The following is a 288,358-nucleotide window of genomic DNA, read 5'->3' as shown; positions in this document are numbered from 1 at the left end:
CGTTGTGCCCGCGAGGATGAATATTTGTATATCTTGCAAGAAGCACATATGGGCATAGCAGGAGGACATTTTTCAGGAGACCTGACTGCTAGAAAGGTGCTGCAATCAGGCTGTTGGTGGCCAACTTTATTTAAGGATGCATCACTTTTGACAAAAGGGTGTGATGAGTGCCAACGTTACAAGACCACACAGCGCAAAGACAGAATGCCCTTACATCCTATTAAAGTAACCCAACCATTTGAAAAATGGGGCTTAGACTTTGTAGGTCCAATTAGTCCCGCAGCTCGGAACACTCAATCTCGATATATTCTAGTTGCTACGGACTATGTAACAAAGTAGGCTGAAGCTAAGGCTTCCAAAAATCTGACGCGAGGACAACAGCTAAGTTTCTTTTTGAGAACATTATCACAAGATTTGGTTGCCCTTTTGAAATTGTTAGTGATAATGGTACCCATTTTATAAATGAGGTAATAAGAGATCTTACCACGACCTTTATGATATCCCACCATAAGTCTACACCTTATTACCCGCAAGCTAATGGACAAGCCGAGAGCACCAACAAGACTCTAATCTCTATTTTAACCAAGATGGTAGAAGCTCATCGCACTGATTGGGATTTGAAGTTGACATCTGCTCTATGGGCTTATCGTACTGCTTATAAAGTTGCTATTAATTGTACGCCATTCAAAATGGTATACGGCCAAGAAGCGGTTATGCCTTGGGAGTTTGTCATTCCTAGTCTTAGGGTAGCTTCACAGGAAGGATGGAATGGTAACCCCTTAACCGAGCGTTTGTATATCTTAGAAAAACTAGACGAAGAGAGACAGTTGGCTGTGCAAAATGCTCTTGTGGAAAAGGATAGGAGAAAGAAGTGGTTTGATCGCCATGTGAAGGATAAGGACATCAAAGTTGGTGATACAGTCCTTATGTATGGAGTACGTAAAGAGAAGAAAAAGTTGAAATATGCTGGTAAAGGACCATATAGAGTATGTGAAATTACCCCACAAGGTACCCTTCGTGTGGAAACTCTTGATGGAGTTGAAACCATTGGATTCCTCAATGGGATGATCCTTTAAGCCAAGTGTGCGCTCCTTGCCGCACTGTTGAAGCAAGGGACTTGCGGATACACCGTGTACGAGCCACAAATGGCTCCAAGCACACAACAAGCCTAAACTAGAAAGCTCAAGAGAGCAAAGGGTGTGTCACTCACCGCCTTATGCTCCTGCCGTAGAGGATTCCTCGCCGCGAAGAAGAGGGAGACGCCGCTACGCCGCGCTCAACCGCCTCGCCACCATCGTGCCGCCGCAATGCTCAATCGCACACACACTCTCACTCTCTCTCTCTCTCTCTCTCACACACACACACACACACACGCACACACACAAGGAGATGGTGAAGGAGAAGGTGGAGATGGACAAGAGCAGCTTCTATTGCACAATGAGAGAATGACTCAATTTTAGGTTTAATTGGCTTTTATGTGAGCTCACCCTATTCACACTTGGGCGCCCATGCTTAGCCAACTAACCCTAGCATGTTCGTGTTAGAGTGCGCCTCTCATCGGAGATCACTCTACCTTTCCCTATTGGACTGACAAGCCCGGTGCCTGACTCTACTTAAATAAATAATACGGTTACAGTGTCCGTCGTAGGCGATAGGGTGTCCGTGAGCCACGAGGGTTAACATTGCCCCCCTTCCTGATGTAGATTCCGTCCTCGGAAGCTATTGAGTTGAAGCTTGGTATGTCCATGTTGTAGAGCATCTAGATTTGAATCTGCAAGGCAAAGTCACTGTTTTAGCAAGCAGAATTATATTGCCATAAATCATGAGGGGAATGTAAAGTACATGTGGAAATGAGTAAATGCAAGATTTATGAAATGTTAGACTGCCATTAAGGACAAATAAATTGCACTTTGAGTAAATTAATTAATCAAGAGGTTTGAGCTTATGGGTGGGTCTATCAATTAGTTAGCTATGACTAAGGTTAAAACAACTACTCTAGTACTAGCTAAGCTAAGAAGATTATCTAAATGCAAGATTCCCTAATTATGCTTTTCAGCTTTGATTAGCCAACTCGCTCTCACAACTGCAAACAAAAGCTTGAAATGTTAACTGTAAGCTCAATGGAAGTCTTTTAATTTTTCTTTATTTTTTAAAATTTTTTTTTAATAAATATTTTTTTACTTTGGGTCACAATCATGTGACGTGTGTGCTTATTTTGTATGTCCGGGGTTTTTTGCTTTTCAAGGAAAAGCGCCCACACTGGGAACCTCTAGGGCTCTAGTACCATAGACAATACATGTGAGTGAAGTACCAATTCAAGCCAGGATTTCTCTTCCAGCGTAAGATTTTTTATTTGTGGAGCTTATGTTTTTTTTTTTTTTTTTGCTTCCATTTCCTTGGTATTCGCACTAGTGTTTTTTGTTGTTTGAGTGAGCAAGCCTTTCTGTGCCTAAAACATTCCTAAGGTCTCAAATACTCGGATAATTTTATTAGCTAGGCCTAGTGGTCAAGTAAATGAGTTAACCTAAAGTCACGGTCTCCTAATCTCCAGGCTCATCCATAAGATTAAACTGGAGTTCAATCAACTTAAGCAAAGACAAATTTATACATCTATAATGGCAGATAACAATCATAACTATTGCACTCAAACAAAGAATGAAAAATCATTATTAGCAATTACACATGTCCACCAACATGAATCATGGAAAGTAGTACACCTGGAGGTATGGAGTGGCTCATTTTGTTGAAGCAGATGTCCTCAGCCATGTGGATGGAGATCCATATAAGTCATACCTAACACATCCAAAAACAGGCACTATACCTCTAGGAGGCATGTCAGTGTGAAAAATTAAAATTCCTAAAAAACAAACTCAAAACACAATCTAGACCCCTAACCTACCTATCTGTCACCCCTTTTAGAATCAGGGGAAGAGGATATTATATAAACCGGGTGGCCACCCTAAGGCTAGGCCTCTATCCTCATCATCTAGATAAATAAAATCGTTGTCCGTGAGGCCATAGTCTTCCTCGGTCTCTATTAGTTCCTCTTCATCATCCTCTTGTGCAAGCATGCTAATCAAGAACCTCGCGATGCGTGGATACTCATCTTGTGCAAAAGAATAAGCATGGGCCATTGGAGACACATTCGCTACTGGGTAGGGATCACTAGTTAGCCATAGACGTATCAGCCATTCTAACTCCTCAAAATTTCTCTCACATGCAAGGCTCTCTATCAAATCCCATTCGCAAGAAAGTATAGGGTAGCATACGTAGAACACTTGAGGAAAAGACAAAGGGTACCTTTCATCAAAAAAAGAAGTGCATGCCTCTGGTGAAGTAGCCATTTCTGACAATACAGATAGATTTGGTTAGGCCTTTAAAACATAAGAGTTGTTTTTGTGTGTTGCTGGAATTGACACGGTGAATTTGGAATTATATATAAGATCTGATAGGGTGCTCTCTCGTTGCTAGTCGCTCTTGCTCTTTACTATTTTTGTTTTTTGTGAGTATAATTAAGGCTATATATATACATTCCCTAAGATTGGAATTGAGAGGTCAGGGAGGAAGGTTGAGAGGGGAGCGAGTGAATGATTGATGTTAGCAAACACTCCCCCCTTCCTTGGGTAGATCATACCTTTTGAAATGAGGTCGTCACCTTTTGAAACCAATTGTTCCAAGTTGTTATGGGTGAAGGTTTTAACCAATAGTTTTCGACCGCCCTATGCGTTTCATCTAGTTGCTAGGGTGGTCAGGTACTCTCCCATGATTTTATTTGCAACATTGTTGTAGGTGGTGAACTTACCCCGGGAGGTGCAAACTCTTTCGTGCTTGTATGGATATGTACAGTGGTAGGTGGAGGTTGTGTCGAAGCTTCTATTTGCGTATAGGAACTACATGAAGAGCAAGAAGCTTCATTTGATTTCCCTGTTCCTGAGCTAGGTGGAACAAATCGTTCTTTCTTTGGTACCCAAACTAGCTCTAGAGCGGGTGTGTAACATTCCATGATTTTTTCCTTTTCGCGATTTTCAATTTGTTTTGGAGCCACAGGATTGGGTTTACATGGGCTAGGTGACAGGTAAGAGTACACTTTACGTTTGGGCACCCAGATTTGATCATTTCCTTCATAGTATCCTTGGGCTTCCAATAGTCGTTTAGGAATCCAATGCAACGTTTCTTTACATTTCTTGGAGTGAGTGGGACGGTTCTTACGAGGTTTCCATTTTTTTGCATCAACCATGCTCACTACAGAAGCTTTAGGGACCCACTTGTATGTTTTCTCTGTTATATTAGGATGGTTCTTGTGTGTCTCAAGCTTTCTTTCAACTACATCAGCTGAAGCTCTAGAGAGTTGGGCTATGGGGACGTATGGTTAAGTGTATGTGCACATAGTTTAAGTTAAGATATTTTTAAATTGAGTGTATGTGCATTTTTTTAAGTTAAGATATTTAAGTTGAGTGTATGTGCACATAAGATATTTAACTGTGCACATAGTTTTTACATTTTGTGTGTGTGTGTGTGTGTGTGTGTGTGTATGTGTGCATGACTTAACTTTAAGAATGCTACGTTTTTTATACACACAAACACATACAATCATTTTTTTAAATATATGGTTGTGTGTGTGTGTGTGTAAAAAACATAGTATTTTTTTAGTAAAACTATATATATGAATCCATTTTGTGTATATCTTTGTGTGTGTATATACATATATATATATAAATGAATGTGTGTGTGTGAGCGTTTATACCACAATATCATTTTTGTAATATATGGTGTGTGTGAAAAAAGTAGTAGCTGAGATGAAAGTGGAGTGAAGTTTAAATGGAGTTTTAATCCAGATTGAAGTGGAGTGAAGTGAAAGTGAAGTTTTTCTGTTAAGAAGGAGATGAAAGTGGAGTGAAGAGAAAGTGGAGTTTTGCTGTGAAGAAGAAGGAGTAAGAGAAGACAAGGTACTGTGTGTGTGTAGATTTTCTACTCACGTGTGTGTGTGAGTGTGTGTGTGTGTGTGTGTGCTTACCTGCGCACGCTCGTCCGATCCACCGGAGGAGGTCCATTAGGAGCTTCCCCATGCCTTGAAAGGCATGGTGAGAGGGCACCGCGCGCGCTGCCTTCTCACCATGCCTTTCAAGGCATGGGGGAGCTCCATTGGACCTCCTCCATGCCTTGAAAGGCATGGTCAGAGGGCAGCGCGCGCGCTGCTTTCTCACCATGCCTTTCAAGGCATGGAGGAGCTCCAATGGAGCTTCCATTGGACCTCCTCCGGTGGATCCGGCGAGCGTGTCCAGGTAAGCACACACACTCACACAGTGATACACACACATCAAAACACTTGCACACATAGCACAAACACACACACAGTCATGTATACGCACACACATTACACTTGCATACACACACATACATACATACATACACCCACATATATAAACACTTGCATTCACAACATCAACACACTTGCATACATACACACATACACATATAAACACTTGCATTCACAACATCAACACACTTGCATACATAGCACAAACACACACACAATCATGCATACAGACACACACATATTACACTTACATTCACACACACACACACAATCATGCATACATCCACACACACACACATATAAACACTTGCATTCGCACACATCAACACACTTAGAGTAACAATTACAATGATGTAAGAACAGGTCGTTGTAGAGAAGAGGTATACAAATGTGAAAGTGGATTTGTATTTTTCCTTGCCATGAGCAAGTTGAGAATGGTTTTTTTTGTAATTTGCATTTTACGCCGTTATGCTGCCGAACTTTAGAATTTTATATTTGTATTGTCAAGCATATACACACATACACATATATAAACACTTTTATTCACAACATCAACACACTTGCATACACACACATATTACACTTACATTCACACACACATAATCATGCACACATCCACTTGCATAGACACACATACATACATACATACACCCACATATATAAACACTTGCATTCACAACATCAACACACTTGCCTACATACACACATACACATATATAAACACTTGCATTCACAACATTAACACACTTGCATACATAGCACAAACACATACACAATCATGCATAAAGACACACACATATTACACTTACATTCACACACACAATCATGCATACATCCACACACACACACATATAAACACTTGCATTCACACACTTTAACACACTTGCATACACACTTACAGTAACAATTACAATGATGTAAGAACAGGTCGTTGTAGAGAAGAGGTATACAAATGTCAAAAAAGGATTTGTATTTTTCCTTACCATGAGCAAGTTGAGAATGGTTTTTTTTTTAGTTTGCATTTTACGCCGTTATGCTGCCGAAATTTAAAATTTTATATTTGTATTGTCATTGCTAAGAAGATTTTTGTTGTTTATGGTTAATAGATTATGGCTCGTACACCATCTAAACGTGGCAGGACAGGTATCTCTCAAAGTAAGTTCAAATACATTAAGCTATTTGTTTTCTTTTCTTTTGTCTCATCATACTCACTAAACTATTTGTGTTCTTATTGTTTTTTGCTTGTAGGAGTAGGATACACATTAAGGTCTGGCACTACAGGGCATAGGGCCAATGTACGATCTTCCATTGCTTCTTCCAATGTCCATCGAAAGGAGGATATATTGGGTGATGTGCATGAAGAAGAGGATATATTGAGTGATGTGCATGAAGAAGAGGTGTTCATAGATATTCATGCTACACAAGGTGAATTGGTGGCTCACAGCGTGTCTGAAGCAACAACAATTGTTGCTAAACCTCTCGATCATCCAACAGTATTTGGAAAGGATGTTCATGGTCGAATATTAGAGGAGATTGTAGAGGGTTTTATTGTAAAGAGAGGTGGGGAACCTCCTCGAATTCCTCTTTGTAGATTGATGGAAAATGAAGCCATTAGAGCGATGGGTCCAGGCACTGAGGGCTTGGTGAAAAGATTTGAGATGTCTGGATACAGTGTGCTTGGAGCTCCATTTCTTGTGTCATTTAAGAAGCCAGGCCATGATCAACATTATGTTTCCGACTTAGACAAAGATGAATGGGGGCCTATTTGGCGAGAAATAAGCGATGATTTTGATAATTCCCTTCCCCTTGAGTGGGAAGACTTAAGGGGAAAAAAATTTATCGTTTGGGATGGTAATCACCGTTTGAAAACTTGGATGCGCTTAATAAAAACACATAAGTGATTTCTTTTTTGTTTAATGTAAAGTTGACTTGTATTACTCTATGCTTTCTAATTTTCTTTTTTGTTGTTGTAGAATTTTCAATGATAAAGTGGAGACATTGTTCTGTGAAATGTCAATTTGTCTTTGTTGATAGAAGTGCAGAGGGGGAGCTTATGCTAGCTTTGCGCTCTCAAAATGAGTAAGCACATTTGTTGTTTTGAACGTTATTGATATTACTTTATCGATGTCATTCTACTACCATTTAATTTAAGAAATTGTGGTTTAGGATTGGTAGAACCACTGTGAGCACAAATTTTGGGCAGGAGATCTTCTTGTTCCAAAAACTGGCTGTGGCAAGCAAAGATTCTTTAATGAAAGACTTTCCCTAAGATTGGATTCGATGAATAGAGGTAGAGATTGCTTGTGAGAAGAAGGCATCTAAAGGGAGTTGGTACAACGCTCCTACTCTTTTATTAGCAATGCTCATATGGAAGGTATATTTTTTTGCCTTAAAGTACACTTTTTATGTAATTTCTAAAGCTTGACATTATTTTGTAAAATCTTACTTTTTTTTTTCATTTGCTCTACAAAAGGAAGACTTTGACTTGTCTCTTATCAAAGAGATGCAAGAGATCAATGATCCCTCGATTTCACTGCCAGAAAAGGAAATTGTTGCTCGAGGAAGAGTAGAAAAAATATTCAAAGAAAGAGCTTATAAGGTAAACACTTTCTCTTCTCCCCGTTTATGTTTGAATTTCTACAAAATTGTAAGTTGACATGTCATTTGGATTTGATATATTTGATTGAAAAATTGATTTGATTTGATCTCGTGCTAATGTAACATAGATGTTGGCCATTGCCAACCCCGCCAATGGCCAAGGGTTCTTCTCTTTATTATTTAACTTCAATTGGATAAAAGAAAAGGATCAAGTGGGCCTTACAAGAGACAAAGTCCACTCTTTGGCAACTTCTAAAATATCACCAGAGAGGTAATAATTTTTGGATAAAAAATACACATGAAATCATCAATTGAATCAATGCATTTATGGTTTGTTTATTGTTTGCTCTATAGGAAAAAGGAAATATTGCACTCTTTGATGCATTGCCGTGTAGATGATGTTACTTCTGAGCATTATATTAGTGCAATGAAATTTAGAATGTACTTGCGTAAAGAGTGGTATTGGGGAAGTATCTTGAAGCAATGCTTGAGGATCAAAGGGAAAATGATTGAAGAAATGCCGGAGGGCTTTGAAGCATGGTTTCATCACCAATTGAGGGACCACATTGATAAAGCTTTTGTGGAGCTTTGGAGTAAGCTCAACACAAAAGAGTCGGATGAAAAAATTCCAGAGCTTATGGAATCTTCAAGGAGAGTATTATTCAGGTAATACAATTGATATCTTTATGGTTGTTATTCTATTTTTTACTTAGAGTTTGTATAATAAATAAGTCACTTAGGAAAGGAGCTCAAATAAAGTTAACTGCATTTTATGTCGATAGCTAATTCAGCTTTACGATCAAACTTAATTTGTTGGAGAAGTTGCCAATTGCTGTTGAAAGTTGGAGGGACCTCTCTTGTGAGGAGTGTATGTATCCACTATGGATGAGAGATTATGGTTTGATTGCTTGGGAAATTGAGTATTGCCCTTGGTGGCTAGATTACACTCGAGGCACCTACCCACGTGATGAAGGGAACTTATATAAAGGTTATTTTTGGCATTTATAAAAACTACAAAATTGTTAAAGTGCTCATACTATTTAGATTATGTTTGTGAGAAATATATTTTTGTTTGCTTTAGAGCACGTTCTTGAAAGAAATGAAAATGGTATTGAGAAGATTGGCTCAGCTTCCAAGAAAGCCACCTCTTCGAAAAGAGTAAACAATAGTACAATCTCCTCTATAAAGAAACGATTGGATTTTGTTAGATCCAAGAAGCCCAAGAAGTCTCCCAAAAAGAACCAAAAAGGTGCTCAAGGCTCCACAGGTAAACTTGCTTGTATAGATATCTAGCTGTCACTTTCTTTCTACTCAACAATTCTTGATGAAATATTTTATTTCCTGATTATGCAGTGCCTTCCATAGATTGTGATGTGAACGTTATTGGGAACATACTAGATGTTTACAAAATTTCTCTCGATGATGAGAAATGGTAAACACATGTGAAAAGAAAGACTAACTATGTGTGGTGTGTGTTGTGAATGTTTGAAATACATTTATTTGATCGTATGCAGGATCTTGGATTTTCTTCATTCAGCCCATGTTGATGGGGAAAAGAGCAATGAAGTGGCCTCTCTTTTGTTTGCGGATTTTCCAACAAACTTTAAAGTTGAAAATTTTTCAGAGAACGAGGTATGCATCCTTCAAAAACACAATGGACAGTCTATGATAGTTCTGGAACTTTAATTGAATTAACAATGCGTATTATGCAGGTCCCTCCATGGAATCAATTCTCTCGAAAATTAAGTAAGAAAGTGGCCGTAATAGATTCAAAGTATGTGGCAGACAATGGGTGGTACATCACCCTAAGGTCCACTGATCACTTTGGTATTGTGTCTAGCCATGCCATCGAGATGGGATTCAAAATGATGCACACCATCCTTATTTTGATCCCCGATGGTTATGTGCGAAAGACCATTGAGATTGAGAGAGTAAGTAAATTTATTTGTTGATTGAAAAGCATGCTTGTAGTTTTCTTCAATTAGATCACATTGTAGTTGTAATTTGTAGGTGGAAACACTATTGCTAGGATTGTTTTATCGTAAGGGTCAACGTCCTATCTACGATCGATGAGATGGAGAGAGCGTGGACAACATCTCTTTCGATGCCAAGTCCGGAATACTGGTGGAGCGCGTCGACGGAGAGTACATTGGAGGACACGCTCTTAGAGATGCCGCCGAGCGTAGCCTTGACTTCTTTCGGTAAGAATATATGCTTCCTACTATGCGTTATTGGACTATGTTACATAAAGTAAAAATATGCATATTTTTTGCTTTTTTTAGCTGGCTTGTGCGGACATTTACTGCGGAGCAAACCTACATTGTTGATATGTTTTCTGGATGTGGTGGCTTGGGCAATGTTTGCGTTGAGTTGTCTAGACACTGTCTCTGCATAGATAGTGATCCAGAGGTCTTCCATCAACATCTTTCACGCTTCAAGGCTCCATGTGTACGTGCTATTTCAGTAGTTGATGCAAATAGCGATGAGGAGACTGATTGGCAACAATATGAGCCCGGATCACATTGCCCTTGATCGACATCAACATTGGTATTATCTATCATTTTTTCTAGTTTGTGATTTTTATGGAACGACATGTGACCATGGTGTTTGGGTGCCACTTTTTTGGTATTACTGAAGAAATGTTGTTGGTGTTGATCGTCCTTATCAATTCAACCATGATTTCATATTTATTATACTAGATAGAAGTTTGTTGAGAGCTTTGGATTTACCAAAGTAATATACCAACATATGCTTTTTTGCTTATGTAATTTCTTCTTCCCGTGAGCATTCGCTGCTGCACGGAAGCAAGTATGGAATGGGAATTTTTTTAGTTTGAATTTTCATACCGTTATGCTACTGAAATTTTTTTTGCTTATCAATATCATCATTCTTTTTGTTCATGTTTGAAAACATAATCATGATTTCACGTATACAGAAAAGTTAGTCAAGCTTCACGGAAGCAAGTATGGAATGGAAAAAAAATTTCTTTGTATTTTCGCGCCTTTATGCTGTCGAAAATTTGATTGCTTGTGAATATAATCATGCTTTTTGTTCATGTTTAGAAACATAATCATGGTTTCATGTATACACAAAAGTTAGGCAAGCTTCACGGAAGCAAGTATAGAATAGGAAAGCTTAACAAAAGTTAGGCAAGCTTTCACAGAAGCAAGTATGGAATGGTTTTATTTTTATTTTTCACGTTGTTATGCTGTCAAAATTTCATTTTCTTGTCAGTATTTCTTTACACTGTCGGTCTAAGAATATATATAGTTTTATATATAATATCTTTTTATTTATTTATTTATATGTGTGTGTTTATGTACGTAAGGAGATCTTCAACTCGGTAAAGTGTTTTTAAGTACTTGTTTATACAATATATATAGTTATTTATACGTGTGTGTTTATGTACGTATGCAGTTCTTCAACTCAGTAAAGTGTTCTTAATTACTATTTTATATGCAAAAGTCTATGCGTGTTTCATTACTTTGAGGTCTTCGCCCAAACAAGTACAACCATCAATATTTTTTAGATTCCTAGTTTCAAATTGGCTTATTAGGCATTCATCCTTGTTTGCAACAACACCTACATGGACAGGAAAGTATATTCTACTAAAAGTAGGGTAAATACTAAAGACATGCTCATCTTTTTCTTGCATTATATAAAAAACTCACGTAGATTTTCTTTACATTTTTGGCTTTCAAAAAGCTTGTAGTTACATTTGACGGTTCAGTTTAGCTACAAGATATCAACAATACCCTAAATTATGACATATCTTGAAGATGTGTTAGTAGACCAGGCCGATTAAAAGTATCACAGCTACTTCAATAATAATAAGTCAGACAGAGACATATGAAATATTCTCGCCAAGGCACTAAAGAGTAGAACACCATCATATAGTTAAAATAAGCATCATATAATTAAACTAAGTTGTTTACATGATTACGTAGGGAATCAAACCTGCACACGCACACACACATAGTACAACTTGCATCACACTAGTACAATTTATCATGTGCTAGTGCATATTTATTTAACTATATTATTTAGTGCATAATTATTTAAATCTTGCCTCAATCTTCTACCACATTAGAGCCAGAGATGTCGACCAGGTTGATTGTGAGTTTGCAGACAAGCAAATGGTCAATCTCCGCCTGTAAAGCGGCCCTTCGAGAGCTATCTATGTACCCCCATGTCTCCCACTTGCCCAGAGCTTCTCGCATTGTCTCAAATCCATCATTGAGTTCCTGGTCTCCGGTGTTGCGAGCGCGATTAAGGTGGTTGAACATCCGGATCGCCTTGTTTGTGTCACGCTCTCTTTGTGTAAACGTCTTCTTTTCTTCAAGGGGTGCAGTAGGGGGGAGTTTGTGAAGCTCTTCATGGATTTTTGCAACTACCTCATTACCAGTACTAGCATATCCTATAGGCATTGTATAAGTACAGGGAAAATGAAAAAATCTCTCTTGATTAGCACCTCCGATTTACTTGTGCAGCATATGGTGCTTGCCTTGTAACATTTATATAGGCTAAAGCACCATGCTCTCAAAAAGCATTGAAAGTGATGGAAGAGTGGCATGTGTTAGTGACATGAGGGGTCCCACGCAGCATATGCTAACTGCTAAATTGGAGCGTGCAATAATATATGCATGATTTGTCAATATGAATATTATAATCGTCTACTACTCCACCACTAACTTTTAAAGTGGGGTGTGCAATAAAATATGCATGATTTGTCACTACGATTATTATTCCCCTATAAGATTTATAAGCATCTAAAAGTGCAATGAGTAGACAACACTAACAGCCTCTCTAAGGGCTCGGGAAACACTATGATTATTATTCTTCTATGAATACTATAGGCATATAATAGTGCAATGAGTAACCACCACAAACTGCCTCTCTAAGGGCTCGGAAAACATTATTTGTGGACCCGGATTTGGAACCTTTTCACACGCATATGAATAGGAAAACTCTCTCTGTCTCTCTCTCTCTCTCTCTCTCTCTCTCACACACACACACACACACACACACACACACACACACGTGAGTAGAAAACGTGCACACAACCTCCTTCTTCACAACAAAACTCCACTTTCATCTCAATTAAAATGTGAGATATTTATAAAATATATAAATTAAACCAACACATAAACAATTCTATACCAAGATACTAAATGAAATAATTTGAACCGGCTTGAGAACCTTCTTGCCCAAACTTGAGCATGACATTTTTCATTTTGAACCTATCTTTCCTCTCTCCCCCTCATCTCCCTCTCTCTCTCTCTCTCTCTCTCTCTCTCACTCACACACACACACACACACACACATGTGAGTAGAAAACGTGCACACAACCTCCTTCTTCACAACAAAACTCCACTTTTACTTAACTCCACTTTCATCTCAATTAAAATGTAGGATATTTATAAAATATATACATTAAACCAACACATAAACAATTTTATACCAAGTTACTAAATAAAATAATTTGAACCGGCTTGAGAACCTTCTTGCCCAAAATTTAGCCGGACTTTTTTCATTTTGAACCTATCTTTCCTCTCTCCCCCTCATCTCCCACTCTCAGGCTCTCTCTCTCTCTCTCTCTCTCTCTCTCTCTCGTTGTCGGTACTCTCACACCCTGATCCTATCTCTATTTCACAAGTATGTTTTTCTCTCTCCGTCTAATCCTTCTTCTCTCTCCTTCCCCCGGTACTTACTTAACATACCACAACGCCACCTTAGAGAGCATACATATGAGTGGAATCCATGCTTCTATAAACTCGAAAAAGCATCACCTGTAGCAAAAAAACACGAATTGATTAACTCGCAAATAAAATTAACCCGACTCAATGCATCTGCAACTTTATTTTCTTCTCCACACAAATACTTCAAATCCAAATCATACTCAACCAGCAATTCAATCCATCTTCTTTGTCTGTTATTTAACAATGGCTGAGTGAAAATATACTTCAAGTTTTGATGATCAATACGCAATTCAAATTTTACGCCAAGCAAAAGATGATGCCAATGCTTCAATACATGAACAACAGCAAGCAATTCTACATCATGTGTTGCATAGTTCAATTCATGTCGTCTTAATTTTTTTTAGACTCATATGCAACCACTCTTCCTTCTTGTGTAATAACACAACCTAATTGTTCACCACTAGCGTCGCAGAACACAACAAATGGTTTGCCCATCTGAGGAACTTTTAAAGCACAATTCTCCGCTATTTTAGCCTTCAAGGTCTCAAAAGCAGTCTCACAGCTAGAAGTCCACACAAAACCCTTGTCTTTTTTGGTCAATTCGGTCAAAGAACTTGCTATCTTAGAGAAATATTTAATGTGTGCTCTCTCATATTATGATAGACCCATAAAGCTTCTCACATCCCTTAATGACTTAGGTGTTGGCCACTCCACAATAGACTTAACTTTGTCAAGATCAATGTGAATCCCCTCTTTAGAAATCACTCTTCCCAAATACACAATCTGATCCTTTGCAAAAGAACACTTACTTGCTTTGGCATACAATTTATGTTTACACAAAACCTCAAATGTTTTCTTTAAATGCAATGCATGATCTTCTTCATTCTTAGAATACACAAAAATATCATCCAAGAATACCAGAATGAAGTCATCAAGATACGGGGGAAAAATATTATTCATTAAGCACATGAAAGTTGCTGGTGCATTAGTCAAACCAAAAGCTAGAACTGTAAATTCATAATGCCCATAATGTGTATGAAAAGCAGTCGTTGGAATATCCTCGGCCTTAATGCGGATTTGATGGTAGCCAGGACAAAGGTCAATCTTTAAAAATATTGTGGCACCACTCAATTGGCTAAGCAATTCATCTATGCGAAAAAGAGGATATTTCTTCTTAATGGTCTGTTTGTTTAATCCCCTATAGTCAATGCATAACCTATATGTAATATCCTTTTTCTTTTGGAATAACACAGGACTACCCCAAGGAGATACACTAGGTTTAATGAAACCCTTTTTCAAAAGATAATCAAGTTGTATCTTGATCTCTTTAAGCTCATCAATATTGAACCTGTATGGAGCTCTTGAATAAGGTGTTGCTCTTGGATATAGATCTATGGCATGGTCTACCGCTCTAGGTGGAGGCATACCAGGAAGATCGTCCGGAAACACATCCTTAAATTCATGTAAGAGATCCTCTACAAATTTTGGATTTTTCTCTTTCTGTTTATCCCCAGATTCTTCTTTAATCTCATTAGTAAACACAAGAAACGTCTCACACTCTTATCTAAGTCATCTTATCAATTCTATGGCCAAAACCAGATTTAGAATCTCTTTCTTTCCACGAAGAGTGTAATATATCATCATCAAACGATTAAAGATATATTTTTCTTTCTTAACAATCAATCAAAACGTGATTTTCAATCATCTAATTGATACCAATGATAACATCATGCATATCAATGATTTATGATATAGAAATCATCTTTATGTTTCTGACTCTTCAAAGATAATAAATAAATAAATAAATAAAAGTTCTGCTAACTCTTTCGTGAACTATTATTACCACTGGTTAAGTCCACAAGTTTTTTTTTTTACTTCTTGATTTAATTTCAAGTTTAATTTCTTAATCAATTTAGACGACAAGAAGCAACGAATATTATCCAAATCCATAAAGAAATTCAAGTTTAAATCTGAACTTTTACGCATAAATTCGATCATAGAAGCTTTCAAAGGATGTATCAAAGACATAAAACATCACAAAGAAGAGGTAGATGACTTACCTTTATCGTACGCATCGCCAAAAGTCTCCAATTGAGCCATCTTGGTACGTATTGTCTTATCGGTCACCTTGCTCGAGCACTCGAAAGTCTGGTGGTCGTGTTCTCGATATTGAAAGTATAATCCAAATATTTGAGTTCTATAATCCACGCTACTAAATCTTCCCATATCTTTCTTATGCCATGAAACTCTTTAAGCTTAGCCTTCGTTAAGAATGATTTGCTTGTCGCTTCTCCCATATCGTCATTGTTTCTTTTTCGCATTGACGATCTCTAGGTCCACCACCACCATTCCCACCATCACCACTTCCACCATCACCACCGCCAGGTGCCCGAGCGCCGACACGATGATTATTGTTTCCTGGTGGAATAGCATGGTTTCCTTCTTCATGTTCGCCATGAAGTTCCACATAGATATCAGGGTCTCGTGCTGCTTTGCCCCGTAGAGCCTCGGCACGCTCCCGATTTGAAATTTCCAGATCTTCTCATAGTCACCGAATCAGATCTTCTTGCTCCTTTATCTTCTTCTCGTATCCGTCCATGTCCAGAATCAACCGCTTGCTCTGATACCAATTGTCACAAGAACAGAATAATAGGGATAGACAACAAAAGATAGAGAAAGAGATCTTTGTATTGATGGATTTTTGATACAACAGAGGAGCAATAAAATATATGAGTGCACTCCGTTTTACGGAGCTCGAACCTCCCGACCACCCCCGAGCTTCAGTCCGCTTGCATGCAGCGTCTCACTCGCACTCGCACTCACACTCACACTCGCACGAGCACTCGCCCTCACACACTCACACTCACACTCACACTCACACTCTGTAATTACACTCGCACTCGCACTCGCAGAAGAGGAGATCTGTGAATGATCCCCAAACGCACCACCCATCGTGCTTTTATCTTTCTTTTCCTTGAAAAGCCTGCGACTTCTCAAAATAGTCGCTTTTTAGGCGTTCAATCAATTGGATTTTCACACCAAGCATACTTGCGAGAATAAGATAAGAACGTGATCGCTAAGCGATCCGTAAAGGTTAGATTTTTATCATGACACTTTGCACAGATCCTATTTCACACATTGATTTCTGTATCGCCATGAAGAAACAAATCCACTTCTTGGTTGATAGCAGGGAGAGCTGTATGATGTTGTATGTCTGTCTGTCCCTGTGTATACTACACTGCTGCTGCCTTCTGTTTGTTTTCATCATAACTTTTACAAACAAACTCAGAACAGAGCAATCCAGGTACTCAAAATGACAGGAATAGGTCTGGTCTACAAGGTAGGCGGACAGAATTGTGAAAAAAGTCTTTATTTGGCTGAAAACGCAACTTTTAGGTCGCGACTCATAAAACCTCTATTTTTGGGTCTCCACTACTTTTTCAACTTATTTTAAGCCTACCCATGCATTTTAAGGTAAAACACATAAATATAAAACACTGATATTAATAAAAATCTCAATTTTACTGTTCATAGAGAGACTATCTGTTATTCATTAATCTTTATCAAATACGTCTTTAGTGTATTATTTAAAAAAAAGAATATATGTTCTCTCTTAATATCTCAAACTCATTCATATAAGCTCTATTTAATAGACTATTCAACAATCTTTCAAATCGTGCTAAACAAAAGATATGTCCTATTACATTCTTTTCGACTTTAAGAACTTCAAAAATTAGTCCTATTACAAATATGAAGTTCTTATAAACATTACAAAAGTGGCCGTAATGATTCAAAATGATAATAACGAGATATTCGATGATGTCCGTGAGCTTGTATCTTCACATTACAGTATCCATCTTCATCTTCATCACTTCATCAGCATCTTCATATGAAATCTTTAGAGAATCTCTAAGGAGTCTTCATGGAATCTTTGTGGAAGCGTTGTTGAAAGGTTGACCTGTCAACAATTGACAAAGAAAGCTAGTCATTTGAGAAGTATATGGGGAATGCACATGGGAATTCAGAGGAGGAGAGGGTAGAAAGATGATGGGAGGAGGTTGATGTCATGAAAATGGAAAGGGTGTAACCCAAGCCTCACCTTATGGAAGTACTATTCTCAACCTTGAGAAACAAAGGGGAAGGATTCAACATGAAATTAAAGGACCAAAGTGTTGTAAAGTGGTTCCATTTTTAAAGGCGATGATATGTATATTCATAGAGACTTTAATGATAGGTAAGCACATTGCAAAAAAGAAGATATCTCTATACTTCACTCTATGTTGAAAAGAAAATTTTGGGGCATACAACAACCATATAATTTGGTCAAGAACTCATGGAAGTTTACAAACAAAACACGCTTAATGTTTTGAGATTTTTTAAGGCTGAATAAAATGGGTTTCACCTATCAGATATGCTAGGTTATGGTACTTTGGATTTGGATTTGTGAGCTTGTCATAAACACTTAACCATAGAGTTCATCGTTCCTAGTGTTTCTTGTTTTTTCACATAAAGTGTGGTATTAGCTTTCAGCTAAAGTAAGGACTTCTATAAAAAGAAACATATGACATGAGTATTGTATTGATTGCTTGTCCAACATCTTGGGAGGACACTTTTATGTCCTTTTAGATCATCAAACTAGTGCAAGCTAAAGATGAAAAATCCACAATGAAAATTCCATCAGTATCAACTCTATTTTGGCATAAAGGGCCAGTGGAGTGGATACTAATCCATGTATTGACGCACTAGAGGTGAAGGCATACTTGCATTTGGTAACAAGTTAAAGGATATTGTGGATGTCAAAGAAATACATGGAGACAACACATTTAAGTATGTCCTTGAGCCCATGGAGGGATGTAAAAGAGAAAGTTGCAAGGATGTGAGTCATGGTGCGATCGATCAGAAATAGAAGTCCATCAATGAGGGGAGGAGAGAAGATGGAGTAGTAGCAAGTGAATATTAATTTGATAGTGGACATCAAATCCATGCCACTTCAATGCTTGGCATAGAGAAGTAAGTGCAAGAGAAGAACTGGTAATGCCTTTTTGAAGTCTAGATAAATGGCCATGAAGGATATGGTTATCATAGAGAGAGAGAGAGAGAGCCAGGCGATAAATGGATCGATAGATAGATAGGTAGGTAGATAGATAAATATAGAGGACCTTGCTTGAAGGTCCTAAATGGTCTCCGAGTGCTCCCGTATACTCTACCAATCTAACCTTTTCATTAGAGGAAGAAGGTGTATTCTTGCAAGGCTTGAGCATACCTCTTGATGTGGGACAGCTCAAATATTGACCTCTCGTAGGTCAACATTTGCAAACTATTATAAAGGCTCTCACTCTCTAAGAAAATAGATAAAGTAAGGAGAAATTTAAAAATGGCGTGACCAACACCTGCATCACATCTGTAAAGAAGGGGAGGAGGAGATATAGAGCATTACTAAGGGAGAGATTGGTTTTCATCATAGCCACGCTAGTAAATTTTTTTGGAATGGATAAGTAGAAGCAAGTGAGCAGTGGAAATGCCTTTTGGTAGGCTAGAGATGCAACCATAAAGGAAATGGTTGTCATAGAGAGAGAGAGAGAGAGAGAGCAAAGACATTATGTAGAGGTTTTATTATGAGGTCCAAGTGCTCCCATATATTACACACACCTGGCCTCTTCATACACACACCCTGGAGGAAGAAACCATGTTCTTGCGAGACTCAACATACCTCTTGATTCCTGACACCCTTAATATTAACTTGTGAACTTGGGAAGTGTTTTTTTTTGTCGCTCTGGCTAGCACACAATGGACATTCACCTTGAAAGATAAGCCACGCCATCATTGGCTTGACATTACACACCATGGATATTCATCCTACAGATTGTGAATATCCATCTATCTTCACATAGAAAACCTGCCAACAATGCATCATATTGCACTCACATCACTCTTGTGGATGTGCAAGCAACATGTAGAGTCATACCCTCTACAGGATGGGAGCATGTTCTACATCCCATCCATTAGGGATTGAATAAGGTATACGAGGGCCTCTTTATTTTGCATTTAAAGAGATGATAATCTTCAATTTTAAGAAAACAATCAAAGAACGGGTTTTGAACTCTGATAATAAAAACAAATAGTTTATTTCAATCCCAGCTTCTCCCTGAAAATGCGATGCAATTTATGATCTAGTGGGTAAAATCATATCATGTATAATATCTATAGAAAGAGCTCGATGTTTAGAGTGGAGATTTATTACCTCCTCCAAAACCCAAGATCCTATGTATGTCATGGAATCCCAAAATTCATAAAATTTTCATCCTTTTTTTTTCGGGGCTTGCTTTCCCCAATCTTACACTCTCTTGCACACCCAATATTCTTGCATACAAAACATGAACTTATTTTTTAAAATGTTCACCACCTTCTGAATAGGTACAAGGCCATTAAGAAGTGTAAGACTACTTTGTCTCCCTACTACCTTATTCCTTCTTCACAACTCATCCAAAGACACCTTTCTCACAAGGTCTTCCTAATGATTCCTCCATTGAAGTATAGGAAAATGGTTATCAAAGGCTGGGAGCACCACGTGTGTGGAATACTACTCACAACCCCCCTTTGTCAAAGATGAAGTTGACCTTCTCCTTAAAGGAATTCAATTTCCTTACAAGCATTCTTTGATTCTACTTTGCTGCATAGCTATTTTCACTTGAAAGATACCAAATACCGGTAGTAGAAGTGTTGGTGTAGCCAAAGTTTCTTAGAGCTGAGAAATTACCGCTACCAAAAATTATCATATAGCCATTCCAAATCCAATTTCAAATTGGGATCCAAATGGCCTTCATTTTGTGTACATCGGACATTAACGACGAAGATGATGACATTTTGTGTATGTTGGACATTACAACGAAGATGATGATGGTTTACTCCGACAATTTTAGACTTTTAGTTTCAATCTTTCACTTCACTTAATTTTTTTTTGTACCCAAGCATTGGTTTAGATCCAAAAGGATTGTATTAGTTTGGTCTCAAGGCTATCTAAAAAAAGTTAACTATAACATTTTATTTCATTTCTCTTTCTTTCCCGCACCCCCCCTTCCCCCCCACCCCCCCACCCCCCCCCCCCCCCCCCCCCCCCCCCCCCCCACCCCACAACTCCATATAGAGGTGGACATTAACGAACCTCTTTAGTGATCGGTGTGATACTTTCTTGCACAATGCCCCTTGCTGGGTATCCTCGGGCATTGACAATGATGATAGTGATTTTCATCACGATTTTAGGTTTTTGGTTTTAAACTTTCAATCTTTCATTGTACTTCTTTTTTCTTTTTTTTTTTGGTACCCAGGCATTGGCATAGATACACCAAGGATTGTATCACTTTCCTCTCATACATAATTTTAGCATTTTGTGGAGGGTTATTATAACATCTCATTTCATTTTATCTCTCTCTCTTTCCCCCTTAACGAAACTGCAGGCCCTACTTTTGTATTTGATTGTCCACAACCTCGCAAGTCGATGACTTTTTGGCACCCACACACACACTCACTTGTCAATTCAAATGCTATACATACACATACACACACACACACACACATACACATCGTGAGTGTCTCGTTAATGTGCAAACCGGAATCTCTACTTGATGGCTCCTTCTTCTTTTACTCAAGCTAATTAGACATTTACTTCACCCTAATTTTGAATGGCAGGGCTATACCTCGTGTGATATGCATTATCTAACTTTTAAGGCATTGTTTAGTTTAGTTTAAGTAATTTGTACATGATGCGGACTCCCATACTAACTACTACAAGCTTAAACAAGAAGCTTAAGTATGTGGTTTTGCCAGGCATTCTCTTCATGCACAAAAAACCTAGGTTACCTTACATAATTTTATGTCTAAGTGGAAATGCCTGTCGTAAATGGAGACTTCTAGGAAAGAGCAAATTTGAGTGAGCTATTTTTGTGTTTTTTTGTCTAATATTTATAGTATGACCTTTACACTAGTCAATTCCCTTTAAACAATTAAAAAATAATAATTTAAAAAAATCAAATATATTAAGAATTTTAGAGACACCAGTTTGCAATATCAAGAGAATTGCTTCATTTATTCAAACAAAATAATAAACAAGATATCAATTCCATCTCACTTTGCATTGATCCAAGGCTAATTATAGTAAATATCTGTAAGTAATTAGTGTAATTTTGACTCTTACATTGAACTAGACACTTAAATTGGATCTGCTTCCTATATTTTTTGTTTGTGACTCTACTGAATCTATGCTATTAAGTTCAAATTGTAGAGTTTTTCTTCTCGCTAAGTTGTCTCACATTGCACTTGTCAAGTGAAGGTGCGAACACTGTACTTTCTAAATGTGCAATAAAAAACTTATATCGAATCATATTTTAGATAGACAAGATATTCTTTTATTTCATGGACAATTATTAGCACATACTTGATACATTTTGGATTTTCTAACTATACTTTTGACAATTGTAGCTTTCTCTTACTTGTGCCTCTCTCCACACTCACACATATATTTTCAAATGCATTATACTAGCCAGGTACGTACATCCAATGCCTCCTTGATTTCTTATTTTTTGAGCTATGAACTTAGCCATTTCTCATATGGTGGCTTGAACTCCGTACTAAATGGAGTTTTTACTGAGAACTTTTGACATTTGGCTATGTAGATACTCCCACGAGCTACGATACTTTGATAATTAAAAAACAACTTGTAAGTGATTTGGTATACTTCATAGTGGTGTCAAATGGATAGTAAACATTTTTCTCTTCTATGTCTTGTCTGGTCCATTGGTCACATGGACACAGATTTACCGATTTAGGTAGTGTCATCCTGGTATAGATTCAAAGATTTACGCAACACTATTTGTCCGTACCGATACACTGATTTTGTTAAGTATGGAGCTTGATTTACCCCTTGTAATTTTCTGTGGTAAAAGCGCACATTTGTAAGGCCCCCATTATGAGGAGAAGCCATCGTGCGTGAAGGAAAATCATTCACCGGTCCGTTCGTCGGAATATTCGTTTTCGCCGAAATATTATGTCCGGACGTCGCACGAAAAGTAGTCAGTTGGCCGATGGTCGGAAGAAGTCAATGGCCGGTGGCCAAATTCAAAAGCGGATTTGTCTACACAAGGGCGGCCACACATGGGCGGATTGGAGGGTCCGATTTGGACTTATTCACACAAGGGCGGCTACACATGGTTGCCTCTCATAAGAGAGGGCAGCCCTTTTGGCCTATAAAAGGAGGCCATTTGTACACACATTTCATAGTGTGAAGTTGATGCCACAAGGTGGGTGTGAGGCGGTGAGAGTGAAGCAAGGCAGGAGCTCCAAAAGGGTATAATCCCTTTGTAAACTACTTCTTGTTTTGAAGTACTAAAGCCATTGAGTGGCTGCTTTCCCGTGGACGTAGCCCACATTGGGTGAACCACGTATATCGTGTGTACTCTCTCTCTCTCTCTCTCTCTCTCTCTCTCTCTCTACTCTATAATCTCGTGTATGTAAATCTGTCTCCCTCCATTAAGTAATCTACTCAATTATCTATTTAGCTACGTCTTATTTCCTAACAGATTTAGGCGGTAGGAGTGCAAATTTACCGATTTATGCAACACGTCTTATTGGTGTATATTCACCAATTTAGGCAACATTGATCATAGGATCATGCTGCAGTGGTTGGCCACCACTATCTTTAGTATGATTTTTCTACCCGAGTATATGTATATGTTGGCAATTATTTGGATTTGGAATTGGAATTGATATAGAATAATTTTGTAACCCCACCATAGCCAAATGCTCACTCTCCATCCTCTCGAGCTCTCCCTCCCCTCACCCCTCTATTCTCCACAATGCAGCCCACCATAGCCCAAATCTCATCACTATACCACCATAGCCAAAAGCTCACTCTCCATTCTCTCTATCTCTCCCTTTCTCCCCTTCATTCTCTCTGTACTGTGTAGACCTCACTATCCTTCTCTCCAACCCTCACCCCCCTCCCCCTTCCCAATCTCTCTCTACTGTGTGGCCACCCGACCTCTTCGCAAGAATGTCCACCCATACCACGCATAGAAAACCCAAGTTGGAGATACAAAAGGTTATACTGCACAACACAAACAGCTCGAAGGTGGAATGGATCCCACAGGTATTTAGCAAGGCTCATGGGTCTACATGCAACCGTTCAGTGTTGGTCCTCATGGAGTACAATGTCGAGGCATACAGGAACGCCATTGGAAGTGAAGACTAATGGCTTTCAAAACAAAACCTCGAATGGTGTCCATCACTCAACATGTGTATAGTGTAGCTGAGATCCACGTGCAGAGAGCTTCAAACCAATTTTCACCTCATTGTAAGTCTAATGCTAAGTCATCTTATGGGTATGTCCTCTTTAATTTGCATGTGTTCATAGTTTTTGACAACGGTATTTGTGAACGTATTTTTTTATCCAGCTTACTTGCAAAGCAACCGCTTGAATGCCTCTCAGGTACCTTTATGGTTGTGCATGCTATAGATAAGAACTAATCTATATAACTCAACAATGTATATTAATTTAAACTATAATAGCTAACACCATATTTGTTGTATTACAGAATGTTACTGCAGTGGATGCTTGGGCTCAAATTGGTTTGCTGTCAAGTGGAAAATGCGACTTCTCCAATCAGAAGATCATTATAAACAGTCTTTGTTTGGTGTGTATACTTGTGGATATGGAGGTCCATGGAGTTATCAATGATGAGACAAGCCTTGCTAAGAGCATAGCAATTGCCTCAGTCTATATTACATTCAATGTATTTGATCCAGTACATAACATCCCAAGCTATTATTGTAGCCAAGCTACAAACTTTGTAATGAAACTACTTGAATAGAAAGCACTCTTGTTTCATTACATTTTTGTCCACTCTAGTTAATCTTCAACTATATGATGTTGTGCTTGTGATCAATTTTTGTTTCATCTAATCTTGTATGGGTATTGTGCTTCCTGCCAATTTTTTGGTGCTCATAAGTGAATTGATCAAGTAAATTGATTTTGTGGTAGCAAGTACACCTTTTCAATGTGCCTGCATGTAGATCTAGTAAGTCATCTAATCGCAAAGGTCAGGTTTGATTCATTTTCTGTTGTATAAGCACTTAAAGTTTATCTCAAAATGGTGGCAAGATTTAAATTCTTAGAAGAATCCGATACTCAAGACTAATCTAAGCAAGATAGAGCAATCATATTTCCTTGTGTTGCAGGCATAGACATGAACCTCCTTTGACATTGACAAACATTTAGTTCATGAGCACTTAGAGTTTATCTCAATATATTTGGCAGCCTTCAAATTTTTGAAAGAACACACTCAAACCTAATCCAAGAAAGATACAACAGTCATATTCCCTCATGTTTGCAAGCACACGCATGAATCCCCTCTTGGTATTGTGCAAACACTTCGTTCTACCTTTGCCATGAATAATGCAATGGCATGCTATTATGTTGTATTTGATATAAATTTGTGTAAGTTCAACCATAATCTTGTGTTCTTTGAAATCCCCAAGGAACACAGACTATGAAATCAAAATAAAGAAAAGAGAGCGAACAAACAAGATAGAGATAGGGGATATGCATATATATATTGTACATAGATAGATGGAGGATAAATAGACAAACAGACAAATAGATATAGATAAATGCATTAATAGATAGATAGATGGATAGATAATTTGATAGATAGATACATAAATAGATAGATAGATACACATGTAGATAAAAAACACAAAGATAGATAAATAGATAGATAACTAGGGATAGAGAGAGAGAGAGAGAGAGAGAGAGAGAGAGAGACCCTTTTGGAACTCAAGGGCATTGCCCCTTTATTGAGGATACACTCTTATGATGGATAAATGACATGATACATGGATCAAACCCAAGACAAGTTACTCCTCAAGGATTGCTTGCTAATTGAGTATGCATCCTGTATACTTTGAGCCATCTGTATAGCAGAGAATGAGTAGAGAATGCATCATGCACATGGTGAGCCATCTATATCCATTTGTAGTAGAGGATGAGTTTTCTTTTTCTAGATATATCATATGAGCTATAGTTTTGTAAAATGCTTCTTTGGATGGATGTTCATGGTTATCCTGTAGGCTCAAGGCCACCATGCCCAAAACTAAGCAAGCACAAAGAGTAGGAGGCAAGGCAGGGGGTGCATAGGCCTTGGGAGGCCCAAAAAAAGCCTGCCACAATGGAGCGCATCTGGGCCTTCCATAGACCTATGGAAGGCCCAAATGCGCTCCCTTGTGGTAGGCTGTCTTTGGGCCTCCCAAGGCCTATGCACCCCTTGCCACAAGGGAGCGCATTTGGGCCTTCCATAGACCTATGGAAGGCCCAAATGCGCTCCCTTGTGGCAGGATTTTTTTGGGCCTCCCAAGGCCTATGCATCCCTTGCCTTGCCTTCTATCTGTGCCAGCTTGCTTTGGCATGGTTGACATGGTCCTACAGGATGTTCAAACTTCACTCAACCATGCAATAATAGCTATCTCATACCATGGCGCGTTGCAAGCCCCCCTTTGATTTTCAGGATAGTGCCCCATAGTGTGTATGCTCTAGTTATGGTCTCTAAAGAAAAAGGGGGTGCTTTTCTTGGTTGTACAAGACACTTTTTAGTCTCACAAAGGACTACTAGCAAAAGAGAGCTAAAGCAAATGGCCATAACATGCACAAAAAGGAGAGATACAGAGAGAGATAATTGATTCTGAAAGAAGCTACCCATAAAGGAGCCAATATTCTATTATTATAAAACACTACTCTATAAGTTTATGCAAAAAATAATTGATCATACATGGCTAGCTAGCTGAAAGCAAAGAGATATGGGGGGGAGAGAGAGAGAGAGAGAGAGAGAGAGAGATAATAAAGGTTTTCTAAACCCATCCCATGCCTCTTTTCCATCCAATGCATGAATAGACACCCTTGCCTCCTCTCCTAAACTAACCAACTAGCCCCTACCTTTGAAGCATTGGTTGATATAGTTTTGCAGCCTTAGAAATGCTACCATGATGCAATTACATGGCCCATCTTGATGCAAGCTTATGAGTGATGGGTAATCCTCCCCACTAGCATAATTCTCAACATTGGTTCAACACTTTCTATATTAGTTATGAACCCCTAGTATTCACCAATAATTTACCGTATTCATGTGACACACTTGTATAAGCATCAAACCCCTCAGTAAGAATCAAATCTTCAAAGAAATTTCTACATGGAAACTAATTTGCAAGATCAAAGATTTCATATATTAAAGCCATAGCGCTTGTTGTTACAAAACCATGTCCATTGCAGACCACCTCAAACATGATTTTATGAGATTACAAAGTAAAAGCTATGTCGATATCTTTGGGCATTATGGATACATGATCGGCATGTATATAGTACAGATCTAAATTCTTCAAATGTTTCCTCAAATACACTCAGGTTTGAAACCAGTGCCCTTGTGTAAAGTAACATTGCCATTGCTTGACATACTTGACCTTCCTATGCTTGGGATCCATCTCTGTCTCATGGCTATGGAGTTTCCACCTGTGGTCCAGGGGCACCCTTCTGTGTCCTTCCAACTAGAAAGTTTGTGATGTGACTCCACCTTACATGAAAAATAAATATTCTATTCCATAGCTTGCAAGAAGTTGGGTATGCTAGAGTCTTTTCCATAGCTTGTAGAAGTTGGGTATTAGTGTTGTGGGATGCAATAGAGGCAAAGGTGGATGTGAAGACAACTACATTAGCTTGTAATCAAGGTGGGCTTGGTTGATAGGGGAAGTTGAGTGGGAGGGAAGGGTTAGGGTCAGGGGAGGGGATGTTGACATTAAAATGGAAGATGAAGAGGTAGTTGTTGTAGATCTTGGCTTACGGTAGACTTGGTATTTTTGAGGGAGGACAGTGAACAATGGAAGAGGGTACATGGATAGAAAGAAGAGAGGAGAGAGGAATGTGAGAGTGAGAGGAAGTGTTTAGCAGCTAGACGAAGAGGCAGATCCAGGAGTGTGTGAGAATGAGAGGGAGGGTTTAGCAGGTAGATGGAGAGGGAGATGCAAAATTCTGTAAGAGTGAGAAGGAGGATTTAGCATTTAGATGAAGAGGGAGATGCAACAGGTCCTGGCTATGGTGGGCATGGCTACTTTGAAGAAGGGGAGTGAGAGACAAAGAGGAGACATGGAGAGAGAGAAAGGGATTTTGGAGGCAAAAAATGATTGTTTGATATTAGAATAGGTTTGGGGTCACTTTTTCGGGGGAAATGACTACTTTTGAAAATTTCAATAAATTTCAAATTTTTAGGGTTTATTTTTGGCCGAGTTTTTAGAAAAAAATGAAAGGTGGGTTCTCTTTTTGTACAAGGGTCCCTCTCCCTCTTTATCACACCCCCTTTTCTCTAGGAGATGTTGAAAAGCTAGAGAGAGAACGTAGCCTCCTAGTCACTACTTACCCCACCTTTTCTAGGCTTGAAGGCTAGAAAATGACCTACCAAAATAGCCCCCATCATTTCCTTTGTCTCCCTTAATCACAACATACTTCCTTAAGATTAGGGATTCTTACAAGGCCCATGGAGAGTCCATATTTTTCCTAATGACATCGCTGTGCCAGGTGAAGAGCCTCAGCCTGTCTATATAGCAAATGATTTAGAGCCTGAAGAAGAAGAAAGGCTAACAAAACTTCTCAAGAAGTATAAAAATGTGTTTGAATGGTCCTACAAAGACCTCAGAGGAGTTGATCCATCGATATGCCATACAATTCCTTTGAAATCAGATGCCAAACCTAGCAAACAACATCCTTACACATATATTGACACATTCGCTAAACGAATCAAAGAGGAGATTGACAAGCTGGTGGACGCTGAATTCATCTATGAAATCGAGCATACAAATTGGGTGTCACCCATTGTGGTTGTCCCCAAAAAGAACCCGGAAAGCTACATGTGTGTGTGAACCTCAAAAAAGTGAACGCAGCCACAATAACGGATAATTATCCCTTGCCGATTATAGAACATATGCTTGAGAGGGTGGCTAGAAAACAAGCTTATTCCTTTTTAGATGGGTTTTGGGGGTATAACCAATTGGCAATTACAATAGAGGATCAACACAAAAGAGAATTTACCACGGAGTGGGGAATATATGCGTATAGAGTTATGCGTTTTGGCCTAACCAATACCCCAGCTACCTTCCAAAGGTGAATGACTCATGCATTCAAAGAATACCTGAGAATATTCTTAGAAATATATATGGATGATCTCTGTGTCCACTCTCTTATACGAGAAGAACATATTGACCATTTACAAAAGGTATTTCAGAAGTGCAGAACATATCGAATCTGGCTCAACCTGGAAAAGTGCATTTTTATGGTAAGGCAAGGCCGCATCTTAGGACATAATGTCTCAAGAAATGGCATAACCATGGATCTAGGAAAAATTAGAGTCATAGTAGACTTGCCTAGACCTACTAATGCCAAACAAGTACAATCTTTCATGGGACACTGTGGATACTATCGAAGATTCATATATATGTATGCGGTCATTGCACAACCCCTATATCGCTTATTAGTCAGTTTCGATTGGACTGAGGAGTGTGAAACTTCATTCCAAAAGCTTAAGAAAAACCTCGTATCAGCACCTGTACTTAAAGCACCAGATTGGGAAAAGATATTCCATGTTCACATTGATGCATCTGCATTTGCAATTGGGAGTATTCTCGCTCAACCTGGAGACGGGACAATGGATTTCCCAGTTTGTTATGCGAGCCGACAGCTAAATAGTGCAGAAAAGAACTACACTACCACTGAAAGAGAGAGATTAGGAATGATTTATGTTGTAAAAAAATTTCGGCATTACTTGCTTACAAACAAATTTGCAGATCATCAAGCTCTTTTGTATCTAGTGAATAAACCATGCAATACTGGGAGAATTTTATGCTGGTTTATTATATTGCTAGAGTTTGACTTCACTGTGGCGGATCATCTTTCAAGGCTACAAAGGGAGGAAGCTCCTGAAGGAGTAGATGATGACATACCTCATGCTTATCTTTTCAATATTGAAATGATACCCAAAGGGTCTCAGGAAATTGTTGGCATTCTTTCCTTTGGAGGAAGATTTGATAACAAGGAAGACAGATCCAGATAACAAACATTTTGACAAACAAAAAATTTTCATTTGGTTGCAGGACGACTGTACCATCTAGGCTCGGATCAAATTCTACGATTATGTATAAATACAAAGGAATTCGAGTGTTATCTTGAAGAATCAACATCCAGGATTGTGCATTTCATTGTTCAACAATGAAAACCCACCAAAGATTGAAACACTTAGGAGTTTATTGGCCAACTATGTATGTTGACACACATGCTTATGTTAAAAATTATACTATATGTAGTTCGAAACGACCAATGGATCATGCGACATTGTTTCAAGTAACCATTGCACCTACATGGAGTCAATATATCATTGATTTCTTAACAACAAGGATATTTCTTGAAAACATAACAAAAGAGCGAAAAAGGGTTATAGAGTTCGAGGCTTGAGACTTTAATTTAATTGGAAATAAACTCTACAAGAGAGGAAAGGACAATCAACTTAGAATCTGTGCAAGTGAAAGTGAATGCCTGCTGAGTGGGGGGCATTTTTCAGGCGATAAGATGGTAAAAATTGTCTTAACCACAGGAATATGGTGGCCTACATTGCACATGGATGCTGAGGAGTTTGTAAAGCGTTGTGACGCATGTCAGCGCACTAAGGTGCCGATAAAGAGAGATGAGATGCCACTACGGCCAATGATGGGAGCACAGACATTTGCAAAATGGAAAATTGATTTTGTGAGACCTTTTCACCCCCTGGATATCGCACCCATACCCAATATATCATTGTGGCTACGGACTATCTCACAAAATGGGCGGAAGCCAAAGCAACACAAAAAGCAGACGCAAGAACCACTGCACAATTTTTGTATGAGAATATCTTTGTACGATACGAATTACCAATGGAAATTGTCAGTGATCGAGGAACACATTTTCTTAATGAAGTCATTGAATATCTGCTAGAGGAATTCATGGTCATACATATAAAATATGCTCCATATCATCCACAGGCAAATGGACAAGCCGAGGCCACAAATAAAACACTATGCACTGTTTTGACTAAAATTGTATTAGAGTCAAGGATAGACTAGGACCAGCAATTACACTCAACACTATGGGCATACATGGTAGCTTACAAAACATCAATTGGAACAACACCATACAACATGGTGTTTGGTCTAAACGCTATATTACCCATAGAGTTTTTAGTTCAAACTCTACGAGTAGCGAAACGCTTAGAATGGACAGGGCATGATCTCTCTTCAAGAAAAGATGATCTTGAAAAGCTAGATGAACTTCGGCTGAGAGTGTTGAGAGAGAAGGAGAGAACACAGAAGTAGAACCCCAAAGTGTGTAGAATACACACATGAGATGATGTATATATAGAGGGGACCTGGGTGCCATATATAGAGAAGCCATATATTGAGTAGCTTCACATATAAGCTCAACACCCCTGCTCAAATAAGGGTCCCTAACTGTGGATGAAAAAACCCTTGGGGGATCAAGGGAAAAACCCACAGCTCTATATACACCCACCGTTATATTATAAAAATCATTGAATATACAAATGTTTACGAGGAGCTACATCACTCCGTTTACAATGAATGTTTTATGAGGAGTTACATTACTCCTATAAAATACAATAATGAATACAAAGGTTCAATAAAGAGGTGTAAAAGCTATCGATTAGCTTGTAATCAAAAGTGTCTCAGTGAATCTGTTGTGTAGCTTGTCATCAATATCGCATCACCAAACATGTCTTCATGTTGTCATCAATATGGCATCACCAAACATATCTTCATAAATATTTTATTGTCACCAAGTTTGTCTTCATAAAATCAATTCTTTGATCAATCCTACATAGATCATAGACTCCAAAAAAAAACATGTCATGAAAATTATTAGCATCGTTAATGAAATAATTACGTTCACAATGCCATAAGAGATGGTTCGCGACGCCACTCTTTTGACGACATATATACGCACGAAAACATATGGTACATAAAGTATAAACGTAAAAGTACAAAATGTGTGATTACGTGATACAAATGATATGTGTATATACTACATAAAACAACATTTATCAATGTAGTGATCAATGAATACCATCAAAGTATTAACAAAATATCATCATTATGTCAATAAAAATGAATAAATGATCATGGTATCAACGAAAAGCATCATGATATCACCGAGAATAATCATTGTATCAACGAAACAACATCATGGCATCACCGAGAATAACCATGGTATCAACAAAACATCATCATGGTATCAATAAAAATCACCATGGAATAAACGAAATATCATCATGGAATCACCGAGAATAACCATGGTATCAACGAAATATCATCATGGCACCACCGAGAATAACCATGGTATCAATGACATATCATCATGGTATCAACGAAAATCACCATGACCAAAGTATTAACAAAACATCATCATGGTACCATCAAAATCACTATGGTATCAATGAGAAATTATCAATAAAACGACGTAAACTATATCTCTAAAAGAATAATTATACGAGAATCAATGAACGAGTATATCATATAACAAAAGATCATGTACCAACAGTAACTCGATAGAATTTGGACGATCATCAACGGCTCGACTGAATCGGAACGATGTGTAACTGGCTTCTGCAGCAAAGTTACGTCAGTAACAAATATATGATTGATGAAGAAAAATATAATTGAGAAGTTTTCAATTATGAGAAAAATCAAAAGCAAAAAGTAAAATTTTGATTTTCAAACATATTCGCAGTCCGAGACGATAACCCAAAATTGGTGCAGCATTTAGAGAAACTTTCTTCTGCAAAGTTATAGACCACATCGATTCCAATCCCCATCGCGGGTAGTTTCTTCTGCAAAGTTGTAGAACATATCGATTCTGGTCTCTCACGCAGGTAGTTTCTGCAAAATCGTTTTCAATAAGCAGAAAAATAAAAAACAAAAAACGGAAATTGCTTTTTAGGTATGTACGCAATCCGCGAACGATAACTCGAAATTGGTGCAAAATTTGAAAACACTTTCTTCTGCAAAGTTGTAGACCACATCGATTCCGCTCTTTCCCGCGGGTAGTTTCTGCTAAATCCTTTTCAATAAGCACAAAGTTCAAAAACAAAAAGCAAAAATTGCTTTTCAGGTATGTACGCAGTCCGCGAACGATAACTCAAAATCGGTGCAGAATTTGAAAACACTTCCTTCTGCAAAGTTGTAGACCACATCGATTCCAGTCTCTTCGGTGGGTAGTTTCTGCAAAATCGTTTTCAATTAGCAGGAAAATCAAAAACAAAAAGCGGAAGTTGCTTTTCAGGTATGTACGCAGTCCGCGAACAATAACTCGAAATCAGTGCAGAATTTGAAAACACTTCCTTCTGCAAAGTTGTAGACCACATCGATTCCGGTCTCTTTAGCAGGTAGTTTTTGCAAAATCGTTTCCAATTAGCAGAAAAATCAAAAACAAAAAGCGGAAGCTGTTTTTCAGGTATGTACGCAGTCCGCGAACGATAACTCAAAATCAGTGCAGAATTTGGAAACACTTCCTTCTGCAAAGTTGTAGACCACATCGATTCCAATTAGCAGAAAAATCAGTGCAGAATTTGAAAACACTTCCTTCTGCAAAATCGTTTCCAATTAGCAAAAAAATCAATAAAAACACGCGGAAGCTGTTTTTCAGGTATGTACTCAGTCCGTGAACGATAACTCAAAATCGGTGCAGAATTTGAAGAAACTTCTTTCTGCAAAGCTGTAGACCACATCGATTCCGATCCCTTTGGCCGATAGTTTCTGCAAAATCGATTTTGATCAGGAGAAAAATCGAAAAAAAAAACGTACTTCTCTGATACCATGTTGAGAGAGAAGGAGAGAACACAGAAGTAGAACCCCAAAGTGTGTAGAATACACACATGAGATGATGTATATATAGAGGGGACCTGGGTGCCATATATAGAGAAGCCATATATTGAGTAGCTTCACATATAAGCTCAACAGAGAGCTGTAGCTTCGATCTATGCTAAAAAGAGAAGACAAAAAGAGTTTTTTGACAAGCATGTGCATACGAAGGAGTTCAAAACAGGTGATTATGTACTTGTTTATACTTTGAAGCAACATGCCAAGAAACTTAAAAAGCGAGGGATGGGACCCTTTGTGATTAGTGACTTATCACAAAGTGGACCTATCAAACTTGCTACATTGGCAGGAGAAGAAATGCCAAATTGGATTAGTGGGTGTCGGTTAAAAAAGTATCATTTGCCACTAACATAGGATATGCTTCAACAAATCCATCAAGAAAAACAACGGATGAAGGACAAACAGAGGGTACGAGAAGAAGCACAAGTAGAAGCAAAAGAACGCATTGCAAAAAGAAGGCTTCAACGACAACAACATTAAAGTGGATCACCTTTGCGAATAAATGCTATTCGATTAATGAATTTTGATGAAGACACAAAGGAACCAATAATTGCAGTCAAAGTGGGTAGCAATCAAGTTGAATCGACGGCATTGCTTGATTCCGGAGCTCAAGAAAATCTGATCTCTTACAAACTATATAAACAACTCAAGCTCGAAGATCAACTACATCCTACTCAACAAGTGCTAGAAAGTAGTACATCACATTCATTAAGCACATTGGGCTAGACGATATTGCATGTACAAATACATCAATATATTTATCCCCACAAGTTTTATGTGGTTGAGGATGCGAGCACAGCACCAAATGTTATTGGAACAACCATGGTAGAAAGAATATAATGTACAGATAGATTGGAGTTTGAATACAGTCAAAATTCAGCATGCACAAGACCAATAGGTGGTAGCCTTTGCTCAGACAACCCGGAAGAACCACATGATAGCATTACCATCACTGGATAAAGAACAAAAAGGTTGGGTGCCAATAAAGCACAACATGATACACATGGAGAACAACCAGGGAATTGCCAACCATGTTCACTACAAAAATAAGACAACACAGACTACAATGAATAGATCAAGGTTAGAAACACGCGAAAAACAAGTATGGGTATGGAAGGATAGAGGCAACCTGGCATACAAACCACAATACAACAACAGAAGAACACAGTTAAACCAACAACCAAGGGAAAACAAAAGATATGGATCCCAAAGAGAATACTCAATAACCACTTAAATGCGACTCGCATTTGGATCCCCAAACCAAAGCAACAAGAACTCCCTTCAGTACAAGCAACACCAGCAACCAGACACTCACTACATTTTAAACCGGTAAACCGATCTATGTGGGTGTCGATCAACAGAACAACAATGACGACCAAGGATGAGGCAATAAACCTATAGAAGCCTCCACAACAAAACTCCAAAGGGCAATTAACAGAGAACAGGATTATAGCTACAACATAAATGACACTTCCATCCATGGAAACAACCACGGACATATCGACAGTAGCGGCAAACCAAGCAATTTTTGCAAAAAAGACGATCAAACAAAGAGCTGTAGAGTTACAAGTTTTACTTGCAAAGAAAATCCGCCAACCAAATCAACAACCAACAGAAAACCTCAACGTCGAATGCCAATAAGCATCTTGCTTATTCCCTCCTCTCGCACAACATTAATTTTTCCATGCATTGACCGAGTATGAATCACATAGGGCCACATTACAAGGCCAAGCATTACCACAATTTTTAACCCATGCACTGCACATACCCCGAGGCGATACCTTGTCATCTGGGAGGACTCCGACTAGGAGGGGGGGAGGCATTCTCAATGCCGACCCAATGAAGGTGAAAAGAGCAAAAAAAGGGCATGTTTTTTGACTATTTTGAAGGGTTTTCGTTTGATTGCAAAATTTTCTGCACTAACCTAAGTACATATGCCCTTATACAGCACGAATCTACAAGTATGGGGCCAAATGCCAAATTAGGCCTCTAGGTGTGTGTATATATGTAAAAACATCTATTTTTCGGACAAAATATTGGTAAAACGGAGAAATCCGGCCATAAAAATTGCATGTGAGTGTACATAGTATTTTGCGGTGATTTTTTTGATTTATTGTGTTTTTTGGGGATTTTCTAGGTTTATTTTGCTACTTTATTTTTAATTTTACTAATTATCGACAGAAAAAATTCAAAAATACAAAAAGCAGGTGAAATATGGTCATAATGAAAAACAAAAAATATGAGGATAATCAGTAATTATAGGACAACCTATGGTACAATGGGCGTGCAATTATGTGAATGGAGCGGAAGGCGTGTTTTGGCCAGATTTTGATCGCAACATCAAATTTCGCGGAAACTGGGCAAACGGAGTCCAAATCAAGAACTCTTCGAGCCTAAACCGCATCTCGCAAGAAGCTGGGAGCACATGTCGAATTTCATAAATTTCTACTACTTCCTTCTTGAGAGAGAGCTCTTCCCACCTAGAACGAACCGGACTTCCATCTACTTCTACGATGCGCACAACCACGCGACAGGCTCAAGATATGAGAGGTAGGCTCACCACCTTGAGCTTTTCGCATATTTTGATGTTTTATCGCGAAAACTAGTGTGGGGTTCACACGGGGAACGGGCAGTAGAGACCTACAAGTAGAGGTAGACACCTAACGGCTACCCCAATAGCAATAAGGCTTCATAGGGGGTTTAACCTAGCATAGGAGACCACTCTTGAATGCACAAAGGCGGCAAAAAACCATTGGGAAAAACCCTAACTTCTAGAGCCCTGCAATAGGCCACCAAGTGGTATATCGGTGGAAAGTCGCCCAAATGCTACCAAAACTCATGGGTAGGAGTATCTCGACATGCTCTACAAAGCTATATATCCACATGTCCATAAGGCGACACGAAGCGGGACTAAGCTTCAGAAACGATATCAGACAGACAAAGCATCAACCGGCTCTCACGGCCAAACCGGATGTTCGTTTGCCACCAAACTTCACGAGAGGCTTGCCTAGACCATCAAAAACCAAGTCCTATAGTGGTAGACCACCACAAGTCATCGACGGCATGCAAACGCAACCACGGGCGCTTCTAGAGCGACAAATCACCAAACGGAGCTCTGGTCAAGCCAAAGACAACAAAAACTATATGGCGAGGTTCCCCTAGGAACCATGAAGCTATGGAGACTAACATCAAGAAATTTCATCGTCGAAGAGCACTCCAAGAGCCAAAAAACGACTAAGAGGCTCTGAAAGCCAAAGAGGGAGTTTCTATCTATCTTTTTGACTTTTTTATTGAAATAAGGCTTGAAGGGGACTCAAGGGGCCTGAGGGCATACACTAGTAGCACTTCTCCAAAAGAATTCATAAGGAGACATCCTACGCGTAGGATGTCTCAAGGCCATGTTTGGGCACCAAACTCAATATCTCACCTCATACACAGCTTCTACATAGCTTATACATGCTAGCCATCAAGTTTCATCACATTTGGACAAGAGTTGACCTCATATGCATCAGAAAACGGAAAGTTACAGCATAGAGGCAATAAAGAATCATAGACCTACCAAAACTAGTCCAAATCACATGAAACTTGCACAATATACTTATTAGCACATTGCCAAGCTAACTGTGGAGTCAGATATGAAAAATAGTGATATAGACATCCTACGCGTAGGATGTCTAAATGCCCTATTTGATCTCCAGCTGGTGTTTTTGAGTTCCAGATATCTTTATAACATCTTCACAAGCTCATATATCAAATTTCAAGCCAGACCCCTCACATTTGGCCCCCAAAACCTCAAAGATGCACTTTTCTAAGCCTAAAAACACTACACATGCTCCTAACAACAACAATACTTATCCAAATCAAAATCTAACAACAAGGCCATGCTCTACAAGCTAAGGGCTACCCACATAACCAAAATCAATTCATTCTGAGAAAAGAGACATCCTACCGTAGGATGTCTCCAGGGTCATTGACCTACTGTGCAAGAATTGACATCATGGGAGTCCTTTACATGATATAAGAAGCCTATATATCGAATTTCAATCCAATTGGATATCATTTGCCTATCCATATAGGACATCCTACCCATTTTGTGAGCCAAAAGCCTAAATCTGCTCAAAATTGCACTTTTTGATGTCCAAACCAAATTCCAAGTACATATATTGCCATGTTGTATAGGTCAAGGGCCACAAGCTTGTCAAGTTTCATCAAAATCAAAGAAGGTAGACATCCTGCGCGTAGGATGTCTACATGCTTATTTTTTAGCCAAAAACCTACTATGGGCACATGCATGGCTTCCCTAGTCCCTTTTGAGTTCTTACTTCAATTTTCAAGTCATTTGGGTAGTCAGAACTCAGTTTATCAGCTAATCTATAAAGAGCGCTAACTTTGGACTACTGAGTGCAACAGGATCCATGTACATGTAATATTATTAGCGAAGATTTTATGTGCAATTCCTTTACCATTGAATTGAATTGTGGATGTTTTTCATGTGGCATTTGAACGTTTTTGGATTTTAATGTGTGTTGAGAGTGCCCCTCACTCTCTCAATTCATTGGAGTCGAGGTAGCTCTCTCTCTCTCTCTCTCTCTCTCTCTCTCTCTCTCTCTCTCTCTTCTATAGGCCGTCGTAAATCTTTACCTTGTTTTCTAAAGCCTTTTTTAGCAAAACACAAATGCATCTTTGACAAATGACATTTGAAAGGACGTGATAAAGACATCATGGCATTTTCTTCAAGACTTTTAAAGTTTCTTGAGGGGCACTTGTGTTACAATTACAATTAGAAGTAAACAACCTTCATCCATATGGATACTAAGGTCTTTAGCAAGCCAATAGAGAAATACAAGTGAACAAGTGCGTGTAACAAGACCTTTGGGATTTTGTAATAGAGAAATACAATTGTGGGATAAAGTCAAATTGAAGGCCTCGGTACAACACCTCAAGGTTCACGTTGGCATTCTAAAACATTTAACATAAAAAAATAGTTATGCAGCAATGTAAATCTTTGATAACTATTTACTTCTTAATTTCAAAGTATTTCAAAAGTAACAAAAAGTTATGTCAATTTGAAAGCTAAGACTCGAAAAATATTTCAACGGACACATGGAAAGAAAAGTCCAATAGTTGGCATTTTAAAATGTATATTTATATTATATATACTAGTAAGATGACATCGCTTTCAACGGCGACATGGCCCCTCTTAGCCTCAAGCCCCTTGCTCCTTGAAAATTTCATAAATCAAATCAAGAAAATACTCTCTCTCTCTCTCTCTCTCTCTCTCTCTCTCTCTCTCTCTCTCTCCCCTTTAGATCACAGTGACCTTTTAGAGCCACCAGCTTGCGCGATCCGCGCGCCTACGGCCGGTTCGCTCGCTCTTCCCAACGGCATTGAATGCACAGTCCTATACAGTTTTCAAGCTCACTCATAAGCACACATAGAAGCACTTGCACTATATTTCTCATTTCTCTATTCTTCCTTTTGAATGTCTCTATGTATGCATGCAAAGATGTAGATATGTGTGTATGTATTTTAGAGGGGTGTATGTATGTGTGTGTGTGTTTTTTGCATATGTATGTGCGTGTTTATCTTGATATATCTTCCCATGACACACATCACATTCTTTCTATCTCTCCCTTGTTGTCATCCCTCACCATCTCTCTCTCTCTCTCTCTCTCTCTCTCTCTCTCTCTTTCAGATTCTGGCGACCGTTGTCGTTCCGTGGCACGTACATAGTGTGAAATGAAAACATTCACCTCACTTTTGACACTTCTCAATGCATGGAAAGAAAAACAATAATGTACATATCGTGATATATGCTAAAGCGGCTACTACGGTCGCTATCATCTATATACCTATCCAGGGAGTCGTGGCCCAGGATGTGGCTCATTTGCGTGATTTTTGACTTGATAAGATGCCTAATTTGGTTTGAAAATGTACATAGTACAAGTGTTTCATGGTGGTACACTCATCTTGCCTACAAAGACTGATGCGGGCAAGAACTACCATAAATAGTAGCTAGCAGGTGTCGTTGCAGAATTACATGGAAAGTGACCCAAAATGGTATATTGATGAGAAATGATGCTTATCTATGCCTTTTATGCTTATGCGAGTCATCCCACAAATTTAGGGATTTTCTTGACTCCGTTTTGGATTTTTCGCATCAAAAATGACATTTTTTGGGTCAAAAATGAGCTGAAAATGGCCCAATTTTGGTCCAAAGTGGCAAAATGGGTCAAAAATTGACACATCAGCTCATAATGTGGCAGGGCAGAGAGAGAAAGGGGCTTTTAACAGAAAAAACCAGCAATTTTTCTCTGCTGTGCAATTGCTTCCATGGTTGCTCAATCTATGTGTAGGGCAGTCCCGCCTCTTCGAAATCTTGTATCTGAGCTTGTGAGGGAGTGAATTAGGGTTTCCCCTTATTAAAATGGTGTGTGGGATTCAATTTAGAAGTTCTTAAATCTTTGCAAACTCAGAAAATGGTCGCCGTGAAGGTGGAAGCTTGTGTATTCATTTCAACTGTTTGATGCTAGGACTATGTAATTGGGGGCGAGCCTACATGATACCACCAAAGAGGTTTGGGTTTTGATTGAGAATTGTGCTTGTATGAGCATTGAGGTTTTATGGCTGAACATTTAGTGTTCCTAATTGATATTTTAAAGTAAAATTGGATGTGATTTGATGTTCCTTTCATCATAATGTCGACTACCAAAACAAGCACGTTCCAAGCACAATAGCAAAGAGGGTTTGTGACATTTTTGTCACGAACGCTCTTAGAGTTAAAACCATCTTTAGGAAGAGGGTTGGTGATTATCCATAAATGATTTTTCATAAAGTGTTTGTGACTCCAAGTTAGACCATACATGTCCCGACATTTCTAGTGAACCCGACGCGAAGTTGCTGGGGTGGGAGTTTGTGAATCTATCTACACACTTTGTTAGCCATGGATGAAAATCAAAAGACACATGGGATGTACTTTGATCTTGCAATCATGAAAATGTTTCAAGCATTTTCCATGTACATGCAGCAACAACAAGCAGCGAAAAGAAGCCATATTTTAACCGCAAAAGCACTACAGTCCATTGTGAAGAGAATTGATCAGTTTGATGGCAAGGACATCACAAAGTATCTATGAGCTTATATGAAGGAAATGGAGTTGAACCGAGTGTGTGAGGAAGACATGGTTCGAAGTTTTGAGCTAGTCTGTGTCCCAGAGATCAGAGACCGTATTAGGGCAATTCAAAATGCTCATGGAAGAAATTGGGAGTAATTCAAGCTTGCTCTAAAAGAAAACTACTTAATGGAGGACTTTGAGAGGGTGACCAAAAGAACTTTCTTAGATTGGGTTGCAAATCCTAAAGAAGAAATTTCTGCTACAGAGCTTCTTAGAGAGTTTGAGAGACGATATGCTCAACTATCACAAACTGAACAAGCTTCCTTGGATAGGGAGAAGGTAGAACTTTTCCTACAAGCAGCGGGCAAAGAAATTGAAGAAAAGTTAGAACTTCTCTTGGAAGACAAAGATACAGAGCAAGGTTTGAAGACAAGGTGGAATGATGTACAAGATGCAGTCTCCCTGTTGGCAAAAAGACAACGCAAAAGAGACAAGATGGTGGTGAACAATGGTGCTCCAGTTCCTGCTATTACTGAGAAGCAGCCAAAACCTTCTATTATAGCTTCTAAGGATGAGGTGTCTATGCTTGAAGAACTTGTGAAGGGCATACGTGAGCTGAAATTAAAGCTAGCAAGGCTTGAAGAAAAGGGAAAACATCTGGATAGTCATCAAGTCAAAGACCTCAGAACAGAGAGGGATTTTTAAATAGGTGCATCTGGTGTGATAGCCCAGACCATCCAATAAGGGACTGTGGAAGCTTCAAAGATGCCTTGGGTAAAGATCTTGTCTTCTTCAAAGAAGGGAAGATACACCTTAGTGAAACAGGGAAGCCGTTGGCGACCAACTTTGGCAAAGGAGGGATGAAAAAGCTAGTTGAGGACATGGAAACCATTCACGCTATCTCAATGGTTAAAGCAGTAGCATTTGGCTTAAAGGCTGGTCAAGTCATGCTCAAAGGGTCAAAATCTATTGAAGACGTGAGTGAGGATGGTGAGGATGTCTGGCGATCTGCGATGGAGTTAGCTATGAAGGGAAATTTGACTAAAGAAGTCTTACATGAAGCAGGATATTGTATCCGTCTTGAGACTCGGTGGAATGAACCTGTAGATGCCTTGTCAGTGCATGCCTACATTGCAAAGTGTTGAGAAAACAAGGCACTTGTTGAAGAAAAACGCAAGAGAGAAAATGGGGATGAAGGCCCCTCAAAGAGGGCTACTAGAGGTGGAGGGAGAAAGGATCCGAGTCCCTCTCGAGAGCCCATGGCAAGGGAGCCTCCATCACAAGAAGTACCAATGAGAGATGTTGCACCAAAGGAGAAGCAAGATAAAGAAAAGAGCAAGGGAAAAAGCCCATCATGCAAGCTACAATCAGATATTAAAGCTGCCACAGATTTAAAGAAGGTTTTAGAGGAAAGGATCTTAAATAGCAAGGTGGAGTTTACATTGGGAGAAGTCCTTGGCATTGCAAAAAGAGAGTTCCACGAGGAAATCATTGATATCATAAGAAGGAAGCGACAAGCTTTAACAGAGTCTATCCAATCAGAGGCTCAAGAGAGTGCTTCAAAGACACATGTGATACAAGTACAACAAATAGATGAAGATGAGAATTTTGTAAGCTGATACCAATCTTCGGGCGGCAGAAATAGGCATGTTAAATTTGAAGATGAAGATGAATACGAAGCCACTCATAAGAGCCACTATTCTAGAAGCCATTGGGCAAGGGCTACAACAGAAACCCTGGTTAAGGTGGGAGATCTTGAGGAGCATTATGTGGCCTTGATAGACCATGGTTCAGAGATTAATCTCATGTCCAAGAGTCTCTATATGAAGGGAAAGTGGCCAATTGATACTGACCATGGGTGGATGATTAGGGCTGCAAACAACTCATCCGGGGATCTCTATGGTGCTTGTCCAAATGTTAATGTAACCATAGGAGATGTGAAAGGTGAGCAAAATTTCTTTGTTCAAGAGATGTCAAGATATCCTCTAATCCTTGGACAACCATACATCATCGTAGTCTGAATGGAGACAAAAGTGTTGGATGATGGATCTGCCTATGCCAAGGTCAAAAGCAAATATGGAAAACGAGCTATCCAAATCTTGACAGTTTGCGTTGACCATGAGCGAAATCGTGACAGCTTAAGGGAACGTTCTCGACCAAAACCAAGCAAGGAGCTTCGAGATCAAAGGGAGATGAGGGGTTTTGGCCCAGTACCATTGTAAAGCGGGAGTGCAGTGGTACAGAAAGAAAAAGGTTCTCGCCTGATCCGAAGGGAGATGAAGCTTTTTCTACAGGTGCCCTAGTAGCTAAAGATGGATCAGTATCTTTCAAAATGCTTGGAGATTTAAAGAAAGGACAAAAACAATATGTAAATAGTGTACAGAGAAAATACAAAAACCATAATTTGCTAGATGAAGACGAGTACATTTCAGGTGTTTTTGAGGAGGTTTCTTTTGTAGATACTTTGGGTGATCTCAATGCTATAACAAGTTCTAGTTTTCAACAAGGAAATGACCTGGTAAAAGTAGCTTCTATGGACATGTATAGAATCATTGAGTCTTTCAAAGATGAGGAGTTCTTCAATGTGCAAAAAGATCTAGAAGTGCGAGTGGAGACAAAATACAAAACTATAGCAAAGAAGGTGAAACCAGTGGCATTGCCTTTGCCTAGAGATTGCAAGGAAACGATGGATCAGGATTCTTTGCAACCTAGTCTCCGAGATCCAAAAAGAATTGGACACAAGTTTACGCAAGAGTCATTGAAGATGTTAAAAGTTGGAGGCGATGACTCCTTGACAAATACTGAAAGAAAATGCTTTGAACAGACACTCTCCAAACATGGAAAATCTTTTGCATTCGAGCCGCATGAGATAGGGTGTGTGGATCCATCTATAGTCAAACCAATGGTAATATTCACTATATCTCATGTGCCTTGGAATCTACGACCAATTCCAGTGCCAAAAGCACTCTTGCCAAAGCTTATAGATTTACTCAATGAAAAGATAAAGATGGGGATTTTGGAACCTTCATGTGCCCCCTACTCAAGTAGATGGTTCACAATACCAAAGAAAAATGGAGCTATACGCTTCATTCAAGACATACAGCATGTCAACAAAGTCACAATCAGGAATATGGGTACAAGGCCAATTGTAGATGAGTTTGCAGAAGCATTTGCATGAAGGGCAATATATTCTATGGGGGATTTGTACTCAGGGTATGATCAATTCCAACTAGCAATGGAAAGTAGGGACTTGACTACCATGAGAACACCCTTGGGTTTGGTAAGGATGTGCACCTTACCGCATGGAGCAACCAACTCGGTTGCGCACATGATGAATGGTATGAACCAAGTCCTTTGTGACTTCATACCTCAAATTACAATGCCTTTTCTTGATGACGTTCCAATCAAAGGATGCGACTTAGCTAAAAAAGATGAGGCTCTGGATGCGAGGGGGTGCCGTAAATATGTAGCAAACCACATCAATGATTGTGATAGAATTTGTGAACCTTACATTCTCTAGGCAAAAGTTAGTGTTTGGGGTTGAAGAAATATTGATAGTGGGACATCTTTGTAATCCTCATGGCCGCCGACCTTGTCCAACTAAAGTGGATGCAATACAGAGGATGAAGGAAGTATGCGTAAATATCACGGAGGTGAGAAGGTTTCTAGGTGCATGTGTCATCTATGTCATATGGATTCCACATTATGCACATGTTGCAGATCCTCTTTATCAATTTCTAAGGAAGAATCAAAGGTTTCAATGGAATGATATACATGTAAAAGCTATGAGGAAGTTGAAGCAATTGTTGCTGTCTTCACCAACTTTGAGGAAGATTGACTATGAGTGTGGAAGACCGGTGATTGTGACAATGGACACTAGTCCAACGAGAATTGGATGGTCAATAGGACAAGATGATGAAGAGAAACACAGGTATGTGGTGAGGTTTGGGGCCAAGGTTCTAAGCTCTCGCCAAAGAGCATATCCACAGGTAAAAAGAGAGTTATGGGGGGTGGTTACAGCATTAAAGTGTGACAAAGAGTACTTCATTGGAGCATCTGTAGTTGTGGAGACTGATTGCTTACCACTTCTAGGGATGATTGCAAGTTGCTCTACTCCTGATATTGCTATGCTTAGGTGGATTGCTTATATAAATTCCTTGAACCCAGAATTGAATCACATTGCAGGAAAAGATAATGTAATGGAAGATATGCTTTTAAGGGCAAGGTATGAAGATGAGGATGATATGATTGATGAGGAAGAAGATGTGGGTACAAAATTCTACACAATTTCTCATGCAAAGTGTGATGATATATGCATTGTATCTTCACTTGAATCCTTTTTAGAGGAGTTCTATGAGGATGAATGGCTGCTCATAGGTCCCTACCTGAGTACTTTACAAAAGCAAGATGATTGGAGTGAGTCAGAATTCAAAAGGATCAGAAAGAAAGAATATGGATTCTTCTTGAGGGATGGTTACTTATGGAAACATCCTAAAAGAAGAGATGGGACTCCATTACGAGTAGTATGTGCTAAGCCTACTCAGCTCAAAGTTATCAAAGAGCTTCATGAAAGCCTATATGCTGGACATCGAGGCGTATGGGCTACGTTTTTCAACGTGAAAGAGAGATATTGGTGGAAAGACATGTATAAGGATGTAGCGGATTTTGTGGAGTCTTGTGTCACATGCCAAATGTATTCCAATGTACATCACCATGATGGATTGCATCCTACATACCCATTAGCCATGCACTATAAATGGGCTGTTGATCTAGTCACAATGCCTTTAGGGCTTTGGCAAATGAGATACTTGGTACTTGCACGAGAAGACTTGACAAACCAAGTGGAAGGGCGTGCATTGAGGACAAAAACTACAGAAGCGGTTTGTAAATTTTTGCTTGAAGATGTAATTTTCCGCTATGCATTAGAAAATTTCGGAGGTCATTTGGAGGGCCTTGTAAGAAATTGTATTTCTCTCTCTAGAAACATTTTTTAAAATGCACTTGCACCTTGTGAGTACATCCAAAAGGACAACTAGACACTCTAAAAAGTAGATTTATATTCCTAATCATCCTTGAAAAAGGTCACTTTTTTATTTAATGCGAGCGTCTTTTTCAGGAGGCAGTGCGGCGCATTCAATGCAGCTTACGTCATCACTGAAACTTCAAAAGTCACAAACTGTAAAATAGTGATATATTTTGAGTCTTTTGACACCACCAATGCGTCTGGAACGCCAAAATACCCTAAAAACATATGTCTACTTGTCTCATTCCGACATCCGGAGAGACAAAAAATGGGCTTTTTACTTAATGCGCGCGAGGAGGCATTCTAAAATTCTAGAATGCTCCCCTGCGTGCCGTTAGTACAAAGCTCCTTTTAGTGGTTTTTAGACACTTATTTTTCAAGAAAGCCCCTTTTTAGAGGTTTTTTGACATTTTCCTCTCAAAAAGCTCCCTAAAAAGAGAAAAAAGGGGCTTTTTACTAAGGCATGCGAGGAGACATTCCAAAATTTTGGAATGCCCCCTCACGCGCCGTTAGTAAAATGTTCTTTTAGGGGTTTTTGACATTTTTTGCCTCTTTGGATGTCGGAGCGAGGCAATTGGACATTCATTTCTAGGATATCTGGGTGTTTCGGACGCATTGACAGTATCAAAAGTTTCAAAATCTTCCACCACTTGATACTTTTGTGACTTTTTGAGTTTTAGTGATGACGTAAGCCGTATTAAATGGACCGCATCTACCTTTTGAAAAAGGTGCTCGCATTAAATGAAAGAGAGTGATCGTCTTCAAGGACCACTAGATTATTAAATGAGGAGAGGGACACCTTTTATATTTTTGTTAATATCAATCTATTTTTCTATGTAACGTAGGCTCTTCTCTCATTGGAGGAGCTTATTTTCCTCTCTCTTCCAAAGGGCCCTCCAAAAGACCTCCGAAATCTCCTAATGGCTGTGTGGGAAAGATAGTTGCTGATAGAGGTGAGTTAGACGCAGATGAAGCAAGGGATTTCTTTACAAGGATTGGTATCAAGCTAGCCCTGACTTGTGCTTATAATCCAGAGGGAAATGGGAAAAGTGAAAGAGGACATCCTCCTATTGTCAAAGCTTTGGCTAAGGCATGCAAAGGTAGAATGCGTGAGTGTCCAAGGTTGCTACCATATGCTTTGTGGGCTGATCGTACAACTCATAGCTCAATGACTGGTTACATGACTACCGAATTGATGTATGGTCAGAAGCCAGTCATGCCAATTGAGGATGTAGTTCCTACTTGGAACATGTTACCTTGGGAAGATGGTGTAAGTAGGGAAAATCTACTTGCTTTGCGCATAAGGCAATTGGAAAGAAGACAGGAAGACATAGACATTGCTAAATCTCGATTGAAGGATGCAAGACTAAAGAATAAAGATAGGTTTGATAAAAGACATAGGCTTCGACCAAAGCCTATTGAAGAGGGTGATTGGGTCCTAATGTACGACAGTAGCCTTGACAACCAACACACCACACAAAGAAAACTTGCAAAAAGGTGGTTTGGTCCCTATGTTCTCAAACATGTGCATGGAAATGCTACATATACTTTGAGGGAGCTCGATGGAACAGAGCTTAAAATTCCCATAGCAGGCAAAAGAATCAAGGTGTTCAAGAAGAGACATGATAATGATCCTTTTGATTCACAACAAGATGATGATGAAGATCCTAATGACATTGCTATAGATGAGGATGAAGAAGCAGAGGATGATTTTCCAGACTTTGAAGAAGATGAAAATGACATACAAATATTTGTGGATCTTAATGAAGATTAAACCTATATAGGGAAAAAGTTGGCACATGGCGGAGGATGTGCAGGATTAGAGGGATGGATGTTGTGCCGTGGCACGTACATAGTGTGAAATAAAAACATTCACCTCACTTTTGAATCTTCTCGATACATGGAAAGAAAAACAATAATGTACATATCGTGATATATGCTAAAGCCGCTACTGCGGTCGCCATCATCTACATACCTATCCGGGGAGTCGTGGCCCTGGATGTGGCTCATTTGCGTGCTTAATAACTTGATAAGATGCCTAATTTGGTTTGACAATGTACATAGTCCAAGTGTTTCATGGTGGCACACTCATCTCGCCTACAAAGACTGATGCGGGCAAAAACTGCCATAAATAGCAGCTAATAGGCGCCGTTGTAGAATTGCATGGAAAGTGACCCAAAATGGTATATTGATGAAAAATGATGCTTATCTATGCTTTTTATGCTTATGAAAGTGATCCCACAAATTTAGGGATTTTCCTGATTCCGTTTGGGATTTTTCACATTAAAAATGATATTTTTTGGGTAAAAATGAGTTGAAAATGGCCTAGTTTTGGTCCAAAGTGGCAAAATGAGCCAAAAATTGACACATCAGCTCATAATTCCGTGGGGAAGAGAGAGAAGGGGGCTTTTTACAGAAAAAACCAGCAATTTTTCTCTACTGTGCAATTGCTTCCATGGTTGCTCAATCTATGTGTAGGGCAGTCCCGCCTCTTCGAAATCTTGTATATGAGCTTGTGAGGGAGTGAATTAGGGTTTACCCTTATTAAAATGGTGTGTGGGCTTCAATTTATAAGCTCTTAAATCTCTGAAAACTCAGCAAATGGTCGCCGTGAAGGTGGAAGCTTGTGTATTCATTTCAACTGTTTGATGCTAGGACTATGTAATTGGGGGCGAGGCTAAATGATACCACCAAAGAGGTTTGGGTTTTGATTGAGAATTGTTCTTGTATTAGCATTGAGGTTTTATGGCTGAACATTTAGTGTTCCTAATTGATCTTTTAAAGTTAAATTGGATGTGATTTGATGTTCCTTTCATCATAATGTCGACTACCAAAACAAGCACGTTCCAAGCACAATAGCAAAGAGGGTTTGTGACATTTTTGTCACGAACGCTCTTAGAGTTAAAACCATATTTAGGAAGAGGTTTTGTGATTATACATAAATGCTTTTTCATAATGTTTTTGTGACTCTCATCACGAACTTTCACAGCCATAGGTTCTGCACCTTTTAGGCTAGACCGCACACGTCCCGACACTGCAGCTAAAGCACTTGCTGCAACAAAAAAGCAAACTTCCGACACTCAGTGTGTCAAGGATTTCCTGGAAGAGCTCAAGAGTGTTGGGTGGGTCCTCTGCACACCCCACCCATCGTGACCTCTGCACACCTCACCCGCTCTCCGTACGACGCCAATCCTCTTCATATCGCCATCAGGGGCCGCCTCAACCTTAGCCCACTTTACTTGAATCTTGTAACCCTTATTCAAATCCACTTGCCAAAGGGTTTGATCCCAAGGAATCCCGATCTACCCTTGTGACTGGAAAGATTATTTGGATACCTTATTCAAAGCACTTCTACCTGCTCGACCTACCTTCGAGAATGCATACTCCAAATTTCACCGCAAGGGGCCGACCAATCTCGCAGCAGGCGTAGCAGCCCTGAGCAAGCTTACAAAGATTGGAAAGTTCTAAGCAGTCCTTGATCGGGTTACGGAGGAGAATCGCAACCTCAAAGCTCGCCTTAACAATCTTGAGGCATGCTTTGACTCCATGGTCCAGCTCCTCACCAGCAAAGTAAAAGAAGTTGAATCAAAGGTCACCCAAGACCGATCGGTCGCCTTTGTTGGAATTAGGGTTGCAGGAAGCTCAAGGCACACAATAGAGATCATATTACTTAGTGTGCAATGAAAACATCGATTGCCCTAGAGTGATGGGCGTATATACAATGCACAAGGGAAAAAACTTCCTAAAGAGGTAAAAAGTGCCCCGACGGTCCTAGTGTGACCACACACATCACTACCACATGTACGTGGTAACAAATCCACCTTGAAGTAATGCGATGAACAAGAGCTGGAACATGAGTAAAGAGAAGTGCCATGCCCTGAGGACATGATCAGTCCACAAAGGGGATTAAGCCCAAAGCTTTGCAGAAAGCTTTGAGTTTTTCACGAGACAATGCCTTTCTGAACAGATCTGCAAGGTTAACTTGTGTTGGCACAAAAGCCAAGCTGGTCTCTCCTACTGAGAGCCTCTCCTTGACATAGTGGTAATGCACCTCGATGTTCTTTGTGCGAGCATGAAAAATTGGATTCCTCGCAACCACCAATGCGCTCTGACTGTCAGTGTAGATAGTGTTGGCAGTGTCCTATCCAACACCCAAATCAGCCATAAGGCGTTTGAGCAATTCACACTCAACCGTAGCTGTGAAAATTGCCTTGTTCTCAGCCTCACAACTAGAAGTGGCCAGAGTAGGTTGCTTCTTGCTCAACCATGATATACATGAACTTCCAAGCATGGAACAAAAACCACTTGTAAACACTCGTGTGTCAAAACAACCAGCCCAATTTGAGTCCAAAAAAGCATGTAAGTCTGGTGGCAATAATCCCCCTTGGGATAAAACAAGCCAAGATGTAAAGTGCCACTAAGGTAGCAAAAAATACTCTTGACACCCTACCAATGCTTAGACCCTGGGCTTTGCATAAATTTGTTGACCTGTGAGACTGCAAATTGAATATCTGGCCTCGTGTTGCATACATAAATGAATCATCCATCAGCAATTTGGTAAAAAGTGACATTTGTAGGATCACCAACATCATGAAGACTCAGTTTCAAACCTGTTTCGATGGGAGTGGCAATAGGTTCGCAATCCTCAAGCCCAAACTTACATAGCAATGTCTCTATGTAACTTTTCTAACACAAGGTAGTACCACCATCACACTGCTTCAACTGTATCCCCAAATAATGATGCAACAATCCCAAATCTTTCATCTTGAAAGCAGCATTCAAAACAGCCTTAAATTCAGCAACATGTCTCTCATTTGGTCCAGTGATCAACAAATAATCGACATAAAGAGCCACAATGAGAAGCACATCACCCTCACACTTTACATACAATGTGCTTTCTGTTAGACTGTTATGAAAGCCTTGTTTGACCAAATGAGTGTTAGCTTTCTCATACCAAGCAAGAGGAGATTGCTTCAACCCATACAAAGCCTTCTTACATATGCACACTTTGTCCTCTTGTCCTTTCTTGACAAAACTGCGAGGCTGCGTTACATAAACTTCCTCAATATGTCACCATTCAAGAAAGCACTAACAATGTTTGACTGATGTACATCCCAACCAAAATGAGCTGCCAATGCACATAGAAAATGCAGAGTATCTTCATAATCTATGCCTTTTTGCTATGCATCACCCTTTTCAACAAGTCGAGCCTTATGGCGAGCGATCTCACCATATGGCTTGTGTTTCAACTTGTAAAACCACTTTGTACCGATGGCCTTTTTGCTAGGAGGCAAATCACATAAAGTCCATGTGTCATTTTCTATAAGTGCATCATATTCTAATTGCATAGCAGCCATCCAATTTTTTGAATTCTGTGCTTCATCAAAAGACAGAGGTTCCTCAACATCATGTAAGCTAGACACAGCCAAAGCATAACAATCTGATGCATAAGATGCATGGTGAGAGCCTGAACGAGTACGACTAGACAAAGATGCATCCAATTTATTGTCACACAATGTACGCACCAGTCATTTTGGCATACCTCTAGCTTGCTAATTTTCAACTCTTTCGTCATCAAGTACATCATGTACATATGCATTAGTAATAGGCTGATCTGTAACATTCTTGGAAACCCCCATAAGCTGTACATTTTCCTCATTGGAATTTACATTCGAACTTCCACCACTGAGAAGAGGCAACAAAGTGTCATAAATGTCCTGTGAGCTTACATTATTGTCTCTAGTACATGACAGCAAGGGCTGAACAGAATGTTCCACAAACACTACATCCCGTGAAACCAAAATATGCTTTGTCTACGGATGATACAGCATGTAACCTTTTCTTTTAGCACTATAACCAACAAAAATACATTTGACAACCTTATCATCCAAGTTTTTGTGTTGTGTTTGTGGCACCAAAGCATATGCCGAAAAACCAAAAACATGCATGTGCTCAATACAAGGCTTTCTATCATGCCATGCTTCATATGGATTAGTAGACTGCAAAGCTTTCGTAGGACACCTGTTAAGTGCATAAGTGGCACACATGATGGCCTCAAGACAAAAAGAATGCGACAAAGCTTGACTTTTGACCATACATCGTGTCATTTCTGTAAGTGACCTATTTTTTCTCTCAGCAATACCATTTTGTTGAGGTGTATAAGGAATTGTACATTGGTGTTTTATCCCATGACTAGCCAGAAATGCATTAAATTCATGAGACATATACTCCCCCCCTCGATCGGAATGGGCGGTACCCATAGTACATTTTGATGCATTTTTAGCCATAGCTAGAAATTGTTTGAAGCACATAAAAACTTCGGACTTTGCGTTAAGCAGAAATACCCATACATACCTGGAGTAATCATCAATGAAAGTCACGAAGTAAAGGTAATTTCCCAAGGACGGAGTTTGCATGGACCCACAAAACATCACTATGCACAAGCTGCAACCTGCATGTGGCCCTAACTGAACCATCCTTTGGAAACTTAGAACGCTGCAGTTTACCCAAAATACAGTCTTCACAAACATGTTTGACAAGTGCTTCAAGAGCCGGCAAAGAAGTGAAAGAACTACCATTTGCAACAATAAAAACAATCTTTCCAACTCCTTGAACCGGATAAGGGGCATTGTTGGCACAAGTGACAGAATTCCCATGAGGGACATACTCGAGAGAGGTGAATAATTCACAATGTAAGGTAATGTGCTTTGTAGTACCACTGTCGAAATACCACACATGTGAATCTGCAGCAACTGACATGCATGTATCATGGACAACAGGATTGTAAGTCCACTCTGCACTAAAAGCCCATTCCGAATCAACATGAGTATCACAGTCTCCTTTCACACAAGACTCAACAATGGCTGCATTTGTAGTGGAACCAGCATTTGCAGTGGAACCACCCTCTTTCTTCTTAGCCTCTTTTGCCTTCAACTTAGGACACTACTTGATCAAGTGATCATTAGCTTTACAATAATGGCAATGCAACATCTTTTTGCCCTTATCACCAGAATTTCCACACGAATTATTGCCAGCAAAAGCATTAGGAACAGAATTTTTGCCACTCGCAGTAGAACCATAAGAAGTGGTTGCATTGTTGTTACCACCCTTTCTTTGAGAAGCAATAAAATCATGTTCAACTACACGACGCTACCTAGTCCTATTTTTTTTGGAAAGTGACTCTTGCAACAGCAATGTGCATAATGCATAAAACTTGAAAACTTCAGGATTTCCTTGGGTCATAAGCCCGAAGGACTAGTTAAAGTCTAGTGAGAATCTGGTGAGGCATCAAGAACAGTCTGCACAAGGGAGCTGTTTGAAATGACTTCACCTACAAAAATAAGTTTCTCATTGATATCCTTGACACTAGAAAGGAAAGTGTCCAAATCATCTTCCTCATGCATAATCTTCGATTCCAGCTCTTTACGCAGCAAAGTAATTTTAGCCTCATTGCGACTTACATAAGACGAGCCAGAATATCCCAAGCCTGTTTTGCAGATTTTGCTGAACGAATGTGAGGAGTAATGGTGCACTTCATAGACAACACAATCAATGCATGAGCGTGCGCATCCTTTACATCTCAACGAGCTTGTTCTGTCATAGGCAAAACAACTCTAATAGAAGCAATCCTTGCAGCAAGACCTGCAACATCCTCAACATCGCCTACATCCTGAGAACCATGATGTACATCAATGCCCTACACAATAATCTAGATGCCTTTTGACACAAGAGCATGTTGCATCATATAAGCCCACATAGGGTAGCTGTCCCCATTGAACATGTCTCAACAACAAACATCATGAACACATCTTTGTTGTTGTCAAAAATGGTAAATGATGCACTTGATGTGAAAACTACCCAAAAAAGGGAGAAACAAAGCGGGAACAACACGTGCTATATAGCACAAACCATAGAAGACTGTAAGGCACCTGTTATGTAGAAAACGACACTGACAAAAATTTTGCACAAAATGACGAAATTGCCCGTGTAGACCTGCATGTAGTGTAAACGAAGGCCGAAATGAGCCTGAATCAGAAATCTGAGTAGATTAGGCTCTACGAGCTTCCCCAAAAAAATTTGTCGACCTGCGAACACTCGCCAAACCTTACTAAAATTGGAGAAAGTTAGGAAGCGTGTGCTGGAATTGCGCGCTGGCAACTAAGCCCGGGAGGATGCAACCTACTCTGATACCAATTGTTGGAATTAGGGTTGCAGGAAAACATACACAGCTTGGAGAAGGTGAAGGAAGCTCAAGGCACACAATAGAGAGTATATTACTTAGCGTGCAATGGAAAGATCGATAGCCCTAGAGTGATGGACGTATATACAATGCACATGGGAAAAAACCTCCTAAAGAGGGAAAAAAGGCCCTGGCGGTCCTAGTTTGTTCACACACATCACTACCACATGCATATGGTAATAGCCTTCGCCAAAGTGCAGACTTGTGTGACAACAGAGTTTTGCAAACAAACATTCCAAGAAGACAACGCCCTCAAGGTTCACATTGGTGGGCTCCCTTCGCCTTGGTGCATCATTGAGGACACTCTTCAAGAAGCGATCACTAAGCTCACTGACATCTTTCAACTAGTTAGCATCAAACCTGAAAAGGTTTCTTGGATCAACGATACACATAGGGAAGTGCCACGTGAACATTGTCTTCTCACTTTCAAAGACAAAGAGGATAAGATGCAGATGCACGTCAAGCCCAACTCCTCAAAGGTAGAAAGATTTGGATCAACGAGGAGCTTACGACAAATCCACTGAAGGTAAAAAAGAGCGAGCTCAAGAAGATGCACGAAGCCCGCAAGCAAGGTAAACGGGCAGTCTACCGAGGTGGTAAAGCCATCATCCAAGAGTTTCAAGCCCCTAAAAAGACTCTACCCCATCCTCCTTAGATCTTTTTTCTTTTTGTCCTTTTCTTGATTGGACCCTCAGTCCTTAACTGATATGTATTCAATGGCTTCACTTAGAATAAACAAGCTGTTGTAATGTTTTTATGATGGTCCCATGGGTCATATCTAACCTTTTTGGATGATAAATTAATCTCTCTCTATCTCTCTCTCTCTCTCTCTCTCTCCTCTCTCTCTCTCTCTCTCTCTCTCTCTCTCTCCCCCTTCCTTCTTGCATAGGTCATGTTGGCTTCTAAAAAAGGGTAATATGAATTTGTGTGTGTGTGTGTATGTGGGGGGGGGGGGGGGGGGGGGGGGGGGGGGGGGGGGGTTATATGCGAGACGCTATATATAGGTTTTTAGAATGTGGTAATCAAACAGGTTTCTAAGGAGGCCTATATTAGAGAATTAAATCATTTGAAGTGTCTAACACAACTAATATAACTCCTAGAGACATAAGGACCTTACATAGGTATGGAATCAACCTTAACCATACCTCTTTGACACCCCCCCCCGAGGGGCGGGTATATGCGAGATGTTATGTATAGGTTTTTAGAATGTGGTAATCAGACGGGTTTTTGAGGAGGCCTATTTTAGAGAATTAGAATCATTTGAAGTGTCTAACACAACTAATATAAATCCTAGAGACATAGGGACCTTACATAGGTATGGAATCAACCTTAACCATACCTCCCCCCCCCCCCCCCCCCCCTCCCTTGTCTCAAACACAACTCTTCAGTTGTTGAGAGCTGCTCTTGCATGTGATGGGAACAATTGGAGACACCGTAAGGTATGGAGTTATTGGCATGGAATGAACTTGCGAGGATGTGCTGCAGTGAATCTTGGAAGCAACAGCGTCATAGTGGTAGAAAGGCACAACAATGCCCACGAGCTAGTGCATGCACTATTGTCACTCGTAACTACCACTACTTCATGCTCAATGTGTGACACCTTGTTTGTTTTTGGGTGTTAAGATCGAGCATTTAAGGGGATCATTTTTTACGGGGTTTTAAGTGGTGGAAGTTTCCCAGGTGGATGGCACAAGAGGGGTGCGCTACTTGGAGAGAAAGAGCAAGGCAAGGTGAACCATATAATAGCAAACCTGGAACGGCAATGCATGCCAGAGCCCATTTCTCTTTGGAGGTTAACTCTCCTCTAATGGATGCAAATAGCATTTTTGAAAACATTACTATCTAAGTTAGTGTGCCTATTATTGAAACCTAAGAAGTCATTCCCAAGTGTATAGACTCCATGCACACTAAACCATTGACGATTTATGTTTCTCGCATGTACTTTGTCTCATCCTTTGGAGAAAATAAGAAGGGAACTATACCAGAGCTAGCATCTGTCTCTCTCTCTCTCTCTCTCTCTCTCTCTCTCTCTCTCTCTCTCTCTCTCTCTCTCTCTCTCTCTCTCTCTCTCTCTCTCTCTCTCTCTCTCTCTCTCTCTCTCTCTCTCTCTCTCTCTCTCTCTCTCTGCGTTGAGCGCATTGCCCCTTTAAGCCCCCTTATCTCCTCACCACGGCTTCAAAATACCCGTAGAGCATTACCTTGGCCTCACCTTGCACGCGTGTTGCCTTCATGCGCACGTGGGTGTTACAAAAGACTTTCCTTGCATGCTTTTTTGCACAATGGCCACACTCTGTAAGCACACTAGCTCGCTCATGTTCCCCTCATGTTATAGGACACAAAGTGTCAAGTCAAGCTCGACTGTTTGGCCATTGATCTCAAGGCTGCTACACTTATTTATCTAATCTACTCTACTCTAATGCGGGGAACACAAATTGTTAATGGTTTTGTGTGCATGGAGTTTATGCCCTTGGGAATGACTTCTTAGCTTTCGATACTAGGCACACTATCTTAGATAGTATCATTTTCAAAAAAATTATTTGAATATATTAGAGGAGAGCTAACCTCCAAAAAGAAAGAGTCTCTAGGATGCATTGTTGCTCTAGGTTTGCTATTATTTCGTCCACTTGCCTAGCTTGTGCTCTCCAAGTATCACACTACTATCTAAGCCATCCACCTAGGCAACTTCCACCACTAGAAAACCTGTAAAATCCCTTACGATCTTTCTCTCTCTAGGATATGTGATGTGAACAGTTCATCTTCCACTCTCTCAACTCTATATTTCACTCCCCCTAGGCCACTTGTTACATGTCCACCTCCCACTTGATAGTCCGTCTCGCATGCACGTCGACGGTACTCGTGCTAAAAAATTTCTTCGATTTTTGTTAAAGCCATGTGGTGTGTCCGAAAAGGGCTTACCATTGTAGGCTCAAACAGAATATAGTTGCATGCATATGATTTTGTGTGGGATGTCCATGAGGGAATTGTTGGTTAAGGTGCTCGACATATTTCTTGTTTTCCATTAATATTGTCAAGTTCTTGCACTATGCACCAAGTCTTTAAAATGCAAGCATAGGTGATGATTGTATTTGGAGAGCAATCCTAGCTTGCAATTGCTAGAAACAACCTACTTTCTCGCATTGCCATGTATATGTTGCATTATAACTTACATGCCCTCACCTTGATATACCATCTGCAATGTCATTGGCTACTAGTATTACCCCACTTAGTGAGACTTTGTATCTCTCTCTCTCTCTCTCTCTCTCTCTATTTGTCTATCTCTCTCTCTATTTATTTTTTTATAGCAAGCAAGTTTTTGCCTACTCAATGCCCATCTTTTTACTTCAATGGAAAGAAATTGATGGGGAAGAAAAGATATAAGATAAACAATTTTGTTTCACAATGACACTTCATATGAATTGTGACAAATGAGTTATAAGATAGTTGGCACCAATCGTGTCCAAATCTGAGCAAAAGTCATGGCTCTTAACATTTAGGAAAACTTGGGCATTTTCACATAAAGCACCCAGAAGCCTATGCCACTGACGACCTCAACATGTGATCATGAGACCTATCCAGTAGGCCGGAGGCGTCCATCGGCACATGCCTAGTTCCATATTTGAGAACCTGGAATAGATGCAACCTTGCCACTATCAACTTGGATTTGAGCAGCAAGGTGTGATAGATATCATACTCATTAACTTCATATGTTGCTCTAGCGTGTCTTTCTCTGCCTCTAACCTTTGCTTGTCATATTGAAGCTTGGCCTTTTCTGTCTTCAATTTTTTATAGATTCTTGAAGCTTTTCATTCGACTCATTCAACTACTGAGCTTCAGCCATTTGCTAATTTAGTGTACAAAGTAATCACAAGACCATATTAGGTAAAGTGGGAAAATCCCAATTCCCAGGTTGGAAAACTTTCAATATATCATGTATAAAATATAGAGATTTTGTCAAAAATTTGAGTTATCTTAAGGTCTCATTCCACTTTATGCACATACAATACACAATGAAAACAACTAAAATATCATGGTTTCAATCAATTGGATTATTAGGAGAGGAGTATATTGCATCCATTATCGTTGTCTATGTTCTACTGTCCTACCTACAACTTATCTCAACATGGAGAGCTTGGTTTCTAGGTCCACCACTTGTCCAAGTTAATATAAAAGTGACTCAAGGTTCACAACTTGTGAAAGCAAGGATCCATTGAGGAATACAATCCACTTGGCTATTTTTCCTTAATTTATTGCATGTGACATTTAAGCAAGGTCCACTTCTAATCTATAACTTCTTAATTTGAGGCATGGGGCATACATAAAATATGTAGCATATGCTCTATTGCCTCATAGGAAGGTTGGTTTCAAGGTGCACTTATCCATGCTAGCCTATCTTGGAGAAATGATGGAGCTTGCTTCTCTCCTTGTTTCAATGGAGACTAGCTTGGACAAGTGGTGGACCTTTGCTTCTCTCTATGTTTCAATAGAGTTAGCTTGGACAAGTGGTGATCTTGGAACAAAACCCCCATGTAAAACATATCATGGGTATTCCAAGTGATTAGAAAGATTACCATTTAAGATATAACCTTATAGGTTGGACAACTACATCTTGGCTTGGAGAAATGGTGGACCTTTGATTCTCTCCATGTTTCAATGGAGTCTATCTTGGAGAAATGGTGGAGCTTGCTTCTGTCCATGTTTCAATGGAGCCTAGCTTGAACAATTGGTGGACCTTTGCTTCTCTCTATGTTTCAATAGAGTTAGCTTAGATACGTGGTGAATCTTCAAAATAAACCAACTACTATCAATGTTGCCTAGCTTGGACAAGTGGTGGAGTGTTTCTCTACTCCATGTTTCAATGGATCTTAGCTTGGACAAGTGTTGGACCTTAAAACAAAAACCCCATGTACAACACAGAATGGATTTTCTAGATTTCAATGGAGTCTAGCTTTAACAAATGGTGGAGCTTGTCTTCATCCATGTTTCAATGAAACTAGCTTGGACAAGTGGTGGACCTTGTAACAAACCCCCCCATGTACAACATATGATTGGTTTTCTAAGTGATGGGAAGGAATACCATTCAAGATATAAACTTATAGCTTGGATAAGTAGTTGACTTTAAAACCAAATTCATCATAATACAATGAAATACAGGTCAGCCAATTCCTAAATCTTGAGACCAAACCTCCCATGCTATTAGAGATAATATATTGGATAAGTGGTGGACCTTCTATTATTTTCCCATGCCTAGTTTAGACAACCGGTACACTTCGCAGCTATAAAGGTTGGACGAGTTGTGGAGCCTTGTTTCTATCCATGTTTTAATGGATCCTAGCTTGGACAAGTGGTGGACCTTGGAAAAAAGCTTCCATGTACAACATATATGAGGTTTTCCATGTTTTAATGGAACCTATCTTGGACAAATGGTGAAGCTTGCTTCTCTCCATGTTGATTTTGGAACTACCTTAGACAAGTGGTGGAGCTTTTCTTTTCTACTCTTCATAATACAATGAAGTATATGTTGGTTACATGGTGAATCTTAAGGCCAAACCTCCCATTTTACTAGAGATGATAGGTTGGACAAGTGGATCAACCTTCTATCATTTCTCCATGACTATATTGGACAATTAGTAGACATAACATCTCTCTATGTTGTCTAGAGATGAGCTTGGACAAGTGATGGACCCTGCTTCTCTTCCCTTGGTTTACTAGTTTGAAGACTCAGTATATATACTTTCTTAGATCTAGCTTGAACAAGTGGTGGACCTTGCATCCACAATCTTAATTCAGTACAAAAAAGTATATGAAAAAATAACATAGGAATCTTGGTTTGAAGGTCAAGCAATTAGGTTCCAAATGCACATAATAATATATTTTCCACCCATATTAAAAGAAAGTTAAATATGTTATTACCAAATTGAAAAGGTAACGTCCAAGAATTATATCTTTCCATCTTGTCAGATCTAAATCTTCATCAAGGCGACATGCATGTATACATCAACTTTCAAGCCATTCAAGAATACATGCACTTAGATTCCATAGTTTTGTTTTCAAAGTCTTTTAGGTTCTAAAACTCTTTCACATAAAGTATGTAATGACAAAATTCTTGAAGCAAACATTTGTGCCCAAGAAAAAGATCCCTCTCACATATTTAAAGTCCATGAATTCTCTGATCCACACTTACAAGTTTTATTTTGACATCAAACATCAATTCTTTCATAGTTCCAAATAAATGCAACCTCGATATGAATTGACAAAAAATGAATTTCTTTTACTATATGACCCAACATAGGCCCCAATCAAATAAAAAATGAGTCCCCAAAAATTTGGGTGCACTCTAGCAATACATCAGAGTCCCCTTACAATAGGATGCACTCCAATAGTACATTGAAGTCCCCTTAGAGTAGGGTGCACTCCATTCAAGTGTTCATAAAATTGACACACCTTTAAAAAAAAAAAAAAGACTATATCAAATTATACAAATGTTGAAAGATACACACTAGAATAAAAAAAGCATCTTATAGCCATATTTATTCAATGCTTTCGTGTTGACAAGTACACACCAAGGACATAATTTGTCTCAGAATCACTATACTGATTTACAATTGTGTTGTATGTATAGACTCTCTTATCTCTTGCATACAACCATCCTACCAACCATGGAATTATGGTTCTCTGCAAGAAGTTTTGAAGTTGCTCGGAAGTTTGCCTCCACATCTTTGGAAATATAAGATATGTCCCTGGCATGTTCCACATCACCCTATATGGAGTGTCATCAAAAATTAAGGTATTGTTTGCATCCAAATCCTCAAATATCACTCAGATTTTTGTGATAAACCCTTGTAAATCCTAACATGATATTTGGATTTTGGCAATTTTTGTTACTCATAAACACCTTGAACTTGGTATACTGCTCAGGAAAACATTTTTGTGTGATGCGTTGCACCCTTGTTAAGTTATAGCAACTCCATATCCATAGCTCAAAGTATTCAGCACAAAAATCCAAAAAACTTTGTGCGTCTGGTCGCACCACATGATAAACTTCATCTTTGTCCTCCACAAGTCGCATGTGTTGAGCCCAAGATGGCATAGAATCTCCATGTTTCATTTCAACTGTCTTGAGAAGTAACCCCTCTAGATCCAAGATAAGTACTCTTTTGATGTCCTTGAAAGCAAGTGGTAGGTGATAAGGAGGTGATTCATTCCTTGGACAAGGTCTTGGAGGAGGTTGGATGGGTAATTCAATAGTTTTCTTCAATTTATGCCAGCATATAGCCAATCCATTTTTCTGTAATGGTTCTGAAATTAAAGAACAAGAACACTTAATGCAAACACAACAATAGACATGAGTTTTACATTGTCTACCCTAAGGTTTTATTAGATACCAAAATCCATCTATGATCTACTCATTAATAGAAAGAAAGTCAAATTAAAATCCTGACTCTTTTTTATGCTACACTCTCTCTTAGTCTCAATACCATGGAGTTCAACTAGACTTAAGTCAACTAATAACTACTACTTGTTGTTAAAGGTATGCTTGAAGTGTATAAGGCTTAACCAATGCTCTAGTGTAGAATGGGTATTTAGGTCTCAAGGTCTACCACTTATCCAAGCAAAGATCCATTTAGATATGGAAACCCAATTTTTCTTAATATAATGATATAGAGTGGACAAGTGGTGAATCCTGAGACCAAGCCACTCATGCTACTAGGGATAATAGGTTGGACAAGTGGTGGACCTTGAATGTAAACCCCCATGTACAAAGTATCAGGGGTTTTGGGTATTTCAATGGACTCTAGCATCTTGGAAACATGGTGGAGCTTACTTCTCTCCATGTTTCAATGGAGTCTATCTTGGATAAATGGTGGAGCATCATTCTCTCCATGTTTCAATGGAGCCTAGCTTGGACAAGTGGTGCACGTTTGTTTCTCTCTATGTTTGAACAGATTTAGCTTGGACAAGTGGTGGACCTTGGAACAAAATCCCCATGTAAAACATATCATGGACATTACAAGTGGTGAGAAAAAATACCATTCAATATATAACCTTATAGGTTGGAAAAGTGGTGGACCTTAACACCCAATTATTATTAATATAATGACATAGAGTGGACAAGTGGTGAATCTTGCGACCAAACCTACTAGGAAAAGTACGTTGGACAAGTGGTGGACCTTGAATGCAAACCCCCCATGTACAAAATATTACTCATGCTACTAGGAATAATTTGGTATTAAGGTCCATGTTTCAATGGAGCCTAGCTTGGAAAAGTGGTGGACCTTTGTTTCTCTCTATGTTTCAATAGAATTTGCTTGGACAAGTGGTGAACCTTGGAACAAAACCCCCATGTAAAGCATGTCATGGGCATTACAAGTGGTGAGAAAAAATACCATTCAAGGTATAACCTTATAGGCTGGACAAGTGGTGGACCTTAGCACCCAATTCCTCTTATTATAATGACATATAGTGGAAAAGTGGTGAATTGTGAGACCAAACCTACTAGGGATAATAGGTTGGAGAAATGGTTGACCTTGAATGTAAATCACCCATGTACAAAATATCATGGGTTTTGCGTATTTCAATGGAGCCTAGCATCTTGGAGACATGGTGGAACTTACTTCTCTCCATGTTTTAATGGAGCCTATCTAGGAGAAATGGTGGAGGTTCCTTCTCTCCATGTTTCAATGGAGCCTAGCTTGGACAAGTCGTGGACCTTTGTTTCTCTCTATGTTTGAATATGGTTAGCTTGGACAAGTGGTGGATCTTGGAATGAAACTCCCATGTAAAACATATCATGGGCATTTCAAGTGGCGAGAAAGGATACCATTTAAGATATAACCTTATAGGTTGGACAAGTGGTGGACCTTGGAACAATATAATGACATAGAGTGTACAAGTGGTGAATCTTGAAACCAAACCACTCATGCTACTAGGGATAATAGGTTAAACAAGTGGTGGGCCTTGAAATAAAACCCCCTAGAGTGTTTCAATGGAGCCTAGCTTGGAAACATGGTAAAGCTTGCTTCTCTCCATGTTTCAATGCAGCCTATCTTGGATAAATGGTGCAGCATCATTCTCTCCATGTTTCAATGGAGCCTAGCTTGGACAAGTGGTGGACCTTTGTTTCTCTCTATGTTTGAATAGAGTTATCTTGGAAAAGTGGTGGACCTTGGAACAAAAACCCCATGTAAAACATATCATGGGCATTACAAGTGGTGAGAAAAAATACCATTCAATATATAACCTTATAGGTTGGACAAGTGGTGGACCTTAACACCCAATTATTCTTAATATAATGACATAGAGTGGATAAGTGGTGAAATTGGGACCAAACCTACTAGGGAAATAGGTTGGACAAGTGGTGGACCTTGAATGTAAACGCCCCATGTACAAAATATCACTCATGCTACTAGAAATAATTTGGTATTAAGGTCCATGTTTCAATGCAGCCTAGCTTGGAAAAGTGGTGGACCTTTGTTTCTCTCTATGTTTCAATAGATTTATCTTGGACAAGTGGTGTACCTTGGAACAAAACCCCCATGTAAATCATGTTATGGGCATTACAAGTGGTGAGAAAAAATACCATTCAAGCTATAACATTATAGGTTGGACAAGTGGTGGACCTTAACACCTAATTCCTCTTAATATAATGACATAGAGTGGACAAGTGGTGAATCATGAGACCAAACCTACTAGGGATAATAGGTTGGACAAGTGGTGAACCTTGAATGTAAACCCCCCATGTACAAAAAATTATGGGTATTGGGTATTTCAATGGAGCCTAGCAACTTGGAGACATGGTGGAGCTTATTTCTCTCCATGTTTCAATGGAGCCTATCTAGGAGAAACAGTGGAGGTTCCTTCTCTCCATGTTTCAATGAGCCTAGCTTGGACAAGTGGTGGACCTTTCTTTCTCTATATGTTTTAATAGAGTTAGCTTGGACAAGTGGTGGACCTTGGAATGAAACCCCCATGTAAAACATATCATGGGCATTTCAAGTGGTGAGAAAGGATACTATTTAAAATATAACCTTATAGGCTGGACAAGTGGTGGACCTTAACACATATTTCTTCTTAATATAATGACATAGAGTGTACAAGTGGTGAATCTTGAGACCAAACCACTCTTGCTACTAGGGATAATAGGTTGGACAAGTGGTGGACCTTGAATGTAAACCCCTCATGTACAAAATTATGGGTTTAGGGTATTTCAATGGAGCCTAGCTTGGAGACATGGTGGAGATTGCTTCTCTCAATGTTTCAATGGAACCTATCTTGGAGAAATGGTGGATCATCCTTCTCTCCATGTTTCAATGGAGCCTATCTTGGACAAGTGGTGGACCTTTGCTTCTGTCTATGTTTTAATGGAGTTAGCTTGGACAAGTGGTGGGTCTTGGAACAAAACCCCTTGTAAAACATAGCATGGACATTACAAGTGATGAGGAAAAATATCATTCAAGATATAACCTTATAGGTTGGAAAAGTGGTGATGGACCTTGACAAGTGGTGAAGGATACCATTTAAGATATACCCTTATAGGTTGGACAAGTGGTGGACCTTAACACCCAGTTATTCTTAATATAATGACATAGAGTGGATAAGTGGTGAATCTTAAGACCAAATCACTCATGCTACTAGGTATAATACGTTAGAGAAGTGGTAGACCTTGAATGTAAACACCCCATGTACAAAATATCATGGTTTTAGGGTGTTTCAATGGAGCCTAGAATCTCGGAGACATGGTAGATCTTGATTCTTTCCATGTTTGAATGGCACCTATCTTGGAAAAATGATGGAGGTTACTTCTCTCCATACTTCAACGGAGCCTAGCTTTGACAAGTGGTGAACCTTTGCTTCTCTCTATGTTTGAATAGAGTTAGCTTGGACAAGTGGTGGACCTTTGCTTCTCTCTATGTTTGAATAGAGTTAGCTTGGACAAGTGGTGGACCTTGGAATGAAACCCCCGTGTAAAACATATCATGGGCATTTCAAGTGGTGAGAAAGGATACCATTTAAGATATAACCTTATAGGTTGGACAAGTGGTGGACCTTAATACATAGTTCTTCTTAATATAATGACATAGAGTGTACAAGTGGTGTATCTTGAGACCAAACCACTCGTGCTACTAGGGATCCTAGCTTGGACAAGTGGTGGACCTTGGAAAAAAGTCCCCCTGTACAACATAGCTGAGTTTTTTCATGTTTTAATGGAAGAGAGATTCGACAAATGGTGGAGCTTGCTTATCTCCATGTGGATTTTAGAACTAGCTTGGACAAGTGGTGGAGCTTTGCTTTTTTACTCTTCATAATACAATGATGTATAGGTTGGTTACATGGTGAATCTTAAGGCCAAACCTCCCATCTTACTAGAGATGATAGGTTGGACAAGTGGTCAACCTTCTATCATTTCTCCATGCCTATAATTAGACAATTAGTAGAACTAGCATCTTTCTATGTTGTCTAGAGCTGAGCTTGGACAAGTAGTGGACCTTGCTACTCTCTTCCCTTGGATTATTAGTTTGAAGACTCATTATATATACTTGCTTAGATCTATATAATTACTCATTAGTTAGGTTACAAGTGGGTATGTAATTTGTTAGCCTCAAGGGACTTTGAATATTGAATAGTAAGAAAGTCAAGTGCTGGTTTGAAGATCTTTTGCTTATCTAAACTAGACTCTAACTCAATAATAAGTTTCATAAGTTCCACGAATTGTCCTATCTAGGCTCCAAAAGAGTCTTAATTGGTTTGTGCTAGATCCTAACTTCCTTGATGGGGTAGAATCCTAGAAAAATGAGGCACTATAAGTTTTACCTTAGCTCAAATGGATTTTTCACTTAAACTCGACTGCAATTTGGCTATCTAGTCTTTGTCTCGATGGAGTTTAACACTAGATACATAGTAGTGATATTTAAGCTTCATGTCTCTTCACTTGATCGAGATATGAGACCATACTTTCAAGGTCACCACTTGTCTTACCTAAAGACCAATGTGAGACATGGGAGCAAGAAAGCCATCCGATATTGTTTTAAGGACTATTACATAGGCAATCAATAACTTAAGTAAAGAAAAAAGACTTGGATCTTTCACAATTAATAACTTAAGTAAAGCCAAAAAGACTTGGATCTTTGACAGTTTTTTTCAAACTAAAAAAGCACAATCTCATGCTAACAAAACTATAAATCACAATTGAAAGGTTTGAACAAGAAAAAGATCAACAATCTTAATAAGAAGGATATTTTTCATTTCATTTGATGATTACAAACTAAAATAAAGTCTCTCAAGAAATTGATAAACAAAAAATGTAGGTGACTGCTTCATTATTTTGAGCAAAAATATCAAAATCTCTATTGATTGAGCTCCATCTAGTAGTATCCTTTGTAAGATCCTGCAAGAAGGAATAAAAAGAAAGATTTGTTAGATACCATGCACATGAGTGTTCAAGCATGTGTATCAAGAATATATGACATGTCACTAGTACCTTAGGGTTGCTTTCTATCCAGCCTTAGAAGATTGTTCTCAGCTTTCACCTTATTTATATAAGCCTTTGCTGTGGTTGCCTTCAAAACTCCTTTTGTGTTACAACCCAATTGCCTAGCTAAAGTGGTCAATTGTGACGCCTTCATGCTTTCAATGGGTGTACGCTCCTTTCCAAGATCTCTTGTATTTGGGCTCTTCTCATTTCATTGCGGTGGCTTGTGTCACTTGCATCTTCAATGATAGTTTCATCTCTGTCACCTTTTGCAGGTGGTATTCTTCTTGTAAAGAACACCTTAGCTGACCAAACATCATTTTTCTGCTTCCAATACTCCATGATTTGTTTTTATTCACTATCATTTGTCACTATAGGTTGTCCATAACGATTAGAAGCAATTAAATCACGCACATCCCTTCTCTCATCAAGCTGAATCAAGTATGGCAGTAGCTCCTCCAAGAGCATATTGTCAACCATCTTCTCAGCATCAAATTGTGGTGGAAAAATGCAATTGTTTGCTGGTGAAATACATCCCTTGTAAGGACAGTCATCAATAAGCACTGTTCTTTGTGGATCACATTCAAACCCCATGGCAATTTTGGCTAGAGGCTTGAACATTGCCTCAACGTTTGGATTGTCGGGTCTAAACAATTTTTGAGTTTGAGCGGTGTAGCAAACATCTTGCGACCAAATTGCAAAGAAAGGCAATGTATCCTCAGCTAAGTTGTTTAGTGCTGCAAGGATTTGATACACATTATTCCTAGTAGCTGTCGACCAAATTGCAACATTAAACCTTTGTAAAATAGTCTTCAAGAATTGGATGCAACCTGGCCTGAGTATAATATATCTTTTTGAATCCATTTGCACTGAGTTGTGGTGTGAGGATGGTTGAGGGAAACGTTTCAACAATAGACCATTTAAATCCAATATAATTGTAAGCATGGATTTCTCAACATCTACGCTACATGACGTAGTACCAATTGGCAATAGCTCGTGAGTGGACTTTTCAGTCTCTTTTGATGTATGTTGCATTTTTGAAGCATCGATTTCTTGGTTCTCATTATTGGAAGCTTGCTCAAGTTGCACAACACTAGACTCTAGTATAGAAATATCATCCATCTTGGGCACTTTAGAAACCATAGAATCTATGGAATCTATAGTTGTTGGCTGAACCATAGGAGCATTATCCATCCCAGTTTGTGAATCTAAGAAAACACACACACAAATGGTATCTCAAAACCACTAGAATTTTATTCACCATATTTATATGTAGAACTCCTAGTAAGAAATTTATTTAAGGTAAAGTCGTTGTTAGAATCCTTGCAACCATTTTCAGCATTCGTACACCAAACACCACTTGTCTAAAATACAATCTACTAACTCAACATTTTCCATCCTACACTTTATTAAAGATGAGTACTTAAAGTGAAAACTAAAAGCCACCCTTGTTGAGGAAACATGGATACAAGGTCCACCAAATGTCCAACCTAAACTACAAGAAAATAATCAGCAAACAACTCTTCTCCTGCTTCAACTTGACAAATAGTCTCAATGCATACATGGCCATATTCTTCTGACTTGATGTGTGAAGAGGTGCATTTATGCCAAGGTGGCAAATTTGGATCAAATGTATAGCGTACGTTGGGACAGACATTTGTACTGTGAGAACTATTTATATAGCCCGACACGTTTCCTTCTTCTACACAACCAATAATGTATGATTGATCTTCCTCTTCTTCTATGTTTGGATCCTCTAGAAGAGAATATTTATAAGCTCTTGGAAATATTTTGCATATCTTTTTCCAGTCTTGAAATCTATACTTATGCCCTCCATAGTTTAGAATAGTCAAACCACTTTCCAGGGTAGTATGCACAAATAGCCCATAACCAGCTCCTTCAATACATGAAAGTCGCACTTCAAAATCCACACCGTTAATATGGAAAATTACATCTTTGGGAATAGAAAAGTTGGTGTCCCAAAAGGATCTTCATGCCAATCATAGTGTGAAATACATCTAGTTTTTATATCACTTAACTCCTTTGTGTCTGCAAAAAGAAGAAAATATTATGCATAAAATAATGACAATATCAAAGAAAGATATCATTATTTTATAGTCCAATAGGTCCATTGTATGGAAGACTTAGAGTGCCTCTTACATGGTGCCTCCAAGGTTTCCAAAAAATAAAATCATTGGAAAAAAAAGGCCACTGTGTCTCCAATCTATTGCCCATTTGAAGCATAGAGAGAACCAAGGTCCACCACTTGTCCAAGCTAGACATGGAGCATTGACACAAGATCCAACACTTATCCAAGAACCCTATAGTATATGTGGTAACATGGGATGCATTGATGCAACAAAAGTAGTCTAGCCTCCTCATCCATCTCTTTTTTCTTGTAGCCTAGACGGATTAGTTTCAAGGTCTATCACTAGTCCAAAACTACACATAGAACATTGATACAAGGTTCCACCACATGTGAAACCTATCATCTCTAGTAGCATGGATGGTTTGATATCAATATTCATCGCGTGTCCTAACTATACTCTATTGTAGCATATAGATTCTGGTTTGGTGGTACTACACTTGTCCAAACTTGGCTTGTTGTTGATATCTGGAGGTAATCAAGGGTCCTCCACTTGTCCAAGTTAGGCATATAAAACAATTTCAAGGTCCACCATGTGTACAACATATGATTGATTATAGCATGCATGGTCTTATTTCATGGGCAACCATCTTCTCTCCAACATGTGTCCAACCTCGGCTCCATTGAAGCATGGAGAGAAGCAAGGTCCACCACTTATCAAAGCTATTATTTTCTCCCAGTGCTTTCAAAACCCATAATACGTTGTACATGGGGGGGGGGATTCTTGTTTCAAGGTCCACCCCTTGGCTAAGATTGGATCCATTGAAACATAAAGAGAAGCAAGCTCTACCATTTGTCCAAGCTAGGAGCCATTGAAACATGAAAACCCCATAATATGTTGTATACGGGGGGTGTTTTTCAAGGTCTACCACTTGTCTAAGCTATGGTCCATTGGAACATGGAGAGAACCAAAGCTCCACCACTTTTCTAAGCTAGGATCCATTGAAACATGGAGAGAAGAAAGCTCCATTGTTTGTCTAAGCTAGGGTCCATTGGAACATGGAGAAAACAAGCTCCACCACTTGCCTATTATTGCATAGAGATTCTGGTTTGAAGGTCCACCACTTGTCCAGCCTTGCCTTCTAGTATGGAGATAATCAAGAGTGCAATGCTTCTCTAAGCTAGGGACATAAAAGAGTTTCAAGGTCCACTACATATACGATCTATGATGGGTTGTAGCATGGTAGGTTTCATTTTAAGGTTGACCACTTCTCCAGCTCCGCTTGTCCAACCTCAGATCCATTGAAGAATGGAGAATAAAGGTGTACCAACTCTCCAAAATAGGCAAGACAATCTCTATAAAACCCATGAATTGTTAATATATGCTATGCTGTGGAGTTTTGTTTGAAGTTCCACTCCTTATCCAAGCTACAATCCATTGAAGCATGGAACTAAGTAAGATATATCTCTAGTCCAAGATAGGATCCATTGAAACATAGAGAGAATCAAGGTCCACCAATTGTCCAAGCTATGCATGGGTAATTGATATAAGGACCACTACGTTTTCACCTATACTATGCTCTATCATGGATGGTTTCATATCCCACCAATTTTCCAACCTATTTAGTAGGTTGTATTATGGGGGTTTGGTTTCAAGGTACTTCACTTGTCTAAGGTGGGTTCCATTGAACCATGGAGAGAAACAATGTCTACCACTTGTCCGAAATATGCTCCTTTAAAACATAAAAACAAGGTCCACCACTTGTCCAAGCTAAAGTTTCTCTCCATTGAAGCTGGGAGAGAAACAAGGTCAACCACCTGTCCAAAATATGCTCCATTGAAACATAAAAGCAAGGTCCACCACTTGTCCAAGCTAATATAACAAATGGGTGTTGGTTACAAGGTGTACCACACTTGTCTAAACTAGTCTTCATGCAAGGTCTACCACATGTCCAAGCTATATGAGCTTGTTTTGAAGGTCTACCACACCTCTTGAAATTAAGATCCATGTAAGGTCCAAGCTATGCATTTAATGAGTACTAAAACTAAGTAAACTGCAGTACTTAAATACCTTTCCAAGCTCATTCAAATTTTGGTCTCTAAGGCCGGCCACCACCACATGTCTAATCTATGCTCTAATTGATTACTTATGCTAGTTCTCAAAGTCCAAACATAAGCTCCCTTCTAGCAAGGTTAGTTTAAATTTAGGCTCCAGCACCTGTTTAAGCTAGGTTCAATTTATGAAGCATCACCATTTAACCATGCTACTGATAGCCGTTTTTCGGCTCTCCATAATTTCCATAGTAAGCTACCTCACCCTACCAAAATCACACAAACACTATGGCTAACCCTACCATTTCACTGTAAATAGGCGTGTGTGAGTTAGGGGACTTTTCCCATATCTTCTTAAAAACCCTCAGCTAGCTAGTCACTGGGCTAGGTGAGCCAAAAAAATAAAAAAAATAAAAAAATAAAGTATATTATGGCCTCTTTGTGTGTAAATATTTCATTGTATATATGGCCTAAATATAGGGATTTTTTATAATTATTTTGGTATTTTATTTAAATATTTCTACTTAGGTGTGTGTTTTATTAAACCTATGTACACCTTCTTTCATCCTCTTACACCATAATTATATTTTTTGCCAATATGTACATACTCTAACCTCATATTTTTCCTTTATACAAATCACTCCCACATTTTCACCCTCACCCTCGTGAAAACAAAAAATTGATTTCTACTCATTGGTCACATTTATTATATTATTTACTTGCATACCTTTTTCTCTTTCACCCAAAATAATTCAAGGAGGGACCATATCATATGATTCCAAATCTTTCCATATCCATAACTCCTCCATATTTTTATTATTATTTTTACTCATTATTCTAACACCATGTGCTCATTGAGCTAAAGTCCATGAATAGTCCATACACTAGTCCCACCATGTATATATTTCTTATTTCACCAATAATCCTCCTCCATGCATGGGTCAAGGGCAACTTGAATGCTTTGTATTATAATATGACAAAGGAGGGGCTCACTCTTGGATGCATTGTACAAATTCAACAAAGGAGGGGGCCACTAAAAGACTTTTGCAGGCATAAAAAACAGGCTTTTTGGTGAGAATTTTGGCACCTATCTCCACTCTGAATTTGGAGCAGTGGTCAAAAGCGAAAATGTAGCCCACGCTCTGAATAATCACCTCAAATTTTTTCATGATTTTTGGAGCTACCAGCGGTGAGCTATGATTTTTTGAGTGGACCCCAGTCTGCCCACTTTTTTCACAAGTAGCCCATAGTCTTCTCTCACCTCTTTCCACACTTCTACACACACACACACACACACATTTCTCTCAATCCCTCACTCAAACCTGCACCTTCAATGGTTTCTCTCACCTTCTTCACATTAACCTCCCCACTTACTCCCATAGCTCTCATATGAGCTCTCCATGTACATACACCATCTCTATGCCTCTCTCTATTATCTCCAAAGTACAATTCCATCTTACTCCTTATATATATATATAAATTCAGCATGTGTACCATGATTAACCTCTGCAAATCAAGAGATATCATCAACGGAATTACCATTTTCATCGCGATAATCAACCTTGGCGGTGGTGGCGTAAAGAAGGGAAGACGAAGAAGAAGGTCGATAGTCATTTTGAGAACCTACACAAGTAAGTCCAAAACTTCTTCAAGCTTCACCATCACAAGGATTTTCTCACTTCATTCAACCATCTTACTTCAACCATCTTACTTCAACCATCCACCTCATTCTACCCATTGTAAATGTAACATTAACTTTCTAGTGATTACTAACACTAACCACTAACATACTAACACAAAATAGCCATTGATCTAACCATAAAAGACACCTCACCTCAAGACATGTGTATAGTAACTCTCTCTCTCTCTCTCTCTCTCTCTCTCTCTCCTTACTTACTTTCACCTTATCTACCATCAATAATGCTCTCTTTTGAGCCCACACCCATGACTCAAGCAGACAAAGAAGGCCCGCAATGTTTTGATATTCAAAAAAATCATAATCTTGATTTGTTAGCTTGTAAATTAGGATTTCCAATAATCTTAATGGGGGGTCTCCAACCTATAAATAGGCCCCTCTCCTTCTTGTAAAACAACCTCCAACATCTCACATAGCACCCCAACACTCTATGCGTGAGGAGAGACTTAGGTGTAGCAACCACTTGTGAGCTTCACTCTTGGTGTGAGAGAAGCCTTCAAGCTACACATTGCAAGTGAGAGAGCGTGAGTTCCACAAATCTCAAAACCACTATTGTACATGCTCCTTCATCATCAATAAATTGAGGTTTGGTGCATCAAAGGCGTGATTCGACGTTCAAATCTTCGTCCTTCCATTTGTGTAATACGGTTTGGTGAATTTAAGGTGACTTGTGTATTTTGAGTTTTTATCGGTTGATCTTGATTTTAGAAAGTGTTTTAGTGTGTTTTTTTCATTGCCAGTTTTGTGTCCATTGTAAGAGGGTATTGTGGTGAGAGGTCTCCCACACCCTAAGACAGTGTGTGTGTGTGTTTTGGCAATGATTAGCAATCACTAAGCATTGAGTGAGTTTTGTACAAGTTCTACGATAGCATCATAACGAACCATCTCCATTTGCAAGTCACAAATAAGGTATTACGCAAGATCCTTTCCTCTCTCTCTTCCCTTTGCTCTAGCTCTCTTTGGTCCATTTCATGTGTGTCTTGGTGTGAGGTTGCTTGTGTGTGTTGTGTGGTGCATCTTCTTGGTTGTGCCAAAATCTCTCTTGCGTCCTAGTTCGCATACCATAACTAGGTGGTGCCCCTATCTTGTTTGGGTTTGGATGTGGGTTTGTTGTTGTGTTGTGCTTGTGGTTGCCCCAGCCCCAATTGAGCAGCACGGGAGCCTTGAGGGGTGTTTAGAGGTCGCCTCTCTTGTTGCCCGCCCCGGACCGCCTCAATTTTGGTGCCCCCACTGAGGAGCGATTGTGTGCTTAGTGTTGTTGTATTCCATGAATGCTTGAATTTTAGCATAATCAAGTAGATTTCATGAATCATGAAAACATGTATGACCGAGTTTAATTTCAAGGAAACAAAAATTGATCTAGAATATGGTTCGGATTATGGATAACATAAGAAAGGAAAAAAATATTTTCACATAAAAGTCTAGAATTCATGTTGAAAGACCTTTTGTAGTTAGTTGATGATTGTCTGGAACTAATCTTTGTGTGGTTCTAGCATTGAGAGACTATGACACGCTATACCTTTGATGATATCCCAATCTTCTTTGGAAATCCAGAAGAAGATGTTGATGATTTTCTTGTTGATTTTAGAATGGTTTGTCATATCCTTGGTAAAAGGGATGACATTGAAAAAGGGGATTTTCTATTGCTATGCCTTAGAGGCAACGCTGAGCAATGGTTTTGGAGTATGTCTTCTCAGATTGAAGATGGATATACCCAAATTTCCAAAGCTTTGAAGGCCAGATTCTCTAAAGTTCCAACAACGGAGAAAGCATGGGCTTCACTACGGAGACTTCAACAACATGGTGAAGACTACTATGCTTATGAGGATATTTTTTCTCGTCAATGGGAAGGATGTGGATTTAGTTCTACATTTCCAGATTATGTAAAAATGGATCAATTTATTTCGGGTTTGTCTCCTTTCCTAAAGACTAAGGTTACTTGTAGTGGACCCTCTACCTTTGAAGAAGCGGTCACTATTGCCCGAAGGAAGTTTCACAAGTACTTCTACATCAAAAATGGTTTCCATCATGCTGGAAGAACCAACCATCATGAAAGTGTTTCTATCAAGGAGTCATCTCCTTTGCCATACTTGTCTCCTTCTACTCCGACAAATGTTGAAGAAGTTACTTATATACCAACTGATTATTCAAGTGCTAAAGTGTGTGGCTAAGATTCAAATGTGGAATCTCTTTCTTCTACCTTTATCACAAGTATGAAAAAATCGACACAAGATATCTCAAATGGCATTGATGATTCAATAATGGATACATCCAACCTTTTGGCGGAGGATCAATTTCTCGTCCGAGCAGACGAAGCTTTTGTGCAACATGAATCTATGGAGAATGAAGAACTTGAAGGTAACCTTGATCTTATGGAATGTTCTGAGAGTGTATCTTGTCTAAAAGAAGAGAGTGAAGAAGAAGATGAAATCATAGGTGGAGAGATCATAGACCACATTGATCATAAAAACATGATTGTGTACATGGAATGCCAACTCCAAAACAAATTAGAAGAGTGTGAGTTGAATCCATGTGAGGATAATCTTGAAGAAGTGTTTGAGGATGTTGAAAAGCATTGGTATGACCCATGTATGTTAAGCATAGAGGAACCTATCATGCAAGAAGCCAAATGTTTCACAAAATCAAACAGTATTCCATCAACCTTTGAGGTGGTACAATGTGAGGAGTTACAACCTTGCCAAAGGGGGGGCTTAGAAGGGGATGAAGAACATGGGAGAGTAGTAAAAAATAAAATCATAAAAGGAAACTATCAGAAGGGTATCATTCTCTCCGATGGTGTTTTAGTGGGTGGATCTTCATTCATGGGACAATCTCTTAGCAAGAAAATCCAAGCTTTTGAAGCCCCAATCATCTTCACATTGGGTTTCACCTCTTTAAAGTCAACTTCTCCTCTCTTCACATATACCTTTCATTGAGGGCACCATACCTTCTTAAGTGGAGGAGGACATGAATACTTGGTGATGAACGGAGGTTTCCAAACCTTCTTCATTTGGTTCTTTGGTGTATGGAGGTCGCACATTGTGATGCTTCTGGTCTTCATCATAGATGAAAAACTTGTTGATTGTTACATGTGGATATCTCATCAATCAGTACCAAAATCTATTCTCTTCCAATGTGTTGGAAGCAATAGAAACCTTCGTCTTTTATCTACTTATGTGGTAAACTATTTGCAATACCTTCCAATAGCATCTGGAAGCATGGATCGAGCTTTCCTAAATCATGAAGGCCATATAATTTTTGACTTGGTGAGCCTACCCAGGTTGAATGAATTTTATGAGCTACAATTCAGGAATTCGCTCATACAAGCTCTTGAAGATCGTAGCAGATACATCAACTTTACACAGGAGGAAGAGCGACCAATCTTTTATATCACATTCATAGTGATAGATGCAATGATGGACAACAGTAAAATCTACAAGTTTCTTCAACCGAAATCAGTAAGTGATTCCATACCATACATCTTGCTTTGGAAAAGATATTTCAAGATCTTTGATCCTGGGGGGTGCTTATGGAAACTTTCTCAATGGAGGAGGTTTACTCCGTCACTTCATTTCATCTTGCTATTGGCTCGGAGAACCTTCCATATCACACAAGGTTTTTTAATCATACAACAAAGGTTCTTCAAAGATAAGAGCAGACAAAGACAGACGTTACATAATATATATGTTGTATGATCAGATAAATGGTACATGAATGTACCATTATCTAAGGGGGGGGCTAATGATAGCCGTTTTTTGGCTCTCCATAATTTCCATAGTAAGCTACCTCACCCTACCAAAATCACACAAACACTATGGCTAACCCTACCATTTCACTGTAAATAGGCGTGTGTGAGTTAGGGGACTTTTCCCATATCTTCTTAAAAACCCTCAGCTAGCTAGTCACTGTGCTAGGTGAGCCAAAAAAATAAAAAAAATAAAAAAATAAAGTATATTATGGCCTCTTTGTGTGTAAATATTTCATTGTATATATAGCCTAAATATAGGGATTTTTTATAATTATTTTGGTATTTTATTTAAATATTTCTACTTAGGTGTGTGTTTTATTAAACCTATGTACACCTTCTTTCATCCTCTTACACCATAATTATATTTTTTGCCAATATGTACATACTCTAACCTCATATTTTTCCTTTATACAAATCACTCCCACATTTTCACCCTCACCCTCGTGAAAACAAAAAATTGATTTCTACTCATTGGTTACTTTTATTATATTATTTACTTGCATACCTTTTCCTCTTTCACCCAAAATAATCCAAGGAGGGACCATATCATATGATTCCAATATCTTTCCATATCCATAACTCCTCCATATTTTTATTATTATTTTTACTCATTATTCTAACACCATGTGCTCATTGAGCTAAAGTCCATGAATAGTCCATACACTAGTCCCACCATATATATATTTCTTATTTCACCAATAATCCTCCTCCATGCATGGGTCAAGGGCAACTTGGATGCTTTGTATTATAATATGACAAAGGAGGGGCTCACTCTTGGATGCATTGTACAAATTCAACAAAGGAGGGGGCCACTAAAAGATTTTTGCAGGCATAAAAAACAGGCTTTTTGGTGAGAATTTTGGCACCTATCTCCACTCCGAATTTGGAGCAGTGGTCAAAAGAGAAAATGTAGCCCACGCTCTGAATAATCACCTCAAATGTTTTCATGATTTTTGGAGCTACCAGCGGTGAGCTATGATTTTTTGAGTGGACCCCAGTCTGCCCACTTTTTTCACAAGTAGCCCATAGTCTTCTCTCACCTCTTTCCACACTTCTACACACACACACACACACATTTCTCTCAATCCCTCATTCAAACCTGCACCTTCAATGGTTTCTCTCACCTTCTTCACATTAACCTCCCCACTTACTCCCATAGCTCTCATATGAGCTCTCCATGTACATACACCATCTCTATGCCTCTCTCTATTATCTCCAAAGTACAATTCCATCTTACTCCTTATATATATATATAAATTCATCATGTGTACCATGATTAACCTCTGCAAATCAAGAGATATCATCAACGGAATTACCATTTTCCTCGCGATAATCAACCTTGGCGGCGGTGGCGTAAAGAAGGGAAGACGAAGAAGAAGGTCGATAGTCATTTTGAGAACCTACACAAGTAAGTCCAAAACTTCTTCAAGCTTCACCATCACAAGGATTTTCTCACTTCATTCAACCATCTTACTTCAACCATCTTACTTCAACCATCCACCTCATTGTACCCATTGTAAATGTAACATTAACTTTCTAGTGATTACTAACACTAACCACTAACATACTAACACAAAATAGCCATTGATCTAACCATAAAAGACACCTCACCTCAAGACATGTGTATAGTAACTCTCTCTCTCTCTCTCTCTCTCTCTCTCTCTCTCTCTCTCTCTCTCCTTACTTACTTTCACCTTATCTACCATCAATAATGCTCTCTTTTGAGCCCACACCCATGACTCAAGCAGACAAAGAAGGCCCGCAATGTTTTGATATTCAAAAAAATCATAATCCTGATTTGTTAGCTTGTAAATTAGGATTTCCAATAATCTTAATGGGGGGTCTCCAACCTATAAATAGGCCCCTCTCCTTCTTGTAAAACAACCTCCAACATCTCACATAGCACCCCAACACTCTATGCGTGAGGAGAGACTTAGGTGTAGCAACCACTTGTGAGCTTCACTCTTGGTGTGAGAGAAGCCTTCAAGCTACACATTGCAAGTGAGAGAGCGTGAGTTCCACAAATCTCAAAACCACTATTGTACATGCTCCTTCATCATCAATAAATTGAGGTTTGGTGCATCAAAGGCGTGATTCGACGTTCAAATCTTCGTCCTTCCATTTGTGTAATACGGTTTGGTGAATTTAAGGTGACTTGTGTATTTTGAGTTTTTATCGGTTGATCTTGATTTTAGAAAGTGTTTTAGTGTGTTTTTTTCATTGCCAGTTTTGTGTCCATTGTAAGAGGGTATTGTGGTGAGAGGTCTCCCACACCCTAAGACAGTGTGTGTGTGTGTTTTGGCAATGATTAGCAATCACTAAGCATTGAGTGAGTTTTGTACAAGTTCTACGATAGCATCATAACGAACCATCTCCATTTGCAAGTCACAAATAAGGTATTACGCAAGATCCTTTCCTCTCTCTCTTCCCTTTGCTCTAGCTCTCTTTGGTCCATTTCATGTGTGTCTTGGTGTGAGGTTGCTTGTGTGTGTTGTGTGGTGCATCTTCTTGGTTGTGCCAAAATCTCTCTTGCGTCCTAGTTCGCATACCATAACTAGGTGGTGCCCCTATCTTGTTTGGGTTTGGATGTGGGTTTGTTGTTGTGTTGTGCTTGTGGTTGCCCCAGCCCCAATTGAGCAGCACGGGAGCCTTGAGGGGTGTTTAGAGGTCGCCTCTCTTGTTGCCCGCCCCGGACCGCCTCACTACGATCTAATGTATCATATCAAGGGGGTATTGATAAAAGGTCCAAAACTTATTGAGTTCAAGCTCTTAAGTAATTAAGTCTTTGTGAGTATTAAATGTTATAGTTTTAGTCTACAGATCCACCATTCAAAAACTCAAGTAATTTACTATTTACATTCAAACCTTGAATGCTTGAGATAAAAAATACAAACTCAATCAATACTATATAAAGCAAAATCTAACATTAAGAGTATCAAATCAGTAACAAGAAACACTAACATGCACAAGAAACTCAAAACATACGTGTCTCCATTTCCAAAAAGTCCTCCATTGACAGAGGATGGTGTTGTTGTTGTTCTTCTTCTCTTTGTGGAGAGCACTCCTCTGTAACAGGCACAATGTCGCCTGATTGCGAAGTGGATTGTTGAAGTCCAGCCCATTTTTCTATATCTTCATGAGACTTAACAAAGTCTAGCAGCATGGTCTCCACGCTTTTTGCCTCCTCCACACTATCAATTAAGCAGATAACTTCTTTTTTCTGTTGTATTCCTTCTTGTGCAGCCAAGGAGCCATCACCAAAAACATCAACAAGCTTGCGGTCTTCAAAACAATATGTACGAATGTAGTGCTTGACCAAAGCTCTTTTTTTGGCCTACAAATATTGCAAATCTGACATATCGTTATTTGCTACTTGAAGAAGAGAACAATCAATTGGCATGGGATGTTCCTTTGATCTTCTTCTCAGGTCTTCAAATGCATTGCCTTGTCCCAAGAAGTCAATAACTGTTAGGAATTGAATTGCTCCTTTGCAAGGAGCTGATGGAAAGCGATGCAATGCACCACAACAATGGTAGCTCAGATTATCTCCCATGGCGTGAAAGGCACATTGCAATTTTGTGAAGTTAGTGAAATCCACAAATGCAAGAAAGACAAATCCAGGATCTGTTGACCCTCCAGCAATAGCCAAGATCCCATCCAAAGCATTGTTAAATGTCTCCTCACTCCACTTCAAATTGCCTCCAACGTTTTTTGTCATATCTAAAACACATAAGCCAATAGGCACTTTATTATTGAAGTGGCGCATCAAGTAGAGATTGCCTTCCATTTGTAGGCTCACCACATAGATTGACCATGGCAAATCTCTAGGCTCAGTTTTCTCCTTTTGAAGGTGAATTGCCCATTGCATGTATTTTATTGCTCCATCTGGAAAAGCCATTTTCTTTGTTCCACGCGTCAAACTAGATCTGATCCATTCCTCGCATAGCATTAAAATTGTTTTATAAACAACATCATTGATGTTATACATTTTGACCACCTCCTCCCAGTCTTTACATGGTGAAGACTCATTCAAATTGTTGAAGCCTTCAAGAAGTGCATCTTGAATCAATTTGTCTTGCTTCAACTGCTTGATTCGATCATACATGTCAGTTGCATCACCATCCTTTGCACTCTTTGACAGTAAAATCTTCTCATCTCTAATCTCTTCTTGAATAGTCTTTACCTTTGATTCCTCAAGGCCACAAAGGTATCTAAATACAGTTGTGGGGGGTTTCCTATTCTCCTCTTCTAGCTTTTCAATGATTTTTATCCAGCAATCATAAATTAAATCAGAGTACGTGACCATGTGTGCCTGTTTAGCAATCCAACTTGCTGCTGCACTCATTCTTGCCAATCGAAGAAAAGCCTAAAAATAAATAGAGAAATAATTAAACTATTGAGCAAGATTTGTTAATTAAACACTATCAAAAAGACAAAGAAAATAACTTACATCCCATCCGGCACGAGATGCATGTCCCTCTGCAATTCCACTTGCTGCCTTTGGTGGTCGTCCTGAGAAGATCCATTGACTCCGTAAATGTCTCAATATTTGGCTGTAAGGTTGCTTGACATACAATGCCTGAGCCTCCTCATTTGCAATGGCAGATATAGCCTTTCTAAATTTATACACGCTAATCAGTCTTTCAAAGATCTCTTTGTTGTTTTGTTCATTGTGAAGCAAAACTTTTGCAGCATAGATTGAATGCTGCCCATCAAGAATCCAATAATGATAATCTTTAATTTTTTGCTCCTCTACCTCTTCTACTGCCAAAGGAGTCCCCTTCTTTGATTTTGCATTTCGAACAGGCATCAAATATGCACATGCTGCAGGCTTGGTCGTACTCCGTGAAAATCCAAATAACACACTTTCAGCGTGTTTTTTATCCATAATACGTGCATTATAGTGATCAGGAGCAAGCCAACAATTTTGAATAGGGATATCAAATTCCCTATATTGGAAAGGAAAATAATTTATGTACTTATTCATTCCACCTGTATCTTTTTCTTGTCCTTTCATGGCCTCAGCTTCTAAAACATCTGGATCCACAATTCTCATCTTTGACATTGAACCCTCTGTTGATGAGAATGCCAAAGATGCCTTGTCTACATCCAAAATGGAACTAGTTCGCTTAGCTTCTACTTTCTGCACTTTTGCTTGCTTCTTTGTGGATGGTGGTCGTGAAGCTTTCACCTTTTTTCGTTGTAGTGTGGCAATGATGGAGCTTTGAAGTTGATCTGCTGTGATATTTGGATTTGATTCTGCAAACTTCCATCCTTGAGAAAACATTGTCTCTTCTTTGTTTCTAGACATGCGCTCCAATGCATATGCTCCTGGAGATAGTTGAAATTCTAGATTCATTGGAACTAGAATGTCAATGCATTCCACCTCTGGATGACTATCAACTACAGAGACAGATGCTTCCACAACTTGTCCAACATCTTCAAACAAGCTGTCATTCTCCTTTTTGGCAATAAATAGATGCACCTTATGAAATTGTGCACCCTCTATACCATGTATGTCCAAATACCATTTCCTAAGATCATTGCAAGTATATTCAACTGAGACAGCAACCCTTGCAACCTGTTTTTTTGGAGCCATCTTTCCTCAAACAAAAAAAACCAAATGTTATTTTAACATATACTTTTTTGTAATGGATTAAGTTTGTGTGAATACAAGTTCCACCACTTGTTCAAGCTAGATCTAAGAAAGTATACATAGTGATCATTTAAGCTAGTAAACTAAGGGAAGGGAGAAGTAAGGTCCACCACTTGTCCAAGCTCAGCTCTAGACAACATGGAGAGATTCGAGGTCTACTAATTGTCTAATAGGCTAACTATATTGAAACATAGAGAGAAGCAAAGGTCCACCACTTGTCCAATCCAGGGTCCATTGAAACATGGAGAGAAGGATGCTCCACCATTTGTCCAAAATAGGCTCCATTGAAACATGAAGAGAAGCAAGATGCACCATGTCTTTGAGATGCTAGGCTCCATTGAAATACCTTAAACCCATGATATTTTGTATATGTGGGGTTTAAATTCAAGGTCCACCACTTGTCCAACCTATTATCCCTAGTAGCATGAGTGGTTTGGTCTCAAGATTCACCACTTTTCCACTCTATGTCATTATATTAAGAAGATCTGGGTGTTAAGGTCAACCACTTGTCCAACCTATAAGGCTATATCTTAAATGGTATTGATTACCACCACTTGGAATACACATGATGGGTTTTACATAGGGGTATGGTTCCAAGGTCCACCACTTGTCCAAGCTAACTCTATTGAAACATAGAGAGAATCAAAGGTCCACCACTTGTCCAAGCTAGGCTCCATTGAAACATGGAGAGAAGGATGCTCCACCATTTGTCCAAGCCAGGATTGATTGAAACATGAAGAGAAGCAAGCTGCACCATGTCTCCAAAATGCTAGGCTCCATTGAAATATCTTAAACCCATGATATTTCGTACATGGGGGGTTTACATTCAAGGTCCACCACTTGTCCAACCTATTATCACTAGTAGCATGAGTGGTTTGATGTCAAGATTCACCACTTTTCCACTCTATGTCATTACATTAAGAAGATCTGGGTGTTAAGGTCCACCACTTGTCCAACCTATAAGGCTATATCTTAAAGGGTATTCTTTCTCACCACTTGGAATGACCATGATAGGTTTTACATGGGGGTTTGGCTCCAAGTTCCACCACTTGTCCAAGCTAACTCTATTGAAACATAGAGAGAAGCAAAGGTCCACCACTTGTCTAAGCTAGGGTCCATTGAAACATGGAGAGAAGGATGGTCCACCATTTGTCAAAGATAGGCTCCATTGAAACATGAAGAGAAGCAAGCTGCACCATGTCTCCAAGATGCTAAGATCCATTTAAATACCTTAAACCCACGATATTTTGTACATGGGGAGTTTACATTCAAGGTCCATCACTTGTCCAACCTATTATCTCTAGTAGCATAAGTGGTTTGGTCTCAAGATTCACCACTTTTCCACTCTATGTCATTACATTAAGAAGATCTGGGTGTTAAGGTTGACCACTTGTCCAACCTATAAGGGTATATCTTAAAGGGTATTCTTTCTCACCACTTGAAATGTCCATGATATGTTTTACATGGGGGTTTGGCTCCAAGGTCGACCACTTGTCCAAGCTAGGCTCCATTGAAACATGGAGAGAAGGATCCTCTACTATTTGTCGAAGCTAACTCTATTGAAACATGGGGGGTTTACATTCAAGGTCCACCACTTGTCCAACCTATTAACGCTAGTAGCATGAGTGGTTTGGTCTCAAGATTCACCACTTTTTCACTCTATGTCATTATATTAAGAATATTTGGGTGTTAAGGTCCACCACTTGTCCAACCTATAAGGCTATATCTTAAGGGTTATTCTTTCTCACCACTTGGAGTGACCAGCATAGGTTTTACATGGGGGTTTTGTTTCAAGGTCCACCACTTGTCCAAGCTAACTCTATTGAAACATAGAGAGAATCAAAGGTCCACCACTTGTCCAAGCTAGGGTCCATTGAAACATGGAGAGAAGGATGCTCCACCATTTGTCCAAGATAGACTCCATTGAAACATAAACAGAAGCAAGCTACACCATGTCTCCAAGATGCTAGGCTCCATTGAAAGACCTTAAACCCATGATATTTTGTACATGGGGGGTTTACATTCAAGGTCCACCACTTGTCCAACCTATTATCTCTAGTAGCATGAGTGGTTTGGTCTCAAGATTCACCATTTTTCCACTCTATGTCATTCTATTAAGAATATCTGGGTGCTAAGGTCCACCACTTGTGCAACCTATAAGGCTATATCTTAAACTTTATTCTTTCTCACCACTTGGAGTTACCAAGATAGGTTTTACATGGGAGTTTGGTTCCAAGGCCCACCACTTGTCCAAGCTAACTCTATTGAAACATAGAGAGAAGCAAAGGTCCACCACTTGTCCAAGCTAGGCTCCATTGAAACATGGAGAGAAGGATGCTCCACCATTTGTCCAAGATAGGCTCCATTGAAACATGAAGAGAAGCAATCTGCACCATGTCTCCAAGATGCTAGGCTCCATTGAAATACCTTAAACCCATGATATTTCATACATGGGGGGTTTACATTCAAGGTCCACCACTTGTCCAACCTATTATTCTTAGTAGCATGAGTGGTTTGGTCTCAAGATTTACCACTTTTCCACTCTATGTCGTTATATTATGAAGATCTAGGTTTTAAGGTTGACCACTTGTCCAACCTATAAGGCTAGATCTTAAAGGGTTTTATTTCTCACCACTTGGAATGACCATGATATGTTTTACATGGGGGTTTGGTTTCAAAGTCCACCACTTGTCCAAGCTAACTCTATGGAAACATAGAGAGAAGCAAAGGTCCACCACTTGTCCAAGCTAGGCTCCACTGAGACATTTAGAGAAGGATGATCCCCCATTGGTGGAAGATAGGCTTCATTGAAACATGAAAAGAAGCAAGTTGCACCATGTCACCAAGATTCTAGGATCCATTGAAATACCTTAAACCCACGATATTGTTTACATGTGGGGTTTAACGTCAAGGTCATCACTTTTCCAAGCTATTATCCCTAGTAGCATGAGTGGTTTGGTCTCAAGATTCACCACTTTTCCACTCTATGTCATTATATAAAGAAGATCTAGGTGTTAAGGTCGACCACTTGTCCAACCTATAAGGGTATATCTTAAAGGGTATTCTTTCTCACCACTTGAAATGTCCATGATATGTTTTACATAGGGGTTTGGTTCCAAGGTCCACCACTTATCCAAGCTAACTTTATTCTTCTCATAGAGAGAAGCAAAGGTCCACCACTTGTCCAAGCTAGGCTCCATTGAAACATGGAGAGAAGGATGCTCCACCATTTGTCGAAGCTAACTCTATTGAAACATGGAAGGTTTACATTCAAGGTCCACCAGTTGTCCAACCTATTAACGCTAGTAGCATGAGGGGTTTGGTCTCAAGATTCATCACTTTTTCACTCTGTGTCACTATATTAAGAATATTTGGGTATTAAGGTCCACCACTTGTCCAACCTATAAGACTATATTTTAATGGTTATTCTTTCTGACCACTTGGAGTGACCATGAAAGGTTTCACATGGGGGTTTTGTTGCAAGGTCCACCACTTGTCCAAGCTAACTCTATTCAAACATAGAGAGAAGCAAAGGTCCACTACTTGTCTAAGCTAGGGTCTATTGAAACATGGAGAGAAGGATGCTCCACCATTTGTCCAAGATAGCCTCCATTGAAACATGAAGAGAAGCAAGCTACACCATGTCTCCAAGATGCTAGCCTCCATCGAAATACCTTAAACCCACGTTATTTTGTACATGGGGAGTTTACATTCAAGATCAACAATTTGTCCAACCTATTATCGCTAGTAGCATGAGTGTTTTGCTCTCAAGATTCACCACTTTTCCACTCTCTGTCATTATATTAAGAATATTTGGGTGTTAAGGTCCACCACTTGTCCAACCTATAAGACTATATCTTAATGGTTATTCTTTCTCACCCTTGAAACACTATATCTTAATGGTTATCCCTAGCTATTATTGCTAGTAGCCTGAGTGGTTTGGTCTCAAGATTCACCACTTTTATTAAGAATATGTGGGTGTTAAGGTCCACCACTTGTCCAACCTATAAGGCTACATCTTAAAGGTTATTCTTTCTTACTACTGGAGTGACCATGATAGGTTTTACATGGGGGTTTGGTTCCAAGGTCCACCACTTGTCCAAGCTAACTCTATTGAAACATAGAGAGAAGCAAAGGTCCACCCCTTGTCTAAGCTAGGGTCCATTGAAACATGGAGAGAAGGATGATCCACCATTTGTCCAAGGTAGGCTCCATTGAAACATGAGGAGAAGCAAGGTGCACCATGTTCCAAAATGCTAGGCTCCATGGAAAAACATTAAACCCACGATATGTCGTAGATGAGGGGTTTACATTCAAGGTCCACACTTGTCCAAGCTATTATTTGTAGTAGCCTGAGTGGTTTGGTCTCAAGATTCACCACTTTTCCACTCTATGTCATTATATTAAGAATATGCGCGTGTTAAGGTCCACCACTTGTCCAACCTATAAGGCTACATCTTAAAGGTTATTCTTTATTACCACTTGGAGTGAGCATGATAGGTTTTACATGGGGGTTTGGTTCCAAGGTTCACCACTTGTCCAAGCTAACTCTATTGAAACATGAGAGAAACAAAGGTCCACCACTTGTCCAAGCTAGGGTCCATTGAAACATGGAGAGAAGGATGCTCCACCATTTGTCCAAGATAGGCTCCATTGAAACATGACGAGAAGCAAGCTGCACCATGTCTCCAAGATGCTAGGCTCCATCAAAATACATTAAACCCACGATATTTTGTAGATGAGGGGTTTACATTCAAGGTCCACCACTTGTCCAAGCTATTATTGCTAGTTGCCTGAGTGGTTTGGTCTCAAGATTCACCACTTTTATTAAGAATATGTGGGTGTTAAGGTCCACCACTTGTCAGCCCTATCAGGCTACATCTTAAAGGTTATTCTTTCTTACTACTTGGAGTGACCATGATAGGTTTTACATGTGGGTTTGGTTCCAAGGTCCACCTTTTGTCCAAGCTAACTCTATTGAAACATAGAGAGAAGCAAAGGTCCACCCCTTGTCTAAGCTAGGGTCCATTGAAACATGGAGAGAAGTATGCTCCACCATTTGTCCAAGGTAGGCTCCATTGAAACATGAGGAGAAGCAAGGTGCACTATGTCTCCAAGATGCTAGGCTCCATCGAAAAACATTAAATCCACGATATGTCATAGATGAGGGGTTTACATTCAAGGTCCAACACTTGTCCAAGCTATTATTGGTAGTAGCCTGAGTGGTTTGGTCTCAAGATTCACCACTTTTCCACTCTATGTCATTATATTAAGAATATGCGCGTGTTAAGGTCCACCACTTGTCCAACCTATAAGGCTACATCTTAAAGGTTATTCTTTATTACCACTTGGAGTGACCATGATAGGTTTTACATGGGGGTTTGGTTCCAAGGTCCACCACTTGTCCAAGCTAACTCTATTGAAACATAGACAGAAACAAAGGTCCACCACTTGCCCAAGCTAGGGTCCATTGAAACATGGAGAGAAGGATGCTCCACCATTTGTCCAAGATAGGCTCCATTACAACATGACGAGAAGCAAGCTGCACCATGTCTCCAAGATGCTAGGCTCTATCGAAATACATTAAACCCACGATATTTCGTAGATGAGGGGTTTACATTCAAGGTCCATCACTTGTCCAAGCTATTATTGCTAGTAGCCTGAGTGGTTTGGTCTCAAGATTCACCACTTTTATTAAGAATATGTGGGTGTTAAGATCCACCACTTGTCCAACCTATAAGGCTACATCTTAAAGGTTATTCTTTCTTACTACTTGGAGTGACCATGATAGGTTTTACATGGGGGTTTGGTTCCAAGGTCCACCACTTGTCCAAGTAACTCTATTGAAACATAGAGAGAAGCAAAGGTCCACCCCTTGTCTAAGCTAGGGTCCATTGAAACATGGAGAGAAGGATGCTCCACCATTTGTCCAAGGTAGGATCCATTGAAACATGAGGAGAAGCAAGGTGCACCATGTTTCCAAAAAGCTAGGCTCCGTTGAAAAACATTAAACCCACGATATGTCGTAGATGAGGGGTTTACATTCAAGGTCCACACTTGTCCAAGCTATTATTGGTAGTAGCTTGAGTGGTTTGGTCTCAAGATTCACCACTTTTCCACTCTATGTCATTATATTAAGAATATGCGCGTGTTAAGGTCCACCACTTGTCCAACCTATAAGGCTACATCTTAAAGGTTATTCTTTATTACCACTTGGAGTGACTATGATAGGTTTTACATGGGGGTTTGGTTCCAAGGTCCACCACTTGTCCAAGCTAACTCTATTGAAACATAGAGAGAAACAAAGGTCCACTACTTGTCCAAGCTAGGGTCCATTGAAACATCGAGAGAAGGATGCTCCACCATTTGTACAAGATAGGCTCCATTGAAACATTACGAGAAGCAAGCTGCACCATGTCTCCAAGATGCTAGGCTCCATCGAAATACATTAAACCCACGATATTTCGTAGATGAGGGGTTTACATTCAAGGTCCACCACTTGTCCAAGATATTATTGCTAGTAGCCTGAGTGGTTTGGGGTCAAGATTCACCACTTTTATTAAGAATATGTGGGTGTTAAGGTCCACCACTTGTCCAACCTATAAGGCTACATCTTAAAGGATATTCTTTCTTACTACTTGGAGTGACCATGATAGGTTTTACATGGGGGTTTGGTTCCAAGGTCCACCACTTGTCCAAGCTAACTCTATTGAAACATAGAGAGAAGCAAAGGTCCACCCCTTGTCTAACCTAGGGTCCATTGAAACATGGAGAGAAGGATGCTCCACCATTTGTCCAAGGTAGGCTCCATTGAAACATGAGGAGAAGCAAGGTGCACCATGTCTCCAAGATGCTAGACTCCATCGAAAAACATTAAACCCACGATATGTCGTAGATGAGGGGTTTACATTCAAGGTCCAACACTTGTCCAAGCTATTATTGGTAGTAGCTTGAGTGGTTTGGTCTCAAGATTCACCACTTTTCCACTCTATGTCATTATATTAAGAATATGCGCGTGTTAAGGTCCACCACTTGTCCAACCTATAAGGCTACATCTTAAAGGTTATTCTATATTACCAGTTGGAGTGACCATGATAGGTTTTACATGGGGGTTTGGTTCCAAGGTCCACCACTTGTCCAAGCTTACTCTATTGAAACATAGAGAGAAACAAAGGTCCACCACTTGTCCAAGCTAGGGTCCATTGAAACATGGAGAGAAGGATGCTCCACCATTTTTCCAAGATAGGCTCCATTACAACATGACGAGAAGCAAGCTGCACCATGTCTCCAAGATGCTAGGCTCCATCGAAATACATTAAACCCACGATATTTCGTAGATGAGGGGTTTACATTCAAGGTCCACCACTTGTCCAAGATATTATTGCTAGTAGCCTGAGTGGTTTGGTGTCAAGATTCACCACTTTTATTAAGAATATGTGGGTGTTAAGGTCCACCACTTGTCCAACCTATAAGGCTACATCTTAAAGGTTATTCTTTCTTACTACTTGGAGTGACCATGATAGGTTTTACATGGGGGTTTGGTTCCAAGGTCCACCACTTGTCCAAGCTAACTCTATTGAAACATAGAGAGAAGCAAAGGTCCACCCCTTGTTTAAGCTAGGGTCCAGTGAAACATGGAGAGAAGGATGCTCCACCATTTGTCCAAGGTAGGCTCCATTGAAACATGAGGAGAAGAAAGGTGCACCATGTCTCCAAGATGCTAGACTCCATCGAAAAACATTAAACCCACGATATGTCGTAGATGAGGGGTTTACATTCAAGGTCCAACACTTGTCCAAGCTATTATTGGTAGTAGCTTGAGTGGTTTGGTCTCAAGATTCACCACTTTTCCACTCTATGTCATTATATGAAGAATATGCGCGTGTTAAGGTCCACCACTTGTCTAACCTATAAGGCTACATCTTAAAGGTTATTCTTTATTACCACTTGGAGTGACCATGATAGGTTTTACATGGGGGTTTGGTTCCAAGGTCCACCACTTGTCCAAGCTAACTCTATTGAAACATAGACAGAAACAAAGGTCCACCACTTGCCCAAGCTAGGGTCCATTGAAACATGGAGAGAAGGATGCTCCACCATTTGTCCAAGATAGGCTCCATTACAACATGACGAGAAGCAAGCTGCACCATGTCTCCAAGATGCTAGGCTCTATCGAAATACATTAAACCCACGATATTTCGTAGATGAGGGGTTTATATTCAAGGTCCATCACTTGTCCAAGCTATTATTGCTAGTAGCCTGAGTGGTTTGGTCTCAAGATTCACCACTTTTATTAAGAATATGTGGGTGTTAAGGTCCACCACTTGTCCAACCTATAAGGCTACATCTTAAAGGTTATTCTTTCTTACTACTTGGAGTGACCATGATAGGTTTTACATGGGGGTTTGGTTCCAAGGTCCACCACTTGTCCAAGCTAACTCTATTGAAACATAGAGAGAAGCAAAGGTCCACCCCTTGTCTAAGCTAGGGTCCATTGAAACATGGAGAGAAGGATGCTCCACCATTTGTCAAAGGTAGGCTCCATTCAAACATGAGGAGAAGCTAGGTGCACCATGTCTCCAAGATGCGAGGCTCCATCGAAAAACATTAAACCCACAATATGTCGTAGATGAGGGGTTTACATTTAACGTCCAACACTTGTCCAAGCTATTATTGGTAGTAGCTTGAGTGGTTCGGTCTCAAGATTCACCACTTTTCCACTGTATGTCATTATATTAAGAATATGCGCGTGTTAAGGTCCACCACTTGTCCAACCTATAAGGCTACATCTTAAAGGTTATTCTTTATTACCACTTGGAGTGACCATGATAGGTTTTACATGGGGGTTTGGTTCCAAGGTCCACCACTTGTCCAAGCTAACTCTATTGAAACATAAAGAGAAACAAAGGTCAACACCTTGTCCAAGCTAGGGCCCATTGAAACATGGAGAGAAGGATGCTCCAAAATTTGTCCAAGATAGGCTCCATTGAAACATGACGAGAAGCAAGCTGCAGCATGTCTCCACGGTGCTAGGCTCCATTGAAATACATTAAACCCACGATATTTCGTAGATGAGGGTTTTACATTCAAGGTCCACCACCTGTCCAAGATAATATTGCTAGTAGCCTGAGTGGTTGGGTCTCAAGATTCACCACTTTTATTAAGAATATGTGGGTGTTAAGGTCCACCACTGGTCCAACCTATAAGGCTACATATTAAAGGTTATTCTTTCTTACTACTTTGAGTGACCATGATAGGTTTTACATGGGGGTTTGGTTCCAAGGTCCACCACTTGTCCAAGCTAACTCTATTGAAACATAGAGAGAAGCAAAGGTCCACTCCTTGTCTAAGCTAGGGTCCATTGAAACATGGAGAGAAGGATGCTCCACCATTTGTCCAAGGTAGGCTCCATTGAAACATGAGGAGAAGCAAGGTGCACCATGTCTCCAAGATGCTAGGCTCCATCGAAAAACATTAAACCCACGATATGTCGTAGATGAGGGGTTTACATTCAAGGTCCACACTTGTCCAAGCTATTATTGGTAGTAGCCTGAGTGGATTGGTCTCAAGATTCACCACTTTTCCACTCTATGTCATTATATTAAGAATATGCGCGTGTTAAGGTCCACCACTTGTCCAACCTATAAGGCTATATCTTAAGGGTTATTCTTTCTCACCACTTGGAGTGACCAGCATAGGTTTTACATGGGGGTTTTGTTTCAAGGTCCACCACTTGTCCAAGCTAACTCTATTGAAACATAGAGAGAATCAAAGGTCCACCACTTGTCCAAGCTAGGGTCCATTGAAACATGGAGAGAAGGATGCTCCACCATTTGTCCAAGATAGACTCCATTGAAACATAAACAGAAGCAAGCTACACCATGTCTCCAAGATGCTAGGCTCCATTGAAAGACCTTAAACCCATGATATTTTGTACATGGGGGGTTTACATTCAAGGTCCACCACTTGTCCAACCTATTATCTCTAGTAGCATGAGTGGTTTGGTCTCAAGATTCACCATTTTTCCACTCTATGTCATTCTATTAAGAATATCTGGGTGCTAAGGTCCACCACTTGTGCAACCTATAAGGCTATATCTTAAACTTTATTCTTTCTCACCACTTGGAGTTACCAAGATAGGTTTTACATGGGAGTTTGGTTCCAAGGCCCACCACTTGTCCAAGCCAACTCTATTGAAACATAGAGAGAAGCAAAGGTCCACCACTTGTCCAAGCTAGGCTCCATTGAAACATGGAGAGAAGGATGCTCCACCATTTGTCCAAGATAGGCTCCATTGAAACATGAAGAGAAGCAATCTGCACCATGTCTCCAAGATGCTAGGCTCCATTGAAATACCTTAAACCCATGATATTTCATACATGGGGGGTTTACATTCAAGGTCCACCACTTGTCCAACCTATTATTCTTAGTAGCATGAGTGGTTTGGTCTCAAGATTTACCACTTTTCCACTCTATGTCGTTATATTATGAAGATCTAGGTTTTAAGGTTGACCACTTGTCCAACCTATAAGGCTAGATCTTAAAGGGTTTTATTTCTCACCACTTGGAATGACCATGATATGTTTTACATGGGGGTTTGGTTTCAAAGTCCACCACTTGTCCAAGCTAACTCTATGGAAACATAGAGAGAAGCAAAGGTCCACCACTTGTCCAAGCTAGGCTCCACTGAGACATTTAGAGAAGGATGATCCCCCATTGGTGGAAGATAGGCTTCATTGAAACATGAAAAGAAGCAAGTTGCACCATGTCACCAAGATTCTAGGATCCATTGAAATACCTTAAACCCACGATATTGTTTACATGTGGGGTTTAACGTCAAGGTCAATCACTTTTCCAAGCTATTATCCCTAGTAGCATGAGTGGTTTGGTCTCAAGATTCACCACTTTTCCACTCTATGTCATTATATAAAGAAGATCTAGGTGTTAAGTTCGACCACTTGTCCAACCTATAAGGGTATATCTTAAAGGGTATTCTTTCTCACCAATTGAAATGTCCATGATATGTTTTACATAGGGGTTTGGTTCCAAGGTCCACCACTTATCCAGGCTAACTTTATTCTTCTCATAGAGAGAAGCAAAGGTCCACCACTTGTCCAAGCTAGGCTCCATTGAAACATGGAGAGAAGGATGCTCCACCATTTGTCGAAGCTAACTCTATTGAAACATGGAAGGTTTACATTCAAGGTCCACCAGTTGTCCAACCTATTAACGCTAGTAGCATGAGGGGTTTGGTCTCAAGATTCATCACTTTTTCACTCTGTGTCACTATATTAAGAATATTTGGGTATTAAGGTCCACCACTTGTCCAACCTATAAGACTATATTTTAATGGTTATTCTTTCTGACCACTTGGAGTGACCATGAAAGGTTTCACATGGGGGTTTTGTTGCAAGGTCCACCACTTGTCCAAGCTAACTCTATTCAAACATAGAGAGAAGCAAAGGTCCACTACTTGTCTAAGCTAGGGTCTATTGAAACACGGAGAGAAGGATGCTCCACCATTTGTCCAAGATAGCCTCCATTGAAACATGAAGAGAAGCAAGCTACACCATGTCTCCAAGATGCTAGCCTCCATCGAAATACCTTAAACCCACGTTATTTTGTACATGGGGAGTTTACATTCAAGATCAACAATTTGTCCAACCTATTATCGCTAGTAGCATGAGTGTTTTGCTCTCAAGATTCACCACTTTTCCACTCTCTGTCATTATATTAAGAATATTTGGGTGTTAAGGTCCACCACTTGTCCAACCTATAAGACTATATCTTAATGGTTATTCTTTCTCACCCCTTGAAACACTATATCTTAATGGTTATCCCTAGCTATTATTGCTAGTAGCCTGAGTGGTTTGGTCTCAAGATTCACCACTTTTATTAAGAATATGTGGGTGTTAAGGTCCACCACTTGTCCAACCTATAAGGCTACATCTTAAAGGTTATTCTTTCTTACTACTCGGAGTGACCATGATAGGTTTTACATGGGGGTTTGGTTCCAAGGTCCACCACTTGTCCAAGCTAACTCTATTGAAACATAGAGAGAAGCAAAGGTCCACCCCTTGTCTAAGCTAGGGTCCATTGAAACATGGAGAGAAGGATGCTCCACCATTTGTCCAAGGTAGGATCCATTGAAACATGAGGAGAAGCAAGGTGCACCATGTTTCCAAAAAGCTAGGCTCCATGGAAAAACATTAAACCCACGATATGTCGTAGATGAGGGGTTTACATTCAAGGTCCACACTTGTCCAAGCTATTATTTGTAGTAGCCTGAGTGGTTTGGTCTCAAGATTCACCACTTTTCCACTCTATGTCATTATATTAAGAATATGCGCGTGTTAAGGTCCACCACTTGTCCAACCTATAAGGCTACATCTTAAAGGTTATTCTTTATTACCAGTTGGAGTGAGCATGATAGGTTTTACATGGGGGTTTGGTTCCAAGGTTCACCACTTGTCCAAGCTAACTCTATTGAAACATTGAGAGAAACAAAGGTCCACCACTTGTCCAAGCTAGGGTCCATTGAAACATGGAGAGAAGGATGCTCTACCATTTGTCCAAGATAGGCTCCATTGAAACATGACGAGAAGCAAGCTGCACCATGTCTCCAAGATGCTAGGCTCCATCAAAATACATTAAACCCACGATATTTTGTAGATGAGGGGTTTACATTCAAGGTCCACCACTTGTCCAAGCTATTATTGCTAGTTGCCTGAGTGGTTTGGTCTCAAGATTCACCACTTTTATTAAGAATATGTGGGTGTTAAGGTCCACCACTTGTCAGCCCTATCAGGCTACATCTTAAAGGTTATTCTTTCTTACTACTTGGAGTGACCATGATAGGTTTTACATGTGGGTTTGGTTCCAAGGTCCACCTTTTGTCCAAGCTAACTCTATTGAAACATAGAGAGAAGCAAAGGTCCACCCCTTGTCTAAGCTAGGGTCCATTGAAACATGGAGAGAAGTATGCTCCACCATTTGTCCAAGGTAGGCTCCATTGAAACATGAGGAGAAGCAAGGTGCACCATGTCTCCAAGATGCTAGGCTCCATCGAAAAACATTAAATCCACGATATGTCATAGATGAGGGGTTTACATTCAAGGTCCAACACTTGTCCAAGCTATTATTGGTAGTAGCCTGAGTGGTTTGGTCTCAAGATTCACCACTTTTCCACTCTATGTCATTATATTAAGAATATGCGCGTGTTAAGGTCCACCACTTGTCCAACCTATAAGGCTACATCTTAAAGGTTATTCTTTATTACCACTTGGAGTGACCATGATAGGTTTTACATGGGGGTTTGGTTCCAAGGTCCACCACTTGTCCAAGCTAACTCTATTGAAACATAGACAGAAACAAAGGTCCACCACTTGCCCAAGCTAGGGTCCATTGAAACATGGAGAGAAGGATGCTCCACCATTTGTCCAAGATAGGCTCCATTACAACATGACGAGAAGCAAGCTGCACCATGTCTCCAAGATGCTAGGCTCTATCGAAATACATTAAACCCACGATATTTCGTAGATGAGGGGTTTACATTCAAGGTCCATCACTTGTCCAAGCTATTATTGCTAGTAGCCTGAGTGGTTTGGTCTCAAGATTCACCACTTTTATTAAGAATATGTGGGTGTTAAGATCCACCACTTGTCCAACCTATAAGGCTACATCTTAAAGGTTATTCTTTCTTACTACTTGGAGTGACCATGATAGGTTTTACATGGGGGTTTGGTTCCAAGGTCCACCACTTGTCCAAGGTAACTCTATTGAAACATAGAGAGAAGCAAAGGTCCACCCCTTGTCTAAGCTAGGGTCCATTGAAACATGGAGAGAAGGATGCTCCACCATTTGTCCAAGGTAGGATCCATTGAAACATGAGGAGAAGCAAGGTGCACCATGTTTCCAAAAAGCTAGGCTCCGTTGAAAAACATTAAACCCACGATATGTCGTAGATGAGGGGTTTACATTCAAGGTCCACACTTGTCCAAGCTATTATTGGTAGTAGCTTGAGTGGTTTGGTCTCAAGATTCACCACTTTTCCACTCTATGTCATTATATTAAGAATATGCGCGTGTTAAGGTCCACCACTTGTCCAACCTATAAGGCTACATCTTAAAGGTTATTCTTTATTACCACTTGGAGTGACTATGATAGGTTTTACATGGGGGTTTGGTTCCAAGGTCCACCACTTGTCCAAGCTAACTCTATTGAAACATAGAGAGAAACAAAGGTCCACTACTTGTCCAAGCTAGGGTCCATTGAAACATCGAGAGAAGGATGCTCCACCATTTGTACAAGATAGGCTCCATTGAAACATTACGAGAAGCAAGCTGCACCATGTCTCCAAGATGCTAGGCTCCATCGAAATACATTAAACCCACGATATTTCGTAGATGAGGGGTTTACATTCAAGGTCCACCACTTGTCCAAGATATTATTGCTAGTAGCCTGAGTGGTTTGGGGTCAAGATTCACCACTTTTATTAAGAATATGTGGGTGTTAAGGTCCACCACTTGTCCAACCTATAAGGCTACATCTTAAAGGATATTCTTTCTTACTACTTGGAGTGACCATGATAGGTTTTACATGGGGGTTTGGTTCCAAGGTCCACCACTTGTCCAAGCTAACTCTATTGAAACATAGAGAGAAGCAAAGGTCCACCCCTTGTCTAACCTAGGGTCCAGTGAAACATGGAGAGAAGGATGCTCCACCATTTGTCCAAGGTAGGCTCCATTGAAACATGAGGAGAAGCAAGGTGCACCATGTCTCCAAGATGCTAGACTCCATCGAAAAACATTAAACCCACGATATGTCGTAGATGAGGGGTTTACATTCAAGGTCCAACACTTGTCCAAGCTATTATTGGTAGTAGCTTGAGTGGTTTGGTCTCAAGATTCACCACTTTTCCATTCTATGTCATTATATTAAGAATATGCGCGTGTTAAGGTCCACCACTTGTCCAACCTATAAGGCTACATCTTAAAGGTTATTCTATATTACCAGTTGGAGTGACCATGATAGGTTTTACATGGGGGTTTGGTTCCAAGGTCCACCACTTGTCCAAGCTTACTCTATTGAAACATAGAGAGAAACAAAGGTCCACCACTTGCCCAAGCTAGGGTCCATTGAAACATGGAGAGAAGGATGCTCCACCATTTTTCCAAGATAGGCTCCATTACAACATGACGAGAAGCAAGCTGCACCATGTCTCCAAGATGCTAGGCTCCATCGAAATACATTAAACCCACGATATTTCGTAGATGAGGGGTTTACATTCAAGGTCCACCACTTGTCCAAGATATTATTGCTAGTAGCCTGAGTGGTTTGGTGTCAAGATTCACCACTTTTATTAAGAATATGTGGGTGTTAAGGTCCACCACTTGTCCAACCTATAAGGCTACATCTTAAAGGTTATTCTTTCTTACTACTTGGAGTGACCATGATAGGTTTTACATGGGGGTTTGGTTCCAAGGTCCACCACTTGTCCAAGCTAACTCTATTGAAACATAGAGAGAAGCAAAGGTCCACCCCTTGTTTAAGCTAGGGTCCAGTGAAACATGGAGAGAAGGATGCTCCACCATTTGTCCAAGGTAGGCTCCATTGAAACATGAGGAGAAGAAAGGTGCACCATGTCTCCAAGATGCTAGACTCCATCGAAAAACATTAAACCCACGATATGTCGTAGATGAGGGGTTTACATTCAAGGTCCAACACTTGTCCAAGCTATTATTGGTAGTAGCTTGAGTGGTTTGGTCTCAAGATTCACCACTTTTCCACTCTATGTCATTATATGAAGAATATGCGCGTGTTAAGGTCCACCACTTGTCTAACCTATAAGGCTACATCTTAAAGGTTATTCTTTATTACCACTTGGAGTGACCATGATAGGTTTTACATGGGGGTTTGGTTCCAAGGTCCACCACTTGTCCAAGCTAACTCTATTGAAACATAGACAGAAACAAAGGTCCACCACTTGCCCAAGCTAGGGTCCATTGAAACATGGAGAGAAGGATGCTCCACCATTTGTCCAAGATAGGCTCCATTACAACATGACGAGAAGCAAGCTGCACCATGTCTCCAAGATGCTAGGCTCTATCGAAATACATTAAACCCACGATATTTCGTAGATGAGGGGTTTATATTCAAGGTCCATCACTTGTCCAAGCTATTATTGCTAGTAGCCTGAGTGGTTTGGTCTCAAGATTCACCACTTTTATTAAGAATATGTGGGTGTTAAGATCCACCACTTGTCCAACCTATAAGGCTACATCTTAAAGGTTATTCTTTCTTACTACTTGGAGTGACCATGATAGGTTTTACATGGGGGTTTGGTTCCAAGGTCCACCACTTGTCCAAGCTAACTCTATTGAAACATAGAGAGAAGCAAAGGTCCACCCCTTGTCTAAGCTAGGGTCCAGTGAAACATGGAGAGAAGGATGCTCCACCATTTGTCAAAGGTAGGCTCCATTCAAACATGAGGAGAAGCTAGGTGCACCATGTCTCCAAGATGCGAGGCTCCATCGAAAAACATTAAACCCACAATATGTCGTAGATGAGGGGTTTACATTTAACGTCCAACACTTATCCAAGCTATTATTGGTAGTAGCTTGAGTGGTTCGGTCTCAAGATTCACCACTTTTCCACTGTATGTCATTATATTAAGAATATGCGCGTGTTAAGGTCCACCACTTGTCCAACCTATAAGGCTACATCTTAAAGGTTATTCTTTATTACCACTTGGAGTGACCATGATAGGTTTTACATGGGGGTTTGGTTCCAAGGTCCACCACTTGTCCAAGCTAACTCTATTGAAACATAAAGAGAAACAAAGGTCAACACCTTGTCCAAGCTAGGGCCCATTGAAACATGGAGAGAAGGATGCTCCAAAATTTGTCCAAGATAGGCTCCATTGAAACATGACGAGAAGCAAGCTGCAGCATGTCTCCACGGTGCTAGGCTCCATTCAAATACATTAAACCCACGATATTTCGTAGATGAGGGTTTTACATTCAAGGTCCACCACTTGTCCAAGATAATATTGCTAGTAGCCTGAGTGGTTGGGTTTCAAGATTCACCACTTTTATTAAGAATATGTGGGTGTTAAGGTCCACCACTGGTCCAACCTATAAGGCTACATCTTAAAGGTTATTCTTTCTTACTACTTTGAGTGACCATGATAGGTTTTACATGGGGGTTTGGTTCCAAGGTCCACCACTTGTCCAAGCTAACTCTATTGAAACATAGAGAGAAGCAAAGGTCCACGCCTTGTCTAAGCTAGGGTCCATTGAAACATGGAGAGAAGGATGCTCCACCATTTGTCCAAGGTAGGCTCCATTGAAACATGAGGAGAAGAAAGGTGCACCATGTCTCCAAGATGCTAGGCTCCATCGAAAAACATTAAACCCACGATATGTCGTAGATGAGGGGTTTACATTCAAGGTCCACACTTGTCCAAGCTATTATTGGTAGTAGCCTGAGTGGATTGGTCTCAAGATTCACCACTTTTCCACTCTATGTCATTATATTAAGAATATGCGCGTGTTAAGGTCCACCACTTGTCCAACCTATAAGGCTACATCTTAAAGGTTATTCTTTATTACCACTTGGAGTGACCATGATAGGTTTTACATGGGGGTTTGGTTCCAAGGTCCACCACTTGTCCAACCTAACTCTATTGAAACATAGAGAGAAACAAAGGTCCACCACTTGTCCAAGCTAGGGTCCATTGAAACATGGAGAGAAGGATGCTCCACCATTTGTCCAAGATAGGCTCCATTGAAACATGACGAGAAGAAAGCTGCACCATGTCTCCAAGATTCTAGGCTCCATCGAAATACATTAAACCCACGATATTTCGTAGATGAGGGGTTTACATTCAAGGTCCACCACTTGTCCAAGATATTATTGCTAGTAGCTTGAGTAGTTTGGTCTCAAGATTCACCACTTTTATTAAGAATATGTGGGTGTTAAGGTCCACCACTTGTCCAACCTATAAGGCTACATCTTAAAGGTTATTCTTTCTTACTACTTGGAGTGACCATGATAGGTTTTACATGGGGGTTTGGTTCCAAGGTCCACCACTTGTCCAAGCTAACTCTAATGAAACATAGAGAGAAGGAAAGGTGCACCCTTTGTCTGAGCTAGGGTCCATTGAAACATGGAGAGAAGGATGCTCCACCATTTGTCCAAGGTAGGCTCCATTGAAACATGAGGAGAAGCAAGGTGCACCATGTCTCCAAGATGCTAGGCTCCATTGAAAAACATTAAACCCACGATATGTCATAGATGAGGGGTTTACATTCAAGGTCCACCACTTGTCCAAGCTATTATCACTAGTAGCATGAGTGTGTTTGTCTCAAGATTCACCATTTTTCCACTCTATGTTATTATATTAAGAATATGCGCGTGTTAAGGTCCACCACTTGTCCAACCTATAAGGCTATATCTTAAAGGTTATTCTTTCTCACCACTTGGAGTGACCATGATAGGTTTTACATGGGGGTTTGTTTCCAAGGTCCACCACTTGTCCAAGCTAACTCTATTGAATAATAGAGAGAAGCAAAGGTCCACCACTTGTCCAAGCTAGGGTCCATTGAAACATGGAGAGAAGGATGCTCCACCATTTGTCCAAGATAGGCTCCATTGAAACATGAAGAGAAGCAAGATGCATGATGTCTCCAAGATGCTAGGCTCCATCGAAATACCTTAAACCCACGATATTTCGTAGATGGGGGGTTTACTTTTAAGGTCCACCACTTGTCCAAGCTATTATCGCTAGTAGCATGGTTTGGTCTCAAGATTCACCAGTTTTCCACTCTATGTCATTATATGAAGAATATCTGGGTGTTAAGGTCCACCACTTGTCCAATCTATAAGGCTATATCTTAAATGATATTTTTTTTGACCACTTGGAATGTGCATGATATGTTTTACATGGGGTTTTGTTCCAAGGTCCACCACTTGTCCAAGCTAGATCTATTACATATATATTATACATACAATATTCAACTAGATTCCCTACCTATCATGTCCAGTAGCATGGATGCTCTAGCTTGAAGGTCCACCACTTGTCCAACCTATACTCTCTTGTGTAAGGGAGATCTCGCTATAAATTCAAAACCTTCCTGCCTAAATTTAAAATATCCCTCCCAAATCTTAAATATCTCGCCTAAATTTTAAAATATCCCGCCCAAATTTTAAAATTTAAACTTTTTTATAAAATTTTAAATTTTACTACTTAAATTTAAAATATTCCACGCGAAATTGATTTTAAATTCAAGTTTACCACAAAAAGATATCATTATACCACCTAAATTCAAATATGCAAACCTCAAATCATTATATTGTACATAAATTCAAACAAATTCAAATTAACAAGCCTAAACTGATATTAGTTTGCATAGATATGAATTTATCACACCTAAATTATGTCACCATGTTAGAGAGAGTGGTTAGAGAATTTGAACAAGGTCCACCACTTGTCCAACCTAGATACCAAGAAGGATTGAGTGTACAAGGTATTGTTTGGAGGTCCTTATAGTCCACTGGTCTCAAGGTCCACCACTTGTGGTAAGGGTAACCAAAAAGTGTATATATTCATCCAAAGAAATACACGTATTTTTGGTCTACATGTCCTAGTTTAAACCATTTATGTCCATTAGGTGTATCACTAAACAACACTACTATTTTTGAGAAACAGAAGTTACAATCATATCTACAAATGGCTTAGAGGAAAATCAGCTCAGCATACATCCAGAACTCGCTACAAGAATCGACTTTAACAGATCATGCAAGTAAGTCTTCCATTCAATTTTACTAGTATTACAATGTGTTAGTTATTTGTGATATTTATGTATGTATATATACTATGTGTGCATATCGTAATTAAGTGTAATTGTGTATCTGCATTATGTATGAGTATTACAATGAAATAACACAAATATACATACATACACATAGATAACACAGACGCACACATACATGAGCATGTATTTTCAAGAGAGAGATAGCAAGATACAGAGATAGATAGAGAGAGAGAGAGAGATAAATACCTGTTTTTTAGAGAGAGGAGAGAGAAAGATAACAAATTTCACTGTGTTTATGTATGTGGAAGAGAGGAAGACGATGTATGGGAATATGTGCACGTATTTTCAAGAGAGAGACAACAAGATAACAGATTTCATTGTGGTTATGTATGTGGAAGTGAGGAAGACGATGTGTGGGAATATGTGCATGTATTTTCAAGAGAGAGACAGCAAGATAACAAATTTCACTGTGGTTATGTATGTGGAAGAGAGGAAGACGATGTGTGGGAATATGTGTATGTGTGCGGGGATACTTTTAAACTATGTATCTCTGTCTTTTGACGAGAGAGTGTGTGTGCAAGAAGAGTTACAGAGAACCATCTTCTCTATATGGAGAAAGACAGAGAGTGAGAGAGAGAGAAATACCTGTTTTTTCTCTACTCGTGAGGTGTGCAATGTCTCCTGAGAAGACTGCCCGATCCTGCCCTTCTGGAAAGCGTTGTGTACGCTGCTGTTTCTTTATCTTGTGCGCGAACTTTCAATCATGTGCACTCCACCTGTGTGTTGTGTACGATGCCGAGCTTGCTCCTCTACGTGCGCGTATACTCCAACTGTGTGCGATCCGTGTGCGCTTTCTGTGTGTTTGCTGCTCGCCTGCTTTCTCTGTGTGCGTTGCTCGTGCGCTCTCTGTGTGCCTAATCTTGATAGGGTTTATTAGAATGCCACGTATGCTACAAGTCCATGTTTTATCATAAGATTAAAAAAAACAAAAGCAATATAAACAATTAACCAATTCACACGGCCAAAATTAAAGAAATCATGGTTGAAAATATGAAAAACATGCGTAACTCTATACTAGGAATTCACTTAAAAAAAAAAAAATCTTTGGGCGCTGCCCCTAGCCCCTTGACTCCGCCCCTTGACCCCGCCCGGGGCGCTGCCCCAGGACCCCGCCCAGAACAATATCCCAAAATCAACCTCCCAAGCCACGCCATCGAGAGCGCTATATTCCACATCCCCATCAAGAGCGCTACCCCCAAACCTCACATGGAAGCGCTGCCTTGTCACCCCATTGTGGCATTGCCCTAAGACCCCGCATCTGGAGTGCTAAATGGGAACATTCTTCATTAGTGAAATTTTGAACATAAATTATATTAGCATATACTTAAATATAATACAAATATTAACATATTAGCTATACTACTAATTTACTATAGCAGTTCTAGATTATGTCCCATACTATATTTAAGGTGCCAAAGGTTTGGCCTTATGGTCCTAGATTTAGCCAAGTGGTCAACACATATAGGACCAAGTGCACACTGTGCCACAAAACTTGGCCACCACTTCACTTGCCAAAGTTTAGGCCACATGGTCAATCCTAAGTTTCCAATGTTCTTATTATGTCACCTTTTGCCTCGTGGAAAACCTAGGCTTGTTTTCACATACTCAGGCACTTCAAGCCACAATAAATTGTCATTACTCTTCGGCAACCCTTTTGTTCAAGTCTTTGAAAAAACATTGTTTAAGGCCACCCTAAACCATTTTCATTTAGGGGTGTCTAAAACTAGCTTTTTGGCAATTCGAGAAGAAAATGGTCAAAGTTTTATACTTAGTTTTAACCACTTGACCAATTCAAATATTGGAAAGCAAGGTCTTGTAATACTTTTCTTTGGACATCACACATTAAAACTAGGTCCCTCACTTGTCCAAGCTATGCTCTAATACAATAAAGGGCTTTTGGTTTCAAGATGCACCACTTTCCCAACCTTGATTCCATTAAAGAAGCTAGCTCTACTTAGACATTTAATAGCAAGGTCCTGCAGCAGTTCAGATTGAACATTTTCCATGGCAGCTAGGTCCACCACTTATCTAAGCTATGCTCTAATAGAGTAAGGGGGTTTTGGTTTCAAGATCCACCACTTGTCCAAACTTGATCTGGGAAGCAAGGTCCTATAATAGTTTGCTTTGGACATTCACCATTACAACTAAGTCCACCACTTCTCCAAGATATGTTCTAATACACTAAGGAGGTTTTGGTTTCAAGGAGAACCACTTGTACGACTTTGTTTTTGGAAGTAAGGTCTTTACATAGTTCACCTTGGACCTTGGACATTGGATACTACAACTAAGCCCACCACTTGTCCAAGATATCCTCTATATATAGCCAAAGGGTTTGGGTTTCAAGATTCACCACTTTTCCAACCTTTCTTCCATTAAAGAAAGGAGGGGCATTATAACTAGGTCCACCACTTGTCCAAGCTATGCTCTGATATAGAAAGGGGATTTTGGTTTCAAGGTCCACCACGTGTTCAACCTTGCAAGACTCAAGGGATACTTGGACATTGGAAAGCATAGTTCTATAGTAGTTGATAGGTGGCAGTGGGTATTACAACTAGGTCCAACCTATGCTCTCATATAGCAAAGAGGCTTTGCTTTCAAGGTCCACCACTTGTCCAACCTTGCTTCCATTAAAGAAATGAGGGGCTACGTAAACTTTGGCAAGCAAGGTAGCAAGGTCCTAAGGTGTTTCACCTTGGATATTGGGCATTATAACTAGGTCCACCACTTGTCCAAGCTATGCTCTGATAAAGAAAGGGGATTTTTGTTTCAAGGTCCACCATGTGTTCAACCTTTCTAATATAGAAAGGGGATTTTCGTTTCAAGGTCCACCACGTGTTCAACCTTGAAAGACTCAAGGGATACTTGGACATTGGAAAGCATAGTCCTATAGTAGTTGATAGGTGGCAGTGGGTATTAAAACTAGGTCCAACCTATGCTCTAATATAGCAAAGAGGCTTTGGTTTCAAGGTCCACCTCTTGTCCAACCTTACTTCCATTAAAGAAATGAGGGGCTACGTAAACATTGGCAAGCAAGGTAGCAAAGTCCTAAGGTATTTCACCTTGGATATTGGGCATTATAACTAGGTCCACCACTTGTCCAAGCTATGCTCTGATATAGAAAGGGGATTTTTGTTTCAAGGTCCACCACGTGCTCAACCTTGAAAGACTCAAGGGATACTTGGACATTGGAAAGCATAGTCCTATAGTAGTTGATAGGTGGCAGTGGGTATTACAACTAGGTCCACCACTTGTCCAACCTATGCTCTCATATAGCAAAGAGGCTTTGGTTTCAAGGTCCACCACTTGTCCAACCTTGCTTCCATTAATATAGCAAGGAGGATTTGGTCTCAAGGTTCACCACTTGTCCAACCTATGCAAACCTTTTTCATGTTGTAGCATGATTTTTTTTTTGAAGAGTATTTTTCTATAACTATGGATTTAACAATGTAATCTTTTTACTTACAGGATGGACTTTGAATCTGGGGAGAAAGTACATATGATACTTGACAATGAAATCGTTGGTATTGGTTGTGTGTGTAGAACAGGTCCAGATTCCACTTGTGGTGGTACAAAGATAGGGCTGGGAAATGTCTCCATACTAGTGGAGGAATGCTTGAAGGATGTGGTCCTACCTTTTCCTACAATGGATACTTCATCTCTCCAAGGCTCATTATGGAGTGCTGTTCGATGGTCAAAGCTTCTTTTGCAATCTTTTGTATTAAATGGGAACTTAATTGATCCACACGAAAGCTACAATGGTGATGAAGAACATGATCATTCTGATCCTCTAGTTACAGATGCAATACCTATGACAAGCCCAGAATTTGAAGCAATGATTCGAGAGTCTTGGAGAAATCAGAGGGTCCTTTTAAAAGATGACACAATGATGCAAACCATGAATGAAGGGACCATCTTATATGTATTTCCACATGATTATGTCAACTTTCAGGAACTTGGTCCTGATTGTGTCGGTGTGGGTATTGAAAGAGAAAATGCAAGCATTGATGATGTGGTTGAAGTGGGTAGCATCACTTTGCTAAAGTGGCCCATCAAGCAGACAACAATGTTGAATGGGAGCCCATTACAACGCTTTGTTCCTGTTGATGGCATGCATGCTACATATGACGATGTATCCAACGATGGCAATGTTGGAAAAAAACTTGACGGGAGTAATGTTGTCCAGTTGTCAAGGAAGAGACGATACACTTTCATGAACAGGACTCAAACATCAAAAGCAGCACCAGCTTCGACTTTTTACCTTTCAAACAAATCAATTCAAAGGGTATCATGCATTGATTGTTGTGCACAAAAATGCTGCCAATTTGCAGATCGTGATATGGTGACAAGGTTACGACAACAATTTTGGGGAGAGTCTCAAAAATCACGCACTAATTATGTTTATGATGTTGTTTCTATATGTTATCAGAAAGATGAGAAGTCACGATACCAATTCAGGCTAAATGGCTCTATTGTTTGTTGTAGAGCATGGTATGAGCTACATGGAATACCAAAGACATCATTTTATCGATACAAGGAGAACTTTGAAAATGGTGTGCGCCAATATGTACATGGGAACACATGTACATTGAGAAGGGGACTTCAACATACTAGTTTAGCAAGAGCACTACTAAATGAGTTTGTGAAAAACAACTCTGAGAAGATGCCACATAGAAGTAGAACACTGCTAGATGTCTCAAGAGAGACTCAATTGGTAATTCCATCAACATACAAACAAGTGGATATTTTATGTGAAATCAACACGACACTTGACCAAATGGGCTATGAGAAGAAGCTATCCCAATATTCTTTTGGTAGAATTTGGAACAAAGAGTACCCACATGTCACTTTAACAAAGACGAGTGAGTTCTCTAAGTGCAATATTTGTAGCTCAATCAAGGCAAGGTTACAAGCTAAACCTTCTCTTGAGGGAGAGAGAAGTTCACATGGCACAAAAAAAGAGTTGCAGAAGCCTATATTATGCATGGCGCACGTATTCAGAAACTCAACCACAAAAATATGTATGCATAATCCATGATAAGATGGATCAAAAGAAGACTGCCATTCCTAGATTACGCATTGTTCCCAAGGGTGTGGATTCAGGATATAATCTGCAGGTGGCATTGATTGGCATGATCACTCATGGACATGGAGAAGGTCATTACGGACACTTTGTCTTGAATGGTTTGTGGCCAGCTGATCCAAATCTTACAATTGGCTCAATTGCTAATTGTTTACATAACCTCGAGAGGATAGATAAGCATCCTCTTGGTGATCTAGTAACAAATGGACTTCCAAGGAGCAATATTTCACTACTACATGCTTTGAACTCAAGGGATGCTTTGGACTACCATAACTTGAGTGATGGAAAAGAGCCCATTGTGCAGTCGTCAGAAATTGCAGAAGAGGAATTGGGGTCAACATTTCGCAGATTGCCAGAGAACTTGTTGCTACAATTGGATAATTGTGCAGGGGAAAACAAAAATCGATACTTATTTGCCTATTTGTCAATGCTTGTTGCAAGGGGTGTTTTCAAAACCATCCAGCTGGGATTTTTAATGGTTGGGCATACACATGAGGACATAGACACCATGTTTAGTAGGTTTTCAGAGAAGTTGAGAGTTACACAAACCTATAGTTTGCCACATTTGATGGATACATTACGAAACAGCTCATCTTCATCTCCAGCTCCATTTTTTCTCACAAAGATCCCCGATTTCAAGCAATATTGTGATGGCTATCTTTGTGATGGACAAGACATACTTGTTGGACATTCCAAACCGCTTCAGTTCAGGTTCTTTATGCAGGATGAGACACCAATGATGCAATATAAGGCACATGTAGGTGTATCAAGTTGGAGTGGAAGTATTCGCCTTTGGAAAACAGACACAGAAGGCAAGCCAATGTTACCACATGGAGATCCACCTCTAATACAAATGGCGGAGTATGTCAAGGCCCACGAAGAAGTCATTTTGGGGCTAAAGAACTATATAAAATTTTGGAAAAATTTAGGGAATGGTTCAAGTATTCCGCGATATTATAGACCCGTGATAGATTATTGGAGTAAGGTAATTGAAGAGATTGGAAAAGCAATCATATCAGAGGGAGTCTTGTATGAAATGTTTTGGCCAAAAACTCAAGAATATTCTCACCTACAAAGCACTACAATGAATTTGCAACAAGGAGCAGAAAGATTCCTAGGCCTTGAAGAGTTGAACGATCATTTTTGTGGGCCTCAACGAGATAGGCCAAGGGAAGAGTTTGACCCTATGTCTGATGTGCACCAAGGTGACTTTCTTATGCTTGTTCCGAGTGACACAGAAATCTATCCAGTGTGGCTTGCAATGGCTTTATCTGACATTGATAATGAGCCTACATCACCAAACTAGAGAAAACTCTTGATTCAATATTGGGCACCTTGTGCGAGAAAAAGTGGGATGACAGATACTCAAGCTTAGAGTAATTGTTGGAAGGGTTATTGGGCTGTCAACTATAAGGACCCACAAGTGTGGGAAACTATAGATGCAATTGTTTGGTCCTGGAGACCCAACAAAGAAGGACCATTTTCTAGAATAAAGATTCCAGAAAGACATGCTCTAAAAGCCAAAGAAGGCCTCACTCGTGCACATCAGCCACACTTGGATCAAAGTTCAGATATGGTATCAAATGTGGAGTAGAATTATGTGGAGCTTCTATTGTGACTATACTAGTCAATTTGTAAACAAAATCTTTTTTGTATCTTCCTTTGTTTTATGTAATTTATAGTTATTATTCAAATCCATGTGTTGTACATCCTCTTGACTTTTGGTGTTTATCAACACCACAATCCTATGAGATTTTCACTTTATTTACTAGCCGCACACCTCAATTTTTCCCACTTTAAGTGGAAAATTCCCAAATTACATGAATTCGGTCGATTTGGAGATTCCCATAATGTGAGATTTTTACCAAAATACCTAATATGGTCTTTCACGGTGCATCTTTTTGCGACATTCCTTGCGCGAGGTCCCTCCACCATGGTCATCTCATGCTCTCTTCTTTGATCCTAATTTTTAGTGATCATCAGCATTGGCCGCACAATAGCTATTGTAATGGAAATGGCCTATGAACTTTGAGAATAACGGAATTAGGAGAATTAGAGAGGACATTTTTGTGAGACTACTTTGAGAACATAGAGGGTGATATTATTTAGCGGTAGTAGCTTAACCATAATACTTAATTAACTTGGCATGAACAATACTTTTGCAAGAGAGAGAGTTTACAGAACTTGACAACATTTGAGGACCGGATTTATGTGGAGCCCGTCCCCCCTCCAATAGCATTTTGTCTAATAGATTCTCCCATCAAGAGAGAATTGGTACAATATAATCTTTGTGTTCCTTGTTACCTAGGTGATGCAATGAACATGGAAAGCTTCATGCATCATGAGCATCACATAGACTTTGTAAAAAGCATTAACCATCCCCAGCCTCATTCCCAAGGCCTCAAACACCTTCAAACGTGGAGAGAGCTAGTGGGGAATGAGGGTAGGAAAGAGGAAGACAAAAAATTCATAGAAGAAAGAAATACTTCCTCACTTATCATCACTCTTCTTGCTTAGCATACATAACAACATAGTAATGAAGATGGAGAAGATGGCAAGCTTAAGCATTGGATCATAGATCTTGGTTGAATTTGCATTACATAGACAAGAGTGTTGGTGTAGGCTCTCAACTTCTCTACAAGATTTGGAGAAGGAGATGGAGCTCTTGCACTTTGCAACTCACACAGTGAGAGTGTGTGTGTGTGTGTGTGTGTGTGTGGGAGAGTATATACTGCAACCAAGCCCCCTAGTTCTTGGGTCGACCAATAGGCTTTGGTCACTCCTTGAGGGCAACATAGCTAGCCGCTTGACATGTGTCCTTCTTGCCTCTTGAGCAAGGGGTGCCCTTTGGGAGAGAGGGAAGTCATCCAACCACCCCCCCTACTTGCATGGCTCGCTCCCTCCTTTGTAGGTTTGCATCTTGACTTTCAAGCCCAAGCTAGTTGGCCCCCTACTTGCTTAAGCACCAAGTCAGCAAGAATGGGGTTAGTAAGAGTATGGCTTATCTCTCTACCATCCCCCTAGCTTCAAGGACTCGCCCCCTCCTTGTAGCTGTAGCTTTTGTTGCAAGGAGGAGGATACCACCACCCCAACCATGATTGTATAGATAACCACATGGCATGCCGGAATTGATTCCTCAGTAATAGAGTAGAATAGATGGATATAGCATTTTGTTTCATTTTGTTTCATCTCTCTCTCTCTCTCTCTCTCTCTCTCTCTCTCTCTCTCTCTCTCTCTCTCTCTCTCTCTCTCTCTCTCTCTCTCTCCCCCCCCCCCCCCCCCCAATGTGGGCCTTTGTCTTTCAATTTTTAGCTTAAGTTATCCTAAGTTCTTTCGGAGGTGAATACAAGCAAGAAAGTTAAATAGATGTCGGGATCTAACAAAAAACCTCAAGAAAATGTTACCTCTTTTACTTGAATATTTGTAGACATACCCCTTTACTTGGGAGTCTCGCTATGGAAAGGCATGTTTGAAGTTGGAAAACTATTTGACACACTCATCACAACATTCCAAAAAGAAGGCAAAAAATACTACAAATTTCTTTTTAGGCTCTAACCATATTAGTAATAAGAACAAGTGATAAAATCACAAGGCCTACCCTTCATAAGAATACGGGAAGGCTAATGCCACCATTGGAATCTTTAGCAAGTGATAAATCACAAGGCTTGCACATACATGCATACATATGATCACATCTTGACTTGACATACACACATATCCTCACATCTATGCCTCGTATGCATGCAGTGGTCGTATGGCCTACTGTAAAGCCCATGTGGGCAATGCATTGAGCTCTATTCCCCAACAAAATCAAAGCTTGGAAAGAGTGGTCATGCATGAGATGCACCTAAACACAAATGGAAAAAAAGAAAAGCACGACACACCTTGCCAAGAAAACCATTAAAGACATCTATTTGGCTTGTAAGAGCTAATTTTGAGCTCTCTCTCTCTCTCTCTCTCTCTCTCTCTCTCTCTCTCTCTCTCTCTCTCAAGTCATGATGATTGAGATGGGGAGAAGTGCATTTCCTCGATTGTAGACGAGGCATGCCCCTATGATTGTAAAAGAGCGATAAAGGTAATGGAAAAGTTACTCAATGACAATGCATAACACCATACAATCCCCGTGTAAAGACACCGATCAAGTAGGAGTGCCAAGTAAATTTTAAAATGTTTTTTTAAACACCTTGCTTGGCGCCTTTGAGAATAAAAAATGCCAAGAGTATAAAATAAAGGGTTGATCAAGAATTAAGAACCATTTCTTCTTCTTTTATATTCTTTGGTATGAAGCCAAAGCCGTCTTTGAAGATTTTCTCCTTCTTGGTGATATATGAAACTTTAGGGATATTACCTCGAAGGGATGCAAGAACAAATCACAACCCTAGTTTACACCATTTCGATTAAAGAAACTTGCAACTAACTTTGGACTTGTAGCCACACAAGCAATGTCAAATAAAAGAATAACAGAGAGCCTAACCACACGTCATGTAAGAGAAAACCTCCACAAGGAGCAATCCCTACCTTCTTGGGGCGCCAACAATCCCCTTGTTCAGCACCACCATTGTGCAGCCCTTCCAGAACCATCATGGGACCCACCAACCCTTTTTGTACAATGATGACTCATGCAAGGGTGTGTCCTTAGCATGGATGGAATCTCAAGCACAGGGAGAGAGAAAGGAACATTGATAATCAAGTGGAGGTGTGCTGGGGTATGAAGGTGGAGAGCATCAGTGGCTTCTTTATACTTCCTCTCACAAAGATGGTGTGGATGTAGGCAAGTAGCATGTAGCTGGAGCATGTCATTGGGCCAAAAATTTCAAGAGAGGACGGAGATAGCATTGTGGGAAACCATATGTTTCCACCTTGCAGCCAAACAATAGCTCCAACGTTGCAATTTGTGCTATTGATGATGTTGTTGATGATCGATATTCAAGGGCAATAAAATGCAGCATGCCTACAAATGAGTAGCATGTAGCTGGAGCATGTCATTGGGCCAAAAATTTCAAGAGAGGACGGAGATAGCATTGTGGGAAACCATATGTTTCCACCTTGCAGCCAAACAATAGCTCCAACGTTGCAATTTGTGCTATTGATGATGTTGTTGATGATTGATATTCAAGGGCAATAAAATGCAGCATGCCTACAAATGAGGCATACAAAGCAACTACAAGGGCCTCTATTTAGAGAGTTCAGATTCTCAATATTCAAAAGGATTTATGGCTTGAAGCTCATCTTCTCCTTTGTTTGAGCAAGAACCATTTCCACTATGATCCCATGACCTCTATATTATGTGATAAGAAGATTAAAATGCATGTCGTAGCCACTCAACCTCTTAACTCAGGCCTAACCCTCTCCGCAGGGCAAGTAGTAGATGTTGGTCAACCTGCTCTCTCAGGCCTAACCTTCACAAGAATTTCATAGGGTGACCATATTCTCTTTTGTCGACAAGCCGTGGATGACATTCCAGACACTGGGGTAACAGTTTTCCACACAGTGAGTGTTGCGATGTAGAGAGAAGGAGAGAGAGACGAGACAAGAGACACACCATATACGCTCCCAAAGACTCATTCATATTGAGGACAAGATACAAATATATAGGTGAGACCAAGTTCAGTAGAGTGAGCCATATATAGCTCCAACACCTCCACTTAAACAAAGGTCTCTAGCTTTGGATGAAAAAACCCTTGGGGAGTTCAAGGGAAAAACCCAAGACCCTATACAATGTGAAATATGAACCAGTGGTGATGATGTGAAAGTGAATTGTGCATCTATGTACAAATATTCAAGTGACTTAGATATCACAAGGTGCAAATGTGGAGTGTGCATAGTGCATGGTACCTAAAAGATTACAATGTCATATGTACAAAGCTATTACAATAGCAAAGAAGCTAATCTAGAAAGAGTGAGGCCGAAGCAACTCCAAGCTCCGAGCGCAAGAGGATGAAACGTGACTCATTGAGGCCTTTGGTCAAAATGTGTGCAATCATCTGGTCACTTGGATAGTGTTCAACCATAATGGTTCTTTTGCGTACTTCATACCTGACATAATGATAATGGAGAGCAATGTGCTTTGACTTATTATGTTGAACATAGTCTTTTGCAAGACTAATAGCACTTTGGTTGTCACACCGCAAGGGTGTGCTAGAAAGAGGAGAGTGACCAATATCAACCAGCATTTGTCGAAGCCAAATCAACTCACGAGCTGCAAGTGATGCCGCAACATATTCTGACTCAGTCATAGAAGCTGCAACACAACGTTGTTTCTTGTTGATCCAAGAAACAAGACAACCATCTATAAAGAAGAAATTTCCACTAGTAGATCACATAGATAAATGTTAGCTTGCCCAGTCTGCATCTGTGTAACCCAAAAGAGAAAGAGATTGCATAGAATCCGATGTGAGTTGTCGTCAATAGACTAAACCAAAATCTGTAGTGCCTTTTAAGTATTTCAATACACGCTTTGCAGCAGACCAATGCTTAAGAGAAGGACATGCAAGATGTTGTCCAAGATAATTACCAGCAAACAGAATATCAGGACGAGTATTCATGCCAACAAACTGAAGACATCCAATCAAGTTAGCATAAGGTTGATTTGTGACAAGTTGACCGCCATTGTCAGAAGTATTCTTCGTAGAGCTCGCAAGACAAGGTGTGTTGGCTAAATGTGCAGATTCCATACCAAATTTTTGAATAGTATCTGCAATAAACTTTGACTATCGAAGGAATAAAATACCTTTTGTACGGTTCTGTTGGATTTGAATGCCAAGACAAGAGTGAATCTCTCCAAGATCCACCATATCGAATGCATAAGACAATAACTTTTACACTTGCTGAAGAAATCCCAAATCATTGGAAAAAAGGATGGTATCATCCACATAAAGAGCAAGAATCACAAAACTGCTACCTTGGCGTTTTATGTATAAGTTGGGGTCTGACGAGCAAGAGATGAATCCTTTAGAGGTGAGAAAAAGATCAAATTTTGTATACTAGGCTCGCGAAGCTTGTTTGAGACCATATAGTGCCTTATGGAGTTGAGCAACAAGGTCTTCTTTACTTGGAATAACAAACCCTTCTGGTTGTTCCATATAAATTTCCTCTTCCAAGTCACCATTAAGAAAAGCAGTTCGCACATCCATTTGATGAGCTTCTATATCAAATTGAACATCAAATGCCAATAAAACTCGAACACTTGTAATGCGAACAACTGGTGAAAAAGTCTCTTGATAATCAACACCAGCTACTTGGGAGTAACCTTTTGCAACTAAACGCGCCTTGAACTTGTCAAAAGATCCATCTGCTTTTACTTTTGTCTTATACACCCACTTACATTTAATAGCTGTATGACCAGGAGGTAATTCAGTTAGTATCCATGTACCTTTAGAGATAAGAGAATCGTACTCTGCTTCCATAGCCTCTTGCCATTGGTCCTTTTGTGGTGAAGAGATAGCTTCATCATAAGTAACGGGATCTTCAAAAGTAGAAAAAGAATTATCAGCAATATCGTCATCATAAACATGACATGAGCCATGTTCAAAATCAATAGGCAGATCAACAAAAATATCAATATCATCATTGGCAACATTTGGAATGGATGGTTGTGAAAAGAAAAGTTTCTCTATAGGAAGAGTTTCATCTTCTGAAAGAAATGGAAAAGCCTGAAGCAATGATTTAGTATCATCGGAATCATCCATGCACCATGAGCCTCCCATAAGTTGTTCGTTAAAAGTAGCATCACGATTCACAATTACTTTCTTGGAGTAAGGGTCATAGAATTTGTAGCCTTTGGAAGTGTCAGAATATCCAATAAAAGTAACTTTAAGACCAGGGAGCATCAAGCTTTGTTCGTGTTTCTTTGGGAACATGAATATAAGCAATACATCCAAAGGTTCGAAAATGAGATACAAAAGGAATGTCACCTGTCCATGCTGTGATGGGTATCTTACCAGAGGGTGCAATAGTAGGAAGATGATTCGGAATAAATGCTGCTGTCAAAGTAGCTTCAGCCCAGAAAACACGAGATAAGCTAGAATGAATCAGCATACATCTTACAGCATTGAGAATAGTGCGATTCTTTCGTTCAGCAACACCATTCTGTTGAGACGAATATGGAATAGTGTTTTCATGATGAATTCCACTGTCAGCACAGTAACTCACAAACTCTCGAGAAACATATTCGCCTCCATTGTCACTACGAAGCTTCTTAAGGTAACGACCAGTTTGAAGTTCCGCTGCCTTGTGGAATTGTTTGAAAACAGATAAGGCTTCAGATTTTTGTCTAAGTAGAAATACAGTTGTATACCTTGAGAAATCATCAATGAAAGTAATGAAGTAGCGATATTGTGATCTCGAAGAAGGTAGAGGTCCACATATATCAGTATGAACAAGATCCAATATGTCATGAGAATGAGTTGTATTTGAAAGAGGAAAGGGTTTAGGATTGTGTTTTCCAAGATCACAAAATTCACAAATTCCCATATGGGGATGGGCTTTAAGATCCATGCCATAAACAAGATCACGACGTTGAAGATCAAGGAGTTTTGAGAAATCAGCATGAACAAAACGGTGATGCCATACTTTGCAATCATGATCACCTAGAGCAATGACAATATTTGCTACAGCATCGTTGAGAGAGAGTTCAAACAAATTACCATTTCGAGGAGCAGTGGCTATAGTCTGTCCATCTTTCTCAATTCGGCATTTGGTATGATCAAATCCAACAAACAGACCAAGATCAACAAGTCTAGCAACTGAAAGAAGATTACGTTGAAGATCTGGTACATGTAATACTCCTCGCAAAATTCGAGTTGAAGAAGATAAGGTACCAAGATATAAGTCTCCAATACCCTTTACTTGACAAGTAGTATCATCAGCAAGATAAAAAACACGTTGAACTGGCAGTGGATGATAGTTATGGAGCCACTTAGACTGATGTCATATTTCCTGTAGCACCAGAATCGACAATAAAAAGTGATCCATCACGTACATGAAGTATTCTGTCTGGAGAAACTGAACATAGGACGCAGCTTGTTTCTGGTACAATGTTGTTTCGATGTTCAGTAGCATATGCTCGATTCCGATCTGTGTCGAATCGACGCTTATAGCACATATGAGTGGGATGATCAGATCGTCCACAGTATTCACAAGAAGAAGAAGAAGAGTCTCTAGATAAACATGTTTGTTTTGTGGTAATATTGTGTTCTTCATCATATTGACATGCCCTACAATCATCTTCAGTATGGCCATTTCTGTTGCAGTAAGAACATTGCTTATTAGGAAATTTGAGACGAGAGAAAATATTACCGCGATGGCCACCTCTGCGGTTTCCTCATTGAAATGGACGCCTTCGAGCATAAAAAGCACGTTCCATCTGTTGTGACTCAGTCTCCTCTTGTGAAATCATAGCTATATCGTGACTAGCATTCCGACGTTCTTGACATTGAGAGTATTCAATTAAAGACATGCAAGCTTGGTCGAAATCAAGACCATCTTTATTAGAGAGAATAGTAACAATGTTATCATAAGAAGAGTCCTTCACCGTATCAAGGAGAAGTGTAATCAGTTGCTTTTGTGGAACACGATCACCGGCAGCAAAAAGTTGATTAATAATAGATTTGAAAGATTCAATATGTCCCGTCATGGCAGTACCAACTTCATATTGTAACTTGTTAAGCAACCCTCTCAAATAAAGTATTTTTGTAATAGATTTCTTCTGAAAGTTTGCAATAAGGTACTTCCATACGTCGTGGGAAGTAGGCAGTTCATACATATCAAGCAAAAGGGAATCAGTAAGAGCAGAAAGAATATACCGACAAGTTGATTTATCACGTCGTTGCCAATCCGTATAGGCAACATTCCAATCTTCAAATATAGGTCCTTCAATGATAAGCACGTCATCATTATCCGTATCAACAGGCTGAGGCGGACAAACACGATTTCCAAGAACAACATCGGAGAGTTCATCGCCTTCAAGAATTAACAACATCTTTGCTTTCGAGCCTGGAAATCCTTGACCTTGGAAAGGAGGAACAGAACGCTGGCCAGAAGGAAAGACGTTGACGAGAATATTCATAGCCATATCTTGTTGCGAGAAGACATATAAGATAAGATCGCAGAATCTGCACACCATATATGGTGAAGGCCGCAATTGAGAATGAGAGAGATATGAGTACTGCATTCTGTCAACGATAAATGTAATAAGGATGCTGTGGCGTGAGACACAAGATTGACGAACACAATACAAATGGAAAAAAGCTAAATCTTCTCGAAAAAGTTAACGCCAAAATAAGAAAAACGATCGTGGACGCTTCACGAAGAAGTAGGACGAAGAAAGCTGCGTCAAGCTCAATTGCAGTAAAAAGAGCATAACTTTCTGTTGCGAACTCCGATTGACGCAAACCTAGAACTCAAATCGAAGATCTCGAGGAGACGAACAAGTTTTAGATGAAAAGGGCCATTGTGCTACGCTCCATTGCGCTTTTTCCATTTCTCTAAATTTTGAGCAGAACAACAAGAAAATTTGAGATAAAGTTCAGGGTGTCATTAACAAGAAAACATAATCAACGATTAGATTGATTAGAAATAAACGCCACACAAAACACTAATCATATTCTTCTTAACACAAAAAAATCACAGCTAATAAGAATCAACGCTCAAAAATAAAATTTGTAACAATTTTGAATCTTACATGCGAATCGCATACACATACTGTTGTCACCATGAATTGAATCGGCGCGTGATCGTTACCGCTTTGATACCATGTTCAGATGTAGAGAGAAAGAGAGAGATACGAGACAAGAGAAACACCATATACGCTCCCAAAGAATGATTCATATTGAGGACAAGATACAAATATATAGGTGAGACCAAGTTCAGTAGAGTGAGCCATATATAGCTCCAACAGTGAGGAGGTGGCACACATTGGCATGGTGGAAGAAGAGGAAGGGGTCAAAGGTAGCTACCTCAGGATGTGTCAGCTGACCTCCATTTTGGCCTATGTTACTATGCACCAGGTCATGCACTAGCTCTAGGGAGCAGAAGCACTCGAGATGCTTGGGGGACTTCTCCCCTTTGCCCAACTAGCAATGGTAAGAGAAGGAGAGCCAATTTATCTGGTGGAAAATGGCACAAACATTGTCAATCAGGGTGGTTTTTGCATCACACAAGAAGGTGAGGTTGAGCTTGTTGATCTAGGTGGTGTAGGCTGGGTTAACATGGCAGACGGTGGGGTAGCCAAGCGGGGTGAAGGAAATATATGCCATCGCGGAGTTGGTAGTGAGGCTTGGCCACATGTTTGAATAGGTCGGAGGAGGCTATGGGGGTGCGCAGGTTCTCAGGAAGGACGAAGGACTTGCAGAGCGGGTTGGGATGGAGGGGCAGGCCAGAAACTTCCAAGGGTAACCCAGGGAAATCTTGATGGTGGTGAAGACGCCAGACATAGCGAGGACACAGCTCGTTCTATCTACCTAGTCTCAATATGGGAAACGTAGTTGATGAGCTAGCTTGATAGGCTCCTCCTTCTCAGTGGCCGCACTTCACAATTGGCACATAGGACCACCCCGACCCCTACTAAACCAGCATTGTTTCTTGATTGACTCCTCGTAAACAAAAATACAGAGCTTGCATAGTGTTGAGAGCTGGTTGTCGGCACACTTACATCGACTGCATTGAGTAGATCCACAACTAAGATGTGAATGGAAAAAGTCCCACTACAACCTGCTAGTCCTACTGGTCATGCCTAGCATTTTGACAAACTCTCTACCATGGTTGTAGTCGCCGAATAGTTTCTCTTGAGGCGTTTTGAAACACTTCATTGGTGTGCGCCATGCAACTTGAGAGAGAGAGACATATATATATTTATATAAATATATATATATATATATATATGTATTTATATAATTAGAGAGTTTATTAAGAGGTTCCCAACCCTCGAGATTCGGGACTCTAAAGTCTGCGGCCTTCTAATTTGTCAAGCCTTCGAATCTCAAGGCGAAGAGAGAAGCTAATCTTCGCACTTATTAGCAATGCCCCCAAAAAAAAGGAAGGAGAGAGTGAGCAATCTACTTATGGCGGAAGGGTGGCGCAAGCTATGGGATGAAGACTAGATTCCAACAAAAAAAAAGTGGCTCTTGGACATGGGATAAAGAGGGACTCGGGGAGAGAGAAAGAGAGAGAGGCCGTCGAAGGCGGTCGATCCTACTAGTGAGTACTAAGATTCTGAGAACAAAGCAACATTGGTTGCTAGCCTGCAAGCCATAATCTATGACAATGCAAAGTCTAGGGAGAGAGAGAGAGAGAGAGAGAGAGAGAGAGAGAGAGAGAGAGACCCGAGATATGAGTCCCGTGGGCAGTGGGAGTCGGGGTCTGAGTTTTGAAGCAAGCTAGCTATTGCACACTCCGCAATGTGGGTGTTTGCGGGTCGCCATGACGGACGTCCATAGCATAGCTCTCACGGATCAACATAAATATCAATACAAGGGAAGCAACCACGATGAGGCATGGAAACTCACTAGGGTTTCAATCCTAATGAAGTGAACTCGAAGAGATGAAACTACTAACTCTTCAAGCAAATCAAACACACTAAAGCCAAGTAATCTGCCAATGTCCTTCTACACAGCTCTACAGTCATCACGCCCGTTTACCATGCAAATCATGTCGGATTCGCACGAAACTTTAAGGGAAGCTACAGGGGACTATCAGGAGCATATCCTATCACTGTCATAGCATTTTGGAGAGGTACAAAGATCGGAATCGTTCATCCCAAAGTCAGCAAAAACAGCGAACAGGTGATCCTAATGGGTCGTTTGAGGGTCCCTACAGCCTCTCCTAGGGTCAAAACAACATAAAATACGCATATAAGCACTCAAAATAGCAATTTAAGGTCTCAACCTCATAGTTAAAAACCTACACCGAATCTTGAATGATTACACTTGAATGGAAGAGCAAAGTAAGAGGAACACAATGTAATAAAGGAATCTGAATTTGGATTACCGTAGCCACAGTAGCGAAGATTACAAGTTGGAGCAAGAAGAAGCTCTCAACGTATGCTGTCTTCTCCGTTTCCCATAAAAAAGATGATGTTCAAACTTACAAAATTGACCTTTATGGTTCAGGTCAACATCTAAAAGATTGACCTTTATAGTTTAGTCCAAAAGCTCCTAAACTTCTAACTGGCTCTCTAATACATAATTGCTCCCAGAAAAATAATCATAAATTCTTTTACAGTGATGCTCTCTTACAAAAGAATTCTACAAGGGTTTCCCACTAAAATGTGACTCCTTCTCTAGAAACCGCAGCTTCGTCGCTTTGTCCGCTAGACACTCCCCCCTTCCTTATCCTTGCACGCCCTCGTGCATATTCAAAGCTTTGGTCATTGATGGGGCTCCAACGAAGAAAGTGTTGCTGAAAAGCTCCGTGTTTGAAGGACAACTTCCAGGGCTTCTTGATGCTGTCTAAAAGGATTTTCACTTAAAGTGTGCTAGTATGCTACGTACCGTGCCTTGAGGTCCTTCGCCGTAGGATGAAAGACCCTTGAGTCAATTTTGAAGAAACTTGTGACGAAGGCCTCTTCAAAAGTCTGCAAGTAATGTGAAGGCAGGTGCATGAGTCTGGAGTACATTGCCATCAGGATATGTCGTGGCGGCGAGTCTTGCAAATTCCAGCAAATTGCTCGATGCCCTTCTAAGAACAAATTCTACGGGTGATCATCCCCTTCAGCTTCTTTGAACACCTAAATGTAGGTGACGATCATCTAGGCTATCTTTACCAGCATCTGGCAGGCCACATCGGGGACATCCCACAGCAAGGTGATTGTCAAATTCAGTGTGTTGACTACATAGGCTACTATAGGAGGATTTTGCGTTGTAAGTACTGGGTAGTTCAGCTTTTGCTTCCTCGAGCCTTTCCATGTGGCAAATTCCTTCCATGTGAGTCTTCTAGGGACTCGACAGAAAGTAGGATCTATTTGAATGTGCTGAGGACATTGTGGTAGTTGGTTAGATCCTGTGGCCGCTTGTCCAGCCACTTCTGCCTCCACTTTGGGTGACCTTCAATGAGAGCCTGAGCTTCTTCAATTGTTAGTGCTACACCTTCGTAATCTCCGTCTTTGTTTCCTGGCAGGGTCGGCCGCATCTTCTCCTTCCATAGGATAGCTTCGTGGCATATCAAAGGAAAAGGTAGGTATTCATGGCCAAACCCCTCCACCTGCTCTTCTGGCTGTAAGAATGCTAGGGCCGCTGACTCCATTATCTTATTTTCATACATCATGTACTCTTTTGTTGGTCCCTTTGGCATGTCCTTCATGCTTTCAGTGAGCTCATCTCTAGTATCTAAGCCTGCCTCGGCCGATCCCTGTCCTTGTTCTCCTTTATGTGAAGTTTCAAGAAAATCATACAGGTCTTGACTAGACAGCAGTTGCAGTTGCACCTGGGCTGCGTCTGTTTTGATTTGTTGTTGAGAAATCAGGTCTTCCTTTTCTTTCAGCAGTGTCTCGCTGATCTATTTTTGAGTCTCTAACTCAGCCCTTGCTTGTGCCAATTGCTACTCCAGCTCTTTTACCTTTTTCTCGGTGGCCGTCGTCTGGGTCATCATTCTTGATAAGAGCAGTTGTCTCTGAAGTCTTTCTTGCTCTAGCTCCCCTTTCAGTGCCGCTAGGGTGTTCACTGTTGTGGCATTGTCTAATGTGGAGACCAATGCTCCAACAGGTTCCTAGTTTGCCATCAAGGTTGTCAGAGTACTTTTGACAGTGATGTATGAACTATTAATTCTCTGAAACCTTGCGCTTTCGTAAGCATGTTGCTCCGCTGCTTTCTGTACCTTCGCTGTCAATTCTTGGAATTCTTTTTCCTTGGTGGTCAACTCCGTCCTGACGTCCACCAGATCTCTAATCAGAGACTGAGCCTGTTGTTGCTCAGTGTCTCTTTCCTTTGTTGTGAGCTCCAATTGTTCCCGTAGGCTCTCTAACTCCTCTTGCCCAGATTCTTTCTTTTGTTGAGCGTCCTGTACTTGCTTTTCTTTTTCTCTTAGCACCATGTGTTGGCATTGGAATTGTCTTTCTAATTCCTGTAAGGTTTTCCTGTAGTCAAAATAAACAATAGCCTAATAGGCTTCTTGGTATCCTATTGCTTCTGTAGGCATAGACTCTTTTTGTGAGGATGAAGGAGGAGGAGGTGGTGGTTTTTTGGTTGATGGAGAAGGAGGAGGAGGAGGAGATTTCAGCAAGGGAGGAGATGGTGATTTAGGCGAGGGAGGAGGTGGTGATTTCGGCACTTCTTGGACATGCCTCTTTTTTGTTGTATCTTCCCTTGGCTGTGAAGCAGACGCTTCCGCTTTTCTTTTCTTTAAAATCTTTATTATTCTTTGGCAAGTCAAATCCGTCGCCCGTCGTGCTTCCACATTCCTCTCTCTTTGAGTTTTCTTTAATTGCTTTGCTTGGTTTGTATCATTACCCACTTCTTTTTCCTTTGTTCCTTCAGTGGACTGCAAAGAAATGTCCACTTCTGCAGCCTTTTGTTCCCCTTCTAACCTTTGATTTTCAGCCCGTATGCAAGCTGCATTTTCTATTCTTTCTTGTCTTTCCTTCTTGAACCTTCGTTTCTCTGCTTGTTGTGTTGCAGCAGCTCTCGCTTTTCTGTCAGCCTGCAACTTGGTCCTTCTTTCCTCAACTCTTTGTTGGGCCTCTGCATATGCTTTTTGAAGGTCGACTGCAGCATTGTACTTCTTTCCCTCTTTCTTTTCTCAAGGGGTGTGCTGGTGTCTTTCTCCTCGCTTTCTTCAAACTCAGATTGTCCTTTGTCTTTAGACCCTTGAGAGTTTCCCTCTTCTTCAGTACCAGTCTTTTCTTCATCACTTGAGCTTTTGTTGGATGCCTTGGCCGAGCGCGATGATGTGGTGCTAGTGGTCATCCTTATAGAACAAGCAACCAGCTTTGCTTTCTAAATCAGTGTTGTTTTAGAACTGGCCACCGGCAGATCTTCAATCATTCCTAAACCTTGGTATGCTATTCTTGTTAGCATTGGCCCTACACTCATGTAGCTTTTGTTCTTTGCCGAGCTTTTCAAATTTTCTTTGATCGAGTTCTCCAAGATGTAAGAACCATAATCACAGCAGATGGTTCTATTTTCAGTTGTTGCTAGAGCCATGACCACTGCAATATGCAGGATTGGCTCGGTGTAGCGAGGAGACTTTTGTACTCTGAAATGTTGAGAGATCAATCTCATCGGTAACTCCAGCTCATCATATATCATGTCACTGTATTTGTACTTGTTTCCTTTTGCTTTGATGAATGCCTTCTCGTTATCCAGTGACTTGGTCTTTGCCAGCAAGCCGTGTTGCCCTCGAAGGAAATGCAAAGCTTTGTTGATGATTTCTTTTGTGATCTTTACCTTTACCTTCGATCCATCCTTGTCAGTGAGCATCGCTTGCCCATCATACTATATCAAGCTCATGAGTCCCCATGGCTGCAATCTGAAAAACTGCTCCAAATGCACAGCCCGCACGGCATCTGTGACCTCCGGCCTTCGGTGGAGATTCCATATTTCCCGTGGCATGATAGTCGTCTTTACCATGTCACCATTAGCATCCCTAAACTTCACGATGAAAATGTGAGAAGGGATCCGAGCTAGTATTTCATCCGAGATGTGAGATTTTTCATTTGTAGCGAGCTCATCCACTTCATATGGTGCAGTTGTCCACTGCCTTTCTTTCTTTTGGCGATGCATTCTGTGTCAGTAGAATCACAAGCTGTCAAGATTTTCCTTTCGCAACCAGTAGCATTTAGACTTTTAGTAAAAAGAAATTCAAAAATTAAAACTGATCATAACTTGAACAAATCTCATTCATTCTTGTCCATATTTCATCAGTGGGACTAGGAAGACTAGAGCTATGACTGATTGAAATCTGAGCCAAATTTGGGCCTGAGGTACACCGATCGCGATCGTAGTACAGAGGCCAAAATGAGATTTGATCACATGAGTGGTTTGTTGATAGCTAGAGGGTCATTTTGGTCCACTCTGTCTTTTATTTGAACCACTTTTGAGTTTATAAGTCCCAATTTTGGGTTACAAGGGAGTTTTGGACTAGACTTTGATTTCTCATGGGTTTTTGATGTCCAATTGGCTTGAAACTTGATGGGTGACTTGAACAAGATGTGTACAAGAGATCTGTTAGGTTTTGGTCAAATTCTGATGCTGAGATACACCGATCGCGATCGTAGTACCTGGGATTTTTTGGGCGAAAACTGGATGGCCTTGATCCCCTATGCCTGCCTAGCCCATTGATGATTTATTTTCAAGTTTGGACTTAAAATGAACAAATTAGAGCAATTTTTCACTGTTTGACCTTATTTTACTAGTTCTAACCGTATTGGGTTTTTCCTGATGAATTTTGGTTGGAGCCTGGAGTTAGTTGAAGTTAGTTTTTGAGCTTTCACTACTTCCATGATGTGTTGCTATCATCACCCTACTCCGCTGTCTGATTCTAACTTGATCATACACTGGGATATTTTGGCATCTCTAAGTCGCCTTTTAGTCTTTGACAATAGTTCGGCCAAATTCTTCCCTTGTGTGATCACTCGAGACTGAAATGGTCATCTCTGTTGTTGTAGGGGACTCTGAAATCCATTCGGGGTTTTCTACTACCGTGCTGACTCCTAGTTGGACAGGTATGCCCTTCAAACCACCCGTCATAATTTTCAGTCGAATTTTGGTAATTGTAGGTCAAACTTTCCCGTTTCGGTTGTGTTTGACAAATTTGGCCCATTCTATGAGCAAAACTTGTGCATTTTCCATGAAAACTCAAGAGAGTGTATCTTTCACTGAGTTCTAAGCCTGGGCCAAGCCAAAATATACAAAACCTGCATCTGGGGGCACTGATCGCGATCGTACCCTGGATCCCAAAATGAATTCTAACACTTGTAGTTTGTTGGTGAAGCTGAGAGGATGCCTTTTGCAATTTCTGTGCCAAGTTTGGTCAGTGGGGTACACCGATCGCGATTGTTGTACCACCACCAAACTGAGAACTGATCATATTGCTTTGTTCCTAACATTGTGGGAAGCACATTGATGTGTTCTATGCTTGGAAAAAGTTTTGTTTTGATGCCTCTAAGGGCCCTTGACCTATTTGACTCAATCCGACTTTGATTTGATCCATTCGCCCATTGTTGCAATGCTTCACGCTTGCATGCGTAATAGACTTGATCTTTACTTGATAAGGAACATACCTGTGAAATTTGGTATGAAATGCTGGCTCAAACCGTCCGTACGGGGTAGAAATGTGGTAGCTCGCTCTAGGTCAAGAAGCTCTCTTCTTCTCTCTCAAAATGTGAAAATGAACAATGAGCTAGAATTTTGGCCTACCTGACCTATATCTCCCTGACGTTTTCGTGACATATGGCTGATTTTCCTTACCTTTGATCTCGAGATAATTTGCATACCATCTATGGGTCGAACCGTTCATCATTCTGGCGTCGTATGACCATTTGATGCGATTCTGGCGAAATGTGGTCTCGATCATTAAGGCTGAACTTCGACATCTGCATATTAGCTTCATATCTTCCATGCTTGATAACCTTATCATGATACTTCGGCGTTTGCTTCCAGAACTTGATTTCGACACTATGGGCGATATTTTTTAATTTTTGGAAGATTATTAACGAAAATCAAACGAAATAAATTGAAAATACTTATTAACTGGCGAAAATTAGCCAAAATTTATTATACTCACCCCTAAGCATATATTTTCACTAGAAGCATCCCAATGCTTCAGATTTTGTCATTACAGCTTGTTATTATGCTGGTTGGATGATAAAAACGCTAAAAAATGCCAGATTTTGATCAAATTTGTTCGAATTGAACTCTAAAAATGAAAATAAACAACAAACACACGCATTATTTACATATATACATGTTGGACCCCTCAATGGTCTTGACTGCTGTTAGATTCAACAGTTACTCTCCCCTTCCTAAACTGAGTCGTCCCGGACGAAGGTTGTGTGCATGTGCATGGGTTTTGAAATTGTGTCTATGCACGGCCGTGTAATGTGGCCCTATCCTCATGTTTGAGACAATGCATTGGGTGACAAGGTGTTGTGCAAGATGCGGGGGCTGAATGTAATTTTCAGTGGCTTTGGATGGTAGGTCTAGCTGTTTATGGAACAAAAGAGCTTGCAGTTCAATTGCTCTTTCCTTGATTGTTGGTGTTTTGAGTGGCAACTATTTTTGGAACCCATTTGTATTCAGTTTTTTCCATATATTGTTGATTTTGATGTAGGTTCCTGAATTTTCTTAGGTTTCCATTGCCTATTTGTTAGTTCAGGCTTCCTGTGTTGACTTTTTGGTCACCGTTCGATCTTTGTGCCTGAATTTTTTGTTGTCTCCAGCTTTTGTTGCCATTGCCACTCTGGATTATCTCTTGAAGGTCTTTGATATGGTGTTCCTTTCATGAGGAGTTGTGCCTTGGGTAGCCATATCTGTCTCTGTTTGTTCTGCATGACGGTTTTCTTTATCAAACTTTCCGAACAGCCGTTTTCAGTGTTTCTGGTTGATGAGCTGATTGCTTTTTGTCGACGGAGATAATCGGCCACGAGTGATCTGTTTTAGTGAATGGAGTCATGTACGTGTTAGAGTTGTGTGTACATCAGCGCATGTTCTGACCATTCAATAACTGCATTGTACGTTCTCATCCATGGAACTCCCAAACATAGTGATTCTCTGATTTCTTCGTCTTTCATTATGAAAAATTGATGAGGAAAACTATTTCCATCAATATTGATTGGTAAGTTTGCTATCCCCAATGTTGGCATTGTTGCCCCGTTTGCATCTTGTAAATCTCGGGTGGGTCGCACTAGGGGTTCGTCGGTAAGCATCTTGTAAGTGGATAAATTGACCACATTGACTCTTGCCCCTATGTCAATCAATGCTCATTGATATCTGCCATTCAAAAGTCTGACATTGATGCGAACATCAATTTCTATTTCCCATTGCTTGTCAGTGTGAATTATAGAAAGAGGAATTTGAGCCGTATCTGCTGGCTGAGGAAGTCTTTGTTGCTGTAATTTTTGTTTCCACTTTAAAATTCTGATTCTGGCCTCCTCCTGTGCTTGATCCTTTGTCTCATTTGCTTTGTTCTTGCGCTCCTTTGAAGTGTGGATTTTGGCAAGCATCTCTGAGGTTAGTGGTAGGTTGTACTTCTTTAATCCGCAGCCACTAATCCAATTAGGCATCTCCTCTCCCTCTAATTTTGCAAGCTTAATGACACCCTAGATGATATGTCATGAATCACATAGGGTCCATTGCCTCGCTTTTTGAGTTTCCGGGAATGTTGTTTCAGGGTATACATTAAGACGTAATCCCCCGTAGCAAATTCTTTGCTGATAACATGTTGGTCAAAGAATGATTTCATGTTTTGTTTTTGCGCGTAGATTGATGCAATTGCTCTCAATCTAGTTTCATCCATTTTTTCCAGGTTATCTATTTGATCGGATAATTCATGACCCATACATTCTAATTCTTTAGCTACCCAAAGTGTGGGGATAAGAAATTCAAGTGGCAAAATCGCTTGAATTCCATAAACCATGTTGAACGGAGTTGTTTCGATTGAGGTTTTGTACGCTACTCTATATGCCCACAAAGCTAAATGCAGCTTCTGATCCCAGTCAGCTCTTGATTCACTAACAATTTTCGTGAGAATTATCACCAAAATCTTGTTCGTACTTTCTGCTTGGCCGTTAGCTTGTGGATGATAGGGAGCTGACTTCCTGTGAATTACCATGAATTCATCCAATAGGAATTCGATCACTTCATTGACGAAATGAGTCCCTCTATCGCGTACTATCTCTATTGGTAAGCCATACCTGGTGAAAATGTTCTCATACAAAAACTGTGTTGTCGTTTTCGCATCATTTTTGGTTGTTGCTTTCGCTTCAACCCATTCGGTGAGATAATATATTGCCACAATAATGTATTGAGCATGCGTTTTATATCCAGGAGGCGCAATTGGTCCTACAAAATCTATTCCCCATTTTGCAAACGCTCTTGTCCCCATCATCGGCCTCAAGGGCATGTCATCTCGTGCTCTAGGAATTTCTGTCCTCTGGCAATCGTCACATCGTTTCACAAACTCTTCAGCCTCCATGAATAGTGTAGGCCACCATATGCCAGCAATAAGAATTTCTTTGGCCGTTTTGTCAGCTCAGAAATATCCTCCAGCCTGTTCGCCATGTGCTTGCTCTAAAATAGGAATGTATTCCTCTTCCGTCGCACACATTCTCAATTGATTGTCTTTTCCCCTCTTGTAAAGATTGTCCTCAATCAATACATAGTTTTCGGCCTCTTTTGTGATCATTTTGATACGTGATCTACTCATCCCTTCAGGCAGTATCCCTGTGGTGAGGTATTCAACAATGTAGTTACTTCATCAGGGTGCTACAGATAATTTGAATAGAGTCGCGTGTTCTATCGGCTTTTGAAAAAGTGCAGATATCACATGATTTGATATGCATATGAACACTTTATTGCATTTTTGGCCAATATACACCCATTCTCATTAATTTTTGATACGCATGTGCATGCCCATTGTGAATCCCTGTGCTTTGCACATGAGACTGGTGTAGATACAAGTCCTGTTCACTTGATTTGACACAAAGCCTAAGGATTTGATCCGATCCCTGTTTCTATAGCCTTCCAACCAGCATTACCAATGATCTAGATGCTGCAATGGTAGATGGTTGTCTTGTCAAATTCAATGACCCAATATTCAATAAAGGAATTACATCCTCGCTCCATCTTGGAACCATTTCTATGTTGAAGAGATATGCATCTCAAAAATCATCATCAACTCCTACAGGGTTTTCTCCATGCACCATTCTGATAAATGATCCGCTCTTTGGTGTGTAGTTCCTTTTTTGACTACAATCCTGAATTCAAACTCAAGCAGTATGGTGAACCATCATACAATCCACCCCGTACTGCAAGGTTTGTTTACAAGTATAGCAGTGCTTGGTGATCAACGAAGAATACAAATTTATTGGAACGTAGGTAATGTCTAAAATTTCTCACAGCATAGATCATACCCAAACCCTCCCTTTCAGCTGTTGTGTAATTCTTCTCTGCGCTATTTAGTTGTCTACTGGAGTAACTGATTGGAAATCCATGTTATTTTCTCCAGGTTGTGCTAGTATGCATCCTATAGCAAATACTGATGCATCTACGTGGACGTTGAATATCTTTTTCCAATCCGAGCCTTCAAAATTGGAGCGGATATCAATCTTTGCTTCAAAGTTTAAAAAGCTTCCTCGCACTCATCTGTCCACTCAAATTTAGTTATCAACGCGTAAAGTGGTTTTGTAATTATAGCGTATGAATAGATAAATCTCCGATAATATCCACAATGGCCCATAAATGCCTGTACCTCCTTTACCTTTAGTGGTCGTGGTAGATCAACAATTACGCTGATCTTCTCCATGTCTGTCAAAATATCATTTTTGGACACTATATGTCCCAATATTTTTCCTTGTCTTACCATGAAGACACATTTCTCTTGATTCAAGCAAATCCAATACAGTCTGTATTTTTCGAACACTTAGGTCAAGTGCTCTATGTGCTCCAATCTTACGAGAGAGTGAACGCACAAGTCATCCATGTAAATTTCTAGGAACTGTCTTAGATATTCTTTAAAAGCATGACCCATCAGCCTTTGAAATGTGGCTGGTGCATTGGTTAAGCCAAAAGCCATTACCCTGAATGCAAAAATGCCCCATTTGGTTGCAAAATTCGTCTTGTGCTGATCCTCTGGCTTTATTGCAAGTTGGTTGTATCCTGAAAAGCCATCTAAGAAACTATAAGCTTCTTTTCCTGCCACTCTTTCTATTACATGATTAGTAATGGGTAGGGGATAGTTGTCCTGAATTATAGCAGCCTTTACTTTCTTGAGATTGACGCACACTCTCAACTTTCCATTTTTCTTCGGGACCACCACAATCGGTGAAACCCAGTTAGTGTGCTCAATTTCGTAAATAAACTCTGCCTCTCTCAGCTTATCTATCTCCTCCTTGATCTTCCTTGCAAACGTCTCATTGTAAGTATAAGGACATTGTTTGCTTGGTTTGGCATCATTCTTAAGGGGTATTGTGTGCTGACAGATACTTGGATCCACCCCCTTAAGATCTTTGTATGACCAAGCAAACACATCTCTATATTGTTTAAGAGTAGCTATCAAAAGCTTTTTCTCTTCTTCAGTAAGATCCGTGGCAATATATGCAGGTTTCGGATCTTCTCCTGGCTCCTCTATATCTATTCGTTTGGCCTTTTCAGGACCATCGTATGACGTACCAGGTTCCTTCATTTCCCTCATCGGTTGTTGCACTATGATTTTCCTATCTTGTATGGTATACTTCTTATAATGGGACGGCACATCCATCTTGTCAGAATTCGTGTCCTCATTTGTTTCCATTTCAGTTGTCCATACGTCTTTGAGGGTCCATTTGAGCTTATTGTACTCTCTTTTCCTCTTTGTTTTGGTCATTCTAGACCCTGTTTCCCCCTCCTTATGTGTCTCAGTCATTTGCTTTTCGCACTTGTTCTTCTTATTGTTTTTCCATGGTTTAGTTTTGATAAACCGGCGAGTGACCTCGTCTTTGACACAATCGTCAGCTTTTGCAAGCCTTAGATATTCCGTTTTGTCATTGACAAGAGGCATGGGTTTATGCTTATTTGCTCTTGCTTTCCTTGTTCTCTTTGATCTATACCGCCCTTGTCGACTAGGTTTTTGGTTAGGAAACTCATAAAACCTGTCCTGTCTCGACATGTACTTCCTATTCGTCTCTGATTCACTTGATCTTTTGTCATCAGCATCTATCATTTGGATTTCATCATCCAATGATGGAAGGTCACCGCTTAGTGAATCTGTGAATTCCTCCTCTGTTCGATTCCTATCGTCCACTGCAGATATCTCATCAACTATTCTTTTACACTCAGTCTAACATAGTGGTTTTTCTTCTTCCTCGCTCTCTCATCCTGACTCAAGGATGATGCTAGCCATTTGCAACGTTACTAGGTCGTATCCTTTATCGTCACAAAATTTTATAGGCGTGCATTCGTTAACACATACATCCAAGGTTGACAATATTTGAGTCCACCCAAATGGCTCAAATAAATGTTCAGGGAAAGGTTCTGGTAGATAAGCCTCGTCTTCTACGGATCTTTCTAATACAAATTCCTCTTTTATTAAGTCTCCACAATCAGATGCTCCACACATCCAGACATGTGTTTTCATTTGTAACCACGCAGGTATTTCTTTTCCGTTCACTGTGGTTGAATCAAATTCTTGCACTGGTGTTTTTGCAACGTCTCTATAGCTGTGATCTTTCATGTTGATTTTTGTTACTAATTGGAGATTTTGGAGGTCTTATAGAGGGCGTTTTGGAAGAGAGAGGAAAATAAGCTCCTCCAATGAGAGAAGAGCCTACGTTACGTAGAAAAATAGATTGATATTAACAAAAATATAAAAGGTGTCTCTCTCATCATTTAATAATCTAGTGGTCCTTGAAAACGATCACTCTCTTTCATTTAATGCGAGCACCTTTTTCAAAAGGTAGATGCACTGCATTTGCTACGGCTTACGTCATCAGTAGAACTCAAAAATTTACAAACTATCAAGTGGTGGAAGATTTTGAAACTTTTGATACTGTCAATGTGTACTCTGGAACGCCCAAATATCCTAGAAATGAATGTCCAATTGCCTCGCTCCGACATCCAAAGAGGCAAAGAATGTCAAAAACCCCTAAAAGAACATTTTACTAACGGTGCGTGAGGGGGCATTCCAAAATTTTGGAATGCCTCCTCGCGCGCCTTTAGTAAAAAGCCCCTTTTTTCCTCTTTTAGGGAGCTTTTTGAGAGGAAAATGTCAAAAAACCTCTAAAAAGGGGCTTTCTTAAAAGAAAATTGTCCAAAAATCACTAAAAGGAGCTTTGTACTAATGGCGCGCAGAGGGGCATTCTAGAATTTTAGGATGCCTCCTCGCGCGCCTTAAGTAAAAAGCTCTTTTTTGGGGTTTTTTGACATTTTTTGCCTCTCCGGATGTCGGAATGAGACAAGTAGATATTCGTTTTTAGGGTATTTTGGCGTTCCGGACGCATTAGTGGTGTCAAAAACCTCAAAATCTATCACTATTTGACAGTTTGTGACTTTTCAACTTTCAGTGACGACTTAAGCTACATTGAATGCGCCGCACCTGCCTCCTAAAAAAGACGCTCGCATTAAATAAAAAAGTGACCGTTTTCAAGGACGATTGGGAATATAAATCTACTTTTTAGAGTGTTTGGTTGTCCTTTTGGACGTACTCACTAGGTGCAAGTGCATTTTAAAAAAGGTTTCTAGAGAGAGAAATACAATTTCTTACAAGGCCCTCCAAATGACCTCCGAAAATTTCTAATGTAGCTCCTCATGCCTGAGGTAAATGTGGTCATACCCCCAATCTTGTATCATTTTGAGTTGACGCATAAAAGGTTGCCCCAAAATAATGTCAAAGTTGTTCGTTTTCCTGAAATCTACCACGGCAAAGGTGTGCTCATAGTTAATTCCACACAAAGTTATAACTATTTGGTCCAGGATTCCCAATGGTCTCTCTACATACCCATCTGCGAGTTGCAGTTTCATTATCATCTTTCTGAGAGCTGGACGGCCCCATTCTCCCAGATTTGCTTTATAGCAATCGCAACTCCTGCTCCACTGTCTAGGACAGCTATCATCTGTTGAGATGTCGAGCTCTACACCTTGAGCTGGCATCCACTACGGGTCTTGGCCGCTTACGGCATTTACTCACTGGCGCGTTAGGTGACCGACATGGAGGACCTCTGCCAGTGATTCTACAGCTGGACTACACTTATAGTGCCAGCCTAGTACGCTTCTAGCGAGTTCACACTTAGTGACCGCATGTACATATGTGCTACTTTTCAGCTTTAGCACTTAGTCATTTTGTACTCTCTTTTCTGTGAAGAAGAAGAAGAAGCTTTCCATCTTTGTGTGCTTTGTGCTTGTCTTGTGTAGCTCTCTTGCATCCTCATTCTTTACATGGTATCAGAGCTTGGTGCAGGCAAGAGAGGCTAAGAGAGCAAGAGCATCACAATCCCTTCGTTCGCAATCCACGACCAGATGCCAGCTTCTGAACAGGTCTCCAAAGTGCAGTATACAGAGATTTACTGTACAAGTACAGTGGTTGTGAAACGCTTGATTGTGGACACTCGTTGAGTGTAGAAAGCGTTACAGCAACCACGATAGCAGGTTCAGCAGATTTGTAGGTTTTTGCAGATTGCAGCTATTTTGTCTTAGTGCTTCAAGATGTCTGACGGTTTCAGTCAGATTGTTACTGAGAAGCTTGAGAAAAATAACTACCCTGCATGGAAGTTCAGAATAACAAATTTCCTAAAAGGAAAAGGTTATTGGGACTATGTAGAAGGAGACAATGAAAAGGAACCAGAGATTCCCGAGGCAAATGCTACAGCAGAACAAAGGAAAGCTTTGAGGGACTGGCAACAAGGCCAGAGCAAAGTGATGTATTGGCTTTCTATGAGCATCACAGATGGCATGATGGGCTATCTACAGGATGCTGAAACCCCCGCCATTGCATGGAAAAACTTAGGCAGAGTGTTCGAGGTGAACACCAAGGCCAGGAAGCTTCAACTAAAGTCGGAGCTAAATCAGGTTAAGAGGAACAACCTCTCCATCAATGATTATGCTTTGAAGATCAAGAGTATCATTGAGGCTCTTGGATCTATTAAAGTCTCAGTGGAAGACGATGACATTGTCCGTGCATGCTTGGATGGTCTAGGAGATGAGTATGTACATTTTAGGTCTTCCATGAATACAAGAGACGACATCCCCGTGCTCCAAGATTTGATTTCTATGCTTATTCTTGAGGAGAAGAACCTTGAAACATCTTCTTCTCATGGCAGAAATAATTCTGAACAGGCCTTCTATTCTAACTCCAACAGAGGTAGAGGTAGAGGTCGTGGTCGAGGCCCAAGGGGTTGCAGGGGCCAATTTCTGGAAGGTCAATCAAATCAAAACAATACAGGTGGCAGGGGAAACCAGTCTCAAGGCAGGGGGAGTCAAAGAGGTCGTGGTGCAGGATCAAGCAGGTAGCAAGATACTCCAGATAGTAGAGAATGTTGGACTTGTGGTGAAAGAGGTCACATGTCACGTGACTGTCCAAAGGGAAAAGCAAGTAGAAAGAGAGAACAAGGCAACTATGCATCTACTAGCAGAGATGCAGATGACAGCAAAAACGAGCGCATGTTTGTTATGCAGCATGTAATGAATACAATGACTACAGAGAATTCCACCCAAGATGATGTTTGGTATGTGGATTCAGGTGCCTCTAATCACATGACGTCTCGTGGAGAGTGGTTTAGAGATATGCGCAAACCAGATGTGTCAGGCTATGTGCAGACAGGAGATGACACAGCTCACCCCATTGCTCATGTAGGGACATACCTCTAAATACGAAGAGTGGGAAATCAAAGTACTTAGCAGATGTACTTCATGTCCCAAACATTACAAAGAATCTTGTTTCTGTTGGACAAATGGTTGAGCAGGGTTTGCAGGTTCGCTTCAATCCAAATGGCTGTTATGTAGAAGATTTCCAGAATGACTGTAAGCTGATCACAGAGGGCAAATGTGTGGGCAGAATGTTTACGCTGAATGTAGACATGCCTGAGGTAAAAGCTGCATTATTTGCACAGGACACAGGTGTTGTGGCTGATGTTGACATTTGGCACAAACGCATTGGCCATGTCAATGAGCAGAGATTGCGCAGCATGCAATCAAAGCAGATTGTAAACGGTTTGCCCAAATTCAAGGTGGATGGTATGCATAAAGTGTGTGCAGCATGCCAGCTTGGAAAACAGTCAAAGGGCTCATTTCCACATGAGCGCAATGTATGTAAAAAGCCACTTGAGGTGGTGCACACAGATGTTTGGGGTCCAACCGATACTGCAAGTATACATGGTTGCAGGTATTATGTCTCTTTCATTGATGACCATACAAGGAAAGTATGGGTCTACTTCATGCGTAACAAAAGTGAAGTGTTTGGTCACTTTCAAGACTTCAAAGTCATGATTGAGAAGGAGACAGATATGCAAATCAAGACATTGAGGTCAGATGGAGGGGGAGAGTACTTCTCCAATGATTTTTCAGATTTTCTGCGAATGCATGGTATACACAGGCAGTTTACATGCAGATATACTCCACAGCAGAATGGGGTCGCAGAAAGGAAAAACAGGCACATTGCAGAGGTTGCACGTGCATTGATGAATGAGAAGAACATGCCTCATCATTTCTGGGCTGAAGCTGTAAATACAGCTGTGTACATTATGAACAGGACACCTACAGCTGCGGTGCATGATGTAACACCTGAGGAAAAGTTTACAGGTACAAAGCCTGATTTGGCACACTTGAAAGTGTTTGGCTGCATAGCTTACGTGCATGTACCAGATGAGTTGCGTAGGAAATTGGATCCTAAAGCAGAGAAATGTATTCTTGTGGGATATTCCCTTGAACAAAAGGGGTACAGGTGCTACAATCCTACTACACGAGAATTACGAGTGAGCAGAGATGTAGTCTTTGATGAGATGAGCAGCTGGTACAGTAATGCACATGGCGCTATTGGGGCTGATGTAAAAGATGATGTGGTTGTACAAAATATGAGGCCACAGTCACAGGTTTTGAGTGGACCACAAGAGTCCTCTTCTCGTGGCTCTGTTGAGAAACCATGGAATGGTAGACTATGTACGCAGGTTACTCCACCAACAGGTACAGGGAATGTATCACGAAAAGGAAAGGAAAAGGTTGATGAACCTCCCTTTATGGCTGATGCATCATCGGTTTTTCACATGTAGACATGGATTCAGATGGTTCTGAACAAAGTCTTGATGAGGAATTTGGAATTCCGGCTGTCAGGACACCTAGTGTAAGGAAAGTACAAGAAGATGCTAGAGGGCAAAGGAGTGACCCAGGACCGTGCAGATCTAATAGAGTCAGAAATCCAGTTCAGAAATTGACTTATGATGGGTATCTAGCGCATCACCAAGCCTACATGGCTAAGGTGATACAGGATGTGGAGCCCACATGTTTTGAGGATGCAGTTGGAAATGTGCATTGGGATGATGCAATGAATGAAGAGATGGCTGCATTGGAAGCAAATGACACATGGGAGTTGGTGCCATTGCCAAGGGGCAAGAAAGCTATTGGCTGCAAATGGGTGTATAAAACCAAGCATAAGGCTGATGGTAACATTGAGCGTCACAAGGCAAGGCTGGTCGCAAAGGGTTATGCACAGACGTATGGCATAGACTATGAGGAGACCTTTGCTCCAGTGGCAAAGATGACGACAGTGAGAGCTGTCATAGCAGTGGCTCCATCTAGAGGATGGATTATGCATCAAATGGATGTAAAGAATGCCTTCTTGAATGGTGAGTTGCAAGAGGAAGTGTATATGGATCAGCCACCTGGTTATGTCGATCCAGGTTACCCAGATTATGTATGCAGACTTCTCAAAGCTTTGTATGGTTTGAAGAAGGGCTCTAGAGCATGGTATGACAGGATTGACAAGTATCTTGTCAGTATTGGTTTTAGGAGAGCTCATGCTGATCATTCACTCTATGTACGTGAGAGTGATGTGGGGATTGTGGTCATTACCATATATGTAGATGACCTTATTATTGTTGGTGACAATGCTATGGAGATTGACCATGTGAAGAGTCTTCTCAAACAGGAGTTTGAAATGAAAGATTTAGGCGAGTTGCGCTACTTTCTTGGCATTGAAGTGATCAGGACTCCAGAGGGTGTATGGCTATCACAGAGACAGTATGCTTTGGACATGTTGTCAAAGTATGGTATGGCTGATTGTAAGCCAATTTCTATTCCCTTGGATGTGAATGCAAAGCTGAGTGCAGAGAAGGGTGATGTTGTTGAGGATGTCAACATGTACAGGAAGATTGTGGGTAGTCTAATCTACTTGACTATCACGAGGCCAGACTTGAGCTACACAGTAGGCTTGGAGAGTCAGTTCATGCAACTTCCGAGGAAGCCACATTTGGATGGAGTACGACGCACACTTAGGTATGTGCAAGGTACTCTTGACTACGCATTGTTCTATGCAGCAGATGCACCATTAGCATTGTATGGGTATACAGATGCAGATTGGGCAGGTAGCATTGTTGATAGGAGATCTACGAGTGGCTTCATGTTCTCTTTTGGGAGTGCTGCTGTTACTTGGAGCAGCAAAAAGCAGCCTACGGTTGCTTTATCGAGCACAGAGGCCAAGTACAGAGGTGCAGCAGTTGCGGCGTGCGAGGTAGCTTGGCTACGCACATTACTTGAGGACTTGGGAGTGCAGGTGGACCAGCAGATTTTCATCCATGGTGACAACCTCAGCAGCATGCAGTTGGCTAGGAACCCAGTGTTCCATGCCAGGACCAAACACATAGAGGTCCATTACCACTACGTTCGAGAGCGAGTGTTGGCGGGCGACATCGACTTGGTCTACGTCAGCACAGAGGAGCAGATAGCGGATATCTTTACCAAGTCCCTCGGAGCTGAGAAGCTTCGACGTTTCCGGACTATGCTTGGACTCTGCGACATGCAGTGCTCGAGGGGGAGTGTTGAGATGTCGAGCTCTACACCTTGAGCTGGCATCCACTACGGGTCTTGGCCGCTTACGGCATTTACTCATTGGCGCGTTAGGTGACCGACACGGAGGATCTCTGCCAGTGATTCTACAGCTGGACTACACTTATAGTGCCAGCCTAGTACGCTTCTAGCGAGTTCACACTTAGTGACCGCATGTACATATGTGCTACTTTTCAGCTTTAGCACTTAGTCATTTTGTACTCTCTTTTCTGTGAAGAAGAAGAAGAAGCTTTCCATCTCTGTGTGCTTTGTGCTTGTCTTGTGTAGCTCTCTTGCATCCTCATTCTTTACATCATCTTTATATCCCAATACTTGATAGGTAAGGTTGTATTACCTTCCTCACCTTCACAGTAATCTCCGGCCTTGTTTATGGGCATAAGTTGGGCTTTGGGTTGACCTTCCCGTTTGTTTTCTTCTACCGTAGGGTTTGTCTGAAGAGGAATCTTTATTCCTTTGTTCACCAAATGTTTCCCCATGTCAACCCATAATTGTGGTCTAACTCTCAAGAGTTCTAACAGGGTGATTGTGCATGTTACAGGTGTCGACAGCATCTCTTGAAGACTTTTTGAGTCAATCATTTGTGGAATAGTTCTCATCTGGGATGGAACTAATCTTATCTCCGATTGTGCCTCGTGTTCACCTATAAATGAAGGCAGGGTTTTCAGGGATTGAGCTTTGCTTTCCATCAAAACCTCCATTCCTCCATCTCCATACAGTGATTGTATAACTCCTGGGAAAAATTCGTTGTCCATGTTAACCTCAGGAATCGGTGCAAACTGTAACGTCGAGCTTCCGTTCTTTCTATTTCTAATGGTTTCCCATAAGTGTTGTGGCCATGCTTCTTCAACTTCTGGAATTGGCATTATAGTCATTGACTTAGCATCATCAGTGGTGTTCGGCACCACTCGGTGATCCTATGACAATATCGTTTTAGGCCTGGGTCCATTTACATATTCTGATTCATCGATCTTCAATTTTCCTCATTCTTTGTGAATCAGCACTTTTTGTTCTGGGGTTCTAATCGCATTAGGTTCCATCAATGCATGGGCTGTTTCAATGAGGTGTTTACACATTTCCAAACGCTTCGTTTCCACTTCTAGTTGAGGATAAGTCAACCATCTCTGCTCTAAGGTTTGGTTTGTTTTTAGCATTGCTTCATACGCTTGTAATAGATCCTCTATATGCTCTAGCACTTTCTCGACCAAGATCGATCCCCATGTGGATGCTTTCCTTGGCTTGTTGTTATCCTGAGCAGTTTTACTATCTCTCTCTTGTTTCAGTTGCTCTTTCGTTTCATGTAACTCATTTTGCATGGCAATTTGGGTTTTTATCCTTCTTGTTTTCATTCTGTCTCATTTTGCCTTCCAAGATTTTCGCTGTGTTCTCACAGATAAACTCTCGTTTTCTGTGGGTATTGGCAACTCGACCTTTTCTTTCAATGGCTTGTTTTTCTCTAAGTCCTTGGCTTGGGCTCTCGTTACCGCCTTGATTTGGATCATGGATTCGGTTTCTAATCCACTGCTTACACGTGGTAACACCCCACAATATTTATAGTTGTTTTTTCCTTGTTGTCCGAATTCCTTGGGCAATCGGGCAATATGTGATTCACACCACACCCGTCACAAAACCCAAAAAAAATTCACTCTTTTGTCTTTGAAAGGACAATTATGCTCCCAATGATCAGTACTTCCACAGCTATAGCACGGTCCAATTGGTGGTTGATTTTGAGGAGGTGGTCCCATAGGTTGTCCCGCCCTATTAGGGTATTCTCTTGGTTTGTAGTTCTGGTTTGCAATGAACATTAGCGTTCTTTCCTCCACCAAATATTGATCCCTCGAAGTTTGTGCTACATACGTTGGCTGTGCCATACCCTCGTTATTTCCCCACGGTTGATAGGCTTCGTCTGCGTACATATGTGGTTCAGGTTCAGTTACGTAAGGCTCATTCGGTTCCTCATAATAAGAAATTTGAGGTGTACTATTTGTTCCTCGTGATGCTTTGTAAGGTTGAGCATACCTAATCATGGCCCTATTTTCCTGTGGTAATGGAGGTTGTTGACCCAACACAGGTTGAGGTATGTTTGCTCCTCCTACCATATTCACATTTGGCACAACTTGATATCTTGGAGGAGGTGGTTGGGGTGGTCCTGCTGGAGGTCCATACGGCCTTTCCCTCACATAGTTTTTGTTGTAAAAACACTCATCCGTGCCATGGTTTGTCCATTTTTGCTCTATGGCGCACCATTTCAGTACTCGTCCATTCGCAACCGGTGCTTTCGGCTGTTGTGTGCACCACGGCGTCGGGTGATCCCCCCCACATATGTCACATTTCCTCATCTGAGTTTGTCTCATCCCCGGATTTGATCTCATATGTTGTTGCATTCTCTTCGTTACTTCCTCTATCATTTGGTCAGCTGTCGGCATCAAAGAAGCCTGATCCTTTTTCTTGGTAGAGGGTTCACTCTTAATAGATGAAGAGCCACTGGTTTCTGAATCAATATCCTCTAACACTTACCCATATGCTTTGCAGTTATCAACAAGATATAACGCTTCCCTTGTAACCTGTTCAAATGAGTTGCAAGCTTTCAAGTGAAGGTCCTTTTTCAAGGTTTCGTTTCTGAGTCCTTCAATGAAGAGAACGGACAATCTCTCGTCCTGCGGCAATTCTCTCCCTGGGCACCTCTTGATGTATTGCTTGAATCTCAAGGATGCTTCCTTCACTTTTTCATTCTCCTTTTGTTTAAAAGCATATATCTATGATACAGTATTATGTCTTATACCCCTTTTTGAGAATTCTTCCGCGAACTCCTACAATACATGTTCAATATTCGGACAAGTTTCAAGGTTCAAAGGTTGAAACCACGTTAGGGCCATCCCTTCCAAGGTAAGACCAAATCCTTCATATTGAGTATGAAAATCATTGATCTGCTCTACTCTTAAGACTTGATTGAAGAGCGACACATGGGCATATGGATCCCCTGATCCTCTATACTTCTTTGGCATGCACTTCGCTACCTAGGATGGCCTCATCCGTCTTTGGTTTGCGACCAATCTCAATACTCCCGTGCCATCTCGAGTTAATCATTCTCGTACATCATGGATGTCGTGTTTTTCTCTCGGTGGCTCCCCTGCCACGAATCTACTACTAGGAGGCAAACGTAACGGTGTTGTTGCGAATGTTGGACCTATTGCAGTATGTGTAGAAATATGAATTGCACTCCCTTCATTCGTAGCCATTGATTCCCTGGAACATAATGTTCCCATGGGGCTTGGCATAGAATACTAAGGTCGACTGAAAGAATCAGTTACATGAGTCCTCTCTCCACCTGTTGCCATCGGGTTTGGCATGACAGCTATAGGTGCTGGTCTCAGTGGGCTTGGAGTGACATAATAATGGTGGAGTGGTCCACCAAAGTACGTATATCCTTCCAACTCCTTTTTATTTATTACTGTATATCGTCTTCCATATTTGTCGTATGCGACAATTTTTGTTTCTGATCCCTCTGTGTAGGTGAAGACATAAAGTCTTTTCCGCTCTGTCAACTCATCGACGTAAGGTTCCTCGCATCTATAATAGAGATCTTCCTCTCCATTATTATATTTGTATAACCCCATGTAGAGGTTGTCTGTGTTGACTCTCAAAGTTTCGTTTTCTCGCCTTAACCTCGCATTAGGGAAGCTCATTGTTGGTGCTTTCTCCTTAGGTTCCTCATCTACTTTGGCTTTCGTGCCCATCAATCCCCACTTGTCCACAATATTAGGATTCAGGACTACCAAGTACATGACACCTTCTTCATCTAGGTACCTATCTCTGCTATAGCTCACAGGCACTAAGTCCTTGAACTCACTTGGTCTATCTTCTATTTTCACACAGTAGCGGTCCATACTATCTTTGTAGATCTTGGCACCTTGTTTGTTGTCATATTGATGCTTAATGAACAACAGCTTCATTGTGGCCGAAGGGTCTGATGGTCCTACTGCTATGTTTTCTCTTTCGTTTAGTTTAAAATGTCCCAAGTGTTCCATGAAATACTCGTAAGATCTCTCTGAAAAAGTATCGGAAATACTTTCTTTAGGGATCGGCTCTAACGGTCGTACTACACCTTGGTTTACACTCTCCTCCGTTGATAAAACACTTTCTTGATCCACTAAATTTCGGTGTTGGTTGTTGATTTGTTTTTCGGATCTCAAAAACATGAAGAAAGTGGAATTTATCGACTGAATCCAAACCTCTTACCTGGAGATGGAGTGATCTTCCAACTCACACGACTGCATGGATTGATACTTGATAGGTCTCTGCACATGAATACACTTGATGGCTATGAGATCACTGTATCATTCCAAGTGCCAGCAGATTCAACAACTGCACAATGACTTCAACACAATTTTGCTTGCAAATTATTGACAGTATGTCCAATTTGGGTTTTGAAAACTCCTGATATCTTAAATAGTCTAGATCTATGAACAAGTCAAAAATGAGTTAGATCTAGGCTAGAGGTACACCGATTGCGATTGTACTTTTGAGCCCAAATTTGATGAAACTTCACCAGCTTGTTCACTAGGATATTTTAAGACTACCAACCTGATACTTTTGTATTCAAACTCCTAAAAGTCATGCTTTTACCAGTTCTTGGTTGGAAGTGTCTGTTTTCCTGGATCTGTCAGTTTGACTTGATTTTGGTGTTTGTTTTGGGATTTGAAAGCTATCTGGGGTTGTCCTGTGTACAGGCTATCCCTCTGTATGGTTTCTTCCCACTTTTGATGTGTTTTGGTCTACTGAAAGTCAATTTCCATGCCAATTTAGCAGTTTTTTACTTGGATCTGTATTCAGATAGTTTGACAGGTATTTTGAGGTTTCTAGCTCTAGGTCCTTTAGAATTTTATGTTTGTATACACCTAAGGATGCCACATATGAAATCTGGTCAAAATCTGGCACTTAGGTACACCGATCGCGATCGTAGTTCTGAGCCCAAATTAGACCAAATTTGGCATGCTTGTAGACACTGATGTTTTAAGGCTATCTCCCAAGTCTTTTTGCATTTGGATCACCAAAAGCCAAGATTTTGCACTTTCAGGGTCTGTCAGGCTAGTTTTACCCAAGTGGTGTGATTTCCTTGATTTTTGATGTTTTTGGGTGTGGTTGCTTTGGACAAACTTGTTTAGAATCCTATCAGGAAGGCACACAACAAATCTTGTGCAATTCTGGCACTTAGGTACACCAATGGCGATCGTAGTACCTGGGCCAAATCTGATGAAATTTTGTCTGCTCCCTCTGAGAAGTGTTTCCTAGTGTTTTGTGCTACCACTTTGTGATTTGAATCAATATCACCCTTGTTTGGTCAGATTTTCTAAATTTCAGAGTCTCATGGCCTTTTTGCCAAAGTTATGGTTTTCTGACTTCTCGACTCTAACTTTTGCCCCAAATCTGACTGGAATGTGATTTACTTATCCTACTCCTAAGTACAGATGAAAGAACATAAAGAAATGAATCAAACAAAACAAACAAGACGGATTTCGGGTGAGATTTCAGTACTCAATCGAATTAGAGAAATTGAAGAGCAAAAATGCTGTGAACACTCTCACTCACAGCTCCCTAAATCTCTTAAGAGAGGATCTAGCCGGTCCACTGATTCTAGACTCCACTAAGCTCTAAACCCCTGTCTAGCAGCCTAACTAAGGTGTAATAAGGATTTGGAGATTGATCTTCTTTTAAGGAAGCTAACTACGCACTCGGTCACTCATCGCCTAAGGTACATTCCCCAGCAGCAGCACCAATGTTTGCACGTCGCCGCAATGGACGTCTATAGCATAGCTCTCATGCATCAACATAAAATATCAATATAAGGGAAGCGACCAGGATAAGGCATGGAAACTCACTAGGGTGTCAATCCTAATGAAGTGAACGCGAAGAGATGCGACTACTAACTCTTCAAGCAAATCAAACGCACTAAAGCCAAGTAATCTGCCAATATCTTTCTACACAGCTCTACAATCATCACGCCCGTTTACCATGCAAATCATGTTGGAATCGCATGAAACTTTAAGGGAAGCTACAAGGGACTATTAGGAGCATATCCTATCACTGTCACAGCATTTTAGAGAGGTACAAAGATCACGATTGTTCATCTCAAATTCACCAAAAACAGCGAACAAGTGATCCTAATGGGTCGTTTTAGGGTCCCTAAAGCCTCTCGTAGGGTCAAAACAACATAAAATACGCATATAAGCACTCAAAACAGCGATTTAAGGTCCCAAACCCGTAGTTAAAAACCTACACCGAATCTTGAATGGAAGAGTAAAGTAAGAGGAACACAATGCAATAAACGAATCTGAATTTGGATTACTGTAGCCACAGTAGCGAAGATTACAAGTTGGAGCAAGAAGAAGCTCTCAAACGTACGTTGTCTTCTCCGTTTTCCATAAAAAAGATAATGTTCAAACTTACAAAATTGACCTTTATAGTTTAGGTCTTTACAAATGGCTTGCCCGGCCAAAAGCTCCTAAACTTGTAAATGGCTCTCTAATACACAATTGCTCCCAGAAAAATAATCATAAATTCTAAATGGTCTTGCCGGTGTCCTGACTGAGATAGATAGAGAGAGAGAGAGAGAGAGAGAGAGAGAGAGAGAGAGATGAAGGCTAAACTCCAAGGATATCCTAGCTTGTGAAGGCTAAACTCCAAGGTAAGATGAGCAGGTGGGAAATTGGCAATATGAGCTGGCCAGAATAAATCAATGTTGGACTCTCTCCCAGTGTCCCACGCTCCTGTCATGCTCTCTCTCTCTCTCTCTCTCTCTCTCTCTCTCTCTCTCTCTCTCTCTCTCTCTCTCTCTCTCTCTCTCTCTCTCTCTCCCCTGTAGTTTCAAAATCAAATTCTCTAGTTACGCAGCATCCAATGGAAAAGGTGGTGACGGCTTGGAGCTCTCTCTCTCTCTCTCTCTCTCTCTCTCTCTCTCTCTCTCTCTCTCTCTCTCTCTCTCTCTCTCTCTCTTTTAATACTATAAACGTGGGGAAATTCTATTAAGAAAGGTCAGGAATTACATCAAGAGGTAGCCATGCCATCCTCGGGATAACAAAAAACAATATCTTATCTAACAGGGAAAAGTTCTTCAAATCAAGAGGCGGACTACAAAAGCAGGGTATAATACAGGGTCTGGGGATAACAAAAACAGGGTAGAATATAGTAAATCTCATTGTGCAACGTGGGGGAGAGAGTCAATCTCATTTTGCAGCTAAGTAAGGAACAAGTTTCCTTCTTGAATTTGAATCTCGAGAAGGCATAGCTCAATGGATTTGCTTCTCTCCCACTAGTCCTTAGTGAGCATCTTATCCACGGTAGATAAGGAAGGGAGTTGACCAGCAAGCATCCTCTTGAAATGGAACTCAGAGTCCTTCAAAATTAACTTCTTAGTCCTGTAAAGAGTGACTTGATCCTCAGCTATCTTAAATTCCTGTAAATTAATGTCACAAAAAAATTTTCTGAAACTAGGCATCTGATAGGGACCCTCAAAGATCAAGAAATTCCTTTGCCGGCCAAGAGATCCATAGAAACTCACCCCTAGCTTTGTTCCCAAAAACAGTTAGATGGCCAGCATAGTCCCCAAGTAAAAGTTGCTTCCAACAAGGGGTGAAGCCCAAAACTTTAACTAAGGGGTCGAGGACCTGCTGGTTAGAGGGATAGTTAAGAAACAGGTGGAAGATATCCTCGATGTGTTGGTGACATTGAACACATCTCCCATACCCTAGATTAGTGTGCACCATCCTTTTTCTTGTCCACAAGGCCTTGCGTAATACTAGCCACAGGAGTATATACTTCTTGGGTTCTATACATTTTGACCAAATGTTAGTAAACTTGAAATCCCATTGCTTCTTGGATAGAGATACCTTCCACCTGTTATTTAATGTAGCATACCATGGGGGGTTAAGTTCCGGTGGATCCCACTGAGGATTTTCCATTTTGAATCCACCATCCCAGACGTAAGCGTGAAGGTTTAAGGAGAGTGAAGCTTGGAGAGCCCGTTTTAGATCTTTTGGGAAGATATTCATCCTTGCTTTGAGCAGAGTCAATTCCCAAGGACGGGTCCTGAACTGTAGAGATATGTCGAGATCTGACAACCAATCCTGATTCTTATAATCCCAGAGATGATTCCAGACATGGATACCTTTGTTGTGTAAGCTCAACGCTCGCTTCAGTTGATGGGTAGGAACAGGGGGGAGCTGAAGAGAGGGCCACCAAATAGAGACACCAGAGGGGATGGAGAAAGGTCATTGGGTTTGAGAGAGCTCCTGTGATGGTTCCATGCCTGGCATAGCGATCTGACGAGATCTGAACCCGAAGCAGCGACATTCTTCCTACTAAAAATGATAGTGGGTAGGGGGAGGTTGCTCTAGGTTCTATTGTCAGATAGCTTGAATTTCTTCGAGTTCCTGAACAGAAGGAGTGACCACTCCTCATCCGGAGATTGGAGCGCAAAAATTATGAGTTTAACAGCCATCTTGTGAGCCAGGGTCTTCAAGTTGACGATGCCGACGCCTCCCTTGCTCTTGAGTAGGGTGCAGATTTCCCAAGATACCTTTGTTGCTTTATAACTAAAAGGATCACCTACCTAGAGGAAGATTCTACAGGTTTTGGCAAGTATGACTAAATGACAATCTCCCGGTATCCAACAACCAAAAAAGAATAATACATACGCATTTAGAAAGTGGTTTAGCACCAACACTCGTCCAACTAGCGAGTGTTGAAAGCCAATCCACCTATTGAGTTTGCTTCTGAACAAGTCACAGACCCAATCCCATCGAGCTCTTAAAGAAACCCCAAAACCCATAGGGACACCTATGATTCTGAAAATATGTCCTTCTTGAATGGTCTTACATCCTGTCTTGATAAGCCACTCAAGGAGGGGGGAATAGGAGAAGACTCCTATGTTGGAGTGATTTACTTTTGAACCAGACGCAAGGCAAAACAAGTCCATCACTAGCGAGAACTCTTTGAAGGAGGGTTCATGATTCGCTAACATGGCGTTTGTGTCATCTACAAACTGGGAAAGACATTGGGACTTCTCAGAGTTAGGGAGAGATATTTCCTTTATAAGACCTCTCCTCATCCTGTCCTTGATCATGCAATTGAGACTATCAGTGGCTACAACAAACAAGAGGGGAGAAATAGGGCAGCCTTGTCGGACTGAGCGAGACAAGTCAAACACTTCAGACAAGTGTCCATTCAATGCCACTCTGGCACGAGAATTCCCAAACAAAGTTTTCACATAAAGTATTAGTCGAGTACCAAACCCCATGGCCTCCAAACATCTCAAAATAAAAGACCACTCCAATCTGTCATGTGCCTTATCGAAGTAAATCTTTATGAAGAAAAAATCATGGCCTGATTCTACTGCATATATACTCAGATCCTTCCCAAAGAGAGATCACTGCTTCGACCAATTTCCTCCCTTTTATGAACCCTTTTTGTTCTCTTGAGATCCATTTCATTAACAAGCATGTAATCCTATTAGCAATTGCTTTCGCATAAATTTAATATGTTGTATTCAACATAGTGAGTGGGCGCCAGTTAGTCAACTTGTCATTAGCTCCCCTCTTATGCAATAGCTTAATCACCCCAGTGTTAATTGAGCACGGAAGGGCTTGGTGAGAAAGGGACTCCTCCCATACAGCAAGAAGGTATGGTGTTAGTAGATCCCTGAAGGTGGAAAAGAATTCAGCTGGTAGACCATCCAACCCCAGGGTCTTGTTAGGCTTCAAGGTGTCAATGGCTAATTGAATGTCTGCTACTGGTAGCCGGGAGTCTGCCATAGTTGATTTCTGGGTGGAAATAACTCTTGTTCAATGGGAGAAGACTTCAATGCAAGCACTTGCCATTTTAAGACTTAAATGCTCTTTAGGATTGAACATTCTGCTGAAATGACTTCTAGTAAACTCCAGATTTTGAGCTTCAGTGATGATGGGAGTGTTTGCTTTGAAAAAGGGAACTTTTTCTTTAGAGTTCTTTCTATGAATAGAATTAAACATTTTCTTGGTCGATCGATCAACTTTCCCAGCCTACCATTGTTTGAAGAAATGGGTAGAGTGGCTAAGTACAATATCCTCTTCCACCTTTAGCCTTGATCTGAGAGAGGAGATCTCTGCCTGGGTGCGGGGAGTTGGAGGCCCACTTTCTAACATGATCAATTCATCATAAATTTTGTCTCTGCGTTTTCTTCTAATCAAGGTTACTTCTTTCCTAGTTTGAACTAGGAAGGCTTGAGTACGTTGAACTGCTTGACTCCAAGCTCTAGAGGGTGAAATGTTCCTTTAGTAGGGTTGAGACCAGATGAGCTGCATGGATTCCTGGACAACTGGGAGTCTAAATAAGGTTAGATCTGTATGGAACCAATGATTCCTCACCTTCTGCCCTTTGTCATCCATTGTGACTGAGAGTGGGTAGTGGTCTGATAAACAGGAGGTGAATTTTGGTTTAGCCTTGACTCTGGGAAAAGAGCTAATTAGACTAAGGTTCATGTAGCACCTATCAAGGCGGGCCTTCCTAGCAGTATCCCCTTTACAATAATTCTGCCACGTGAACTCACCTTCTATACCCACATCCCAAAGACCTTTCTTAGCTTTGAGGGATTCCCAGGCAATAAGTTCAGCCCCCTTTACCACTGAGTCCCTCGCTAGGAAACAATTATTGAGAGATTCGACCATATTGAGGTCTCCCACTAACATGAAATGGTCTTGAAGAGAGTGGAGCTCATTCCACATTCGGGTACGATCGGAGATAGAGCCACCCACATAGAAACTTACTAACCTAGCCTGAGCAGGATGAGGGAGAGTCACCGAGCACCAATCGTGTCCTATCTGGACTGATTGAAGGAGATCGTTGTTGCCTGCAGGGATACCAATAACACTTCCACCTGACCCATGTTGGTGAGAGTCCACTATCCACAAATGATCCTTGGAGATGGTTTTCAAAGCCATTTGAAGGATGGTTCCTGAGGTTTTGACTTCTTGAAGAGTAATCACATCATGAAGGTTGTTCCTGAGCCAGTTGGCAATCTTTTTGGATTTGAGTGGGTCTGAGAGACCCTTCACATTCCAGGAAAGGAGCTTCATTTAGCACTCCTTTTGTCTTTCTTCCCCCCAGAAGGCCTTAGGGGTGTTTCCGCCACATTAGAGTGATTCCTTTTGTTATCCTTGAGAACCTCCATGGGGGAGGGCTCTTGAATGGGCTGATGGGCTACACCTTGAGCACTAGGGCTATTCTCCTTGTGAAGATCAAGGAGGGTCTGTGTATCCATCGTGTTGACCTCCTCCTCTAGCTGAGAAGATGACTGTACTTCAAGGTTTTGAGTAGGGGGAATCAAATTGCCTAAGTCCTCCGAGTCTGAATTAACATAGTCCTAGATCCTTGCCAAAATGGAAAAATGATTAACATGCAACAGCTTTCCTTTGGGGTCAGATTTCTTAACATGATTGGCTCTATTATTTGTAGGGTTAGTCTTGTCAAATGGCTTGGTTGAAGGAGCCTCTTTTGGCTTAACCATCGAAGGAGGACTTACCTGACTCGTGCCAGAGGGGGAGGGGCTTAGGGGAGAAACTTTCTGGGGAAAATTACTAGGACAATCTCTCACAAAATGACCATCTCTACCACATAGGAAGCAGGTGCTTGGTAGATATTTGTACTCAATGCTCTGCTCAATGGTTTCTCCATCATCAATGTGAAAATCTATGGGCGATGGCATGTTTCACGGCTTGGAGCTCTCTCTCTCTCTCTCTCTCTCTCTCTCTCTCTCTCTCTCTCTCTCTCTCTCTCTCTCTCTCTCTCTCTCTCTCTCTCTCTCTCTCTCTCTCTCTCTCTCTCTCTCTCTCTCTCTCTCTCTCTCTCTCTCTCTCTCTCTCCAAGCCGTCACCACCTCTTGCATCGGATGCTGCGTAAACTAGGGAATTTAAGCCGTCACCACCTCTTGCATCGGATGCTGCGTAAACCAGGGAATTTAATTTTGAAACTGCAGGGCAGTGAGAGAGAGAGAGAGAGAGAGAGAGAGAGAGAGAGAGAGAGCACATGACAGGAGCGTGGGACACGGGGAGAGAGTCCAACATTGATTTATTCTGGCCAGCTCATATTGACAATTTCCCACCCGCTCATCTTACCTTGGAGTTTAGCCTTCACAAGCTAGGATATCCTTGGAGTTTAGCCTTCATCTCTCTCTCTCTCTCTCTCTCTCTCTCTCTCTCTCTCTCTCTCTCTCTCTCTCTCTCTCTCTCTCTCTCTCTCTCTCTCTCTCTCTCTCTCTCTCTCTCAAGACACCGGCAAGGCCGAACTAGACAAGCGCAAGGCTGGGCTAGACAGTGTGGAAAGGGAGTCCAACTAGGGAAAAGGGCCAGGGGCCATGCTATATAGTGGGGGGTTGGGTGGTGGACTCCTAGGTTCTAGTTCTCCATGTCTTACACTGGTATCAGAGCTCAGGGAGGGAGCAGCCATGGACGAGGGGAAGAAGCATGTCCTTCTCACCCGTTCTCTCTCTCGATCTCTCTCTCTCGATTGACTTCAGCATGAGGCATGGCCTCTCAAGGGCACTCTCTATGGCTCTCCGTTCGTAGACAAGCCGATAGGGCATGACCGTGGGAAGGAGTGCTCCATAGGCGGGGAAGGTGGGAAGTTACGCCGACAGGGCACGTGGGAAGGAGTGCTCCACAGGCGGGGAAGGCGGGAAGAGAAGCCCCGACGTGTGCAGGCCTGCTTAGGAAGGGTAGAGCCGAAGGGAGTCGATAACACTGTGTGCAAGGCCGCTTGTGCTGAGGGAGGAAAGATGGTCGATCTGCACCAATCGACCCAAGGGCGGGCTTGACATGTGCACGCCACCGAGCCAGATGGTTCACGTCATAACGCCACACCCCGGCGAGCAACACAACTCTAGCCCCTTCGTCTGCAAGCCCTGTGCAGCTACCCACCGCCATCGCTTGAACAATGAGGGTTAATTTTTTTATTTTTAATTTTTTGTATTTTACAAAGTGGGTACCCTAATTTTGGGTAACCCCCCAATTAAGGGCTTTGGCCCGCAGCTTCAGTCGACAGAGTTTAGCAAGTTGACATGGTTGCAAGCATGAATAGGTTCAGGGAACCCAACTCCAGCACCAACGTTTTCACGCATAGGTTGGAGTCGGGATTAAACAGGAAATCGCATTTTGCATGCACATCATGCAAGGGGCTATGTGCCAAAGGCCGAAGTAAAACCTCCAAGGTGTTCAACGTAGCAGCATGGCCATGATTTAGATCGGGCAAGGTTTTTGCCAAGGAAGTAGGACATCTCTTCATACAAAAGAGGTTTTACTATGATGAAAAGGCTGCAAATCGGCAATGCACGGCAGTTCCCAGACCCTTTCAAAAAGGGAGTCTCAAAAATTTGCAGACTTTACAACACGGTATTTTTAGATTTTTTCATAGCTTGGCCTAGTAGCAAAGATGCTCAGCATGGACAACTCAGAGCAGAAATCTTCAAAATTGCTAATGTTGAGGATTATTCAGCCTATTAGAGAGGCTTCAACGTGCATCCGAAAACATTCAAGGTAAGTCTAAATTTTTAGTTTATTTGGAAAATGTTTCAAAATATGTTGCATGAATTATCTTGCAACGGAGATGAGCGCACTTTAGGCACTCCAAGCACAAGCAAAGCTTGTGACATTAATCTTCAACATTAAAATTTTGTTGCATATGTTATTGGAAAAACGTCAATAATTAGTTGCAAACCCATATCAAGCACGGCTTAGATATACAAAAATCTTGACAACACACGCTTGTTGGAGGTTAAATACAGTACTGTCAGGCCAAGGGCCATGCAAGACTAATCAGACCTCATGAAGGTCATCATGGCTTGTACCTCGACTTGATCCACCGTATAAAATTATTCGGCATGGCCGACTCTTTGCAGGATAGACAACACTCTTTTTCCCATGACTAAGACAACCGACAGCAGCACACATGATCGACATGGAAGATCAATTGTCAATGTTTCTTGAAATCGGCGGCAAGATTCATCGACAAGAGTACTTAATGAGATCTACAAGTAGACAAGGTAGACTTTCTTTGTATAGGAGCTCTCAGGAACTCCATAAGTACTTTTGTGAAGCAAGGCTTCAATTTATGCATCTGCATTACGACTCCCCACGTTCGGTCTATGCTATGAGCATACAAACTTGGGACAGACTTAACAATATCATTGCAGGTTATTTCATTACGTGACAGACGGGTGTATATGTTACAAGGGACGTATCTGTCCATATGATAGCTCCCACTCATGCAGCAGATATGGCTATGCGCCATTTTTAAGCGGGTATTTTTTTTCTTCACAGAATATCAGGCCAACTGGCTACAGCAACAACCAGGTTAGCCAATTGTACAATCTTCTTATTTTTTCCACGTTTACATCTTTGACTGGAAACTATTGCTTTTGTGCAAAGCAATGTGCTTTGACAATCCTACATGAAGCAAGGCTTCTTCCTTGTGCTAAGGTACTACCCAATAACTTGGCATCAAGGGCATTGGCACACAAGTTTGGGAGACTAGAAAAATAGGGAATCTCAGCTCACAGAATCCCTACTAGTAAGGCGCTTGCGGTATTGGCTCTCACGTTTGAGGCCCTCACTCTTGCCATGGGCTTAAAAATCTGTATGCAAGGTATGCTAACCAGGGGGCATGAATTCAACCGCTTCAAAGATTATGCTTCCGCTATCCCACCAGACACTCTGTCACGGACAAACTAAATTGTGGATTGTTTAAATTTATGGTTTCTGTCAATGCACAATACCACTAAATAGAACCTAAATCTAGGACTTATTTCAGAACCAAAGTGCCATATTAAGTCATTTTTGTAAAGTCACGACCCCATACATGGTAAGAGGGTCAAGTTGTGGCTTCTGTTTTTTGTTCCCTCTCTCGATGAGAGTGTTATTGTTGCATGCTTATATGATAAGCTGCAAGCCAGGCATAAGATGCGTTAGAGCACACAGATTGGGCACAACATATACAAAGTCGTCACATAAGAAAAGTTCCTCAGCCCAGCATTTTCTCACTCTCTTTCTTCTTTCCCTCCATGAAAAATGAAAACTTCCTACTCAGTTTTTGATACATGTTTTGTTTGAGAGTCAGCATGAGCCAAAATGCTCTAACTCTCAGCTAGAAATTTGGCAAGATGCCCTCTACATCAGTCTTCATCATTTAATCGATTGAACACTAATTGCCATACAGAATATGAGCCACACACGCTGGCTACGAGTCATGGTCAAATCTTGGGTACGATCCAACTGTTGGAATTCCTTGGATGCTTGTGTAGTACACAACGAGGTTAATGGACAAGCAAGAGTCTTGTCATTATGGATGTTTTTCGGTGTCATTTTTTCACGACATGATTTCAGTGTGACACTTGAGTTGAGTTTGGATAACCATAAACTCAACTCAGCTGATTTCTACCATGGATTTTAGATGCAACATACAATGGCGACAGCATGGCTGTGCATAAGAGCTAGGCTTTCCACTGGTGTATATCTTCTCCCTCTCTATAGCACTATGAGTGTCTATGGATGCACTGTTCTGGGTAAGACCCCGTGGGTGCTTACTAAATCACCCCATAGGAATTGAGGATCATAGTTTGATCTATTCCCATTATACTTTCAAGGAAATAATTCCGCAATCTACCACGCGATAGCGGAAAAATTCAACTTTACAAGTTGACTCTCATCATTCTATCCACGGTTAACTAGGTTGGTTACCATCACCTGCTAGTCGAGCAGTTTCTACAAAGGGTCTTACCAAAGGTTTTGACTACATAGATTCTAATCAAAGGGTTTGGATTGTAAAGGCAGCACCCAGGGTTTCCAGTGCAATGTTGCTTGTTTCTTCACACGTGGACGACGTGTTCCTCTGTATTTGAATGCGGGTAAGTGAATATTCAGTTCAATCTCCAGGTACGCATCTATTGATTTGGTGTTATTACAATTTTTAGTATACATTGCTTGGTTTTTTCAAGTTGTTTCAATACGATTGAATATTTCAGGGCCATGCCAAGGGCATGTCAAAACAACTATTTTGGGCCGTAGTGTCCAATGTACATTATGCTGTTATGAATCCACTGGTAGGATTCGATTTGGCACATGTTATCACATGGGATACAACATGGTCTAGGGACTCAAGGAGTTCGGTTTAGCCAGTGTGGAGCAAGGATAATGAGGGTCCCTCTCCCTCTTGTCGTAGAGTGTTTGCAGTTACCTCCATGCACAAGTATATCTTGTACTTGAAGAATGCTCTTTTTTAGACATTCTTACATGAGACATATTCCACATGTGGAGGATATGAGTCTCTGGGACTGACACTGGCGTACGTGTCACGACAAAGTCGCTAAGTGCTGGTCCAATCAGTTTTCTAGACCATTTTTAGCATGGCGTATCAGGAGCAATTTCAGTGGCCAAAAATACTTAGAATGACTTGTTAAGGTACAAGTACAGCTAAACAACATTACAGATGGTTGTTTATGCATATAGAAAATGAAAAAGTTTCATTGTTTGTACCTAGAAGTGATCACTGTTTCACCTTCTATTATGGTTCAGACGTTTCAGCAAGGTTTGCAAAAGATGGCAACTAAAAGTATTTAGTTTCTTTTCAGAAGTATTTACATTCCTTTTTCTTGTGTACTATACGCATCACATTTTCCATAAGTATTGACAAGGATCACCATGGATATACAGGTTCTTGTGTGCTAGACGCATCTTATTTGCCATAAGTATTGGCAAGGATCACCGTGGATATACAGGTTCGGATCGGTTTTTTGCTAAACGCATGCACACTGGGTGTTACGGGCCCTAGTTTTAGCAAACACTGATTTGGAACGGCATGAGTATTCATCAAGTGGTTGCTTATGAAGTATTTTGCACTCTCTGTGCAGTATCTCAATGAGTTTACTTTTCGGTTTACCAATCACCAATAGAGGTCATGGCTCGGTTTGGGTGCTTGTGGATCTTTCACGTTCACCACGATGGTTATTCAGCCAACTGTTGATTTCTCAACAATGTGGTACGATATTGTGATCCCCGTTTACTAGCCATCTAGAGCGACTGGCTGTAAAACGTGGGGGAAACACACCTGAGTCCTGTCACTTGTCCAAGGGGATATGCAGATTACAAAGTGTAATATTGTGCTAAAGGATATGCAAGTGCGAACGTTAACACCACACGATCCAATTAGTAAGCATTTATTGCTCTATTTGGAGTTTGCTTACCATAAGTTAAAGCATGTTTGTGATTAGGTGTAGTCTCTTCATGTTTACATCAAGTCCGTTGAACTTGGAAAACAAGTCAAGGACTTAAACTTCGCTGATGAGTCATGTTAGCAAGTTACTTTCATGGAAAGTGAAAAGAGGTACTCTTTACAATACATCTTTGTGTTTTGCATATAATAGATATTTTACTATGGCCAGACCATGGAGCAAACCAAGACCAAGAAAAACCTAGCAAACAAAAGAGCTCCAGCAATATGCTACGCTTACTCCCAAAACAAGGAGCCTAAACAATAAAAGTGCGGCTAAATCATATGCCAAAACATGTATTAAATAATCTCTCTTTCTAACCCACACAAAGTGATCAAGCTGCACATACTCGCTCAAACACGAGAACAGAATCATGAGAAGACACTTATGTGTTTATTATGAAAATGGAGAGAGACACAGAGAGCGAAAGAGATACTGTAAATGTGTGATTTACGTTTTTTGCTATCATCAAATTCTCATTCATGTTTACAAAAATATGGTAGAGAGACTTATCAGCAGCTTAGACTTCAACTCTGAATCTTGCCAAAACTTTTCTTCGTGCATGCATCGAAACGATGTCGCTTATCCTCGTAGTCTCCGAGGAATACTCTCCTTCACTCAAATTCTATTCATAACTTCTCTCTTTCTCTCCCCTTCTTGATTGTGCAGAGTGCGCCCCTTGCTCTCTCTCTCTCTCTCTCATCTCCCTTTCAAACTCGCTCAAACAGATTCTCACTCTCTCTTGCCTATGGGGAGACCTTCCCCCCTTGGTTAGTTTAGATAGTAAAATGGATAGTTTATTTACAAGGTAAAAACAACTCCTTTCGATCTGCAGAGGGAGCCCTTTATCCCTCTCGATTTGGTCCTACAGGGTGGTTCTCTCTCTCTGTCGCTTCACTCGGCAGCCCACAGAGAATTTCTCTCTCCTCGTTTTCACTCAGAAAGACCCTCTCTCTCTTTCACGACTTTGGTAGCCCTTTGACTCTCATTTTGGCCACCCTCGTTCTCTCTCAAAAGGTTTGCAAACTATAGCCCGCTTAAGCACTAACCTTGCCTCTCTCATGGCATGCATAAAAGCCTCATCATCATGGCCTCTCTTTGCGTTGCCTACCCCTGATGCCTCTCTCATGAATCTCTCAAGCACCCCTTCTGCTCGCCTGGCCTGCATACGGCGGCTCTTCTCATGCTCTCTCTCTCTACGAGATCCGCATGAGATCTCTCTCAACCCCTTTATGTTTGCCGGCCATCGTTCCCCCTGGGTATGGATCCCCCTCGCGACACTCTAATTGACAATCTTTCTCTCTCTAAGTCTCACCCTCTGCAACCGGCGGCCTTATGACTCTCCATTGACATCTCTCTGGTGGCGCTCCTCTGTCCTGCCACCTTTCGTTGGATCATAAAAATAAAACATATTAGAACACCCATTTTGTTTGTTTAAATCAAAGCTACTTCAAGCTCCCGTTCACACTCGAGCCCTTCACGACATGCACTGTTTGCCCCTCGTTAAAGGGTGTCGGCTCCTCTTGAGGGCTGGGTGGTGGCTCTTTGATATTTTCCTTGCTCCTTTGTATATGCGCTCACCCATGGTAATGAACACACCAATATACGCACAAAACAAAGTGCCTCTTCATAGCGGCCCTCACTTCATTTGTCGCGATTATAATCCATAAGCGTTACTTCAAAAGAAACTTCATCTTTTAGGGTTGTTTGCAACCTTCATGACCTTCAGGGAACTTCTGCACCACCATAATACAGAAAAGGCACAATTGAACCAATGCCATCAAGTTGAGCATCTCCAAGTTCTCTTCTCTTTAATCATAATTCCATAATAAGTCGACGTCTTCATTGCCTGTCAAAACAAACTCCTCTTGGCAACTGAAGTGAGAGTATCATCAATGATTCATAATAAAATGATCATTGTAACTCGCTAAAATGTCAAATATCTTACACTACATGCTCTCTTTCTCGGTCGAAACTCACATGCCCTTGGCCAAAAAAAAGTGCAACAGTGGTGTCCTGCGGGGAAAACTAGCCTGCTAGTGTCAAACCCAAAACTCCGATGAAGACCGGTGCCTTATCCATTGGGCTATAGATGATGTATGTTGAGAAATAAAAAAAACAACCAAGAGACGGACAATATGCAGTCACACAAAGATGCAAAATGGTAATAATCCCCTAGCCTTGCATTGATGACTTAACTTGACACTCATAATGATCCTTGGTGACTCTCCAATGACCTCAAGTGGGTCTTTCCCAATGACCTAAAACACCCAGGCTTATGGAGGTTTACAGAGGGATTTATAGGCGCTTGGGTCCAAGTTTACAGGTAAAAGCTAGGTGAATAACAAGAGAACCCAGAACTTGGGTAAGACTGGTGCCTTATCCATTAGGCATAGCTAAAAGATATCAAAGAAAAATAGGTGAAAACCATTCAATCACAAGATGATCATAAATGCAAATAGAACAACCCCCCCTTTAACATGATAAGGATGACGTGACTTAGCACTTCTAATGATCCTTGATGACTCTCCAATACCCTCAAGTGGGGCCCTATCAATGACGTAAAATACTCAGGTTTATGGGAGTTTACAGATGGATTTATAGGTGCTTGGGTCCAAGTTTACATGCACATGCTAGGGTGGTCGCAATGACTTGTGGTCAACCAAAATAAGTTTCTCACATAAAAGCATATCCCAAAAAAATTGGGCAAAATGTGATATAATGCAAATTTTCTTCTGAAGTGGAACAGGAAAAAAAAAACTCCGTTTAGGATGCAGGCTCTTCACTAGAACACCTAGATGCTGCAAGCTGGTCCCACCGGGTGTGCCACTCATAGATATTTTTCTATGGCCAGGCCATGGAGCAAACCAAGACCAGGAAAAAGCTAGCAAACAAAAGAGCTCCAGAAATATGCTACGCTTACTCCCAAAACAAGGAGCCTAAACAATGTAAGTGTGGCTAAATCATCTGCCAAAACATGTATCAAATAATCTCTCTTTCTAACCCAAACAAAGTTCTCGGGCTGCACATACTCGCTCAAACACGAGAACAGAATCATGAGAAGACACTCATGTGTTTATTATGAAAATGAAGAGAGACACAGAGAGCAAAAACGACACTGTGAATGTGTGATTTACATTTTTTGCTATCATCAAATTTTCATTCATGTTTACAAACATATGGTAGAGAGACTTATCAGCATCTTAGACTTCAACTCTGAATCTTACCAAAACTTTTCTTCGTGCATGCATCAAAACGATGTCGCTTATCGACGCAGTTTCAGAGCAATACTCTCCTTCGCTCAAATTCTATTCATAGCTTCTCTCTTTCTCTCCCCTTCTTGATTGTGCAGAGTGCACCCCCTGCTCTCTCTCTCTCTCTCTCTCTCATCTCCCTTTCAAACTCGCTCAGACAGATTCTCACTCTGTCTTGCCTATTGGGAGCCCTTCACCCCTTGGTTAGTTTAGAAAGTAAAATGGATAGTTTAATTACAAGGTAAAAAAAACTCCTTTGGATCTGCAGAGAGAGACCTTTCTCCCTCTCGATTTGGTCTTGCAAGGCATTTCTCTCTCTCTCTCGCTTCACTCGGTAACCCACAGAAGCTTTCTCTCTCCTCATTTTCACTCAGAGAGACTCTCTCTCTCTCTCTCTCTCTCTCTCTCTCTCTCTCTCTCTCTCTCTCTCTCTCTCTCTCTCTCTCTCTCTCTCTCTCTAATTCATGACTTCGGTAGCCCTTTGACTCTCATTTTGGCCACCCTCATTCTCTCTCAAAAGGCTTGCAAACTACAACCCACTTAAGCACTAACCTCGCCGCTCTCATGGCATGCATAAAAACCTCATCATCATGGCCTCTCTCTGCACTGCCTACCCCTAATGCCTCTCTCACGACTCTCTCAAGCACCCCTTCTGCTTGCCTGGCCTGCATACGGAGGCTCTTCTCATGCTCTCTCTCTCTACAAGATCCGCATGAGATCTCTCTCTACCCCTTTATGTATGCCCGCCATGCACAAGAAGTTTTGGACAAATTCTCACAATAATTCCCACATTGTGAGTTACCTCAACATCATGACCTTCTGTGAGGGAGGCACTGCATACCTAGCTAGGTACGATTGGGGGCAGGGGACCGCCGGCGCGGTGAGGGGGCCGGCGGTCCCGTGCCCCCAATCGTACCTAGCTAGGTATGAGATGCCTCTCGAACAGAAGCTCATGATGTTATGCATTGTATGAGAAAGACTGAGAAAGACTCCGTTTTCCTACATGAGAAAATTTATAAATCTTCTTGTGATGGTTCCCCTTGGGTATGGATTCCCCCTGGCGACTCTCTAATCGACATCTCTTTGGTCGCGCTCCTCTGTCCTGCCACCTTTTGTTAGATCATAAAAAGAAAACATATTAGAACACCCATTTTTTTTGTTTAAATCAAAGCTACTTCAAGCTCCCGTTCACACTCACGCCCTTCACGACATGCACTGTTTGCCCCTCTTTAAAGGGTGTCGCTCCTCTTTAGGGCTGGGTGGTGGCTCTTTGATATTTTCCTTGCTCCTTTGTATATGCACTCACCCATGGTAATGAACACACCAGTATACGCACAAAAACAAAGTGCCTCTTCATAACGGCCCTCACTTCATTTGTCGCGATTATAATCCCTAAACGTTACTTCAAAAGAAACTTCATCTTTTAGGGTTGTTTGCAACCTTCATGACCTTAGGGAACTTCTGCACCACCATGATACAAAAAAGGCACAATTGCACCAATGCCATCAAGTTGAGCATCTCCAAGTTCTCTTCTCTTTAATCATAATTCCATAATAAGTCGACGTCTTTATTGCCTGTCAAAACAAACTCCTCTTGGAAAATGAAGTGAGAGTATCATCAATGATTCATAATAAAATGACCATTGTAACTCGCTAAAATGTCAAATCTCTTGCACTACATGCTCTCTTTCTCGGTCGAAACTCCCATGCCCTTGGACAAAAAAAAGTGCAACAGCATACTCATGTGTGTTCTAAATGTAGTCTACACACTATGATTGGATAGGAATCTGTAACACAAGATGGTTGCATATGGACAACAATGTGAAAAATCAAGATGTTACTCTTTACTCTTGGTTTTATTGAACCTCCTGCTGAAACGTGTTCCGATCAACCAAACAGTTGGATCCATGAAGGGTGCCACTTGGGAAAACATTAGTGTTCTTCAAAAGAAGTCCCCCACTTTTGTTTTCGAGGACGAAAACTCTTCTTTAAGGGGGGAGTAATGTCAGAACACCGGCAAGGCCGGCGGACTAGACAAGGGCAAGGCCGGGCTAGGCAGTGTGGAAAGGGAGTCAAACTACGGCAAAGGGCCAGGGGCCATTCTATATACTGGGTGGTTGGGTGGTGGACTCCTAGGTTCTAGTTCCCCTTGTCTTACACTCTAATTCCCCCCAAGCTCAAGTGGGGATATGTCGACATCGAGGCCACTAGACTGACGACTCATTGTTTGAGTCAAGAATCTTGAAAAAAATCTTCTACAAATCCCAATGAGTGTTTTATTTATTGAGAGTATCACCCAATTCCACCCATCCTATAAAGGCATCACTATCTTATCTAGAGGAGTCTTCATAATGAGGATCTTCTAATTCTTTCATCTAAAGAAAAACTATGTAAATTTAATAAACTTCCCTTTTTCATTAGCAAAACGGGAAGGCATCACTATGGCCTTACCCCTTTGGGGTAGGCCAAAAAGACAATGTGTAGTAACTCAATGCCAAGGTTTGACACTCAATTAGAGTCCACTATGGTGAAAACCTGAGAGATGCTGAAAACCTAAGCTATGGAAAAAACTTGAAAGTTGTTGTTCTGAAGTCATATGTTGGTGAGCTTTGAGAGCTGTTAAGGTTTGGGGTTTGTTTGCATTTGCGTCCTTTGCAGTTACCTTGGTGCCGCTTGTCTAAGTGTTTTTTCTTTACGCCCTAGAGGTAGTTGGGAACTCTCTCTGCTTTGAGTGTTTAGTCTCCGCATGTAGGGTCTGCCCTTTGCCGATCGGGTAAGTTGCTCATGGCTCCCAAGCCTACGTACTACACACGCCTTCGTGTGATTTTCTATGTGTGATTATTGTCTTTACTAATAAAACGATGCCGCCTTTGGCGGCATGGCCCTTCTTACCCTCGAGCCCCTTGCTCCTCACAAATTTCATAAAGCAAATAAAAAAAAAGTATTCTCTCTCTCACTTCATATCACAATGGCCTTTTGGAGGCATGGACGTAACATTTTTTTCCAGCTCTCTTTGTCTCTCCCCAATGTGGGCCTTTGTATTTTAATTTTTAGCTTAAATTACCCTAAGTTCTTTCAGTGCTGAATGCAAGCAAGAAATTTAAATAGATGTCAAGATCTAACCAGCATGTTGCAAAACTGTTTTTTTTTTCATTTCTTTAAGTAGAATCTACGTAGATGCTCTTGTGTCTTTACAGAGAAAACAAGTGATAAAATCACGAGGCCTACCCTTGAGAATATCTTTAAAATAAGTGATAAAATAATGCTTAAAGAGGTTTAGGGTCAAATAGTGAAAGGACAAGAGAGGGGCAGAGGGAGCAAAACAAGTCCAGAGATGTGGATAAGCCTCTTTTCTCTCCCCCTAGTGACGGTGTATCGGATGCTAAGTAACCTTTTTGACTGTGCCTTATTTTCCTCCTCCACTGTCGTGGATCAGACCGTGTGTGTTCATCACTAGGATATGCAACCTTTTCGGGTTGGATGAGGGAATTGAGAGAGGGATGAGCTTTTGCCCACGTCGTCTAGCAAGATGTCAGGGCAAAGCTCATTGTTATGTAGGAGGAACAGCTAGTGCACGAACACATCATTGTGCTTCCAAGTGACAAGGGAGAACGTTGTTGCTATCCATCTGTGTGTGACTGGCCAAAGAACCAAGAGTGAGAAAAAGCGGCATGAGCTACATTGGGAAGCGGAAGAGAGGGAAGGGAGGATTGATGCATGCAAGAACATGCTAGTGAGAGCTTTGGGGAGAAATATGGCTCATGGACAAGAGATATCAGGAGCACTCGGCACTAGTTTCCATCTTGGCCTCTCTCTCTCTCTCTCTCTCTCACACACACACACACACACACACACACACACACACACACACATAAAGTCAAGAGTCACTTTATATATCCATAAAGTATTCAACATCCCTTCAGCAAAGACTGAAGTGGTCATTTTTACGGACAATATAAGCTCTATACTGTGACAAAAACATTGTATCTAGTGACATTGTTGTGTAGTTCCAGGAAGAGTGATTGGAGTACTGTGTGATGGTCAATAAGCTGATGTTTTGGGTGATGAGGATTAAGCAACTCGATGTATCATGTGTTGTTTTGGTAGGAAATGCCTTGGCAAGAGTAGTTAAAGGAGCAAGCCTCCTTGCAAGCCTATAGATTCATATTGATGCAAGTGGAGTCAAAGGTCCAACCAATCAGGAAGAAGAATATGTTTGCGACGAACCCCAACTCTATAAATGTGGTGCTACTATCGCAATAATATAGATCAAAAGCCTTTTGGTGCTTGTAGACTTTTGTGAATTCTTTTTTGTCAACAGGCTCGAAGAATGGGTGGTTAGGGCATGCGCACATGGATTGCGGGCCATTATAAACTGTTTAAACACCAAGAGGTTCATGCCCCAGTGGAACATTGCATAGATGTGGCCCTACATTTTGCTTGCGTCCTGAAAGAAACTGAGATTTTATCGCTGACAGCAACTCTTCAGAATTGAATGTGAATTGAAGCCAATGCTAAAAAAACCTAGATTTAGTGTAATCCCCCTACAAATTTTGAGATTTACCTAAAGTTTATATTTGAAAGTACAAAATATTTAAACATGTACTGTAATTTGATATTAAAAAACCCTCAAACTTAGTCAGCTCACCTCTATCGTCTTTCATATGTAAGTTTGCCAAGTTTTGTAATGGCCGATGGTGTGTGGCCGGCTCCAAGTTGGGACGCAACACCACGTTGTTCACCCTTCCAAGCGGCAAGGGCCCAATCCTCAAAATCAAAGTAGGTCCTGATCTTTGGAGATTAGAGGAGCCTCATGTTCTTGAGGCGTGGGCATGGGCATGGGCTGCTCGGCAGTAGAGGAGGTCCTTAGTAGGAACCTTCCAAGCTCCCCCTTGCACTTCATTACATCACAGTATTGATCGTCTGCATCCACATGCGAGGCCCCATCCCGGGAGGTGATTATATGCGTGCAAGTACTGAGTGAATGCATCAGTAGCAGAGAGGGAGTAGACTGACCACCACCATGCATGGCTCCAATTTGTGCATAGAGATGCGAACAACTAGTTCTAAACTACAACTGCACGAGCACTCTCTCTCTCTCTCTCCCTCTCTCTCTCTCTCGTATGCAGGCGACACCCCACGTGAAGGAGATGGCAGGTAATCACGGAGGAGGTCAAAGAGGAGTAGATGCTCTCTCTCTCTCTCTCTCTCTCTCTCTCTCATCTGCAGGGGAGGCTTCAGGTTTACATAAATTTTGGTCTGCAAGGGAGGCCTCAACTGAGGGAGAAGAGAGGTCGGTGGGAGAGGAGCACATTGTGTGCAACTAGAGAGGCTCCTAGTGGGGGTTCAGGGTGTGACAGAGATGTGGGGAGAGATATTGTGAGCAAACAGGTAGGTACAGAGGTAGGTATGAGAGGAAGACAAAGAGTCATTCGCACGAGAGCTGGGGGACTAAGACGTGGGCGAGACACAAAGAGAGATGGAGGAGCCTAGAAGATTATTACCATCTCGAGGAGGCACTTGCGGGGGTTGCACAAATTCAGCATGTGGGCTTTGTAAGAACTTGGGTGACTAGACCTTAGGATCCTCCTCCTAACCTCCCAATATAAAGGTAGGCTCCTAGTCTCTTGCCCTAGACGGATCCCCTTGTCCACACTGCCTAGCCTGACCCGTGGCCGAGTCCGTGACTCCCCGTCCTTGCCTTTGTCCTGACATTACTCCCCCCTCAAGGAAGAGTTTTCGTCCTCGAAAACAAAAGTGGGTGTTGGAATCAGGGTTGCAGAGAGACGCACACAGCTTGGAGAAGACGAAGGAAGCTCAAGGCACACAATAGAGAGTGTATTACTTAGTGTGCAATGGAAAGATTGATAGCCCTAGAGTGATGGGCGTATATACAATGCACGGGGGGGAAAACCTCCTAAAGAGGGAAAAAATGCCCCGACGGTCCTAGTGTGTTCACACACATCACTACCACATGTATATGGTAACAAATCCCCCCTGGAGTGATGCGGTGAACGAGAGCTGGCACATGAGTAAACGAAAGTGCCATGCCTTGAGGACATGATTAGTCCACAAAGGGGAGTAAGCCCAAAGCTTTGCGGAAAGCTTCAAGCTTCTCACGAGCCAATGCCTTTGTGAAAAGATCTGCAAGATTATCTAGTCCTGTTTTTTGTGGAAAGTGACTCTTGCAACAGCAATGTGCATAATGCATCAAACTTGACAACTTCTGGATTTCCTTGGGTCATAAGTCTCCAAGTACTAGCAAAAGTCTGGTGACAATCTGGTAAGGCATCAAGAACAGTCTGCACAAGCTATCTAAAATAACTTCACCTGTAGAAATAAGTTGTTCATTGATATCCTTGACACTAGCAAGGAAAGTGTCCATATCATCTCCCTCATGCATAATCTTCGACTCCAGCTCTTTACGCAACAAAGCAATTTTAGCCTCATTGCGGCTTGCATAAAGACCTGCTAGAATGTCCCAGCCCGTTTTGCAGATTTTGCTGAACGGATGTGAGAAACAATGGTGCGCTTCACAGACAACGCAATCAATGCATGAGCCTGCGCATCCTTAACATCCCAACGAGCTTGTTCTACCGTATGCAAAACAACTCTAACAGTTGCAATCCTTGCAGCAAGACCTGCAACATCCTCAACATCGTCTACATCCTCAGAACCAGGGCGTACATCAATGCCCTGCACAATGTTCCAGACACCCTTTGACACAAGAACATGTTGCATCATATAAGCCCACATAGGGTAGTTGTCCCCATCCAACCTGTCCTCAGCAGCAAACATCTTGAACACATCTGTGCTGTTGTTGTCAGCCATGGTAAATGCTGCACCTAATGTGAATGGTGCCCGAAAATAGGAGAAACGGAGCGGGAACAACCTGTGCTATATAGCACAAACTGTAGAAGACTATAAGGCACCTGTTATGCAGAAAATGGCACTGACAAAAATTCTGCACAAAATGATGAAATAGCCTGTGCAGCACTGCCTGTAGTATAAACAGAGGCCGAAATGAGCCCAAATCAAAATTCCCAAAATATTTGTCAACCTGCGAACGCTCGCCGAAGCTCACTGAAATCGGAGAAAGTGAACAGGCGTGTGTTGGAGCAGCTGGCGACTAAGCCCAGGAGGACGCAACTTGCTCTGATAGCAATTGTTGGAATTAGGGTTGAAGAGAGACACACACAGCTTGGAGAAGACAAAGGAAGCTCAAGGTACACAATAGAGAGTGTATTACTTAGTGTGCAATGGAAAGATTGATAGCCCTAGAGTGATGGGCGTATATACAATGCACGGGGGAAAAAACCTCCTTAAGAGAGAAAAAATGCCCCGGCGGTCCTAGTGTGTTCACACACATCACTACCACATGTATATGGTAACAGTGGCAAACTTCTTCTTAAGAGCACTAATGTTTTTCCAAGTGGCACGTTCCTCAAGTCTATCTTTCCACTTGATTAAAGCTTGTCGACATACATGATGACGCGTACGTAAATCATGATAGTCAAGAATTCGTTCAGGTTCATGCGGCAGGGTAGGAGGTTCAATGAAATCGAGCAGAATTTTTTGGTCAATGACATTGTCATCCCCATGTAATATCTTACGTAAATGGCTTACATGAAACACCGGATGGATACGAGAATGTGTGGGTAACGATAGTTTGTAGGCACGATCACCAACTCGCTTGAGTATTTTAAAAGGCCCACAATATCTTGGAGATAATTTAGGTGTTGGCTCAGTTTTCAGACTTTCTGAATTCTCTGGGATATGTAAAAATACTTTCTCCCCTTCCTCAAAGGTAACTTACCGACGTTTCTCATCAACGTACTTCTTATACCAATCCTGTGCTTGTCGAACGTTTTGACAAGCGAGTTTCAGCATATCCATATGGTCTTGGAGAAAATCCTTAACCTGTTGGAGTTTTTCAGTTGCCAACCCCATCGTAACAGATGACCTTGGTTGAAAACCATACACGAGCATGAAAGAACTAAATCCAGTTGTGACATGCTTAGCATTGTTGTAAGCAAACTCAAAAAGAGGTAGATATTCTTCCCAGTCTGTTTGTTTCTTGCTAAGATATGCGCGTAGCATATCCTCTAGCACTTGGTTAACTCGTTCAGTCTGACCATCCGTTTTTGTATGATCGGTTGTATTGAGGTTGAGTTGTGTACCCAATCGTTTAAACACAGGCCTCCAAAATTGACCATTAAACTTGGGATCACGATCACTCACGATGTTACTTAGCAAGCCATACAGCTTGTATAGATTGTCCACAAATAACTAGGCTGATTTTGGAGTCTTAATCATTGATTTGGTTGAAATAAACTTACATAGTTTAGTCAACCGCTCTACGACCACCCATACTGAGTCATAACCTCGTACAATGGTTTGTAAACCCACAATAAAATCCATAGAGATACTTTCCCATTTCCCATTGGGAGTCTCCAAAGGATGGTAAGAGTCATCTTGCCTTCAGGCGCTCTACTTTGTTAACTTGACATTTTTGGAAATGCAAGACATAATCTCGAACAAAGCCATGTAAACCTGGCCAGTAAAACTGTCGTCGTACGAGAGCATAAGTCTTTTTAAGACCCGAGTACCCTGCACTTGGACTGTCATGACATTCATAAAGAATTTAGCACCGAATGTCTATGTCCGTCGGTACACAAAATCTCCCCTTATAAAGTAGGTACCCATTGCCATTGGTAAAATTATTCCATCACTTAGTTCATCACTCCACAGAGGAGAACTGTGTGTGGAGGTTAACGATACACTACTAGCATTGGAGTGAGAAGGATCCCCCATTTGCACATGGCTCCACACTTTGGAATATGCGTCATCCTGCTCATATTTTCCCTTTAGAGAATCCAAGCATTCACTACAAAGTTTCGTGAACAAGAGAGAATTGATCTCATGCATACGACTAAGAGCATCAGCCACCACATTGTATCATCCTTTACGATACCGGAGCTTTGCGTCATATTCCTGAAGAATCTCAGCCCACTTGGCTTTTCGACCCTTCAAGTCGGTTTGTTGTGTAAACCATTTAATGCTTTCACGGTCAAACACAATCTCAAATTGAGCGCCATACAAATTATGTCTCCATGTTTTCAAGGCAGACACTATTGCATAGAGTTCGTGTTCATAAGCAGAATAATTCTTCTGTGCTGAATCAAGCTTCTTGCTTTCAAATGCAATTGGCCACCCTTCTTGTAGCACGACTGCTCCAATAGCACGGTCACAGGCATCCGTTTCCAAAACGAATGGTTTCAAAGGATCTACAATAGCTAGAATTGGAGTTGTAGCTAATGCATCCTTGAGCGTATCAAAACTATGTTGTTGAGCTGGTCCCCACTGAAAGGTCTTGCCTTTGCCTTTCAGTTTGTCCGTCATGGGAGCAACAATATTAGCATAATTTTTAACGAACCTTCGAAAAAAACTTGCAAATCTTTAAAAAAACTCTAACCCTTCCAGATTTTTAGGAGAAGGACACTGCCGAATGCATCCACTTTGGATTGATCCATGTGTAGCCCAGTAGCTGAAATAACATGCCCAAGATAGTGAATTTCCTCCTTCAAAAAATCACACTTGGATTCCTTGGCATATAACCGATTTGCTCGTAACAATTCAAACACTTGCCTTACATTTTGTAAGTGTTCTTCCTCAGAAGCATTGTATACTAGAATGTCATCGAGAAAAATGATGACAAATTTTCCCATGTACGGTTTCAAGATACTATCCATAAGTGTCATGAATGTTGCGGGCGCATTGGTTAACCCAAAAGGCATAATTAAAAACCTGTAGTGACCAAACCTTGTTCGGAATGCAGTTTTGGGTATATCATCAAGTCGAATACGTACTTGGTGATAGCCGCAAGTTTATTTTCATAAAAATACGAGCATGACTGAGCTTGTCGAGCAACTCATCCACGTGTGGCAATGAGTATTTGTTCTTAACAATAACCACATTTAAGCCACAGTAGTCTACGCACATGCGCATACTACCATCTTTTTTCTTCACTAATAGGATAGGCAAAGCCCATGGTGAAGAACTGGTCTGGATAAACCCTCTGATAAGATAGTCAGCAAGCTGACGTTCCACCTCAGCAGCTTCAGAGTAGCTCATGTGGTAGGGTGGTTTACTTATTGGTTTACTGCCTGCAACCACATCGATGCTATGTTGCACCGATCGTGTCGACGCTAATCCTGATGGCATATCATTAGGAAAAACATCTGAGAAATTTCTTTAATAAATTTTTTAAAGCACTAGCAACCTTTGCTTGTTGAGAAGTAGCCGTTGGTGGAGGAGATGAGAGAGAAGCATACGACGTTGAGGAATGTTCAATAGATTCAATATTATACAGAAAATGAGACAATGAGTAACACAAGAAAACTTGATCTATTTCATTATCAGAAACGATCAGGATAAGCTCAGTTGTACATATCAGTGGTGAGGAAGGCACATCCTTCTCTCCTAACAACAACACATGTACGCCATGGGATTCAAACATCAAGCTGTTGTGCTCATAGCTACGCTTCAGTGATGGTCCTACGCTATGCAACCCTTCCCTACCAAGTACCACATCTGCCCTCTCCATGTTCAAAACTTGAAAGTCCAAGGATGTGAAGTAGCCTTGTATTTCCAACGGTACAGCTCGGACTTAAGTATCCCAAATTTTAGCATCATAACCATTCATCATTGCTACCTTGTAGCGGTGGGAACTCGGAGTTTTAGGCAATTTGAGTTTTTTCACCAATGCATAATCAATGAAATTGTGAGTAGCACCGTCATCTACCAAGATGTGCACCTTGTACCCTTGGAGAGATCCATGCATACACACTAACTCATGTGGACCAAAGGTCTGTTGCCACATGGAAGCTGTGATATAGTATTCATGCACCACCTCAGTGTGTGTTACTTCCACCGTAGAGAATCGTGACGAAGACTCAAGTGGCAACAGTTGCACCATGTGCATTGCTTTCTCCTTGCCATGAGCATTAGATTTTCCTTTGGGACATTTTTTTTTGCCATGGCCGCTTCCCAAGCATTGAAAACATAACTTCTCTATTTTAGCCTTATGAAAGTCCTCAGGAGAGAGAGAACCACGGGACCCCTTGGGTTTTTAACGGCTTCATAATTGGCTACTATAAATTTCCTTTTATTGTGCCCATACTGTGTACGTGTATTACCATGTGTATAAGCAGCCACGTGATTATTATGTGATTTCTTTTCATGTGGATCATCATGAATGTGTGCTTTCACTATGGCCTCCTCAAGTGTTTTAGGGTCCTGAGTCTTGACGTGCTTCTTAAGCTCTGGTGTCAAACCACAAATAAACCCACGTACTTACTGAAAGGTGTCTAGTCCTTCCAACTTGAGGATGACATCTCGATAGTGAGAGATATATTCAGGTAATGATGGGTGTTGGCGCATGGAACACATGTCCCAAGCCGTCCAATTTTGATCTACCTCATTTGTAGACAAAAATGCTTTTCGAAACATAGCTTCAAAGGCTGCCCAGCTCTGTGGTATGATGTTCTTCTCCTTGAGAGACATCCACCATTTGTAGGCCTTGCCTTCCAGAGTCAGACTTGTTTGTAGTGCTCTGACTGCATTCGGAGTACGCCGCAAGACGTGAATTCCATTCCACTTGTTGAGAAAGATATTCATTGCATCCTTATTGCGATCTCGGTCTTCCCCCTTTAAAGTCGGTGGTTTGGTGTTTTTCAACAACTCATCCACCTCCTTTGCAGTGAGAGTGTGCAAAGAATCTAGAGATGGACCTTGTCCATAATCAGAAGGGCCTTGTCCCTGAGTAGCACTGTGCTGGTGCATGTGTGTGTCTGACAAGGCCCTGGGCCTGTTGCTGCATAAATTGTATCACTAACGTAGATAATTTAGTGACATTTTTGTTTAAAGATGCAAAATTTTCTTCTATTACTAATATGCGTGTCTGAAGTGCATACAATTCCTCAATATCAATCAATTCATAAGCATCATCACCTCCCATAGCGCCGCGGGCACCCGCCGGGAGAGCATCCAACCGCGAGCCATCATGGGTAGGAGCAGGTGTATGATGCTCGAAATCAAAGGTCATATTGATAAAAAAGAGAAAGAAGAATACCTTGATTCGAAAAACAATCCCGTAGTCGTAGTTTTCACTGCAATCGGTAATTAGCCGTGCTAATTACGTTGATCGTCAAAACCTTTTAATCCGTTCGTTCACTTTCACCTCGTTCACTTACACCGCCGTGAAGCGTGCCACCGTTGATTCTATCTTTCAAAGATTATAAGTAATATTTGGATACTTGTTTGAAAAACTCACAAGCCGTCGTAGATTAATTAAGCTTGATGCAATACTGTAATTTCGTATAGTAATTGTCAATTTGTTGCGTGCGGAAAAAGACCCGGCCCTTTGCCGATGATGGTCGAGTATGCTTGTCGATGATGGCCGAGTACACCTTCGCAAGCTGCAACCCCTGTGGGTACTCGTCCTAACTTGATTTTGGTTTGCCCTAAGATTTTGGGCGGCTCAATTTGGGAAGGCCGAAAATAAGCAAGGCTTGGCTATGGCAGGCAGTAAATGCCGATGGCGAGCAAGAGGGAGAGAGAGATAGTGAGCGCTTTGGTGCTCCTCTCGTGCAGCTCCTGTGATGAATACCTGCCCAGCGGGTTCACGCACAACTGCCGAGCCCAAGAGCAAGCAATTTGGTTGTCCTCGCTTCTCCTCACCCCCTTCAATAGGGTCGGATCTCACGCGGGCTGAGATGCCGCCACCTCTCTGCTAAGCGGCCATGCCCGTTGTGCGGCCTCTTGGGGCTTGCATGTCATGCAAAGAGTCCCACTCTCCACGCCTGTGTGTCCCAGAAAAGGATGGCTCTTGATACCAGTGTAAGAACTTGGGTGACTAGACCTTAGGATCCTCCTCCCAACCTCCCAATATAAAGGCAGGCTCCTAGCCTTTTGCCCTAGACGGATCCCCTTGTCCACACTACCTAGCCTGTCCCCTGGCCCAGTTCGTGACTCCCTGGCCTTGCCTTTGTCCTAACAGGCTTGCAGCAGTTCTCGAGGGAAAATTTGAAGCGGCTATTGCATTGCTCTTGCATTCTCTTTCCTTTCTTCCGCAGGTAGCACAACGCCGCTTGCAACCATGGCAGCTTCTTCTGTGTCTTGGATCGGTGGACAAGGCAGTTGACTCCTCGCTTGCAAATGAATTAGGGCTTCACCTCCTGCACGTAGACAATGGGCGGGCAGAAGAAATAGCTGACACTGTCATTGCTTTGATTTATGGGTTGCTCCACCAGTGTACTCACGTTCTGGCAGAGAGAGGTTTGTCAAGGGATGAGACGGTGCAGAGGTCTTGTTATGGGGATTGTGGGGCGATCAACTTCTGCTTGTGCACTTGCATCCAAAACTTTAGCTTTCAAAATGAAGGTCCACTATTTTGAAGTTGAAGATATCCAAATCGATTTTGGGTCATGATATAGGCGGTCTTGAAGTTTTCAAAATGAGTGATGGTTGTCATATTCCACCAATCCCACCTTATCGTTATCATTACCATCTCCATAATATAGCTTCATCATGAGAATACGTTCTTTTTAATCCACTAATTGGTCTTTTTTGTGTTTGCAGGCCATAAAAAACGTATACACCTACATTATGAGCGGTGAATAGATCAACTTATCTTTGTAATGAATGCCTTTTGTTTCCAACACCCACTCAGAAAATTATCCATTTTTTAAAACTCCAATAACAGTTAGTGAGGGGTTGCTAGCACATGTAGGGGAGATAAGAAGAAGAAGAAGAGAATTTTTAACGTGGTGGGAAACTATCCCGAGAGACCTCAAACATCTATCCAACGAGAGTTGAACTTAAGACTTGTTATTTAAGAGGGAAATGGCATAACCGAGAGAGAGAGAGAGAGAGAGAAAGATACCAGGTATAAGTCTTCAGAGATCCTGTGTGTCAGGTCGACAAGACAAGGGGAGAGAGAGATTTTTGTCTCTGTGCTTAAGGCGGTTGCAATCGATGGTTTGTGCAAGGCGATGAACAGGCAACTCTTGAGAGTCCGAATTTTAGGCCAGGCCTGCTTTTAGTCTCTTGCTCGGCGCTGCAGCAAGGAAGCAACCTTGGCAGCAACCGGTATGGTACTTCACTGATAAAGTTCCATTGCAAGCTCTCTTCCTGAAAGAGGGGAAGATGGAACGGGGTACTTTCCTGGAGGTAATCAACTGATATTTTCCCTTCATTTTGTGGTGGGCTGTAAGGGGTGGTTTGATGATCGCATTGATGCATCTTTGTTTGGGTTTGCTCTTCCAGATTCACATGAGGTTTGGAAGGATTTGCCCACTGCCCTAATAAGCAATGTGGATGCATCAATGCTACATGCGAGCTTCTATATAGCTCGCATGCTAAGACGTTCTGATTATATCTTTCCGGCAAAGTTCCCTACGTGTCAGGGAAGTCTATATCATTCTTGGTGGAAACTAACGCAGGGTGGGTAACGTGCAAATGGAACCACTCCAGGTAACGGTTCGAGCGAGCTCGAGAATGGAGCCGAGGTGAAGAGAGAGAGAGAGAGAGAGAGAGCAACTCTACTTGGCGAGGGAAGGGAAAAGTGAGGAAGCATTATGCAGACCCATCCGTGGCGGGAGAGGGGGAGACGAGCTCATGTGTGCGGGCGATGATGGCCACAGCCGTAGACCCTTTCCTTTCAAATTGGCAAATTCCCAAGGGAATCTCAAAGGGTAATTCATGGGTTTTGGGTGAAAGTGGACCCATATGTCTACCTCAAGAAAATGGGTTTTGGGTGATCTCACTTTCTAACTTCCAAGTATTCAATAGCCGATTACCAAAATGAAGCATTGTACACAGATGTCCTGGAAAGACACCTTTTCTTTTGATATGCAAAAGTTTCAAAAGCTCAAAAGTACATGAAGAGAATGAAATGTCTTTCATATGCACACACATTACATTTGTAAGGGCATGGATCTACAAACCGCTTTCCAAACTCTTCCATACCTCTGAGAGGAGATCCATGTTGGAATGACGGACATGCAAGATCTGAATGGTTGAAAACATTGCATCATGGAAGATGCCCTCTCTTTGCATCAACTGAAAACAGCCTAGAGCGTATGCGATTGCATCTGAGTAGACACCCTCCCTTCGCATCCGCTGAAAAACGCCCAGAGCTCCTTGGCCTTGCCAAGTTGGGCTTATCCTGTAATCAATGCACTCCTTGAGACAACATTGCATCATGAGAGATGCCCTCTCTGCATCACCTAAAAACGGTATGGAGCTCCTTGGCCCTGTCCAAGTTGGGCATATCCACCAATCAATACACTCCTTGAGACAAGATTAGGCATACATGTCAACCAAGGCATTGCCCAAGCACTCCGTTTCCTTTCAACAACCCCTGTGTCTCTTTGCCATCCCGTATATGGCATCACCCTTGCGGAGGGGCGAGCAGACAGGCATGAGTAATGTGCAAACTGATACGGAGGGACTACTCCAATAGTAGCTATTGGAGCTATAGAGATGTTGCTACTATCTCTCTCACTCACTCACTCTCTCTCACATTACTTGTGTGCAAGCGACCCTCGAATTTTAGTGGACATGCGGACAGTCCTTGCTAGCAAAGAGTCTCTCTCTCAACACAGTTTGTATAGCACAAAAAGCTTCTCTCTCTATCGCTCTCTCGCTCTCTCTCTCTCTCTCTCTCTCTCTCTCTCTCTACCCCCCGCTGTGTTCTGAGTTGCAGAGCGTACTCGCTGGATAGAGCAGCTACTGACACGTGGCAGGGACGGGGGTCGGAATCACATCTGCTAGAAAGAACCCAGAGCTCCTTGGCCTTGCCCAAGTTGGGCATATCCCGCAATCAAGCATGAGAAGCAGAGATCCCTATATGCAACCACCACATTCGGAAGGGAAAGCAAAAAACATTGAAATGTAGCATTGGGAACTCTAGAGTTTATTGGCCATGTATTTTTCCATGTTGAAGGGGCTTGTTGCTATAGGTTGGATTTTTTCAATCACATGTGAAATCTACTCTCTGCTTGGGTGTAAAATGGTTTGATGGTTAGAGTTATTAAAGCTGGGTCGATAGAACAGATGGCGAGTTCTTTATGTCAATCTTGCAAAGTTGCAGTTTGCACCATCTTGCTTATTTCGAAGGCTGTTGCACAACAAAATTTAGCATGGTTTCGAGTGCCAAATGTTTAACGATTTGAGGGGTTACATAGATCCTTGGCCCTGCCCAAGTTGGGAAAATTCTTAAGTCAGTGCATTCCAAGAGACATCTCGTATATGAACCTCCTCAAGCACCTTTTGTGCTTTATGAATTGCATGTGGGACGGGTGTCTAACCTCACTCCTATTTTATTACAAAAAACCATAAACCACGAATAAATTGTCAATCCATGGGACGAAGCTGACTCGACTAGTGCATAGAGGCTACAAGGGGTTGTCAATCTCTTGGGAAACAACAAACAACTCACATCTAACTCAGGCTACACTCAAATGACAGAAATCACCTAAAGCTAATCACTCATCGGCAAACAAATCACATCCATTACAACATCAAATGATATCCAAACATTACGAAACTTTTTATAAGACCTAAGCACACATGCTTATGGTCTCAAATCTCACTTTAGATCAAGTGCAAAAATCACGATTATTAACAGTAGTGAGTTTTTGACCTAGTCGTTTTCGACCCACATAGCATTTAAATGCTTAGCAATGATGCCCCAATATCTCGCCTATACTTAGTTTTGATTTTGAAGTGTAAGTTCCTACTTATGATGAGATTAGGCCACGGGTCAACGACGCGAAAAGCTACGAAATACCGTGAAATGCTTATGCCAATGAATAGAGCTCTTACCTGCGGTTGCAACGCAACAGACGCGACTGCAATGTGACAACCGGGGAGGGAGTAGGAAGCGCACGAAGGAGAGAAGTGATCAGTGTTAGCCAACGTTGTGTTTCTATTATCCAAAACTTATGAAATCTTTAAAAAATTGGCTTTTATACCTTAGCCAAGGTTTTTGGTGGTCAAAACTAATAATGTGGGAGCTCTAACTAAAGACGGGTTGATACAATCTGAAAGCTTGTAGCCCCGGCTCATCAATTACAAAGTTTATCAGGAAATAGGAGCTACAATATTTCCGATTTATCAAAATAATAAATGTTTTTACAATGAAAGCTCTGAAAAATGGTATCCGAGTTAGCTTGCTGCTGCTAACACTCCTCCCCTCTTCGCCTGTGTCGTCCCTTGACACAGCTTTATGGCCTGAAGTAATCTTCAGGTTGACGGTTGGTGAAGTGATCTTTAAGTGCATGTAAAGATTTCTCATATCTGATCTTTCTTTCTTTATCTAGAACCTGCAAGAATTGCATAGTGACTCGGTTTTTTAGCTCGGTGTGGCTGATGGCAAGAACATGCATCGGACGTAGAAGCCATAAAGAACTTATTTGAAAGGTTGGTCGCTTAGGTCATAGAAAAGACCCTTATTGCCTTCTAGGAATGACATCCACGGTGCTCCTACTTGCTCTGTCTCGTGAAAAGCTTCAATGCATGTGAGCAGCATTCGGTAAATTTTGTAGAGCATAGCACATGAGAGATTAGGGAGACTTTTGAAGAATGTCATGGAACCCGTTAGGATTTTCACCGTGTATTCCTCTGCCAATGTTCCCTTTTCTGGAGTTGGCAATCTTTGATAATTTAGCCATGTAGGCCGCTTCTTTGTCATTGTTGCATGTGCTTGCCATGTCCTTACTCTTGGTATAGGACAAAACGTTGGTTCTTTCTGAAGTGCTACAGGTGCTCTTGTGAGCAGAATCAAGTATCTGGGATTCTTGTTCATCCATCTCTTTCTCCACTTGGGGTGGACCTCCTCTTCCCCTTCTACCTGCATGTCTTTGTATAATCTTTCCTTAACCTGTAGTAGCAGCTCTACCTTGATCAAGGGATATGGCAGTGTAAGGTGCAGCAGAATGAATGTTGTATTTTCTCAAGATTAGTGATCTTTATTGCTCAAGGTTCGTTTTAGTTCTTAGGGGAGGAGAGAGCCTTCCGCCTTGTAGAGTGTTGTGATCATGAACAAAGTGAGTGGATATTGTGCGTGCAAGTGAATGAGACTGAGAGAAGGAGAGAGAAGAGATACGACACCAAAGACATTGTAAAACCCTCCTTCGAAGGCCCCACTCTCATTGGTGAGAGTGGTCTACTTATGTATGCACAATCTGGTACAAATGGTATGCATGAGACTGATGCAATTCTAGGCTATGTCAACGATGCGGACGGTGATGACGACAACGACATAAGGGCTGAAATCTGCAAATCTAGAGCCTTCCGCCTTGTAGAGTGCTGTGATCACGAACAAAGTGAGTGGATATTGTGCGTGCAAGTGAATGAGACTGAGAGAAGGAGAGAGAAGAGATACGACACCAGTGACGTTGTAAAACCCTCCTTCGAAGGCCCCACTCTCATCGGCGGGAGTGGTCTACTTATGATTGCACAATCTGGGACAAATGGTATGCATGAGACTGACGCAAGTCTAGGCTATGTCGGCGATGGGGACGGTGATGACGACAACGACATAAGGGTTGAAATCTGTAAATCTTCTTACTGCTGTCCAAAAACGCTATGGGCTGAAATCTGTGACTAAGCCAAAAACGCTGATTTTGGGGCTGTTTTCTGTGGGTCTTTGTCGCTGAAAATCTGCAAGTTTAGGGCTGAAAACTGAGGTATCTTTAGGCTGAAAACCGATGGTCTGTTCGGGCTGAATCTACTACACTTTAGGTGAAAATTGCCGGTCTTTATCTGCTGCTAAAATCCAAAAACACCAATGAATCTAATGATAAAAAATGCTAGCAGTTGTGGTTCTTGTAAAATGCTAGGTGTTGGGTACTGTTGGCGATGCAGATCTGATGCAAAAATGCAAGGCTAGGGATGCTGTGCAAAAACACTAGGTGAGGAAATTTGCTGCTTGGAGGGAAAAGTCCACCAAGGTTCTTGTGAGAAGTTGCCTGCTGAGCTTAGCTCCTGTTGCCTCTTCTGCCATTTAGTGCTAACTTTGGTTTGCTTATATATTTTCTTACCCAAATTGCCCTACCTACTTTTGTTGGAAAGTGAAAAATGCCAAAAATACGTAAAATAGGCTAAATGCACTGGAAAATTCCCCTGATGGAATCTGATGGATTCTGATGGGAATGCTGATGATCATGATGTGTGCAACCACAGGATATGCATCTATGCTAAGTGACTGGGCATGCACGGTCTATGAATAGACTCATAAAAGTGCTAGATCACTTCTAAATCTAGACTGACTGGACTGACTGAACCCTGATCTTGCTGTAGCTTGTCCATGGACACATAGGGTTGGATGTGTCCCGTGACATCCCCTTCTTTTCAAAGTGAGGTACTGGTACCGAATTGTATGGCGTCGAGGGAGATCGCCAATAGCATCCGGAATCTTGGAAGGGACTCTTGGCCGGCCCACTCTAATGTGTGGGTCATGCGGTACTTGAACTTCATAAAGGTCTGCAAAGTATTCTTCTTTGGGCCGCGCCGAAAGCAACACAAAGTCTTCTGTGGCTCCTTCGATGCTTCAACTTCGTCTAGAGTCCTGCTTCTTTCTTCTTCAAGAATCTCCAAGGCTGAAAATTCCTGAAACCACTTCCAACACAAAAACATGAACATACCTATTCCATGTAAAGTGAGTGGAAAAAATTTTGTCTTCCTCAAAGACCGTGCATGCAATGTAGATGAACAAAGAGACGGAGTGCTAAACCGTTCACCACACACACGCAAACAATGAGATCGAATATTTCTCTTATGATCTAGAGCAATCAACTTTGGCAATTCACAACGGAAATGCCCATGCTTGGTGCTCATATTTTCATGTGCTCGTTCTACGAATGTGTCATGCCAAGGAAGACACATGGAATGTGACTTCCTTGAATGCATACTTTTCAGCTTTTCATGAAAAATCCGCATACATTCGTGCTCATTCATGAGTGAAACATGCTCAACATACAATATGTCATGCCTAGGAAAAGGGATCACATAAAGATGCTGAGTAAAATACAGGAAACGATCACGAATGAAACACTCGAACAATGCGTGCGTATCAATCATGCAAACACATAATACTTCCTGTGAGGGTTCTTTGGGCCTAGACTCGAGATCCAAGATCGGTTCTTTGGGGTGTATCGAATCTTCTTGTGGGGGATCTGTGGACCTCGACTCAAAAGCCAAGATCGATTCTTGGTGATTGATCGATTCTACAATGAGGTTAGCTTCGCTAGAAAAAGCATCAACTAACACAACATCCTTGTGAACAATCACATCATCTTCATGCAATTCATCATGCTTGTCTTTTTCATCCAGATCATCATGCAAATCATTATCATTCAAATCATTATGCTTCTCATAATCAAGCAAATTCTGTGTGTCATGCTGTGGAGACAAAGAGACTTACAGAGTCTCCATATCTCAAATCCTTTCAACCTTGTCCTGCATATTAGCAATGAGAGATGGAGAATGAGCAATGTCCTCTCCATGAATGACAATAGGAGAATCACTTTTGGTATTGAGAGTTATAGTGTTTGTCAGAAAATCCATGAAAGCGTCATTATCACGAAACCATCGAATGCCCAAAATCATATCATATCGTGAGAGAGGAGAAACAACAAATCTTCTAGTGAAGGCAGTCTGTTTAATTGCAAATAACACATCAAGGAATTCCTCAGTGATGAGAGGCTCTATACCATGATGAAAGCCAGAAACCTCAATAGGAGATCTCGGACTCTAACTTCGAGGCAGGCTCTCTCAACAAGAGAGGAACCGATCACATCATGCATACTACCAAGGTCAAACAATATGAAAAAACGGTGCCCCGACGTACAACCATAATATTTAATGAGAGAATCATCAATGGGAGGGTCCTAAGAAACTGTGCGCACAATCGTGTTATCATTCATTGCATTGACAGATGTAGTGGGTGTTGTGGGTTCTTTAGATTCATTCGATTCAAGCTTAGGACATGTTCTTTTTATGTGACCCTTAATGTGACAATGAAAACAACGACCTTCTTTAGAATAAGTGCTTTGTTCTTCCGACGTGATGTAACCTCCTACAAGTCCTTGTGCTACCTTTTCATCTGGAGTAAGCTTACGTTTAGCAGTTGTGTTAGCCTTACCCTGAGATTCATTGGAAGAATTCTTTGATGAGATATTGTTGGAAGACTGGTTAGAAGAGTTATCATTCTTACCATTCTTACCGTTCTTACCGTTCTTACCGTTCTGAGAAGTTTGAGAGGTACTTGTGGAAGTCCTGTTCTCCTTAGGCTTTCCCTTGTTGTGCTTCATCTCCTGTGCGAGAGTAATTGCTACCGCCTTGTTGAGATCGATTGGATCGAATACCTCGACATCGTACTTGATATACTCGTCCAATCCAAAGAGAAAAGCTTCTTTGCGCTCATCATCTGACATGCATAATTGGGTGCCCAACTGTAAAACACGATTAAAAAAAGACATAACCGGCATACCATTTTGCTTGAGAGTGCGCCAATCGTCTTTCAATCGTGCGAGGTACTGAGGTGGCATAAACCGCGCCTTGATCTTGTCTTGGAAATCGGCCCAATCAAAAGAAAGGGACGTGAAATCGTCGGCTGTCTCTAGGTGCGTGGCTAGCTGTGCCTCTTGCCATGCGTGGTACCAATTGATGGCATCACCGGCAAGGTACATAGCTGCAGTCAAAACTTTGATATTCCCTGTCTTCTTAGTTGTCGCAAAATAAGCATTAAATTGATGCAACCAAGAATGAATATTTGTAGCATCCATCCTACCGTCATACTTACTGAAAGTCAACTGTTTTGTGATTGGATGGTTGGAATCCGCGTCGTGGCTTGCGCCACTTGACGAAATTCCACGATCTTTGGGTGGTTTGGTCTTCGAGGCTAGGATTTGGGAAATAAATTCTTGATGACGAATCTCCCTTTGCGCCTCTTGTTCATCGCACTCGCGTTTGAAAGCAAGTCGATGTTCTTCTTGTTTTGCGGCAAGAGAAATGCGCTCACGTTCCTGAGCAAGGCAATTTTCTTCTTGTTTTGTGGCAAGTGTGGAATTTCTTTCATCGCGCTCGCGGTCCTTGACTTCTCGTGCTTCTCCTTTCCTTGCGAGTTGTGCAATTGCAACTCGATTTGTTTCTTGTTGTTGTGCCATCATGTACAACATCGACTTGACCATCATCTCCATGGGAGTGAGTGCAATTCGTGGCGTAGATGGCGAAGGGGGAGGGTCGAAAAAGTCTCCCGGTGGGGAAAAATCTTTGCCGCCTCTCTCATGCTCATCACGTGTATGCGAAGTATCCATTCCTCTTCGGGTGACGACCATGCACTATAATATTAGGTTCTGAAGCTCGCGAGGAACTTGGGTTCTTAAGGGTCTTGAGGTTCTTGAGGTCCTTGATTCGTGAGAATCTAGGGTTCTTCAGGTTCTTGAGGTTCGTGAGTCTTGGGGGTCTTGGGTTCTTGGGGTTCTTGAGGTTTTCTTTTGCTTGCAAATCGCATTGGAGAAGGATCTTCTCTTCACCCGAGTTCTACCCTTTTCTGCGGGCGCACCCCTTGGCGGTGAGTGGTATAAAATGGTAACCATCTTTTTTGCAACATTTGTCAGCCTACTCAACGTCCTCTTCCTCATATGTGTATATATTTTTCTACGCTATTAAGTTATCTAGAGTAAATTCCCCCTCTTCGTTTAACCTTTGTGGCGACACATACATTATACTCTTCCCAAAAATGTCACCTTAGTCATATATTTATATTACCACCCTTTTCTTATTTTGCTTTGTAAATAGAATAAGCATACAATAACCAACTATATACCCCCAAACTTTCTTACCTCTTCTGAATTAGTAGTAGAAAAATAATATATCCATCTTCCACCCCATATAGATAAATTCCCATGGAAATAAACTCTCCACTTGTCTTTACCAAAGATTATGGTCCCTCTCTACAAGTCTTCTATGCCCCCTACATAGGTGGCCCAATATCTCTTAAGAATATACATATAGTTTCTCTCCTTTCCAAAAGACTCCAATTGTATATTCTTTTCACAAGCAAATAATATTGGGCCCTTCTCTATTTTTTTAAGCATCATAGCCTTTTGAAAAAGCATGATTCTCCTTGGATGCATACAAGCAAAGGGCCCATACAAGAAGACTTGGAAGCAAAAGGTTCCCTAGCCTAGTGTGGACCTTCCAAACCGAATTCCTTGGTGCATGGGTGTAAAGAATAGTCCAAATTCATATCAAACATGTTGAGAAGGTCAATTTTTCCTTTTGAAGCATGTCATTCTGAGCTACAGGTAAAAAGTTATGGTCAAAATAGTGTAAATATGTCAGATTCGCAGCAAAAGGGAACTGTAAATCAAGTAAATCAAGAGGTTGAGATCTTATTTTTTCCCTACTCATCTTCTAGAAGAGCAATGAGTGTTCAAGGTCACTTGCATGTGATGGGACCAACCTAAAGATGCTTTCTAAATGCCAAGACAGACAAGTTGAGATACCCCACAGGAGCCACCCGTAGGGCCTCATGGTGGGGCCCACCTACATTATGCACCCGTATGGATCCTTCACGGTCTAAAATTATATTTTTGGTGAATAAATAGTCCCTGTGCGCTCCTTGCCGCACTGTCGAAGCAAGGGACTTGCCAATATACCGTGTGCGAGCCACAAACGGCTCCAAGCACACAACAAGCCTAAACTAGCAAGCTCAAGAAAACAAAGGGTGTGTCACTCACCGCTCTACGCTCGCCTTCGTGGTGGATTCCTCGCCGCGATGAAGAAGAAGCTGCAGTCGTGCCGCGCTCAACCGCTTCGCCGCCGTCGTGCCTTCGTAATGCTCGATCGCACACACACTCTCCCTCTCTCTCTCACACACACACACACACAAGGAGGTGAAGAAGAAGAAGATGGAGATGGAGCAAGAGCACTCTTCAATTGCACAAATGAGAGAATGAGTAAAAATTAGGTTTAGTTGGCTTTTATAGGAGCTCACCCCATTCACACTTGGGCGCCCATGCTTAACCAACTAATCCCTTGAATGTCCAAGTTAAAGTGCGCCTCTCATCGGCGATCACTCTACCTTTCCCTATTGGACCGACAAGCCCGGTACCTGACTCTACCAAATACATAATATGTGTCCATCGTAGGTGATGGGTGTCCGTGAGCCGTGAGGGTTAACATGCCCCCCTTCCTGATGTAGATTCCGTCCTCGGAAGCTATTGAGTTGAAGCTGGGTCGTCGAGGTGGAAGAGCATTTGAGATGAATGTCCTTAGCCTTCTTCAGTCACTGCAAAATCAAACAACATTGGCACAGTAATTGCATTCTCTTAAAAAGCATATGCAGTTTTAGGTAGACATATTGATTGGTAAAAGAATTTCAAACAATTTGTTAGCAATGAACATTAAATTTCAATGTAATCAAATGCATAAACAGATGTAAAGGTAGAAAATTAAACAAGTCTGGGGTCGCTAATTTGACGGTCGAAAAGCACTAGAGATCGAATATTAATACCATGGGTAAGCTTCTTAATTTTCTGTGGTCAATTAAGTTGTTTAATCACGAGAGCCAAGTATTCATGTTCAAGGGCTGACTAGAGGCTATATCTAGAAAACCTTGTAGTTAAGCTACCATAAAAGGAATTTCTCATGAAATCATCGCCTGACTGATTACTTTTTCTTTGACCCCCCAAAGTCTTTTCACACTGATTCAATTTTGATGTGTGTGCTTATTTTGTATGCCTTGGGTTTTTTGCTTTTCAAGGAAAAGCGCCCACACTGGGAACCTCTAGGGCTCTAGTACCATAGGCGATACATGTGAGTGAAGTACCAAATCACGCTGAGATTTCTCTTCCAGCTTAAAATTTTACATTGTGGCACTTTGATTTTTTGCTTGTTCATTTTCATCATTTTAATTTTGTAACTTTGGGGGGTCATATAACACTGATACACTCCCCAGGCTCATCACATTAGTAAACTCCCTTTATAATACTTAAGCTAAAGGTCGATAGGGTTAAGCCCACTAGAAAGCCCTAGTACATTTCATACAATGCTGCCTAAATCGGATTAAGAACCTAAGTAACCATTGCTTATTAGGAAGGCATTCCCCATGGTATTAAGAGAAGATTTCTAATACCTAGCTTGGTCAAACTAGCTTAGTCGGACTGCTTGATTTTTAAACCTAGACAAGTGACTATGACAAAAGATTGCATTGAATTAAATGTTTGATACTAAGCCAATGCGCTGAATATTATGCTACCAATCACAATCAAAGCAGACAATCATAGATGCAAAAAGATAACGGCAATGCTAATGGACAAGAAACACCTGTTTGTGTCGATGGTCGCGCTTGATCTGAAGTGTGAACGAGAGAAAGGTTCCATGAAGGTCCAAATCCAATCAATAGCAACACGCTCCTGTACACACTATGAAACACAAACAATACCTCTAGGAGGCACATCAGTGGGAAAAGAGAACTTTGTTAATCACTCAACTCTAAAACAGAAACACTCCTATCGTACTAATCTTACCTACCCTCCATCACTCAAGTGATGAGGATCAAAGGTGTTTCATGACATAGGTTTCTGTTTCACTGTACCAGATGTGACATGTGTAGGTCTGAGTCAATGTTTTGACTTTAATTGTGCATACTCGTTTGCTAATTGCTCTTGCTCTTTTTTTTTTTTTTGAGTATAAAGCTTTATATGTACATTCCCTAAGATTGGAATTGAGAGGTCAGGGCAAAAGGTTGAGATGAATGATGACTGTCAGCAAACACTCCCCCCTTCCTTGGGTAGATCATACCGTTTGAAATGAGCTTGCCACCCTTTGAAACCAATTGTTCCAGTTGGTAATAGGTGAGGATTTTTGCCAGTAGTTTGCTATTACCCTAGGTGCCTTGTCAAGTTGCAACGGTGGTAAGGTACTCTCCCAGGATCGAACTTGAAGTGGTTCATCAGGTGATTCTTGAACACTGGGAGGGGTGGATTCCTTTGTAGCTTCATGGAGGTCCACTACTATAGATGGAGGCTGTGTAGAAGCTTTTACCTCTATGGATGTATTACATGAGGAGCTAGAATCTTCATGGGACTCCCCCCTTCCTGAGCTAGGTGGAACAAATCGTTCTTTCTTTGGTACCCAAACTAGCTCGGGAGCAGGTGTCTAGCATTCTGTGATTGTTTTCTTTCCACGATCATTGATTCGTTTTGGAGCTACGGGATTGGGCTCACTTGGGTCAGGTGACAGGTAAGAGTACACTTTACGTTTTGGCACCCAGATTTGATCATTTCCTTGATAGTAGCCTTGGGCTTCCAATAGTCGTTTAGGGATCCATCGCAACATTTTCTTACTTTTCTTGGAGCGAGTGGTACGTTTCTTACAAGGCTTCTGTTTTTTAGCACTAGCTATGGTCACTAAAGAAGCTTTAGGGACCCACTTGTATGTTTTCTTCGTTACATTAGGATGAGTCTTGTCAGAAGCGATATGCATTGCTTGTAGCATATTTAAGGGTATACGCATTTCATCCCCCTCAGGTGTTACCCAGGTCATCCCCCTATTTCCCCAAGTGTCTATGGTTGATGCTAGGTGGACCCAATCCACATTGTCCGACTCCGTCATACCCGGTAACACATCCATGTAAGGAGAATCTTGGCCAATGTCTGTATCCTTCTTACAAGTGTAACAATATTGTAGTGGGGCCGAGTGAACTGTGGTGTCAGAGCGATGATCAATAATGGTTTTACTCCCTAAGGGGTGTACCTTACCAGTCACCAAATCCACTCTAAGGACAGAGTCTTGGAATTGCAAATAGACATGATTTTTAGACCAATCGTGAACCATTTGTGCTTCCCTCATGAATGGTCGTCCTAAAATCATTTCATATGACATAAGGTGTTTAGAGAAATCCATTACAATGAACGTATGTCGTACCTTGTGTCCTAGAACTTTGATCTTAAGATCCTTGAGCATCCCCATAGGTTTGGCTATGGTACCGTTTGCCATCTTTACCACAATGTTAGTAACACTGAGGCGGGGTTTTCCCATGGATTCCCAACAATCTTTTGTAACGATGCTAACTCCCGCACCACCATCAAGAATTCCCTTTATAGTTAATCCCTTGGTAGTGATGGGTAGGGTCGCATTAGACTCGTCGCCTTCAAAATACTGCCCTAATTCGTTAATGGGTACCTCGATCACAGACTCGTGTCCATCTAAGTCAAGTGATTGCACATGATTTTCCTCATCAATCATAATCGAGTCAGGCCTATTTGGTTGCGCAAACTGCGGTAATCCCGTTCGTAGCTCTCCGTTAAGGAATGCTCGAAGTGCAAGGAATAACTCAGGATCTCCATACAACTTTGCTATGATCGTGGTTCGGACCTCAGAAGACATGAAGTCCACTAGTTTGGCAACATTCATTGGCGTTTTGCAGGGTGTAGGTCCTTGACTAGGAACTGGTGAGGATGGAATCTCATATTCCTCAATGGGATCAGGTATTCCTTCGTTAAACATCCTTTCCAACAAGAAGGGTGTATGCTCACTTTCTGATGTCCTGTCCTCACTCCCTTCTTGGATGATACTAGATATGGCTAACGGTCTATGGTTCATGTGGGGTGGATGAACTTGCGTGGGAAACACTGTGTCATGAATTTTGATATGCATGGGTTCTGGTTCTAGTTTCCTTTGAGTCTCCTCCACTAAACCTCTTAGATGTTTCACCTGCTTAATCTCGTCTACAGGGTTTGGGTACGTCCCAATCTTCTTTTTACGATTTTTCCCTTTTTGCCCCTGCGGTTTATCTTGGGGGTCTTGGATTGGATTTGGAAACACTTGTGGTGTTTTCAGAGGCTCCTTATGGTTTTCTCTCATTCGGTTTTCATTTGGTTCCATGTTACGGTTTTCTTTGTCGGTCTTTCCTTTTGTGGTATTGGTTCTAGTCTCCATTGTCTCGACTGAATCTGAATCATCCTCGAGGTCATTCATATACACGGGGTCATCTCCTGTTCCTATGTTTGTTTTGGAACTTGGCTTTGAATTTTCCGTATTCTGCGACTTCTTCCTTCGTGTCTTCTTTTTCTTTGCTTGGATAACTGACGCGGTATCTCTCTCTTCGAGGATATGGCATGGCCCTTGAAGCATGGACCGTGTAATCGCATAAGCGGGTGCGACAGGTGGCATTGGCGATGTCACACTAGCAATTTCGACCAAATTCAGGGGTGTGATTTTAGGCGCATTTGGGTTATAGGGGCATTGGGCAATCAAGTGATCTATGCCACAACGATTACATGTGAGTATTGGCATTGCAGACGTGCTCCCTTGATTCATTTGCATCTGTGCAGCATTCTTTTGCAGCCTAATAGGGCACTCCGCTACTCGATGTGGTCCACCACACTCGTAGCATTGAAGAGGTGGCCTCCTAGCCTGGGTGTTGATATTTTGACCTCTAGATGCGAGAGCAGCAGCTTGATAAACCGGCTTGACTTGTCCCCAACAATCTTCCATGTAGTATATAGGACATTCTTCCAATGTATCAAGACTGTAGGCAATACTAGTGTCTATTTCCTCCTCACAGCTATCTGGATAAGCATTTGATGGCTCGCAACCCACTTGGTTCATAGGGGCGACTCTTGGATGCGGGGGCTGCGGTCCTAGCACAGGAGGTGGTAACGGTGTAGCTTGTACAACATTTTGAGATCTAGGGACCATGTGTTGCGGTAGTTGCTCAACAGGTGGAGTAGGCATCAATACAGGAGCTCGAGGCGCATCCGTCCAGGCTACAGGTGGTCTATTTGCCATCATACGTTTGATCATTAAACAATCCTTAGCTTGGTGACCATACCTACCACATGCGTTGCAAGTTCCATTAAATTTTACTCTAAAACGTAGGGCACTCACTTGTGCTATGTGTAGTGCTATGTGGACCTAAGCAAATGGAACACCATTGTTGCTCCCTTCTTGGATACATGTGACTATTTTGAGGGGGTCGATTATGCTTAGAGACTCTTGGATTGCCTTGGTGAGGTCTGTCAAGAATGTCTCAAATACCTTTGGCTCATTGGCAATGGGCTTTGCAGTCATGGGTTCATACTCAATGGCTTGTGAGCTAGTGGATCTCGTGTCAGTAGACACCCTCATGCCTGCTATCATCAAGTTGTCCTCTAATTGGATTGCATTGGCAGTGACATCTTCCCAGGTTGTGATACCTCTAGGTAAGTAGAAAAAGACAACAGAGACTTCAGAGAGTCATCATATCTCAAATCCTTAATCAACCTTGTCATGCCATATTAGCAATGAGAGATGGAGAATGAGCAATGCCCTCTCCATGAATGACAATAGGAGAATCACTTTTGGTATTGAGAGTTATAGTGTTCGTCAGAAAATCCATGAGAGCGTCATTATCACGAAACCATCGAATGCCCAAAATCATATCATATCGTGAGAGAGGAGAAACAACAAATCTTCTAGTGAAGGCAGTCTGTTTAATTGCAAATAACACATCAAGGAATTCCTCAGTGATGAGAGGCTCTATACCACGATTGAAAGCCAGAGACCTCAATAGGAGATCTCGGACTCTAACTTCGAGCAGGCTCTCTCAACAAGAGAGGAACCGATCACATCATGCATACTACCAAGGTCAAACAATATGAAAAAAACGGTGCCCGACATACAACCATAATATTTAATGAGAGAATCATCAATGGGAGGATCCTGAGAAACTGTGCGCACAATCGTGTTATCATTCGTTGCATTGACAGATGTAGTGGGTGTTGTGGGTTCTTTAGATTCATTCGATTCAAGCTTAGGACATGTTCTTTTTATGTGACCCTTAATGTGACAATGAAAACAACGACCTTCTTTAGAATAAGTGCTTTGTTCTTCCGACGTGATGTAACCTCCTACAAGTCCTTGTGCTACCTTTCATCTGGAGTAAGCTTAGGTTTAGCAGTTATGTTAGCCTTACCCTTAGATTCATTGGAAGAATTCTTTGATGAGATATTGTTGGAAGACTGGTTAGAAGAGTTATCATTCTTACCGTTCTTACCGTTCTTACCGTTCTGAGAAGTTGAGAGGTACTTGTGGAAGTCCTGTTCTCCTTAGGCTTTCCCTTGTTGTGCTTCATCTCCTGCGCGAGAGTAATTGCTACCGCCTTGTTGAGATTGATTGGATCGAATACCTCGACATCGTACTTGATATACTCGTCCAATCCAAAGAGAAAAGCTTCTTTACGCTCATCATCTGACATGCATAATTGGGTGCCCAACTGTAAAAAAACACGATTAAAAAAAGACATAACCGGCATACCATTTTGCTTGAGAGTGCGCCAATCGTCTTTCAATCGTGCGAGTACTGAGGTGGCATAAACTGCGCCTTGAGCTTGTCTTGGAAATCGGCCCAATCAAAAGAAAGGGGCGTGAAATCGTCGGCTGTCTCTAGTGCGTGGCTAGCTGTGCCTCTTGTCATGCGTGGTACCAATTGATGGCATCACCGGCAAGGTACATAGCTGCAGTCAAAACTTTGATATTCCCTGTCTTCTTAGTTGTCGCAAAATAAGCATTAAATTGATGCAACCAAGAATGAATATTTGTAGCATCCATCCTACCGTCACACTTACTGAAAGTCAACTTTTTTGTGATTGGATGGTTGGAATCCGCGTCGTGGCTTGCGCCACTTGAAGAAATTGCACGATCTTTGGGTGGTTTGGTCTTCGAGGCTAGGATGTGGGAAATAAATTCTTGATGACGAATCTCCCTTTGCGCCTCTTGTTCATCGCACTCGCGTTTGAAAGCAAGTCGATGTTCTTCTTGTTTTGCGGCAAGAGAAATGCGCTCATGTTCCTGAGCAAGGCAATTTTCTTCTTGTTTTGCGCAAGTGTGGAATTTCTTTCATCGCGCTCGCGCTCCTTGACTTCTCGTGCTTCTCCTTTGCTTGCGAGTTGTGCAATTGCAACTCAATTTGTTTCTTGTTGTTGTGCCATCATGTACAACATTGACTTGACCATCATCTCCATGGGAGTGAGTGCAATTCGTGGCGTAGATGGCGAAGGGGGAGGGTCGAAAAAGTCTCCCGGTGGGGAAAAATCTTTGCCGCCTCTCTCATGCTCATCACGTGTATGCGAAGTATCCATTCCTCTTCAGGTGACGATCATGCACTATAATCTTAGGTTCTGAAGCTCGCGAGGAACTTGGGTTCTTAAGGGTCTTGAGGTTCTTGAGGTCCTTGATTCGTGAGAATCTAGGGTTCTTCAGGTTCTTGAGGTTCGTGAGTCTTGGGGGTCTTGGGTTCTTGGGGTTCTTGAGGTTTTCTTTCGCTTGCAAATCGCATTGGAGAAGGATCTTCTCTTCACCCGAGTTCTACCCTTTTCTGCGGGCGCACCCCTTGGCGGTGAGTGGTATAAAATGGTAACCATCTTTTTTGCAACATTTGTCAGCCTACTCAACGTCCTCTTCCTCATATGTGTATATATTTTTCTACGCTATTAAGTTATCTAGAGTAAATTCCCCTCTTCATTTAACCTTTGTGGCGACACATACATTATACTCTTCCCAAAAATGTCACCTTAGTCATATATTTATATTACCACCCTTTTCTTTTTTTGCTTTGTAAATATAATAAGCATACAATAACCAACTATATACCCCCAAACTTTCTTACCTCTTGTGAATTAGTAGTAGAAAAATAATATATCCATCTTCCACCCCATATAGATAAATTCCCATGGAAATAAACTCTCCACTTGTCTTTACCAAAGATTATGGTCCCTCTCTACAAGTCTTCTATGCCCCCTACATAGGTGGCCCAATATCTCTTAAGAATATACATATAGTTTCTCTCCTTTCCAAAAGACTCCAATTGTATATTCTTTTCACAAGCAAATAATATTGGGCCCTTCTCTTTTTTTAAGCATCATAGCCTTTTGAAAAAGCATGATTCTCCTTGGATGCATACAAGCAAAGGGCCCATACAAGAAGACTTGGAAGCAAAAGGTTCCCTAGCCTAGTGTGGACCTTCCAAACCGAATTCCTTGGTGCATGGGCGTGAAGAATAGTCCAAATTCATATCAAACATGTTGAGAAGGTCAATTTTGCCTTTTGAAGCATGTCATTCCGAGCTACATGTAAAAAGTTATGGTCAAAATAGTGTAAATATGTCAGATTCGCAGCAAAAGGGAACTGTAAATCAAGTAAATCAAGAGGGTGAGATCTTATTTTTCCCTACTCATCTTCTAGAAGAGCAATGAGTGTTCAAGGTCACTTGCATGTGATGGGACCAACCTAAAGATGCTTTCTAAATGCCAAGACAGACAAGTTGAGATACCCCACAGGAGCCACCCGTAGGGCCTCATGGTGGGCCCACCTACATTATGCACCCCTATGGAGCCTTCACGGTCTAAAATGATATTTTTGGTGAATAAATAGTTCCTTTTATGTCCAATATTCAATGAGTGGTCAAAGGACACTTAATTAGGTCTAATCACTTACTCTAATTAAGTGTAGCATAATCCCACTCCTACACAACTATAAATAGCCCCCCTTGGAGAGACTCAAGGACACACACCTATATTTTCAACTTCATGTTGTTTCTTGATCAATAGTAGAGAAAACCCCAACTCTCCCTCTTTCACATCCTCCCTCATAACCCTCCTCTTTGGAGGAAGTGCAACTCTATCCTCCACTCTTTCTATTCTACAATCTCTTACTCCATCAACCCAATTAATCATTTGTAGCACCTCAATAAATTGTAAATACTGATAGCCGTTTTTCACCTCTCCATAATTGCCATAGTAAGTTACTCCACCCTACCAAATTCACCCCAACGCTATGGCTATCCCTGCCATTTCACTGTACATAGGCGTGTGTGAGTTAGGGGGCTTTTCCCATATCTTCTTAAAACCCCTCAACTAGCTAGTCACTGGGCTAGTTGAGCCAAATAAAAAAATTAAAAAATTAAAATAAAAGTATATTATGGCCTCTTTGTGTGTAAATATTTCATTGTATATATGGCCTAAATATAGGGATTTTTTATAATTATTTTGGTATTTTATTTAAATATTTCTACTTAGGTGTGTGTTTTATTAAACCTATGTACACCTTCTTTCATGCTCTTACACCATAATTATATTTTTTGCCAATATGTACATACTCTAACCTCATATTTTTGCTTTATACAAATCACTCCCACATTTTCACCCTCACCCTCGGAAAACAAAAAGTTGATTTCTACTCATTGGTTACGTTTATTATATTATTTACTTGCATACCTTTTCCTCTTTCACCCAAAATAATTCAAGGAGGGACCATATCATATGATTCCAATATCTTTCCATATCCATAAATGCTCCATATTTTTATTATTTTTACTCATTATTCTAACACCATGTGCTCATTGAGCTAAAGTCCATGAATAGTCCATACACTAGTCCCACCATGTATATATTTCTTTATTCACCAATAATCCTCCTCCATGCATGGGTCAAGGGCAACTTGGATGCTTTGTGTTATGATATGACAAAGGAGGGGCTCACTCTTGGATGCATTGTACAAATTCAACAAAGGAGGGGCCACTAAAAGACTTTTGCAGGCATAAAAACAGGCTTTTTTGGTGAGAATTTTGGCACCTATCTCCACTCTGAGTTTGGAGCAATGGTCAAAAGAGAAAATGTAGCCCAGGCTTTGAATAATCACCTCAAATGTTTTTATGATTTTTGGAGCTACCAGCGGTGAGCTATGATTTTTTGAGTGGACCCCAGTCTGCCCACTTTTCTCACAAGTTTCCCTTAGTGTTCTCTCACCCTTCCACACACCTACTCACTCTTACACATCCCTCCCTCTCCTTTCCTCACTCAAATCCGCAATTTCCATGGCTTCTCCCACACCTTCACCATTACCCTTCTCTCTCATCCCTATAGTTCTTTTATGAACCTCTACATACATACACCCTCTCTATGTCTCTCTCTATTGCTTCTATGTTACAATTTCATTTACCTCTCCTAAAAATATCTAAAATTCAGCATCTTAACCATGATAACTTCTGCAAATTGAGGATTTTTCATCAACAAATCCTCTTTTCATCGTGGTGGTCAACCGTGGCGGCGGCGTAAAGAAGCGAAGAAGAAGAAGAAGACCAGCAGTCATTGTTTTCCACAATCTACACAAGGGTGAGTTCAAGCTTCTTCAAAGCTTCACCATCTCAATGATTCTTTTTTAATTCACCCCTCTTCCTTCATCAAATCAACTCATCCTACCCATTGTAAATGTATCACTAACAATTCTAGTGATTATTACCACTAACAACTAACTTCTCTTGTAAAAATGCACCCACACTATCAACATATGGAGTAGGCAACCGCACAAGTAAACCAAATTCAGTCACTCCCATGGAAGTTTCTCTCCTTTCACCACATCAATAATTCTCTTACTTGAGCCCACATCCATGTGACTCAAGAGAAAAGAGAGACCCCATTCTCATTTGAAATTCATAAAAATTCATAATCCTTGATCTTTCCTAATAAAATTGATTAGGCTTAATCTTAATCAAGGCTTCTAAAACCTATAAATAGAACCCATTCCTCCTTGTAAAAGACATCACTATACCATTGCACATTAGATTGAGCGTACCACACACCAGTTCTATCTTGGTTGTAAAGAGAGAGTAAGCTTTCTATACACCATCACCTTGGTGCATAGAAAAGCTTGAGCTAGTTTGAGTGAGTGCGAGTAGAAGATATTCTTCCTACCATTGTTGTATCTACCCCAACATCAATGAATTGGTAGTTTTGGGTCCAATTCATGTCCAAAGGCTCACGCTTCTCCTCCAATTTGGCTTGGCAAACTCATTCAGCTTCATAAGGTGACTTGTTTCATTGAGGGTTGTTGTTTTGTTGCTTGTGATTCAGTGGCTATTGTTTGGCTACCATTGTAAGAGGGTGGATGGTGAGAGGGCTCCCATAACCCTAAGACAATGTGCTAGTGATGCTATAACCAAATCTTGTCACTTGATTCCGCAAGCTCTAAGTTCGTTTTTGTGCAAAATATAAAGTTGAAGCTAAGTTGTACACCATCTCTCTCTCTCTCTCTCTCTCTCTCTCTCTCTCTCTCTCTCTCTCTCTCGTGTTTTAGTGTGTGAGAGTGTTCCATTGGTGTTAGGGTTAGTTTAAATTCCTTGCTTGTTTGTGGGTTGCTCTAACGATTCTCCTCTTTTGCGTCCTAGTTCGCTCTTAAACTATGTGGTGCCCCTTGTGTAGTTGGGATTTGGTTGTGGGTTTGTTGTTTTGGTTTGTGTTGTGTTGTGCCCCAGCCCCATTGAGCAGCACGCGAGCCTTGAAGGGTGTCTAGAGGTTTCTCTTCTTGTTGCCCGCCCCGGATCGCCTCAATTTTGGTGCCCCCACGGAGAACACGCTTGTGTATGTTTTGTGAAGGCTCAACCTTTAGCATAATCAAGTAGCTTGCATGAATCACGAGAATTTGTATGATCCCTTTATTCCCATTGCAAGGCAAAAGGTACACATAATTGTTAGTACTAAGTTGCAATTTCAGCGAGTAATGCGTAGAATTTTAGGTCCTCTTAGGTTGGTAGAGATAAACGCATCAGTAAATCCTTTTATTTTGCCTCTCATTAGGTACGACCTTAGTTTGGACGTCTATATTTTTGTTTTGTTTTAAGAATTAGGTCATGCATAGACCATTGATAATGGCCCAGGAATACAGGTTTTCCCTTTCATTTCACTCCACACATTAGAGTAAACATTGCAATTAGTAGAAAAATCCATTTTCAACAACGTATGGTATTCATGTTTGGTGTCCAAAGAGTAGGAGAAATTCTCGCGTCACCAAACCCTGTCATTTACCTCTTATTGATTATCATAGGTCATTTGATGTGAATATTTTTATTTTGTTGTAGAATAGATTGCAATTTAGAAAATATTATTGTGTAAATCTTTTAAAGAAAGAAAAAACAAAAACGCGTCACTTTGAAATCAATTCAATGGAGAGCCAACGCCAAATGTCTGGATATCCTCTTTTCTTTGGAGAGCCTGGAGAGGATGCAGAATTATTTCTAGCGAATTTCAAGATGTCTTGCCGTATCAAGAGGATAGTAACTGATCAAGAACGTGTAGAAATGTTTGAGGTGGTCCTTAGGAAAGATTCTAGCACTTGGTTTGACTCTTTGGCTGAGAAAGTTAAAGGGAATTACACGGAAGTTTTGAAACGTTTCAAGAAATACTTCTTTGATCCCCAAAACACTCAGAAATTATGGCAAGACATTGTTTCTCATAAGGAAAAAGACTTAGATGACTACTACTTGTACAAGCAAGAGTTCCTACGTCTTTGGGCTATATGGATACGAAATGTTGCTAACCCTTGTGATTGTGCAGAATTTCTAAAGAAGGAGAGGTTCATAGCGGGACTCTCTCCTGACCTTAAGGTAAAAGTTGAGGCGGGTGCACCTGCTACCTTTGATGCAGCTGAAACTAGGGCTGCTGAGAAATATAGGAAACTCAAGTGCTTAAGGGGGGAGGTTCCAATAGAAGGTCTTAGACCCAAAGGTAAGTCACAAGCATCAACATCTAAGGAGCTTCCTGAGGTAACGGCGGAAGTGATTGAGAAGTTAAATGAATCTTTAAGCAGCTTGTCAATTCACCTTGCACAAGCTGTAGGTCCAAAGGGACAAGCAAAGAAGTCTGAAGAGCGAGACCCACGACCTAGGAGAGTCTTGCAATGTTGGAATTGTGGTGAGTCTGGACATGGGATGTATAATTGTCCTTGGCCCCGTGGGGAGCCAGGGAGACATAACTTGAATTACCCAGTGATGAATGCAGGTGAAGGAACTAGTCAGCAACCATGGCTTATACAAAGGCCAAATGGAGCAAGACCACCTCCACAAGGAGTGGAAGGAGTTCCACCTTTGCCAGACCCAAACGTGCATGTGGTAGAGGTGAAAAATTCAAGAGAGGTTGACATGGAAGCAAATGGCATTAAGCGTGGCCGAGGGAATGGTAAGGAGAAAGAAGGAGTTACATCACAAAGTGACCATGGACGAGAAAAGAAGGCAAAGGAGACCAAGGAAGCCAAGAGTACTCGACGTCGTATCAACCTGCAAGACTTTCCTCTTGGACATGGAATGGCTCCATACAACCTGTTGGAAGACATGAGAGGTAAGGGTCCTGATATCTCATGGCCTCAATTTCTTGCATTATGTCCACAAGTTAGGAGGGATTTAACAAGGGCAGTTAGCACTAGGAGAAAGGTAAAAGAGAGTGTGCCTGTTGTAAAAATTGCACAACCTGAAATGAATGAGGACATTACACCTGTGCTAGATTGTTACATAAAAGGGAGATTGGTTAGGAAAGGTCTAGTGGATGGGGGTGCACAAATTTGCATCATGATAGAGGGACTCATGCAAAAACTAGGCATGCACATCCACGAGACACCTGAAATTAAGGTCAAGATGGCAAACAATAGCAAGGCTAGGTGCATAGGCATTTGTAAAAATGTTTTTGTGGAGGCCTTTGGCATTAAGAAGGCAGTGGATTTCTATGTCATGTCTACCAAAGGAAATGGTTACCCATTTATCCTAGGGAGACCATGGCTAATGAAAATGCGAGCTTTGCAGGATTGGGAGAGTGGAAAGCTAATTTGCAAGAACGACAATCATAAGAAGGTTGTCTTTGACATGAAGGAGCAACGCCAAGAGGAGCTCCATGAAGAATCATCTCAAAGTGAGACGGACGAAGGTTGGACCGATAACACTTCAGAAGAAGAAAGTAGTGGCAGCATTACTGAAGAGGAGTCTTCCATCGAAGTCATGGGGGTAAGGTTTAAGCCAACCAACCAAGAGACCTCTTGTCAAGGTTTGGAGGAGGTAGGTTCCCAAGAGAACCAAAAAGTGGAAGATGAAAGAATGCTAGAAGGTATGCTATCCACAACACTTACAAAGGATGAAAGAGAGGAGTTCAAATGTGTGCTAAGGAAATTTCCTAGGCTTTTTGCTAAAGACTACACCGATGTGCGTGGAGTAGATGTTGTTCAACACAAAATTGAGTTGAAGCAAGAGTCCACACCTAAGACTCAGAAGCTACGAAGGCTAGGAGTCATCAAGGAGCAGGCTTTACTCAAGGAGGTAAGAAAGCTTCTAGCAGCAGGTTTCATTTATCCAGTGGAGAATTCAGAGTGGGTCTCTCACGTTGTTGTCACTCCTAAGAAAAACCGAAAGTGGAGGGTGTGTGTGGATTACCGTCCACTCAATGAGGCAACAAAAAGACATCACTTTCCCCTCCTATTTCAGGATGAGATACTAAATGAGGTAGCTGGTCATGAGAAGTACACTGTGTGTGATGGCTACTCAGGCTACTTTCAAATAGGTATCGCATTGGAAAATCAATTGAAATCAACCTTTATCACTCTTTGGGTTGTTATGCTTTTAGAGTCATGCCATTTGGTCTGACAAATGCTCCTGCAACATTCCAACGTTTCATGAACATGGTGTTTCAAGCATTCTTTGGAAAGTCAATTAGGGTGTTCATTGATGATTTCTGCATTTATAGCTCAAAATCATTGCATCTACAAAGGGTAGAAGAAGGTTTAAAGAAGCTCTACGACATGGGAGGTCAACTCAACCCCGACAAGTGCCACATAGGTGAGGATGAAGTGATCTTGCTCGGTCACAAGGTTTCCTATAAAGGCATTGAGGTGGATCCTGCAAAGGCAAAGGCTCTTATTGAGCTCCCATCACCGAAGAGTCTTAAGGAGGTCATCTCTTTCATTCAGAAGGTGAAGTATATGTCACGCTTCATTCACTTAGCCTCGGAGTTGCTTCATCCTTTGCAAAAGTTGACACAACAAGTAGAATTTGCGAGGTCTGATGAGCTTGAAGAGTATTTTTGTAAAATTAAAGTCATTTTGTCAGAGCTACCAACACTCATGCCTCCTTGTTGGGAGTACACATTCTTTGTTAGCTCTAGTGTTGGAAGGGAAACAATTGGTGCTGTGTTGCTACAACAAGATCCCCACAGTACAAAGATGCGACCCATCTACTTTGCTAGTAGGGTCATGAATGCTTTGGAGAGAGACTACACAGAAGCAGAACTCATGATTCTTTCTCTCATGTTTGTGGTGAGAAAGTTTAGATCCTACCTGCTACCAAAACCTTTTGTAATTCTCACTGCAGAAAATTTGTTCCCTTGGGTGTCATCTCAAATGAATCTTAGTACTAGGATCTCAAAGTGGATTATGGAGTTGCAAGAGTTCCAATACTCTTTCAAGGTAGAAGATAGTGTGCGTGCACAATTGGCAGGGATTCTCACTTATAGGGTACATGAGAAGGAAATTAAGGTGCCTCAAGTAAAGACCCTACCATTGCCACCACCAAAAAGTATTTCCAATGATTTTACCTTGTTCTTTGATGGAGCTTTTCGACGAGCCACAGGGAAAGCAGAGGGAGGGCTAGTGTTGCTCAACCAGAGTGGAGAGGTGGTCATGAAAGAGAAGGTCAATCTACCAGGTTCAACTAGAAACAATGAAGCAGAATACGACACACTACTTCATGGTTTGAAGATGTGCATTGGCCAAGGGATAAAACGTCTCATGGTAAAGGGAGATGCACTTCTCATTGTTAAACAGATTTTAGGCATTTGGGCATGCAAGAATGAAAGCTTAAGGACAAAAGTTCATGCCATTCGTAAGATGTTTAATCAGTTTGAAGAAGTGCAACTATATCATATTCTGAGGAAACAAAATGAAGATTCCGATTTACTTGCACAACAAGCAGTTACATGTGTTGAGAGAGAAGTGAAGGTCATCATGGTGGCAGCAGCTGTCAAGAAACCGAGATACCAGAGATTGGAGTCATTGGCTCCCATTATTGGCTACATTTTGGAGGGTGAGTTTCCACAAGACTTCACGAAGGCTCAGAAGAGGAGACTCATGAAGAAGGCAAGTTTCTATCTCTTCCTAGAAGGCTCCCTCTATCAAAAAGGGAAGGATCAAGTGTGCAGAAGAGTACCAACTATCGAGGAAATTCCAGCCATTCTAAAAGGTTTGCATGAAGAGGCATGTGATGGTCATTTTGCCCAAGAATCAACTGTGAAGAAGATTTTGCTTGCGGGGTATGTTTGGCCAAGCTTGCATGTGGATGTTCAACATTGGTGTAAAAGCTGTCACAATTGTTAGATAAATGGAAATAGAAGGTTGGTGCATGGCCCGAGGCAAATAGTGCTTGCAAATGGACCCTTTGAAAAGTGGGGCATTGATGCCATGGGTCCTCTGCCTAGGACAAAAAATGGTAAACTCTACATTCTAGTGGCTGTAGACTATATGACTAGGTGGGTGGAAGCTCAAAGTGTGGCAAGAGTGAATGAGAGGACAGTTAGCAAGTTTGTGTACAATCACATTTGTTGCAGATTTGACACACCTTTGGAGATTGTTTCTGATAATGGTCCAGGGTTTAGGAAGGGCTTGCTCACAGAAGTTTGTGAAGAGCTTCACATTCTACATCGTCATAGCACACCATACTACCCACAGTCAAATGGTTTGGTGGAGAAGGCTAATGGTGTCATTGCAGGAATCATTAGAAAGATGGTGCAAAACAAGAAAAAATTATGGGATGACATCTTGGATGGTGCCTTGTGGGCATATCTAACCACAGATAGGGAAGCCACGGAGTTCACACCATTTCACTTGGTCTATGGTCAAGAGGCTTTGCAGCCTATCGAGCTCAACATTCCAACAATGCGACTTCATGGCAAAGGAGCACAAGATGATCAAGAGGTAAGGATGCATCGACTTCTTACGTTAGTGGAGCTTGAGTGGAAAAGAGAAGCAGCATATGAGTGCTACAAGAGGAAAGCCACACAAGCGAAAGAAACGCACGACAAGAAACTGAAGGACAAAGGCATCAAGGAAGGAGAGCTTGTGCTAAGGTATGACAATCGTTTTGATGCCAAGTTTGAAACTAGATGGCAAGGGCCATACATAGTCAAGAAGGCTTTCAATTCTAGTTACTATCAGCTTATGGACTTGAATGGTAAAGAGCACTCTAGGAAGGTAAACGGGTATCGCTTGAAGCCCTATTTGAGTCGCCTTCTACCAAAGGATCTACCAAAGATCTGTCCAAAGGCCGCTGTCTCATGTAAGTATTGTTACATGAAGCATGAGTGTAACTCCAGCAAACATTATGAGGGGCCAAACAATGAAGATCTCGTCAAGGACTTTGAAGCACTCTCTTTGGAAAAGATGCTCTATGATGGTACATGAATATACCATCATCTTGGGGGAGGGCTAATGATAGCCGTTTTTTGGCTCTCCATAATTGCCATAGTAAGTTACTCCACCCTACCAAATTCACCCAAACGCTATGGCTATCCCTACCATTTCACTGTACATAGGCGTGTGTGAGTTAGGGGGCTTTTCCCATATCTTCTTAAAAACCCTCAACTAGCTAGTCACTGGGCTAGTTGAGCCAAATAAAAAAAATAAAAAAATAAAATAAAAGTATATTATGGCCTCTTTGTGTGTAAATATTTCATTGTATATATGGCCTAAATATCGGGATTTTTTATAATTATTTTGGTATTTTATTTAAATATTTCTACTTAGGTGTGTGTTTTATTAAACCTATGTACACCTTCTTTCATCCTCTTACACCATAATTATATTTTTTGCCAATATGTACATACTCTAACCTCATATTTTTGCTTTATACAAATCACTCCCACATTTTCACCCTCACCCTCGTGAAAACAAAAAATTGATTTCTACTCATTGGTTACGTTTATTATATTATTTACTTGCATACCTTTTCCTCTTTCACCCAAAATAATTCAAGGAGGGACCATATCATATGATTCCAATATCTTTCCATATCCATAACTCCTCCATGTTTTTATTATTTTTACTCATTATTCTAACACCATGTGCTCATTGAGCTAAAGTCCATGAATAGTCCATACACTAGTCCCACCATGTATATATTTCTTTATTCACCAATAATCCTCCTCCATGCATGGGTCAAGGGCAACTTGGATGCTTTGTATTATGATATGACAAAGGAGGGGCTCACTCTTGGATGCATTGTACAAATTCAACAAAGGAGGGGGCCACTAAAAGACTTTTGCAGGCATAAATACAGGCTTTTTTGGTAAGACTTTTGGCACCAATCTCCACTCTGATTTTGGAGCAGTGGTCAAAAGAGAAAATGTAGCCCACGCTCTGAATAATCACCTCAAATTATTTTATGATTTTTGGAGCTACCAGCGGTGAGCTATGATTTTTTGAGTGGACCCCAGTGTGCCCACTTTTCTCACAACTAGCCCTTAGTCTTCTCTCACCCTTCCACACACCTACTCACTCTTACACATCCCTCCCTCTCCTTCCCTCACTCAAACCTGCTATTTCCATGGCTTCTCCCACCCTCTTCACCATTATCCTTCTCTCTCATCCCTATAGTTCTTTTATGGACCTCTACATACATACACCCTCTCTATGTCTCTCTCTATTGCTTCTATGTTACAATTTCATTTACCTCTCCTAAAAATATCTAAAATTCAGCATCTTAACCATGATAACTTCTGCAAATTGAGGATTTTTCATCAACAAATCCTCTTTTCATCGTGGTGGTCAACCGTGGCGGCGGCGTAAAGAAGCGAAGAAGAAGAAGAAGACCAGCAGTCATTTTTTTCCACAATCTACACAAGGGTGAGTTCAAGCTTCTTCAAAGCTTCACCATCTCAATGATTCTCTTTTAATTCACCCCTCTTCCTTCATCAAATCAACTCATCCTACCCATTGTAAATGTATCACTAACAATTCTAGTGATTATTACCACTAACAACTAACTTCTCTTGTAAAAATGCACCCACACTATCAACATATGGAGTAGGCAACCGCACAAGTAAACCAAATTCACTCACTCCCATGGAAGTTTTTCTCCTTTCACCACATCAATAATTCTCTTACTTGAGCCCACATCCATGTGACTCAAGAGAAAAGAGAGACCCCATTCTCATTTGAAATTCATAAAAATTCATAATCCTTGATCTTTCCTAATAAAATTGATTAGGCTTAATCCTAATGAAGGCTTCTAATACCTATAAATAGAACCCATTCCTCCTTGTAAAAGACATCACTATACCATTGCACGCTAGATTGAGCGTACCACACGCCAGTTCTATCTTGGTTGTAAAGAGAGAGTAAGCTTTCTATACACCATCACCTTGGTGCATAGAAAAGCTTGAGCTAGTTTGAGTGAGTGCGAGTAGAAGATATTCTTCCTACCATTGTTGTATCTACCCCAACATCAATGAATTGGTAGTTTTGGGTGCAATTCATGTCCAAAGGCTCACGCTTCTCCTCCAATTTGGCTTGGCAAACTCATTCAGCTTCATAAGGTGACTTGTTTCATTGAAGGTTGCTGTTTTGTTGCTTGTGATTCATTGGCTATTGTTTGGCTACCATTGTAAGAGGGTGGATGGTGAGAGGGCTCCCATAACCCTAAGACAATGTGCTAGTGATTCTATAACCAAATCTTGTCACTTGATTCCGCAAGCTCTAAGTTCCTTTTTGTGCAAAATATAAAGTTGAAGCTAAGTTGTATACCATCTCTCTCTCTCTCTCTCTCTCTCTCTCTCTCTCTCTCTCTCTCTCTCTCGTGTTTTAGTGTGTGAGAGTGTTCCATTGGTGTTAGGGTTAGTGTAAATTCCTTGCATGTTTGTGGGTTGCTCTAATGATTCTCCTCTTTTGCGTCCTAGTTCGCTCTTAAACTAGGTGGTGCCCCTTGTGTAGTTGGGATTTGGCTGTGGGTTTGTTGTTTTGGTTTGTGTTGTGTTGTGCCCCAGCCCCATTGAGCAGCACGGGAGCCTTGAAGGGTGTCTAGAGGTTGCTCTTCTTGTTGCCCGCCCCGGACCGCCTCAATACATCATGTTAGTGATCATTAAATCATCTTCAAAACTTTCAAGTGTCGCAATTCGTGATGGTTAGCCAGCGTCTATCCTCCACTTAAAAAGTGTGCGAGAAATCAAGTAAATGTTCTATTCTCAATTTACCATTGGTTTGTTTCTCCACACCTATTCAATTGGTCTAAAGAAATTTCTCACTCCAACTCTCTTTTGCTTCATTACATATGCATGTGGCTACCTCTCATGGTGATTTTATTTGTGTCACGGCATTTCATAGATGGAGATGAGCTCTCTATGCAAAGTGTGTTAGTTTGATGTAAGTGATTCTCTTGTGTGTTTGAGAGGCAAGTCTTGTGCGCATGATTTTTTGATGAGTGCTTGAGAGAGGAAGAGTTTGGATGTATTATGGGTATTCTTATGGGGAGAAGGTGAATGCTATTCCACAAATTGCATATTTCATTTTGATGCACGACATTCGGTTGCATAAACGTTGATGGTGTTCAAGTGTCCAAAGTGTATATAGAGTAAGGGGGTTTTCAAAGTGGGTTGCTTGAGTGGGTGAGTGCAAGTGTTATTTTGATTGGTTTCCTTCTCCACTTCCAAAAGAAGGTGGTGCCCCAAGTAGTGTGCGTACCTCTTTACGAACATTTTGTGAGGGTAGGCCCATTGGTTTGGGTTTAGAGGCCCCATTTCAAAAAGCTTGCCCTTAAAAAGTGGAACCCCCACGCAGGAACATATTCCCAAGTTACCTTCAATTTTTTAGTGATGAACAATGGAGTTCCCATCTATCCATTTCATTTTGCACAACACATTAGAGTAAATGTTCACATAGATAGAAAAGTCTTTTTCCAGCAACGCATTGTTTTTATGTTTGGTGCAGAAAGACTTAGAGAAATACTGGCATCACCCAATCCAATTATACTTGCAATCATCAATTATGAAACTTCTTTTGATGTTCACATTTTCATTTTGTTTTAAAGGCAGGAACAAGGAGTGTTGAAGGGGTGCTCAAGGGCCATATGAAGGAACGAGGTCTTCAAACCAACAACGAGGAGTAGCACATGAAGCACAATCAAAACAATGAACCTTTTAGGCCTATTGCTTGGCAATCCATTCATATAATCATTGCAACTAAGTTTAGGTTTCAATCTATCATAAGGAGGATATTTGGATCCACTCGCCTTAATGAAATCAATGATTCAATTAATCCATTTGTTCTACCTATGATAAAGTACGAATTAACAATGGATGTGTACATCTTTATTTTAATGTAATCAGATTTATAGTGTCAACAATCTTGTGCGGCCCGTAAGAGAAAAGTTTCTTTTATAAAAAAAAAATCAAAAAGTCTAAACAAAATGTCAAGTTCTTTTCCCACGTTCTATGCAAGAAGTGGGGAAGATGCGCAAGAGTTTCTTGACAACTTGGAGATGGCACATCTCATATCCGGGAGAGATGAAGAGGAAGTAAAGCTACGAGCCTTCCCGTTGGTTCTAAAAGCAGAAGCTAAAGCATGGTATGAAACTTTGCAACCCCAAATCAAGTTCAACTAGGAGAGACTGCGAGGAAGCTTCCTCTCCAAGTTCGGGCAAGATGATACTTCTGAAGGACTATGGAAATGTCTTATTGGACATAAGCAGGTATCACTTGAAGACTATCCCTCTTATGAAGCAACCTTTGTCAATCTATGGGATAGGTGGGAGGCTACATTAGAAAATCATGGTGGTGCACCTAACTTTCTAAAAAAAGAGAGATTCATGGTTGGCTTGTATCCACTTTTAAAGGCTAAAGTAGAGCTAAAATTCCCATCCACCTTTGAAGAAGCACGTGAGGTAGCCATCATCAAGTTTAGAAAACTACACTTCCAAGCACATAGAGCAAGGGGTTTGAATGAAGTGAGTGAGAGGGAGTCTTCACAAACCATGGAAGCACCAATTAAGGCCCCTCTTGCACAATCTTCACAAATAGGAGATAACTCTCAACAAGAGGTTTTACAACGGCTAACTCAACAGCTTGAGAACCTCACTCTGAATCTAGTACAGGGTCTACCTCAACAACGACAACCAAGAGAAGGGAATCGCAATCAACGAAGACAAGCTCAAGAGTTGCGATGTTGGAATTGCAATGAAATGGGCCATGGCATGTACAATTGTCCACATCCAAGGTGACTTCCGGGAGACATATATCCCCCCAGACCGCCTCCTCTCACTGTGCAGCAAGAACTAGCTCAAGGCCCACAAATCCTTCATCGACCACCACCACCAGCAAATATACCTCCCGTCCCACATCAGGAGGAAGAAAGAGGAGTCAACATCATCAAGCTAGAAGAGGTAATAGATGAGCATACTCTAAACTTTGATGTTATGCCGGCAGAAAAACGCACAAGAGCACATGATAAGGATGAAGACATGAGAAGTGAAGGAACAAATTCAGCCAGAAGGGACAAGAAGAAGAAGTCAAAGATGGAAGAAGCTGAAAGTAGTAGGAAGAAAAGATCAAGGCGAAGGGAAATTGGTATCAACGACTTCCCATTGGGAAAGGAGCTAGAGCCCTACAACATCCTGGAGGATTTACAAACCCAAAAGCCAAACATTTCATGGCCTCAACTTATACACCTATCAGCCAAAGTAAGAAGGCAATGGCCAAAGTTGGTAAGTACAAGAAATCCAAAGAAGAAAGCAAATCTTTCCATTAAGGTTGTGGCCTCAAAGCTACAAAAAGATGTGGAACCCATTGTGGATGCTTACATAAGGGGTAAAAAGGTGTCTAATGTATATGTTGATGGTGGAGCTCAAATGTGTGTGATCACGAAAAAATCAATGAATAGGTTAGGGCTTGAAATTAAAAAGTCCTCTAATTGTCAAGCTAGGCTAGCCAACAACTCAAGTGTGAAGTGTTTGGGGATCATTGAAAATGTAAAAGTCTCTGTATGTAACATAGATGCACGAGTGGATATGTATGTCATGCCAGCTAAGGGGGAGGGCTATCCCATCATCCTAGGAAGGCCTTGGCTCATTGTTGTGAATGCAGATCAAAAATGGGGAAGTGGTCGTTTGATTCTTAAGAAGGGTCAACCGGTGGTGTATGATTGGCGAGAAGGAAAGGAACTAGATATCAACTATGAAAGCACGGCAGATGAAGAGAGCGAGGAGGAGAGTCCTTACTCAAGTGATGAGGAAGCATCAACCAGTGAAGAGGAGTCTTCTTTGGAGGTAATGGGAATTGTATTCAACGCCAGCACCCAAGATGTTTCTGTAGAAGAAAAGCCAACAGACAATCACACACGAGGGGATGAAAGATGCCACCACCTTGAAGAAGGATTTGAGAAGATGCTTGAAAAAGATCTTACTTGTGAGGAGAAGAGGTCCTACATCAATATGTTAAGGAGGTATCTCAATTTGTTTATCACTGACTACTCACAAATAAGAGGTGTAGATGTAATAGAGCATCGAATTGAACTGAAACCAGGGACTAAACTTGTGGCTCAAAAGTTAAGGCGACTAGGATCTGTGCAACAAAAGGCTCTCCTACAAGAAGTGAATCGACTCTTGAAGGTTGGCTTCATCTATCCAGTATCCAACTCCAAATGGGTATCACCTATTGTAGTCACTCCCAAGAAGAATGGTAAGTGGAGGGTCTGCGTGGATTACAAACCCCTCAACGCTGCGACAAAGAGGGACCACTTCCCTCTCCCTTTCCAAGATGAAATTTTGAATGAAGTAGCAGGTCACGAATGCTACACTGTGTGTGATGGGTATTCAGGATATTTTCAAATTAGAATAGCAGAAGAGGACCAACCAAAAACCACCTTCATCACACCTTGGGGATGTTTTGCATTCAGAGTAATGCCTTTTGGGCTCACCAATGCTCCTAGCACCTTCATGAGATTCACAATATTTGTATTTCAGCCATTCTTTGGAAAATCTATAAGAGTCTTTATGGATGATTTCTGTATTTATAGTTGTAGATCACTTCACTGCCAAAAGGTTGAAGAGGGGCTTAAGAGGCTCCATCAATTTGGGGGACAACTCAACCCAGAGAAGTGTCATATCGGTGAATCTCAGGTGGTTTTGCTAGGCCATGTGGTTTCTTCACAAGGAATTCAAGTGGATGCCTCTAAAGTAGAGGCCCTTTTGTCATTATCTCCACCAACAACAACTAAGGAGCTAATGACCTTCAACCACAAAGTGAGGTACATGTCTCGCTTCATCCATCTCCTAGCAGAAGCCATCGTCCCTTTGCATAGGTTGGCAAGCCAATCTACATTTGAATGGGGGAGGGAACATGCAAAATGTTTTGAGGAAGTGAAGGGCATTCTTAGCTCTCTCCCAATTCTAATGCCACCAGATCCAAAGGAGACCTACTATGTCACTCCAAGTGTAGGTTTCGAAGCAATTGGTGTTGTTTTGATGCAAAAAGATCCTAAAACATCATACATGAGGCCGATCTATTTTGCAAGCAAGGTGATGACTCCGGCCGAGAAGGGATACACTGAAATGGAGAAAGTGGTCTTTGCAATCTTGTTTGCGGTGAGGAAGTTTCGATCGTATCTTCTCCCTGTGCCATTTGTTTTTCTCACCTTAGAGCACAATCTACCATATGTAGTACAACACATGAGCCTCTCATCTAGAATAGCAAAGTGGGTGCTTGAACTCCAAGAATTTGAATACACTTTCCTTGTAGAAGATAGCACAAGAGCAGGACTTGTAGACATTCTCACCTACAAAGTGAGAGAAAGGGAAGGATCACGACTACAAAGAGAGGAAGGCTCAAAACAGTTCAAAGTGAAGGAGATTGATAATGCCCATACTTTATGTTTTGACGGAGCTTATCAACGCCAACAAGAAAAAAGCACCAGGGGGAATCATCATTTTGAACCCACAAAAGGAGGTAATGGTTAGAAAAGGTATCACTCTACCCAGTGTTCACTCTAACAATGAGGCTGAGTATGCTGCTCTAACCCTTGGGTTAGAAGAATGCAAAGAATTAGGCATACAAAAACTTATTATAAAAGGTGATTCTTTGCTAGTGGTCAGGCAAATCCAAGGGACTTGGAGGTGCAAGAATCGTACATTGTTTGAGTGGCTTAGTAGTGTAAGAGCTTTGATGAAGGGTTTTAAAGAACACAGGTACAACACATTGTGAGAACTCATAACAAGGAAGCAGACTTACTCGCAAATGAAAAGCTTCAAATGGCGGTAAGAGGTGTGAAACTATATGAACCCAAATATCAAGGTCAAGAGGAGCTAAAAGACATTATCTTCTTTCTACAAGCAGGTGAGTGTCCCAAAAACTTAGACAAGGTGCAAAGACATAGACTAGGTAAGAAGGCCACACCTTACCAGTTGATCGGGGATGATTTATATCACAAAGGGAAAGATTTGGTCTTGAGGAGAGTACCAGGTGTGCAAGAGATAGAGAAATTTCTTCTTTCATGTCATGATGATGTCTGTGGTGGTCACTTTTCTCAAGATATTACAAGTAGGAAGATTTTACAAGCAGGGTTTATTTGGCCAAGCTTACATTGTGATGTCCAATATTGGTGTAAGGCATGTAAGCCATGCCAAATTGCTGGGGATAGATGACTAACATATGAGCCTCGAGTCCCAATAATATCTTATGGCCCTTTTGAAAAGTGGGGTGTGGATGCAATAGGTCCCCTACCTCGTACTTCTACAGGGAAGGTTTTCATCATCATGGGTATTGACTACATGGCACGATGGGCGGAAGCAACAAGCACAACCCGAATCACAGCTGAAGAGGTATCAAAGTTTATTTTTGATCATATTTATAGTAGGTTTGGAACACCCCTAGAAATCTTATCAGATCAGGCCCGGGTTTTAGGGCTGAACTTCTGAATGATCTCTTGAGGAGGTTAAAAGTGAAACACGTGCATTCCACACCCTACTATCCTCAATGCGATGGATTGGTGGAAAAAGTGAATGGAATGATATGTAAGATCATTTCTAAGAAGGTTGTGGACCGGCCTAATGATTGGGATCGCCATTTGACGGTTTCTCTTTGGGCGTATAGGACATCTTTCAAGGTATCTACCCAATTCACCCCTTTTCATCTAGTTTATGGATAGGAGGCACTTCTCCCCATTGAGGTAGAGCTCTCAAGCTTGCGCGTTCCTGCAAGAGTGGCAAAAAAACCAAAAGAGATTCTATATGAAAGGATCTTAGATCTCCAATGACTTGAGCTAGATAGAGAAGAGTCCATTGATCACTACATCACCAAAGTGACAAGCCAAAGGGATAAAATCAACAAGAAGCTCAAGGGGAAAGGATTGAAGGAAGGTATGTTGGTTCTTCGCTATGATAACCGACTTGATACTCGACTTGACAAAACGTTTTTGCAAAGATGGGAGGGACCTTTCATGATAAAAACAATGTTTGGGAATGGTAGTTACAGATTAGCAGATTTATCAGGAAAACTCCACAAGACTAGAGTCAATGGATGGAGATTAAAGCCCTACTTTCAACGTATCAATCCGTTGATAGGCAGTCATCTGACTACATCGTCTAAGCTCCAAATTGAGATGGCTCCCTTTGGCTTGGCAAATGCTCCACCTATTTTTAAAGCTTTGATGTGCAAAGAAGAACCAACCTTGGAATCTGAACATACCCAAGGCAACCCTCCCATCTCCGATTTATGGGATTGAGGTAATGAAAAGCAGGTCTAATGGAGTAAAAGAGTGCATGACACTCCTCCTATTGAAAAAAAAAAAGTGAAAAAGGAAAAATGACAAAAAAAAGAGAAAAAAGAAGAAGAAAAAGAAGCAACACCGTCCTCCTAAAGATATGAATATCTCTAGGCTTGGGGGAGGGCTAATATGAGTGGCATAAAATGGTAACCATCTTTTTGCAACATTTGTCAGCCTACTCAACGTCCTCTTCCTCATATGTGTATATATTTTTCTACGCTATTAAGTTATCTAGAGTAAATTCCCCCTCTTCGTTTAACCTTTGTCGCGACACATACATTATACTCTTCCCAAAAATGTCACCTTAGTCATATATTTATATTACCACCCTTTTCTTTTTTGCTTTGTAAATAGAATAAGCATACAATAACCAACTATATACCCCCAAACTTTCTTACCTCTTCTAAATTAGTAGTAGAAAAATAATATATCCATCTTCCACCCCATATAGATAAATTCCCATGGAAATAAACTCTCCACTTGTCTTTACCAAAGATTATGGTCCCTCTCTACAAGTCTTCTATGCCCCCTACATAGGTGGCCCAATATCTCTTAAGAATATACATATAGTTTCTCTCCTTTCAAAAAGACTCCAATTGTATATTCTTTTCACAAGAAAATAATATTGGGCCCTCCTCTATTTTTTAAAGCATCATAGCCTTTTGAAAAAGCATGATTCCCCTTGGATGCATACAAGCAAAGTGCCCATACAAGAAGACTTGGAAGCAAAAGGTTCCCTAGCCTAGTGTGGACCTTCCAAACCGAATTCCTTTGTGCATGGGCATGAAGAATAGTCCAAATTCATATCAAACATGTTGAGAAGGTCAATTTTGCCTTTTGAAGCATGTCATTCCGAGCTACAGGTAAAAAGTTATGGTCAAAATAGTGTAAATCTGTCAGATTCGTAGCAAAAGGGAACTGTAAATCAAGTAAATCAAGAGGGTGAGATCTTATTTTTCCCCTACTCATCTTCTAGAAGAGCAATGAGTGTTCAAGGTCACTTGCATGTGATGGGACCAACCTAAAGATGCTTTCTAAATGCCAAGACAGACAAGTTGAGATACCCCGCAGGAGCCACCCGTAGGGCCTCATGGTGGGGCCCACCTACATTATGCACCCCTATGGAGCCTTCACGGTCTAAAATGATATTTTTGGTGAATAAATAGTCCCTTTTATGTCCAATATTCAATGAGTGGTCAAAGGACACTTAATTAGGTCTAATCACTTACTCTAATTAAGTGTAGCATAATCCCACTCCTACACAACTATAAATAGCCCCCCTTGGAGAGACTCAAGGACACACACCTATATTTTCAACTTCATGTTGTTTCTTGATCAATAGTAGAGAAAACCCCAACTCTCCCTCTTTCACATCCTCCCTCCTAACCTTCTTCTTTGGAGGAAGTGCAACTCTATCCTCCACTCTTTCTATTCTACAATCTCTTACTCCATCAACCCAATAAATCATTTGTAGCACCTCAATCAATTGTAAATACATCATGTTAGTGACCATTAAATCATCTTCAAAACTTTCAAGTGTCGCAATTCTTGATGGTTAGCCAGCGTCCATCCTCCCCTTAAAAGGTGTGCGAGAAATCAAGTAAGTGTTGTATTCTCAATTTACCATTGGTTTGTTTCTCCACACTTATTCAATTGGTCTAAAGAAATTTCTCACTCCAACTCTCTTTTGCTTCATTACATATGCATGTGGCTACCTCTCATGGTGATTTTATTTGTGTCACGGCATTGCATAGATGGAGATGAGCTCTCTATGCAAAGTGTGTTAGTTTGATGTAAGTGGTTCTCTTGTGTGTTTGAGAGGCAAGTCTTGTGCGCATAATTTTTTTATGAGTGCTTGAGAGAGGAAGAGTTTGGATGTATTATGGGTATTCTTATGGGGAGAAGGTGAATGCTATTCCACAAATTACATATTTCATTTTGATGCACGGCATTCGGTTGCATAATCGTTGATGGTGTTCAAGTGTCCAAAGTGTATATAGAGTAAGGGGGTTTTCAAAGTGGGTTGCTTGAGTGGGTGAGTGCAAGTGTTATTTTGATTGGTTTCCTTCTCCACTCCCAAAAGAAGGTGGTGCCCCAAGTAGTGTGCGTACCTCTTTATGAACATTTTGTGAGGGTAGGCCCATTGGTTTGGGTTTAGAGGCCCCATTTCAAAAATCTCACACCAAGGTTGCTTTTTTCCACCTCACGTCGATTGTCCAGCCGCTAAGTGCACAGTCCGCTCTCCATGAGTGAAAAGATACACAAGGGGAGGCTCGACAAGCCCTTCTTTCTTGGGATTCATGTCACTCTTCAACAAAACACGATTAGGAATCGCCACGCCCAAGTAAACTTGGGTTCGTGCGATCGCAACAAGCAAAAAAATTTCTTGTGGTTCTTTCCTTGAGTAATGCAGAATACTTCCAAAGCTCTGATACCAATGTAAGGTGCAGCAGAATGAATGTTGTATTTTCTCAAGATTAGTGATCTTTATTGATCAAGGTTCCTTTTAGTTCTTAGGGAAGGAGAGAGCCTTCCGCCTTCTAGAGTGATGTGATCAGGAACAAAGTGAGTGGATATTGTGCGTGCAAGTGAATGAGACTGAGAGAAGAAGAGAGAAGAGATACGACACTAGAGACGTTGTAAAACCCTCCTTCGAAGGCCCCACTCTCATCGGCAAGAGTGATCTACTTATGGTTGCACAATCTGGTACAAATGGTATGCATGAGACTAATGCAAGTTTAGGCTATGTCAGCGATGGGGACGGTGATGACAACAATGACATAAGGGCTGAAATCTGCAAATATTCCTACTGTTGTCCAAAAACCCTATTGTCACGTGACACAATCCAACCGTGTGTGTCCATGGACAAGCTACACCACAACAGGGTTCATTCAGTCCAGTCAGTTTAGATTAGCAGTGATCTGACACTTTTGTGAGTCTATTCGTAGACTGTGCATGCCCAGACTTAGCATAGATGCATATCCACCGGTTGCACACAGCATGATCATCGAAATTCGCATCAGAATCCATTAGCATCAGTTAGGAGAATTTTCTAGTGCATTTAGCCTATTTTTCTATTTATTGGTTATTTTCACTTATTATTTTTAAGTGACTTTCCAACAAAAGTAGGTAGGGCAATTTCTCTAAGTTAATATATAAGAAAATCCAACTTAGCACTAAATGGCAGAAGAGGCAGCAGGAGCTTCCCGCTCAACAGGCAACTTCTCAGCAGTACCCTTCCTTAGCATCTTATCCATCGCCATTATCACCCCATCCTTGGCGTTTTTCCTAGATCTAGCATCGCCATCAGGTCTCACCCCCTGGAGTTTCATCCTCTTGCAAACATCGCCATCATCCCCTTTATGCCGGCGTTTTTGTCCCTTTAACGTTTTTTTGTCAGCAACCGCTAACGCTAGGCTGCTGCTGTTGCAGCGTTTTCAACAGGTACAACAGCCCCAAAAAACACAGCCTGGTAGGACCAAGTCTTCAGCGTTTTTACCATCAAGAAGGCCTCGACAACTTGATCATTTTCAGCCATAACCATAGCAAGAAAACAATCATTTTCAGCCTCGAAACAGCCACCGAATTCAGCCCATAGAAGATCACAGGTTTCAACCACGAAGTCGCCGTCATCATCACCGTCATCGTCATCGGCATAGTTCAACTTGCATCAATCCATTGCATTAGCATTGTACACCTTTGTGCAATCAAAGATTAGACCACTCTCGCTGCCGAGAGTGGGGCCTTCGGAGGAGGGTTTTACAACTCTCGGTGTCGTATCTCTTCTCTCTCCTTCTCTCGGTCTCATTCACTTGCACGCACAATCCACTCACTTTGTTCGTGATCATAGCACTCCATAAGACGGAAAGCTCTCTCGTTCCCTAAGAACTGAAAGGAACCTTGAGCGGTAAAGATGACTGATCTTGAGAAAATACAACATTCATTCCGTTGCACCTTACATTGGTATCAGAGCTTTGGAAGTGTTCTGCATTACTCAAGGAAAGAACCACAAGATTTTTTTTTCTTGTTGAGGTCGCATGAACCCAAGTTCGCTTGGGCGTGGCGATTCCTAATCATGTTTTGTTGAAGAATGATAGGAATCCCAAGAAAGAAGGGCTTGTCTAGCCTCCCCTTGTTTCTCTTTTCACTCATTGAGAGCGGACCGTGCACTTAGCGGCCGGACAATAGACGTGAGGTGGGAAAAAGCAACTTGGTGTGAGTGCAAGGCCGCCAAGGGGTGCGTCCGCCGTAGAAAAGGGTAGAACTCGGGTGAAGAGAAGATCCTCCTCCAATCTAATTTGCAAGCGAAAGAAAACCTCAAGAACCCAAGAACCCAAGATCCTCAAGACTCAAGAACATCAAGAACCCAAGATTCTCACGAATCAAGAACCTCAAGAACTTCAAGAACCCAAGTTCCTCGCGTGCTTAAGACCCCAAGATCATAGTGCATGGTCGTCACCCGAAGCGGAATGGATACTTCGCATAACGGTGATGAGCATGAGAGAGGCGACGAAGACTCGTCCCCACCCGAAGATGATTTCTTCAACCCTCCCCCTTCGCCATCTACGCCACCAAGTGCTATGGAGGCAATGGTCAAGCAAATGATGGCCATGATGGATAAACAAGAAGCAAGTCGCATTGCTCACGACCGTAAGCGCCTTGCTCAGGAACGTGAGCGCATTTCTCTTGCCGCAAAACAAGAAGAACATCGACTTGCTTTTGAACGCGAGCACGATGAACGAGAGGCTCAAAGGGAGATTTGTCATCAAGAATTTATTTCCCACATCCTAGCTTCGAAGACCGAACCACCCAAAGATCGTGGGAGTTCTTCAAGTGGTGCAAGTCACAATGCGAATTCCAACCATCCAGTCACAGAAAAGTTGACTTTCAGTAAGTATGACGGTAAGATGGATGCTAAAGTTATTCATTCTTGGTTGCATCAATTTAATGCTTATTTTGCGACAACTAAGAAGACAGGAAATAACAAAGTTTTGACGGTAGCTATGTACGTTGCCGGTGATGCCATTAATTGGTACCACGCATGGCAAGAGGCACAGTTAGCCGCACACCTTAAGACAGCTGACGATTTCACGCCCCTCTCTATTAGTTGGGCTGATTTCCAAGACAAGCTCAAGGCGCGGTTTATGCCACCTCAGTACCTGGCACGATTGAAGGACGATTGGCACGCTCTCAAGCAAAATGGTATGCCGGTCATGTCTTTTTCTAATCGTGTTTTGCAGCTAGGTACCCAACTACGCATGTCTAATGAAGAGTGTAAAGAGGATTTTCTCTTTGGATTGGACGAGTATATCAAGTACGATGTCGAGGTATTCGATCCAATCGATCTCAACAAGGCGGTAGCAATTGCTCTCGCACAGGAGATGAAGCACAACAAGGGAAAGCCTAAGGAGAACAAGACTTCCACAAGTACCTCGCAGACTTCTCAGAACCCTCAGAACAGTAAGAACGGTAAGAATGATAAATCTTCTAACCAACCTTCCAACATTCTCTCATCAAAGAATTCTTCCAATGAATCTAAGGGTAAGGCTAACACAACAACTAAACCTAATCTTACTCCAGATGAAAAGGTAGCACAAGAAATTGTAGGAGGATACATCACTTCGGAAGAACAAAGCACTTATTCTAAAGAAGGTCGTTGTTTTCATTGTCACATTAAGGGTCACATAAAACGAACATGTCCTAAGCTTGAATCGAATGAATCTAAAGAACCCACAGCACCCGTTACATCTGTCAATGCAATGAATGATAACACAGGTGTGCCCAAAGTGTCTCAGGACTCTCCCATTGATGATTCTCTCATTAAATGTTATGGTGGTACGTCGAGGCATCGTTTTGTCATATTGTTTGATCCAGGTAGTATGCATGATGTGATCAGTTCCTCTCTTGTTCAGAGAGCGCACCTTGAGGTGAGTCCAAGATCTCCTATCGAGGTCTCTGGATTTCGTCCCGGTATGGACGCTCTCATCACAAAGGAATGCCTTGATGTGTTGTTTGCAATTCAACAAACTGCATTCACTAGAAGATTTGTTGTTTCTCCTCTCTCAGGATGTGATATGATTTTGGGCATTCGATGGTCTCGTGAGACTAATGCTCTCATTGATTTTGAGGCTAACACTTTAACTCTCAATTCCAAAAGTGTTGAGATGTCGAGCTCTACACCTTGAGCTGGCATCCACTACGGGTCTTGGCCGCTTACGGCATTTACTCACTGGCGCGTTAGGTGACCGACACGGAGGATCTCTGCCAGTGATTCTACAGCTAGACTACACTTATAGTGCCAGCCTAGTACGCTTCTAGCGAGTTCACACTTAGTGACCGCATATACATATGTGCTACTTTTCAGCTTTAGCACTTAGTCATTTTGTACTCTCTTTTCTGTGAAGAAGAAGAAGAAGCTTTCCATCTCTGTGTGCTTTGTGCTTGTCTTGTGTAGCTCTCTTGCATCCTCATTCTTTACATGGTATCAGAGCTTGGTGCAGGCAAGAGAGGCTAAGAGAGCAAGAGCATCACAATCCCTTCGTTCGCAATCCACGGCTGCATCTAGAGGATGGATTATGCATCAAATGGATGTAAAGAATGCCTTCTTGAATGGTGAGTTGCAAGAGGAAGTGTATATGGATCAGCCACCTGGTTATGTCAATCTAGGTTACCCAGATTATGTATGCAGACTTCTCAAAGCTTTGTATGGTTTGAAGCAGGGCTCTAGAGCATGGTATGACAGGATTGCCAAGTATCTTGTCAGTATTGGTTTTAGGAGAGCTCATGCTGATCATTCACTCTATGTACGTGAGAGTGATGTGGGGATTGTGGTCATTACCATATATGTAGATGACCTTATTATTGTTGGTGACAATGCTATGGAGATTGACCATGTGAAGGGTCTTCTCAAACAGGAGTTTGAAATGAAAGATTTAGGCGAGTTGCGCTACTTTCTTGGCATTGAAGTGATCAGGACTCTAGAGGGTGTATGGCTATCACAGAGACAATATGATTTGGACATGTTGTCAAAGTATGGTATGGCTGATTGTAAGCCAATTTCTATTCCCTTGGATGTGAATGCAAAGCTGAGTGCAGAGAAGGGTGATGTTGTTGAGGATGTCAACATGTACAGGAAGATTGTGGGTAGTCTAATCTACTTGACTATCACGAGGCCAGACTTGAGCTACACAGTAGGCTTGGAGAGTCAGTTCATGCAGCTTCCGAGGAAGCCACATTTAGATGGAGTACGACGCACACTTAGGTATGTGCAAGGTACTCTTAACTACGCATTTTTCTATGCAGCAGATGCACCATTAGCATTGTATGGGTATACAGATGCAGATTGGGCAGGTAGCATTGTTGATAGGAGATCTACGAGTGGCTTCATGTTCTCTTTTGGGAGTGCTGCTGTTACTTGGAGCAGCAAAAAGCAGCCTACGGTTGCTTTATTGAGCACAGGGGCCGAGTACAAAGGTGCAGCAGTTGCGGCGTGCGAGGTAGCTTGGCTACGCACATTACTTGAGGACTTGGGAGTGCAGGTGGACCAGAAGATTGTCATTCATTGTGACAACCTCAGCAACATGCAATTGGCTAGGAACCCAGTGTTCCATGGCAGGACCAAACACATAGAGGTCCATTACCACTACGTTCGAGAGCGAGTGTTGGCGGGCGACATCGACTTGGTCTACGTCAGCACAGAGGAGCAGATAGCGGATATCTTTACCAAGGCCCTCGGAGCTGAGAAGCTTCGACGTTTCCGGACTATGCTTGGACTCTGCGACATGCAGAGCTCGAGGGGGAGTGTTGAGATGTCAAGCTCTACACCTTGAGCTGGCATCCACTACGGGTCTTGGCCGCTTACGACATTTACTCACTGGCGCGTTAGGTGACCGACACGGAGGATCTCTGCCAGTGATTCTACAGCTGGACTACACTTATAGTGCCAGCCTAGTACGCTTCTAGCGAGTTCACACTTAGTGACCGCATGTACATATGTGCTACTTTTCAGCTTTAGCACTTAGTCATTTTGTACTCTCTTTTCTGTGAAGAAGAAGAAGAAGCTTTCCATCTCTGTGTGCTTTGTGCTTGTCTTGTGTAGCTCTCTTGCATCCTCATTCTTTACAAAAAGTGATTCTCCTATTGTCTTTCATGGAGTGGACATTGCTCCTTCCCCATCTCTCATTGATAATATGCAAGACAAGGCTGAAAGGATTCGGGATAAGGAGATTCTCTTAGTCTCTGTTTCTCCACGACATGACACACAGGATTTGCATGATTATGAGAAGCATGATGATTTGAAGAATAATGATTTGCATGCTAATTTGGATGATAAAGACACGCATGATGACTTGCATGACAAAGATGTGATTGTTCACAAGGATGATGTGTTAGTGGATGCTTTTGCTAGCGAAGCTAGCCTTGTTGTAGATTTAATCAATCACGAAGATCCGATCTTGGCTTTCGAGTCGATGTCCAAAGAACCCCCACAGGACGATTCAGTCATTCAGGACGAACCGATCTTGGCTCTCGAGCCTTGGTCCAAAGAACCCTCACAAGAAGTATTGTGTGTTCGCATGATTGATACGTACGCATTGTTCGAGTGTTTCATTCTTGAAGGTTTCCTCTATTTTAGTCAGCATCGTTATGTGATCCCTTTTCCTAAGCATGACATATTGTATGTTGAGCACGTTTCTCTCATGGATGAGCACAAATGTATGCAGATTGTTCATGAAAAGCTAAAAAGTATGTATGTAAGGCAGTCGCATTCCATGTCTCTTCCTTGGCATGACACAGTGGTAGAAAGAGCACATGATAGTATGAGCACCAAGCATGGGCATTTCCATTGTGATTTGCCACAATTGATTGATTTCGATCAAACAAAAAATATTCGACCTCATTGTTTGCATGTGTTTGATGAACGGGTTGTCACTCCATCTATTTGTTCATCTACATTGCATGCGCAGTCTTTAGAGAAGACAAGATTTTCTTCCTTCACTTTACATGGAATGGGTATGTTCATGGTTTTGTGTTGGAGATGGTTTCAGGAATTTTCATCTATGGAGATTCTTGAAGACAAAGGAAGCAAGTCTCTAGACAAAGCTGAAGCATCGAAGGAGCCATAGAAGACTTTGAGTCGCTTTGGGCGCGGCCCCAAGAAGCAAGTGTTGCAGACCTTTATGAAGTTCAAGTACCGCACGACCCACACATCAAAGTGGGTCGGCGAAGAGTCCCTTCCAGGATTCCGGATGCTGTTGGCGATCTCCCAGGACGCCATACAGTTCGGTACCAGTACCTCACTTTGAAAAATATGGGATTTCACGTGACACATCCCAACCCTATGTGTCCGTGGACAAGCTACACCACAGTAGGGTTCAGTCAGTCTAGTCAGTTTAGATTAGCAGTGATCTGGCACTTTTGTGAGTCTATTCGTAGACCGTGCATGCCCAGACACTTAGCATAGATGCATATCCTCCGGTTGCACACAGCATGATCATCGGAATTCCCATCAGAATCCATTAGCATTAGTGAGGGAAATTTTCCAGTGCATTTAGCCTATTTTTCTATTTATTGGTTATTTTCACTTATTATTTTTAAGTGACTTTCCAACAAAAGTAGGTAGGCCAATTTCTCTAAGTTAATATTTAAGCAAACCCAAGTTAGCACTAAATGGCAGAAGAGGCAGCAGGAGCTTCCTGCTCAACAGGCAACTTCTTAGAAGTACCCCTCCTCAGCATCATATCCATCGCCATTATCACCCCATCCTTGGCGTTTTTCCTAGATCGAGCATTGCCATCAGGTCTCACCCCCTGGCATTTCATCCTCTTGCAGACATCTCCATCATCCCCTCTATGCTGGCATTTTTGCCCCTTCAGCATTTTTTTGTCAGCAACCACTAATGCTAGGCTGCTGGTGTTGTAGCGTTTTTCAGCCTTAGACAGACCAGCTGTTGCAGCATTTTCAACAGGTACAACAGCCCCTAAAAACGCAGCCTGCTAGGTCCAAGTCTTCAGCGTTTTTACCATCAGCAAGACCTCGGCAACTTGATCATTTTCAGCCATAACCACAGCAAGAAAACAATCATTTTCAGCCTCGAAACAGCCACCGAATTCAGCCCATAGAAGATCATAGTTTTCAGCCACGAAGTCGCCGTCGTCATCACTGTCGTCGTCATCGGCATAGTCCAACTTGCATCAGTCCATGGCATTAGCATTGTACACCTTTGTGCAATCAAAGATTAGACAACTCTCGCCGACGAGAGTGGAGCCTTCGGAGGAGGGTTGTAATTACAACTCTCGATGTTGTATCTCTTCTCTCTCCTTCTCTCAGTCTCATTCACTTGCATGCACAATCCACTCACTTTGTTCGTGATCATAGCACTCCATAAGACGGAAAGCTCTCTCTTTCCCTAAGAACTAAAAGGAACCTTGAGCAGTAAAGATCCCTTTTGAGAATATACAACATTCATTCCGCTGCACCTTACAGCTATGGGCTGAAATTTGCGACTGAGCCAGAAACGCTGATTTTGGGGCTGTTTTTTGTGGGTCTTTGTTGCTGAAAATCTGCAGGTTTAGGGCTGAAAACTGAGGTGTCTTCAGGCTGAAAACCGATGGTCTGTCTGGGCTGAATATGCTACACTTTAGGTGAAAATTTCCGGTCTTTATTTGCTGCTGAAATCCAAAAATCTGATGATAAAAAATGCTAGCAGTTGTGGTTCTTGCAAAACGCTAGGTGCTGGGTACTGTTGGCGATGCAGATTTGATGCAAAAACGCTAGGCTGGGGATGTTGTGCAAAAACGCTAGGTGAGGGAATCTGCTGCTTGGAGGAAAAAGTCCACCAAGGTTCTTGTGAGAAGTTGCCTATTGAGATTGGCTCCTGTTGCCTCTTCTGCCATTTAGTGCTAACTTTGGTTTGCTTATATATTTTCTTACCCAAATTGCCCTACCTACTTTTGTTGGAAAGTCACTTAAATTAATAAGTGAAAAATGCCAAAAATAGGTAAAATAGGCTAAATGTACTGGAAAATTTCCCTAATGGAATCTGATGGATTCTGATGGGAATGCTGATGATCATGCTGTGTGCAACCACAGGATATGCATCTATGCTAAGTGAGTGGGCATGCACGGTCTATAAATAGACTCACAAAAGTGCCAGATCACTTCTAAATCTAGACTGACTGGATTGACTGAACCCTGATCATGCTGTAGCTTGTCCACGAACACATAGGGTGGGATGTGTCACGTGACAGGCATTGATTGTTGATGCCATTGTGCATTGATTTGGTTGGGAGTGAGTTGAGTAACATTGACTGAATGGAGAACTTTCAACTCCCAATCCATCGTTGCTTTCCATTGTTCATCTGTCTCTTGAGGAACTTGTTCTTTGAGTGTATCTTTCTCAACGTTTGACAATTGGACCATTGACCCTTGCTCAACATCTGTTATTGGTACCTTGAAATCTTCCTCTCCTCCTAGCCGTTCTGTTGGCTATGTTTCCATCTCAGCAAAAGAGACTGAGGGAATTTTAGTGTGTGGTTGCTTAGATGTACTTTGGCTGACCGTCTCACAGTAGCTGATTAACATGCTTGAGCCCTGTTATCTTCTTGAGCAGTTGTTCCTCTCTTTGTGCCCGCATTAGTGCAGGGTCTCTTAGTTGTGAGTGTTCTAGCGTTAGCTCAAGTTCAAAATCCTTGTTCTTCTTTTCTAAAGCTTTGTATACTTCATATGTACCTTTGATCGAGGCAATTGCGGGATATTCCCTTATTTGTCGCAAAAAGGTTTCCTGATCATTGCCCGGGGGATTCACCATGGAAAACTTATCGCATCATGTAAGTGTAGGGGAGGGGTGTTCTTTTACACGTTACATAAGTGTATAAGTTAGGGGCAAGCCCCCCGGTAATTTATCTCCCAAGCTTTCATATTTATGGAAACGGGGGGGGAGAGAGAGAGAGAGAAGTGAGAAAAGGGAAAAATGAGAGGAATTTTTTGTGTTTCAAAATTTTGGCTCCCCAAAAGAGTCTACCCTCGAACTTCTGAGTCAACAGCTACAAAGATACATGCAAGAACTAACACTAATTTGTATCAATTTCTTGTTTTATGATTATAGTTCATTTATTCAGAGCTGAAAACTATAAAGAGTTTGTATAGATGCAAATTTACAGAGAGAACCTAACACAACTTTATAACCATGTTTTTTGAGTAATTTAGATGGGTCAAAATTGGACGAGTAGCTAGAGTGTAGGTTGAACGAGTACATAGTTTGAAACTCAAACTAAGACACATTGAGAGTACATCTAGTTATTAACATAAGCGGTTCCTTAGTACGTTGCCAGTCACTATGCTACACGCTCTTTGACTAGCTTTACTTAGTTAGATCATGTGAGACCTAAATTTTACATGTAAGATAGGGGTGTAATAATTTTCTGCATTTATCGTCGTATAAGTGTAGAAAGGGGGATCATATTCCCTAATATGAGTCATATGTAGGGATTTTATCAAAGTTGTCCGCTTGCAGGTGGCATCCCCTTTTGTATATAGAGTGAATCCCCTGGGGATCATTGAACCTTCTCTCTAAATATTGCAGTGAAGCATTCGCGACGTCGAGTTGCACTTGGATCTTTTGTACTGACAGATTTGTTCTTAAGAGCTCATTGGTAACCTCTGTCAGTTGTTCGTCTTTGGTCTTGCAGACATCTGATAACTTAGTGAGAAGTTCACCTAGCTCTTCCATTTCCTTTTGTTGCTTCTCTTTTTCTAGCTGGTGTTGTTCAGCTTCAGCTCTTAGCTCTTAGATTTGTCTCTACAAATTAGAGATGACATTCATTATGTCCTCTAGATCTCCTTCAAGAGCGTTGATGACCATCTCCAGCTCTCTAGCCTTAGCACTGAGGCTAAGTGCTGCTGTTCTTATTTTTTCAGTCATTGCCTGCATCTGTTTGGCATATTCATTAACTTGTAGGATGACTTCCTCATTCGTCTTCCAATCTTCATGATCTATCCGCTACCTAGATGTTTCGGTAATCTCTATGTTTGGCTCCATGGGTGGGGTTGTGGTTGCTTGGGTTTGCATTGGGGTTTCTACCTCTCCTTGAGGCTGTGTGGTTGCCTCGGCTGCCTTAGTTCTTGAGGCTTCGTGGGTGCCTCGGTCATTTCTAGCTGGGTGGTTGTAGACGGGGTGACCTTTGCCTTCGTTGCTTTGGTTTGCTCAAAAGTAGTTGTTGTCGGTTGTTCAAAACCTGCTGCTTCTTGCGGTTCAAGCTCCTTGTCTTTAGCTTGCTCGCTCCTAGTGGGTCTAACTGTTGGTGAAGGTGGAGGGCTTGGCATTGGGTGATCTTCTTGTTTCGTTGCAGGCGAGGTCAGCTTCGGAGACATCTCCTCCTGATAGTGTTGTGCCTCACTCTCAGTAGTAGCCTCCGCTTGCGTTTGTTGCTCTGTTGCTTCTCCAGGTTTTCTTTCACTCTGAGCAGTAGCCTCCGCTTGAGTTTGTTGCTCTGCTGCTTTTCTAGCTTTTGTTTCACTCTCCTAAGCTTCTTTTAGCTTGAGTGCGTCTGCCTCTGCATTCTTTCAAGAAAATCGGTGGGAAAGAATCATGTGATATCTCCTTATAATAAAACACACAAAGGGAGGGGAATGCAAGATAGCCACACTCACCAAACACAAACATTCACCCAGCCAGAGAGAGGTAAAGAGCACAAATCAACTTGAGCAACTCAATCTTAGCCTTAAAGACTAGATGCACACAAAGCTTGATGAGAAACAAAGAGATAACACAAAACTTGACCTTGTTGCCAATACACAAATTGTCTCAGGGTCACGGGATCCCTCTCACCGAGTACCCTCTTACATTTGAATGTTTAGGCAAACAATTCAATAAGCTCTCAAACCACCAAGCATGAAATGGCACAACAGACTTCAAGGACAATCTATCTTCAACCAAATTATCAAATCAATTTGGAGAGAAGAGTCGTAGTTGCAGCATACAATTGTACCCAAAACTATACATCTTATTTATGCACAAGAGTAGGCTACAAGTGTGATGAAGAGTATGGCATCACTCCAATCCTCTAGATGGCATAACTAACTTCAAGCTTCTCCATGCACCTATGTGTAGTGATGGAATAGAGCACCCACAACGCACACACTCTACACAACTAGGCTTGAAGAGTGGTGTGTTATGTGTTGAGAATGGTGTGGTGTAGTGCGATCATGTGATGATTTACAAGGGAGAGAAGGTGTAACAAGACTTGATTTCGAGGTGTTTTAGTAATAAATTTTGTTTTCTAGGAAGTTTTTGTCATTTTAAAGTTAGTCCACTGTGTAGAAGGATGTGTGGATTGTTTTCGTCCGGTAAAATTTTTTGATCCGGAAGGCACTTTCTGGGGCATTTTTGAAGGCGTTAACGTGGGATTTTGAAAAAGTGATGTATGAAGCGATTGAAGCCTGCGTTATAAGGAACAACTTTGGTTCTTTGAGTCTTTAGAGATTTTGATGTTTTGATGCTCGTTGAAGGCCAAAGATTAAGAAAAAAAGTTGGATTTGCTGTTTTTACATCGTTTTTGTAGAAAATGCTGTTTTGCAGGTTGATTTTCAGCAAATCGGAGCAGGCTATGGAAATTTTCCATCACATAGCCGTCGAAGAGCGCAGCGAGGGCAACAAGATTGTATGAGACGGACTTGGGCTGTTTTGGCTCCGTTTGGGAGTTATGTTCAGTTGAAGACAGCTGAAAAAAAAAAAAAACTAACCTCTACGGATCGCTTCACGATCACGTTTTTTTTTACCTTGTTCTCGCAGGTATATTGGCGCGCAAGTCGAGTCAACCGAGCGCCAAAAATAGAAAAGCGGCTATTTTAAGAGGTCGCAGGCTTTTTGGAGGAGAATAGAAGGACGGGTGGTGCGTTTTGGGGGTGATTCACCATTCTCTCTTCTGCGAGTGCGAGTGCGAGTGCGAGTGAGACGCTGCATGCAAGCGAATTGAAGCTCGGGGGTGGTCGGGAGGTTCGAGCTCCGTACAACGGAGTGCGCCCATATATATATTCAATTGCTCCTCTGTTGTATCAAACACTATCAATACAAAGATTTCTTCCTCTGTTTTGCTGTCTATCTCTATTATTCGGTTCCCGTGACAGAAGGGCTCTATTTATAGGTTTTGGAAGCCCCGATTAGGATTAGACCTAATCAAGTTTATTTGAAGAAATAAAAGATTATGCATATTTTTATTTTTTTAAATGAGGGTGGGTCTCTCTTGTCCTTTGAGTCACATGGATGTGGGCTCAAGGGAATAGAATTATTGAGGGTGAAAGGAGAGAGGATTGAGTGAATAATTTGGGAGTGCCTACTCTAATAGAAAGTAGAGGGTGCATTTTTTCAAAAAGGTTAGTGGTTAGTGGTTAGTAATAATCACTAAAAAACATTTACAGAATCATTCACCAAATGATGATATATATGATAAGAAAAGTTAGAGAAGGGATAAGCTTGTAAAGAGAGGTTCAAGCTTTGGAGAAGTTGACATTCACCTCTTTACAGCACCGGAAGAAGAAGCGGTCAGCATGGCGAAGTTACACGTGTTGATGAAGCTATGTTATCTTGAAACCTTGGATAATTCATGATAAGAGACTTCATTTGCAGAGGTTAACCTTGGATTTTTTGGAGTTCTTTTGAAAGTTGAAGAGGACATGGTAATATGGACATATATGTAGAGAGAAAGGGGGGCACATAGGGTGTAGAAATGGAGGATGAAGGCTATGGAAGTGTGAGAGAAGTGGCAATGTTCAAGAGGTTGAACTAGGACATGGGAGTTGCAGGTTTGGGATTGGGAAGGAGAGGGACGAGTATGTTAGAGTGAGTAGGTGTGTGGAAGGGTGAGCGAAATAGGAAGATTTCTTTGGTGTACGAGGTGGCAGTTTTGAAGTCGGCCATAAATTTCATGTAAAATCTCCCTTGACTTTAAAATTTCTTAAAACGTTATGAAAAATACTTCAGCCCACGAGCTACATTTTGTTTTTTGGAAGTGTCCTCAAATTCGGATCATAAGAAGGTGCCAAAATTCGAGAAAAAAGTTGTCCCTGCAGCACCTAATAAAGCTTGAAGTGGGCCACTATTTGATTCTTTTTCCTTTGTAGTCTTCCAAGTGAGCCCCCCATACATCAACCATGACATAATATTTCCAAGGAGCTTGCACACATGTATGGTATAGGGCAAGTATCAAATATAATATATACTTGTGGGATAAAAAGATAAGCTAGCTAGTCGTGAAAAATGGACACATTGGATGCATGGTGGTAAAAAATATAAAAAATAAAGGGAGAAAAATCATGAGGAAAGAGACCCTCAACTATTCTCTACTTTGAGTGATTTATGGAATTTATTTGAAGATGAAATCTATTTACTTGTGAATATTTAACTGGGAGGGATGGAAAAAAATATGACGGAGCTGATAAGGTTATTGGTATATTTTACGGTGAAGTCACAAAGGGTTTTTCAAGGCTTGTGTGAGTAGAGCTTAAGGGATATAATGATAGTAAAATATGTTTAAGGAATGACACGCGATGGAAGCTAGCATACTAGGCTTGATAACACACGCCTAAGAATATGTATTTACATGTAAACAGGACTGTAACATGCCATCCAAATCCATGAGTTGATAGTAGCATGAATAGTAGGCCTTCTTTACAATGTAGGGACCTTGCCATCTAGTATTGAACTTCACATCAAAGCGATTGTCAATGCGATTATCGTAGCTTAGCACCAAATCTCCTTCCTTGATCCCTTTGTCTTTCACCTTTTTGTCGAACTTGTCCTTTATTTGCATAGCCTTTCTTTTATAGGACTCATAAGCCGCATCCCGTTTCCATTCTAGTTCTACTAGGGTGAGAAGACGATCTTCCCATGATGCTTCTTCTCCTTGTGCCACCTTTCCATGAGGTCGCATTGTTGGAATGTTGAGCTCGATGGGTTGCAAAGCTTCTTGACCATAGACTAGGTGGAAGGGTGTGAACTCTATCGCTTCCTTGTAGGTAGTCCGATAGGCCCACAATGTTCCATCCAAGAAGTCATCCCATAGCTTTGTCTTGTTCTTTACCATCTTTCGGATGATTCCTGCAATGATGCCATTAGCCTTCTCTACCAAACCATTTGACTGAGGAGAGTAGGGTGTGCTATGCCGATGTAGAATATGAAGGTCATTACAAACTTCTGTGAGCAAGCCCTTCCTATATCCTGGACCATTATCAGAAACGATATCGAAAGGTGTGCCAAATCTGCAACAAATGTGAGTGTAGACAAACTTGCTAACTATCCTCTCATTCACTCTTGCCACACTTTGAGATTCTACCCACCTAGTCATGTAGTCTATGGCCACCAAGATATACAAATTTCCATTTTTAGTCCTGGGAAATGGACCCATATCATCAATGCCCCATTTTTCAAACGGACCATTTGCAAGTACTAACTGACGTGGACCATGTAACAGACGCTTGTTTCCATTAATCTGACAATTTTGGCAGCTTTTACACCAATGTTGAACATCAATGTGCAAGCTTGGCCAAACATATCCGGCAAGCAAAATATTTTTTGCAACGAGTTCCTGTGCAAAATGACCACCACATGCTTACTCATGCAAACCTTCAAGAATGGCTCGAATCTCCTTGGTTGTCGGTATTCTCCTACAAACATGATCTTTTCCCCTTTGGTAGAGGGCACCTTCCAAAAACAAATATGAACTCGTCTTCTTAATGAGCCTCTGCTTTTGAGCCTTTGTGAAGCCCTCTAGAAACTCGTCCTCTAAAATGTAGCTCACAATGGGAGCAAATGACTCCATCCCTTGGTACCTTGGTTGCTTTATCACTATTGTTGCCAAGATGACGTGCGCTTCACTCTCAACACATGCAACTGCTTTTGTGCAAGTAAATCTACATCTTCATTTTGTTTCCTAGGGATATGATATAGTTGCACTCCTTCAAATTGATTAAACAACCTACGAATGGCATGAACTTTTGTCCTTAGGTTTTCATTCTTGCATGCCTAAATGCCTAAAATCTGCTTCACAATGAGAAGTGCATCTCCCTTTACCATGAGACGTCGTATACCTTGGCCAATGCACATCTTTAAACCATGAAGTAGTGTGTTGTATTCTGCTTCATTGTTGCTAGTTGAACCTGGTAGATTGACCTTCTCTTTCATGACCACCTCTCCACTTGGTTTGAGCAACACTAGCCCTCCCCTTGCTTTTCTTGTGGCTTGTTGAAAAGATCCATCAAAGAACAAGGTAAAATAATTAGGAATAATTTTTGGTGGTGGCAATGGTAGGGTCTTTAATTTAGGCACCTTAATTTCCTTCTCATGTACCCTATAAGTGAGAATCCCTGCCAATTGTGCACGCACACTATCTTCTACCTTGAAAGAGTATTGAAACTCTTGCAACTCCATAATCCACTTTGAGATGCTAGTACTAAGATTCATTTGAGACGACACCCAAGGGAACAAATTTTCTACAGTGAGAATTTCAAAAGGTTTTGGTAGGAAGTAGGGTCTAAACTTTCTCAGTGCAAACATGAGAGAAAGCATCATCAGTTTTGCCTCCTTGTAGCCTCTCTCCAAATCATTCATGACCCTACTAGCAAAGTAGATAGGACGCATCTTGGTACTAGATGGGACGCCTACAATGACACCATTAGCCTTCTCAACCAGACCATCCGACTGTGGGTAGTAGGGTGTGCTATGACGATGTAGAATGTGAAGCTCTTCACAAACTTGTGTGAGTAAACCCTTCCTAAACCTTGGACCATTGTCAAAAAAATCTCCAAAGGTGTGCCAAATCTACAACAAATATTAGTGTAGACACACCTGCTCACTGTTTTTCCATTTACCCTTGCTACACTTTGAGCCTCTACCCACCTTGTCATGTGATTTACAACCTCTAGAATGTAGAGTTTCCCATTTTTTGTTCTAGGTAGAGGACCCATATCATCCATGCCCCACTTTTCAAAGGGTCCATTTGCAAGCACGATCTTCCTTGGACCATGGACCAATCTTATATTTCCATTTACCTGACAGTTGTGACAGCTTTTACACTAATGCTGGACATCCACATGAAGACTTGGCCAAACATACCCCGCAAGAAAAATCTTATTCACAGTTAACTCTTGGGCAAAACAACCACCACATGATTCCTCATGCAAACCTTTTAGAAGGTTGAAATTTCCTCAATATTTGGTACTCTTTTGCACACTTAATCCTTTCCTCTTTGATAGAGGGAGCCTTCTAGGAAGGGATAGACACTTTCCTTCTTCATGAGTCTCCTCTTTTGAGCTTTTGTGAAATCTTGTGGAAACTCGCCCTCCAAAATGTAGCCAATAATGGGAGCCAATGACTCCAATCCTTGGTATCTTGGTTGCTTGACACGTGTTGCCACCATGATGACCTGCACTTTTTTCTCAACACATGTAACTGCTTGTTGTGCACGTAAATTAGCATCTTCATTTTGTTTCCTAGGAATATGATATAGTTGCACTTCTTCAAATTGATTAAACAACCTAGAAATGGCATGAACTTTTGTCCTTAGGTTTTCATTCTTGCATGCCTAAATGCCTAAAATCTGCTTCACAATGAGAAGTGCATCTCCCTTTACTATGAGACGTCGTATACCTTGGCCAATGCACATCTTTAAACCATGAAGTAGTGTGTTGTATTCTGCTTCATTGTTGCTAGTTGAACCTGGTAGATTGACCTTCTCTTTCATGACCACCTCTCCACTTGGTTTGAGCAACACTAGCCCTCCTCCTGCTTTTCTTGTGGCTTGTTCAAAAGATCCATCAAAGAACAAGGTAAAATAATTAGGAATAATTTTTGGTGGTGGCAATGGTAGGGTCTTTAATTTAGGCACCTTAATTTCCTTCTCATGTACCCTATAAGTGAGAATCCCTACCAATTGTGCATGCACACTATCTTCTACCTTGAAAGAGTATTTAAACTCTTGCAACTCCATAATCCAATTTGAGATCCTAGTACTAAGATTCATTTGAGATGACACCCAAGGGAACAAATTTTCTGCAGTGAGAATTTCAAAAGGTTTTGGTAGCAAGTAGGGTCTAAACTTTCTCACTGCAAACATGAGAGAAAGCATCATGAGTTCTGCCTCCGTGTAGCCTCTCTCCAAAGCATTCATGACCCTACTAGCAAAGTAGATGGGTCGCATCCTGGTACTGTGGGGATCTTGTTGTAATATAACTGCACCAATTGTTTCCTTCCCAACACTAGAGCTAACAAAGAATGTGTACTCCCAACAAGGAGGCATGAGTGTTGGTAGCTCTGATAGGATGATTTGAATGTTACAAAAATACTCTTCAAGGTCATTAGACCATGAAAATTCCACTTGTTGTGTCAACTTTTGCAAAGGGTGAAGTAACTCTGAGGCTAAGTGAATGAAGCGTGACATATACTTCACCTTTTGAATGAATGAGATGAACTCCTTAAGACTCTTTGGTGATGGTAGCTCAATGAGAGCTTTTGCCTTTGTTGGATCCACCTCAATATCTTTATAGGAAACCTTGTGACCAAGCAAGATCACTTCATCCTCACCTATGTGGCACTTGTTGGGTTTGAGTTTACCTCCCATGTCGTAAAGTTTTTTTGAACCTTCTTCTACCTTTTGTAGATGCAATGATTTTGAGCTATAAATGCAGAAATCATCAATGAACACCCTGATTGACTTTCCAAAGAATGCTTCAAACACCATGTTCATGAAACGTTGGAAAGTTGCATGAGCATTTGTCAGGCCAAATGGCATAACTCTAAAAGCATAACAACCCCAAGGAGTTATGAAGGTTTTTTTTAATTGGTCCTCCAAAGCAATCCCTACTTGAAAGTAGCCTCAGTAGCCATCACAAACAGTGTACTTCTCATGACCAGCTACCTCATTCAGTATGTCATCCTGAAATGGGAGGAGAAAGTGATCTCTTTTTGTTACCTCATTGAGCGGACGGTAATCCACACACACCCTCCACTTGTCATTTTTCTTAGGAGTGACAACAACGGGAGAGACCCACTCTCGATAAATGAAACTTGCTGCCATCCACTCCACGCACATCGATGTAGTCTTTAGCAGAAAGCCTAGGAAACTTCCTTAGCACACATTTGAACTCCTCTCTTTCGTCCTTTGTAAGTGTTGTAGACAACATACCTTCTAACATTCCTTCATCTTGCACATTTGGTTCTCTTGAGTACCTACCTCTTACAACCCTCGACAAGAGGTCTCCTGGTTGTTTGGCTTAAACCTTACCCCCATGACCTCAATGGAAGACCCCTCTTCAGTAATGCTGCCGCTACTTTCTTCTTCTGAAGTGTTATCGGTCCAATCTTCTTCCGTCTCACTTTGAGATGATTCTTCATGGAGATCCTCTTGGCGTTGCTCCTTCATGTCAAAGACAGCCTTCTTATGATTTTCATTCCTAAAAATTAGCTTTCCACTCTCCCAATCCAGCAAATCTCGCATTTTCATTAGCCATGGTCTTCCTAGGATAAATGGGTAACCATTTCCTTTGGTAGACATGACATAGAAATCCACTGCCTTCTTAATGCCAAAGGCCTCTACAAAAACATTTTTACAAATGCCTACACACCTAGCTTTGCTATTGTTTGCCATGTTCACTTTGATTTCAGGTGTCTCATGGATGTGCATGCCTAGTCTTTGCACGAGTCCCTCTGTCATGATGCAAATCTATGCACCCCCATCCACTAGACCTTTTCTAACCAATCTTTTTTTGATGTAACAATCTAGCACAGGTGTAATATCCTCATTCATTTCATCATGTGCAATTTTTACAACAGGAACACTCTCTTTTACCTTTCTCCTAGTGCTAAATGCTTTTGTTAAATCCCTTCTAACTTGTGGACATAATGCAAGGAATTGAGGCCATGAAACATTAGGACCCTTACCTCGCATGTCTTCCAACAGGTTGTATGGAGCCATACCATGTCCAAGAGGGAAGTCTTGGAGATTGATACGATGTCGAGTCCTCTTAGCTTCCTTGGTCTCCTTTGCCTCCTTGCCTCGTCCATGGTCACTCTGTGATATGACACCTTCTTTCTCTTTACCTTTCCCTCGGCCACACTTAATGCCATTTGCTTCCATGTCAACCTCATTTGAATTTGTCACCTCTACCACATGCACATTTGGATCTCGAAAAGGTGGAACTCCTTCTACCCCTTGTGGAGGTGGTCTTGGTCCATTTGGTCTTTGTAGAATCCTTGGTTGTTGACTAGTTCCTTCACCTGCATTCATCACTAGGTAATTCAAGTTAGGTCTCCCTGGCTCCCCACGGGGCCAAGGACAATTATACATCCCATGTCAAGACTCACCGCAATTCCAACATTGCAAGACTCTCCTAGGTCATGAATCTCACTCTTCAGACTTCTTTGCTTGTCCCTTTGGATCTACAGCTTGTGCAAGGTGAATTGACAAGCTCCTTAAAGATTCATTTAACTTCTCAATCACTTACGCCGTTACCTCAGAAAGCTCCCTAGATGTTGATGCTTGTGACTTACCTTTGGGTCTAAGACCTTCTATTGGAACCTCCCCCCTTAAGCACTTGAGTTTCCTATATTTCTCAGTAGCCCTAGTTTCACCTCCATCAAAGGTAGCAGGTACGCCAGCCTCAACTTTTACCCTAAGGTCAGGAAAGAGTCCGGATATGAACCTCTCCTTCTTTAGAAATTCTGCACCATCACCAGGGTTAGCAACATTTCGTATCCATAGAGCCCAAAGACGTAGAAACTCTTGCTTGTACAAGTAGTAGTCATCTAAGCCTTTTTGCTTATGAGAAACAATGTCTTGCCATAGTTTTTGTTTTGGGGATCAAAGAAGTATTTCTTGAAAGGATTCAAAACATATGTGTAATTTCCCTTAACTTCCTCAGGGAAAGAGTCAATCCAAGTGCTAGCATCTTTCCTAAGGACCACCTCAAATATTTCTACACGTTCTTGATCAGTTACTATCCTCTTGCTATGGCAAGACATCTTGAAATTCGCTAAAAATAATTTTGCATCCTCTCCAGGCTCTGCAAAAAGAGGATATCCAGACATTTGGCGTTGGCTCTCAATTGAATTGATTTCAAAGTGACGCACGTTTTTGTTTTTTCTTTCTTTAAAAGATTTACACAATAATATTTTCTAAATTGCAATCTATTCTACAACAAAATAAAAATATTCACATCAAATGACCTATGATAATCAATAAGAGGTAGCATGACAGGGTTTGGTGACGTGAGAATTTCTCCTACTCTTTGGGCACCAAACATGAACACCATACGTTGTTGAAAATGGATTTCTCTACTAATTGTGATGTTTACTCTAATGTGTGGAGTGAAATGGAAGGGGAAAACCTCTATTCCTGGGCCATTGTCCATGGTCTATGCATGCCCTAATTCTGAAGACAAAATAAAAATATAGACTTCCAGACCTAAAATTCTACGAATTACACGTTGAAATTGCAACTTAGTACTAACAATTATGTGTATCTTTTTCCTTGCAATGGGAATGAAGGGATCATACAAATTCTCGTGATTCATGCAAACTTCTTGACTATGCTAAAAGGTTGATCATACACAAAAATACACAAGCTGTCCTCAGTGGGGGCACCAAAATTGAGGCGGTCAAGGGCGGGCAACAAGAAGAGTGGCCTCTAAACACCCTTCGAGGCTCCCGTGCTGCTCAATTGAGGCTGGGGAAGCACAATCAAATATAACAACAACCCACAGCTAGAAACCAAACAAGATAGGGGCACCACCTAGTTGTAGATACAAACTAGGACGCACGTGATATCTCCTTATAATCAAACACACAAAGGGAGGGGAATGCAAGATAGCCACACACACCAAACACAAACATTCACCAAGCCAGAGAGAGGTAAAGAGCACAAATCAACTTGAGCAACTCCGTCATAGCCTTAAAGACTAGATGCACACAAAGCTTGATGAGAAACAAAGAGATAACACAAAACTTGACCTTGTTCCCAATACACAATATGTCTTAGGGTCACGGGAGCCCTCTCACCGAGTAAACTCTTACAATTGACTTTTTAGGCAAACAATTCAACAAGCCCTCAAACCACCAAGCATGAAATGGCACAACAGACTTCAAGGACAATATACCTTCAACCACTTGATGAGCCAAATTATCAAATCAATTTGGAGAGAAGAGTCGTAGTTGCAGCATACAATTGTACCCAAAACTATACATCTTATTTATGCACAAGAGTAGGCGACAAGTGTGATGAAGAGTATGGCATCACTCCACTCCTCTAGATGGCATAACTAACTTCAAGCTTCTCCATGCACCTATGTGTAGTGATGGAATAGAGCACCCACAACGCACACACTCTACACAACTAGGCTTGAAAAGTGGTGTGTTATGTGTTGAGAATGGTGTTGTGTAGTGTGATCATGTGATGATTTACAAGGGAGAGAAGGGCTCTTTTTATAGGTTTTAAAATCCCCGATTAGGATTAGACCTAATCAAGTTTATTTGAAGAAATAAAAGATTATGCATATTTTTATTTTTTTTAAATGAGGGTGGGTCTCTCTTGTCCTTTGAGTCACATGGATGTGGGATCAAGGGAAGAGAATTATTGAGGGTGAAAGGAGAGAGGATTGAGTGAATAATTTGGGAGTGCCTACTCTAATAGAGAGTAGAGGGTGCATTTTTTCAATAAGGTTAGTGGTTAGTGGTTAGTAATAATCACTAAAAAACATTTACAAAATCATTCACCAAATGATGAGATATATGATAAGAAAAGCTAGAGAAGGGATAAGCTTGTAAAGAGAGGTTGAAGCTTTGGAGAAGTTGACATTCACCTCTTTACAGCACCGAAAGAAGAATCGGTCAGCATGGCGAAGTTACACGTGTTGATGAAGCTATGTTAAGTCGAAACCTTGGATAATTCATGATAAAAGCCTTCATTTGTAGAGGTTAACCTTGGATTCCTTTGATTTTTTGGAGCTCTTTAGAAAGTTGAAGAGGACATGGTAATATGGACATATATGTAGAGAGAAAGGGGGGCACATAGGGTGTAGAAATGGAGAATGAAGGATACGGAGGTGCGAGAGAAGTGGCAATGGTGAAGAGGGTGAATTAGGACATGGGAGTGGGAAGGAGAGGGAGGAGTGTGTAAGAGTGAGTAGGTGTGTGGAAGGGTGAGAGAAATAGGAAGATTTTTTTGGTGTATGAGGTGGTAGTTTTGAAGTCGGCCATAAATTTCATGTAAAATAACCCTTGACTTCAAAATTTCTGAAAACTTTATGAAAAATAATTCAGCTCACGACCTACATCTTGTCTTTTGGAAGTCTCCTCAAATTCGGATCATAAGAAGGTGCCAAAATTCGAGCAAACAACTGATTCTGCAGCACCTAATAAAGCTTGAAGTGGGACACTATTTGATTCTTTTTCCTTTGTAGTCTTCCAAGTGAGGCCCCTATACATCAACCATGAAATAATATTTTGAAGGAGCTTGCGCACATGTATGGTATATGATAAGTATCATATATAATATATACTTGTGGGATAAAAAGATAAGCTAGCTAGTTATGAAAAATGGACAAATGGGATGCATGGTGGTGATACAACTGTGCTAGTTCTTTCACTTGCTTCTGGATGAGGTCAACAAATTGTGGTAGCAGTCTCGTTGTTGAAGGTACCTGCTGTCTTTCTGTTTCAAGCCCTCATCGTCATTCCTTCTGTTGGCAACTTGAGAGCCTCGACCACAATTTCTTTTGTTATTACCACTTCTACCTTCTGCCCTTGTTGGTCAGTTATTTGGGATGTTCCATCTTCCTTAATTGTAGACAAGAGATGGAAGTCTAAAACTTTGGAGACAGTACCACTGTTAATGCGAGGAAGAGCCAAGGTGTGGTTTGATGGTCTAAAGTGCAGTGCTTGAGAAAAATGGGAGAGATGGCAAAGTCAGTTTCTGGAGCAGTTTTGAGAGGTGATTACGCCGAAAGAAGCTGGTGCAAGGGTGAAGGCAGTACACCAAGACGTAAGTAAAGATTTCTCTATTTTTATTGAGTAGTTTGAAGCCTGTTGGGAAAAGTTAGAGGTTGCTACTGGGGTCAAAGGCAACGAGTATTTGAAGTTGTCAAAGCTGCTAGAGTGCTTGCATCCAAGGATTAGAGAAAAGGTGGAAGACGGTGCAGATACCTATGAAGACATGGTCTATCTGGAAAATATAAAGAGCAGAAAGGTGAAGCGAACGCTCGAGTTGGGCATGTTGAAGCCAGCAGATTATATGCCTGTTACGGAGGTAGCAAAGTGCTCTTTGGTCCAACCAAAGGTGATTCCAATTGTTAGAAATACAGAGCCTGTTGAGGTAAGGCCTACTATTGGCTATGTTCCTTGGAGATATTCGGTCTGTGATGTGCATGTGCCAAGGGTGGAGGAGCTTGTCAATGAAGACAAGGTCCATGACGAGGTGAACCAAGGTGCGAAAGCCCCGGGGGTTCACTATATTTAAGACCACTATATCATGTGCGTTCAGGCTCTTTTTCTAAAATCCCTATTCTGTGAATTTTCTAGGAAATATAATGAACCCTTTTGTTCTAAATATGTAAATTTTTTGAGATTTGTAAAAAACATATCCTTATGTAAATTTATTTTTTGTAAGTTTTAAGGGGCTTCTATTGAACTCATGTGATAGGTCACATACTATGTAATTTGAACCCCCAGGGCAAAAGAGGTAGTAGCAGATGTGGAGGTTCCAATGCGGATCGAAGAGGTAAAGCCTGTTCTTGTGGAAAGTTTGCATGAAAAGATAGCCAAATGCAATCAAGATGCAGATACCGGGGGTTCAGAAGCTGATGAGGAAATTGAGCAAAGTTGTGGTGATGGTCAAGCTTTTGTGGAGCAGCAAGCAGACGAAGATGCAGATATGGAGTCAGTATATGATGGCGGTGATGATCGAGATACAAGCTTGAATTGCTGGGAAACAAGCGAGGAGAATAGAGCGGATGAGTCCACATCCTATGACAAGGAGACGGAGTCTGATGAACCTGATCTGGTAAAGGTGAAGTTGCCCTCTTATGTATTTGATGATATGGTAATAGCCCATGTGCAAGAAGAGTACGGAACGGAGCAAGCCAAGATGCTTGATGAAGACCAAGTGGAGTGGTCCAGGTCTAAAGATGATGATATGCAAGTAAAGATGGTGTGTGGTGCCATGCTAATGGGCTGTGCTGATGAAAGTGGCGGTGCAACAGGTCCAAAATTTTTCCGGAAGAGATAGATCAACAGTGCCTATGGAGGAAGTCGAGGTGGATGCAGTAGAGAACAAGTTTCTCTTTTCCTTGGCGGAGCATGATGTAGCGGTAGAAGAGGTGCTTGAAGAGCAGGTGGTTGAAGTTGAAGAGCAAGAGGTGTTTATCAACCTTGGAAGGCCGATAGACGAGGAAGGGCTCAATGATGCTAGAATTGGGTGTGTGGTTAAAGAGGAGGTTGTGATGCCAAAGATGGTGGAGATTCCGATGCAGCTGACATGTGCAATGGTGGAGAAGGAGAATCCCAAGAAGTGGCTTCAAGTGAAGGTATGTAAGCTATGGTTGATGAATATGGTGGTAGATGCAGCTATGCGACAGTTGGTTTAACAGATGCAGGGGTCTATGCTTGAAGCCTCCACTTTATTTAGTTGGGAGGAAGGGTCAGAAATGTGTCGGAGCTCGGTGTCAGGTACATGTTTTTTTGATGGTATGCTTGATGCTTCTTGGTGTGGAGTAGACAATTTGCAGAGGGATACAAGGAGTGCTGAAGGTAGGCAGGCTATGGGTAGCCTACACACATGATGGTCTATGTGCTGGGGTACGACACTATGGTGAGCAGTTACAAATGGGTGAAGGATATCCAAGGCAGGTGTTTGATCCAGGTGGAAGCTATGTGATGCAGGGGGTGGGGCAACCCACTTGAAGGTTTATCAGTAGGCAGAATAAAACTGTGTACATATGGTTTTGGTTTTCTCATAGTGTCTTGCAATTAGAAGGTGAATAAAGCTCTTATATGGTTGAGCATAAATGCTCAACTAGGGGGTGGGCAATGATGGTACATCCAAAGTGTGTTGACCATAGAAGATGGCATGAGCAGATATGTTCAGGCTAGCAGCAGCATGGCAAAATGGTGGAGCATCTAGGAAGGTCATGGGCTGACAGGTAGCAACGGAGATGTATGAGTGATTCGCCTTATAGGCCAAGAAAGGCTCCAAAACGGGCTAGTTTGGGGAAGAAGTAAAGGAGATGTGAGGTGCAGTATTTGGGTCCAAGAATGTAGAGCTTGAAGAGCTCAAGGAGCAAGTCCAGACAGATCATCAAACCGAGCTACGGAGCCCAAGTTATGGCCAATTGAATGTTTTCCAAGGGCTAGGTTGGTGCCCACCTGACCACATAGGGAATTGTGCAATCTTGCATCTTTTGATCCTCAACAAGGTTCTAGAGTAGGGTATGCATCATATGGAGCCAGTAGGAATTGATTGCTCATCAAACGGAGCTCGGAGCAAAAAGATAAAGAAGTCGGAAGATTGGGGCTTTTTGCCATGGTCTTGTGGCCATTGGAGGTTTTTGTTTGTGTAGGCTTTTGAGCCATTGTTTCCGAAGTTCATGTCACCAGCGTATTGGTTGTATATGGTGTTGCATATGCGAGAAGACTTCTCTACCATCTTCGGGCGCCATTCCCCCTTCCCCCTTCTCTTCTCTGCTTGTGTGCGTGTGGTTCCGGGCGTGTGTCGGTGTGTGTGCCCCCCGAAGTTTGTCATGCAAAGAGAGATAGAGAGAGGCTGTGTGAGTGTGGAACGTTGTGAATTGAGCATAGTGGGGTGACTAAGTTTGTCTGGTGCATTGCAAGGCATGTGTTCGTATGGTTGTGTTCAAGCGGTGGTCTGCTTGCGGTGTTGGGCGCATTTCTGACACCCCATTTTTTGTAAACTTGTACATATGGACATGACGCCCGATGTCAAAAGGGTGTGTGGGCTTTCTTTTTGTGAGATTTTTAACTTGGTGTAGCAAGCACATGTACATGCACTGCAAGTTTTTAGTGTAGTGACAGTTGTCGGGCTATTGTAACTGCCCGTGGAATGAGTATTTTGAAGGGAGACTAGCTCTCTCTACACCTAGTCTTCCTGCTACAACATCTTGTTCGCGTTGATTTTGCACATATTTGTGAGTGGGTTCAATTTGAAGGATTTCAGAACTTTTGTTGTTACAGAGTTTGCAGATATTCTTTCAAGTTTGAAATCATGTCTTTTGGAGTTGGGGTTTTTGGGTTATGCTCTATTCTCTGCAGCCTATAGTGTATGGTAGCTTTGGGGCAAAACTATGTAGGTTGAGTTGTGGAAACCCATATGTCTTGTGGGTGATGTATGCTTTGAAGGAGGATTTTTTAAGTGGTTTTTTATGAAGGGGAAAGATTTGTTTTCAAGAGCATTGGTAGGCAACGTCCGTATTTCAGTACCTAAACAAGTTTCTTCCTTCTTTGTGGCATAGTCTCTTGGGTGGGCGACGGCTAGTAAATTCCCAAGGGGACTCCTCTTGTTGGATTTGTGGTGTTTCAAAGGGGTTTCCCAAAGATTTTGGTGTTCCTGTAGAGCTATTTCAACGCTCTTGGGCGACATCTCTATAGAGGTGTTCCAGTTTTCTTGTTTCCCAACAGTGTTTCGGTACCCGCCACCGAGGATCTTCTTAAGGTGACCTTTAATTGATAGCTTTGATGGCTATGGTGACATATTTTCCAAGGTTGTATAGCCATGTAGGTGAGGATGTTGATGCATTCATTGAGAAGATGAAGTTTTCTTGTTTGATGGAAAATAAGGAAGATTGAATGATTATGCTCAAGATTTTGTTCTTTTGCTTGAAAGAGGATGCAAGGATATGGTATGATGAGTATGAGTTTTGGTTGAAATCATCTCAACCTCCATTGGTGATGACTTATGATGCATTAAAGAAGGCTTTTCTTGAGAAGCTCAAGAAGGTAGAGGACCCAATGGATGTATGGCACTCCATTGAAAGACTTGTGCAATGTGATGGTCAAAGTGTAGATGCCTTTGTTAAGGAGTTAAATTCTTTGTGGAGAAGATGGTGGGTTTCTCTGGGAAGTGTTGCTCCTCCTCTTATTCTTAAAAAGTGCATGTTTATGCAACATTTGAAATGCTGATTTGAAGTTAAAGGTTGAGCTTATAAAGCCACTTACATTTCATGATGCACTAAAGGATGCAAAGCATAAGGAATGGAAGCTAGAGAGAGTGAAGCAGCTTGGATTGCAAGAAGACGTTAATCCAAATGTATCTTATGTTTTAGACATAAATATGGACAATGTATGCAATGCAGACTTCCATGTTTCTCATTATCTTGAGCATGTGAAATAAGAATTCCATATGCACAATGAGATCTAGAACAATGTTCAATGTATGCCATCTTTGTTGTTTAAGCGATTTGATGTCAAAATTCATGTCAAAGATAATGATTCTAGTAAGATGGATGTAAGCAAGAAGGCTACCATGGTCATGAATGAGTCTCCAATGCAACGAAAGATGGTGATGTGTATGACGAGGGTTTTCAAGTATATGCTCTGGGTGATTGTATGATAAAGGGTTATGAAGCAAATAAGTATACTACTTGTGTTGTTGATGAGGACCCTATCAATGAGAAACTCGATGATGTGCATGATGGTGTGGGTGATCCTACCTTAATTGATGAAGAGAATATTGAGGTTTTAGAAGATATGAAAAATGATGGAGATTTTCTTGTTATTCCTCATGTGAATATGGTTGATGCTACCTTGTTTGATCCTCTTGTTAAGGAGCCTAAGGTATATATGGAAGAAGGCTTACCTATCAAGCATTAAATGGTTGAATTGGATAGAGACTTAATGAAGAGTGGGGAGAATGAAATGGATATGCATAAGGATATCAAAATGGCTGAGGTAACAGTTGAAGTCTTTTTGGATGAGATGTTAAAGGATTCCTTGCTTGCTATAATAATGAAAGGGTCTTTCTCTGTTGTATTGGTTGAGAGTACTTTATGCTTAAACATGATTTGGATTCTACATATGGTTTACGCTTTGATATTGGGAGTGACACAAATGATATGGCTGGTGTTTCTTTATGAATTTTGTGCTTATGTTGTATGGCGCTATGATCCAGGTGGACAACATGTTTATGCTACTACTGAGCATGAATGCTCTAGCAGACTAGGGTGTTGGCAAACTATCTTGGGCGCATTTCTGACACCCCGTTTTTTGTAAATTTTTACATGCGGACATGACGCCCAATGTCAAAAGGGTGTGTGGGATTTTTTTTTGTGAGATTTTTAACTTGGTTTAGCAAGCACATGTACATGCACTGCAAGTCGCTAGTCTAGTGACAGCTGTCAGGTTAATGTAACTTCCCGTGAGTGAGTATTTTGAAGGGAGACTTGTATATAACTTAAAATCATGTGAAAACTTAAAAAATTTCAGCAAAAGTTCATAATTTTTCAGATTTGAGCTCATTTTGGCTTCGTGATGCCTTTGGATGCAGTTTTTTGCCCTCGACTAGCTCTCTCTACACCTAGTCTTCCTGCTACAACATCTTGTTCGCGTTCATTTTGCACATAGTTGTGCATGGGTTTGATTTCAAGGATTTCAGAACTTTTGTTGCAGAGTTTGCAAAGATTTTTTAAAATCGTGTCTTTTGGAGTTGGGGTTTTGGGGTTATGCTCTGTTCTCTACAGCCTACAATGTATGGCAACTTTGGGGCAAAACTATGTAGGTTGAGTTGTGGAAACCCATATGTCTTGTGGGTGATGTGTGCTTTGAAGGGGGACTTTTAAATTGGTTCTTGAAGAAGGGAAACCTTAGTTTTCAAGAGCATTGGTAGGGGACGTCCGTAATTCCGTGTCTAAACAGATTTCTTCCTTCTTTGTGGCATAGTCTCTTGGGTGGGCGACGGCCAGTAAATTCCCAAGGGCACTACTCTTGTTGGATTTGTGGTGTTTCAAAGGGGTTTCCAAAAGCTTTTTGTGTTCTTGTAGAGTTGTTTCAATGCTCTTGAGCAACATCGCTATAGAGGTGTTCCAGTTTGCTTGTTTCCCAATAGTGTTTTGGTGCGGGCCATCGAGGATCTTGTTCAGGTTACCTTTAATTGACAGCTTTGCTGGCTATGGTGACGGAATTTCCAAGGTTTTATGGCCATGTAGGTGAGGATGCTGATGCATTCATTGAGAAGATGGAGTTTTCTTGTTTGATGGAAAATAAGGAAGATCCAATGATTATGCTCAAGATTTTGTTCTTTTGATTGAAAGAGGATGCAAGGATATGGTATGATGAGTATGAATTTTGGTTGAAATCATCTCAACCTCCATTGGTTATGACATATGATGCATTAAAGAAGGCTTGTCTTCAGAAGTTCAAGAAGGTAGAGGACCCAATGGATGTATGGCACTCCATTGAAAGACTTGTGCAATGTGATGGTCAAAGTGTAGATGCCTTTGTCAAGGAGTTAAATGCTTTGTGGAGAAGATGGTGTGTTTCTTTGGGAACACTTTCTCCTCCTCTTATTCTTAAAAAGTGTATGTTTATGCAACATTTGAGGGCTGATTCGAACTTGAAGGTTGAGCTTAAAAGGCCACTTACATTTCATGATGCAGTAAAGGTTGCAAAGCATAAGTAATGGAAGCTAGCGAGAGTGAAGGAGCTTGGATTGCAAGAAGACGTGAATCCAAATGTATCTTATGTTTTAGACATAAATATGGAGAACGTAAGCAATGCAGACTTCCATGTTTCTCATTCTATGCAGCATGTGAGAGAAGAATTCCATATGCACAATGAGATCAAGAAGAATTCTCAATGTATGCCATCTTTGTTGTTTAAGCGATTTGATGTCAACATTCATGTCAAAGATGATGATGCTAGTAAGATAGATGTAAGCAAGAAGGCTACCATGGCCATGAATGAGTCTCAAATGCAAGGAAATGAGAATTTTGAATATCCAAGTCACATGGTTGATGCTTGTAATGTATGTTCTAATGAAGAGGAGTATGTTTGTGATACAAATGTACCTCTTGGGAGTTCTCTTTGTGTAGATGAAGTAGTCAAATATCACATGATGGAGGTCAAGGAAGCTAGCAATGGTAAATATGGTGATGTGTATGATGAGGGTTTTCAAGTATATGCTCTGGGTGATGGTATGCAAAACGGTGATGAAGAAACTAAGTATAGAACTTGTGTTGTTGACGAGGACCCTATCAATGAGAAACTTGATGATGTTCATGATGGTGTGGGTGATCCTGCCTTAATTGATGAAGAGAATATTGAGGTTTTAGAAGATATGGAAAATGATGTAGATTGTCTTGTTATTCCTCATGTGAATATGGTTGATGCTACCTTGTTTGATCCTCTTGTTAAGGAGCCTAAGGTATATATGGAAGAAGGCTTACCTATCAAGCATGATATGGTTGAATTGGATAGAGGCTTAATGAAGAGTGGGGAGAATGAAATGGATATGCATAAGCATATAAAGATTGCTGAGGTAAAAGTTGAAGTCTTTTTGGATGAGATGTTAAAGGATTCCTTGAATGCTATAATAATGAAAGGGTCTTTCTGTGTTGTATTGGTTGAGAGTAGTTTATGCTTAAACATGATTTGGATTCTACATATGGTTTACGCTTTGATATTGGGAGTGGCACAATTGATATGGCTGGTGTTTCTTCTTAAATTTCGGGCTTATGTTGTATGGCCCTATGATCGAGGTGGACAACATGTTTATGCTACTGCTGAGCATGAATGCTCTAGCTGACTGGGGTGTTGGCAAACTATCTTGGGCGCATTTCTGACACCCCGTTTTTTGTAAAGGGTGTGTGGGATTTCTTTTTGTGAGATTTTTAACTGGGTTTAGCAAGCACATGTACATGCATTGCAGGTCGCTAGTCTAGTGACAGCTGTCGGGCTACTGTAACTTCACGTGAGTGAGTATTTTGAAGGGAGACTTGTATATAACTTAAAATGATGTGAAAACTTAAAAACATTCAGCAAAAGTTCATAATTTTGCAGGTTTGAGCTCTTTTTGGCTTCGTGATGCCTTTGGATTCAGCTTTTTTCCCTCGACTAGCTCTCTCTACACCTAGTCTTCCTGCAACAACATCTTGTTCACGTTCATTTTGCACATAGTTGTGGGTGGGTTTGATTTCAAGGATTTCAGAACTTTTGTTGCAGAGTTTTCAAAGATTTTTTGAAGTTTGAAATCGTGTCTTTTGGAGTTGGGGTTTTGGGGTTATGGTCTGTTCTCTACAGCGTACAGTGTATGGCAACTTTGTTGCAAAACTATGTAGGTAGAGTTGTGGAAACCCATATGTCTTGTGGGTGATGTATGCTGTGAAGGGGGGCTTTTAAAGTGGTTTTTGATGAAGGGTAACCCTTTGTTTTCAAGAGCATTGGTAGGCGGCTTCCATAATTCCGTGTCTAAACAGGTTTATTTCTTCTTTGTGGCATAGTCTCTTGGGTGGGCGACGGCAAGTAAATTCCCAAGGGGAAAACTCTTATTGGATTTGTGGTGTTTCAAAGGGGTTTCCAAAAGATTTTTGTGTTCTTGTAGAGTTGTTTCAATGCTATTGGGCGACATCGCTATAGAGGTGTTCCAGTTTGCTTGTTTCCCAATAGTGTTTTGGTGCCGGCCATCGAGGATCTTCTTCAGGTTACCCTTAATTCACAGCTTTGATGTCTATGGTGACAGAATTTCCAAGGTTTTATTGCCATGTAGGTGAGGATGCTGATGCATTCATTGAGAAGATGGAGTTTTCTTGTTTGATGGAAAATAAGGAAGATCAAATGATTATGCTCAAGATTTTGTTTATTTGATTGAAAGAGGATGCAAGGATATGGTATGATGAGTATGAATTTTGGTTGAAATCATCTCAACCTCCATTGAAGGGAGATGAGACTTGTATATAACTTAAAATCATGTGAAAACTTAAAAAAATTCAGCAAACGTTCATAATTTTGCAGGTTTGAGCTCATTTTGGCTTCGTGATGCCTTTGGATGCAGTTTTTTGCCCTCGACTAGCTCTCTCTACACCTACTCTTCCTGCTACAACATCTTGTTCGCGTTCATTTTGCACATAGTTGTGCGTGGGTTTGATTTGAAGGATTTCAGAACTTTTGTTGCAGAGTTTGCAAAGATTTTTTGAAGTTTGAAATCGTGTCTTTTTGAGTTGGGGTTTTGGGGTTATGCTCTGTTCTCTACAGCCTACAATGTATGGAAACTTTGGGGCAAAACGATGTAGGTTGAGTTGTGGAAACCCATATGTCTTGTGGGTGATGTATGCTTTGCAGGGGGACTTTTAAAGTGGTTTTTGATGAAGGGTAAACCTTTGTTTTCAAAAGCATTGGTAGGCGACGTCCGTAATTCCGTGTCTAAACAGGTTTCTTCCTTCTTTGTGGCATAGTCTCTTGGGTGGGTGACGGCCAGTAAATTCCCAAGGGGACTACTCTTGTTGGATTTGTGGTGTTTCAACGAGGTTTCCAAAACCTTTTTGTGTTCTGGTAGAGTTGTTTCAATGCTCTTGGGCGACATCGCTATAGAGGTGTTCCAGTTTACTTGTTTCCCAATAGTGTTTTGGTGCCGGCCATCAAGGATCTTGTTCAGGTTACCTTTAATTGACAGATTTGATGGCTATGGTGACAGAATTTCCAAGGTTTTATGGCCATGTAGGTGAGGATGCTGATGCATTCATTGAAAAGATGGAGTTTTCTTGTTTGATGGAAAATAACGAAGATCCAATGATTATGCTCAAAATTTTGTTCTTTTGATTGAAAGAGGATGCAAGGATATGGTATGATGAGTATGAATTTTGGTTGAAATCAACACAACCTCCATTGGTGATGACTTATGATGCATTAAAGAAGGGTTTTCTTGAGAAGCTCAAGAAGGTAGAGGACCCAATGGATGTATGGCACTCCATTGAAAGACATGTGCAATGTGATGGTCAAAGTGTAGATGCCTTTGTGAAGGAGTTAAATACTTTGTGGAGAAGATGGTGTGTTTCTTTGGGAACTCTTTCTCCTCCTCTTATTCTTAAAAAGTGTATGTTTATGCAACATTTCAGGGCTGATTTGAAGTTGAAGGTTGAGCTTAAAATGCCACTTACATTTCATGATGCAGTAAAGGTTGCAAAGCATAAGGAATGGAAGATAGAGAGAGTGAAGGAGCTTGGATTGCAAGAAGACGTGAATCCAAATGTATCTTATGTTTTAGACATAAATATGGAGAACGTATGGAATGCAGACTTCCATGTTTCTCATTCTCTGGAGCATGTGAACGAATAATTCCATATGCACAATGAGATCTAGAAGAATGCTCAATGTATGCCATCTTTGTTGTTTAAGCGATTTGATGTCAACATTCATGTCAAAGATGATGATGCTAGTAAGATGGATGTAAGCAAGAAGGCTACCATGGTCATGAATGAGTCTCAAATGCAAGGAAATGAGAATTTTGAATATCCAAGTCACATGGCTCATTGATGCTTGTAATGTATGCTCTAATGAAGAGGAGTATGTTTGTGATACAAATGTACCTCTTGAGAGTTCTCTTTGTGTAGATGAAGTAGTCAAAGATCACATGATGGAGGTGAAGGAAGTTAGCAATGGTAAATATGGTGATGTGTATGATGAGGGTTTTCAAGTATATGCTCTGGGTGATGGTATGCAAAAGGGTGATGATGAAACTAAGTATAGAATTTGTGTTGTTGACGAGGACCCTATCAATGAGAAACTTGATGATGTGCATGATGGTGTGGGTGATCCTGCCTTGATCGATGAAGAGAATATTGAGGTTTTAGAAGATATGGAAAAAGATGGATATTGTCTTGGTATGCCTCGTGTGAATATGGTTGATGCTAACTTGTTTGATCCTCTTGTTAAGGAGCCTAAGGTATATATGGAAGAAGGCTTACCTATCAAGCATTATATGGTTGAATTGGATAGAGGCTTAATGAAGAGTGGGGAGAATGAAATGGATATGCATAAGGATATAAAAAAGGCCAAGGTAAAAGTTTAAGTCTTTTTGGATGAGATGTTAAAGGATTCCTTGAATGCTATAATAATGAAAGGGTCTTTCTCTGTTGTATTGCTTGAGAGTACTTTATGCCTAAACATGATTTGGATTCTACATATGGTTTACGCTTTGATATTGGGAGTGGCACAATCGATATGGCTGGTGTTTCTTCATGAATTTTGTGCTTACATTGTATGGCCCTATGATCGAGGTGGACAACATGTTTATGCTACTGCTGAGCATGAATGCTGAAGCAGACTGGGGTGGTGGCAAACTATCTTGGGCGCATTTCTGACACCCCGTTTATTGTAAATTTGTACATACGGACATGACACCCGATGTCAAAAGGGTGTTTGGACTTTTTTTTGGTGAGATTTTTAACTTGTTTTAGCAAGCACATGTACATGCACTGCAAGTCGCTAGTCTAGTGACAGCTGTCGGGCTACTGTAACTTCACGTGAGTGAGTATTTTGAAGGGAGACTTGTATATAACTTAAAATGATGTGAAAACTTAAAAACATTCAGCAAAAGTTCATAATTTTTCAGGTTTGAGCTCTTTTTGGCTTCGTGATGGCTTTGGATTCAGTTTTTTGCCCTCGACTAGCTCTCTCTACACCTAGTCTTCCTGCTACAACATCTTGTTCACGTTCATTTTGCACATAGTTGTGGGTGGGTTTGATTTCAAGGATTTCAGAACTTTTGTTGCAGAGTTTTCAAAGATTTTTTGAAGTTTGAAATCGTGTCTTTTGGAGTTGGGGTTTTGGGGTTATGGTCTGTTCTCTACAGCGTACAGGGTATGGCAACTTTGGGGCAAAACTATGTAGGTAGAGTTGTGGAAACCCATATGTCTTGTGGGTGATGTATGCTGTGAAGGGGGGCTTTTAAAGTGGTTTTTGATGAAGGGTAACCCTTTGTTTTCAAGAGCATTGGTAGGCGACTTCCATAATTCCGTGTCTAAACAGGTTTATTTCTTCTTTGTGGCATAGTCTCTTGGGTGGGCGACGGCAAGTAAATTCCCAAGGCGAAAACTCTTGTTGGATTTGTGGTGTTTCAAAGGGGTTTCCAAAATATTTTTGTGTTCTTGTAGAGTTGTTTCAATGCTATTGGGCGACATCGCTATAGAGGTGTTCCAGTTTGCTTGTTTCCCAATAGTGTTTTGGTGCCGGCCATCGAGGATCTTCTTCAGGTTACCTTTAATTCACAGCTTTGATGTCTATGGTGACAGAATTTCCAAGGTTTTATTGCCATGTAGGTGAGGATGCTGATGCATTCATTGAGAAGATGGAGTTTTCTTGTTTGATGGAAAATAAGGAAGATCAAATGATTATGCTCAAGATTTTGTTTATTTGATTGAAAGAGGATGCAAGGATATGGTATGATGAGTATGAATTTTGGTTGAAATCATCTCAACCTCCATTGGTGATGACTTATGATGCATTAAAGAAGGCTTTTCTTGAGAAGCTCAAGAAGGTAGAGGACCCAATGGATGTATGGCACTCCATTGAAAGACTTGTGCAATGTGATGGTCAAAGTGTAGATGCCTTTGTCAAGGAGTTAAATGCTTTGTGGACAAGGAGGTGTGTTTCTTTGGGAACTGTTTCTTCTCCTCTTATTCTGAAAAAGTGTATGTTTATGCAACATTTGAGGGCTGATTTGAAGTTGAAGGTTGAGCTTAAAAGGCCACCTAAATTTCATGATGCAGTAAAGGTTGCAAAGCATAAGTAATCGAAGCCAGAGAGAGTGAAGGAGCTTGGATTGCAAGAAGACGTGAATCCAAATGTATCTTATGTTTCAGACATAAATATGGAGAACGTATGCAATGCAAACTTCCATGTTTCTCATTCTCTTGAGCATGTGAGAGAGGAATTCCATATGCACAATGAGATCAAGAAGAATGCTCAATGTATGCCATCTTTGTTCTTTAAGCGATTTGATGTCAACATTAATGTCAAAGATGATGATGCTAGTAAGATGGATGTAAGCAAGAAGGCTACCATGGTCATGAATGAGTCTCAAATGCAAGGAAATGAGAATTTTGAATATCCAAGTCACATGGTTGATGCTTGTAATGTATGTTCTAATGAAGAGGAGTATGTTTGTGATACAAATGTAACGCTTGGGAGTTCTCTTTGTATAGATGAAGTAGTCTAAGATCACATGATGGAGGTCAAGGAAGTAAGCAATGGGAAAGATGGTGATGTGTATGACGACGGTTTTCAAGTATATGCTCTGGGTGATGGTATGCAAAAGGGTTATGAAGCAACTAAGTATACTACTTTTGTTGTTGATGAGGACCCTATCAATGAGAAACTTGATGATGTGCATGATTGTGTGGGTAATCCTGCCTTAATTGATGAAGAGAATATTGAGGTTTCAGAAGGTATGGAGAATGATGGAGATTGTCTTGTTATTCCTCATGTGAATATGGTTGATGCTACCTTGTTTGATCCTCTTGTTAAGGAGCCTAAGGTATATATGGAAGAAGGCTTACCTATCAAGCATGATATGTTTGAATTGGATAGAGGCTTAATGAAGAGTGGGTAGAATGAAATGGATATGCATAAGGATATAAAAATGGCCGAGGTAAAAGTTGAAGTCTTTTTGGATGAGATGTTAAAGGTTTCCTTGAATGCTATAATAATGAAAGGGTCTTTCTGTGTTGTATTGGTAGAGAGTACTTTATGCTTAAACATGATTTGGATTCTACATATGGTTTATGCTTTGATATTGGGAGTGGCACAATTGATATGGATGGTGTTTCTTCATGAATTTTGTGCTTACGTTGTATGGCCCTATGATCCAGGTGGACAACATGTTTATGCTACTGCTGAGCATGAATGCTCTAGCAGACTGGGGTGGTGGCAAACTATCTTGGGCGCATTTCCGACACCCTTTTTTTTCTAAATTTGTACATATGGACATGAGGCCCGATGTCAAAAGTGTGTGTGGGGTTTTTTTTTGTGAGATTTTTAACTTGTTTTAGCAAGCACATGTACGTGCACTGCAAGTCGCTAGTCTAGTGACAGCTGTCGGGCTAATGTAACTTCCCGTGAGTGAGTATTTTGAAGGGAGACTTGTATATAACTTAAAATCATGTGAAAACTTAAAAAATTTCAGCAAAAGTTCATAATTTTGTAGGTTTGAGCTCGTTTTGGATTCGTGATGCCTTTGGATGCAGTTTTTTGCCCTCGACTAGCTCTCTCTACACCTAATCTTCCTGCTACAACATCTTGTTCGCGTTCATTTTGCACATAGTTGTGCGTGGGTTTGATTTGAAGGATTTCAGAACTTTTCTTTCAGAGTTTGCAAAGATTTTTTGAAGTTTGAAATCATGTCTTTTGGAGTTGGGGTTTTGGGGCTACGCTCTGTTCTCTACAGCCTACAGTGTATGGCAACTTTGAGGCAAAACTATGTAGGTTGAGTTGTGGAAACCCATATGTCTTGTGGATGATGTATGCTTTGAAGGGGGACTTTTACAGTGGTTTTTGATGAAGGGGAAACCTTTGTTTTCAAGAGCATTGGTAGGCGACGTCTGTAATTCTGTGTCTAAACAGGTTTCTTCCTTCTTTCTGGCATAGTCTCTTGGGTGGGCGACGGCCAGTAAATTCCCAAGGGGACTACTCTTGTTGGATTTGTGGTGTTTCAAAGGGGTTTCCAAAAGATTTTTGTGTTCTTGTAGAGTTGTTTCAATGCTCTTGGGTGACATCGCTATAGAGGTGTTCTAGTTTGCTTGTTTCCCAATAGTGTTTTGGTGCCGACCATCGAGGATCTTCTTCAGGTTACCTTTAATTGATAGCTTTGATGGCTATGGTGACAGAATTTCCAAGGTTTTATGGCCATGTAGGTGAGGATGCTGATGCATTCACTGAGAAGATGGAGTTTTCTTATTTGATGGAAAATAAGGAAGATCCAATGATTATGCTCAAGATTTTGTTCTTTTGATTGAAAGAGGATGCAAGGATATGGTATGATGAGTATAATTTTTGGTTGAAATCATCTCAACCTCCATTGGTGATGACTTATGATGCATTAAAGAAGGCTTTTCTTGAGAAGCTCAAGAAGGTAGAGGACCCAATGGATGTATGGCACTCCATTGAAAGACTTGTGCAATGTGATGGTCAAAGTGTAGATGCCTTTGTGAAGGAGTTAAATGCTTTGTGGAGAAGATGGTGTGTTTCTTTGGGAACTGTTTCTCCTCCTCTTATTCTTAAAAAGTGTATGTTTATGCAAAATTTGAGGGCTGATTTGAAGTTGAAGGTTGAGCTTAAAAGGCCACTTACATTTCATGATGCAGTAAAGGTTGCAAAGCATAAGGAATGGAAGATAGAGAGAGTGAAGGAGCTTGGATTGCAAGAAGACGTGAATCCAAATGTATCTTATGTTTTATACATAAATATGGAGAACGTATGCAATGCACACTTCCATGTTTATCATTCTCTGGAGTATGTAAAAGAAGAATTCCATATGCACAATGAGATCAAGAAGAATGCTCAATTTCTGCCATCCTTGTTGTTTAAGCGATTTGATGTCAACATTCATGTCAAAGATGATGATGCTAGTAAGATGGATGTAAGCAAGAAGGCTAACATGGTCATGAATGAGTCTCAAATGCAAGGAAATGAGAATTTTGAATATCCAAGCCACATGGTTGATGCTTGTAATGTATGTTCTAATGAAGAGGAGTATGTTTGTGATACAAATGTACCTCTTGGGAGTTCTCTTTGTGTAGATGAAGTAGTCAAATATCACATGATGGAGGTCAAGGAAGCTAGCAATGGTAAATATGGTGATGTGTATGATGAGGGTTTTCAAGTATATGCTCTGGGTGATGGTATGCAAAACGGTGATGAAGAAACTAAGTATAGAACTTGTGTTGTTGACGAGGACCCTATCAATGAGAAACTTGATGATGTGCATGATGGTGTGGGTGATCCTGCCTTAATTGATGAAGAGAATATTGAGGTTTTAGAAGATATGGAAAATGATGGATATTGTCTTCTTATGCGTCATGTGAATATGGTTGATGCTACCTTGTTTGATCCTCTTGTTAAGGAGCCTAAGGTGTATATGGAAGAAGGCTTACCTATCAAGCATGATATGGTTGAATTGGATAGAGGCTTAATGAAGAGTGGGGAGAATGAAATGGATATGCATGAGGATATAAAAATGGCTGAGGTAAAAGTTGAAGTCTTTTTGGATGAGATGTTTAAGGCTTCCTTGCATGCTATAATAGTGAAAGGGTCTTTCTCTGTTGTATTGGTTGAGAGTATTTTATGCTTAAACATGATTTGCATTCTACATATGGTTTACGCATTGATATTGGGATTGACACAATTGATATGGCTGGTGTTTCTTGATGCATTTTGTGCTTATGTTGTATGGACCTTTGATCCAGTTGGATAACATGTTTATGCTATTGCTGAGCATGAATGCTCTAGCAGACTGGGGGGTTGGCAAAGGGGGGTGGGCAAACTATGTTTGGCGCATTTCTGACACCATGTTTTCTGTAAATTTGTACATATGGACAGGACACCCGATGTTAAAAGGGTGTGTGGTCTTTATCTTTCTGAATTTTTAACTTGGTTAAGCAAGCACATGTACATGGACTACAAGTCGCTAGTCTAGTGACAGCTGTCAGGCTACTATAACTGCCCATGAGTGAGTATTTTGAAGGGAGACTTGTATATAACTTAAACTCATGTCAAAACTTAAAGAATTTCAGCAAAAGCTCAGAATTTTCCAGGTTTGAGCTCGTTCTGGCTTCTTGATGCCTTTGGATGCAGTTTTTTGCCCTCGACTAGCTGTCTCTACACTTAGTCTTCCTGCTACAACATCTTGTTCGCATTGATTTTGCACATAGTTGTGCATGGGTTTGATTTGAAGGATTTCAGCACTTTTGTTGCGGATTTTTCAAAATAAATTTAAAGTTTGAAATCATGTCTTTTGGAGTTGGGGTATTGAGGTTATGCTCTATTCTGTGCAGCCTACAGTGTGTAGCAGCTTTGGGGCAAAACTATGTAGGTTGAGTTGTGGAAACCCATATGTCTTTTGGGTGATGTATGCCTTGAAGGGGCCTTTTAAAGTGGTTTTTGATGAAGGGGAAACCTTTGTTTTCAAGAGCATTGGTAGGCGACGTCCGTAATTCCGTGTCTAAACAAGTTTCTTCCTTCTTTGTGGCATAGTCTCTTAGGTGGGCGACGGCCAGTAAATTCCCAAGGGGATATTCTTGTTGGATTTTTGGTGTTTCAAATGGGTTTCCAAAAGCTTTTGGTGCTCTTGTAGAGCTGTTTCAATGCTCTTGGGCGACATCGCCATAGAGGTGTTCCAGTTTGCTTGTTTCCCAACAGTGTTTTGGTGCCGAGCACCGAGGATCTTCTTCAGGTGACCTTTAATTGACAGCTTTGATGACTATGGTGACAGAGTTTCCAAGGTTCTATGGCCATGTAGGTGAGGATGCTGATGCATTGATTGAGAAGATGGAGGTTTCTTGTTTGATGGCAAATAAGCAAGGTCCAATGATTATGCTCAAGATTTTGTTCTTTTGCTTGAAAGAGGACGCAAGGATATGGTATGATGAGTATGATTTTTGGATGAAATCATCTCAACCTCCATTGGTGATGACTTATGATGCATTAAAGAAGGCTTTTCTTGAGAAGCTCAAGAAGGTAGAGGACCCAATGGATGTATGGCACTCCATTGCAAGACATGTGCAATGTGATGGTCAAAGCGTAGATGCCTTTGTCAAGGAGTTAAATGCTTTGTGGAGAAGATGGTGTGTTTCTTTGGGAATTGTTTCTCCTCCTCTTATGCTTAAAAGGTGTATGTTTATGCAACATTTAAGGGCTGATTTGAAGTTGAAGGTTGAGCTTAAAAGGCCACTTACATTTCATGATGCAGTAAAGGTTGCAAATCATAAGGAATGGAAGCTAGAGAGAGTGAAGCAACTTGGATCGCAAGAAGACATGAATCCAAATGTATCCTATGTTTTAGACATAAATATGAACAACGTATGCAATGCAAACTTCCATGTTTCTCATTCTCTCGAGCATGTGAAAGAAGAATTCTATATGCACAATGAGATCAAGAAGAATGGTCAATGTATGCCATCTTTGTTGTTTAAGCGATTTGATGTCAACATTCCTGTCAAACATGATGATGCTAGTAAGATGGATGTAAGCAAGAAGGCTACCATGGTCATGAATGAGTCTCAAATGCAAGGAAATGAGAATTTTGAATATCCAAGTCACATGGTTGATGCTTGTAAGGTATGTTCTAATGAAGAGGAGTATGTTTGTGATACAAATGTAACTCTTGGGAGTTCTCTTTGTATAGATGAAGTAGTCAAAGATCACATGATGGAGGTCAAGGAAGTTAGCAATGGGAAAGACGGTGATGTATATGATGAGGGTTTTCAAGTATATGCTTTGGGTGATTGTATGCAAAAGGGTTATGAAGCAACTAAGTATACTACTTGTTTTGTTGATGAGGACTCTATCAATGAGAAACTTGATGATGTGCATGATGGTGTGGGTGATCCTGCCTTAATTCATGAAGAGAATATTGAGGTTCTAGAAGATATGGAAAATGATGGAGATATTATTGTTATGCCTCATGTGAATATGGTTGATGCTACCTTGTTTGATCCTCTTGTTAAGGAGACTAAGGTATATATGGAAGAAGGCTTACCTATTAAGAATGATATGGTTGAATTGGATAGAGGCTTAATGAAGAGTGGGGAGAATGAAATGGATATGCATGAGGATATAAAAATGGCTGAGGTAAAAGTTGAAGACTTTTTTGATGAGCTGTTTAAGGCTTCCTTGCATGCTATAATAGTGAAAGGGTCTTTCTCTGTTGTATTGATTGAGAGTACTTTATGCTTAAACATGATTTGGATTCTACATATGGTTTACGCATTGATATTGGGAGTGACACAATTGATATGGCTGGTGTTTCTTCATGCATTTTGTGCTTATGTTGTATGGCCCTTTGATCCAAGTGGACAACATGTTTATGCTATTGCTGAGCATGAATGCTCTAGCAGACAGGGGGGTTGGCAAAGGGGTGTGGGCAAACTATGTTTGGCGCATTTCTGACACCCCGTTTTTTGTAAATTTGTACATACGGACATGACACCCAATGTTAAAAGGGTGTGTGGTATTTCTTTTTGTGAGATTTTTAACTTGGTTTAGCAAGCACATGTACATGGACTACAAGTCGCTAGTCTAGTGACAACTGTTAGCCTACTGTAACTGCCCGTGAGTGAGTATTTTGAAGGTAGACTTGCATATAACTTCAACTCATGTGAAAACTTAAAAAATTTCAGCAAAAGTTCAGAATTTTGCAGTTTTGAGCTTGTTCTGGCTTCTTGATGCCTTTGGATGTAGTTTTTTGCCCTCGACTAGCTCTCTTTACACGTAGTCTTCCTTCTACAACATCTTGTTCGAGTTGATTTTGCACATAGTTTTGCATGGGTTTGATTTGAAGGATTTCAGAACTTTTGTTGCAGAGTTTGAAAAATAAATTTGAAGTTTGAAATCATGTCTTTTGGAGTTGGGGTTTTGGGGTTATGCTCTGTTCTCTGCAGCGTACAGTGTGTGGCAGCTTTGGGGCAAAACTATGTAGGTTGAGTTGTGGAAACCCATATGTCTTGTGGGTGATGTATGATTTGAAGTGGGGCTTTTAAAGTGGTTTTTGATGAAGGGGAAAGCTTTGTTTTCAAGAGCATTGGTAGGCGACGTCCGTAATTCCGTGTCTAAACAAGTTTCTTTCTTCTTTGTGGCATAGTCTCTTGGGGTGGGCGACGGCAAGTAAATTCCCAAGGGGACTACTCTTGTTGGATTTTTGGTGTTTCAAAGGGGTTTCCAAAAGCTTGTGGTGTTCTTGTAGAGATATTTCAATGCTCTTGGGCAACGTCACTATAGAGGTGTTCTAGTTTTCTTGTTTCCCAATAGCGGGTAATGTTGAGTTTTGAAGGTGAACACTAGTGGATTGGGGCACTGTGTAGACCCTGGGATATAGCAAGGCATTGTGTGGTGTGCTGGGTGTGTTCCCCTTTCCCCCTCTCCAATGTTGACTAGGTTCTATCCAGAGACTTCTTGAACATTGATCAACTCTTGTGAGAGTTTACCAAGGAGTTCTCTAAAACGGGAATCAAGCATAACATGGTTTCCCAAATCTCTACGTTTAAGCAGAAGGAGAATGAAGAGGTGAAGGAAGCTTTAATTTTCTTCAAGAAATACATTAAAAGATGTCCAGTGCAAGAGTTATCATTTGATGATCCCTTATCAGTTCTCTTTATAGAGGGCTTTAGAAACAAAACTCTAAAAAAGGACTCACTTGAAAGCATGCACAACATTTAAACAAGTCACTAAGGAAGCACTGTATCTAGTTGATAAATGTAATTTGTACGAAGAGGTAACAGAGGACGTAGATACAAACACAAGTAGTGCCTTTTTTACAGCCAGTGAGTCAACCATGAAACTTAGTGCTCCTACTTCAACACACAAAATGTGGATCAAGTTGTCAAATAAGTGATCTGCAGAATGATCAAACGTACCTACAAAATCTCAATCTGAGACCGTAGCAACCACCACCATTCAATGCTCCAAGAGTGTTGAAGTGGTGTGCCATTGAGAAAAACTACGTCAATCATGATACTAATGAGTTATTTTACAATCGGAATTATGTAAGGAAAAGTCCATATGGACTTTCAGCAATGCAAAAATTGTCACTACCTCGAAGATACCAGATTAGACCCAATAATGCAGTACAAGGAGGGGACAAATTGCAACATGTGTTGGGCCAACAACCCCTTGCGTCATGACAATAGGTCCATTGTGCGGTATGCACAGCTGATCGAGTCACTCATAAGTCACCCAATGATGCAACCAACTGTTTATTATGAGGAACCTGCAAAAACCCATGTGAGACAACCTGAGGGTGTAGCTTATGCCACTGAGGAGAATCCATTTTGGGCTAGCACTGATGAAGCTATTCAATCTTTATATGCTGCTCAAACTGCCATGAATCAATTCATGATGGATAAAAGTACGCTTATGTTCATAGAAAACTAGAATTACAAACCTAGAGGATACCCACCTAGAACAAGCTAACCAATGGATGCACCACTAGCTGCCGAGCTGAAAGGCCCATGCTTTGAATGTGGAGGTGACTATTGGGCATGAGATTGTCCACACAAGGGTCAACAAACAAAAATTATTATGTGAGGGTGTGGAAAGGATCACTTACTTCAGCACTGTGCTAAGAATCCTGACAACCTAGGGAAAGCAACCATCAATGTCATTGGAAAGGGTCAGAGTTAGAGCCGACAATTCCAGTCAAAGTGGTGACTAGAGCTCAAGCTTAGGAAGCATCCCCAAAAATCAGCCATTGACAGATGAATTGGAACTTCTAGAACAAACCAAATTTGAGAATGGATTAGTTAGGACTCAAGGGAAATCTTGGAAAGCCAAACGATACAGAATAAGCACATAGGCTAAGGGAAAAGATAGCCTTGGAAATGGAATTAACCTAAACAAAGGAACAACTCAGATGTTAAAAAGAGAGCAAAGAAAATGCAAGGGAGTCAAAAGAGTCAAAGACTATTTCAGGTGGATCAGTCTTAGTGAAAAAGATAAATGGGTATTTAGATGCTATGTTGCAAGCCTATGAGGCAAGCTTGAAGAGCAACTAAAATTTGGAACAAAGATTGCTAGCCTACACAGATGCTAAAATGGAATGCAAAAAGTTCATAGAAATCGCTCAATCTCTAATACATCCAAAAACCTTGTAGACCCCAGATCGAGTAATGTACATGCCAAAAAAGGTAAATGCAAGTACGCTTGAAAAAACAACATGGGTGAACAAATCAAAATCCGTGGGTTTTGTGACGGTTTTGGACTCAAACACCGTGTGAAGAATCCAGACAACATGATCAACCCAACAATAGTGGAAAAGGAAGGACCATTGGATACAAGGGTTGTTGCAAACACAACGGATGAGGCTAAACTTCTTGAGATGTTGTCAATCCTTGAAGTGGACAAGCCACAATCACTATGGGAGACAATCAAAAACAAAAAGGACGGAAGTACCACTTTGCTGTTAGCACCAATTCTTAAGGTCAACATGGATCATCAAATTTATGCGAGGGATATTCAAACATTCTATGGCAATGTAGGGATGGAAGCATTCGTGGAGAGTAAACCAGCAACAATAAGGAATTTACCATCCTTTATAGGGGAACATGAGACAAAATTTGAAGTGAATCGCACCTTCTCAATGGAGTCCGATTCCACAGACTACATATACAAAGAGCTAACATGATTTGATGTCTTCTCCTATATGATATACCATTACTCTCGTTGAACTTTTAAAAATTGGACCATATTTGTGGAAACAAATGAGCAAAAACTTTGAAAAAATGGGACTGAAAATCCATTCAGGCTTGTAGGTGAAATCATGGTAACAATCAGCCAGAGAAACCCAAAGCAGAGCATATACTAGTGAATAAGGTGGGTGATTATCGTGAAGGTAGGGAGGGGAACACCATCTTAACACTAGAGACAAGGGAGTAAAGACGATAATGATACTTGACAGTGGAGTTGGGGTAGCTATTGCTACAAAGGGAATCTAAGAGAAATCGAAAAGACTATCTCTCAAGCCTGAAAGTGTGCATGAAGTTCCAACTAGCAAATGGGTATGTGGAGAGACCCTTAGGAATGTTGGAACAAGTCATTGTATCCTCTTGCCGATAGTGGAGCCAGAGTAGCCATTGCTACAAAGGAAATTTGGGAGAAATGGGAAAGGTCGGCTCTCAAGAAAATGCACATGAAGTTCCAACTAGAAAATGGGTATGTGGAGAGACCCTTAGGAACGTTGAGACAAGTCATTGTATCCCCTTGCGGAATAGAGTACAAACATACCTTTGTTGTGGTTGTTTTCAAAAAAGGCAACAAATTCGATTTTTTTTTGGGGCAACCATTTATCCGTCAACTCAAAATGGTTCAGGATTGTGTTACCATATACATGTGGTAGTGATTTGTGTGAACACCCTTAGGATTGCCACGGCATTTTTTCCCTCACTAGGAGGTTTTTCCCCCGTGCACTGTATATACACTCATCACTCTAGGGCTATCTATCTTTCCATTGCACACTAAGTAATACATTCTATGTTTTGTGCCTTGATCTTCCTTCGTTTTCTCCAAGTGTTGTGTGTTTTTCCTGCATCCCTAATTTGAAAAATTGGTATTAGAGTAGGTTACGTCCTCCTAGGCATCGGCAACAGCTCCAAAACATGCCTACTCATTTTCTCCGATTTCTTTGAGCTTTGGTGAGCATTAGCAAGTCTTAAAATACTTTAGGATGGCTTGTTGAGCTTCGTCTGATCAGATTTTTGATTCGAGCTCATTTTGGCCTCCATTTCCACTACAGGCAATACTATGCAAGCTATTTCGTCATTTTGTGCGAAAAAAAATTCAATGCTATTTTTTGCATAACAGGTCTCTTAAAGTCTACTACGGCTTGTTGAAATCTCCTCTTTTTGGGAAATTTTCAAATCAGGTGCAACATTTGCCATGGCTGACAACATAGATATGTTCAAGATGTCTGCTGTTGAGGACAGATTGGATGGGGCCAATTACCCTATGTAGGATTATATGATGCAACATGCCCTTGTGTCAAAGGGTGTTTGGAAATTGTGCAGGGCATTGATGTACGTCGTGGTTCTGAGGATGCAAGCAATGTTGAGGATGCTGCAGGATTTGGTGGCAGGATTACTACTGCTAGAGCTGTTTTGCCTACGGATGAGCAAGCTTGTTGGGATGTAAAATATGCTCACGTGCATGCATTGATTTTGTTTTATGTGAAGCGCACTATTACTCCCCCCATTCATTCAGTAAAATCTTCAAAACAAGCTTGGGATATTCTGGCTAGTCGTTATGTAAATCACAAAGAGGTAAAAATTGCATTGCTGCGTAAAGAGCTAGAGTCAAAGATTATGCATGAGGAAGATGATATGGACAATTTCCTTGCTGGTTTCAAGGATATTGATGAGCAACTTATTTTTGCAGGCAAAGTCATTTCTGACAATTCCCTTGTCCAAACTGTTCTTGATGCTTTGCCAAATTCGTACCAAACGTTTGCTAGTACTTGGAGACTTATCACCCAAGGAAATCCAAAAGTTCTCAAGTTTGATGCATTATGCATATTGCTGTTGCAAGAGTCACTTTCTAGTAAAAAACAAGACTAGACAGCGTGCAATTGAATAGGTCTTTATTGCTGTGCAAAGAAAAGGTTGTAACAACAATGTAGCCACTTCTCATGGTTATTATACGAGTGGTAAATCACCTGTTCCTAATGCTTTGTTGAAAACAAATTATATGGGAATTATGACAAAGAGAAAAAAGAAGATGCGTTTCCATTATTGTAAAGCTGATGATCACTTGATCAAGCAATGTCCTAAGTTGAAGGACAAAGAGGCTAAGAAGAAAGAGGTTGGTTCCACTACAAATGCTAGTTCCACTACAAATGTAGCTATTGTTGAGTCTTCTATGATAGACAATGAAAATGGAGAGTGAGAGGGGTTCCAACACTGAAAAGTTTGATTCACCCTCTCATTATAAAAAGTGCAAAATTCAAGACGGACGTATTATGGTTGAGAAACCAATGTGAGAGCCTCAAGAACCGGGAACATTGTACGCTGAGCCCAAAAATGCAAAGAGAATCAATCTTGTTGAACTAGGGGAAGAACCAAGGCCGGCTTACATAGCCACGGATCTCACCAAAGAGGAAGAGCAGCCTTTGATAGCTACTTTCAAGCAGTACAGAGATGTGTTTTCTTGGTCATACAAGGATCTTAAGAGAGTAGACCCTAGCATATGCCAACATATGATACCCCTTAAGAGCGCTGCAAAGCCATGCAAACAACATCCCTGTACTTATAATGAAACATTTGTGAAGAAAATAAAGAGGAGATAGACTAAATTAAAGAAGTGGAGTTTATCTATGAGATCGAGCACACAGAGTGGGTGTCGCCAATTGTGGTAGTTCCCAAAAAGAATGGTAAATTGTGAGTATGCATAAATCTTAAATAGGTCAATGCCACCACGATCAGAGATAACTATCGCTTACCCATCACAGATCATGTGATCAAGAGAGTCGCGGACAAGAAGCTTACAATTTTCTTGATGGTTTTGTGGGCTATAACCAGCTCGCCATTAAGCCTGAGGATCTGCACAAAATGGCCTTTACCACAAAGTGGCACAGATTTGCTTATTCGGCGACGCCATTTGGCCTAACCAATGCACTTGTCACATTCCAAAGGCTGATGAGTCTTGCATTCAAGGAGTATCTTAGACAATTCTTGGAGGTTTATATGGATGAATTTTTTGTGCATTCTCTTCCAAGGGACGAATATTTAGAACACTTAAAAAAGATCTTTGAGAAGTGAAAAACTTATCGCATCGCATTGCACAATAGTTAGGATGGACGGGGGCCATGAGTTGTCTAACAGAATGGACCAACTAATCCAATTAGATGAATTGAGACTCAAATATGTTGCACCATCATTGCACAAAAAAGACAGATGAAAGAATTTCATGATCACCACATGATAAACAAGGAGTCTCAAAAGGGTGTCTATGTGTTAGTCTACACCTTAAAACAAGACTCCAAGAAAGTTAAAAAGTGGGGTAACGGACCATTTGTGATCAATGGCATATCCCCAAGTGGTGTCGTCCAACTCGCAACATTAGAGGGAGAGGTAATGTCTAATGGGATTAATGGATGCAGATTGAAGAAGTATCACCAACTGTTGGCGGGATATTGTATGCTGAGTCAGATTTAGTAGATTTGTTGAGTCTAAATTGTTGAATTGTTGCATTCGAATTACTGAATTGTTGACTTAAATATTGTTGAATCAGATATTGATAAGTCTAATTTGTTGTTGAGTCAGATATTGCTTAGGCTGATCTTTGCTTAGTTGGATCATTGGTGAATCTGATATTGATGGGTCAGATTGGCTAAGTTTGATATTTTAAACCTTATAAAAGATCAAGTCAGTTGTAATTTGCAAAGAGGGGAAATACTTTCTTGTGTGAGAGGAAGTTACAAATCTCTCTCTCTCTCTCTCTCTCTCTCTCTCTCTCTCTCTCTCTCTCTCTCTCTCTCTCTCTCTCTCTCTCTCTCTCTCTCTCTCGTGCCATGTCTCTATGTATGTGTGGGTGTGGGTGTGTACCATAAACACTTTGTCAATCCTACTGTCTTTACAACTTTTTTAGGTTGCAATCTTTGTGATTGCATTGGACAAAAACTAGAAATGATGAAGTTTGAGCGGTCAAGAAATCAGAGTTCTTATTTTGATCAGTTTAAGGCAATGAGCAATCATTCAACATGAAGAAGTGTAGGCTATGAAATGTGTGCTGAAGAGCAAGAAACAATATGCAAATCCACCTGCAGATTCAGACTTTTAGCAATTTGGAGAATCAGGGGACTGTCTTTGAATCATTGAATTTACTCTAATGGAGGATTAAGAGTGGGTCTAGTGATGTGTGCATGCTGAAAATTTAGGGCCATGAGCAACATGCAAGACTGCAATTGTAGAGTAGATGGTGGACGATGTGGTTGCTTGGAAGCGAAGGTAGAATCAGAACAAGTAGTTTGTTGAATTTGAAGCTGCAGTATGTTGAATCTGAACCTGTAGTTTGTTGAATTTGAACATGCAGTTTGTTGAATCTAAACTTGTGTATTCAATTTGATGTTGTGGAATCAAAAGTTGAAGTTGATGAAGTAGAATCTATTTGTGCTGTAGAATTCAGAAAACCAAATTTAACCTAAAATCTGAAGCGGGAATGTACCTGAACTCTGAAGCGAGTGTTCATGATTAAGGGAGAGGGTGTGCACATGGGTGTGAGCCAAAGTAGCCACCAAAATCTCATAGAAAACCCTACATCGATATCAGGCAACTACCCCAAAGAGAGAATTCTTCAATTTTACAATCTCAATGATGCATTGAATGTGAGTAAAACTAATACACTTTCATATATATATATATATATGAACTTTTAGTAAGCATAAACAACTCAACCCGAAATTCAGGTAGGAGGATTGGAATACCTTGATGTTCACAATCCATTCTTTTTGTACATTTTCTTCATTTTGCAATGCAAGGTCAAAATAGTAAGCCAAATGAAGTTACGTTCGCTAATTTTGAAGCTTATTTCTCTCAAATGGAAGATCCGGCATATTTCTTGAATGCAAACAAGAGCAAGCTGAGTGAAAGGTGTTGATTCAAAAAAAAATGGAAGTGTTTATGGAGTTCCTCACAATTGAAAATGATCATGAAAGTGCTCAAATTAAGGAGGAGTTAAGGCACATGACAAAATTTGGGCCAGCTTTAAATTACTTAAATTACAGATTTAAGTAATTTTGAAAGAAAGCACCAAACCTACAACGCAAGAGATTCAAGCATGACAAATATGGAAGGATTTGGAACATGACAAAATTTGGGCCAACTTCAAACGGACCAGAATTAAAAAATCACAACCAATTAATGGCCAGGTGTTCATATGACAAGCCGTCTGAGCTACAGGTGGTATGACCTACAAAATGTGGGTAAGTAAGGTAAGTATGCACAATGCACTCAAGACACGCCAGGCACATATAGGCAAAACAAATAAATCCTCATTTGCAGACAGACACTTCCACACACACACACACACACAAACGCACACACACACACACACACACACACACTCACAGCTTTTTTGACCTAGAGTTACCTGTCGAGGTTTTGCTTGCTATGGCCACACTTAACACCCACTCTACACCAGATTTCACCGGTATGGTCCTTACTAGTTCATGAGCAGTTGTGAATGGTCAAAAGTGCAAACAAACACTTGCAATACTAGGATTAATCAAATCCAAGACGGGGATTTAGAAAATTGTTAGAGCATATTAGGAAGGCTACAACAAGTCCAAAATCATAAACAAGTGCATGGGGAAGTTAAAAATTACCGATAGAATTTAGCCATGCAATAAGACTTTGGAAATGGGGTGCAACATGGATTGCAATCCATGACCTGCCACCTCCAAATTCAAAAAGGAGCGGTGCAAACATATGGTGGTGAAAGCGCTTGCCTGCTATTGTAATCACACAAGAGAAATTCTCTTGAACATGGATCCTGATCCATGACCCCCAAGTTGCCCAAAGTGGAAATCCTTGGTACAGACAGTTTGCAACTACTTTGGAAAGTGTACCCTGCAAATTTGGTGAGAAATGGATATCAAATCCACCAAAAACCCTGGACATGGATCGTGATCCATTGCCCCCAAGTTGCCCAAACTGGAAATTCTTGGTACAGATAGTTTGCAAATACTTTGGAAAGTGTGCCCTGCAAATTTGGTGAGAAATGGACATCAAATCCACCAAAAACCAAGTGAAATCGGAATTTCAATCACCAAATGGTCTTTTTGACCCACAGCTCAAGAAATTTGTCCAAACTTGGAAAAAAATGCATCAACGGCTTGGAAAACATGTCAAGAGACCACTCATAAAGTTTTGTCAAATTTGGGTGTTGAACATGGATCGCGATCCATGACCCCTCACAACAAGATTTTGTCAAGTTTAAGCACATAGTGTGTGTACCAGTTGGGAAATGTGCTATGTGTCATCGTTTCAATTTTTGGACATATAAAGTGCTTCAATTGTCAAGTTTAGCAATATCAAAGGTCGGAGATTGAAAGTGTCCTTCGGTTCAAGGAATGTTTGTGAACTTATGTTCAACACTAGAAATGCCAAAAAATGCCAAGAAAGTGATTCAAACTTGCCGGAGGATTTGGAGGGTCCAAGCCGGCTCCAACTAGGATGAAAGTCAATATAGAGTTGGGAATTGGATGCTTCTTCAACCCCCAACTCATCAGAAGAACCAAATACCAAATAGATTGATCACAATTGAGATCAATATCACCAACCAAAACCAAATATGACAAAGTCGGACCAAACGGGGCCATAACTCGGGAAATTGGGAAACTTGAGAGAAACTTGTCCAAATTTGAAAATAACTTCACCAATGTGTTAGGACCAAACTGTTCACAATCTTTATGTACATGGTAGCATTATCAAGCACTTGAACTGCATCATTTCCCAACCTTGAGTTCTAATCTACGGGCATTACAATCAACTTACAATTAGCCATACCATAGTTTTTCAACATATCCAATGCATTTTGTCTTTGTGACAGCCATACACCCTCTTTTGTGCGAATAATTTCAATGACCAAGAAATACCACAAGTTTCCCAAGTCTTTTATGTCAAACTCTTGCATAAGTAGAGCCTGCACACTCTCTACTTCATTCACATTATCACCTCCAACAATCAAATTATCCACATATATGCATATCACCACAATTTCTCCCTCATTCTTTCACCACATACAGTGAATGATCTGCATGCAATATCGCAAAACCTAGTGAATTGAGGAATGCCACAATCCTCTCATACCAAGATATAGGTGCTTACTTCCGCCCATACAGTGATTTCTTTAGCCTACATACAAGCTCATGTAGTCCCATATTTGCATAACCTTGTGGATGCTCCATATACATAGTTTCCTCTAAGTCTCCATTCAAAAATGCATTCTTTACATCCATTTGCTTCAACACCTATTTTAATGCGGCATCCGCTACAATAAACACATGAACAGTAGCCATTTTGTCTATGGGGCTGAATGCCTCCTCATAATGAATCCCATAAGTTTGTGCATAACCTTTGGATAAAAGCCTGACCATGTATCTGCTCACACTGCTGACAGCATTATGCTTTATTTTGTAAACCCACTTACATTCAATTGCCTTTCTTTCCTTTTGGTAAAGACACCAATTTGCATATTCCATTTGCATCAAGTGTAGCCATCTTCTCATCCATATCTTACTGCCATTTTTCATATTTGAGAGCATCCTCAAAACATGTGGGTTCTACCTTCTCTGTAATCTTTGTCATAAATCCACAATGATGAGTCACATAACTATCATAAGTCAATCTCTACACATGATTTCTTACTCTTTCTGACCTACGTAGTCTAGGATCACTTCCAGGTGCCTTGTTCCTTACTTGCATCCTTCTTGTACCCAGAGTCTTCATAAAGGGTATGCCAAACTCCTCATTCAAACTCTACTCAGAACCACTACCAGCACTCAAATTTGGCAACTTAGGGGTATTATCAAATTTTTCCTTCCCTTTCCTTGATAAATTTGAAGAGTTAGAAGGACTCACTCTTTCACGTAACCTGTCACTCCATGGATTCTCACCATGACCTGCACTAGGTGACCCTTGAGGCCCACTCAAAACCTATGACTGTCTACCTGTATTTTTTGTAGCCACACTTTCTTTTAAATCACCTCCCGATCCATCTTTTACATCAGCATACACTACAAGAGGTTGTGTGCTCTTGTGACGCTTATAGCGACAGAAATACATTGGGTTTTTAAAACCCCCGGCGTCGCTAAAAGCGTCGATATGGGAACGTCGCTATAGGCGTCGCTATATAGCAACGCCCGTAGCGACGGCTATAGCAACGCTACAGGGCCATAGATAGCGACGCTTATGGCGATGCTGCAGAGCCTAATATAGCGATGCCCGAGATTAAATTTTTTTGGTGGCAGGGCATTGAATGCCCTGCCACCCATCAACCATATTGAATGTTTCATTTGTCTATTTACCTTTGAAAAAAAGTGCAAAGGTAAATATAGACCCAAAATAGTCACCCACAAGACAATATAATCATTAACTCCATCATCCATAGTACGTATTGTTTGCAAAATAAAGATACAAAAATGACAAGCGTGAATTGATGGAAGTAAATAAATGACAATTGTACATAGCAACAAAATCACTTGATTGTTAATCATTGCAAATGTAATAGTTACAAACCATTGTTATTATTTAAAAAATATACATGGTTTTCAAAAATACATAGTTACATGGTCTCATGATACATAAGCTATGACAAAAAGAAACTAATGCTATCTAGCTATGGCTAAACTGACGTCGTCTAATCAGACGTCGCATAGCGTCCAAGCAACGTATCTGTCGGATTCTGCAAAAAAAAACAATAAGATAGCTTTTTGTAAGTATAAACATATAGCGAGCAACATTTATAAAACAATACAATAAATAGAAAAGAATAAACCCTAATACTAACCATGCCGCCGCGAGAAGTCAGGATGTCTATAAGGGCGTTTAAGCCCTTCCTGCCTGCGTACTCACGCTCGTATGGTGTGGGATCACACCTGTAAACGACCATTGTCAAAACATACAAAGAATCCATTATGTTAGAATTTCAAATCCCATAAACCCTAAACTATCGAACATAGATGCGAAAACACTTACAAAATCGGCCTCAAATGATGCCCACCCGCCGCTCCCCAATTGGTGTGAGCTCCCTGCCTCTACTCACGCTCTAGCTGCCTCCTTTTGTTGCTTCCACTTGTCGGGATTCTTGCGCGCTTCTTTCTTCGCATGCTTCCAATCTTCTTTGGCCAGCCAATCTGGTTTGCTCAATCCATGCTTGATTGCTTTTTGCACTTCGAAAAGCTTATGCTTGCAGTATTCGCGCATTCGAACCTTCATCACATCTTCATTGAAGCGGTCATCCCGTGTTGGAACGGAAAACTCGTCATGAAGCATGCTGATGACTCTGTCTTTTAATTCATTCGGTACTTCACTCCAGGTGTTTAGTATATAGTGTCTAAACACCTGAGAGCAATGATCGCGCATGCGCGAAATCACCTTCTTGCCGTCATCATCCAAGATGATGCCGCCGCTAAAGTCGACGAAGTAAGACAAGCCCTCTCGCCGCTGACGCGTGAACCTGGGTGTCTCGGCAGGGGTCTCTAGCGGCGTGTCAACGAAGGTACATACGCCAGGTGTCTCCACTGGAGTCTGAGCCCCGAAGCAAGGAGTGTCCACTGGAGTGACTCCTGGAGGAGTAGCTAGTGGTTGTGTAGCTGTGGGGCGTTAACGGCACTCAGTCGCGCAAAACCTGGTGTCAATGGCGATGTCGTGGCTGGTGTCAGGATGGGCAAAGAAGGGGAGGGTAAAGAGCCTTTTTGATTATGAGGCGGTGTCGAAGCATCGGTGGCGCCACCCCCACAACAACCGCCATCGCCACCACTAGAGCGCCGGTGCCTAGACAAGTGTGAAGATCGTCTTGTCGACACTGAAGCTTCGGAGTGCGCTGAGGACTCCAAAACAGAGGGAGATGAGGATGGAGTAGGAACGCGCGATGGTGTGCCAGAGCGATGACGCTCCACGTACCACTGTCTCTGCTGGGGTGACAAAGAAGAAAGAAACTCCTCATCATCCATATCTGCATTAAACACAGGAACATTTAAACTTAATATTGAATGAATGGAGTAGAAAACATGGACAAGTAGATAGATAGAGAGAGAGAGAGAGAGAGAGAGAGAGAGGAGGAGGTGCTCGTCGTCTCGATCTGCTTATGAGAACATACCTAGAGCATACGTACCTGGAGTGGACGCAAAGACCATTAAATACAATGACACAATGATGCAATGATGCAAATACTTACAGAGCCGGAGAATCGTATAAGAAATTGAATGTGCTTGTAGCTTTGGAATGTTCAAAGGCTAGCAGCAATAGAAAGCGTTCTTCTTCTATTCAACTTGAGTGATGGAAGAGGCAAGTGCTTAAATCTGAATTTACAAAATGGACCAAAATTGTTCAAATACAATATTTATGGCTTTAAGAGATCTCTCTCTCATCCTCACATAGCTCATCATAACTTCCTATATCTATATAGAGCTCTCCGTTTAAACAGATGTCCTCTGTTTCATTTTGTAGATCCTCTGCATGCACCCCATAGAGAGTAGCAGCTTGATGTTCGTCTGGCACCACCTCCACGGCTTCTCACTGAGCATTTTCTCCGATCTCCTCCATTGATGCCGCTGTGATTGGCACATGGTAGCCTTCATATGTCCGTGCACTACGAGGGGCTACCTCTATGACGTACCACCACTTTGATGCAGACTTTGTGGGATGAAATATCACCTGCCAGAGCCACATACCTTACATGAGAGCTTCCAAGAACATAAATTCTAAAACACGCGTTAACTATTTACATACTTCTATTGGGTTGCAAGATTGGGTTGCGAACACGTCTATTGGGTTGCAAGATTGCTACCTGTTGGCCAGCGTCACAGTCCGACGAGTTATAATTGGCAAAAACTCGATCTATAATAGATGGATCGAACTCGCCAAATTCGCGAACGTTCTGCAAAGAAATGCGACTTCTCCGTCGCACAGCATGCTTGCAATGGTTACAAGGACATAAGATCCTCGTTGAGAGATAGGTGTTTCGGTTGGACGGCCCCACATCCTCGTTACTACTCATATTGAGGGCAAAAATCTTATAACCTAGACAAAAAATTTAATCTTCTATTGACATTCTTTGTCTTTTCTCTCTCTCTCTCTCTCTCTCTCTCTCTCTCTCTCTCTCTCTCTCTCTCTCTCTCTCTCTCTCTCTGTTCACACTGTAAACTACCTCACATTCTCTAGTCATGTCCAATCCCCGCACACCTCAGTCTAGAGGTGCACGGAGATTAGAACCACCGGGTTATAATCTCGTCTTTATTGGTCAATGCTTATATTTGTGGGTACAAGAAATCTACACACCCACGTCTACATGATACTGCATGTAGTGGACAAAACCCCTTTGCCTCTTCTCTAGCTGTAGCATTTCACAGCATCTTAATATCTTTTCATAGTAGATCTTTGTTTGTAGCATGCAGGTACATCATTCTTGCAATGTAGCTGATGTCTGCTCAAGGCACTTAATTCTTATTCTAGATTTCACGGTATGTGGTGTGTGTGTGTGTGTGTGTCTGTGTGACCCTTGGAATCATCATCTTGCATCACTAATTTCTGTGTAGGCTCAATTTGCTCTTCCATTAGCTGAACATGACGGCTTATTGTATGGTAGCAGCAGTCGAACATACAGGTGGAATTGCTAACCTTATCTTAAACAATTTCCTCGCCATTTCTTCTAACTTTAAATAACCTAAATCTAATCTAATATAACGTAAATATAAATCTAACGTAAATAAACCTAAATCTAATCAAATGTAAATCTAACTAAAGATAAACCTAAATCTAATCTAATTTAACTTAAATAAACCTAAATCTAATTTAACGTAAGTCTACATCTAACCTAATCTTTAACGTCTTTTGGGATAGTTTCCTACGACATTAAAACTCTCTTCTTCTTGTGTGTGTGTGTGTGTGGGTGTGTGTGTGCCAACAAAAAGAGAAAAATGGTATAACCTTTCTATCACCCAAGTGTGGTAGATTGGTTATGCCATTTTCCTCTTGACTAACAAGTCTTGGTTTCAACTCCTCGTCGGCTAGATTTTTAGGTCTCTTTAATTAGTTTCCTACGACGTTAAATTAAACTCTCTTCTTCTTGGGTGTGTGTGCACGCCAATAAAAAAAGGAGAAAAATGGTATAACTTTTCTATCACCGAAGTGTGATAGATTGGTTATGCCATTTCCCTTATGAATAACATGTCTTGAGTTCAACTCCTGTCGACTAGATCTTTAAGGTCTCTTGGGATACTTTCCTACGATGTTAAGACTCTCTTCTTCTTCTTCTTCTTCTCTCTCTCTCTCTCTCTCTCTCTCTCTCTCTCTTCCTCTCTCAATGTGTGTGCATTCTTTGATTATGCATGTGTGTGTGTGCGCGTTTCTGGATTATGCATGCTCTCTCTCTCTTTTCCTCTCTCAATGTGTGTGTGCTTTCTTTGATTATGCATGTGTGTGTGCGCGTTTTTGGTTTATGCATGCTCTCTCTTTTTTCCTCTCTCAATGTGTGTGTGCTTTATTTGTGTATGCATGTGTGTGTGCGTTTTATGTTTATGCTTGTGCTCTCTCTCTCTCTCTCTCGTTCTCTCTCTCTCTCTCTCTCTCTCTCTCTCTCTCTCTCTCTCTCTCTCTCTCTCGTTCTATCTCTCTCTCTCTCTCTCTCTCTCTCTCTCAAGAACACAATGTGTGTGTGAGAGAGAAAGAGAGAGGGAGAGAGAAAGAGGGGAAGGGACCATGAGAGTGAGGAGAGGGAAGGAGCATACCTGGCTCTCCTTCCTCTCCTCGTGTGTGTGTGTGTGTGTGTGTGAGAGAGAGAGAGAGAGAGAGAAGGAGAAAGAAAGAGGGGAAGGGAGCATGAGAGTGAGGAGAGGGAACGAGAATACCTGGCTCTCCTTCCTCTCCTCGTGTGTGTGTGTGTGTGTGTGTGTGTGTGTGTGTGTGTGTGTGTGTGTGTGGAGAAGAAAGAGAGAGAGAGAGGGAGAGCGTTACCTTGCTTGCTTGAGCGCACGTCAAAAACTCAGATCTGAGATTTGAGTTTTCGGACGCTCTCGGTTATTTTTTTAGCACTGTCGGCGTGGCTATATGCGTCGCTATATGCGTCGCTATAAGCGTCACTATAAGCGTTGCTATGAGCGTTGCTATGTTACTTGTAACATAGCGACGCTCATAGAGACTCATATAGCGATGCCGTGCATTTTCATTTTTGAGCGTCGCACTATGAGCGTCGCTAATGTTAAGCATGGCTTGTAGTGATATCAACTTGCCATTTCATTAAAAAAACAACCTTGCTTACCCTCACTTTATCCGTGACAGGATTGTAGCATTTGTATCCTTTTATCTCAAGAGAGAGGCCAATGAATACACATTTTTCTACTTTTGGATCAAGCTTACTTCTTAGCTCATCCGGCACATGCACATAAGCAGTACAACCAAACACCTTAAAATCTGACACATCCGGTTTTTCACCATTGAACTTCTCTTCAGGTGTCATATCCATGTATTACAGTAGTAGGGGTCTTGTTCATAATGTAAACACCTGTAGCAACAGCCTCAGCCCAATAGCATTGTGACCCCCTCCATTTGATCTCAGTCACTTTACATGCTTTTGAGTCTATTTTTCAACCATAAGTTTGATGTTCTAAAAGTGCATAAAGATCTCACTTTTTTATTTCATGAAATAGGACCATACCTTCCTCGTATGGTCATCAACAAAACTCCCATAGTCTCTACAGCCACCCATAGATGCAGTCTTTGTAGGACCCCATACATCTGTATGCACTAAATCCAATGAATTATTTCTTGCATGCTTATCATGAGAAAAGGATGCTTTTCCTTGCTTTCCAAATTGACAAGCTTCACAAACTTTCTACCCTGAATGAAGGCAAAACTGTGACCGTCTCTTTAGTATGCATCATACTCAGCCTCTGCAAATTTACATGACCAATACGTTTATGCCCCCCACATCTCATTGTCTAGAACAACACATGCACCTCATATAAACATGGTCTTAACCCTCACGGCTCACGGACACGCTATCACCTACGACGAACGTTGTACTATTTACTTGGTAGAGTCAGTTACCGGGCTTGTCGGTCCAATAGGAAAATGGTAAGAGTGATTGCCGATGAGAGGCGCATTCTAACTGGAACATTCAAGGGACTAGTTGGCTAAGCATGGGCTCCCAAGTGTGAATAGGGTGAGCTCATATAAAAGTCAACTAAACCTAAAATTCACTCATTCTCTCATTTGTGCAATAGAAGAGTGCTCTTGCTCCATCTCCATCTTCTTCTTCTTCATCTCCTTGTGTGTGTGTGTATGCGTGAGAGAGAGAGAGAGAGAGTGTGCGATCGAGCATTGCGACGACGGCAGAGTGGCGGCGAAGCAGTTGAGCGTGGCGGCTCCTTCTTCTTTGCGGCGAGGAATCCTCCACGAAGCAAGCGTAGAGCGGTGAGTGACACACCATCGCCTTCTTTGAGCTTACTAGTTTAGGCTTGTTGTGTGCTTGGAGCCATTTGTGGCTCGCACACGATGTATCGGCAAGTTCCTTGCATTGACATGTGTGATATACGTGCACATTTTTTGGCGCCGGTGCCAGGGAATGCCATACATTAAGGTCGAGTAGCACTCTGTGCTTCTCCGTGGTGCAATTTCTATTGTAGGAAAGGTAAGGAAGGAGGGTGTGTGTGTTGAGAAGAGGGATTTGGTGTTATACTGTGTGTTTTTTTTGTTAATGGAGTTTTCAAAGCTACTGTGTTTATTCTCTGTGTATTAAGGTTGTTAGTTTTCTTTGTTAATGTAGATTTCAAAGGTACTGTGTTTATTCTCTGTGCATTAAGGTAGTTAATTTTCTGTGTACATTAAGTAGGAAGTAGATCTATGATAGCTAATAGAGTGTGTTAGTGTGTAAGAGTAGGTGTATTAGTTAGAAGTAGGTAGATAGAGTGTGTGTGTGTGTGCTCTCACGCAGGCCGCGGCGACCTTATCCTTTTTTTTTAAAAAAATAGAAAATTAAAAAAATAATAATAATTTAATGGTAGGACCGAAATCGGGAATATCTCCCAGACCCTAGCCCAAGCTCACGCTCAAGCTTAGGCCTCAGTTGCCTTTTAAAAAAACTAATTTTAGCTTCACACGTAGCTAAAAATCCATTTTTTGAGAACCAAAGGAACGTCAGATGCCCAAAAATTGTGTTGTAAAGCACACAGCAACCCTCTAAGTGATATGCTCACTTCGAGCTTTCACACACTTTAATCAAAAAAATCAAACATTAAAAAAAACATTAAAAACGTAAAAAACACGAGTGAAAACGGACGCTTAAAAAAGGTAAGCGGTTAACCTTTGAGGTTATTCGTCGACGTTTGTAGGGTGCCAAAGGCACATGCATCTGCACTCTAGTCGTGTGCTAGAGACGGCGCAACTAGAGAAAATTTCGACTTACGCGAGTTCTCAATATCCACGTACTTTAGGTTCTGGACCCTCGGCGGGGACCCAAGGTAGTACAAACCAAGAACCGAACATAGCGGCTAGTGACTCTTCCTCTCACTACGACGTCATGGAGGGTTTCCCAATTCCTAATCCCGATAGCTCGAGCCAAGACATGCATGCCATGGGTCCTCGGTCCGGGCCGAGTGTGCTTGGCCGCCTGAAGAAAAACTTTACTAGACCCACTCGCTCTGAACATGGAGCTAATGATGTAAATGAGGGGGTTGGGAAAGTAAATTCTCCAATCGTCACAAACATAGACCCTATACCGTTACAGAATGTGCACGTGAATACTTGATTCACTGCACCTCCTGACTCTTCAGAGTTATTTCCCTCCGAGGTCATATTACCCGATGGTAGAAGCCTTGCCGAGGTGCAAGAGGTTGAGCAATATATCCTTGCAGCGAGGGAAAAGGAAGGCGAGAGCTTACGCAAGGTGGAGCAACGAAGAGAGTTAAAAGAGAAAGCTCCTATGTCAATATCCTTGCTAAGAGAGCAATCAAGTGCTCCTAATTTAGCAACCGCTAAGGGCCAACCCCTAGAAAGCAACATTGCATCTAGCTCAAAGGACACCCCTAGCACCTCAATCCTAGATGGAGTGTTCTTAAATGAGAACTGGGAGTACGAATTACAAACAGAGACTCTGACCGACCTATACACATGTCAAACCTATCACGTGGGTTGGTTAGATGTCCTACAATTCACATTGGGTGCTACTAGTGTGGAGGATCAATAACAAAGAGTTTGTGAGGTCATCCATAGGGTCATTGAGTTAGAGAGACAGGACAAGGGGATCAACATTGGTTCAATGGGTCTCATGAGATTCTTGGATACAAGGAAGGCTAAACAACTGACCTTATCGCAAATGGAGACTCCCTCGGTAAGTCCGATGGATCCCCCATATGTTGTTTCTCCAGGGTTCTCAGTGGAATCTGAGCCCACGATTGATAGCTTCACCTTTCCAAGTCTCGCTTATCTTTCCCTTGATGACACCACAGCTACCATGCCTTCCCCAATGATGGGCATGCCAAGAAACACGCCATGGACCTCATTTGTTAGTAAAGCACCACTACATGGTAGCTCAATTCCTCCAATAGTACCTACAAGTGTGCACCAATCGTATGCACCTATGGGTCATCACACTCATGTAGTCCCTACCTCTCCCATTGTTTCAACTACCTATGCTCCACAACCACAATACACAAGTTCTTATTTCCATGCAACTATACTGGCTAGCATTAGCATGTCACATACGACGTTTGCTATGCCTAGGGCCACCCATATGAACTCTGGAGCACCACATGGCACAACATCATACCCAACGTGGAACCCAAGGGCTTCCTATGCACCAAGCCCAATGCCAATACCTACTCCACCTGTACTCTCTGGAGCACCTTCACCCATGATGCCTGCTCATTTAGGTGACCTGGAAACATTTGCTCAAGCTATCGGTCAATCTATTGCAGAGAATATGCGTTACGCGCATGATAGAGATCCTAGAAGTAAGACAATACAAATAGCCAAGCTCACACAAAAATTTAGTGGAGACGGGGATGTGAGAAAGCATATCGAAGTGTTTTAACAAATATGCGATTCTCTAGGAGAACACAATGACCTACATAAGAGCAATTCTTTAAGCCTAACCTTAAGTGGGAAGGTAGGGGATTGGTATAGAACCCTAAGGGTGGAAGAAAAAAAGATTTACCCTACTCTTAGGAGACTGTTCTTAAAAGAATACATATGAGAGGGAGTACTTTGGGGTGTAGCCTCTCAGCTCTAGAAAGCCCAACATGAGGAAGGAGAGTCGGTGAGAGACTTTATAAGTCGCTTGAAGCATTTGAATTCTCGTTGTAACCCAAATGAATGCTTCAACAATAATTAATTGCTTGATAGATTCATTAGGGGATTACGACATGAGGATATCTACAATGGCTTAGTCATTAGAGGTATCACCACTTGGGAAGCAATCACCACCAATGCGATCCAATTGGAGGATAATTTAATGATTCAAGGAGAAAGAGTGTCTGTTGAGCCTAAATCTATTAGCTTGCAAGCATCAGGGCATCAGTCAATGACCCTAAAGCCTATTGCTAAGGAGCCAAAGATATCTAAGACGACTTTATCAGATCTCACCAAGGCTATTCAAGAGAGTCTTAGAGACAATCGTGCTCCGCAAAACAATCATATGTATCCAAGAAGGGAGCAGCAATGGTGCTCAGTATGCTATGGACCGCATAGTACCAGTGAATGCCCTACTTTTAGAGTAAAATTCAATGGGAATTGCAATGCATGTGGAAGGTATGGTCATCAAGCTTAGGATTGCATAGTATTTAAGCGTGCGATGGCCAATAGACCAACCTTAGCATGGACAGACACACCTCGAGTGCCTGCATTGATTCCGGCCCCACCTCTTGAACAAACATCACAACATATGGTCCCTAGGGCCCAAAATGTTGTTCAAACAGCACCATTACCACCTCCAATGCTAAGACTACAACCACCACATCCAGGAATCACTTCTGTGAATCAAGTGGGTTGAGAGTCATCTATTGCTTGTTTGGAATGCTGTGAGGAAGATATAGATCCTAATATCGCCTATGGGATGGATGTGCTTGAAGAAAGTCCACAATACTACATGGAGGACTATTGGGGACAAGTCAAACCAGTCTATCAAGTAGTTGCTCTTGCGGCAAGAGGCCAAAATATCAATGACACTGCTAAGAGACCACCTCTTCCATACTATGAGTGTGGAGGCCCACATCGTGTAGCCGAGTGTCCTATTAGGCTACAAAAGAATGCCACACTAATGCAAACCAATCAAGCGAGCACGTCTACAATGCCGATACTCATGTGTAATCGATGTGGCATAGATCATTTGATTGCCCAATGTCCAAATAATCCAAATGCACCGAAGATCACGCCATTAAACGTGATTGAAGTTACCGAGGATTCATCACAAAGTACACCTGTGGTACCAATAAACGTACTCACATGATCGATGCTCCAAAAACAAAATTATATTCATGAGGAAAGAGACACAGCATCAATTGCCCAATATCAGAAGAAGAAAAAAACACGAAGAAAGAGATCGCAAAAATCAGCGAAGTCAGACCCCAGTTCAAAGACCAACATAGGGACTGTGAGGACCCCGTATATATGAACAACTCTGAAGAAGATTCGGATTCAGGTGAAACCATGGAGACCAAAATGACCACTAACATAGAAACCAACAAGGAAGATCTTCATGAGCCACAATGGCCAGGATCCAAAAAGAAGATAGGAACTTACGCAAACCCTACAGAGAAAATTGAGTGAGTCAAGCAATTAAGGAGTTTGGTAGAATATAGCCAAAGGGGTCTAGAACCAGCACCTAGGAAGATCCAGATTACAGACACCGTATTCCCTACGCAACAACAACCTCACCAAGTCCATAGACCCTTGGACATACCTAGTATCATCCAAGAAGAAAGTGACTTAAAGTCATGGGAAAGTGGGCGTACTCACTTCTTGATGGAAAGAATGTTTACAGAGAGACTACCTGATCCTATCAAAGAAATGGAGATCCCATCCTCCCCACGTCAAGGGACTCAAGGCCAAAAGGTGCGGCTAAACATTGCCAAATTGATGGATTTCATGTCTTCAGAAGTTAGAACCACCATCATATCCAAACTATATAAAGACCCTGAGCTAGTCTCAACTCTTCGATCCTTCCTCAATGGAGAACTAAAGTTTGGGCTACCACAATTTGCACAGACGGATGGAGCTGGGAAGATGCCAATAGAGGAGGAATACATAGATCCACAACCCAACTAAGATGAGAACCTTGTTATAGAAATACATGTTAATAAGTTGGGACAATACTTTGAGGGTGATGAATCCAATGCGACCATACCAATCACTACTAAGGGATTAATTGTGAAGGGAATCCTTGATGGTGGCATTGGGGTGAGCATTGTGACTAAAAATTGATGGGAAACTATGGGAAGACCTCACCTTGCGACCACAACCATAGTAGTGAAGATGGCCAATGGGTCTATTGTTAAACCTATTGGGATGCTAGAAGATCTCAAGATCAAGGTCTTTGGACATAAAATAAGGATTACCTTTTTGTTATGGATTTCTCCAAACACACTATGGTATCAGAGATGATCTTAGGATGTCCTTTCATGAGGGAAGCAAAAATGGTGCATGACTGGTCTAAAAACCATGTCTACTTGCAGCTCCAAGATTCTGTCAATCGAGTAGATCTTGTGATGGGTCGAGCACATCCACCAGGAAACAGGTTTATAATTGATCATAGATCTGACACCACAATTCACTCGGCCCCATTGCAGTATTTTTACACGTGTAAAGTCGACACTGATGTTGGGGAAGATTCTCCTTATATGGATGTACTACCTGGGATGACTGAGCCGGACAATCTGGATTGGGTCCACCTAGCAGCAACCATAGACACTTGGGGAAACAGGGGGACGACCTGGGTAACACCTGAGGGGGATGAAATACCACCACTTGTACCCTTAAACATGCTAGAAGCAATGCATATAGCTTCTGATGATCTACAAGATTAAAGTTTGACTGGCATTGAAACGAGTAGCACCTCACAAGACTATAGCCCACACGATTTGGGATCATAATCATCAGTTGAAATTGACTCTGAGGACAAAGAATCTGAGTTAAATCTTAGTGCAAATGTGGGGACAAACCATTCAGGGCCTAGTGGTAACCTAGACGATAATCTATCCAAGGGAGCAGAAGACACAAGTAGTGATTCATCTAGAGGGTCTTCACTAGAATTTGATCATAATCGAGAATTAAACAAGAAGAGTAAGAGATATAAGAGGCGACGATATCGAGGAAATGTGCATGTTACAATAAATTATATAGGGGCATGTGATGCTCATTGAAAGTTGGTAGATAACTGGGGTGAATACCTTCAAAGCATTATGTGGTGTAGTCCACAACCCATTGACATCGCACAACTAGAGGCTATAGAGAAGCCAAAGTTGAGCCGTACCGTAGGAGACGACAAAATCGAGAGTTAGCTCAACAACAAAAGGAATCAGAAGTTAAATCACAGTCCACATAACAACAGGCCCCACAGACTTACACCCTGCACCTGAACATTTCAAATCCTATACCATAGAGGAACGTAAGGTTGTGTATAAAAAGGCTCAAAGAAAACCTATCGATGGGAGCAATGGAGTCTATGATGGTCCAGCGATAGTTAAGGAAATAGAGTTAGCAGACCCAGGAGAAGAGTCTAAACCTGTTTTCATTGCCCAATATTTGACCGAGACTGAGGAGTGTGTACTTAAAGAACTTCTCAAGGAATTCAGGGATATATTTGCATGGACTTATTATGATATGAAAGGTGTTCCACCTTCCGTGGTGCAACACACAATCCCCATGAATATCATGGCTAAACCAGTTCAGCAACGACCCTACCCAATGAATCCTAAATATGCAAAAATCATTCAAGAAGAGATTGAAAAGCTTGTGGAATGCGGATTCATATACCCTATTTAGCACTCAGAATGGGTGTCTCCAATAGTTATTGTGCCAAAAAAGAATGTGAAACTCAGAGTGTGGGTGGATATCAAGAAGGTCAATGCCGCCACTAGGAGGGACCATTACCCCTTGCCATATTCAGAACATGTGCTTGAAAGAGTTGCAGGGAAGGAAGCTTATAGCTTTTCAGATGGGTACTCTGGCTACAATCAAATCACAATTGCGCTGGAGGACCAAGCTAAAACAGCCTTTGTAACCGAATTTGGAGTGTTCGCATTTTGTGTTATGGCTTTTGGTTTAACCAATGCCCCTGCTACCTTTCAAAGATTAATAAACACTGCTTTTAAAGAATATTTGAGGGAGTTTTGTGAAGCTTTCTTAGATGACCTTTGTGTTTATTCCTCTTGGAAAGAACATCTATCATGCTTACAAAAAGTGTAGATTGTATCGCATCTCCTTAAAACCTTTCAAATGCCAATTGTGGGTTAAACATGGAGTCATTTTAGGGCATATAGTGTCCAAAAATGGGATTTCCACAGGTGAGAGCAAAATTAAATCCATTGCTGAATTGCCACCACCTACAAACTATACAGGAGTTCAAAGGTTCATGGGCCATGTTGGTTATTACCGACGGTTTATTTTAAAATTTGCCGAGATAGTTCATCCTCTGTACAAGATTCTTATTCAGTTCCAATGGACTGCGGAGTGTGACCATGCTTATGAGTCATTGAAAAAGACCTTGACTAGCGCTCCTATTCTACGAGTTCCCGATTGGAATGTAATTTTTCATGTGCATATTGATGCATCGAACATTGCTATTGGGTGTGTTCTAGCTGAACCAGGAGAACATAAACTGGACTACCCCATTAGATTTGCAAGTCGTCAGTTGAATGATGCCGAAAGAAACTACACCACTACAGAGCGAGAAGGTTTAGGTATGATTTATGCAGTGAAGAAATTTCGCTACTACCTTCTGGCCAACAAGTTTGTGTTCTATGTTGATCATCAAGCCTTGTTGTATCTAGTAAATAAACCTTGTTCCACGGGAAGAATTACACGATGGTTGTTAATTCTCCTTGAGTTTGATTTTACCGTTGTGGTGAGACCTGGTAAAAGACATGTCATGGCTGGTCATTCGTCTCGCATACCCAATGGTGAAGCCCCTACTGGAGTCGATGATGAATTGCCTGATACTTATCTATTCCTACTCAAAACCATACCTGAATGGAGTGAGAAGATTGTGAACTTTCTAGTTAATGGTTTTCCACCCAAAGAGCTTCGTAAAGATAGAGCTCGAAAACTGTTAAAAGAATGTGAACCTTACTCTCTCATTGCGGGAACTCTCTACAGGATAGGGAAGGATGATATTCTTAGACGTTGTGCCCGTGAGGATGAGTATTTATACATACTACAAGAAGCCCAAATGGGTATAGCCGGAGGACATTTCTCAGGGGAACTAACAGCTAGAAAGGTGTTGCAATCAGGCTATTGGTGGCCAAGCTTATTTAAGGATGCATCACTTTTTGCAAAAGGATGTGATGAATGCCAATGTTACAAGATCACACAAAAAAAGTATAGGATGCCCCTACATCCTGTTAAAGTGACTCAACCATTTCAAAAATGGGGTTTGTACTTTGTAGGCCCAATTAGTCCGATAGCTTGTAGCACTCAATCTCGTTATATTATCATTGCCACTGACTATGTGACAAAGTGGACGAAAGCCAGGGCGACACGTAAGGCCAATGCAAGGTCAACTGCCAAATTTCTCTTTGAGAACATTATTACAAGATTTGGTTGTCCCTTTGAGATTGTGAGTGACAATGATACTCATTTTATAAATGGAGTAATAAAAGAACTCACTACCAACTTTATGATAGCTCACCATAAATCCACACCTTATTATCCACAAGAAAATGGCCAAGCTGAGAGCACCAATAAGACCTTAATCTCTGTCTTAACCAAAACGGTGGAAGCTCATCGCAGAGATTGGGATTTAAAGCTTGCATCAGCTCTATGGGCTTATCGTACTGCGTATAAAGTTGCCATTACCTGCACACCATTCAAGATGGTGTATGGCCAAGAAGCAATTATGCCATGGGAGTTTGTCGTTCCTAGTCTTTGAGTAGCTTCTCAAGAGAGTTTGGTAGCTCAAGACTTTTTGGTCATGCTTGTTGGAACTATGGAGGGTAATATAAACCTAGGATGCACGTGGATGATAGCCACCAAATGCACTATTGATTGGTGGACAGGGGGTGTCACAACACAAAAACCAACTCTTAGCCCTTCCACGCAAGCCATAGTCCCTGAGATATTGCCTCTTAAGGAAATAAAACCCAAAACATTGCATGTACAAGAGATTGAACCATATGTCCCCATAGCCCGTCTCTAGAGCTTCAATTGATGTAGCTGAAATAAAGCTTGAGACACACAAGAACCATCCCAACATAACAAAGAAAACATACAAGTGGGTCTCTAAAGATTCTTTAGCAACCATAGCCAATGCTAAAAGACAGGAGCCGGGTAACAGAAATCCCATTCTCCCCAAGAAATGTAAAGAAATGTTGCATTGGATTCCTAAAAAACTATTGGAAGCCCAAGGCTACTATGAAGGAAATGATCAAATCAGGGTGCCAAAACGTAAATTGTGCTCTTACTTGTCATCGAGCCCATGTGAGCTCAATCCTGTGGCTCCAAAACAAATTGAAGATCGTGGAAAGGAAAAAATCACGGAGTGCGACACACCTGCTCCAGAGTTCGTTTGGGTACCAATGAAAGAACGATTTGTTCCACCTAGCTCAGGAACAGGGAAAGGAAATGAAGCTTCTTGATCTTCATGTAGTTCCTATATGGAAATAGAAGCTTTGACACAACCTCCACCTACCATTGTACATATCCATACAAGCAAAAACGAGTTTACACCTCCCGTTGTAAGTTCACCACCTACAACGATGTTGCAAATAAAATCATGGGGGAGTACCTCACCACCCTTGCAACAAAATGAAATGCATAGAGCGGTCAAAAACTATTGGTTAAAACCTTCACCTATAACAACTTGGAACAACTGGTTTCAAAGGGTGACGATATCATTTCAAATGGTATGATCTACCCAAGGAAGGGGGGAGTGTTTGTTGACATCCATCATTCACTTGCTTCCCTCTCAACCTTCCTACCCTGACCTCTTAATCTCCAATCTTAGGGATTGTATATATAAATCCTTATACTCTTCAAAAAACAAAAATAATAAATACCAAGAGCAATTAGCAAACGAATATGTAGAATAAAAGTCAAAACATTGACCCAGACCTACACATTCACATCCGGTACATTGAAACAGAAACCTATGTCATCAAACACCTTTAATCCTCATCACTCGAGTTATGGAGGGTAGGTAGAATTAGTACGATAGGAGTGTTTCTGTTTTAGAGTTGAGTGATTAGCAAAGTTTCTTTTTCCCACTGATGTGCCTCCTAGAGGTATTCTTTGTGTTTCTTAATGTGTACAGGAACGTGTTGCTGTGGTTAGGATTTGGACCTTCATGGAATCTTTCTCTCGTTCACACTTCAGATCAAGCACGACCATCAACACAAAAAGGTGTTTCTTGTCCATTAGCATTGCCCATTATCTTTTTGCATCCATGTTTGTCTGCTTTGATTGTGATTGGTAGCATAATATTCATCACATTTTCTTAGTACCAAACATTAAATTCAATGAATTTTTTGTCATAATCACTTGTCTAGATTTAAAAATCAAGCAGTACGACTAAGCTAGTTTGACCAAGTTAGGTGTTAGAGATCTTCTCTTAATACCATGGGGAATGCCTTTCTAATAATGAATGATTACTTAGGTTCTTAATCCAATTTAGGCAGCATTGTGTGAAATGTACTAGGGCTTTCTAGTGGGCTTGACCCTATTGACCTTTAGCTTAAGTGTTATAAAGGGAGTTTACTAATGTGATGAGCCTGGGGAGGGTAACAGTGTTATATGACACCCCAAAGTTACAAAATTAAAATGATGAAAATGAACAACAAACAAAAAATCAAAGTGTCACAATGTAAAATCTTAAGCTGGAAGAGAAATCTCAGCTTGATTGGGTACTTCACTCACATGTATCACCTATGGTACTGATAGCCGTTTTTTCGGCTCTTTGTAATTGCCACAGTGAGTTACCTCACCCTACCAAAATCACCCAAACACTGTGGCTATCCCTACCATTTCACTGTACATAGGCGTGCGTGAGTCACGGGACTTTTCCCATATCTTCTTAAAAACCCTCAGCTAGCTAGTCACTGGGCTAGGTGAGCCAAAAAAAATAAAATAAATAAAAAAATAAAAGTATATTATGGCCTCTTTGTGTGTAAATATTTCATTGTATATATGGCCTAAATATAGGGATTTTTTATAATTATTTTGGTATTTTATTTAAATATTTCTACTTAGGTGTGTGTTTTATTAAACCTATGTACACCTTCTTTCATCCTCTTACACCATAATTATATATTTATTTTTTTTTGCCAATATGTACATACTCTAACCTCATAATCTCTTCATTCCCATTGCAAGGCAAAAGGTACACATAATTGTTAGTACTAAGTTGCAATTTCAACGTGTAATTCGTAGAATTTTAGGTCCTCTTAGGTTGGCAGAGATAAACGCATCAGTAAATCCTTTTATTTTGCCTCTCATTAGGTACGACCTTAGTTTGGACGTCTATATTTTTGTTTTGTTTTAAGCATAAGGTCATGCATAGACAATGGATAATGGCCCAAGAATAGAGGTTTTCCCCTTTCATTTCACTCCACACATTAGAATAAACATTGCAATTAGTAGAAAAATCCATTTTCAACAACGTATGGTATTCATGTTTGGTGCCCAAAGAGTAGGAGAAATTCTCGCGTCACCAAACCCTGTCATCCTACCTCTCATTGATTATCATAGGTCATTTGATGTGAATATTTTTATTTTGTTGTAGAATAGATTGCAATTTAGAGAATATTATTGTGTAGATCTTTTAAAGAAAGAAAAAACAAAACGCGTCACTTTGAAATCAATTCAATGGAGAACCAACGCCAAATGTCTGGATATCCTCTTTTCTTTGGAGAGCCTGGAGAGGATGCATAATTATTTTTGGCAAATTTCAAGATGTCTTGTCGTATCAAGAGGATAGTAACTGATCAAGAACGTGTAGAAATGTTTGAGGTAGTCCTTAGGAAAGATGCTAGCACTTGGTTTGACTCTTTGCCTGAGGAAGTTAAAGAAAATTACATGGAAGTTGTCAATCATTTCAAGAGATACTTCTTTGATCCCCAAAACACTCAAAAGCTATGGCAAGACATTGTTTCTCATAAGCAAAAAGACTTAGATGACTACTACTTGTACAAGCAAGAGTTCCTACGTCTTTGGGCTCTATGGATACGAAATGTTGCTAACCCTGGTGATGGTGCAGAATTTCTAAAGAAGGAGAGGTTCATAGCCGGACTCTTTCCTGACCTTAAGGTAAAAGTTGAGGCGGGTGCACCTGCTACCTTTGATGCAGCTGAAACTAGGGCTGCTGAGAAATATAGGAAACTCAAGTGCTTAAGGGGGGAGGTTCCAATAGAAGGTCTTAGACCCAAAGGTAAGTCACAAGCATCAACATCTAAGGAGCTTCCTGAGGTAACGGTTGAAGTGATTGAGAAGTTAAATGAATCCTTAAGCAGCCTGTCAATTCACCTTGCACAAGCCGTAGGTCCAAAGGGACAAGCAAAGAAGTCTGAAGAGCGAGACCCACGACCTAGGAGAGTCTTGCAATGTTGGAATTTCGGAGAGTCTGGACATGGGATGTATAATTGTCCTTGGCCCCGTGGAGAGCCAGGAAGACCTAACTTGAATTACCCAGTGATGAATGCAGGAGAAGGAGCTGGTCAACAACCAAGGCTTCTACAAAGGCCAAATGGACCAAGACCACCTCCACAAGGGGTAGAAGGAGTTCCACCTTTGCCAGATCCAAATGTGCATGTGGTAGAGGTGACAAATTCAAATGAGGTTGACATGGAAGCCAATGGCATTAAGCGTGGCCGACGAAAAGGTAAAGAGAAAGAAGAAGTCACATCACAGAGTGACCATGGACAAGGCAAGAAGGCAAAGGGAACCAAGGAAACCAAGAGGACTCGACGTCGTATCAACCTCCAAGACTTCCCTCTTGGACATGGTATGGCTCCGTACAACTTGTTGGAAGACATGAGAGGTAAGGGTCCTGATATTTCATGGCCTCAATTTCTTGCATTATGTCCACAAGTTAGGAGGGATTTAACAAGGGCAGTTAGCACTAGGAGAAAGGTAAAAGAGAGTGTGCCTGTTGTAAAAATTGCACAAGCTGAAATGAATGAGGACATTACACCGGTGCTAGACTGTTACATCAAAGGGAGATTGGTTAGGAAAAGTCTAGTGGATGGGGGTGCACAAATTTGCATCATGACAGAGGGACTCATGCAAAAACTAGGCATGCACATCCATGAGACACCTGAAATTAGGGTCAAGATGGCAAACAATAGCAAGGCTAGGTGCGTAGGCATTTGTAAAAATGTTTTTGTGGAGGCCTTTGGCATTAAGAAGGCAGTGGATTTCTATGTCATGTCTACCAAGGAAATGGTTACCCATTTATCCTAGGAAGACCATGGCTAATGAAAATGCGAGCTTTGTAGGATTGGGAGAGTGGAAAGCTAATTTGCAGGAATGACAATCACAAGAAGGTTGTCTTTGACATGAAGGAGCAACGCCAAGAGGAGCTCCATGAGGAATCATCTCAAAGTGAGACGGAAGAAGGTTGGACCGATAGCACTTCAGAAGAAGAAAGTAGCGGCAGCATTACTGAAGAGGAGTCTTCCATCGAAGTCATGGGGGTAAGGTTTAAGCCAAGCAACCAAGAGACCTCTTGTCAAGGCTTGGAGGAGGTAGGTTCCCAAGAGAACCAAAATTGAGTTGAAGCCAGAGGCCACACCTAAGGCTCAGAAGCTACGAAGGCTAGGAGTCATCAAGGAGCAGGCTTTACTCAAGGAGGTAAGAAATCTTCTAGCAGCAGGGTTCATTTATCCAGTGGAGAATTCAGAGTGGGTCTCTCCTGTTGTTGTCACTCCTAAGAAGAACGGAAAGTGGAGGGTGTGTGTGGATTACCGTCCCCTCAATGAGGCAACAAAGAAAGATCACTTTCCCCTCCCATTCCAGGATGAGATACTAAATGAGGTAGCTGGTCATGAGAAGTACACTGTGTGCGATGGTTACTCAGGTTACTTTCAAATAGGGATTGCACTGGAGGATCAATTGAAAACAACCTTTATCACTCCTTGGGGTTGTTATGCTTTTAGAGTCATGCCATTTGGTCTGACAAATGCTCCTGCAACATTCCAACGTTTCATGAATATGGTGTTTCAAGAATTCTTTGGAAAGTCAATTAGGGTGTTCATTGATGATTTCTGTATTTATAGCTCAAAATCATTGCATCTACAAAGGGTAGAAGAAGTTTTAAAGAAGCTCTACGACATGGGAGGTCAACTCAACCCGACAAGTGCCATATAGGTGAGGATGAAGTAATCTTGCTTGGTCATAAAGTTTCTTACAAAGGCATTGAAGTGGATCCTTCGAAGGCAAAGGCTCTTATTGAGCTACCATCACCCAAGAGTCTTAAGGAGGTCATCTCATTCATTCAAAAGGTGAAGTATATGTCACGCTTCATTCACTTAGCCTCGGAGTTACTTCACCCTTTGCAAAAGTTGACACAACAAGTAGAATTTGCATGGTCTGATGAGCTTGAAGAGTACTTTTGTAACATTAAAGTCATTTTGTCAGAGCTACCAACACTCATGCCTCCTTGTTGGGAGTACACATTCTTTGTTAGCTCTAGTGCTGGGAAAGAAACAATTGGTGCTGTGTTGCTACAACAAGATCCCCACAGTACAAGGATGCGACCCATCTACTTTGCTAGTAGGGTCATGAATGCTTTGGAGAGAGACTACACAGAAGCAGAACTCATGATGCTTTCTCTCATGTTTGCGGTGAGAAAGTTTAGATCCTACCTGCTACCAAAACCTTTTGTAATTCTCACTGCAGAAAATTTGTTCCCTTGGGTGTCATCTCAAATGAATCTTAGTACTAGGATCTCAAAGTGGATTATGGAGTTGCAAGAGTTTCAATACTCTTTCAAGGTAGAAGATAGTGTGCGTGCACAATTGGCAGGGATTCTCACTTATAGGGTGCACAAAAAGGAGATTAAGGTGCCTGAAGTAAAGACCCTACCATTGCCACCACCAAAAAGTATTCCTAATGCTTTTACTTTGTTCTTTGATGGAGCTTTTCGTCGAGCCACAGGAAAAGCAGGGGGAGGGCTAGTGTTGCTCAACCCAAGTGGAGAGGTGGTCATGAAAGAGAAGTTCAATCTACCAAGTTCAGCTAGCAACAATGAAGCAGAATATGACACTCTACTTCATGGTTTGAAGATGTGCATTGGCCAAGGGATACAACGCCTCATGGTAAAGGGAGATGCACTTCTCATTGTTAAACAGATTTTAGGCATTTGGGCATGCAAGAATGAGAGCTTACGGACAAAAGTCCATGCCATTCGTAGATTGTTTAATCAATTTGAAGAAGTGCAACTATATCATATTCCTAGGAAACAGAATGAAGATGCTGATTTACTTGCACAACAAGCCGTTGCATGTGTAAAGAAAGAAGTGCAGGTCATCATGGTGGCGGCTGCTGTGAAGCAACCGAGGTACCAGGGATTGGAGTCATTGGATCCCGTCATTGGCTACATTTTGGAGGGTGAGTTTCCACCAGACTTCACAAAAGCTCAAAAGAGGAGACTCATGAAGAAGGCAAGCGTATATCTCTTCCTAGAAGGCTCCCTCTATCAAAGAGGGAAGGATCAAGTGTGAAAACGAGTACCAACTATCAAGGAAATTCCAGCCATTCTAAAAGGTTTGCATGAAGAGGCATGTGGTGGTCATTTTGCCCAAGAATTAACTGTGAAGAAGATTTTGCTTTCGGGGTATGTTTGGCCAAGTTTGCATGTGGATGTTCAACATTGGTGTAAAAGTTGTCACACTTGTCAGATAAATGGAAATAGAAGGTTGGTGCATGGCCCGAGGCAAATAGTGCTTGCAAATGGACCCTTTGAAAAGTGGGGCATTGATGCTATGGGTCCTCTGCCTAGGACAAAAAATGGTAAACTCTACATTCTAGTGGCTGTAGACTATATGACTAGGTGGGTGGAAGCACAAAGTGTGGCAAAGGTAAATGAGAAGACAGTAAGCAAATTCGTCTACACTCACATTTGTTGTAGATTTGGCACACCTTTGGAGATTGTTTCTGATAATGGTCCAAGGTTTAGAAAAGGATTGCTCACAGAAGTTTGTGAAGAGCTTCACATTCTACATCGTCATAGCACACCATACTACCCACAGTCAAATGGTTTGGTGGAGAAGGCTAATGGTGTCATTGCAGGAATCATTAGAAAGATGGTGCAAAACAAGACAAAATTATGGGATGAATTCTTGGATGGTGCCTTGTGGGCATATCGAACCACATATAGGGAAGCCACGGAGTTCACACCATTTCACTTGGTCTATGGTCAAGAGGCTTTGCAGCCTATCGAGCTCAACATTCCAACAATGCGACTTCATGGCAAAGGAGCACAAGATGATCAAGAGGTATGGATGGATCGACTTCTTACGTTAGTGGAGCTTGAGTGGAAAAGAGAAGCAGCATATGAGTGCTACAAGAGGAAAGCCACACAAGCGAAAGAAACGCATGACAAGAAACTGAAGGACAAAGGCATCAAGGAAGGAGAGCTTGTGCTAAGGTATGACAATCGACTTGACAATCGTTTTGATGCCAAGTTTGAAACAAGATGGCAAGGGCCATACATAGTCAAGAAGGATTTCAATTCAAGTTACTATCAGCTTATGAACTTCAGTGGTAAAGAGCACTCCAGGAAAGTAAACGGGTATCGCTTGAAGCCCTATTTGAGTCGCCTTCTACCAAAGGATCTACCAAAGATCTGTCCAAAGGTCGTTGTCTTAGGTAAGTATTGTTACATGAAGCATGAGTGTAACTCCAGCCAAAATTCTGAGGGGCCAAACAATGAAGATCTCGTCAAGGACTCTGAAGCACTCTCTTTGGAAAAGATGCTCTATGATGGTACATGAATATACCATCATCCAGGGGGAGCGCTAATGATAGCCGTTTTTTTGGCTCTTTGTAATTTCCACAGTGAGTTACCTCACCCTACCAAAATCACCCAAACACTGTGGCTATCCCTACCATTTCACTGTACATAGGCGTGCGTGAGTCACGAACTTTTCCCATATCTTCTTAAAAACCCTCAGCTAGCTAGTCACTGGGCTAGGTGAGCCAAAAAAAATAAAAAAAATAAAAAA

Source organism: Adiantum capillus-veneris, chromosome 14 (genome assembly GCF_014529385.1).
Source record: "Adiantum capillus-veneris isolate H3 chromosome 14, ASM1452938v2, whole genome shotgun sequence".
NCBI lineage: Eukaryota > Viridiplantae > Streptophyta > Polypodiopsida > Polypodiales > Pteridaceae > Adiantum > Adiantum capillus-veneris.
The sequence above is the reverse complement of the archived record's forward strand: the minus strand, read 5'-3'. Positions refer to the sequence as shown.